Here is a 288,358-nt window from a genome sequence, read left to right on the forward strand (position 1 = left end):
GTTCCACCAATATACAGAGGTCCAGTCATCATTTAACAACAGTAAGCCTTAAGTCACAGAGGGAAATGTGAAAAAACACCAACCAAGGAACCTATTAGGGTGTGTGTGTGTGGGGGGGGAGGGAATCAGTTCTGACCCTGTCAACCAGCAACTGAAATGTTCTAGTGAGGCTGTAACACTGAGGGTGATGTGTGAAGCTTGCTGGGGTAATGTGAGCAAGACCTCTTTGGGCCTCACCTCCTTCCTCTTACAACATGCCACAGTGTAATGTTGCCCCCAAGATCTCAGACGATAGAAGGCTTCTGAGATTCTACTCTCAGGCTGCCAGAAAAGGGCTTCTGTCTGTGGTCCGACGCTGTAAGCAGAACCAGACACAGTGCTTGCAGTAATTAATTTTATTGCTCAGTAATCAAGGCACATCCATCAGATAAGCAAGTGAGTTGCAGAAACTAAAATTCCGGCCCCTCTCCCCCCTTATTTATACCTCCATTATTGCATTTTTTCACTGTGACTCAGCTTTTCTCAATTTCTTCGTCCCTGTGCTGAGAGTGGGGGAGGGGAAGGAGCCTAATCAGGACTGTATTGAAGAGCAGGAGACACAGTCCCTGCTTCTTCTTTATCAGTGTCCATGGTTAGCTCAAGCCTCTCCCCTTCATCCTCAGTCTGTCCAACCAGTCTGAACCTGGTTCAAAGACCCCTCCCCCCTCAGGTGCCTCCTTGACCACTGGCTGCCACCACTCTTCCTTGTCCACCCAGTCCCTGACACCCACTTTCGAAGTCCTGAACCACCAGTGATGCCCAGAGTGAGATTTATGCCAAATATGAATTACTTTTGTGTGAACTTAGCAGATTCTTGGCAAAGGCAATACAAACTGAGCAAAATCTCACTGGCAACTAATTATCTCTTAAGGAAGATAATAATAGCTGCAGAATCCAGGAAAATAACCATTAGCAATTTTGTCATGCTAGCTGCAACTTCAAACACACTGGAGAAATGATAACCATGCATATCATTATCAAAATTGCTGCTTTTGTCTGACGCAAAGGACACCCAGAGCCAGTAAGCAAGGTCAAAAATAAACACCTGAAAAGAGCAATAAAACCCTTGTGCTTTTTAGAATTGGATCTAGGACTATGTAGGGTTCAGACATTACCATACCCTTTTATATGTTAGGTTATGTTTTTACAACTGATTCCACCATGATTTTTAACCAGAAAAAGTGACCCTGTGAGAATATTTGTTCCTCATACTTCCTCTTCCTTGCTGACTTCCACCTCACAGATTTGGGCAAACCGACAGAGAATTCACATGGTTATCGTTTTGCTTCTTTGCCCATCAAGGGAATGAGTTACCAAAAGAGATTCACGTGGTATTTTTCAAAGAAAGAAAACAGCAATAACTTTGTAATTCATACTCTCTCTCTCAGGTTGAAAAAGCACTGTTTGAAACACTGATGAACAAGGAGCTATTATTAAGTAAACAAATAGGATACCCGTTCACAGCTTACCTAACCAGTCATGCTGTAAATTTATGTAGCAACAAAATCTTCCACCATTCAATCGAGTCTGTAACAAAACTGATAACTCTCGAAATATGGGAATTTATCATTGGAGGGGAAGTTTTATGAACAGGATTGTGCTAGTGGTGGCCTTCCTTCTTGTCCTGCTGTGTCATACTGTATGCAACACACATTGTATTAATCTCAGAATGTTTGATGATCCGCTCCCCACTCCTCATGGATTTTATCAGTCCGGAGACTTTCTCATCGGTGAGATAGTTTCTCAAGTCTTCTTCCACTATAATACCCTCTCGTTCATGGAACAGCCTTCACAGATGATGATTGATGAACCTTTGTAAGACATCTCTATCTCTCACTTGGTCATGATTGGAGCAAGTCATCGAGGAATGATGTGCTTTATTTGTAGTGTGTCAAAAGTGTGACTGGAATTGTTATTTATCATTATCTACAATATATTGTTGGATCCCCTAAACTTGTAAGATTCCCCCAGAAGCCAAGTAAAAATGAATGGCTTCTGTGCTTTTTCTATTTTACTCCTATAGAAAAGAAAACTTGGTGGATTAAACCTTTAGTCAGTTTTACCACAAAACCCCACATCTTTTTAGTTTTCAATTTCTTAGTGCCATATTATAGAGATAACAACATGTTTCTTTTCCCCAGTGGCAGACCTCAGGGTCTCAAATTTCATCAGTGCCCTGTGTGGTGCCAAAATCTGGGGGAAATTTGAAATGGTTTGCTAGCCCAAAACTATAATCCAGAGCAATCAAAAACTTGGTCGTTTGCAGTTGAGTGCTGAGGTTGGGTTCAAATATGCTTTTGCTGTGATTTTTATTATAGCTTTATTAAACAGCTTTAACTCTCATTACAGTTCAGTCCCAAAGAATTATCAGCACATCCTGGCCTTAGCATTTGCTGTCAAGGAGATCAATGAGAACCCCAACATTTTATCAAATATTTCTTTAGGGTTCCACATCCTCAATAGCTATTATGCTGCAAGGATGACTTATAAGGCGACAATGAACCTGCTTTCCACACAACATGGGTTTATCCCCAACTTCAAGTGTGACAAACAGAACAATTTGATAGCACTCATTGGAGGGTGCATCTCTGAAATCTCTGCCAGTGTGGCCATCCTTTCAGCAATCTACAAGACTCCACAAGTAAGCTGTGTGAATGAGATTTCACAACCGTGGTACAGGCAAGAACCAATAAACGTGTGACCAGTCAACACACATCCAACTGATGTGCAACCGTGTGCATAGCCACACCAGAAAATGGGGTGGAATGGGTGCAGGGGCATAATGGGGAGTAGTGGGGCAGAGTGGGCACAACCCCTGCACAAAATGGTTGTTGCCTGTACACTATCTGGGTTTCAACAAACTATTTGATTTAAGTTTCCATGTTATTTTGGTTATCAAATAGGTTACATGTAAATTAACCAATTAACAATCTGGTGGATTCTGACCACATCAAAAAACTGTACACAAAGAGTGTGCATTGATGGTTCCTCATCAACGTTGGGACGAATTTAAACTGGGCTGTTTCAGGGCTCATCTTCAAAAAAATGTTCAATGAGCCAGACAAAGTTGATAATCCTTATAAATTTGTGGATGACTAAACCTGAGAGGGAAAGTTAGCACTTTGGATGGCTTGAATAAAATTCAAAATTATGTTGATGCAGTGTAAAACTAGGCTGAAACTAACATAAGGAAATCTAATAGAGACAAATGAGACATATTTCATTTAGGAAAATGAAGGAGAACCCCCAAGAATAACAGGTGATCAAAAGTGATATATGAGTAAGCATATCATGCTTGCAAAAAGATTTACTGCAATTTTAGACTGCATTCACAGAACCATAGATTGTATGTTATAAAATGCAATAATACCACTTTGCTCTGCACTAGTCAGCATCATGTGGAGTACTTTGCGCAGTTCTCTGTGGTGTAGCAAAAGAAGGCTACAGACATATTTGAGGAGATTGAGAGAAGGGCAAATGATCAAGAGTACACAAAATAAATTATAGAATAAATATTTGAAGAAGCAGTGCATGTTTAGAACAGGAGGCTAACAAGAAACATTGTTACTCCAGATGTGCAATAATGGTGGTGCTCATTTGTACAGGTGGGGCATCTAAGAGCAAGCCAAATCAGGGGCAGGCAGAGCCAATGGGTCAGAGTAAGTCAAAGTAAGCAAAGCTATTGGTAGACAGAATTGTCGCCAAACTCACAATTAGATTTTATATACTGTGATTCATTAAGGGCTGTAATGCTTGTTTGTTTTTCAATTAGATAGAAAGAACGAACGGAGGGCTCTATCAACATAGCTGTTATTAAATCTCTGTGTGGCTGGTGCCTAGTTGGTGCTCTAGGTGCCCACCAGCCTAGTCAGCTGTCCACATGGCACACCTAACATGGATGCTACAAGCTGCATTAACTCAGGAAGTCGCACCTTGTGGCAGGTGTTTCTCCTGACATGGCAATTGGGGCTGAGGCAGAGTAGTGGCAGGAGAGCAGACATACGCTGGTGGCAGCTCAGTGTGTTATCAAAACGAACCTCTCAATCTGGCATCTGAGCCAAGTGGCCCATTGCAATACATAATGGAATAAATTACTAAGGGGTGTGTGTTCTCAGTGAAGTTCTTCAACCAGAGGGTGGGCAGTGACTTGGGCAGATCATTGAACCCTGGATTTCCATGGGCTATTGGAAGAGATTGTCTACAAGATTTCCTGCAACTCTAGGATTTTAAATTAATGTAAACATTCCCCCCCCCAGCTCACTTATGGATCATTTTTGCCATTACAAGGTGTTAATATGCTGTTACCATTTTTGTACCAGATGGTCCCAAATGAAGCTCACCAGCAAATGGGAGTTGTGAGGTTACTTCAACATTTTGGATGGACATGGATTGGGCTCGTGGCTGTGGACGATGACAGAGGGGACAGGTTTTTACAGACAATTGTGCCAATCCTTTCCCAGAATGGCATCTGCCATGCCTTCACCATAAGAATACCAAAATGGAATTATGTGGATGAGATGATAGACTATGTTTTCCAGAACTGGAAAAATTATATAGTTGTCTTTGAGAGAAACCCCAGTGTATTTTTTATTTATGGAGAACATCCATGCTTTCAGATATTAATAACATTGTTTTTTGTAGCACCCTTAAGTGACTTTCCACCTCTGGGTAAAGTGTGGATTGTCACATCCCACTGGGATTTTGCGGCACACGCACTACAGAAGAACTGGGATATGCAAACTTTCCATGGTTCCATATCCTTCACAGTTCACTCAAACCAGCCATTAGGATTCCAAAAGTTTGTTCAGATATTAAGACCTTCATGGTCCAAAGGAGATGGTTTTATCCAAGACTTCTGGGAACCGGCATTCAGCTGTTCATTAAACATTTCTCAAGGGAGGGAGGAGGAAGATGAAATGAAAACCTGCACTGGAGAGGAGAAGCTGGAGACCCTTCCCGGAATTCTCTTTGAAATGCACATGACTGGCCATAGTTACAATGTCTACAATGCTGTCTATGCAGTGGCACATGCTTTGCAGGCCATATACAAATCCAACTCCATAAGGAGAAGAATGGCAGAAGGGGAGAGGCTGGTATTTCAAAATGTGCAACCATGGCAGGTAATTACAACCCAATACTTTAAAAACACAAGAATAATAAAACCTAGATAACTTTAGATTAAGGGGAGAAAGGAGCTGTATACTTGAATAATTCATTACCACACAAAAATGTTTGCAGCTGTATTTTTATTTTATTTTGGATTATAGGCATTCATATAATAAAATAGTGGGTTTAAAAACAAACAAACAAACAAAAACGGATTAGAATTGCAGGTAGATAAAGTCACCAGAAATACATTTATTTAAAAGTGTGAGATAAGCCTTTGTGACACTCATTGAAATCATTTCAAGACTTTGTTGTCCCTTTGCTCATATGTTTTTCCAAACTAGATCCATCACTTTCTGAGTAACCTATTATTCAACAACAGTGCAGGGGACACTGTGCATTTTGATGACAATGGAGAATTAGTTGCTGGTTTTGATGTTACAAACTGGGTGATGTTCTCTAATGGCTCAGTGGTAAGAGTAAAAATTGGAAGACTTGAACCCCAGGCTCCTCCTGGCAAAGAGTTAACCATTAATGAAGACGAAATTACATGGCACCCAACCTTCAACCAAGTGAGACATTTGGTTAAATGCATAGCTCCTTTCCTTCTTTGTAACTATGCAATAAAAAGATCAAAGTTCAGAATGTCAAGTTCTTATTGTTTGCTACCAATGACCCTTGCAATAGAAATCTTAAAAAATAACAAGACACTCAAAGAGTAGGTTAAAATATATCAACTGTCCAGACCTGCATATTATCCAACCTTAAGATTGTTTAAAACTGAACTCTGTTTGTTGTGATCAAGAAATAGGGCATTTGAAGAGGTTCTCTCTCTCAACTTGTTTCCCCAAATTTAGTCCTCCAAAATAATTCAGATTTTTAAAAATCCCGTTGGCACTTGACACTATTTTAGCTCAAAAAGTATTCTGTAACTTTCCTGCTGCTTCTGCATATAAAGATATCCTATAGGTAAAGAACGTCTCTACATTTTATACTTTCCCCATTCTTGATTCTGCGAGCGAGAATGGGATGGATCATCCCTGGCCGAAAAAGACTTTGATGTGTTATGAGACATCTTTTTCATGTCTATATAAATATTGTTTTTGATAGTTTGTAGAGTTTGTCTCATCTTTGAGGCAGGCTATGATAAGCCCCTCAAGTTCCCTTCCAAATTCATCTCACCTCCCCTTTTAAAATCACAGTTGGACTCTCTAATACCACTGATTTCAATAGCTCACTATGTTCAGAACAGTAGTTTTCAAGATACTTGGACCCTTTTCGGGTTTTTAATCCCATGAATGGAATCATTTGATGGGTGTAGTGGAAATAAGTCTATTGGCTGCAATTGTCCATTGTGCTCTCAGTGGCTTTCTATGACATATTTTGGTGGCTTGGTGTGGCAGGGAGCCTTCTCTATTCATGTGTGCTTCTAAATCCATTGACATGGCTGATATAACTAGAAATGCATTAGAGAAGACTCCTAGCTGTATACATTAAGCCCCCCAACAAGATGGAGGTGGTGGAAATGGCTTGCAAGAGTGGGGCAGAGGGAGCTGGACCTACTCACATATTTGAAGTAGGTGGAAAGTGAAGAGCACTTAAACTCTTATTGCTTATCCCATAAAGGTGCTGCCTGTTTCTGTGTGCAATGACCACTGCTATCCTGGCTACAATAGGAAAAAGAGGGAAGGAGAGAAATTTTGCTGCTATGATTGTGCTCCATGTCCAGAAGGGATGATCTCTAGCCAGAAAGGTAGGATGCATGATACCAATAAATTTCCATAGCATACATATGTAGTATATTTGCTTGGAGAATGTACTGGATATCCCCTGAGTATTTATGAGGTCAGTTCACAAAACAGAATCTTCCAGATCCTTGGGAGAAAGGGAGCCTATCAATGAAATAGTAAAGTAAGTAAGTAAATAGGACTAAGGGATCGTGGCATCTGGAATTCAACAGCTGAAGTGATGCCTGTCTGTATAAGAAGTGGCAAGGTGACCTCCTTTGCCAGAGAGTGCCATAAACACTGAGAATGCCCTATCTGAAGCCATAATACCTCTTCAACATATATCCTACATGGCTAGGTTAGAGTCTACCTTTCCTCTTTCCAACCAGACCAACCTGTATTTCAAATGCTATCCAGACAAAGTCCTCTTTCATTTATCTGCTACCTGACGGATAGGATACAATGTAAGACAGTCAACGACCACATTTACAGCCTTTTAAACTATTGTAAAGGTAAAGGGACCCCTGACCATTAGGTCCAGTCGTGGCCGACTCTGGGGTTGAAGCGCTCATCTCACTTTATTGGCCGAGGGAGCCAGCGTACAGCTTCCGGGTCATGTGGCCAGCATGACTAAGCCGCTTCTGGCGAACCAGAGCAGCGCACGGAAACACCGTTTACCTTCCCGCCAGAACGGTACCTATTTATCTACTTGCACTTTGACGTGCTTTCGAACTGCTAGGTTGGCAGGAGCTGGGACTGAACAACAGGAGCTCACCCCGTTGCAGGGTTTCGAACCGCCCACCTTCTGATCGGCAAGCCCTAGGCTCTGTGGTTTAACCCACAGCGCCACCCGCGTCCCATTTAAACTATTGTAGCTTCCACCAAAGTATTCTGGGACTGAAATTTAAGGGTGCAGAGATTTATTAGGAGACACCTATTCCCCTTCCAGAGCTACAATTCCCAGAGGGGTTTAACAACCAATCACTCGTTACGGGGATGTCTTATTTGCAATATATCAACAGAACACAAGTGAATAAGTTTTAGTTGATGAAAAAGGAAACATAATCCACAAATAATATAAATGGCAAGTCAAAAGCACATTATACATATGGTCACATGAGAAAATAATGTGAAATAAGCTGTATTGAAACAGTGGCTGTTACACGCAAGGATTATCCGTGTGCTCTGGTTTCCGTCACGGTGTTCCGTTGCTCCAGAAGCGGATTAGTCATGCTGGCCACATGACCCGGAAAGCTGTCTGTGGACAAACGCCGGCTCCCTAGGCCTGAAGGCCGTCTAGGTGTCCTTTACCTTTTAACCTTTTATAATATGTAGGATTAAAAATAACTATAAAATTAACATCCCCCCTTTTATTTGTCTATGGTTAGAGGTCAGTAAGATGAGGTAAATCCAAACCGTGGATTCTGTGCATAGCGTCAGACCCCAGACCTCTCACCCCCACAAAACATAGCCCTGTTGATTAGACTACTATCCTATTTCCCTCCCTTGCTTGAAAGATTCAGGCTCTTTGCTTGGGAAATGCCAATGTTTTGATAAAAGAAGTCAGCATTCAAAGGTGCATTGCCAGAAGCTATATGGCTAAGTGAAGCATAGAAATGCCCAGCTGACTACTTTTAAATGGGGGGGGGGGCAGGGCCCATCACTTGGGCTGGGCTGTGATATTGTGTAGTGTTTTTGTTTTGTTGTGGGGGTTGTTGCTGTTGTTACTGTTATTTTTCTTTATCTTTATTTTGGGAAATTATTCAATTTGCTTGTGTCCTTTTTTGTACTTTTCAGATATGGACGCCTGTGTCAAATGCCCAGAAGATAAGTATCCCAACAATTACCAAACTCAATGTATTCCCAAGGTTTTAAGTTACCTCTCTTACAAAGAAAATTTAGGGATCATATTAGTTGTCTTGGCCATTTTTTTCTCTTTGATCACAGTTATAGTACTTGGAACATTCATGAAGCACAATAACACTCCTATAGTCAAAGCCAACAATCAGACTCTGACCTACATCCTCCTCATCTCCCTCCTCCTTTGTTTCCTTTGCTCTTTTCTCTTCATTGGACAGCCTGGAAAGATTATTTGCCTCCTCCGACAAATGACTTTTGGCATCATCTTCTCTGTAGCTTTGTCCTCTGTCTTGGCAAAGACCATCACCGTGGTTCTGGCATTCATGGCAACCAAACCAGGATCTAGCATGAGAAAATGGGTTGGGAAAGGCCTGGCAAATTCTATTGTCTTTTCCTGCTCCTTTATCCAAGCTGCAATTTGTATTTTTTGGTTAAGTACTTCCCCACCATTCCCAGATAGGAACATGGACTCACTGAATGTGGAAATCATACTGGAATGTAAGGAGGGATCAGCTGCCATGTTTTATTGTGTCTTAGCCTATATGGGTTCCCTGGCCATTCTCAGTTTCATAGTGGCTTTTCTAGCCAGGAAGCTACCTGACAGTTTCAATGAAGCCAAGTTCATCACTTTCAGCATGTTGGTGTTTTGCAGTGTTTGGTTGTCCTTTGTTCCAACCTACTTGAGCACCAAAGGAAAATACATGGTGGCTGTGGAGATTTTCTCCATCTTGGCTTCCAGTGCTGGGTTACTGGGTTGCATCTTTTCCCCCAAATGTTATATTATTGTTTTGAGGCCTGAGCTGAACAACAGGGAGCAACTGATAATTAGAAATAGAGAAAGTAAGTAAGATCATATTGTTATTCATCTATTATGTAAATTTATTTGCAAATGTTGATGGTAGAGATATGATAAGCAAACAACCACCCTTAGATTTCTGTGACTAGAGTTGGGCTGGATGAATCTCATCCCAATTTTGCCATTAACGCCTGTTCTGTTCTTTTTTCACTGACTGAACATGCAGCCATTCTAAAGGAAGTTGTGTCTTTACCCTTCAGAGATCATGGGGCTTGTTGTGCAGCTCTTGCATCACCCCCTACACAAAATACACATCCAGATTTGCTCTATTTCTTTATTTCATAAGATTTATACACCATTTGATTGTAAAAACAACCTCAAAGTGCTTAAGACAATAAAATTATCAATACCAAGAATTGATAACAATAATTTAAAACCTTTGGAAAGTTAAAATAACAATAAAATTCACATCAATCCTCTAAATATTTGTGTAGACTTGTGTGATAGCGCAATGGCACTTTCCCCCTGGTGCTGTTGGACCTGCCTCCACTTAAATATAGTGCACCCACTTCACAGAACACCAATTCCACAAATTCCTACAAACTACCCCAGATTATCTTGTGGGGGACTTGTGTGAGGGAAAACTTAATAATTTGGAGTTTCAGGCAGGATTTGATCAAATAATCAATAAGGATTTTATTAAACAAAGGAAGTTTATGACACAAAGTGGGTAAAACATAGGATACTTCAGATTATAATGCTATTTCACTTCAGTTCTTTCTCAGTTGTTTCACAGCTGTTGCTGCTTAATACTTTGGTTCTTAAACAAGGTGGTACTTCCCCTCAGTTACACACCCCTTTGACAACCCTGCTCCTGAGGTACTCCAGGTAACAGACCCAAGGGATCACCACACCCCTCTTAGGTGGTTTGGGGAGTCTTCTCTTTTCGTAGCAGAATCTCCCCCCTCCTGACTGGAATGAGACCAAAGTAGACTGTATCTTTCCAGTTTCTACTTCTACTGCCACTGCCTCAGCCTCAGTCTCCCAGTTAACTCCTGGCCTAATACTCTCACAGGACACCACACACTGTCCTTCACACTAAGCTCAGAGTCTCCTTTCTCTAGCTTTTGATCTATTCCTCAGAGTGGATGTTTCTACTCAGAACCAACTCTCTCTCTCCCTCCTCTCACTCCCTATCTCCCAACCAAAAAGATCTGCCTCTCAAAATCCTCTCCTTTTCAACCCTCTCTTCTGGAACCCTGGCCAATCAGAAGCTGCTGTTGATTAACCATTTGTTGGCAGAGAAAAAAGAAAAAGAAAGCACTCAGTGAACCAACCTGCCCAGCAAAAACAAACTTTTCGGTCACAACTTGTCTAAACAAAAATATTCAGACACCAAAAGGAATACAATGAAGTTGCCTGCCACAGGGAATTCCAAAGTCTTGCCACACTCAAAGACCATGTTCATACACATGCAGAATAGGTATTATGTGGTACCTGTAACAGTAACAGTTTGACCAATCAAAGTGCCTGAATGGGCATATATATCTCATAGGTAAACTGGTCTCAAATTGTTAAGGGCTTTATATACTAATCATAACATCTTGAACTTGGTGTGGTAGCAAATTGGCAAGCGGTGCAGATCTCTGAGCACAGAAATTGTATGCTGAGAAGACCTAACTGCAGTCAGCAATCGTGCTGCAGCATTCTGCAGTTACTTCAACCCCTTGATCAAGTGGAAAGGAAGAGTTCCACAGAGTTCATTGAGTAATCTAGTCTTGAAATAACAAAAGCATGAACTAGTGCGGCCAAGCTTTCCAGGTCCATGAATGACTGTAGTTGTCAAATCAATTGCAGTTGGTATAAAGCACTTCTAGTCACTGAGGCTACCTGAGCTTGCAATGACAGAGCTGGATCCAGAACCTGACTCTCAGGCAAGTGGGGTTAGGAATTCTGCCTAAGTAGTCTGACAACTGTATGCAGATGATCCTAAAATGAGTAGACACATTTAAAGACACCCCCTCCCCAGAATATTCATTAGTTGAGGGGATCAGTGCAGTCAAGGCTGCTTGTCAGCACTCATTTTTCAGCTCCTGTAAAGGTCTGGGTTCAGCAGAGGTGGAGCTAGCTGCTCCGGCTCCTGGAGCGGCAAGCATGCTGTGCACCCGGAGACAGGGCTTGCCACCTGCGGGGTGGGGCTAGGCACCCACGGGGGGTGGGGCAAGCATCCCAGGGGGTGCCGCCTGCGGCGAGCATCTCAGGGGAGGTGGTGGCGGCGATGTCACCTCACCTCAAGGATGACACCCGGGGTGGCTGGCACCTACCGCACCCCCTTTCTCCATCAGTGGTTTTCAGCAGACCCTTTCAAGTTGCCAGATGGCATTGCTATGAATCATAGAATCATAGAATCATAGAGTTGGAAGAGACCACAAGGGCCATCGAGTCCAACCCCCTGCCAAGCAGGAAACACCATCAGAGCACTCCTGACATATGGTTGTCAAGCCTCTGCTTAAAGACCTCCAAAGAAGGAGACTCCACCACACTCCTTGGCAGCAAATTCCACTGTCGAACAGCTCTTACTGTCAGGAAGTTCTTCCTAATGCTTAGGTGGAATCTTCTTTCTTGTAGTTTGGATCCATTGCTCCGTGTCCGCTTCTCTGGAGCAGCAGAAAACAACCTTTCTCCCTCCTCTATATGACATCCTTTTATATATTTGAACATGGCTATCATATCACCCCTTAACCTCCTCTTCTCCAGGCTAGACATGCCCAGCTCCCTTAGCCGTTCCTCATAAGGCATCGTTTCCAGGCCTTTGACCATTTTGGTTGCCCTCCTCTGGACACGTTCCAGTTTGTCAGTGTCCTTCTTGAACTGTGGTGTCCAGAACTGGACACAGTACTCCAGGTGAGGTCTGACCAGAGCAGAATACAGTGGCACTATTACTTCCCTTGATCTAGATGCTATACTCCTATTGATGCAGCCCAGAATTGCATTGGCTTTTTTAGCTGCCACGTCACACTGTTGGCTCATGTCAAGTTTGTGGTCCACCAAGACTCCTAGATCCTTTTCACATGTACTGCTCTCAAGCCAGGTGTCACCCATCTTGTATTTGTGCCTCTCATTTTTTTTGCCCAAGTGCAATACTTTACATTTCTCCCTGTTAAAGTTCATCTTGTTTGTTTTGGCCCAGTGTGTGTGCTCCTGTCCTCTGGGGTGTTAGCCACCCCTCCTAGTTTGGTGTCATCTGCAAATTTGATCAGGATGCCCTTGAGTCCATCATCCAAGTCGTTGATAAAGATGTTGAATAAGACCGGGCCCAAGACAGAACCCTGTGACACCCCACTAGTCACTCTTCTCTAGGATGAAGAGGAACCATTGATGAGCACCCTTTGGGTTCGGTCAGTCAGCCAGTTACAAATCCACTGAGTGGTAGCATAGTCAAGACCGCATTTTACCAGCTTCTTTACAAGAATATCATGGGGCACCTTGTCAAATGCCTTGCTGAAATCAAGGTAGGCTACATCCACTGCATTTCCTTCATCTACCAGGCTTGTAATTCTGTCAAAAAAACGAGATCAGGTTAGTCTGACACGACTTATTTTTCAGAAATCCATGCTGACTATTGGTGATCACAGCATTCCTTTCTAGGTGCTCACAGACTGTTTGCTTAATGATTTGCTCCAGAATCTTCCCTGGTATTGATGTCAGACTGACTGGGTGATAATTATTTGGGTCCTCTCTTTTCCCCTTTTTGAAAATAGGGACAACATTTGCCTTCCTCCAGTCTGCCGGGACTTCACCTGTTCTCCAGGAATTCTCAAAGATGACTGCCAGTGGTTCTGAGATCACATCTGCCAGTTCTTTTAATACTCTTGGATGCAGTTCATCTGGCCCTGGAGACTTGAATACATCTAAACTAGCCAAGTATTCTTGTACTATCTCCTTAGTTATTCTGGGCTGTGTTTCCTCTGCTGAATCATTTGCTCCAAATTCTTCAGTTCGGGCATTGTTTTCTTTATCGGAGAAGACTGAGGCAAAGAAGGCATTGAGGAGTTCAGCCCTCAATGATGTCAGGAAAGTAGCAGAAATTCAGCTACCCTTAGGAACACAGAAAAAGTTGTGCTGGTTTTGGCCAACATGTTTTCTATCTCCAGCAAGTATGTTAGACAGAATGTCACCAAGAGCCTAGTTCCTTGGGGGAGGCTAATTACAGTTTTTGCCATTCTCAATTGCATACATTGTGATTGTCATTAATGCCTTTGATATGTGCCATATTTTTCTCCTTTTGACCAAGCCACCTCCTGGTTTCCAGAATCTGAATCCTAACAAAACACCAACAAAGGCCAAGCTATGTTTTTAAAAACCTTGCTTGTTGTTCAGAACTGGAGGTAAGGACCCAGGCTCCAGCATACTCCAGTTCCATATAGTTTTCTGGTATATGTATGTAGATAGAGGATACAGGCTCCAAATATTGCATCAGCAGAGGCTGCTGCTTTTCAAGACAGACTGCTATACATACCTGTTGTTATGAAAAAAGGCGGAAAATCTGGCATCTGCACTGAGAGGGGAATGACCATAATTGGGACAGTGTTATTGGAGATGTTTCTAATGCTGTTGCAGATACCTCACAGTGAGTTCCAGGAGCATGCTGCAAGATGCATTGTTCATGACCCCATCTATACGCCTCATAAGTATTATAAGTCAGGCGATCTCATAATTGGTGGGGCTGCCTCTCTGATGCTACTGTTTTTGGATTCATTTTCCTTCACTGAATACCCTACTCCTGATACTAGCTTTCCCATGTAAGGTTCTTTTGTTTTTCTGTATTATGACAAAGGTTGTCAACTGCAGCCTTAATGGAATCAGTAGCACACATGTGAATGTTTATCAATAAACACTGGAGGGGCTTATACTCATAGGGTATTCAGAAGCTGCTATTAATCGTTTTTTAAAAATCCATGCAACTATACATGATTCGTTCAATCTCACATGTAGTTTGATCATTCTACAATGACTTTTAAATCATTTGAAATCCTCTAATCCCACAATGCCAGATACATTGCATCAGGATCACGGTGTAATAATATATACATACTATCACTTTCTACATATTGCAGCTTTGTGTGGTTCTGCAAGTTTGCTATGCTCTCAGCGGTCTATCAACTAATTTACATGCTACTGATGAAGCAGGACAGCTACTAAACAAATTTATTTTTAAAACAAAAATTTTTTTCCCTTCCAGTAGCACCTTAAAGACCAACTAAGTTAGTTCTTGGTATGAGCTTTCGTGTGCATGCACACTTCTTCAGATACACACGTATGAGCTTTCGTGTGCATGCACACTTCTTCAGATACCAAGAGCTAACTTAGTTGGTCTTTAAGGTGCTACTGGAAGGGAAAAAAATTTCTGTTTTGACTATGGCAGACCAACACGGCTACCTTTCTGTAACTTTATTTTTGTTACATTTCCTGGTGACTTATTATCTAACTTTTTTTCCCAGTGTTGTGACAAAGAATTACCAGCATGTCCTGGCCTTGATATTTGCTGTAAATGAGATTAATAGAAATCCCAAGATTTTACCTAATGCTTCCTTTGGATTCCACATCCCTGAGAGCTACTTCAGCCAGAAGTGGAGCTACCACATTGCAATGGAGTTTTTCTCCACACGCTACAGATTTGTCCCTAATTATAACTGTGATGTCAAGAACAACCTCATAGGAGTCATAGGAGGACTGGGTTCTGAAACCTCTTACTATTTGGCTGCCATCTTGGACATGTATAAGTTTCCACAGGTATAACATACTCTTGGAACATAGAGTTCTCAAAACTATTTGCCTTTCTTGAGGAGGCAGGATCTAACTCCTCTTGGAAGGAGACATTAATCACCTTTCTGGCCCAGCCAGCACCAGCTGTTCTCTCCTTGCTAGCTTTTATCAGTTAAGAGGTTTTTGCTTTTAAATGTTCTTGGTGTGTATTTTATTCTTCCTTCTGTAAATTATTTGATTTTTCTTTTGAGCAGTATAAAATATTGTAAATTTTAATTAAATATTCATATCTCTCTATCTGCTACTTAAGGTGCAGAGGAGAATTTTATATTGGGTGAAGTTTCTGAGTGCTCTTCACAAGCAACTCACATCATTTTAAACAAAATGTTCAGTATCTATAAATACACACATGCACTCACACCACGAACCCAGCCCTACAGGTTTCCAAATCAATTTCTAAAACAACTTCCTGAATCCCCCCCCCTTTTAGTTCACCTACGGTGATTTTGTCCCCATGCTGAAGGATCAATCTCATTCACTGTCCTTGTATCGGATGGCTCCAAATGAAATCCACCAGTACAAGGGAATTGTCCAGCTACTTCTGCATTTCCAATGGATTTGGGTGGGTCTAATGACCATGAAGGAGGAAACTGGAGAAACATTTTTGACCAACCTACTACCAGTACTTTCTCAGAACAGAATCTGTGCTGCCTTCACTGAGAAAATTCCTGTAAGAGCCTTTTTGGGTGACTTCTTAAATTTGCAAGAAAAATGGAACAAAATATTTTCAGACATTATAAAAAGTAAAGCCAACACTATTGTTGTCTATGGAGAAGCTTTGACCATGATAACATTGAGAGGACTGCTGCATGAAGGAGAATCTGAGTATGGGACATCATTTGGTAAAGTGTGGATTATGGTAGCCCAGATGGACATTGTAGCCGTGTCCATGCACAAGGACTGGGATATAGAAGCCTTCCATGGTGCCTTAGCCTTCACAGCCCACTCACAGGAGGTACCAGGATTCCAAAATTTTCTTCGAAAGCTAAACCCTCATTTGATGAAGGGAGATGGCTTCATCCGACCATTCTGGGAGCAAGCATTTGGCTGTTCATTTCCAAATTCCCATTTTAATGGAGATGATGTGGACACTTGTACTGGAGAAGAGAGGCTGCAGAATCTTCCTGGGCCTTTCTTTGAAATGAGCATGACTGGCCACAGCTACAGTATCTACAATGCTGTACAGGCTCTGGCAAATTCGGTACATGCCATGTACTTATCCATATTCAAATCTAAAGTCACGGTGGAAAGAAGGAAGCTACAGCTTAAAAATATGCAGCCATGGAAGGTAGTACTTTTCACAGCATTCTGCCTTCATCATGAGAGCGCAAGATCTTAATGCAGCCTTCACCCATCTGATGTCTTCCAGATGTGTATACCATGACTCCCATCACTTTGAGTCTGCAGGGCTGATGGTGAGAAATTATGGGAATTGTATTCTAAAACAATTGGAGGTCATCAGTTGGTGAAGCCTGTATGTGTCAAGATCATGTGCTCTGAAGGCCTTTCACACAACGCCTCAAAGATTTTGAATTTAATTGTATAATTTGACATTTGGACATTTATGAACCTTTCCTGAATATTGCAATACAACATTTTTCGGTTTTACAGTTTTCTCCCCTCGTTTTCTCTATGGAAATGAAAGAGATATCTATAACATTTCCATAAATTGTTTACTCTGAAATTTACAAGGTTGCTCTTGGTCACAGAAATATTGGTCCACCCAGAGCACCTGATTGCAAATATAACTAAAAGTACCATCCTGTATTAAGTGGCCTTTATAAGTTTAGATATAATAATATTTATATATAATGAGTGGCAGTTGTTAGTACCTGGACCTGGTATGGTCAAGGAGGTCATGAAGATGGAGTCAATAAGGTCAAATGAGTGGGAACAAATAGGTCACATGGGCAAGGGCAAGTTCTGTTTTTGTCACATCCTCCACTGCAAAGTTGTGGACATCAAAGCTTTGCTGTTATATAAGTACTTAGTGCCAACTAAACTGCAAAGTGTCCAATTTTATTTTAGAAGGGATCCCTACTGTCACATTTTCTAGTGTGGATTGATGTCACAATAACCATAAATTACTCAGAAGTAAGCATCACTAAATTTCATGGAGATGTAAACCAGATAGGACTGGATCCTGTGAACTGTTTAGTGTCAAGGGTGTCATACAAAACTGTTAACAAGTTCCCTCCAAAACCTTCAGCCCAATGGAAAAAGATTCGCCCCCCCAACTTATTCACTTCTATAGCTTCTTTTCAGAATGTAGAGGGATATGAAATGGACTAGGGTATAGGAGTCTAAAATCAGCACTTTGGGTGATCTTTGACTATTCATGGACACCGTATGTCTTAGGGTTATGAAAATCACACGTGGAAGAGCAGAATCATGGATGTCTTTAAAGGAAACCAGACTCAGTTGTATTACTTGACTCAACACAGAATAGCTGGTCATGGGAAGGTAGCAACATAAACAAGCCAGTTCCATTGGGTCTGGTGGCTACCTTAGGCTGCATTTCTAATCATGCCTACTCTGAAATAGTAAAGGTAAAGGGACCCCTGACCATTAGGTCCAGTCATGACCGACTCTGGGGTTGCGACGCTCATCTCGCTTTATTGGCCGAGGGAGACGGCATACAGCTTCCGGGTCATGTGGCCAGCATGTGACCAGAGCAGCACACAGAAACGCCGTTTACCTTCCCGCCGGAGTGGTACCTATTTATCTACTTGCACTTCGACGTCCTTTCGAACTGCTAGGTTGGCAGGAGCAGAGACTAAGCAACCGCCGACCTCCTGATCAGCAAGTCCTAGGCTCTGTGGTTTAACCCACAGGTCCTATTAAATTCAGTGGGGCTTACAGATGGATAAGTGGGTTAATTTATTAACCGCAGTAAAATCACCTCCTGAAGTAGGCATTCTCTGGCTGTCTCCCAAACCAAAATGAAACAGTTAAAACTATAATTTAAAAGCAGAACACAATTAATATGCAATTAAAAACATAATTAAAGTTTAACTTCAAGTTAATACTTTCCCAAGAATAATACACTTTAACATACAGCCACTGCAAGTATATATAATAAGTTAAACACTTTGAGTGCAGTTTAACAAGGGACAACATGGAAATAGCTTCAGCTATTATTTTTGCATAAGGGCAGGAAGTGAAGATGCTGTAGAGAGGAAAATCCGAAGAAAGGAGAAGGGTTGGGCAAGGCATGTGTGGTTCACAGCATGCTTTAACATGGGGTGTATTTGACCCTATCAACAAATATTCATCCACAAATCTAAGTGAATGGGATGGGATGCAAGTTTAGAGGAAATTTATTGGATACTAATACAATTCTAACACTGATTTATTTTTCCATTCCACCTAGCTGCATAATATTCTGAGGAGCATTTCGTTTAACAACAGTGCAAGAGAAATCGTGCACTTGAATGAGAATGGAGAATTGACAATGGGGTTTGATATTACAAATCTGATTACTTTCCCCAATAAGTCATTTGTTAGAATGAAAGTTGGAAGAATGAATCCTTGGGCTCCTCATGGCAAACATTTGAGCATTGATGAAGATGCCATTGTGTGGCCTAGAAGTTTTAACCAGGTGGGACATCACTATTGCCTTTAGCTGCCATAAAACAAAAGGAGGGAGGGAGAGGAAAAACAATTATTTGTAGCATCCTTAATAGGATGTTTCTATAGTCTTTATCCCAGTTTTTTATTATTATTATTATACAGTGGTACCTCGGGTTAAGAACTTAATTCGTTCTGGAGGTCCGTTCTTAACCTGAAACTGTTCTTAACCTGAGGTACCACTTTAGCTAATGGGGCCTCCTGCTGCCGCTGTGCCGCCGCTGTGCAATTTCTGTTCTCATTCTGAAGCAAAGTTCTTAACCCAAGGTACTATTTCTGGGTTAGCGGAGTCTGTAACCTGAAGCGTCTGTAACCTGAAGTGTCTGTATCCCGAGGTACCACTGTATGTTAATGAAACTGAGAATGCTACCAGCACAGAAGGTACAGAGACCGACTGACCATCCCAACTGACACTGCTCAACACCTCATGAGCACCTGCATTAATATGACAGAATCCAAGGATAATTCTATGAGGATAGTGATGTTATCATGCTATTTGATAAATATATATTCTCAATGTGAATTATTCACATTTCCTGAATAGGTGATGCCCCTTTCACTCTGTAACGGCAACTGTCAACCTGGTTACCAGAAGAAGAAAAAGGAGGGGGAGCCATTTTGCTGCTATGATTGTATTCAATGTCCAAAAGGGAAGATTTCTCATGAAGAAGGTAGAATATGCAGCACCTAGAGTAATCTAGCATTCTGCACCATTGTGTCAAGAGTATGGCAATGATGGCACAAAGGGCCTCTTCGTTAAAGCACCTTGTAGTTGGTGATAGTAGTCATTGCTGCCTCTGCTTCCTCCTGGCACCACAACTGGCCCTCCTTCCACTCACAGCAGGAGGAAGTGGAGAAGGGGCTGGCCATTGGAGCCATGCCATGCTTGGTTCCGTATTTCACCTCCACACTTATTGGACTTTGGGGGGAGCCCAGCCTGGGGCCAAAAAGGGCACAGTCCCCAGGAGCTGGTACCCCTTCCATCTACAGTGGGGGAATCTCAAGTAAAGCACCCATGACAGACGGCCATCCAGCCTCTGCCTAAAAACTTCCGAGGAAGGAGAGTTCATCATCTTCTGAGGGAGTCTGTTCCACTATCAAACAGCTCTTGCCACTTGTTCTGATGTTGAGTCAGAAAATCCTTTCTTGTAACTTGAAACTCTGTGGTTTGTGTCCCACCCTACAGAGCAGGAGAAAACAAGCTTGCCACATCTTCCATGTGACAGCCCTTTAGATATTTGAAGATGGCTGTCGTATCTGCTCTCAGTCTCCCCTTCTCCAGGCTAAACAAACCCAACTTCCTCAACCATTCCTCATAAGGCTTGGTTTCCAGCCCATTGATCACCTCATCTGCACACATCCCAGCTTGTCAATATGTTTCTTAAATTGTGGTGCCCAGAACTGGACACAGCACTCCACATCTGACCAAGGCAAGATAGAGTGGTACTATTACTTCCATTGAATTATGTGGCAGAGATATCTCATCCTGGAAGCTAGTGCAAATGTTTCAATCTCTCTCTGTTACCTGTTAAATTCAGCCTAGCTGGAACATTAGTAAGTCGTAAGGGAAAGCTTGCCTTAGAATACAATTGGTGCCAAGTGATATGTTAGTAGTTTTATTCACTTATCTTGAAAGTTGTACATCAACATACACACACTTTTGTCTTCTTAAAGGGAAGACTACAGCATGATTTAATTTTTTTAAGGAGGGTGCTATTCCTAAACCTGATTGTTTGTAGAAATAGAAGGAATAGCTTCAACTGCAAAAAACAACTTCTGAAAAAGTTTTTCATCTTTTTTTCAGATGCAGATTCTTGCACAATGTGCCCAAAAGATCATTATCCAAACAAAGAAAAAAATCAGTGCATTCCAAAGCTGATAACCTTCTTGTCTTATAAGGACCCTTTGGGGATGAGTTTAGCTATTTTTGCACTTTTCTTTTCCTTGATCACTGCTCTAGTGCTAGGAGCCTTTATAATGCACCGTGACACTCCTATTGTCAAAGCCAACAACCGGAGCCTCACCTACACCCTCCTCATCTCCCTCCTGCTCTGCTTCCCTTGTGCTTTGCTGTTTATTGGCCATCCTGTGAAGGTGATGTGTCTCCTCCGTCAAGTTGCATTTGGCATGGTCTTCTCAGTGGCTGTCTCTTCTGTGCTAGCAAAAACCATTACAGTGGTTCTGGCTTTCATGGCCACCAAGCCAGGAAGTAGCATGAGGAAATGGGTAGGGAAAAAGGTGGCCAACTCCATTGTTCTTCTCTGCTCTCTTGTTCAAGGAATTATTTGTACCATATGGCTGGCAATTAATCCTCCATTTCCAGATATTGACATGAATTCAGTGACTGAAGAAATTGTACTTGAATGTAATGAGGGGTCTGTGACTATGTTCTACTGTGTCCTGGGTTACATGGGCTTCCTGGCTATTGTGAGCTTCACTGTAGCTTTCCAGGCTAGAAAATTACCTGACAGTTTCAACGAAGCCAAACTAATCACTTTTAGCATGCTTGTGTTTTGCAGTGTTTGGTTATCCTTTTTTCCCACCTATCTGAGCACCAAAGGGAAATACATGGTTGCTGTGGAGATCTTCTCCATCTTAGCCTCCAGTGCTGGGCTGCTGGGTTGCATCTTTTTCCCTAAATGTTACATTATTTTGCTGAGGCCAGAACTGAACAAAAGAGATCACATAATAAAGAGAAATGTTCACTGATGCTTGTGGACATTCTGCAACCTTTAGAGTGGACCAAAGTTGCAGAGTAAGTTTCCAACATGACTTCCACTCTCAGGCTTTAATATATTTGCAGTAGGAGATGACGAACGCACCTGCTTTTTAAATTAGCTGACATAGATTATTCTAGTTCCACAGGGTTCCAGAATTATTTCTGGAACAATTTGATGTCCTCTGTTTTTCCCCATCTTCTGCTCTTGAAGGCAATGCTTTCAAATATGTGCACACAGGAGAGAGCAGGCTACAGAGGATTCACAGAGACCATTGTGCCAGCACAGCCCTCCCCACCTGAGCCATTCATCAAGGGGTGGCCATTAATCAAGGGGACCAGCAACACGGCCAGTGGGAAAGGCTGGGCTGGCGTGGCAGGCTCTGTGAACTTTCTGTGCCCTGCCTGCACAGGGGAGGACGGGGATCACTGCATGGGGGCTCCTGGTTTGCAGCCCTTCAAAATTGGGTGTCTGCACTCTGATTCCCTGTCTCCCCTCCACAATGCCCCTGCCCAGGAGTTCTTATTATATTTTTTCCTTTTTTAAATGGAGTTCCTACTTCATTCTAGCAGCTCAAATTGTAATCCTTCTTTGCAATATTGTTTGCCTTTGTAATTAAAGTGTAAACAAGCATCCATAAAAAGATTGTTTCATCCAGCTAAGAGGACAATCCTATGACAAGATCTTCCAGGATGCACAGCTAAATCCTGACTCAGCCCACAATCAGCCCCCCAACATGGGCTCAGATGGTGTAACTTGGTCATCCTGGCTCAGTTGAGGCTGGGAACATATTGGAGGCTTCACTGCATAAAATACTATGGGAAAAGAGCACACTGAGAACAAATCAAATCAAAATGAATCTTTAAGAACAATCTTTGCATTATTCTTTCTTAGAACATTTGAAGAAATAAATAAAATGGAATGGAATCACAACTATGAAAAATCAACAAACTCATACAAATACATAGTTCTGGAAATTAGATGTAGGAATATCGATGTTTTATTTGGTGTGTTTGGGTTCAAATTAAGGATATTTGTTTATCACCAATGTTTAGCACAGTTAGTTAGGGATAATACTTTGTAAAAGATAAAACCCTTGTTTAGTATATTTCTTTATTATCAATATTTCTATAAGTGAGGGTATCAGAGTGGCTCAACATTAAAATATACAATGGAATAGATTGTAGGCATCCTCAAATCATTTTGGGGTACATTTGCAAACTCGAGAAATGTTGTGGGCATCCCACACAAATTGCAACCAAGCACACTCTGTATCCTCTTCTATTGCCCGCAAATAAAATAGTTTTCCCCAAGCCTAATTTCAATGGGGAGCAGAGGAACAGAGAAGCAAACTCTGCATATTCCAGGGAAGGACTCTGCAGGCATATATGTGCCCATAGGCACCACACTGGCAACCCCTGGAATAGAGTCAAATATCTAAGTAGTCTAAAAGGTGTTAATATCTAAAGAGCAGAAAAACCAACCTGGTTAAATTAAAGACATGCCCTTAATTGATTCTACGACAGCCAAGGGTTGTTTTGTGTTGTTTTTCATTTCCCCACCAGTATCTCCTTTTGTTTCAAATACAGTGGTACCTCAGAAGTCGAATGGAATCCATTACGGAAGTCCATTAGACTTCCAAAACATTTGGAAACCAAGGTGCGGGTTCCGACTGGCTGCAGGAAGCTCCTGCACAGAAGCCACATTGGACGTTCAAATTCCAAAGAATGTTTGCAAACCAGAACACTCAATTCTGGGTTTGCGGCATTCAGGAGCCAAAACGTTCAACTCGCAAGGTGTTGGGGATCCAAGGTACAACTGTACTGCAATTTTCAGCGGCTGTTCATCTTGCTTTGTAGTTATAGAGCCTGCAGAGGAGGGATAAAGCTTCCCATCACCAAGTCTTTTGTAAACATGCAATTTCCTTTTACTGGAAACATCATAAAAGGAGAAGAATTGATCATGCATATCTAGGAATATTCCTAATTTTGTAAGCTTTCCTTTCACTTTCAGGCGGGTCCATGGCTCTGTTCGAGCCCAGTGATTTCCCCCATCATCACATCCTATGACCCAGTAGCCATTCTCAGGAGACAGGGTGATCCTCCCTTTTCTCAAAATGTTTACAGAGGCAACTCCCAAGTCCCAAGTTTTCTTCTGACCAATCTCTACCTCCCAGTAATGTTTCCCTTATAAAAATCCATGTTTTGCCAGAATGAATGTGCGGAAGTCAAACCTCTTTTCCCAGTCAGCAACATTAGAAAAAAATCCTGTGTTCTGAACACTTTCCCCATCTTTAGTCACTTTCAGTTTGGGGTGAGCTGTCTTGGGAGCCAAGATCACATCCTCTGCAAAGCAACAAAAATGGCTTAATTCAAAATGCACACACTTGAGGGTAGCTTTGTGTTACTTTTTAGGACACCATTGCCCCCTTGTGGATCACCCACACATTTGTAGTTACATGCTAGTGTAGTGTGTGATGAACCATACAAATTTCTATCTAAAGGGATTAAACTAAGCTTGTTTCAAAAACTGCTGCAAATATTTTTGGAAACCCATTAGAGGGTTTTAAAAAATACAGTCAGGAGGTATATACTTTTTGTTAAATATATTTTCAAAAGAGTAATTCATCCAATTCCTGTGCCAATGGGATTCTGTTACAATCCTCACCAAAATTTTCTTGATACATACCTCTCATTCTCTGCATGCTAAACATACTACAAACTATCATTTCTTAGTGATTTTATTTAGGAACTTATTATTCAACAGAAAACCAATCTTTTTGTCCTTGCAACATAACTTACGTTCAATACTAGAACAGGGTTTTGTTTTTGTTTTTTGTAAAACAGTTAGATTCACATTTTGCTTTAGAGACCAGATAATGTAAATTATAGATTACCAGATAATGTAAATTATAGATTACCCTCAGTGTCTGCCTGGTTTGCCTGTAATTTTTTTTAATGTATATTGCCTCAGATGGGCTTAAAAATATATTTTTAGAGAAAACACTTATCTAAGTTACAAACACATTCTTCAGGTTGCAAAAGTGTTCCACTGGTCACATCTTTTAAAACAAAACAAAAAGCATTAAAACTAGCTTTTGCATACTCCTTTATTCCTTTTGTAGGGAAGTTCAAGCCAGTTAATACACAAATAGTTGAGTGCTAAGTTCAATTATGTTCAATTCATATTTGCTACAACACAAACTATTATGTAAAGAGGTTGACAGATGTTTACATTGGTCACAAGAAAAGTACACAGAAAATCCATTCTGTTTCTGTAATTACATAATGAATTTTCCCACCAAAAAATTCTAAATTTTATGTTTAAAAAGTTGCATCCTTTTGGTTAGAATTTTCCCCCGTAGTTGTGATAATATAACCCTTTAAACAAGGATGCTTTTGGTCTAGGTTTTTTAAAACCGCTTCTACTTCTCTCCTGCTGTTTTCATTAAACGAAAGATTTACACTAATCCTGAGCCATCTCTGAGATGTTTGCTTTCTTCCTATCTTCCTCAACAATGTCATCTTCTTTAAGCCATGGGGAAATCTTCAGTGGCTGGCTGTCTAGCTCTGCAGCTACAGAGCCTGTAGAGAAGAAGGGATACAGCTTCCCAGAACAACAAATAGAAAATGTGTATAACTTCCTGTTATTGTGGACATCATAAAAACATAGGCTTCCAGCTGGCATGTTTAGGAATATCCCTATTTTCGTTGGCTTCCCACTCACTTTAAGATAGGTCCATTGTTCTGTCCGAGCCCAATAATTTTTTCTACCTTCGAGTCCTATAACCCAGTAGCCATTCTGAGGAGACAGAGTGATCTCCCCTTTTCTATGAGCAAATTCAGAGGCAACCCCTAAATCCCACTTTCTTTTCTCGCCAACTTCCACTTCCCAGTAATGTCTTCCTTTGGAAAAACATTCTTTTGCCAGAACAAATGTATGGGAGTCGAACCTCTCCTCATAGTTAGGAACCTTAGATATGATTCCTGTGTCCCAAAAACATTTTCCATCTGAAACGTTCAGTCTTGGGTGAGCTGTCTTGGGGTCCAAGACCACATTAGCTGCAAAGAAGAAAAAAGGACTTAACACAAAGGCACAGACTTGAGCTATGTGTTACTCTTTAAGGACAGTGACACCCCCTTGTAGATCACACTCAGGCCTGAAAGTAGATAACTACAAATGGCACCTCTCTCTCTCTCCCTCTCTCTCTCTCTCTCTCTCTCTCTCTCTCTCTCTCTATATATATATATATAATGATGGGCACTCTGAATTTCTAAGTAAAAGAAGTAAATGGAGTGTGCTTCAAAGAGTATCAAACCCATGCCCACCCCCGTGCAATTCTATTTCAGTCCATAGTACAGTGGAACCTCGGTTGTCAATTATAATCCATTCCGGAAGACTGTTTGACTTCTGAAACTTTCAGCAACCGAGGCGCAATTGCCAGTCGGAAAAATCCATTGGAAAAAACCGAGAAACACGCCTCAGAAGGCATTCAACTTCCGAGGCGTGTTTGAAAATGGAAGCATTCACTTCTGGGTTGTCAGTGTTTGAAAGCCGAAACGTCAGGGCAGAATCATTATGCTCAGAATCCCCTGACATGGAAGAGAGCATTCGGTTAGGAATGGAGGAGGCAGAAGAGGAGAGGGTAGGAGAGCCCAGCAGGGAAACGTCAGCTCCTGTAGACCCAGGGAATCAGGAAGAGGTGGAAAGGGAGCAGGCAGCCTCACAGGCACCACAAGGGTTAAGCTCTGAATCGGAAGGAGGAGGTAGATTTATAATAGCTCGAGCCAGATACAGGACAAAAGACAGGGTCAAAGGAGAGTCATAAAGTTCCCACACTTTAAATGCTGGAAATGGAGGAAGAGGTCACTGGTGGTATCTGATTCAACAGAGTCAGACTAATGGTGATTAGCTCATGATGACTTCTGTAAATACTTGTAAATAAAGACCATAGAAAGGTCAATGGTGTGAAGTGGCAATTACTGTGAAGAGAGAAACATAACTCCCTGACAAACGGTCAACTTCTGAAGTGTTTGACAACCGAAGTTCCAGCATGTTCAATGGGTTGTCATTTATTGTGCATTATTTACAGCACAGGTGGACCTCTTTCTTTCAGGATGATTGGCACATTCTTTGCACTTGGGGCAGCAGGCTTTGCGTTGATTTTTAAATAAATTATGCTAATCTGTAAACAAGTAATAGTGCACCCCTCTTAAACATGAATGTGAAAAGCTGAGAAAAGGTCAGGAGGGATAGAAGGACAGACAACTCTAAAGGTGAAGGGTTCCTTACCTTTCATTGCTATCTAGTTTGAGGGGATTTGGCAAGGGAGGTGCCTTTGGGCAAAGGCAGCTTTGTTTCATTCAAGGCAAAGTTTGGAAGAAGCATCTCTTTGGACACTTCCATTTATCCCTGACCACTGACTGTGCTAGCTGGGCCAGGGACATCCCTGAGTGATGCAAGGTCAGATGCAAATCACACATCGCATTTTTATACAGCTAAAAGCTGCATCTGGAGCTGAATCAGAAAGTAGAGGAACTGACAATCCCATATCTTGGCAAAAATAAATAAATCTAGAAGGGTCTGAAAATCCTTTTGATGAATGATAGGGATTGAACTTGAAACGTTCTATATACAAAACACACATTCTGACACTGTAAGTGCCACTTTAATTCACCCAGACCAGCACAAAACCCTTTATGACATTGGGGTTCCATTGTATCAGTTGTTTCTGGGAAACAGAGTATCAAGCACAGTCTGCTTGCTACACAGAGCCTTTTTTTACTGTAGTGTATGTTGAAAAGTTTCAATAAAATCTAGGATGGATGAGAGAGAGAGAGAGAGAGAGAGAGAGAGAGAGAGAGAGAGAGAGAGAGATGTGGGGTGTGGTTTGCAGGATGGTCTACATAAGCCCTATGAAACAACTGGGGTTTTAATTATATTGAAGGGGTTGCTCCACTCTCACTGCAAACCCCAGGATTGATTTATCATTTTGCTTATTATTTTGCTAATTAGTATTTCCAAGCATTTGTTATTCTCACCTCTGTAGAGATGGACATCTGCAAATTCTGTGAACAAAGGAATGGAGAAAGAAGTTTCATGGGCAATAATGATACAGGCAGCTCTAGTCACACAACCATCGGGAATGCCGGCACAAGAAGTCCACACAAATATTCAAGCCGTGTCAGTTCTGTGCACATGGGCAATGCAGAGCAAGTTAGGAGTTCTCTAATGAGAGGCTGCTTCCGCAATTGTGGAAACATGAATGGATCCATTCTCATTCTGGCACCAGTATCGTAAGGGAACAAAGCAAGGTAATATTCGATAGAAGGGGTCCTCACATTCACTCCCCGCCACTGAAGTCACATGTATCCAGAATTCTTCATGAGAAAGGATCCCTATACCCTGCTCCCAAACTGGTTCTCTCCCTTAACAAAAGACCCAAAGGCATGAATAAGATTACATCCAATTCAGACCTGTGTTCCAGGCATGATTTTGTTTTCAACAAGGAATATGTTGGATTTCCTGGCAGTAAGGGAAAATAGCTAATTGCCAAGATACGATCATAATTTGAATATCAACACCTAGGGGCAACTGCCAGAAGGAAAGATAGCAACAGACAGGGATCGGCTAATCTGTCTACTTTGGTTTCTTATTTTCCCAATCTTAAGGTTCAGTTCTCCACATCCCCAAATGAAAAGTCCTCGTGAAAATTCATTAGCATTGTTAGTGCATTTCTCTTGACACACACATCAATGCAATTTTTCCTGATGTACACATTTCCACAAGCAATCTTATATGTTATTTCCACACAAATACGCATATTCTATGCACACTTTACCATAGTATATCACATTTTGCTCATGTTACTTGACAGCCAGCTGGGTCCTGGCTGAGTTGGGATGGAGGGGGGGGGGATGCCAGCATATATCCAGCTGAGCAAGAATGGGGAGTTATGCCAGTATAGCCCAGTTGTGCCAGGAACCTATCAGGTCAGCCAGAGATCCACTGGATCCTAACCCTACTCATCCTAGTAGATCTTGATAAAGAATCATTCCTTCACCTAAGGAAGTTTGTGCTCTGCTATAACTACCTCTCTATCCTCTTCTCTTCCATATTCTGTTTGATAACCTGTCATATACTATTTTTTCAAGAACATGCATTTTCCCCCTGTTAGTGTGAAATGTTACATATGAATTACCTATTTTTGCCTTCAGTTGTTCTGAAAAAGAAAAGATATAATATAAAGATGACACTTTAAAATGAAGTATTATTCACCTCCCCTTCCAAAATCAGAAATTTGGTGGTGGAACACTGAAAAACTTCCTTGTGTAAAGGAAGTGCTTTCTGTTAGCACAAAAACCTACTGGACACAATGGACTCAGAGGATAAGAAGTGTTGCAATATAGAATCAACTGATAGTTTAAGCTGGGTGGTGTTAGAATACTGACCTATTTCTCTCTTTAATTCATCTGCAAAGGAAAAAAGATATGGATTTTACATGTAGTAAACATTTCAAAATAAAACTAGAATCAGTGTGTGGTTCAAATTCCTACTCTGACATTATTTAAAATCACCTCTGCCCTCTCACTGTTTCACCCTGTTTGCTCTACTCAGACCTATGCTGTTGTTAAGAATAACCATTTTTCTGTCAGTGTTCCTCCATCCCTGCTTCCTCTACTCAAAGTTCTGCCATCCACTGTTCTTCCATTCTTGCTGTACTCAAACTCCTCCCTCTCCCTTTTCTTAGCTGCCTTCTGTGAGAGACATGAAGGATGCAGAGCCCTCAAATATAATATAGTAATGCCACTCAATGTATTCAACAGGAAGTTCTAGATTCAGTGTTGTAATTTTAAGCAGGTATTTTATTAGCAAATACCTATATATGTGCAACATACATCAGCTGAACTTAGTATTCTCAACTGGGGTATCATCAACCTTTATAGACCCAGGACCCACTTTTAACCCCAGCATGCATATGGGAACAGATGCAGGTCAGCATGAAGAAGCAGGGCCAATTGTCAGCGAAGCTAACTTTTTATTCAAGGAAACGAACATATGCTCAACAACACTTCCCAGTGTAAATGTAATAATATGGTAATAAATATAACCACAAGAAAACTAAAAGTTTGTGATGTATTTTCTAACAGAAAGTTGGGATCAAGTAGCTGTTTAAGTGGTGAAGTATTTTACTACAGTACCAACTTAGAATAAGTGAATTAATATTTTTTATTGGATGTATTCTTTTAAATCTTTCAGCTTTCTAAAAATTAGTTTTTATTAAAGATTTTCTTGTGTAACAAACAAAGAAACAAAGAAAAGTACATACAGTGCCTCTGCTTTTAATTCAGAGTTTTTCCCAACACTTACCATTTTCTGACTTTAAATCAGGAAACAATGAAAAATAGATTATACCTGCAAATGAAAAGTTTCAGATTAAAACAGTAAACAGCATGAAAATGAAACCAAGGATGATTCCTATTGTGAATCTCACCAGGCCCCGATTACAGGTCACAGAAATCACTCTGCTCCCAAGTAGTCTGCTGACGGGGGTCTATTTGTGTGCAATATAGCATCAGAGAAGATCGCTGCAGCTTCTTCTAAAATACAGCTTGTGGGAAACCAGCAATCCCATTTTATGGAATAAATATTGTGTACTAACTTGCCCTGCTATTACACTACTCACTTCAGTAGGCCCTTTAATGTGAGGCATTCCATCCCAATATCATCATTTTTTCAAAGAGAAGGCAGAGTTCCCATACGTCCAGGAAAACCCAGACATCTCCTCTTTTGGGGGGTCAACATGCCTGTCTGAGCAGATTTTTACATTTTAAAGGAAATGTCTGGGGTATTTGGGCTCAGGTGGCTTGGGCTGTCCTCTTATCTGTTCTTCAAGATACGGCAACACTAAGAATGGATGGTGTGCATCTATTTCCAGTTTTTCTACCTAACAGATCAGGTTTGGGGAACCTTTCCGAACCCAAGAGATGCAATACTTGGCAACTGAATCCTTGGCCAGTGGTAGCCAGGGCCAGAAGTGATAATAGACACAGCAAGAGATTTTAATCTTACATATGTGCAGCAAGCTACATCCCATCTACACAAAAACCAGAGGTTTCTAGTACACCCACAGGAGCCAACTCCTAGAGGCTGAAGGCCCCAATAAAATATTTGAGAGGGTCAAACCCCCCATCCCGGTTGATGGGCATTGCCATTCAAATGGTGTGTGTGCGGCATGCCATGTGATTGATTATGTGGGTCGGGGCTTACCTGTGCTCCCCATATTTTATTCAAGTTGACACCCCAAGTATGCCCAACAGCCATATCTCTTTGCCCAGGCAAGCAAGAGCCTTTACTGCACTTCAAGCATACATTGAAGCCAGACAAAAACACTCAAAGAGAGTTAGATGAAAATGCTACACAATCATATATTTAAAGTACCCACGAGTCTTTTCACTGTCCATCTCACAGAGTCACGAATGCATGAAAAAATGCCTGAAAAACAGAAGGGGGTGTGTGAGAAACGCCTGAGCTAAACTTCCACAGTCGTTCCCCCCCCCCCCCCATTTTTATCAAGCTTGCTTTTTAGGAGGCTTTCACATCTCAGACAAGCACTTTCCACCCCCATGCAGTTGTCCTGAAGCTATGGGAGGAGGTGGTGTAGCTTTGAAGACAACACCCTCTGTCTAGAATCACAGACCCTCCAAGTGTCCCTATTTTCCAGGAGTGTCCCTGATTTAGAGAAGCCGTCCCAGTTTCCAATTTGATCCCAGAATTTCCTACTTTTCCTTAGAATGCCCCTATTTTCATTGGAGAAATGCTGGAGGGTATGGAGTTACCCTGAGCCATCTGAAGGCAATTCTGTATAGGAAAGTGTCCCCCCCCCCTAATGTTTAATGTTTTATTATGTTTTTATATATGTTGGAAGCTGCCCAGAGTGGCTGGGGCAGCCCAGTAAGATGTGTAGGGCAAAAAATAGTAAAATTATTATTATGGAATGGGATGTCCCTATTTTTATTGGAGAAATGTTGGAGGGTATGGAATCATTGATTTGTTTTAGATGTCCAGACCAATATCACAATTTCTTCAAAGTGAGGATAGAATAGAATGGATGTTCAGTTTTTCCACCTAACAGATAACGGTTGTGGAGCCCTTTTCTAACTAAGGGATATATTCTTGGGCAGCCAGGGGTAGCCTTGGACATATGACCACTGTAGGCAAAATGCCCTCCCCCACATCTCCCCTTCCTTCCCCCCACTGTTGCATCTGTGCAGCCGTTGGTCCTGCCACAACTGCACCACTACTCGTGGTCGTGCGTGCACTGCCAACCATGATGCAGCGGGGCAGCAGCAGGGGCACAGCAGTGGAGACAAGGGCACTGTGGTAGCAGTGGCAGTGGCCTGGGCAAAGCCGCAGCAGGGCTGGTGTCAGTGCAGCAGTGCGGGCAGGCAGGGGGCTGGATCTGCCACCCAAGGCAAATTGCTTCACTCTGCTTCATAGATGGGCCATGCTTGTGCACAACCTGGGGGGCTTTGTGCCAGCGGTGGCCCAGGTCAGAGATGGTAGTAAGAACCGCAAGAGATATTACTCATATTGTAAAAATGCAAGTTTCATTCCATTTATAAAAACCAGGGGTTTCTAGTACACTCATGCCCGTAGCTCTTAGTTTTGGCAAGCATGAGCCTTTATTGTAGTTCAAGCATACATTCCAGCCAGACGAAAACACTCAATGTTAAGTTGTGGGTGAACATATCAGACGACACAGCGATTCTTCAAACAGCTCTTGTTTATTCACAGGCCAGAACAGAACTGAACTGAAGGGTTCAGCCAGCCTGCTTATATAGAGCTCCACTACAAGGCAACAATAACCATTTTCTGTAACTATCCAACTGAACATCACTTTCAATCCCTTATTTGCAAATGTGGATCTGAGTGAAAACTATCTACAGTATCCCCCTGCTGGCCCAGGGTGAAAACTTCAGTACATAACACTCAAGGAGGGTGCAGAGCAGGGGCATAACTTGGGAAGAACCCTAAAGGATGGTTAGAAAGGCCTGGAGAGCTGCATTCAGCCCCCAGGCTAGGGCCACTGCACTCCTGCAATAGATGATCTGTACTTTTAACATGTCAATCGTATACTTAAAGTACCTTTGGTTTTCAGAAGCTGTAGACATTCTGTTATCAACCTCACAAATTCACGAATATAGAAGGAAATGCCTGAAAAACAAAAAGGGGAAAGTTAAATAAGGCCTGAGCTACAGGTGCGGGTGGGAGGGTGACATTGTCACAGTTGGCGCACCCCCAAGACGCTTCCTGCCACCTGCAGGTGGCTAGCCCTGCCCCCGCAACTGGGGGCCACTCCAGGTGCCGGAGCAGCTAGCTCTGCCTCTGCTGAGCTAGACCCCTATGGGGTTTTTTAATCAGTCTTGCTCTTTAGGAGGCTTTCACTTGTTACATAATCATCCCCCCCCCCAATTATGTTATCCTGAAGCTATAGGAGGAGTTTGTGTAACTTCCGATGTGATTGCTGTTCCCTTGTGACTTTCTTGCTCTGCTGGATATTGTTTCAATAATGAAACAGGAGGTGGCAATCAAGAAACATCACCCAAGTCCTTGGTGATGAAAATCTCTTTATCTAAACAAGAATAGGTTGAAAGCTCGCCTCTAATCTATGATAGTGCTTCCACCATCTCAGAGCAGGAGTGACTGCAAAATTCATTTGGGGGATAAATTCATTTGGGAAAATAATGCCAGCAGTGAAGATCATTTGGGAGGATATAATGTAAGAAAACAGTAGCAAATGTTTTATCAGTGATACATAAGCACTGTTTATCTTTGTTTTATGAGGAAGACAAGTTTTGACTGTTTTTTAAAGGAAGGTGATGGGACTCTAAGGCTAGAGAGATTTTTAACAAATGTCAAACACATTACAGGAGAGCTATTAGAAGGTGCATGTGTAGTTGAAGCATATTCAAGAATTGCTAGTCAGAGGACTATACAACTCAATCAATTACACAACACTTCTGATTCTTCAGTAATGCAATATTTGGAATTAGTGAAGCTGTCGTACCTTGGATGGATTCCTGCACTGCAGGGGGGTTGAACTAGATGACCCTCAGGGTCCCTCCCAAACTACAATTCTATGGCTACATGACTGGGTAGTGGCAATGATCATGTCAACTGTTCGCAAAATTGGTGTGCCACATATAGACAACCTGGAAGCCTAAATATGGGAAGGAACACATGTCTTCTAAGCCCTGTTCTTCTCTATAGGATGCAGGTATCTGCAATCACTGATATTCTTTTTCCAAATAGGACTAAAATGTCTGTAGAAAAGTGTGAATGACACAGATATTTCCTTATATTTACTATATGTGTTAGCTGGTCTTTTAAAATGTCAACCTTATACTTAAAGTACCTATAAATTTGAAAGGTCACCTTGTGTTTTCAAAATCTCAGCTTTCTGCCTATGACCTCACAAAGTCAGGGACCGGTGCACAAATAAAGAAGGGAATGGTGCTTGAAAAACAGCAGAGGCAGTTTGTATGTCCTGGTGTCATGACAAATTACAGCTGACTGAAAGTGGAAGCAAAAGGTTTGGAATTCCTTCCAGCTTTGTTCCTTCTGTTTTTCACACTTCCCTTCCCTTCTCCAATTCATCCAGGAGAAGGAGCTTGGAAGTTTCTGCTTTCAGTTAACTGCAGTTATAGATCTATACATAATTTCTTATTCTTCTGCAATACAATATTTGGAAATACTTAAGGTAACCTACCTTTAGATGTATTTTGCGCCTTTCCGTAGCATTTTCTCAGGAAACGTTCTGTCACAGAACAAGAGCAACATTTAAGACATACATGTGGATGAAATCAGCTTTAAAGTCAGCATTGTAATTATGACTCTAGGACCAGGAGATGGCACTTGTCAGTCTTCCAGTTGGCAAAGTGGAAGTGCAACATATGTACAACCTGGAGCCTAAATATAAGAGAGGATGTAGAAAACCTATTGTGGATGATTCCCCCCCCCCCCAAGGAGGTAGGTCAACTGGTTTGTACAATTATTCCTCCTTGTTGTTTGGCGCATCCTAAAGGATCAAGCCCTTTAGGATTCCCAAGGGGTTTTAGTTGACATTATTGTCTTGATTTCTGTTTGTGCTTCAGGGATAAGTGCCAGCAGGAAGTGCAAGGGTGCTCTTGTGGGCCAGTTGAAGTTTGAGTGACTGTCAGAAGCAGTAGAGCTGCAGGATTAATCAACTATGCTGGGCCCTGCCTATTTGCCTACATCACCCGGCAGGTGATATAACATCCTTTGCACCATCCCAATAGCTTCTGGAATAGGTGTGAGGCATCTGGATATCAGGCCAGCCAGCATGTAACCACTAAGGGCCTAAGGTGTATAAATCTCCCTGATGGGGTCTGCCCTTGGAGCTTTGATATATGTAGACCCTGCTCAGAAGGGTTCGGTGTACTGCTTAGCTGCATCCTTTTTTGTTATTGTTTCCTGAAGCTGCTGATAACTGAATGGGTAAGTATTTTATCTTGCTTATGCCATGTTATTCTCTTTAAAGACCATTCTGATGTGCATATTATTCTGTATTCAAGCATTGAATTTTTCCTCACTAGTGTTATTGCCGCTGAATCTAAAATAAAGCGTTTTTATTTATTTGGCAAAACAGAAGGTATATGTCCTCTAAGCCCAGTTCTTCCCTCTAGAATGCTTTCTCCCTTTCTGCCTCAGGTTAGGTATCATTGATTATGTTTAGAGCCAGGACCAAAATCATCAATTCTTTAAACTGATGGGGGAAAATGTTATGCATAAACATGAATTTCATAGTTAATGGGTTGCCTATACTTTTACTGTGTGAGTTATGTATATATTTAAAGTACCTATAGATTTGACAGGCCACATGTTGTGTGCATATTCTTGAAGACTTTTTGCTTTTGCTTTTATGAAGTCAGGAAACTGAAAAATATAGGCCGGAATGATGTCTGAAAAGCAGAAAAAACAAATGAATATAAAACCGGTTAAAGACAGGAGTGAAGTATTCATGGATAGACAGTTTGGGATGAGGGCGGTATTGCATTAAAAATAGGATGTGACTAAAGATATTGCAGTTCCATCCTCCTGGCTAAAAATGGGAAGTACCTGTGCAATTAACTCCAGCATTCTGCTATTTCCTATATCACTTGTAATTGCTTTTATAATGAATCAGAACATGACAAGAAAATCCTTCCAGCTCTTATCAGGGGGAACAATTAAAATATAGAAGGATTTGTCATATACATGCATATCTACATATCTAGCCCAGGAACAAGACAAATGTCAAAGCCACAGCAGGTACTTTAAAACAATGGGGAAGAGTCAAGCAGGGGGGAGACAGAGGAGATGGAAAGCTAGGAGTCTGTGTTATCAGCAGTTCTTGGCATCTGTCTGTCACAAGAGACAATGGAGTGTGCCTCCAAGGATGAAGTCAAACTGCATTGTTTTTTGCTGTGTTAACAGCACTGAAATGACCTCACTGAGGCACAAGCCTGGGCAGTGTATATGGAGGTCCTGGGCTGCCCAAGTGACAAGACCAAACTCTCAGCCTCACTTTGTGGTCTAAAGGAAAGCACAGCAATACATTTGGCACCAGTTTGGCTGCAGGAGTTGCTGAAAGGAGGTGTACCAGATGCCATCCAACCATCTTACAAGCTCCTCTCCAGATTTGTGTAGGGTTTACTCCTTAGCCTTTTATTCTCCTGAAGATGTCCCATAAAGCAGCAGAGGTTTGGGATCAGAGTTTTCATTCTCCTAGATGGATCACCCTCCCAGATTGATGAGCCCTATCTGCCCTTCATTTCCCTCTACAGCACGTGCAGAAACTGCCTCATTGACTGTTGGAACCACTATTGGTCCACTCAATCTGCTGAAGCATGTCTTTGCATGCAAGTTAAGTCCCTAACTCACTCAGGGTTTGAGACCCATCAGCTACCCCCACCTGGTTAAGCCAGCCAGTTGAATCCATTCTTGTGGTGTGACCACTGTCTCATGCTGACAGCTTCAATGAGCCACAGGTGAGAGCTGAGATGGGTGGAGGCTGGAGACCAAAGGCGGACAAACTATGGATCATTACAAGATTTGTTTACTGGGAAGAGGAAATGCTATGGAGCTAGAAGGTGGATTGATTTGCTTGATGACTGACCATAGTGAAAACTTTGACCTCTGGAATAAATCTGGGATAAGCCAAGACTCTCCAAAGTAAGGTTGGGTTTATCTATGAGATATTTGTTTTCTCAGGGGGTGTGAGGAAGCTAAATTGACACTGAGTAGCCTTATTAGAAAGGGAAATTTTCACAGTTCATTTGTGGGTCAAAGACAGGAACTATCTTGAATGTGTAAGCTACATCTGCAACAAGTATTTTCATACATTTATGAAGTTCTCCATAATAATTGTCAAAAACAAGATAAATAAAAACATTGTAATTTTCAGACACGTTATTCAAAAGTATTTTATTTTAACTATATTTTCATTAAGATTTCAGTGTAATGAATTCAAAAGGTGGGCTGAACCATTGAATTCAAAAGGTGGGCTTCAAATTATTAAAGCATTTCCAGAGGCAAACAATTATTCATACTACCTTGTCGTCCCTCATAGTATGGAACGTAATATTTACCTAGACTCATTCCTTCCCTTTTTTCAGTGCATTTCGGCTGGGAATCTTCCTGCTTCTCTGTGATAGGAAGAAAAAAAGTTTAATGCAAGCTTCAGGGTTAGATGGACTCTATAACTACATTAAATGATTAAAGCCACTCCAAAACCAAATCATTATTCATTGTTCCTCTCCATGGTTTGTACTACATTAACTTACCCATAAACATTTTTTTCCTATGCTTTTCTGTGAGGATATAGCTACTCAAATATTGCTTTTGGATGAATTGGACTTTAAAGTTTTTGGTATTATGACTATAAGTGAAGACTGCTGGCTGGGAGTGTTGAGAGTTGTATTTCAACAAGATCTGGAGGGCACTACATTGATATAGATATGGGGGACCAGAAAATGACATTTTCCACCACTGATTCTCACAGGCAACTTTATTATTGCAGCAGTTTTTCTACTGCATTTGTAGAAAACTCTACAAGGTTGTTTTTCTTCCTGAGCTGTGAGAAAGAATGATCTCCCTGCTCACTCAAAAAAGTATTCTGAGACACGATGAATGAGATTTTAAAAACAGGGGAAGTCCCAGAAACATGGAAAGAGGCATACATAACATTAATCCCAAAACAAGATTCAGACATAACTTTAGTTAAAAATTATAGGCCCATTTCATTATTAAATAATGATTACTAACTATTTGCATATATTTTAGCCAACAGAATGAATTTTTTTTTTGGAAGAATATATACACCAGGATCAAGCAGGATTTCTCCCATGTAGGCAAAAGAAAGATAATATTAGGAATGTTTTAAACATAATAGAATACCTGGAAGTTTGAAATGAAAAGCAAGCTGCATTTATGTTTATAGATGCAGAAAAAGCATTTGATAATGTTTCTCGGGACTTTATGAAAAATGTTCTTGAAGAAATGGAATTTGGAGAAAAAATTAATATGGGAATCCAAGCCATATATTCAGAACAGATTGCAAAATTTTGTTTAAAAAACCCAGAAGCGTTTTTGTTAGGTATTTTAGGACAAGAGTTGCTGAAAGAAAAACGGACATTATTTATGTATGCTACAGCAGCAGCAAGAATTTTAATAACACAAAATTGGAATACCGGAGAAGTACAGTGGTACCTCGGGTTAAGAACTTAATTTGTTCCGGAGGTCCATTCTTAACCTCAAACTATTCTTAACCTGAGGCACCACTTTAGCTAATGGGGCCTCCCTCTGCCGCTGCACCGCTGGCACGCAATTTCTGTTCTCATCCTGAAGTAAATTTCTTAACCCGAGGTACAATTTCTGGGTTAGCGGAGTCTGTAACCTGAAGGATCTGTAACCTGAAGTGTCTGTAACCTGAGGTACCACTGTACCAGCAAAAGAACAATGGCAAGAAAAGTTGATGAACTATGCAGAGTAAGCAAAGTTAATGGACAAACTGCATGAAAAGGACAATAGTGACTTTGAAAAAGAATGGGAACCTTTTACAACATATTTGCAGAAACAACAAAAAGAAATGGACTCGCTGGCAGGATTTAAATAAACATTTACAACTTTATTTACAGAGAAGAAGTACAGCAATTGGATAACATAGTATTACATACAAACAGCAGAATGTATCATTTGATGTAACAAACTAGAAATGGAAGTTGAGGGAAGTCAACAGGGAGGGGGGAACTGGAAAATGAATGTTTAGTAATGATATTGGATATTTGTTATGAGAAAAGAAAACTAATAAAAATTATTTTAAAAAAAGAAAAAGAAAAAGTTTTCTGAGAAAGTTTGACTTGGTTTTAATCTAAGTTACCTTTAGATTTTAAAGACTGCATCACACTTCCAAGGGGTAGCCATTTTCCCAATATCAGCTTCACAGTATCAGCAATCCAGAAAAGAAAGTATAACAATTTCATGCCTGAAAGGCAGAAATTAAAAAGAATGAGATAAGTCTGAGCTAAATCTCCATGGTTTTTGTTTGGTTTTTCTGCAACACAACTTGCTTTTAAATGGGTCTACCAACTTGTCATGAATTGTTTTCACGTTTAAAAATTAAAAAACCCTGAAAGGTTGTTAACCAATTTGAATGTAGGTAATTCATACTTCAAGGTGTAATTTCAAGCATTTTAGCTACAAATAATTTCAAAGGGAGAACTTTAAGCATTTACTCAACACTTCCATTGTAAACAATGTAGTTAATTTTGGCTGAGGTTTCCCTTTACATGGTTCGAAAATGCACACTAAGAAAAATATTGAGTGCATTTTGTGAAGCAGAATCCTTGGCAGGCCAATCTAATACACTTTATATAAGCAGCTACTCTATGTATATCATGCTAATGGCATGCCCCAGGGATTTATAGAAACTACAGAGAGATGTGCAATTTGACCAATAATATGAAAAAAATCACCAGTAATAGTGAATTTTACCTCAATGCATTTATTTATTTACACCATTTTTATTACATTTTAGGCAAAGCCCAAAAAAGGTGTCTCACAACCAAAACCAGAAAAATCAACAAGTTAAAATAATAACAAAGGTCAAATCACCAAAATAAAAGTGAAAGGTATACAGTTTGTATTAAAGATTTGTATTAAAGTTCAGTCTACTGAACTGGCAATATGATTCAGAATTATGAAATGTTTACCCCACTTTTATGGCAGAAAAATACTTTTTATACATACCTTTTCCTGAAGCAACCACAATGGTGTTGAAAATAATCACTCCCTGACTGAAGGGAAAAGAATGATTTCAAGTGAGATTTGCAGTTTTGCAGGAAACAACAAATCACACAAGAGTATGAACTTTGACTGGAGGCGGGTGGGGAATGCCACATATTAACCACCCAGGGAAAGTCGACTGTCAGCTTATTTGTAGTGAGAGGGCAAATTCCATATAAGTGATATGAGAAAATGGTTTCAAAATGAAACTTGACAGGATTCTTCAGCCAGGTATTATGTTAAAAAAAATAATCTGATTTTTAAAAACATCAACCCACAGGTGAATGGCAACCACAATAGGAAAGAATTCAAGGAATGTAAGATCACAGGTGATAGGAGAACCCTTCCAGTGGGGTGGCCAACTACTCATAAAATAACCCCCAAAACCTAGGGAACATGCAGCATCAGAGTGTATCTGGAAATCACGCTGATGGCCAGAATGTCCTGCCAATGAGATATGCCATTATCAAGGCATTTAAGCCATATGAGCAGATCAGCTTTTACTGCATTACCCAAGCGAACCCTGTGATGTGAAGACTGAAAGTTCTCTCTTAACTGCACCAGGTGTGCACAGAAAGCTCTGCTCATGGCAGTTACTCTGCATGCAAAGTTCAGGTGGCCGAGGAGCGACTGAATTTGGTGTAGCGTTACCTTTTTGAGTGAGTTGCTTAATAACCTCTTGAAGACCTTTTATCTCATCCTGTGGGGAGTGGTATGAATGAGGTTTGGCTTGGGCATGGGGCAATCAAAATACTTCCGGCCCACCCACCAGAAGTGACACGTAGATTAATCAAGATTGGGGTTCCTAAGACTTACATCAAATAAGGTGACCCCCCCAAAGGGACCGCCATCGGTCCTGGCTCCGCCTGGGCACGCAGAAATTATCACTCCCCCCAGATCCCTTTAATGGGATACCCCAGTGTTTAGAGCGGCAGGCGGAGATTGCCACCTCCCCTCCACCCAAGACAAAGGATTGTTCCAATGCCCCAACTGCCAATCAAGCAAAACACTCACCGCCAAACTACTCACATCTGCATCCAAAACCTGATACCTCCTACAATGTCTGCCAACCAAATATCATTTCCTGGAAAGGTGCATGCCATCAGACCTGAACAGAGTCTCTTCCAAGAATGTAATGTTGGAGTGCTGAATCACACAGCCACCCCATTGCAATATGTGGCGCCTAACTGCACAGGTAGCCTTTTTCCAAGCGCGGAAAACTTGCGCCATTGTTGTCTCTCAAGCATATCTGACCATACAAGGCATATGGTGGGGTACATGTTGTGCAGCGTCTGCAAGTCCTTAATTATAGCCCATATTAGGTCTCCTGAGAGTAGAGTTTCATCGATTTCATCGATTTCTTGCATTCACATTCGGGGGTTGAACCAGACTAGCAGTTGCTTGGGCTCGACTGCGGCTGTTATTCCTATTGTTGGCACCACCTGCATACTCATTGCCTGCAGTAGGCCCCTGTCGGCTGGTCCCTGCTGCCTGCCCATGTGCTGCTGCTGTGGCTTGCGGGATATGCCCTTCATTGTACGCAGTGGGGATACGGGCTCAGGCTGATTAGCACGTGGCATATTTGCTGAGCAGAGATAAGATACCTAGTCCCCAAAGAAAGCTCCCACACTCTACCAATGCCTTCTATAGAAGGACTTTGAAACGGTGAGGTAAGAAACAAATTCAGAATGGATTAACTATGCCTACTGAACACCCAGGTAAAGGGACCCCTGACCATTAGGTCGTCGTGACTGACTTTGGGGTTGCGGCGCTCATCTTGCTTTATTGGCTGGGTCATGTGGCCAGCATGACTAAGCCGCTTCTGGTGAACCAGAGCAGTGTACGGAAATGCTGCTTACCTTCCCGCAGGAGCGGTACCTATTTATCTACTTGCACTTTGACGTGCTTTCAAACTGCTAGGTTGGCAGGAGCAGGAACCGAGCAACAGGAGCTCACCCCGTCACAGGGATTCGAACCGCCGACCTTCTGATCAGCAAATCCTATGCTCTGTGGTTTAACACCCAGGTAGACCTAGACAATCGAGCAAAAATATCAATGTACAGAAAAATTAACTTGAATCAATGAACCACAATCACCAGGATGAAATATAATATTAGCCAAATACAATGTTTAGACCCAATGAATTGATTACACCCCTGCCACCTATCTGGACAGGGCACTTATGTCATGATTCCCTCATTGAGGCCTTAGTGGAGCCTCTGCTGTCCCGCAATGCCGCCACGCCAAGAGGGTGAGCAGACTTGCCCTACCCAGTTTCACAGTGGAAACTGCTAGAATGGGGATCGAGGCCCTGTGGCATACACCTGGCCCATGAGGTCTCTCAATGCAGTCTTGATAGGCCATGGGGGTGGCCATGCTACATGGGGGTGGTTTGTGTGCATGGGAGTGTACATGCTTTAGCTCCCTCTTGGGCATTAGCTGCTGGGGTGCAGCCCCACTCATTTTATCCTGAAAAATATTTCCTATTTATATCCTAAGAAGGAATTTTCCACTACAATTAATCTCTGAATCTTCTCTCTTTCATGTGAACTAAGCTACTAATTTTCAGAGTGGTTTCTGAATGAGGGTTAAATGGGATAACGGATGAAAAGCTGCTTTTCTGACCATCAAATATTGTCTTTAAGTAAATGTGCCTGAGGGTCAGAGATACATTGAATAGTTCATCAGAAGGAATGGTGTAAAAATTATACATCCTTGACTTGTAGCTGCAGCCACATCTGAGGGTGAGCCCTGGGGGAGGGGACAGAAACATGCATGCTGCAAAAGTCCTGATCATTTCCATCTTGTCTGTGAGAGAAGTAGAAGGACCTGAGAGTCAGAAGAGTGGCAACGTCAGATTGACAAGCCAACTCCTCCACCCTGATGAATCTCTTCTGGATTCTCTGTAAGTTTGGGAAACTGGGAAGCGAATTCACGAATATGGTTATTAGAAACTACCAGGGATTGCTAGAAAACGCTTAAGCAAGTCCAAAAAAGCTGAAGTAAAAATAGTAGGTTAGGAGAATTCTTAAATCATTGCTTTGCCCTTGTTATTTCCTGTTAAAACATAGTGTTAATATATTGCATGAATGTCATTGCAGGTGCTATGTTTGCAAATCACTGGTGTTTGGGTGATTACCAAGATTCAGAGCTTTGCACTTCAACAGGTGAGTTTGAGCCTGTGCACACCAGTAAGTATGTAAAGGACTTCAGGACTGTGTGTGTGTGTGTACTGCCACATTCCTAAAATCAATGTATAACTAATAAACATGTTAAGATGCGATATAAAAGAGCACAAAAAGGAGTGCTAGGAAAGAAAATAATGCCGATAAATCAATCTACGCACTTTCACAGAACTGCTCGAATATTCGTCCTCCATTGCAATTAAGTTATCGCTTGCTCTCTGCATTCACTTATGCCTTTCTTTCTTTCTTTCTTTCTTTCTTTCTTTCTTTCTTTCTTTCTTTCTTTCTTAATTTTCTAGGTGAACCTCCTGCTCCTCTTTTCTTATTGAATGCTACTTTGGTTCCTGAAGTGAAAATTATCTTCGCACTATATGTTTGTCCATAAGAGGTTGTGCTGACCAAATTTTTTTTCTGTAAAGATGGGGCTCTTATATCATCCCAGAAAGCAAATCCCAAAATGCTGATACATAGTCTATGCATTGTCAAAGAATTCTGGTCAATATTAAGAGTTGCTGCATCCTGAAATACTCATCCTATTGGAAGCTTGACATAGGATTGCCTCGTAAGATATTTTTGCTCACCTAACTATTAATCTTCTATGTATTTCATACGATCATTGCAAGGGATCGTTGCCTTAGGAGAGCAAGAAAAATTCTCAGGGATGACTCACACCCTGGCTATCACCTCTTTAATCTTCTACCCTCGGGCAGGAGATATAGAAGTATAATCAGCCATACCAACAGGCTAAAAAATAGCTTCTATTTGTGGGCTGTTAGGCTGTTGAACGGAAAATTACATAGTGAAATTGACTTGCAAGGTGGTGTGTTGTTCGATAAGAGATTGAGTGTTGGGGGGGAGGCTCGTTTAAATTCATTGTACACAGGTTGTACAATGGCAATAAAGGTATTATTATTATTATTTACATTTTCAAAATTAAATTAAGAGTTTACAACCTCAAATTTCTAAATAAAAATTGAGGTGGCATTAAAATGCTTTAAATAAATAAAACAGAGTAGGACACTTGCATGCCACTTTCCACAAAAAGAAATAATTAAAGGCAATATACAACAAATAATTACAGGGGGAGGAACAGTGCTAAAAAGCAATAAAGTAAGACAAAAATAATGGTGATAAAGCAATCTAATTCCACATAATTACTCAAATGTTCACCCTCTATTGCAACTACATTTTCACTTACTCTCTGTATTCATTCATGCTCTTTCTTTATTTCTTCCATTTGTTCGTTCTCTAGGTGAACTTCCTGCTCCTGGTTTATTCTTGAATTCAACTTTGGTTCCTGAAGGGGAAATTATCGCAGTACTCTGTACGGCTCCAGTAGAGGTTGTGGTGACCAGATTCTTTCTCTGTAAAGATGGGGCTCCTGTTTCATTCAAGAAAGCAATATCTCAATATGCTCAATACATATTCTATGCATCGCCGAAGAACACTGGCCAATATTCCTGTGGTTACCAGCAGAAGGATGCAAAGAACCAAGAGAAGACATCTGCCCTCAGTGTTGCTCAGAATCTGATTGTCCAGTCAGGTAAGGTTGTAGAAACGCTCAGACTAGGAAGGGACCTGCAAGAGAATGTTGCATGGTGGGATAGCCCTGTTCAGAGTTCCAACTACCCAGTCATGCTATATTCCAACACAGTCCATTTAATTCCCCACCCATTTGATTTCTATTCCCCTACCACAACAGTTAATCATAGTCATGGAGCATGTTCAGACTTCCCTGGAGCACATTCATATATTTATCTAAACAAAAATAGGTGGTGTTCTACACCTATGCAACAGATGTTGGAGGACCTGGCCAATAGCATACAGATGATGGCACTTCTCCAGGAACACTGGTCAATGGCCTATTAAAATAGATATTGCGTGGACAGGCGGAGTCCCCCCAGCCCCATGCAACCCCTGAGCGGAATAATGACTCAAGACAACGTGCTATGGGATTAAAATTGGCCCCAACTTTATTAAGTTTCAGATGTAGGGAGACTTTGGCTCAGGCACTGGTCGGTTATCCTTCTCAGTCCCCAGCCAGGGATCTGGGAGACTTCAAGGTTATCCAGAATGTGTGGGGATTGGGCTGGCTCTGGGGAACATATGTTCAAGCAGAGAGCCTGCCCCCCATTTCACTGCCGTTGAAGGGGAGAGCAATGACAATGCCTCCCTCAAGACCCCTTTAACGGGGAACCCTGGTATCACCACCACAAGGGGGGCATGGATCACCGCTTCACCCCCCCCCCCATTTAGGAAGATAAACTAAAGGATTCCGCCCAAGGCGTGAAACCACCAAAGTTGTGACGTTTTTCTACGGGAAAGGCAAAACCTGCCAATGCAGGAAAATTCCTTTCCGGCCCTTCAACAGTAACCCTGATGTAGCAGCGCCTGCATACCTGTGGAGAAGAGGTTAACCTGCAAAAGAAGACTTAACTGAGGGAGGGCAGGGTGGGAGCCAACTGCCGCTTTGCAGGTAAGATTCACCCTGGCAACACCTCCCCAGGCGGGATTGGCACAGAACTTCCAGGTATCCAGCCTGGGGAGGATGAAGCCAGCCTGAACTACCAGCAGTTGCATTGGGATCCGGGGAGCTGCACACAACCATGTGAAAGGCGCCCCCCATTTGATGTGGGGAGTGGTCATTGCTGTTAGGCAGCTTATCAAAGAGTGATGCTTTTGCAACCTGTTAAAAATATTCATAATTTATGTGTCTAGCCTCTAGCAATAGGGCTTAGGTCATCTCAAGCCCATTTTGTTTCAATTCTTTTGGCACTTCATGTTTTTCTGAAGAATGCATGAAAGATTACATGTGTTCTTCCATCCAGCTAAGTTATACTTTGAGTACGTCATAACCATTGATTATGTCATAACCATTGATTTTTACTTCAAATCAAACCCATTGTTATGATGCACATTAACATTTATAATCAGAGTGGAAAACTGTTATAATACACTTGCATATTCTTCCAAAAAGCATCAAACCATAGGGAACTTGTTAATGTCTATCTGCTGATTTATCTACCTGTCTCTGGTCATATCTGAATAGACACCCAAACCTTTCTGATCTTTTTCTAGTCGATCCAGGTCAGACAATACCTCCCTATATTTGGATTCTCCGCTCCTCATTGGTGCTTCTTCTCCTGGTCTCAGCTCCAATCATCACCTATTTCATGGAGAAGTGTAATTGCTACTTGTTTGGACCTAGAAACTAGGAAATCCCATTGGAAGAAAGAAAAATGCCTCCAGACTGTTCTTTGTCTATCCTCCACAACTCATCCATCTATAAACTTACAATAACGTTTCCAGTATTCTACTAAGCCCCGGTCAAGTACTGGTTTTGACCTTTAAGGTTCCAATAAACGGCTTGGGTTCATGACATCTGGTCGGCTTGAAAGAAGTTTTTATAGCAGGTACTGAAAACAATACAGCAAAAGTGTCTGCATAGTATTAATGGACATCTTCAATGGATAGCATTTTGTCTTCTGAGATTTAAATCATGTGCTGCTTATTTTAACATACCTATGTTTTAAAATGTTATTTGTATTTCTGCCAAATAAATTGTTGAACTATTGTGTTGCTTTGTATTGTGTCATATTTCTATAATATGTTAGCCACGCAGAGTGTGTTATGTTTACAAAGACCACATTCTATGTAAATGAGTAGAGAAATAGATATACAGATAGAAATACAATTGTATCAGAATCCTCAACCCACCTGTCCATCACATGACATAATTCTGTTAAAATTCCTTCATACATTTCCCAAACATGTGAACCACAAAGCGGGGGGGGGGGGTTGTCCGCCCTATGTTTCGCAAGCCACTTCATGACACTCCTTTCAACCTCCAAAAGTAAGGACTCAAAGGAACAGCACAACACAGCTTCAGAGAGCTACACTGGGAAGGAGAAGCTTCTCCCCTCTCCTTGAGCAAGGCATGCTTTGCTCCAGCAAAGGGACAACTGGGGGCCCAAGTGAAGCGCCCAATTGTTCCATTGAAGGCCTGGCTTTATTTATTTAGAAAAATAATTATATGCTGATATTCATACATATATATCAGAGTGGTTTACAACAATGGTACATAAAACCATATAATAAAAACCATATTAAAAGGTTAAAATCAGAAACAAGCTGAGGATGTCAGGTGAAGGATGGGTGGAGAGGGCTTCCATAATTTGGTCAGCCAAAGGAGCAGACATGATGGGCCTTGGTGTGCCTATGGACTGGAGGCACCCAACACCAGTTTAAAAGCAGTCCAACCTCTGGCAACTTCCCTCCTGGCTCCTAAATATTTTTCTTCCACAAAGGCATTCTTATTACACACCTCATTGTGGGGATGATTAGGGAGGCAGGAGAGGCTATATTATTTAATACACACTGATCAGAACATGGAGGCCATGTGCTCCTCCATGCTAGTACAACAGACCACACCCTCTTCAAGTCACATGTCTACTGTAGGAATGTTGTACTTGACTGCAGTTTTATATCCCACACTCATTCCTCCCACGGCACAAATGTGGGAATGAGCAGGTGGAGATTTTAAAATTGGTGAAACACTGCAAGCACTTTTATGCTGCATACAATTTTGTGACCATGGATTCCAGGCAGGAGGGAGAGCAATTTGTCCAAACAAGCTGTCCCACGTGTAACTACCAAATCAGAAGCACTTGCAGTAGTAGATGGTATTGTGCTGGTATCTATCCAACCAGTTGAGGTTGTGCTGCTCAGAGGACCAGTGTCCTTCACTGTCAGAGTCAATGTTCATTAAAGTCCCTTTAAGAAAACTGGTCATTCTCATAGAAGGCCAAACTAGCTACAGGGGAGTTCCTGTTTAAGGCTCAGTCTGAGTATGACTGCTGAAACAACAGCTCTGCTTTAATAGAGTCCCCTGGCTGAACCCTGCAAGGAACCCTGTCCATAGTACTTTCTCTGTGATGCCTTGTTTTGCACCCCCTCATCTCTGTGCTGCTGAGGTAGTCAGTCCAAACGGAGAGCAATTTCGTAGGTTCTCCTCCCCAAAGGAAAACCTTACCATCTCCCCAGCCTACCCTTTCACTTGGAAGACTTGAAATCCTTCCTCCTGTCATGAACGTTGCATGAGTACTGCCTATTTCCCAGGGAAAATGTGCAGGCTGGGAAGTGTCCCAGGATTGTGGATTGACCTCAGATTCTGCATCAAGCTGTGGTCATCCAGTTGCTGCTGGACTACAGTTCTCATTTTCCTTTACCATAAGCCATGCTGGCTGAGGCAGATGGGAGATGGAGTCCACCAGCATCTCAAGGGCCACAGCTTTCCCACGCTCACTCTGTGCAGTATGTTGACACATGGACAGGGCCACTTCAGATGCTTGCTAAACAGGATGATGAGGGCAGCTAGTTTGCATATCAGTGACAGGCAGGTGGAACTATGATACGATAATGTTTATTAAATGTTTTCATCACTTTCAGATTTTTTTTATTCTGTTGTTCTAGTGATGTTTGCTGACATGGACTCTCTCATAAGCAAGGGTGTTGTTACAGCTGTGAAAGGTGAAATTGAGTAATAAGCTAAAATATTAAAAGGACATTAAAAGGAGTGAATGGAATAGGTAATGAAGCCCCAAAATAGCACTTAGATTTACTGTAGACTTTACCACACTGGTTGAGCCTAACATCTATTTTGATAAATATACTTCCTTCCTTTGAGGTTTTTATGAATGCATTTTTAAAAGTTTGGCTTAATGGCTATGTTTAATTTTTGCAGTTCTGTTTTTCAAAGTATGCCATTGCCTATTAGGAAGCAACCCTTTGCACAAAAAGCTACAGTAAAGCCAACCAAAGTTAAACCGGCATGAAGTTTAACTAGATCCGAGCCTCATTTTAGAAGCAGAGCTGCTGCTCTACTTAAGCTTGCCAAATGGAAAACAACTCTTGAAAGGTGTGTTTATGCCAGATTGCCAGGTCACATGATCTACATGAATGGGTTTAGAATCCAGCCTAAATTCTCCCTTCTTGGTCTTGCCCATGTCATGCCACCAGGATTTATTTGGGGAAGTTACACCGGCCTTGTCTCAGCTAGTTTTGGTTCAGCAGGCTGAGCCCTGGTTGAACTGGGTTGAGCAAGTTACATCTTTGACTGAGCCAGTGTTGGGGACTTAATGCTGGCTGAACCCAGATGAGCCAGGAATCAGCTGGCTATTGAATCCCAAACTCCCGATCTCAGCAGATCTTGCCATAGTGCTTTGACCAAAAGAAAGAATCCACCCACTAGCTATTCAAGTTACCTGGGGACCCTGTCATATAAAGAGCCAAGTCCCCCCACAAAAAGTTCTTTTCTTTTCCTTATACTGAATTTCCATAAAGAAGAGCAACGGCAATGAACAGACAAGTTTGAAAAAAAAATGAAACACAACACTGGGAGAATAATTTGATATGAGTTAGTTTTGATGAGTTTCTCTCAGATTAAATCAGAAATTGTTACAGTGGTGCCCCGCAAGACGAATGCCTCGCAAGACGAAAAACCCGCTAGACGAAAGGGTTTTCCATTTTTGAGCTGCTTCGCAAGACAAATTTCCCTATGGGCTTGCTTCGCAAGATGAAAATGTCTTGCGAGTCTTGCGATTTTTTTCGCTTTCCCCCCCCTTTTTTCTAAGCCGCTAAGCCACTAATAGCCTTTTAGCCGCTAAGCCGCTAAGCCTTTAATAGCTGGTAAGCCGCTAAACCGCTAATAGGGTTGCTTCACAAGACGAAAAAACCGCTAGACGAAGAGACTCGCGGAACGGATTATTTTCGTCTTGCGAGGCACCACTGTACAGTTCTTCGGGGCACAGAAATAATCTTCCTAGAACAGTCTAAAAGCTCACTGAAATTACCACTTCCACATCTCCAAGGAAGCTGGAGCCCTTTTCCATGGGGATACTAATAGAATGGCTGAATTCTTCACACCAGAGAGAGAATGTAAATAAGATGAAACTGATAGGCAGATAGCAGGAAGGACCAGGTCACTTGCCTTACAAAACTGTTGCTCTATCAACTTTAATATCAGAAACTGGTAGAGCAGGGATCAAGGTCCTGTGGCATTAAGCTGGCCCACAAGGTCTCACCATGCAGCCCAGGCACTCTCCCTTCTTTATAGGCCAGTGGTGTCCAAACTTTTTTCAAAGTGGGCCAGATTTGATGAAGTGATCATGGGTGAGGGCCGGCCAAAGTTGTTCAGCTTTTTTTTTTAAAAAAAATTGCCCCAAAATTGTTGAGCTTTTTTTGCCCCACAATTTAACTTAATTGTTGAGCTTTTTTTGCCCCACAATTTAACTTACATTTACACTTAGGTGTTGAAGAGACAGAAGAGAACAGTGACTGTGGTCAAACTTCAAAGAAAGAAGCTCTCCATTAGTATTAGCATCTCCTTACCTGGGATCCTTCAACTTCTGAGGCTCTACAGCAGCCTTTGTCATGGAGACTACAACATGCAGCAGCAGCAGCAACGACAGAGCTGAGGCCTGATTTGATGAAGTGAACATTCGCGAGGCCCAACCATTTTGCCTGACATTCTTAGGATCATTAAAATTAAAACACTCTGCCTTTCATATCTGAAAGCCAGATGAAAAATAAATCCAGAAAGCTGAAATATATGTCAGGAACATTGTAAAGTACATTACACAGTAATAAAGGTTGTCTGTCAACTTTTAAGTTCACAACATATTAACAGGAACATAACACCAGGTATACTTGTGTCCAAACATATTTATACCTGATTTAGACCAACTGACATTAACTGAGATTTTACAATGTATTCATCTCAATTGAAAAAAAACCAAAAAAATGCCTGCACTAATGCGAAGTGTGAAACAGAGATCTTCTGGACTGCAGCTGAGGGATCCCCGCCCCCTCCTGCTTGCACGCAAGTAGGAGTGGGACGGGGCTGCTCTGATGGGATCCCTGTCCACTTCTGCTTGCGTGCAAGTAGGAATGGGATTGGGGCTGCTCCGATGGAAAGGGAGGCACTGCGATGCCCGAGCCTCGCCGCTGCCGCTCTCGGCCCTCCTCCACCTTCCATGCCTGACCCACCGCGTACCCCTTCACCACCACCACCGAAGAACCAACAACTCAGGGGCTGCCCAGGGTCATGGAGAAAGGAGACAGAAGCCTCTGAGGAAGGGAAAATGTGGTGGTTGAGGGCAGGCCATCGGCCTGGGCAGGCCGGTACTTCCTGTTATATACCTGCTGGGATCGACAAGGCATATGACCCTCACCTGAATCTCATTTAACTTGGGGGGGGGGGATTGGCATCAGACGTCATGTGCATGGAAGTTGCCAAATCAATTAACCAACTAGGGTTTGTATGATTCCTTGCAAATGAAGGAAAACAACTTTTCTCCTTGTATATGTTGATAATATGATTTTGGTTACTGAGAACAAACAAAAGTGTACAGAAACAAGATTGGGTGCAGGCCTGGCCAGGACATAGGCGTGACACACCTGTGACAAAGGTGACCTGTGTGCTTGCTTGCTTGATTAACAGCTGTTGGGAATTTGAAGGTCCCTTAGAAGGTCCCTGCTCTCCCTTTAATGGTCTTTATATTGGACCAGGAGACTCCAATAGAGAGCATTCCATGTCAAGAAGGAGGGCAAGTGGGCACCCTATCAAATGAAAAGGCAGGAGTTACTCGGAGCAGGGCCTTTTCACTGGTGGTGCCCATTGTATGGCTCGCTCTTTCCAGACCTGCTCTCTTTTGGCCTGTATTTTGGAGCTTTATAATCTAGGAAGACTTTGGAATAACAGGTTGACAAGTCTTATCAGTTGCTGACGTATGAGCAGATTTTATTTGCTGTTATTCTGGGTTCCGGGTGCACCAGGGTTTACATCAGCTTAATAGAGTTGGCCAGGACGAAAGAAGAGATACAATTTATGAGCTTTCTCCATAGTCTGCACAGCAGGGGGTGTTCAGTCCACAGTGCAAAGCTGAGCTGAAGCGTTTCCTGCTGGTTACCTGCTTTCAGCAATAGGGGTCACTGTTTGGTAGTACCCAGTTGGTTGGCTGTCAGATTCTAGAACTCCCTATTGGTGGCTCTTGGGTAAATACAGAGTCCATTAATAAAACATAGTGTTCATTCATAAAACAGTAACATAAATCTCCATTGCTACATATTGGGTGTGTATTTCAGCGGTTAAACGTACAGCTTTATGGCCATGCTGTAGTGTAGTGCTTATGCAACTGTGAATAAAAGGTGGCTGGGCTCATCTTCCCGGGGTTTGGGGGGGAGGTGACAAAACTGATTTCCAATAAGTGCCCCCCCTTTATTTCCATTACAAGTCCTTGAGTCTGTACTCTGAATAGTGACACCAGGGACCTAGAAGGTGCAGGACTAGTCAGTCCAACCCCTGCACAGTCTCATCAGGGCTGTCCTTAAGGCAATTGGGGCAATTTGGCCAAATTGGGCCCCGCGTACCGCTCCTAAGGGGGCCCCCACACCAGGGCAATCTAGATGGATTTTATTTATATCTATAAGATTTTGCAGACTTTAGCTGGGAACTGGGGCCCTACAAAAAAATTCAAGTTTTGCCCCACAGCTTCAAATTGGGCCCCACTGACTAGCCCTGCGTTTCATAGTTGCTGGGCCTGAGTTGCCCTGCCCTCACATGAAGTCTTGGGTTTGCAATTTTGGGAGAAGGGAGACTGCCTGCTGGGGAGCAGGTGGGCTGACAAGGCCCCCTAGATTTAGAGGCCCTAGGCTTCAGCCTACTTAGCCTATACAAATTTCAAATTCAAATTCAAAATCCTTTATTAGGCATAGCACATTAACAAACAAACATCATATACAGACTGTATAAAATACGGGCTCAGCGAACACAATTTATCCCAGTCCTATTCTTAACTCCAAGAAATAAATCAATGTACATAAATAATATAATACAACACAGCAACATCACCTTGTTTTTTCAAGCTATCCTAAGCCTCCAGGATTTATATCACAAGAGGATCGCAAAGTCCATTTACTGAACTTCCTTAAGGCATACATGCCAGGTACTTTGAGTAATCCCTCGGAGTTGGACAAAGTGGAATATCTATATTTTGATGGCTTGCTTGCCAGGGCGGTGGCTATATTCCATGATCGGAGATTGGCAAAACTGATATATAAACACAGAGAACATCTAAAGACAAGTGGTGTAAAGATATCAAGATACTTTAAAAATGAGGCCTCTCCTATCCCACTATTCCCCAGTCCTGCAACCTCGACTGCAGCACCTCATCAAAAGGCTGAATAGCACACTTTAATTGATATAAAAGCCACTGGGGACTCGCCTAATCACCACCCAGAGTTACTTACTAATGATTTTCAAAGACCAGACTCTCCCGGGACTTTATATGAGGCGAGCCAAGGTAACGGGTTCGAAAGTTTTGAAAATAACTTAATTAACTCCTACTGCGCTCTCCCCCAAGAAACCCAGAACAAAATACTCTATAGACTGAATAACCTTCGTTCTTGTCTGACAAATCTGACGAAGGGCCAACCGGGACCACACAACCAAAACATATCTGATTATGTCCCAGATCAGGCTTCATGCTTCTATCGTCACGAGCTGGATTTATGGGTTGGGAAACCCTCCGTCACCCCAGGCCAATTGGTTGCTGCGGAGATGAATCCATCCTCTCAGATCTTGGAGCCGAGACGCCCCTCCTATAACCCAGCTCTCATGCAACCCATCTCAGAGGCAAACCTGGTCAATACATTAGCATGGGATAAAATGAGAGAATTAAATGAGACTGAATTGGGCTCCCCAAATAAAGTGCCCAGCATGGGTGCACCAGGTTGCAATCCTAGCATTCCACCCTCCTCAAATGTGAGCACACTGAATACATCTTTAAACATCATCGAATTAGCATCTGAACTATTTGAACCCGCTGAAAGGGCTAATAGTAAGAACCAGAGGAACTTGGTGTGATATCCGGAATGCACCACGCATACCTCACTAGCACCCTTAAATCAAAGATCTCTCCAAACTCTTTCTATTATGTCCTGGAATGTAGCTGGACTCTCATGTAAATTAGCTGATTCTGATTTTATAAATTTTCTTGAGTCTTATGATATAATACTTCTGCAGGAAACCTAGTCTCTTAAACCTTTAAATATTCCTAATTTTATTACTTATAATTTACCCGCTACTAAAATGTCAACAAAAGGTCGCCCTAAAGCTGGTTTGATCTGTGGTATTAAACAGTCTTCTAACCTTAAAATTAATTATATCAGAAATATTGGACAGTATGCACAACTGTTATCATTTTCCATTGTTTACAGGGAAATTCTTCTTTTAAATATATACTTTCCTCCCATAGAGTTGGAAATTAGACCAGATTATGGTTGGAATATAGTCTCTGAAGAGTTGTATTTAATACGTAGTAAATCCCCAAATATCCTCCTGATTGTAATGGGAGACACCAATGCTCGAATTGGATCAGATAATACAGCTCTCTATAAACACTATGTCTCAAATCTAGCTGAAGATGCCCCACTTCCATTGAGAATAGGGAGGAATTCAAAGGACATCATTATTAATAAAGCGGGAGGAAAACTCTTACTTAGCCTATACATAAATCCAGCACTGGGTCAAGGCAGCAGCCGCCCCTCTGCCACCGCCATCGCTGCAGCATCAATGTCCCGAAAGTGTACTGTAGTATTTATTTATTTAGCCATGCCCTCCCCAGCCGACCAGATTAGTTGACCCGAGGAGTGATGCAACCGGGGACTCCCTAATTGAGCAGGAGCTAGCAACGCCCCCCGCGCAGAGGGGAGAACACGTGACGAGCCCGCAAAAAGGAAATGGCTTTAGTGGGCAGGTGCTCGGGGGGCGCAAAAGATTGCTTTTTCAAAATTGTGGGGTGTGTGTGTTTGAAATCAGCCCGGGGGCTGCAAGTGGCCCCCAGGCCAGACTTTGGACATGCCTATTATAGGCCATGTTACCTAGGGGTGGTTTGTGTGCATGGGTGTGTACATGTGTTAGCTCCATTTTGGGCATGGGCTGCTGGTGTGCAGCCCCATCCACTTTATCCTGAAGGAATACTATCCTGGGGGAGGGGGGAGAGATTGTCTATTTCTTTCCCTAGAATGAATTTTTCACAGCATTTCATGTCTAAATCTTCTTTCTATCATGTGAAATAATCTACTCATTCTCAGAGGGGTTTCTGGTGGGGAGTTAATAGGATAATGGATGAAAAGCTGCCTTTCTGACCATCAAATATTATATTTAAGTGAATGTGCCTGAGGGTCATAGATATGTTGAATAGTCCACCTGAAGGAAAGGTATAAAATTAAACATCCTTGAGTCGTAGCTGCAGCCACATGTGGGGGTGTTCCCCAGGGGAGGGGATAGAAGCATGCATGCTGCAAAAGTTGTGATGATTTTCGTCTTGTCTGTGAGAGAAATAGGAGCTGAGAGTCAGAAGTGGGGAAGAGCGGACAAACATCAGATTGGGAAGCCAACTCCTGCTCTGCCCTGATGAATCTCTTCTGGGTTCTCTGTAAGTTAGGGAAACTGGGAAGGGAAACTCCATAATTCCCATCAGAGTTTTCCTAGGAGTGTGTGTGTGTGTGTGGTTGTCAAAATTAATGGACTTAGCTGAGATGACAAAATTGACAAGTTTTATCAGAGAAAAGTCATTATTAACATTTACTAAAGATTGGAAACCTACCACAGACTTTTTGCGTGGAAAAGAAAATGAAATAACGACATTTGGATTTGAGGATTGAAGAAAATTGTTTATAGAAGGTGGAATTATTAGGTGTTACACTGGAGTGGATGTAGCGAGTGATGTTTATACGTAGCGGTCGGATGAAGAATCAGAAGTTCTTTAGCTTCCTAACTTTTCTCTCTTTTTCTCTTTTAATTCATTTATCATTTCCTTTTCTTCATCTCTTTCTCGTTCTTCCTTTCTTTTCCCCCTCTGGATTAATGTTTTGGTTTGGATTTTAGAAATAGATATTGGACAATAATCTTTGTTATTCTCTTTATAAACTCTAAGAAATTTTATTTTTTAAAAAAAGTTAATGGACAAATAGCAGGATTCTAGAAAAGTCCCTTAAGTAATGAGAGTTATGTACAAATGGCCTCTTATACTTCTCCATACTACTAGTGGACAGAGAAACTAGGGAGAAAATTAAATGTAATTACTTGAAATGGAGGAGAAATTTCCAACATTCCAGAAATAGCACAGCTTTTCATTTCCCCTTCCCTTTTCTCTGCTTCTGTGAAGTTAATGGCAATGGGAAATGAGTTGGCAGCCAGACTCCCATTCTGCATCCTCTCGCATTGCCCAAAACCAATGTCTTTTTAAGGCTATCTGGCGGGTGGGAACAGAAACAGAATAGAAAATTGTTGAAAATACTAGAAGCAAACGCTTCAAGATGGCCTTTTACTATAACAGTGAGAAAAGGAAAACTCATAGAAGAAAAAATATTTTTGAAATGTTCTCAGAAAAATACCTTGTAGGAATTTTTTGCTTGACTCTAAAAATAAAAATGGGGAGAGGCAACTCTAATAGAGACAACAGTATGTACTCATACTTAGGGTTGCCATACGTCCAGGAAATTCCAGAGCGTGTGCCTCAACAACTTTGTCTGGGTTTTTAGTTTTGGGAATGTGGCAAACTGCATGATGATAGATGATGTGACGTTTCCATTATAGATCATAAGTCCTACGCAGAAGAAGATGGCATAAAACATACTGGGACAAGTTAAGCTGGGTTGAAGCCAGTTCCAACCCATTTTCAACAGAAGGGCTGCTGCTCTAAGTGAGGCAGGGGAAAAACAAGTCTAAAAATATTGTTCTATGTGAGGTTGCCAGGACTCAAGACTGATTTGAATGAGCTCAGGTTCCAATTTAAGTCACCTGCTCGTTACCACATCCCTGCAACAGCCTTCTGGAGGACTTACAGTGTCCTCAGCTTAACTAGCTGTGCTATGATGAGCATATCTTTGTCTGAGCTGCATGGTGAGCCCAGCTGAGGGAGAGATCTCTTGCATTCTGAGGACTGCAGAAAACCCAAGCTGTTTTCAACAGACATTTTAAAAAATAAATCAAAATTAGGTCTTCCTCTTTAACTTGTGGAGAACATTTCATGAAAACATCTACCTTCTTTCTTCTTCTTCTTCTTCTTCATCATCTTCTAGTACTATCTGCAAGAGAATAAAGGATTTCAGTTTAAGAATGACTGGGTTATACAACATAATGTAAATGTACAAATTAAAGAAGTGCTAGTAGAAGGAACAGTGTGAAACACATGGGGGAAAGGGCAATTTTATTGGTTCCTGCTCAGCTCTGCATTCGCACATGCTTGTTTAATCTCTTTCAAACCCCATGCACCCTTTTGCACCCAGAAAAAAACCTGCAGCAGAATAGGAGATGCTCTGGCCTATAGAAAACTTAGAAATTATATTTTTTTTTATTAAATATTTATTGGTATTTTCAAGAAACATGTAACAAACAGAAACAAAAAATAAACCAAATAAAAACAGCACAAAAATACATAAAATTCAAAACTTAACAGAAAAATAGAAAAAACACATAAAGTTTCAAATACTTATTTTCCTTAACCCTATTTCTCAGACCTCCTCACACCTCCCCTTCTTGTATTCCAATTTAAATTGTCAATTCAGCAAGTCCTTAACTTATTTCTTCACCCTAGCTTGAACATTTATTCCAACATGCTATTATTTTACTTTACTTCTTTTTTCCATTTCCTCAATTTATTTTTACCAACCTTATTTTCATTTAGTTTAAAAAAGAAAAGAAAAACCAATTTTACCTTATCAAAATTACATATCAATACTTATACCTCATTAAATATTCTTAAACCTTTTTCCTAAAGTCGACCAAAATTTCCCTTCCACGGTTTTCCCAATTTCCATACAGCTAACAAAAAATATATAAAAAAAACAAGGCAGATTATACTTATATACCCTTTGGATTCCCAACCTCCACCCACCCTTTTCCCGGTTCCAGTCCCCAACCAATATCCATCAGTCTTTATGTTATTTAGCCTGGAGATCTCACGTCCGAGGCCCTTATATCTCTCTCAGTTCCTTTCTGCCGGTCTCTTTGATAGTCCTTAATGTTAAACCCCAAGTCTCGGAGAGGCTCCGGCCCAACAGGATCCATGTTGCTTCCAGCCCGTCCTCCACACTTAAAAGCAAAGCCTATAGGGTACTCCAACTCTTGTTTCAAATTTCTTTCAAATCCATATGTCCCCAAAGCTCCAACTTTCACCTTCAGCAAATTTGTAATCCTCAGGTCTTCAGATCTCCTCCAAAGGGGATCTCTCCATTTTTCAGACTCCCATTCAGACCGGGCTTTCCACATCCAATTTTTATTGTCCTTTTTTATCATCATGTCAGGCCTCATATTGCAACTCTCCTTTGACTCCTGCAGAATTCCAGCTCCTCCTTCATTTTCTTCAAAAGCAACATATTGTTCCATCGTATCAACACTTTCAGTTTCATTTATTTGTTCAGTTGAATGGGCTTCCTGTTTCAAATCCTTATCAGGCTCAAGACTGTTGTTTACTGTCAAGTATAGTACTGAAACCTCTGTAGACAAAGCACTGTACTCCTCTTGTAACTTTCCCAGGAGAACAAATGCTCTGTCCAATTCTGCTTGAATTTTAGCTCCAGCCATTTTTGTAATGTAATGTCCCTATTACCCCTCTAGGGGGATTTTAGTTCCTTAATATTCCTTTCAGCTCAAAGCCAAAAGTCCAGTTATTTTGTATCAGCCCTCCTTATTTTCAACAAGTTATACCAAATAAACCAGCAGAAACAGCAAAAACAATGTTCTCTTTTTCCAGCTGACAGCTAGCTGACTGACAGCTAACTTGACAGCTGTCAAACTCTTCAATACAGCAGGCTTTCTCATAGGACGTTCCCGGGTCTAGGGGGGGGGTGAAACTTCAGCTCCCAAAAAATTCTTTTTATCCTCCAGTAAATCTTCTTATAATGTTAAAACCGTGAAATCAAGATCTTTTATTAACAAGCAAGAAACAGATTCTCTCGACCTTAGCTGCTCGGTCCTTTGCTTTAAGTTGTTTACAAAGAGGGGGGGGTGGACTTCCTTTTTAGCCCCTTCCCGCTCGTTCCAGATCCAAAATAGAAATTTTTTTTTTAAAGTTCCAATCTCCGTATTACTCACGGGTTGATGTTTTGTAGTCCAATCAATCAAAAGAAGAAGTTGGCGCTCTCTGTCAATGGCTTGCGGCTTCACTCCGTAGACGAGGGAGTACTCTCAGCACCACGCCTCACCCTGCCTCCGTTCCGAAGCCTTTAAAAAGGCTCCGTCCCGGATTGGGGGGGCGCAAATGGTGCCCGCCGAGTCTCTGTGTTCACAGGCATCCGCGCCTGTGATTTTAAGGGTCCCCGCTTCGCCGCAGCGGCCAGACCCAGACGCTACGGAGCCGATTCCCTCCGGAGCTCGGAGGGAATCCGCCATTAAACAATGGCGCCAACCCGGAAGTCTCGAAAACTTAGAAATTATATGCCATTACATTGACTCTCATTTATATGTGTATTATTTGCACAATTGGAAACTTCCAGGGATTGCTATAAAACTAAAGCCACTCAAAAGAGGCTGCAGCCAAAATAGCAGGTCAAGAGAATTTTTAAAACACTGCTCTGCCCTTGTGTTTACTTGTTAACACATATTATAAACATATTGCATGGATGTTATTGCAGGTGCCCTTCTTGCAAATCACTGCTGTTTGGGTGATGACAAAGATTCAGAGCTTTGCACTTCTGCAGGTGAGTTTGAGACTGTGCAAGACTGTGCAAGACTGTGTGCGCTAGTGTGTGCCAGATTACAGAGTATGGGGTGTGTATTCCTCTACTAGAACCACATGTTTAATGCTAAATGTTCATTATCAAAGAAGGTCAGGGCTGTTTCATTTCATCATCAAGCTTTTAGAAAATATGAGATGTCCTAGAAGCTGCCACCCACACTTCCTCAGCTCACCAGTCCCTCCAGCCCTCCATCCCCTCCACCTGGCTAACCCCTCCTCCATTTACCCCTCACTCACCCCCTTGCCTATCCCCTCATATCTGGCTAACCCCTCCCATCCCCTTTTAAGCAGCTCATATGGGCTGGAGCTAGAGAGTTGTTGTATCCTAAAATATTCAGCCTATTTTAAATGTGACATAGGATTGCCTCATAAGATCTTTTTGCTTACCTAACTATTGATCTTCTATACCTTTTAGAAGATTGAGAGCTTACAATCCCAAATTTCTAAACAAAAATTGAGTGGTATTAAAATGCTTTAAATAAATAAAACAGAGTAGAATACTTGCATGCCACTGACCCCCAAAAGAAGAAATTAAAAGCAGTATACAACAAATAATTATGAAAAAACTGTGCTAAAATGCTATAAAGTAAGACAAAAATAATGGCGATAAAGCAATCTAATTCCACGTGATTACTCAAATGTTCACCCTCCATTGCAACTGCATTTTTACTAATTCTCTGCATTCATTTATGCTCTTTCTTTATTTCTTCCCTTCGTTTTTTCATTCTCTAGGTGAACTTCCTGCTCCTGATTTATTCTTGAACAAAACTTTGGTTCCTGAAGGGGAAACAATCACAGCACTATGTGCGGCTCCACCAGAGGTTTTTCTGACCGGATTCTTTTTCTGTAAAGATGGGGCTCCTGTTTCATCCAAGAAAGCAGCATCTCAATATGTTCAAGACATAGTCTATGCATCGCCGAAGAATGCTGGCCAATATTCCTGTGGTTACCAGCAGAAGGATGCAAAGAACCAAGTGAAGATATCTGCCCTCAGTGTTGCTCAGAATCTGATTGTCCAGCCAGGTAAGATTGTATGGCCCCGTTTAGAGTTCCAACTAGCCAGTCATGCCATATTCCAGCACAGTCCATTTAATTCCCCACCCATTTGGTTTCTATTCCCCTATGACAAGAGTTAATCACAGCCACAGAGCATGTTCAGACTTCCCTGGAGCACATTCATATATTTATCTACATGAAAATAGGTGCTGTTTTGCACCTAATGCAACAGATGTTGGAGGATCTGGCATGGAGATGACAACACTTCTCCAGGGACACTGTTTAATAATGTATTAAAAATAGGTATTGCTTTTAGGCAGCTTATCAAAAAAATTCATTATTTATGTGTCTAGCCTCTAGGAATGGGGCTTAGGTCAACCTAAGTCCATCCTGTTTCATTTCTTATGGCACATCATGTTTTTCTAAAGGTTACATGTGTTCTTCCATCCAGCTCATTAATACTTTGAGTAGGGCCAATGAAATGAATGGTTCTTTGTCATAACCATTGATTTTTAGTTCAAATCAAACCGATTGTAATAATGCACACAGACATATATATACATTAATGTACACATTTTGTATGCATTCCTCAAAATATGCATTTTATCATTGCTTTTCAATGCATTTCCAAATAAAATACACTGGTTATATTAAAATATGTATTTCTGTGGGCGCCTTTTGTGGCAAAATCCAGAGAAGTGTGTGATTTAATCAGGAGTTGTGTTCTGATGCACAGTTCAGTTAGGCACCACTGCCTTGATAGAGCACAATTATGAGAGCCTTGTTGTTCTTGATGGGATGAAGAGCCATGCTTTTCTGATATTGTCCATGTTTTTCCCCACCCAGGTTATTATGATTCCAATGGTAAGTAACCAGCATTAGTGAGTAAAAATATTGATTTATCTTACTGTTTTAGTATGCCATTTTTTAAATCTTAACACAAGAACAAAACAATGCAATTCATACTCAAACACAATCATGAAAAGAAAACATTTTTCTCATTCCCATCAGAGATCATTAATACCCTAATGCCACATTTATAGAATCTTTTTGCCACTGTGGAAAGTTTGATAGCACTCTTGATGTCAGTGTCTGAATTTCTCTCCTTTTTTGACAAATACAAATGATTGCCATCAATCAAGAGCCAGTTGGCTATACAGAGAGTCAGGGAAATGCATCACTCCTTACTGCTTTTCTTGCTATTTTTGCAAGCTTTTCACCATATCACTTTATGCCCCATTCTGTGCCCAATAAGCATGAGACGACTTTGCTCAGCGGTACTGTGGCCCATAGATTGCAGCAAAATACTGGGCAAGGTTTCGGTCAGTATCTTTTCTCTGTGTGATGGGCTGTCCCAAGAGCCCTTGCTGAAGAGGGGAGGCAAAAGCCTATATAAGTCTGTTTTCCCTAGAGCTCACAGCCATTTTGCTTTGAGAGCTTCCTGCCTGCCTATCCTCGGGTAAGAGTCTTCACTGAGCTATTTTGGGTTGTTGGTTGAGAGGACCGGAAAGGATTTTTTTTTTCTCTCAGCCTGATTGGCATTTGTTTGGGGTTGGGGGGTTTTCCGCCTTTACCTCAGTGAAATTATGACTTTCCTTTGTTAGGCGGAAGAACATTGTTTGTATGAGGGTGGAAATGGCATTGGTCAGGATCAACATAGTAAAGGGGGGCCCATAAGGGGCTGGAGGGAAGGATTGACCATGGCAAACTCAAGCGTGAGTTTGGTATCTGCCTGGTTGAAAACTGCAGCCTGGTGCCCCAGTGAGACCTTGCTTGCTTGGCTTGCACCATGGCAAGGTTTAACTCTGTCTGACTCCTGTCGTACAGGTCTGGAGTAATCCAAACCCAGCAGATACATTCCTTCAACATGGGGCTTATTATGTGATGATGTGATCCTGGGACCCAATGCCATGCCAACCCTTGCCCTGCCTGCTGCTGTCAACAAAGATTTGGCCTAATTTTATCCCATCACCATTGAGCAATCTGGTTATTTTGCTGCTCACATGGGTAACATAGTGCACTTGCCTGGGCAAAGAATGATTAAAAGAAACCAGCCACAAATAGATCATTCACACCCACTGTAAAATTAACTTTTATCAATAATGAGAGTTTTAAACCTCAAATAATACATATATTATATAGAAGGTATTCAATAGTTCAATTATGACTGGAGATTATGTAAATGATAAGGTCTGCCTCTTCAACTTGCTGTAGACATTTCAAGCAAACACCAAATTCTTCAACATTTTCCTCTCTTGTTCTCCCCTTCTCTAAAACACCCTCGAAGGGTGGATAGGATGGAAAGAACTATACAGGAAAGAACTATAGTTGAAAACTGAGAGGAGTGTTCTTCTTTTACTATTTTATTATATGTTGCAAACTGCTACAGGAATTTCTTTTTCTTCTCTGTTGTCCATTGTAAAGGCCTTTGGTGATATACAATAAAAACTGATTGATACTATTTGAGAGAATCAAAAGGAGTATATAATCAGAGTAGGAAAAGTGTTATGATAAACTTGTACATTCGTCCCACAAGTATCAAACCATAGAGAACTTGTTAATGTCTATCTGATGATTTGTCAGCTGTCTCTGGTCATATCTGAATAGAAACCCAAACTTTCTGATCTTTTTCTAGTCGATCCAGGTCAGACAATACCTACCTATATTTGGATTCTCCGCTCCTCATTGGTGCTTCTTCTCCTGGTCTCAGCTCCAATCATCACCTATTTCATGGAGAAGTGTAATTGCTCCTTGGCTGGACCTAGAAACTAGGAAATCCCATTGGAAGAAAGAAAAATGCCTCCAGACTATTCTTTTGCTATCCTCCACAACTCATCCATCTATAAACTTACAATAAATTTTCCAGTATTTTACTAAGCTGGTTTTGAGCTTTAGGGTTCCAATAAATGGCTTGGGTTCATGACATCTGCTAGGCTTCCCAGAAGTTTTTATAGCAATACAGCAAAGGTGTCTGCATAGTATTAATGGACATCTTCAATGGATAGCATTTTGTCTTCTGAGATTTAAATCATGTGCTGCTTATTTTAACATACCTATGTTTTAAAATATTATTTGTATTTCTGCCAAATAAATTGTTGAGCTAATGTGTTGCTTTGTATTGTGCTGTATTTTTATAGTATGTTAGCCACCTGGTGTGTGCTATGTTTACAAAGACCAGATTCTATCTAAATGAGTAGAAAAATAGATATACAGATAGTAAAACAATTATATGGGTACCCTCAGCAGGTAGACCATGATGGGGAACCTTTGGAGTCCAACCCCATTAGCCAACTTTGATAGATGGACAGGGCAACCCACCTATCCATCACATGACATAAATCAGTCAAAATCCCTTCATACATTTCCCAAACATGGGAACCACAAAGAAGGGGGGGTTGTCCACCCTATGTTTTGCAAGCCAGTTCATGACATGCCTTTCAACCTTCAGAAACTAAAGACTTAAAGGAACAGCACAACATGGCTTCAAAGAGCTACACTGGGAAGGAGAAGCTTCTCCCCTCTCCTTGAGCAAGGCATGCTTTGCTCCAGCAAAGGGACAACTGGGGGCTCACATGAAGCTCCCAATTGTTCCATTGAAGGCCTGGCTTTATTTATTTAGAAAAATATTTATATGCTGATATTCATACGTATATATCAGAGTGGTTTACAACAATTGTACATAAAACCATATAATAAAAACCATATTAAAAAGTTAAAATCAGAAACAAGCTGAGGATGTCAGGTGTAGGATGGGTGGACTGGGCTTCCATAATTTGGTCAGCCAAAAGAGGAGACGTGATGGGCCTTGGTGCGCCCATGCAATGGAGGCTCCCAACAGCAGTGTAAAACCAATCCAGCCTCTGGCAACTTTCCTCCTGGCTTATAAATCGTTCTCATCCACAAAGGAATTCTTATTATGCATCTCATTCCTCCCAAGACACAAACAAGTGGGAATGAGCAGGTGAAGATTTTAAAATGGGTGAAACAATGTGAAAGCACATTTATGCTGTATACAATCTTGTGACCAGTGATTCCAGGCGGGAGAGCAAATTGTCCAAACAAACTGTCCCAAATGTACATACCAAATCAGAAACACTTGCAGAAGTAGATTGCATAGTGCTGGTATCTATCCAACCAGTTGAGGTAGTGCTGCTCTCCTATGATGCTGAGGACTCCAGCTCAGAGGACCAGCCTCCTTCACTGTCAGAGTCAATGTCCACTAAAACCCCTTTAAGGGATCTTGTCCCTCTCATAGAAGGCCAAACTAGCTACAGGGGCGTTCCTGTTTAAGGCTCAGTTTGAGCATGACTGCTGAAAAAACAGCTCTGTTTTGATAGAGTCCCCAGGCCAACCCTTGCAAGGAACCTTGTCCATAGTACTTTCTCTGTGATGCCTTGTTTTGCATCCCTTCATCTCTGAGCTGCTGAGGTAGTCAGTCAAAAAGGAGAGCAATTTCGTACGTCTCCTCTCCAAAGGAACACCTTACAGACCATCTCCCCGGCCTCCCTTTCACCTGGAAGACTTGAAGTCGATGTACATTGCATGAGTACTGCCTATTTCCCAGGAAAGATGTGCAGGCTGGGATTGCCTAGGATTGCCGATTGACCTCTGATTCTGTATCAAGCTGTGGTCATCCAGATCCTGATGGACTACAAGTCCCATTTTCCTTTACCATAAGCCATGCTGACTGAGACAGATGGGAGATAGAGTCCATCAGCATCTCAAGGGCCACAGCTTTCCCTGGCTAACTCTATGCATTTTGTTGGCATATATACAGGGCACTTCAGATACTTACTAAACAGGCAGATGGGGGCAGCTAGTTTGCATATCAGTGACAGGTGGGACCAAGACAATGTTTATTAAATGTTTTGATCACTTTCAGAATTTTTTATTCCATTGCTCTAGTTATGTTTGCTAACATGGACTCTCTCATGAGCAAGGCTATTGGTGTTACAGTTCTGAAAGGTGAATTTGAGGAATAAGCTAAAATATGAAAAAGGCATTAAAAGGAGAGAATGGTATAGGTACTGAAGCCCCCAAAATAGCATTTACATTTACTGAAGACTAATTTACCACACTGGTTCAGCCTAGCATCTATTTTGATGAATATACTTCCTTCCTTTGAGGTTTTTATGAATGCATTTCTAATAGATTGGCCTAAAGGTTATGTTTAATTTTTGCAGTTCTGTTTTGCCATACACATCATTCCCTCTCATGAGGTTCCTGTATCTGTAGAGGTGGGTATCATAGAAAAAGTATTAGGGAGCAACCCTTTGCACAAAAAGTTATAGTAAAGCAAAGCAAAGTTAAAGCGGCATAAAGTTTTACCAGATCCGAGCCTCATTTGAGAAGCAGAGCTGCTGCTCTACTTAAGCCTGCCAGATGGATAAAAATCCTTTAAATGCGGGTTTATGCCAGATTCACATGATCTAGCTGAATGGGTTTAGGATCCAGCGTAAACCCTCCCTTCTTGGTCTTGCCCATGTCATGCCACCGGGATGCTCATTTTGGGTTAGTTACACCAGTCTTGTCTCAGGTAGCTTTGGCTAGGTAGGCTGAGCCCTGGTTGAAAGGGTTGAGCAAGTTACACCTTTGACTGAGCCAGAGTTGGGGACTTAATGCTGGCTGAACCCAGATGAGTCAGGAATCAGCTGGCTGAGCCAAAGATCCATTGCATCCCAAACTGCTCGTCCCAACAGATCATGCCATGGTGCTTTGACCAAAAGAAGCAATCCACCCACTAACTATTCGAGTAACCTAGGGACGCTGTTATATAAAGAGCCAAGTCCCCCGCCCCCCAAAAAATGTTTTATTCTTTTCCTGTCATGAGATTCCTTATACTGAATTTCCATAAAGAAGAGCAGCTGCAGGGAACAGGTAAAGGCAATGGGACCCCTGACCATTAGGTCCAGTCGTGACCGATTCTGGGGTTGCGGTGCTCATCTCGCTTTATTGGCCGAGGGAGCCGGCGTACAGCTTCCGGGTCATGTGGCCAGCATGACTGAGCACCTTCTGGGGAACCAGAGCAGCACACGGAAACACCATTTACCTTCCTGCCAGAGTGGTACCTATTTATCTATTTGCACTTTGAAGTGCTTCCGAACTGCTAGGTTGGCAGGAGCAGGGACCGAGCAATGGGAGCTTACCCCGTCACAGGGATTCGAACTGCCGACCTTCTGATCGGCAAGTCCTAGGCTCTGTAGTTTAACCCACAGCTGAAAAAGAAATGAACAATGGAACAATTATTTGCTATAAGTAAGCTTTGATGAGTTTATCTCAGATTAATTTGGAAATTGTTGCTTTTCTTTGGGGAAGAGAAATAATCTTCCTAAGCCAGTCTAAAGGCTCACAGAAATTACCAGTTCCACATCTCAAAGGAAGCTGGAGCCTCTTTCCATGGGGATACTAATAGAATGGCTGAATCCTTCACACCAGAGATAGAATGTAATAAAATGAAACTGATAGGCAGACAGCAGGAAGGACCAGGATCACTTGCCTTACAAAATGGTTGCTCTTTCCACTTTAACATCAGAAACTGCTGGACTAGGGATCAAAGCCCTGTGACATAAACGTGGCCCACGAGGTCTCACAATGCAGCCCAGGCACTCTCCCCTCTTTATAGACCATGTTATCTAGGGGGTGGTTTGTGTGCATGGGTGTGTACATGCTTTAGCTCCATTTTGGGCATGGGCTGTTTCTATGCAGCCCCATCTACTTTGTCGTAAGGGAATACTGTCTGGTGTGGGGGGGATTTCCTATTTATTTCCCTAGAATGAATTTTTCACAGCAAATGTCTGAATCTTCTCTCTATCATGTGAACTAATTTACTCATTTTCTGAGGGGTTTCTGGTGAGGAGTAAATAGGATAACGGATGAAAACCTACCTTTATGACCATCAAATATTATCTCTAAGTGAATGTGCCTGAGGATCATAGATACGTTGAGTAGTCCACCTGAAGGAAAGGTATAAAATTAAACATTCTTGAGTGGTAGCTGCAGCCACATGTGGGGGTGTTGTCCAGGGGAGGGGATAGAAGCATGCATGCTGCAAAAGTCATGATGATTTCCGTCTCGTCTGTGAGAGAAGTAGAAGGAGCTGAGAGTCAGAGGTTGGGAAGAATAGGCAAACATCGGATTGGGAAGCCAACTCCTGATCTACCCTGATGAATCTCTTCTGGGTTCTCTGTAAGTTTGGGAAACTGGGAAGGGAATTCATGGATATGGTCAACTTCTTGAAAGATCTGGGGAAAGTAAAGTCCATAATTCCCACCAGAGCTTTCCTAGGATAGTGTGTGTGTGTAAGATGGAATTACTCATCATTACCAAGAATGGAAGAGTGGTTGTTAAAATTAATGGACTTAGCTGAGATGGTGAAACTGACATGTTTTATCAGGGAAATTCTGGAGCATTTGAGGGAGCACATGCCTGTGTGAGAGGGGGATCAGTGCAATTAGCGGTGGTGGATGGCACGGTGGGGAGTGGGTGATCGTAAAACTTTGACACACACCACCCCCCAAAAAAGAAAAAACTCAACAACTTTGTCCAGATCTGTAGTTTTGGGAATTTGGCAAGCTGTATGACAATAGGTTCTGTGAAGTTTCCATTATAGATCATAAGTCCTACGCAGAAGAAGATGGCATAAAACATACTGGGACAAGTTAAGCTGGGTTGAAGCCAGTTCCAACCCATTTTCAACAGAAGGGCTGCTGCTCTAAGTGAGGCAGGGGAAAAACAAGTCTAAAAAATATTGTTCTACGTGAGGTTGCCAGGACTCGAGACTGATTTGAATGAGCTTTGGTTCCAGTTCAAGTCACCTGCTCCTTGCCACATCCCTGCAACAGCCTTCTGGAGGACTTACAAGTGCCCTCAGTTTAAATAGCTAAGCTATGAAGAGCATATCTTTGTCTGAGCTGCATGGTGAGCCCAGCTGAGGGAGAGATCTGTTGCATCCTAAGATGCACATGTCTTTAGATCTTGTGATAGGATTGCGCCTGACGACTGCAGAAAAGCCAAGCTGTTTCCAACAGACATTTTAAAAAATAAATCAAAATTAGGTCTTTCTCTTTAACTTGTGGAGGACATTTCATGAAAACATCTAACTTCTTTTTCTTTTTCTTCTTCTTCATCGTCTTCTTGTACTAACTGCAAGAGAATAAAGGATTTCAGTTTAAGAATGGCTGGGTTATACAACATAATGTAAATGTACACATTAAAGAAGTGTTGGGAGAAGGAACAGTGTGAAACACATGGGGAAAAGGGCAATTTTATTGGTTTCTCCTAAGCTCTGCGAATGCACATGCTTGTTTAATCTCTTTCACACACCATGCACTCCTTTTGCACCCAGAAAGAAAAATGCACCAGAATAGGGGGTGCTCTGGTATATAGGAATCTTGGCAATTATATGCCTTTACATTAACTCTCATCTATATATGTATTGCTTGCATAACTGGAAACTACCAGCAGGGGCGTTCCAAGGGGGGGCTCACTCTGGGTGTCATTCCAAAGGGGGGGTGACAAAAAGCAGACCCCCAATTGGCGGCAACCCCAAGGGCACATGCCGTTTGCCGTGCCCCTCCCACGGGCGGTGCACCGTGCCCTGTGGGTGGTGCACCACACCCCCCGGGATACACGCCACACCCCCTGAGACGAGCACCGCTCTGGGTACCAGAACAGGTTGCTTCACATCTGACTACCAGGGATTGCTAGAAAACACTTAAGACAATCCAAAAGGCTGCAGCAAAAATAACAGATTGAGAGAATTATTAAATCATTGCTCTGCCCTTGTGTTTACTTGTTAAAACATATTATAAGCATAATGCATGGATGTTATTGCAGGTGCTCTGCTTGTAAATCAATGGTGTTTGGGTGATGTCAAAGATTCAGAGCTTTGCACTTCTACAGGTGAGTTTGAGACTGTGCAAGTCTCTGTGTTTGTGTGTGTGCAGAATTGAAGAGAATGGTGTGGGGGGTGTTCCTCTACTCATTCCAAATGTTTAATGCTAAATGTTCATTACAAAAGAAGGTCAGGGATGTTTTGTTTCATCATCAAGCTTATAGAAAATATGACATGTACTAGAAGCTGCCACCCACACTTTCTTAGCTCACCAATCCCACCAGCCCTCCATCCTCTACACCTGGCTAACCCCTCCTCCATTTACCCCTCACTCACCCCCTTGCCTATCCCCTCATATCTTGCCCAAACCTCCCCTTTAAGCTTGGCTGAACCCTCCTTCCTTCTTCTATGCATTTTTAAGAATTAAATTGAGAATTTGCAACCCCAAATTTCTAAATAAAAATTGAGGTGGCATTAAAATGTTTTAAATAAATAAAACAGAGTAGAACACTGGCATGCCACTTCCCCCCCCCCAAAAAATAATTAAAAACAGTATACAATAAACAATTATGGGGGGAAACAGTGCTAAAAAGCAATACAGTAAGACAAAAACAAAGGTGATAAAACAATCTAATTCCACATGATTCCTCAAATGCTCACCCTCCATTGCAACTACATTTTCACTTACTCTCCGCATTCACTTATGCTCTTTATTTATTTCTTCCGTTTATTCTCTAGGTGAACTTCCTGCTCCTGATTTATTCTTGAATTCAACTTTGGTTCCTGAAGGGGAAATTATCACAATACTCTGTATGGCTCCATCAGAGGTTGTGGTGACCAGATTCTTTCTCTGTAAAGATGGGGCTCCTATTTCATTCAAGAAAGCAACATCTCAAACTGCTCAATACATAGTCTATGCATCACTGAAGAATACTGGCCAATATTCCTGTGGTTATCAGCGAAATAATGCAAAGAACCAAGTGAAGACATCTGCCCTCAGTGTTGCTCGGAATCTGGTTTTCCACTCAGGTAAGGTTGTAGAAATGATCAGTCTAGGAAAAGACCTGCAAGAGAATGTTGCATGGTGGGATAGTCCTGTTTAGAGTTCCAGCTAGCCAGCCATGACATATTCCAGCACAGTCCATTTAATTCCCCACCCATTTGATTTCTATGCCCCCACCACAACAGTTAATCATAGCCACAGAGCATGTTCAGACTTCCCTGGAGCACATTCATATATTTATCTAAATGAAAATAAGTGCTGTTTTGCACCTATGCAACCAATGTTGGAGAATCTGGCCAATAGCATGGAGATGACAACACTTCTCCAGGAACACTGTTTAATGGCATTTTAAAATAGATATTGCTGTTAGGCAGCTTATCAAAGAGTGATGCTTTTGCAACCTGTTAAAAATATTCATGATTTATGTGTCTAGCCTCTAGGGATGGGGCTTAGATCAGCCTAAGTCCACCCTGTTTCATTTCTTTTGGCACATCATGTTTTTCTAAAGAGTGCATGAAAGGTTACATATGTTCTTCCATCCAGCTCAGTTATACATTGAGTAGGTGTAATGAAATGAATGATTCTTAGTCATAACAATTGATTTTTAGTTCAAATCAAACCCATTGTTATGATGCACCTTAATATATACATTAATGTACACATTTTGTATGCATTCCTCAAAATATGCATCTTATCAGTGCTTTTCAATGAATTTCCAAATAAAATACACATGTTATATTAAAATACATATAAATTGGGTCCCTTTTGTGGTAAAACCACATTAAAAAATCCAGAGAAGTTTGTGATCCAATCAGGAGCTGTGTTCTGATCCACAGTTCAGTTTGGCACCTCTGCCTTGATAAGAGCACATTTATGAGAGCTTTGTGTTTCTTGATGTGTTGATGAGCCATGCTTTTCTGATATTGTCCATGTTTTTTCCTGCCCAGGTAATTGTCCTTCCAATGGTAAGTAAGCAGCATCAATGAGTAATAATATTTATTTATCTTATTGTTTGTTTTAGTATGCCATTTTAAATCTTAACAGAAAGACAAAATAATGCAATCTATACTCAAACACAATCACGAAAAGAAATTTTTTTTCTCATTTCCCATCAGAGATCATTAATACCCTAATGCCACATTTATAGAATCTTTTTGCCACTGTGGAAAGTTTGATAGCACTCTTGATGTCAGTGTCTGAATTTCTCTCCTTTTTTGACAAATACAAATGATTGCCATCAATCAAGAGCCAGTTGGCTGTACAGAGAGTCAGCGAAATGCATCACTCCTTACTGGTTTTCCTGCTATTTGTGCATGCTTTTCACCATACCTCTTTATGCCCCATTCCGTGCCCAATAAGCATGGGACGCCTTTGCCCAGCGGGACTGTGGACCATAGATTGCAGCAAAATACTGGGCAAGGTTTCGGTCAGTATCTTTTCTCTGTGTGATGGGCTCATGGGAAAAAGCTGCCCCATGAACCCTTGCTGAAGGGGGGGGGGAGGAAGCTTACATAAGTCTCCTTCCCCTGGAGCTCACAGTCATTTTTCTTTGAGAGTATAGAGGTGGGCCCCATAAGAGGACAGGACTGACCATGGCAACCCCAAGCATCGTTTCAGTATCTGCCTGGTTGGAATCTGCACCCTGGTCCCCCAGTGAGACCTTGCATGCTTGGCTTGCACCACTGCAAGATTCAACACCTGCCGACTCCTGTCGTATAGGTCAGGAGAGATCCAAACCCAGCACATCCATTCCATCAACATGGGGCTTGTGGAATGGTGAACTGATCCTGCGACCCAATGCCATGCAAACCCTTGCCCTGCCTGCTGCTGTCAATAAAGATTTGGCCTGATTTTATCCCATCATCGATGTGCAGTCTGACTATTTTGCTGTTCTCATGGGTCACATAATGTGCCTGCCTGGGCAAAGAATGATTAAAAGAAACCAGCCACAAATAGATCATAGAAATTGATTGATTGATATTATTTGAGAGAATCAATAGGAGTATATAATCGCTAGAATAGGGATTGAGAACCTGTGGCATACACCTGGCCCATGAGGTCTCTCAATGCAGTCTTTATAGGCCTTGGGGGTGGTCAGGCTACATGGGGGGTGGTTTGTGTGCGTGGGAGTGTACATGCTTTAGCTCCCTCTTAGGCATTAGCTGCTTGTTTGCAGCCCAACTCATTTTATGCTGGAAAAATGTTTCCTACTTATATCCTTAGAAGGAATTTCCAACCATGATTAATGTCTGAATCTTCTCTCTATCATGTGAACTAAGCTACTAATTTTCAGAGGGGTTTCTGGTGGGTGTTAAATGGGATAACGGATGAAAAGCTGCCTTTCTGACAACCAAATATTCTCTAAGTAAATGTGCCTGAGAGTCAGAGATACATTGAATAGATCATCAGAAGGAATGGTGTAAAAATTATACATTTTTGAGTCATTGTTGTTGTTGTTGTTTAGTCGTTTAGTCGTGTCCGACTCTTCGTGACCCCATGGACCAGAGCACGCCAGGCACCTCTGTCCTCCACTACCTCCCGCAGTTTGGTCAGACTCATGTTTGTGGCTTCGAGAACACTATCCAGCCATCTCATCCTCTGTTGCCCCCTTCTCCTTGTGCCCTCCATCTTTCCCAGCATCAGTGTCTTCTCCAGGGAGTCTTCTCTTCTCATGAGGTGGCCAAAGTACTGGAGCCTCAGCTTCACGATCTGTCCTTCCAGTGAGCACTCAGGGCTGATTTCATTAAGAATGGATGCGTTTGATCTTCTTGCAGTCCATGGGACTCTCAAGAGTCTTCTCCAGCACCATAATTCAAAAGCATCAATTCTTCGGCGATCAGCCTTCTTTATGGTCCAGCTCTCACTTCCATACATCACTACTGGGAAAACCATAGCTTTAACTATACGGACCTTTGTTGGCAAGGTGACGTCTCTGCTTTTTAAGATGCTGTCTAGGTTTGTCATTGCTTTTCTCCCAAGAAGCAGGCGTCTTTTAATTTCGTGGCTGCTGTCACCATCTGCAGTGATCATGGAGCCCAAGAAAGTAAAATCTCTCACTGCCTCCATTTCTTCCCCTTCTATTTGCCAGGAGGTGATGGGACCAGTGGCCATGATCTTCGTTTTTTTGATGTTGAGCCTCAGACCATATTTTGCGCTCTCCTCTTTCACCCTCATTAAAAGGTTCTTTAATTCCTCCTCACTTTCTGCCATCAAGGTTGTGTCATCTGCATATCTGAGGTTGTTGATATTTCTTCCGGCAATCTTAATTCCAGCTTGGGATTCATCCAGCCCAGCCTTTCGCATGATGTATTCTGCGTATAAATTAAATAAGCAGGGAGACAAAATACAGCCTTGTCGTACGCCTTTCCCAATTTTGAACCAATCAGTTGTTCCATATCCAGTTCTAACTGTAGCTTCTTGTCCCACATAGAGATTTCTCAGGAGACAGATGAGGTGATCAGGCACTCCCATTTCTTTAAGAACTTGCCATTTCTTTAAGAACTTTTTTGAGTCATAGCTGCAGCCAAATTTGAGGGTGTGCCCTAGAGGAAAGGGATAGAAACATGCATTCTGCAAAAGTCCTTGACATAGGATTGCCCCATAGGATCTTTTTGCTCACCTAACTATTAATCTTCTATAACTTTTTAAGAATTAAATTGAGAGTCTATAAGCCCAAATTTCTAAATAAAAATTGAGGTGGCATTAAAATGCTTTAAATGAATAAAACAGTAGAACACTTGCTTAACACTTTCCCCAGAAAGAAATAATTAAAGGTAGTATACAACAAACAATTATGGGAAAAAACCAGTGCTAAAAAACAATAAAGTAAACAAAATAATGGTAATAAAGCAATCTAATGCCGATTGATTACTCAAATGTTCGCCCTCCATTGCAACTGCATTTTCACCTAGTCCCTGCATTCATTTATGCTTTTTCTTTATTTCTTCTGTTTGTTCATTCTCTAGGTGAACTTCCTGCTCCTGATTTACTCTTGAACACAACTTTGGTTCCTGAAGGGGAAACTATCACAGCACTATGTTTCGCTCCATCAGAGGTTGTGGTGACTGGATTTTTCTTCTGTAAAGATGGGGCTCTTGTTTCAGTCGAGAAAGCAGTATGTCAAATTACTCAATACATAGTCTATGCATCGCTGAAGAATGCTGGGCATTATTCTTGTGGTTACCAGCAGAAGGATTCAAAGAACCAAGTGAAGACATCTGCCCTCAGTGTTGCTCAGAATCTGATTGTCCAGTCAGGTAAGATTGTCAGGGACCTGCAAGGGAATGTTGCATGGTGGGATAGTCCTGTTTAGGGTTCCAGCTAGCCAGTCATGCCCTATTCTAGCATAGTCCATTTCATTCTCCATCCATTTGGTTTCTATCCCCCCACCACAATAATTTATCAGTATTTCATAGCCACAGAACATGTTCAGACCTCCCTGGTCTGCTTTTGAGATTACAGTGTTCAAACCTTACAGTGTTTTTAGAAATGTTTTTCATCTGTTTACATACAACTAGCACATGCCTTGAGTGTGTAAGGTGCCATTTTGGTTGCATAAGGTTTGACACTCAACTCTGAACAAATAGATCGTGGGAAATGTATGGATGATTGTTTCTGTAGATCAAGGGGAGTGAGTTCCTCCTGAGTGCCTTGATGGCATCTGATGGCACAGAATTTATAAATGATCAGCATAGATGTAACCAGTTTTCCCTATTCCAGGGAGGTAGGTAAATGATAGGTACATCATTATTCCATGAGCTGGGGTACTTTATTCACTCCTCTCAATTTTCCACTGTAGGCATGAAAATATTTTGAGCTGTGTGAATAGTTGCATTAATCCTTATGCCCTTTTAGTACTGCATAGCAAAACAGCTATGCCAACATTTTCCTTACCATGTCATCTCAACCCAGGTTTTTGCTAACAATAGGACCATCCTTGACTACAAATTAAGATTAAGTGGAAGAGGTTGAACCACAAAGCTAGGTTCAGGTGAATCTCTAAACCAAACTTTTCTTTAGCTGCTATGTCAGTCATTCTATGCTGCCAACATGTTCCTATTTGAGAGAATCAATATATAATCAGAGTGGGGAAAGTGTTATGATACACTTGTACATTCTTCCAACAAGCATCCAACCATAGGGAACTTGTTAACGTCTATCTGCTGATTTATCTATCTGTATCTGGTCATATCTGAATAGACACAAAAACCTTTTTTTTCCCTATTCAATCCAGGTCAGACAATATCTCCCTATATTTGGATTCTCCGCTCCTCATTGGTGCTTCTTCTCCTGGTCTCAGCGCCAATCATGACCTATTTCATGGAAAAGTGTAATTGCTCCTTGGTCGGACATAGAAACTAGGTAATCCCACTGGAAGAAAGAAAAATGCCTTCAGACTGTTCTTTGTCTATCCTTCTAACCTCATCCATCTATTCACATACAATAATGTTTTCAGTATTTTGCTAAGCTGAGTTCAAGTACTGGTTTTGACCTTTAAGGTTCCAATAAATGGCTTCGGTTCCAGAAGTTTTTATAGCAGGTACTGAAAATAATACAGCAAAGGTGTCTACATAGTATTAATTAATGGACATCAATGTATAGCCTTTTATCTGCTTATTTTAACATGCCTATGTTTTAAAATATTATTTGTATTTCTGCCAAATTGTTTCGCTATTGTGTTGCTTTGAATTGCGCCGTATTTCTATAATATGTTAGCCAACCAGTGTGTGCTATGTTTAGAAAGAAGAAGAAGAGTTTGGATTTGATATCCCGCTTTATCACTACCCGAAGGAGTCTCAAAGCGGCTAACATTCTCCTTTCCCTTCCTCCCCCACAACAAACACTCTGTGAGGTGAGTGGAGCTGAGAGACTTCAAAGAAGTGTGACTAGCCCAAGGTCACCCAGCAGCTGCATGTGGAGGAGCGGAGATGCGAACCCGGTTCCCCAGATTACGAGTCCACCACTCTTAACCACTGCACCACACTGGCTCATGTAAAGGAGTAGAGAAAAAGACACACAGATAGAAAAACAATTATATAGGGATCCTCAGCTGGAAGACCATGGTGGGGAACCTTTTGGGGTCCAACCCCATTAGCCAACTTTGACAGATGGACCGGGTAACCCACCTGTCCATCACATGACATAATTCAGTTAAAATCCCTTCAGACATTATCGAAATATGGGAACCACAAAGCAAGAAGGGGGGGGGGTTGGCAGCCCTGTGTTTTGCAAGCCACTTCATGACACTCTTTTTTATTTCCAAAACTAAAGACTCAAAGGAACAGCACAACACGGCTTCAAAGAGCTACACTGGGAAGGAGGAACTTCTCCCCTCTCCTTGAGCAAGGCATGCTTTGCTCCAGCAAAGGGACAACTGGGGGCTCACATGAAGTGCCCAATTGTTCCATTGAAGGCCTGGCTTTAGTTATTTAGAAAAATATTTGTATACTGATATTCATACAAAAATATCAGAGTGGTTTACAACAATTGCACATAAAACCATATAATAAGAACCATATTAAAAGGTTAAAATCCAAAACAAGCTGAGGATGTCAGGTGAAGGATGGGTGGAGAGGGCTCCCATAATTTGGTCAGCCAAAGGAGGAGACGTGATGGGCCTTGGTGTGCCTATGGACTGGAGGCTCCCCACACCAGTGTAAAACCAATCCAGCCTCTGGCAACTTCCCTCCCAGCTCCTCAATAGTTCTCATCCACAAAGGCATTCTTATTACACACCTCAGTCCTCCCAAGCCACAAATAAGTGGGAATGAGCAGCCAAAGATTTCAAAATGGGTGAAACACTGTGAAAGCACTGTTATGCTGTATACTATCTTATGACCAGGGATTCCAGGTGGGAGAGCAAATTGTCCAAACAAGCTGTCCCAGATGTACATACCAAATCAGAAGCACTTGCAGAAGTAGATTGCATAGTGCTGGTATCTATCCAACCAGTTGAGGTTGTGCTGCTCTTCTAGGATGCTGAGGGGATCAGCCTCCTTCACTGTCAGAGTCAATGTTCATTAAAGTCCATTTAAGGGAGCTGGTCCGTCTCACAGAAGGCCAAAATAGCCACAGGGAAGTTTCCATTTAAGGCTCAGTCTTAACATGACTGCTGAAAAAACAGCTCTGCTTTAATAGAGTCCCCAAGCTGAATCCTGCAAGGAACCCTGTCCATAGTACTTTCTCTGTCATGCCTTGCTTTGCACCCCCTCATCTCTGTGCTGCTGGAGTAGTCAGTCCAAACAGAGAGCAATTTTGTAGGTTCTCCTCCCCAAAGGAACACCTGACAGATCATCTCCCCGGCCTTCCCTTTCACTTGGAAGACTTGAAATCCTTCCTCCTGTCATGTACATTGCATGAGTACTGCCTATTTCCCAGGGAAAATGTGCAGGCTGGGAAGTGTCCCAGGATTGTGGATTGACCCCAGATTCTGTATCAAGCTGTGGTCATCCAGATGCTATTGGACTACAACTCCCATTTTCCTTTGCCATAAGACATGCTGGCTGAGGCAGATGGGCGATAGAGTCCACCAGCATCTCAAAGGCCACAGCTTTCCCAGGCTCACTCTATGCAGTATGTTGGCACATGGACAGGGCCACTTCAGATGCTTGCTAAACAGGGTGATGGGCCCTCTAGTTTGCATATCAGTGACAGGGAGGTGGGACTATGATATGATAATGTTTATTAAATGTTTTGATCACTTTCAGAATATTCTGTTGTTCTAGTGATGTTTGCTGACATGGACTTTCTCATGAGAAAGGCTGTTGTTGTTACAGCTGTGAAAGGTGAACTTGTGTAATTAGCTAAAATATTAAAAGAGCAGTAAAAGGAGGAAAAGGAAAAGCAGTGAAGCCCCAAAATAGCACTTAGATTTATTGTAGACTCTTTTACCACACTGGTTCAGCTTAACATCTATTTTGATGAATACACTTCCTTCCTTTGAGGTTTTTATGAATGCATTTCTAATATTTTGGCTTAATGGCTATGTTTAATTTTTGCAGTTCTGTTTTTCCAAGTACATCATTGCCTCTCATGAGGTTTATGTATCTGCAGAGGTGGGTAGCATAGAAAAAGTATAAGGAAGCAACCCTTTGCACAAAAAGTTATAGTAAAGCAAACCAAAGTTAGAGTGGCATGACGTTTTACCAGATTCGAGGCTCATTTTAGAAGCAGAGCTGCTGCTCTACCTAAGCCTGCCAGACAAAAACAACCCATTAAAAGTGTGCTTATTACCAGATCACATGATCTAGCTGAATGGGTTTAGGATCCAGCCTAAACTCTTCCTTCTTGGTCTTGCTCATGTCATGCCGCCAGAATGCTCATTTTTGGAAGTTACACCGGCCTTGTCTCAGCTAGCTTTGGTTCAGCGTTCAGAGCCCTGGTTGAACTGGGTTGAGCAAGTTACACCTTTGACTGAGCCAGGGTTGGGTACTTAATGCTGGCTGAACCCAGATGAGTTGGGAATCAGCTGGCTTAACAAAAGAACCATTGCATCGCAAACTCCCGATCTAACAGATCTTCCCAGAGTGCTTTGACCAAAAGAAACAATCCACCCACTAGATATTTGAGTTACCTGGAGACCCTGTCATATAAAGAGCCAAGTCCCCCGCCCGCCCGCCCCAAAGTGTTTTATTCTTTTCCTGTCATGAGATTCCTTATACTGAATTTCCACAAAGAAAAGTTTTTTGGGGGGGAGGAAACACAACAATGGAACAATAATTTGATATGAGTAAGTTTTGATGAGCTTCTCTCAGATTAATTTGGAAATTGTCGCAGTTCTTCGAGGCAGAAAAATAATCTTCCTAAACCAGTCTAAAGGCTCACAGAAATTACCACTTCCACATCTCCAAGGAAGCTGTAGCCTCTTTCCATGGGGATACGAAGAGAATGGCTGAATCCTTCACACCAGAGATAGAATGTAATAAGACAAAACTTATAGCCAGACAGCAGGAAGGACCAGGATCACTTGCCTTACAAAACTGTTGCTCTTTCCACTCTAACATCAGAAACTGCTGGACTAGGGATCAAGGCCCTGTGGCATAAACGTAACCCACCAGGTCTCACAATGCAGCCCAGGCACTCTCCCTTCCTTATAAGCCATGTTACCTAGGGGGCGGATTGTGTGCATGGGTGTGTACATGCTTTAGCTCAGGCATGTCCAAAGTCCGTTTCAGGGGCCTAATCCAGCCCACCGGTCGGTTTAATCCATCATTAAAAAACCTCAACAACTTCAATCCTAAAAAAAGCCTGATAACTTAAATCCTAAAAAAGGTCAACAACTATGATTGGCCCTTTGGTTGGTCCTCACAGCCCTTCACTTCATCAAATCTGGCCCTCTTTGAAAAAAGTTTGGACACCACGGCTTTAGATCTATCTTGGGCATGGGTTGCTGGTATGCAACCCCATTCACTTTATCTTGAGGGAATACTGTTCTCGGGGAGGTGGGGATTTCCTATTTATTTCCCAATAACAAAATTTTCACCACAATTAATGTCTGAATCTTCTCTCTATCATGTGAATTAATCTACACATTTTCACAGCACCTTCTGGTGGGGGGAAATAGGATAACGGTAAAGCTGCCTTTCTGACCATCAAATATTATCTTGAATGTGCCTGAGGGTCACAGATACGTTGAATAGTTCACCAGAAGGAATGGTGTAAAATTATACATCCTTGAATCGTATCTGCAGCCACATGTGGGGGTGTTCCCCAGGGGAGGGGATAGAAGCATACATGCTGCAAAAGTCGTGATGATTTCCGTCTCACCTGTGAGAGAAGTAGAAGGAGCTGAGAGTCAGAGGTGGGGACAAACATCAGATTGGGAAGCCAACTCCTGCCCTGCCCTGATGAATCTCTTCTGGGTTCTCTGTAAGTTTGGGAAACTGGGAGGGCAACTTGATCTGGGGAAAGTAAACCCCATAATTCCCATCAGAGCTTTCCTAGGAATGTGTGTGTTTGTGTCAAAGATGGAATTACTCATCATTACCAAGAATGGAAGAGTGGTTGTTAAAATTAATGGACTTAGCTGAGATGGTGAAACTGACATGTTTTATCAGGGAAATTCTGGAACATGTGAGGGAACATGTCCCTGTGTGAGAGGGGGATCAGCGCGATTGGTGGTGGTGGACAGAAGGGCGGGAGTGGGGGATCGTAAAGCTTTGACCCCCCCTTGAGGACTGCAGAAAAGCCAAGCTGTTTTCAACAGACATTTTATAAAATAAACTGAAATAAGGCCTTCTTCTTCAGCTTGTGGAGGACATTTCATGAAAACATCTAACTTCTTTTTTTTTCTTCTTCTTCAGCATCATCATCTTCTAGTACTATCTGTAAGAGAATAAAGGACTTCGGTTTAGGAATGACTGGGTTGCACAACATAATGTAAATGTACAAATTAAAGAAGTGCTAGTAGAGGGAACAGTGTGAAACACATGGGAAAGGGCGAATTTTATTGGTTTCTCCTCAGCTCTGCATTCGCACATGCTTGCTTAATCTCTTTCAACCCCATGCACCCTTTTGCACTCAGAAAAAAACCTGCAGCAGAATAGCAGGTGCTCTGACATAGAGGAAACTTGGCAATTATATGCCATTACATTGACTCTCATTTATATGTGTATTATTTTCATAATTGGAAACTACCAGGGATTGCTAGAAAACACACTAAAGCCACTCCAAAGAGGCTGCAGCCAAAATAGCAGGTCTGGAAAATTATTAAAATACTGCTCTGCCCTTGTGTTTACTTGTTAAAATATATTATAAACATATTGTATGGATGTTATTGCAGGTGCTCTGCTTGCAAATCACTGGTGTTTGGGTGATGACAACAAAGATTCAGAGCTTTGCACTTCTACAGGTGAGTTTGGGACTGTGCAAGACTGTGTGTGCTAGTGTGTGCAGGATTGCAGAGAATGGTATGTGTTTCTTCCTCTACTCGAACATGTTTAATGCTAAATGTTCATTATCAAAGAAAGTCAGGGCTGTTTTGTTTCATCATCAAGCTTTTGGAAAATATGGGATGTACTAGAGGCTGCCACCCACACTTTCTCAGCTCACCAATCCCTCCAGCCCTCCATCCCCTCCACCTGGCTAACCCCTTCTCCATTTACACCTCACTTACCCCCTTGCCTATCCCCTCATATTTTGCCCAAACCTCCTCTTTAAGCTTGGCTAAACCCTCCTTCCTTCACATTCTGACCACTTACTAAAGCTATTCTGACTTTCTCTCACATCTTACACTGCCTGCTTTTAAATGAGACCAGGAGGAGCTTTAAAGAGCAAAGCCACTCTCTAAAGTGTCTCCCATCCTCCTTTAAGTAGCTCATGTGGGCTGGAGCTAGAGAGTTGTTTTATCCTTAAAAATATCATCCTATTGGAAACTTGACATAGGATTGCCTCATAAGATATATTTTGCTCACCTAACTATTCATCTTCAATACCTTTTTAACAATTAATTTGAGAGTCTACAACCCTATATTTCTAAATAAAAAATTGAGGTGCGTTAAGATGCTTTAAATTAAATAAATAAATAAATAAATTTAAATAAATAAAACAGAGTAGAACACTTGTATGCCAGTTTCCCCCAAAAGAAATAATTTAAAGCAATATACAATAAATAATTATGAAAAATTGTGCTAAAAAGCAATACAGTAATACAAAACTAATGGTGATAAAACAATCTAATTCTACATGATTATTCAAATGTTCACCCTCCATAGCAACTACATTTTCACTTACTCTCTGGATTCATTTATGCTCTTGAATGAATGAATGAACAAATGAACTTTATTACGGTCACAGACCAGCATAAGAAAAACATATAATAAAATAGCGGTTAGAATTTAAACAGATAATTGTTAGAGCAAATAAGGACGAAGAAACAAGCATAGGATAAAACATATGAATAAAATATGAGATTAAACACTGATAATGGATGAATAAAGACTGATAATTAAAACAGATAAAAGCTAAGAAAAGAAAACAAATAAAAAAACATGCAGTTAAAACAGCTGTAAGAAGCAAAACTTAAGGGAAGACAGGTCTTGCAATATGGGCCTTCAGTTTAGGACTGGTTTGTGACACAAACCATCCTTCAGTGAATATCCATCATGGCAGCGCAAAATCTAGCTACTGAGTATGTGACATCTGGGTTTTCATCCTGGAGTAGTAGGGAGATGTTAAGTTGTTCTGTACGTCCTGAGGATTTTTGCAGGATAGGCAGGATAAACCTGGCCTGTATGTCTATGTAATACAGTGGTACCTCTGGTTAAGAACTTAATTCGTTCTGGAGGCCCGTTCTTAACCTGAAACTGTTCTTAACCTGAGGTATAAATTTAGCTAATGGGGCCTCCTGCTGCTGCCGTGCAGCCGCCACTCGATTTCTGTTGTTACTGGGCCCCACTTTGGGAGGTTCACTATGCTTTCAGGAATTTGGCCTTCCCCATCAGCTCTATCCCTGTAGAGTTCCTGAAAATGTGTCTCCCAAATCCTTGACGGGATGTAGGATTCTGCCACTAATGGTTTGTTAGGTTGGGAGAGCCTTATGATGTTCCAGAAGAGAGCTGAATTGTTGGATTTGGCTGCCTAGATAACCTGTGTCCAGTTATTTCTTTCTGTTTCCCCATATATATATATATAGAGAGAGAGAGAGAGAGAGAGGGAGGGAGCGCTAGCACCTGATTATAGTGCCTTTTATGGTGGAGGAGGTCCGATGTAGCTGTATGAGTTTCATTTGAAACAAATGCTTCATATGAGTTTATAAGAGCTTTTTTTATCGAATCATGGTTTGGAGTGGTGTTGATGATGTCTCTGCTCTGTTCTGTTGAGATGTTGATGCAGTTCTTGAGTCAGGTCCTTATAGGCCGTCAGGAGGGCCTCTGGGGACTCAGCTGATATCAGGGTAGCTCGGATGGACTGTAAGCGATCTGACTTTGAGGATTCTGTGCTTTATTCTGAGTTCAGCATTTTGGTTACTTTTTTATTTAATTGGGGTGTCCATTTGGCACAGCGATGTGTTTTCCCCACAGGCATTAAAGTAGGCTGGGAATTGCCCTCACTATGTTCCTTCTGTGTGATTTCTGTTAGGTGGAGTGAGACTGGGAAATGGTCACTCTTGAATCTGAGTATGACCTCTATTTTGTTTACGTATTGGAGAAGGTCCTCAGAGACAATAATGTAATCAATGGCACTCATCCCGATTCCAGACAAGAAGGTGAACTCAGCTGGATGGTCCTTTCCAAGGGTACCCTTTAAAATGTAAAGACCTAGTTTGAAGGATATTTGTGCTAGGCAGAGACCTGTAAAGTTTGACATTTGGTCTTTTGAGGCTTGTGTTGTTAGCAGGCCTACGATCTCCAGATCTGGTGGGGTATGGCCGAACCGTGTATATAGGGTTTGGTCATTCAGTCCTAGTCTGTCATTTATGTCCCCTCCCAGCACCACCATTGCATTAGAGTTCTGTAGGATGAGGTCTGCAATGTATCCTTCCAGCTCACTCCACTGGGCTCTGATATCAGATTTCTGGCACATTGGGGGCATGTAGGCATTTATAAATAGTAGAGCCTTCTCATTGAGGTGGAGTATAGTAGCCATGACAAGTGTCTTAAGGAAGGGGAGGGGTCTTGGTGTAGAGCCAATGTTGGTAGAGATAAAGGTCCCCAACCGCCCTTTTGCTCTGCCAAGCCTCTTCCCGGTTCAGCTCCGGTTGTAAAGGAATTATATCCATTTAATGATATGTCATCCCTGGCCCAGGTTTCCTGAATCAAGATGATGTGATGTTGTGATAGAAAATCAGTGAAGCAAGTATCCCTGATAGATGCAGCCCATCTGGCTACATTCCAGGTTAGGAGGATGACCTTATGCTGGCCTGTTGGCTGTCAGTCCCTCTTTCCCTCATGGGGTGGTTGGGGGGCTATTAGTTTCTTCTGTGCCTTTGGAAGTATTAGGGAGGCATGTGCTGCAAAGTGGGGATCATTGACTAGCAAAGGGCCAACTTCCTGAGCAGGGACCTCATTTGTCCTGTTCTGCCAGAGAGGTAGTGGAGAAAGCTGGCCCTCCTGTTTAAGGGTGAGTATCTGGGCACCAGTTGGATCATGAGTTTTGGAGGCATTAGGCAAAAGTCTGTGTGTAGCCTGGGTACTATTGTGTGGTTCCAACTGTCTGTCAGTGACATGGGGTTCCTTGAAGGTTATCAGCATGGGAGTGTCAGGGTTGTCAGAGTCCCCCTCTTCATCTCTGTCACTTGGGAAGAGATCAGTCAGATGCACACATGGCCTTCTTCATGATGGGGAGCTGTTGGGCATATTTAAATGTTGTGTTTCCAGTTCCAGTGTCCTTACATCTAGAGTTGAAATTTCAGACTTTATGCTTACTAATCTCCTCTTCAGCTCTTGTAGTTCTAAACTCAGGGTTTTATTCTCCCCCTTTGTGCAACTGGCATTTCTGTTATTTAATTTAGTTTCACTTTTCAACATTGGCTGTGATTCTCTGCCAGAGATAAGCTGTCTCACTGTTTCATCCTTGAAGACCCTTTTCAGGGGAAGGGAGTGAGTCCTCCATAAGATGTTTTTCATCTGCATAAGTCGGGATGGGAGGGCTGGTTTGCTAAAAGTGATAAGTAAACGTATGGTATTTCTTATGCTAGGCAGAAAGTATAATTTTTCCAGATCTACTTTTTGATAGTGGCAGTTCAGAAGCTGGGATAGGGATGTCATGATTCACCTGTGTTTTGTCCATCTGTGCACATTGTGGTGAATCTCGAGCATTATCTGATTCTTTTGAAGGACTTGGCAAGATCTTGTTACATCCAGGACTTGGGTTGTTGGATTGATGATGCAGCTGTGCCTTGTCATCCTTTTAACCATTTGAGAGTTTGTGGAGGGGGAGCACGTGTCCAGATTTTGCTCTATATTAAATAATTTGGTAGGAATTTCATTCAGTCTTTGAAGAACTAAAACCATGGTTTCTGGAGACATTATGCAAATTTCTTGGTAGGGGTGTATGTTAGAAATCCACTGTCTTGTTCTAAAGAGATGGGTGGGCCAGCATTTGGGATAGGGGGAACCCCTCTTGTTCCTAACCTCTGCGTCGGATTGTGTCATTGCCTCCCTGAAAGGGAGGGGGTTCCCATGATATCATTACTTATGATTGGTTCGGTTTCCAAGCTGGGGATGAAGGTGTCGATTTTCAGCTGCGTCTCTGCTTTAGAGGATTTGTGAGTCCCAATTATGCTGTTTGGGCTATTCCTGCCTCATTTTTTCCTTCTGGCAGTCATTCCAGTAAAGTTAGCAGAGATCTATCAAGCTTGAGCTGAGTCTTCGCAGCAATGTTTTAGTCCAAAATTTTAGCCAGTAGACAAAACTGCAAGTCAGTGACAGAGGCAGGCTTCATCGGGTGTCAGGTTGAGCCGTAAAACAATAAAGCAATAAACTAAAAACAAGGAGAGATGGTAAGGCAGCCAGGAAGATGTTAAAAATGTGAGATTAGAATCAGGAAGTGGCTAAAAACTACTTAAAAGCCTAATTGAAGGCAGGAGCTCTGACTAGGCTGCTGTCTCAGTCACCATCTTGGATCTTTTTGCTCACCTTTTAAATAATTAAATTGAGAGTTTACAACCCCAAATTTCTAAATGAAAATTGAGGCGGCATTAAATGCTTTAAATAATAATAATAATAAAAACAGAATAGAGCACTGGCGCCACTTTCCCCAAAAAGAAATAATTAAAGGCAGTATACAACAAACAATTATGAAAAAAGTGCTAAAAAGCAATACCAAAAATAATGGTGATAAAGCACTCTAATTCGGTCCATTGCAAAAACATTTTCACTTACTCTCTGCATTCACTTATGCTCTTTATTTATTTCTTCCGTTTGTTCTCTAGGTGAACTTCCTGCTCCTGATTTATTCTTGAACGCAACTTTGGTTCCTGAAGGGGAAACTATCACAGCACTATGTGCGGCTCCATCAAAGGTTGTGGTGACCAGATTCTTTCTCTGTAAAGATGGGACTCCTGTTTCATTCAAGAAAGCAACATCTCAATGTGCTCAATACCTAGTCTCTGCATCGCCAAAGAATGCTGGCCAATATTCCTGTGGTTACCAGCAGAAGGATGCAAAGAACCAAGAGAAGACATCTGCCCTCAGTGTTGCTCAGAATGTGATTGTCCAGTCAGGTAAGGTTGTAGAAATGACCAAACTAGGAAGGGACCTGCAAGAGAATGTTGCATGATGGGATAGTCCTGTTTAGAGTTCCAGCTAGCCAGTCATGCCATATTCCAGCATAGTTAATTTCATTCTCCATCCATTTGGTTTCTATTCTCCTACCACAACAGTTAATCATAGCCACAGAGCATGTTCAGACTTCCCTGGAGCACATTCATTTATCTAAATGAAAATAGGTGCTGTTTTTCACCTATGCAACCAATGTTGGAGAATCTGGCCAATAGCATGGAGATGACAACACTTTTCCAGGAACACTGTTTAATGTCTGATTAAAAATAGGTATTGCTATTAGGCAGCTTATCAAAAACTTTCATTATTTATGTGTCTAGCGTCTAGGGATGGGGCTTAGATCAGTCCATTATGTTTCATTTCTTTTGGCACATCATGTTTTTTCTAAAGAGCGCATGAAAGGTTACATGTGTTCTTCCATCCAGCTAAGTCATACTTTGAGTAAGCCCAATTAAATGAGTGGCTCTTAGGCATAGCCATTGATTTTTAGTTCAAATGAAACCGTTTGTAATGATGCACATTAATATATACATTATATTCCAATGGTAAGTAAGCAGCATTATTGAGTAAAAATATTTACTTATTTATTTGTTTGATTGTTTTAGTATGCCATTTTAAATCTTAACACAGAAACAAAATAATGCAATTTATACTCAAGCACAATCATGAAAAGAAAACATTTTTTATCATTTCCCATCAGCGATCGTTAATACCCTGAGACCACAGTAATAGAATCTTTTTGCCGCTGTAGAAAGTTTGATAGCACTCGAGGTCAGTGTCTGAATTTTTCTCCTTTTTTGACAAAGACCAATGATTGGCATCAATCAAGCTGGTTGGCTATACAGTGGTACCTCTAGTTACGAACTTAATTCATTCCGGAGGTCTGTTCTTAACCTGAAACAGTTCTTAACCTGAGGTACCACTTTAGCTAATGGGGCCTCCTGCTACCACCGCGCCGCCACCACACGATTTCTGTTCTTATCCTAAGGTAAAGTTCTTAACCCAAGGTACTACTTCTGGGTTAGCGGAGTCTGTAACCTGAAGTGTTTGTAACCCAAGGTGTCTATAACCAGAGGCACCACCGTACAAAGAAAAATGGCTAAATAGTTTATTTATTCAAAAAATATGAGGGAGGAGTAGTGCCTGATTCAGGCTTGCCATATTTCAAAAAGTAAAATTCCTGACACCCTAGCCTCCCTCCAAAAAACACATGGGGGGAGGAAGGTGAGGGCAGGATAACCAAGTCATCTTTCTTTTCCACTATCCCCCTACTCCTCAGTTGGCGCTACTGCACGTGGGAAGGCAGGGGGCGCAAGCACGCTTTGGGTATCCCACGTAAGGGGGGACATTCCTTCCACTGCTCAGGCAGACAGAACCCCCCCCCAAAAAAAAACCTGGTTGCCATATGTACAGGAAAATCCAGACATCGCTTAAAATTCAAAAATTCCCCCAGGATACCTTTTTAGGCATCTGATTTCCTTGCATATCTGGAATTTTCCGGACATATGGCAATCCTAGCCTGATTTAGGTGGGGCCAATTTTGGCTTTGTGAGGGAAACCAAATGAAGACTCTTTTTTGCGTGACCAGGCCACAACAGTCCCAGCCCCCAAGGTTCATAAGAAAGGAACAAAGACTCTCACAACGTGTTATGGAATTAAAATTAGGCCACAACTTTATTAAACTTCTGAATGTAAGAAGACCTTGGCTTAGGCCTTGGGCGCGTATACCTCCCAGCCCCCCCCCCCCACAGCCAGGGGAAGTGGGGCACATCAGGGTAAATGGGATATGGGGGTGCACTGCAAGATGTATGTGTACGCAAGCAGCCGAGCCCATATCCCCGCATGTAGTTCACTGACATTAAGTTAAGTTAACCTGCAAACAAGAAAACATTAAACTAAGGGAGGGGAGGGTGGGAGAATCTCATGAGCCAACTGCCTGGCTACTGTCTGCTCCACGCCCTATATTTAAATGGGACTGGCCCCAACTCCCAGCAAGAAACTTGATTACTGAGGCTGGACGTGAACCTCCAAATAATAACACTGAGAGGCAGGCCAGCCCCTGTTTGCCAGTAAGTTCCCTGGGAACTGTAGCACCTCACACGATCCCGCAAAGGGCACCCACAATGTAAACGGTGAGTGCTCATTCATCTTTGATCTAATTCAGATTGCTCTTCTTTTTTGACAGGGTCAAATCAGAAAATTATATATGGAGTTGTGGGTGTTACCATTCTGGTGTTGGTACTTTTGATCTACCTTTTGGTCAAGAAAGGTGAGTGATGGTAACTTGAAGCAATGATAATCTACCACAAAAAGGGTTGATTTTCCAAGTATCATCAAATCTGATAACTGTGTAGGGGTGAGGAAGAAATTATGTTCCCATTTGAAGTGACTTTACCTAATTCACACTTACAGGAACAATATGTGAACTGAAACTCATTTTCCTTCAAAACACACACTTGCAATGCAAGTCTCCAACCAAAAATGTTGGAGAGTAATATCTGTGTGCATAGATTTGTGTGTGCACAGGTATGGGAGAAATTGTGCACAAACATGCATATGTTAGCAAAAAGAAAGTACAAAACTGAATTCTATTAGGGAAAATTGTTTGTATCCATTTGGAGGAGTAAGCATTCATAAGAGTGGCTTCAACTGCCACTCCTCCTTCATGGAACTGCCCACTCCTTCCAATTTTGTGATAGGGTTGCCATATTATAAAAAGTAAAAACCACCCCTTTATTTTTTACAACCCCCCCCCCAAAAGCACCGCCTTTTGGAAATTCTATCCAAACGTCAATTCCGCCTTTGAAATACCTAATTTGTGACAGATTCTTTGCCTCTCTTCTTTTTTCGTTTTAGTGCAGTGTCGTCAGCGATCTTCAAGGCAGGATGGAGCCAACACTGAGCACATTCCTTTTGATTATGTGTAAGATTTTCATTTCTTCATTCACTTTATTTGTATGCCACTTCCCCCCCCCCACACACTAAATTATGCTCAAAGCAGCTTAGAAACAAAGAAAATGGGAATATATTTCAAGCACTCCAAAAACAAGGTCATTGTAACATAGGAAAACGGTCTCTTTTCATGCACTTTGTTCTTTGTTCAGCCCTATTGTTAAGAATGTGTGAGGATTTTTGTTTCTTGTTTTTTTACACTTTCTCCTCAGCTGTTTTCCGGCAAGGTCCCTGCATCTCCCCACTGCCACTGTTGGACAAATAGCAGAGGGATTTAGATCAGAGACATGGTACAGGGGAAGAAAATATATGAATGAACTAACAAGAGCCTTCTGCCTAAACATTTATACAGAAGCTTCTGCTCTTATCAGATTTAAAGCTTCATGTGACTAAGCCAAGTTTTAAAATTCAGATCTCCTGCATTTTGTATCATTCATGGTTGTGTGAAGGAATGCAGATCTCATCCTTCTCAGAAAAGGATTTCTGCCTACAGAACCAGTAAATATGCAGCATCACAAATGCATTTGTCTCTTGCTTTTCTTAGGGAAAGAAATAAAGTCAAGAACAACAGCAGAAACCTGGCCTCTGAAGAAGTTCAGTGTAAGATAATTCTTTTCTCCCTTTGGACTGAAGGTCATGAAAACCACAGTTGCATCATGAATCATGCCACAAATCTAGCACACAATCAGAGGATCTGCAGAATGTTTAGCAGCTTTATATTTGTTGGTCTGAATAGTTAAGTTTGCAGACTTTACGACTGTGGGAAAATGCTCTAAAAACGAGTATATACATGTTTCTGCTGAAAAACTAGGAAGACAGTTATGCTCTTCAGCTAATCACATGACTGTAAAATGTGTTTGAAATATCTAAAATGAAGGATTAAGAACTTTGAATTCAGGTGTTACTTTTTAGTATTGCTATACAATCCCTTGGAGGTTTCTGTGTGAAAGGCAGAATTTAGTTTTAGGATACAAATATTATGTTCTGGAACATGAAAACCACAAATTTAATTAAGTTTTTAAAAAATCCTTTCACTCTCCAAACCTAATGGAAGGTACAATGGTTTTATTTTGTTATGCAGCTGCATTCCAATGACCTCAGATGCAAACCCTTGTGTCTCCAGGAGAAACTAGATTTTTCTGTAGTTATTTCTAACTCAGTGAAGCTTCTGGTTCATGCTTACCTACAAAAATTGTAATACATTATTTGGTAGAATAGGCTTATAAATAGAAGTTGTGGGCTGTGGGAAAGAATGTACTCACTGTGGTTCCTCACCCCCATGACGCATTCAACAAGCAGTGACGCCCACATAGCCATTTCGGAAGGCTTCTCTCAATGTAGCTTTACCAGAACCGCTGAATTTGAATGTGTTACTCATTTCCAGAGAGCTATTTTTGAAGGCCTATAGTATACAACTGTTTCTGTTGCCCTCCCTGACCTCTTAGTCAGATGCATTCTCAGGATAGCACAACCACCCAGACACTGATGGATTATAACTCTCATCAGACCCAGCCAACATGCCTTTCCACTCCTGACCCTTGCTGTTGAATGAAGAACTCAAACTTTCTGTTTCTGCCAAACCCATTAACGCATAGACCTGGGTGATACCCAGGCAAACAAGAGTAAAGGTACAGCAGATGAATTGTATGGCTTAGTGTGGGCTGAGACATTGATCCAAGAAGCTACACATACCCTGCCTCTTCCTTTTGAAGAGTAGGACAGAAACAAGTCTTGACATAGCAAACGAGAGGTATTTCTGCTCCGGAAAAGCAAACTGAGAAAGCAAATTGGCACTTTGGTGAGTGAATGGGGCCTGTGAGGTATGTTTATGTCAGTGCTGACTGATTCTCAGACACCTTTTCCTGGAGAAGCTCAATACTAGCAGGACTGACAGGAGGTGTCAGTGATGGCAATGGTCCTTGAGGAGCTGCGTGGGCATTGTTGTATTTGAAGCAAATGATAGCTTCAAGAAAGAGCCTGGTGATCAGGGATGAACCACTCCTAAAAGGCTGATACATGTTACAATTGTACACAATACACATAAGTACACATACGTATACACATCCTTGAAGTTGTACTGTGCGACTAGACTAACTGTGAATTTGTCTTCAGATGCCACACTTACGGGACTCCATCAAACAGTGGTGAGTAAAATTTCTCAGCCAAATCTGGGGTGATCTGTCTTGGTATAGTAGACCATATTCAATTCTGACTTTGACTAGTTTATAAAGTGTACCAGACAGCCTCCTACCCCTGAACCCAGGACTGTTCAGAGGTAGGAGGCTATCCAGTACACTTGCCCCAGGACTCGGAGGGCTAAACTGGCTGGGGGGGTGCCAGGGGCCTGCGGGACTTACACTGTTGTGCCAAGAACTTTATTCTAACAAAACTTCCTCCGTGAGCCTCAGACAAGCTCTGCATTGGCCTGATATTACCCAAGGAAGTGGACTATTGTAGCCTGCCCCACTCATACCCCCTCTGGGTCCACTTATGTACCAAGGACCCTGGAATACTGTGTAAAACTACAAATATATTCCAGATAGGTGAGCAGTTTTTTCTTGCCATAACAACAATTGACCCCAAATTACTTCTGCCAAAAAGCCAATATCAGTAGGTAACTATTTTTTTTTCCAATTTCCAAGCGATCACCACCCCGAAATACAGAAACAACAACCTATGCATCTGTTACTCCATTGTACAAGCAACCTGCCTGAGAGACCTCAAAGATTTCACATGCTGATGCAGCATCCTCACAATGCATGACAATTTATGGGAAATGATAATATGGAAGAAGTTTGAAAGTGCTAGAACTGGAGGAATTTGGAAGCTTTACAGCCCCCAGAAGATCTGAGAAGACTTTCATCCATTTTTCTGTTTATTATTTTATTTACTCTTTTCCTGCCTCTAACCATGCAAGGAACCTTTTTTTGGTTTCCCACCGTTATGCACACTTAACCTTCAAATTCTACCATATGGTTGTGTCTGATTGCAATTTCATTGGTAATGTCAAATGTTAAATGATGTAACCACAGGTCGATGGAATGGCAAAAGTGATGTTCATTCTGTTGTGTTAATTATGGTACACTTGTTTGTTCAACACAATAGAAATACCTGGGAATTCTGCTTGCTGACATCCTAGGCCTATAAATATGGATATCATAGAAAGCATAGAAATCATGGCAAATGTAATTTGCCTATTGGTTTGTTAGATAGGAAGATGAAGTAATCAATCTCTCCTTCACACATGAGAATGTTGGAGATTATCCTATATTCCAAATTAGCAGTGTGGTCGAAGCCCAGGAACTGTCCGGATAAGAGAGTTTAGAGAGCCTTCTCAGCAGTTGCACTTGCCCTGTGCAACACCCTCCCATCAGATGTCAAGGAAATAAACAACTATCTGACTTTTAGAAGACATTTGAAGGTAGCCCTGTATAGGGAAATTTTAAAGGTTTGATGTCGTGTTGTGTTTTAATTTATTGGAAGCTACCCAGAGTGACTGGGGTAACTCAGTCAGATGGGTGGCATATAAAGTTGTTGTTGTTAGATTTTCCCAGGGCTGAGCCAGGGCAATGCTGGTTAAGTTCCCTGTGCTGGCTGAGCTGGAGATATGGGCATAAATTCACACTGGTGAAACATAAGCCAGTGTAAGTCTAAAAAGGGGGTGGTAGGGACATGATGGGGCAAGGAGAGGCATACACTTATTCCAAATGCAATCTAGCATGATCATGTGACTCAGGGCCTAATTCACAAAACTTGGGCCCACAATCAACTGACAGTTCAGGAATAGGGGTAACTTATGCTTGCCAGTTTGGGCATGACTCAGTCTCACTGAACATAGTGGAATTTCCTCCAGCATGAATATGAATGAAACTGGGCTTTCTGTCTATACTTCATGTGCACATAGTACTGTAGAGACCTGAACACCACACAACAATAGGAATTGACTCATAACACAGTATGAGTTCAGAGTTGAGGAACAAGCAGTTTTTCTGGGGGAACTCCAGGGTATGCAGTACCAGCACCTCCCCCCCTTCAAATGTTAAAAGTGTGACACTTACTGTAACAACTTCATGATGAGCCCTTGCTTAACCCCAACCCCCTTCAAAGTGACTCCTCCCAAAGGACAGATTGCCTTTGGTGCCAACTCCTTTGGGGCACCACCACTGGGGGGGGGCACAACTGCCTCTGTCAGCCAATGCCTTGATAATTCATCACACCCCTGGTAGACTGAGTCCAGGTGGGCTCTTAATCAGTCAGAAGGGGGTGGGGTGGGACATGTTTCTCTCTGCCAGCCAAAGATAGGAAAATGTTGGTTAATTTGGGTTTGGCTAAAGGGAGATGGTTATAAAAACGAAAATTTCCTGGATGCCTAGATTCAGGTTTGGGGCAAGTCCTTGATGGCAAGAGAACCCCAACAGAGATTTAAAATAACAAAATATGCAGCAAAGTATGGAAATATAGACTGTTAAACCTTTAAGATACCCCCTTCTAAGTTGCCTCCAAAGTTCCCCGCTTCCCTTAGCATAGAAATAGACCACATGTTTGGTAAGTCAAAAATGACTTACTTACGAACTTTATAAAGGTCAGAGTCATGTGTCATGGTCATTTTAAAAAATAAAAAGCCTCTCATGGAGGTTCTGCGCCTTCTTCTGTCCAGTGCAGATTCCCCTTTCTATTTAATCCATGTTGGATTTGATAATGTATAATTGAAATCTTGCTGCCAATTTTTTTTATTTGACAAACAACATAAAAATTACCACATTTTTCGCTCTATAGGGCGCACCGGACCATAGGGCGCACCTAGGTTTTTTTGGGGGGGAAATAAAGAAAAAAGGCTTGCGGATATCTGCCCGAAGCCCGGGGTGCGCAGCGCTGCGCTCCCCGGGCTTCGGGCTGCAGGCTGCTATCCACAAGCCTTCGGAGCCCAGCGGGCACTCCCGCCACGCTCAGAAGCCTTGCGGATAGCTTCCTGAAGCCAGGAGAGCGAGAGGGGTTGGTGCGCACCGACCCCTCTCGCTCTCCAGGCTTCAGCAAAAGCCTGCATTCGCTCCATAGGATGCACACACATTTCCCTTTCATTTTTGGAGGGGGAAAAGTGCGTCCTATAGAGCGAAAAATACGGTACATAACATCCCACATCACACCCTAATATACTACTGAACACAACTATACAATATATGCACCACCAATCACTAATTTTATCAATAACTAATTTACAGAACAGAAAGAAGAAAAGAAGAAAAAAGAAAAAATTAAGACAAAATAAATTTGACTTCCGATTAAACCCATTGTACTGTCACTTATTATGGTTCTTTTACACACAGCATCATACTATTATTTTGTCTTCCTACTTCTTATCCAAAGTATTTGACTATTTGTCACCTTCGTCTTACAAGAATCAATCAAGGTCTGCCAGGAGATTTTTATTGTTACAATAATTTTTCAAGTAATCTTTAAATATTTTCCATTCATTGTGTATCTTCTGTGTCAGATATCCTCTGACTCTCCCTGTCATCATGGCCAACTGTAAATATTCTATCATTTGGACCCGCCATTCAGTTACTGTAGGAATCTGTAGGAATCTTTTCACTTTTCCAGTTCCTTGCCACCAGAATCCTGGCTGTGGTTTTTGTATACATAAAGAGTGGTCTACCATTATTCTTTATTTCTGATGACATTATCTCTAAAAGGAAGGCCTCTGGTTTTTTGAGAATGAGCACCCGGGGCAAGGCAAGTAATTTGCTCCCCCTAACCCGTGGATTTGCGCCCCCCAAACCCGTGGATTTGTGCCCCCTAACCCTAACCCCCAGATGTTGTGCCCGGTGCGGCCAGCCCCCCTGCACCCCCCACACTACGCCACTGTCTATATTGCATTTTCATGATGTTTTCTCTGAGATTATACAACGCCGTAAACTTAATATCTTTCTTCCATAGTTTCTCCAACTGGTCCGTGTAAATATTGTAGCCAACGTCCTGGGCCCACCCTTACCATTACCCCTTTCACTTCTTCCTTTTTTACCTCCCACTGGAGAAGGATATTGTATATCCTTGAGATATATTTCCCTTTTGATTATATTAATTCTTTTTCAAATTTAGATGTTACATTCTCAAATCCTTTCTTTCTATCCATACTTAATCTCTCATTTGTTTGAAAATATTGTAACCAGTCCATCAGATATATCCTTATTTCTTTTTTTAAAAAAGAGTTTATTATTGTTTTCTTCTAACAGCATTCTATATGTGGCCCATTCTCCTTTCATGTTTTTCTTTTTTACAGTCACGGCTTCTGTCGGTGAGGTCCACAAGGGGATTTTGGGTTCTAATGGATCTTTATATTTGAACCATATTTTATAAAGTGATTTTCTTACTATATGGTTCAAAAACCCCTTGTGAGCCTTCACCTTCTCATACACCAAATACGCATGCCAGCCAAAGCGGTTATTGAAACCCTTCATTATTATTATCTGTATTTTTTAGAGTAATCCAGTCCTGAATCCAAACTAACCCAGCAGCCGCATGATATAATTCAAAATGAGGAAGGGTGAACCCTCCTCTCTCCCTCTGCTGCCAAAATTTCTTGATAAAACCATCTTTTTGTGTGAAGATCCTGAAATCCTGATAGTTCCTGAGAGTGACGTGTGAAGGTGTTGGCACCTTGAAACTTTGTGTAACCCAAGTTATTTGTAAGCATCACAATATTCATCAGGGCTAACATTATCCACAATTTAACTTTTAGTTGTTGTTTGTGGCACAAGTTTCTCTCTTTGCTCTTCAATGTTCCAAAAGGTGCCAGGTTGCATTTCCTGGCTTGGAACTGACTGTTGAAGCTGCAAGAGGTAGTCCTTTGTTGATTGTTTTTGGAATACAAAACCATTCTGAGCTCAGAAAAAATGCACCTCTGTTACTCCCCTTTTCCTTTCAGATGTGTGTTTGTATTTCAGAGAGCAAAGGTCAGGAACTGAAAACCACAAAACAAATTGAAAGTGCCAGCAGTGTCAAAGTCACCCTTTCTTGGAAAAGGAGTGGTTGTGGGAAATCAGGTTTGTTTCTGTCCTGGTGGATTAAAAGTGAAAGCCTCTTTTCTTATAAGGCTCACAATTCCAGGAAATCGGCTCTTGTGGAGACAGGCTGAATAAATTCCTCTCTTGATATGTGAGCAATAGTTTTCTATCTAAGCCAAGAGTTTGTGGGCATAAAGGGACAGAATAAGACCACCTGACCTTTTTCATTGATGCTATCTAAATTTCTGTTTTAGCACTTTGACCTCAAATTGAGGAAACTGCTGTGCAAATGACTTATTAGTGGTTTGTGTGTGAGAGAGAGAGTGTGTGTGTGTGTGTGTGTGAGAGAGAGAGAGAGAGAGAGAGAGAGAGAGAGAGAGAGGACGCACATAGAGTGAGAGATGGTGGGAACAAATTGTTAATTCACTTTTATCGTATTTTTACTGCTGGGGAGGCAGATTATCTGCCTCAGGTGCCAGATGTATAAGCAATGAAACAATGAACGCCAAGTGAAGCACTCTTAATGGGCAATTCAACTTCATTTTCCTGTGGATACCTATTTGGGCATCTAGAAGGCCTTTATTAACTAAAAAGCATTCTTGGGGGCTTCCCTGGCAGAACAGCTAATTGGACTTACCATTTCTTTGGACTTATCCCACTGTTGCATCAAACCTCGAGACAGAAATATCATGGTGTGGGAGCCTATGGTAACAACACAGCTAGAATGCAAATACCAATAGTTTTAATGTGTTTTAAGTGAGGTCTAGTACATGTCATGTTTCCCCTGCCTTTGCACTTTATTCCACAAAACTGGCAGGTGGGAGGAAGTTTCCTTTTTTGTGATCAATTCGAGAGAATTTTGCCTCCTGGGTTTTCCTTAAACTGCAAATGGGCTTGAACAGGGATGGGAAAGATGTGGCTCTCTGAATGTTGTTGTACTACAACTCCCATCTTCCCCAACCATTCACCATGCTGGCTCAAGCTGATGGAAGCCATCAATATCTGGAAGGCCACAGATTCCCCTTCCCTGGGCAAGCTGCTTAATATCTTGAATCTGAAAGTTTGGCTGGTAGGGGTGGGCTTTCTTTGGTAGCCACCTTCCTTTTGAAGGTGGTTTGGGCACAGCCTGTCCTTATTCTCCATCCAAGGACCACCTACACCTAAATGTAAGAACTCCTTATGAAGAGTTTGTATGAATTCTTAGACTTTAAGAAGATCAAGGCTGGATCTAGACACATCAAAAAACATTTCAGGAAAACTCTCACAATGCAAAATCACATTGCTGAAGGATCAAACTCTACAGCACCATCCAGTGTCACGGTGTTATAACACATTTAGAACGCTGTATTTTGACTAATGTAGCTGAGTCCCAAGTCAGGTCTACTTAGTATCTCCTCTCCTGTTTCTGATCTGAAATCAGAAACGAGGAACTTTTGGCCATCCAGACATTATCAAATACCAACTGCAACCAGACCTTGCAGGCATGGCCATGGTCAGCACTTATTGTAATTGTAGTCAGCAAAAACTGGAGGCCCACAGCTTAGCTAACCCTGTCTTAAAATTGTTCTGGAGTCACAACAGCACTGCAGCCTAGCTTTTCGTTTAAGTGCTCTGATCATCCCAGTCTCATTGCTGAATGCTTAGCGAGGGAGTTTTTCACCTACATATCAGCACACAACTCATGCAATTCCCCTTCCCTTTCGCTGCTTCCCTTTCAGTGTATGATTAATCATTAACTGGAAAAATCTACAGCAAGAACAACAGCATATCGCTTTTCATGCACTGGAAGCCGAATCATGAATATTATTCCACTTTCAGGCGGTAAGATTTTTTTATCTTTCTACAAAAAAACCCACAGCAAAATTACCCACAGAAAACCTCAAATATTGTGGGGATAAGGGGTGAAGGAAAATTGGAGAACTATAATCAAAAAGAGACTTTTAACTCACCTGGGAATAAGTCTCATTCAATTCAATATGGCTTTCTTCTGAATGGAAATGTACAGGATTACAGCCTTAATAACTTGGTGACAGAATAGAACTCCTCTTGAATTCCACGCTCATTCCCTTTCCATGTGGGTTTTGCCTATACATTTTTTAGGTATCCAAAGTGATGTTCAAATGCTTTTTTGCTTTCATAGCTGTTCTCACCAACTCCAGGAACAGTGCCATTCACTTGCTGCCATTCCTGATTATGAGTTATTCAGCAACTGGTAAGTATTCTGAGTGGTGTTTTGTTTTGTTTTTAAAAAAAGTAATTGCCTTGGCCAGTTCCCTGCTCTGGTTTTACTAGAAATGTCAGCTTTAATCAATTTAATTGGCAGTCACCAACTAAAGATTTAATTGGAGGGACTTTTATTTTTATTGGTAAAGAATATATTAAAGATGACCCTTCAATTTAACAATGAACCTAAAAGTGATACAAAGCTCCTTCAGTGTCTCAAGAAGACAGGTAATTTGAGTTTCTGGTCATAATCCAGTGAATAATTAATGGGTTGGAATTATAGAACTGTAAAGGACCTTTATGATCATCTAGTGCAAACCCCTGATGATCAATAAACCTGTTTTGTGTTCAGTCTTGTTCACCTTTTCCTGTCTATGCAGTTTTGAGCCTGCATAGAAGTGATTGCCCTTTCCAGTAACTGCTGTTTCAATATCCCTCAGACTGAGCTTATAATTCTGTCCCCAAGCAAGCCTACCTTTTAAGGGCGAGGAAAGCCACAGTTACCAGAAAAGGTGATCATTTCTGAGCACAATCAAAACGATTCTTCTTTTAAGTGGGAATGACTAGAGAACGTTTTCTACATTTTTTGAAATACAGTGGTACCTCGGGTTAAGTACTTAATTCATTCCGGAGGTCCGGTCTTAACCTGAAACTGTTCTTAACCTGAAGCGCCACTTTAGCTAATGGGGCCTCCTTCTGCTGCTGCGCCGCCGGAGCACGATTTCTGTTGTCGTCCTGAAGCAAAGTTCTTAACCTGAAGCACTATTTCTGGGTTAGCAGAGTCTGTAACCTGAAGCGTATGTAACCTGAAGCATATGTAACCCGAGGTACCACTGTAGAGTGGGTTTGAAATTGACAAGCGTTACCTGAGAGCCCAATGGTTTTTCCTGCTATGCAGCTCACATAGTGGATAACATCATGTACTGAATATTAGAACTTTTTGATCTTTTCAAACCCAGTGAGCACTATTAATTCCACCCTAAAACATAGGATTCACTTGTGATTTTCTACAATATGTTTGCTTCTCCAATTTATTTTATAAAAACTAAGTGGTGGTAGGATTGGATTGGCATGCAAGTTTCAATACCACCAGTTGAATATCATTGCTTTATGTAACCCAGATTACAGAAATAAATACAAATTTTGCCCAAATATTTCTTGGTATTTATGCTTCACACTGAACTATCTTCCTATCTCTTTAGGTAACAGTACAAGCCCTTTGATTGTTCTTGACCAATACGAGGGTAGTGGGATCAGACTTGTCTGCAAATCTGAGAATGTGAGATCTCCTGAGCTTCTGCAGCTGTCATGGATGGATGGCAAAGGACGGGAACTTTCTGCTACTCCAACCACTCTGGGCAAAAGCAGCATTGAAAATTCTGTTCTTCTAGAATGGGGTTCTGGGAGTGCTGTCTCCTGCAGAATTACCAATAAATCTTCAAATACACCAATAGGATCAACTTCCCTTGTAATTGCAGGTGAATGAGAAATGGTGCTGTATAGAAACTGGTGACGAATGTGTAGAATGAACACAATGTCAACAATGAATATTCACAATGCTTCCTAACAATAGTATGAACTTTTGGGGGAATATTATTAAGTGAAATAAGTTGCCTATGCATATTGAGGATTAGGATCAAAGAAACAGTAAATCCAGTCTTCTGAGTAGGATTTACTTTAATGTTGCTTTCTTACATGGTCCATAGGACTAGAAAAAATTAATCCTAAGAAGTTTTGAAATATAACAAGAAACATGAATTGTTGTTCAAGTCACATTATGGTTCCACATTGATCTGAACTAAAGAATTCTGTCAATGGATGCAGAATTTGCCAGGTGTCTTTTCTGCTATCTGTAGATATTTATATTTATTTATTTATTTATTTGTTTATCATTATTATTTTGAAACTTGGTTTAATCTGTGCTTATTGTTTCCTATGGACGAATTAAAAAGAAAAAAAGAAAAAGCAGAGAAGATCTTCTAACTGTTGAATTGGTTCTATTCACAGATATCTTTTTCCCTTCCACCTCCCTCTGTATGGTTGGCTTCTTCATCATTGCAGTACTTATCATCAATGTCATAATTTTCACCTATTTGAAACTAAACCGTAAGTTTTCCCATTGTTCCAGAACATGAACACGAAGACACACACACACAGAGAGAGACACACACATTAAATGGGTATGGGATATCTTTATCATCATGTTTCTGGATCTGGAGAGAGAGAAAGAGATGGATTGGATGTGCATTAGGGTATATAAATAACCACAAGCAGAACAAGAAAATTCAGAATATGTTAATCTATAACTAGGTTTATGCCCACTTCCCTACTTTCTATAGAGGCTGGTTCACGTGTCAGGTGTACAACAAAAAATTTACTATTATTGTTGTAGTAGTTATTATTACAATTGTACCCCATCTGTATTCCAAGAAGCTTATAGTGGCCTACATGAATGAATCTTTATTTGTGTCAACCATCGGCCATAACAATAAAACAACAATACGATATACAAAGAATAAAAATTAAAAAGTCAATTATATAAAATACATTTCAGGGTTTTGAATGAATAGTCAAATAGTGGATCTTATTCTAAGTGCCCCAGCTAAAAACCTTGCAACCTTTGCAGTCACCTGCTCATCTTGATCAGGTGCCAAGAGAAAGGACACTGTGGCAGTGGCTGGGCAACCCAGAATGGACAATAAAAGAGGGGTGATAACCTCATTCCTCAAGTCTTTATAAAGAGTGCAGGTCAGAAGGGCATGTGCCAATCATTATGGATGTGACATCACATACATAAATTAAACAGAACAGTGACTGGTCCAAGGCCACCCAGTGAGCTTCATGGCTGAGTCAGGATTTGAACTCTGGGGACCTAATCTGACACCACAATTCCCAGGGCCGCCGTGCCCATGTGGCAATGTAAGATGGCCACCTCAAGCAGCAGGAGCCACAGCAGTGGTGGAGCGGGCATCACCCGCTGCTGCCGCTGCATTACTAGCAGCCTGGTGGTGGTGCTGGAGGAAGAGCGAGCAAGGACTTTGAGTGAAAAGGCAAACAGGAAGGAAGAGTTCAAGCTTTGCAGCTGTGCAGCAGCAGCCTGGAGACTTTGCAGAGAGAAGCCCTCCCACCCCCTCTCCCCATAACCCACTTCATCACAGCACTTCAGACCTAAACTCAGGCAGGCCACCTTAATGCTGGTGTACTTGCAGGTGGTGGCAGTGGGGTGGCCACGACACTGAGATGTGGAATGGTACATTTTGCCTCAGGCATCAAATCCTCTTGGCCCTGACCATTCCATACTGACTCTTTTATAGAAGTATGCACCTAAAACCTCAAGAATGGCATGTAAGGTTAAAAAAAGGTAAAGGACCCCATGATGGTTAAGTCCAGTCAAAGATGACTATGGGGTTGAGGCCCTCATCTTGCTTTTCAGGCTGAGGGAGCCGGTGTTTGTCCACAGACATATTACTGGGTCATGTGGCCAGCAGGACTAAACCACTTCCGGTGCAACGGAACACCGAGACGGAAACCAGAGCACACAGAAACGCCGTTTACCTTCCCGCTACAGTGGTACCTATTTATCTACTTGCACTGGCATGCTTTTGAACTGCTAGGTTGGCAGGAGCTGGGACAGAGCAACGGCAGTTCACCCTGTTGTGGGCATTCGAATAGCCAACCTTCTGATCAGCAAGCCCAAGAGGCTCAGTGGTTTAGACCACCACATCATAGAGCCAGGGTTGTCTATGGTCTCCTGTTAAGCATGCACGTGCTCAGAACCGAACATTTATTGTTACATAATGCTGAGAGTGGTTTCCCCCATAAACAAAGAACATGCGTATAAAAATAGAAAGTATATTAAAAATCTTGTTCTTTATTTTATTTTAGACGATCGTTGGAAGATTGCTTTTTCAGGTAATCACTGTATCACTTTATGGAATGATTTATGGGATTGCGTTAACAGGGGGAATAAGGGGCTGAGCAAAGTCTGCTGGGTGGGGCAGAGTGAAGCCATTCAAGTCCTAACTAGGGCTGAAAGTTTATACATTGTTTGTTTTAAGATTTGAAGTAATAATAGTTTTATTATTTATTAACCCCATCCCCCAAAAAAGCTGGCTGGGTTTCCATACATTACATAACAGAGCATGGATATTAGTGTTTTTATTGCACACCCACCCGATAATTAGATATTCTGCGATATGGATTTTAAATGTTTCATAAGTTGATCATCATTTTAAGATTTTGTATTCAAACGTTTTGTAAAGTGCACTGAACAAATGTTAATAATACTAATATATCCCTCCCCATGTGCAGAAAATGAAAAGTTAGCATTAGAGGAAGGTAAGCATGGATTTTCTACTTGTCCTTATTAAAATTGCATATGAATTACCCTAAATATGTTTACTTCCATGACTGGCACCATTGGGCATCCCCTGGCACTGGAATCCCATGGCATTGCTCCTGCTCTTCCTCACTTGCCTGTCCCCTCTGAGCAAATGGTCTGGGACAAGAGTGCTGGGCTGGAGCTACACCCTCCGCTTGACTTGCCCTCTGCATCTGGGGCCAGCACTGTTTATGGCATAGTGCATTGGCTAGTTTCCAACTGTGAGCTTTAGCATATTGTGCAGGGGAAGAATATAAGAGTACAGGCCGGTAGATAATATCTATGAACTGAAAGAGAAATGTTTACCTCCCGTTCATAATGAAGCGCACACACTTCCTGTGTATGTGTCTTGGATATCTATCTAGCATCAGTTGCTGGTTTTCTGGAATATAAAACCCAAACCAGAACTGGAAGATGAGGTACTGCCAGTGGATCAGATCTTTAATTCCCCACTCCCCGAAGGCCAACTTTTGTAGTTGGATGTTACCACTGCTGCCCAACAGAATCCCCTTCTCCTTCGATATATGGCATGATCCAATAAATGCTAGTGGCTTTAAAGGTCTTGCTGATTTGAATGTGAAAGTTACATCTGAAATATGGCTTTAAAATCTGATTAAGGATATGCTTTTAGTTTATAGCTTTGAAAAGCCCACTAAAAACCTAATGAAATTCAGAGTACAGCTCTCTTCCAAATCACAGTGCATTCATGTGCGTTCCCCCTCATTATCCACAGATGACAATAATATTTCTCTTCTCTCCCTCTCTCTTTAAGAAAAAGCAAAGCTTCAAAGGGAACTAGGTAAGAGTCCCATTCAGTTTCTGCCTGTCATAATGGTACAATACATTGGGGTCATTCATTGTAGATTTCACACAGTTATCATTCTGTGTTTATGTTCCCAGATACAGTTAGAAATGAAGTTTGCACAACTGCTATGGAGATCCACGTGCCACACTTAAAATTTCATTGTCAATACATTATCATCACCATCACCATTATTATATTTGTTTATATCCTGCCTCTTTCCCTGACAGGGACTCATGGCAGCTTACAGATTAAACAGAAACATCAACTTGTACATTTCACTTGTTATACATTTTAAACAATTTTATAATACTTTGCTCACCATGTGACTAACTCTATCACTCTTTTATTATTCAGAGAAAGTAGAAGAAGAAACAAGAAAAGGTAATTCCACAACACTAGCAGGGATGTCAACTAGTCAAATTCTTAATAATAATACCTGTAATAATAATAACTTATCTGTACCCCACCCATCTGATAGGGTTGCTGCAGCCGCTCTTCCTTTTACAGCCTTATTCTTTCTCCAGCTGCAGCTGCCATAACTTGAACCTGGCAGCTAGGCAGATGAAGCCCACTGACATTTAATCATAAAATATAGATTGTATTGAATGGTCTACTAGATACTAAATATGAAGAGGAAATTCATTGCTGCACCTTCTAGCCAAGGAAATACAGTGGTACCTCTGGATGCGAATGGGATCCGTTCCAGAGCCCTGTTTGCATCCTCAGCAGAACGCAACCCACGTCTGTGCATGCACAGGTCGCGATTCACCACTTCTGCACATGATGTCATTTTGAACATCTGTGCGTGCGCAAGCAGCAAAACCCGGAAGTAACCCGTTCTGTTACTTCCGGGTTGCTGCGGAACACAACCTGAAAATGCTCAACCTGAAGCTACTTTAACCCGAGGTATGACTGTACTACTTTAGAAGTTGGTGTATTTATAATAATTTTTAAACTGCTTAATATTTTAAAAATCTCTAAGGTCTTAGTCCTCAGAATGTAGTGCAAAATGTTTTGATATCCGCAAATCAAATCTGATCTAAAAACAGTATATATAATTAGATAATGATACCTGCCTTAAATTTTAGGATGGATGGATGGATAGATAGATAGTTCTGATTGTTTCTGGGTACTGTATAGAAAAACTAAACTAAATAAAACTAAGCTAATCTTAAACATTCTAAAAGGCAAATTGAAAAGCCCTTCCTTGCTTGTAAATAATAAAATATTGATCCTTTTTATTTTGTTCATTTGCAGAATTCAGGAAAGTGCAAGAAAAATTTGGTAAGGATGATTTTCAGTAATATTCAGTAACATGTGACTGAGTGGATGGACGGTGCAACACTCATATATGTTTTGTGTTCACCCAGAGGCTGTTTTTACTCATGAGGTTTAAATTGTCTTTGTTTCCTATTCCCCCCCCCCCTGCACTCACAAGCCATAGAATGCACCTGCCAGGGCAAACAACTAGTAGTGTCACTGACAAGAAAAGTGGGTATCTTGTTGAGGTACTTTTTGCCCTCAGAAAGGCTCTGGAAGAAACATTATTTTCTCTGCCAAGTGAATCTATCCAGGAAGAATATAGCTTGCTGTTTGACTAAGAGGTTATAAGGCATTCCAGAGTCAGGGTGCAAAAGCCACCCTCAAAGTGTGCCCCCCTTTAGTTTGCACTTTAGGTCTTTTTATTTATTGAAGTTATGCATTGATCTGAGGTCTATAGCTATACTTATTACCTACACTTAAGACCTAAACTCAGGCTACATTCAGCTTCAACTGAAGAAGAATTGAGCAAAAACCTTGCACTTCTTTATTTCTCCATGCTTAGTTTTAAAGCCATTCCATCTGATTGCTTGAAACACTCACATTATCTATGTTTTGTCAGAAGACATTTGTGAAACAGTTGCTGATTGAATATTATCTTCATTTACAGCAAAAGCCAAGCATGAACTAGGTGAGTTGGATCAAAACATGTTTTGATTCTTACATTCCTTAAATGTAAACTGTTGCACCATTGCAAATCTCACGATTACCTATTGTTTTACATTGCAGAGTTCAGGAGGGCATTGTCCTGTGCAGGTATGCTCATTTGTGAATATAGAACACCTTTAGCAGTTGTCAGTCTATATTCTCAAGGCCAAATGAGAGAATATAGTATATTAAAGGCTTCCTTGAATTTAGTGTGCCCATTTTAAAAAATACAAATAGTGGTGTTGGTAATGATAATTATCAGTATCTCAGAAGACTAATAAATTATTGCAGGCGGGTGGGGAGTTTAACTCTCTTCCCTTGATCTTGATTCCTGACAAAAATCACACCCCCAAAGATGCTATCTGCATATTCGTTGCTGTGAATGTTGGCACCAACGAGACCCTTCTTCCCAATGCAAGCATCATCAATGGAGGAGCAATCTTCATCTGGACCACAGCAAAATCAAAAAGGGTTAAACTTCCCTTATTCATCTGCTGTGATTCTGATAACTATAAACTCCCCACAACAATTGCAATCTATTGCAACAACTATTTTGGTCTTCACTCCAATCTAGAACTACATAAGAATCCCTTTATACAGTGCTTTTTTTCTTTAAAAATGTTTAGGGGTACTCTCATTTTGACTCAAGAAAATCACAGTTTTATAGTTCAAATTGGGAAAAATAAATACAGTGAAAAGTACAAAAGTACAAAGATTAACAAAATGTTTAGGGGTATGCGTACCCCTGTGTCCCCCCAGAAAAAGCACTTTCTTTATATATATAATTTTTATTAAATTTTCTGATTTACAATTCAGAATACTCATTTAAGCATCCTTAAAATATCAATGACTTCCCTATTTCTCTTTCCATAGTTCATTTCACATATCATAAATCCCTGCATATTTTACATAAACTAAACCATTCAGTATTCCATTATTACATCCATCAAAACTTATTTACACTGTTGAATTTATTTTAATGTTGTCAACGTTTTCAAGTGTACACTAGAACTACATAAGAATTCCATTTACATCAGTTGAGGGGGCAATCAATGTGCCAAGTTAGAAAGTCCTTGTATTTAGGGACACTCCAGATGTCCTTTCCCCATATAGCGAATAGCTAGATTAGAGCATTGATTTCAAAAGCTGATGCTGGGTTCAACATTATCATTTTAAAAGTATGTTTCTGTCTATATTACACTGAAGTCAACAACTGCATAAACACAAGAATGCATTAAATTAGACTCCATATGGTGGTAATACTCAACGATGTGGTGGAATGTAATTGGACAGTGGTTTATGAGGTGGGTCAGAGATAGTTCACCATATCACTGCAAGGGGTCACAAGCAATAACCTCACACAAAAAAAGATCCCTGTGTTTAATATAGATAGAAACAATCTTCTTTTTGTAAATGGCATTATTTTTTCTTCTTGCTATCTAGTTGATGTCACTCTGGATCCAAAATGCACACATGCCAAACTCATCATCAAAGAGAAGAATAAAGTCAAATATAACCACTCCCCCTTCGAACAACCGAAAGATCCCAAAGGACCTCTGATTGCAGTGGCAAATGAGGGGTATAGTAAGGGGGAGATGTACTGGGAGGTGGAGGTTGGACACAAAGGTGAGTGGGAGCTGGGAGTACTTCCTATAACTGCAAGGAAAAGGCTGGAAGAGAATCTGGAAATGCCACTGGAGGAGGGATATATTGGTATACGATGGTTCCAGGGTAAGTTTCATTGCACTGGAGGAAATAGCCTAACTGATGGCCAGAATGAAGAATGTGAAGTTGTAGGTGTTTTTCTGGACATGAATGAGAACGTGCTGTCATTTTATAATGTCCAGAAGATGTGCCCTATTCGGTCAATCCCTTATGAATTCTCTGAAAAAATGTATCCATTCTTCAATCCTGGGAGTGATGATAGGTTCTTGGAAGTCCGATCAGTAAGCATCCCTAAATGTTTAATATCCCTGTGAAAGAAAGTACTTCCCATGTTTTCTACATGTCACTGAGCCTTGTGTAACGACTGGTTTACACCTGCTACTTTGATTTTGATATTTTTTTTACACCTAATTACTCATAGTTAATGTAAATTCTCCATTAGGAAGCCTAACTTTTGCAGTGAGGTGTTCTGCCTGTGTTGCAAGTCATCATTGTTAGATGTTGCTCCCATCAGATGATAATCATATGAACCAGCCTAAAGTGATTGATGGTGGGAGCGTTATCCTGGAAACAGAAACCAAAGGGCAGGTATCTGTTGTGGGTGTTACTAGATCTGGATCAGAAGAAGACAGGTTCATTCTAGAAGCAGAAAAAATGAGACAACCTTCTTGCTCTTTCAGCTACAGAAAGAATAACAGACATTTGGACTAGCTTATTTTGTATTGATTTTGACCCTGGAGAGCACATGTCACAAGTTACTAATGTGTCTTGTCTCTTCAGATATGCAACAAGTTTGGGTTTTTTCCAGATTGTTGGATTTTGTTTTGTTTTGCAGAATATGCAAAACATCCCACAGCCTCAAAAGCACATGATACTATAAACATTTCTGAAATGCCAAATTTCATGGATAAAACTGTGACCCTTTTCGGAAAAAAATATAATATGCACTACCAAGCACTGAACCAAGCCTTGGTGCTATATTGAGAGAATGATAGATTGGTCAGCAATTCTGTACATATCAGTAACTGGAGAAGTAGTATGAAATCTATTGTTGATAGTAATATTTTGTATATTGTTATTTTTTAATATATATATAATATGGATATGTGATTTTTTTTCTTGGTATATTAATAATAGAAAAATAAATAAATTTGAAAGAAGATTTATGAAATATGAAATTACTCTGTTATATCACAGACTGCAATCCTCAGTCTCATGGTCTTCAACTGTAAACAGCAGAGAAGGACTACTTGTTTCAGTTATGTCACTACCTTTTTCAACACAATATATGTATTAATATATTGGTTATATCTTTGTACCTTTTTCATCAGGTGCTGGAATTTTTATATGGTCAGTTACATAAATATGGTCAGTTACAAAAATGAGACAATTGTCAGTGGGTTTAGAATCTGTAATTTATAAACTGCAGGCATTTGGTGTAACGTCTGGGATGCGCAACAATATTCCGCCTTGAAGAAGCTATTTGATAGTTTATTCTGATCACAACATTTTTATTTAGATTAGTAATCCTATTACTGGAAATTAAAGAACAATGACTAGGGACAGAACTACTTATTACTAAAAAGAATTGAGACTTTCACCAAACATGACAGCCCTGTGTCAACTCATTCTCACGCTCTGGAACGTATAGCACAACTTATCCTATATCCTGTTGCCATTGGCTCTCTCCATGAGTCACTTTAGGGTGAGGAATTGGATCTACCCAGTGTACTAGATCCTTACCTTTCCAACACCACCAGCCAAGTTTGACAAAGATTGTGGGGCCACCTACTTGTCTATCATCTGACATCTTGTGACAGTTTTTCCTTTGCATTGTTGTTGTTGTTGAGAACATGCCTTTTTCCCTAATGGAATTAAAGGTGACTTGCAGATAAAACAAGAATCACTAAAAGCATAGAAAAACAATAATTAAAAACAATTAAACGCTGATAGAATTAAAATGATACATGTCTATAAAATCTGTTTAAAACATACAAATAATTTCAATAAAAACATCATGACATCAGCCGTTTCATTAAAAGCAGTCAGTTTCCCAAAGCCTGTTGGAATAAGAAGGTCTTCAGCTGTTGGCAGAAGGACAAGGAGAGAGCCAGTCTAGCTCCTCCAGGGAGGGAGTTCTTGAGTCTGGGAGCAGCCACCAAGAAGGCCCTCTCCGGCATGCCAGTGAGAGTGGCAGGACCAAGGATGCCCACTTTTATAAAATATTGGAGGGAAAGATAAGTCTGGCCCAGCATTATCAATCACAAGACACAGCATGCATACACCATTTGGATGGCAATGCCCCTCACCTCAACGGGGGGGAGGCCCCCTCAAATATTTTAGGGGGGACAAAGGGATCTTGACCTCTAGGAGTTGGCTCCTATGGACAGGACCATAGGAGCTACACCCCGTCTCAATCAGGAGCTGCCCCCTCTCTCTTGGCTCTCAGCTTCCTCCCTTGGGGCTCACCATTTCCCCCTACCCCGCACCATCCCGCTGACATCTCCACTGTGGCCATCACACCTGCCACTGCTTTGAAACCTACAACAACTCGACTTTCCAGCCAACATACTTCCAGATGCCAACGCTGCATTTCCGGAAGCCAGTACCTCGTTCTGAAGGAGAAAGACAAGTGGTTCTGTCTTTTGCTCCCATGGTCTGGTGTGAACCAACTGACTCATGCCATGGTGTAGGAGCAAAACATGTGTGTCTTTTGTCACTTAAGACAGGATAGTTGCATGGTATGCACTCTGCTTAAGGATAGTGTGTTTAGAGTAAGGTTACCAGATGTTTTTCAATGAATCCGGAGACACTTTTCAACTTCAGTGGATTTTGTATGGGGACTGATTTGTAAATCAGGGGACTGTCCCCGGGAAACAGGGATGTCTGGTAACTTTAGTTTAGAGCCCTGTTGGTGAAAACAGGATCGGAGACTCTTGACTAAGATGCCAATGAGGTATACAGTGGTACTTCTGGTTAGGAACTTAATTCTTAACCTGAAACCGGTCTTAACCATATCTTTTAGCTGTAAAATTACCAGGGCAGAAAGGGTGTGTAACAGTTAATTATTGAAAGGGAGCAAAGGTTGGCTATGCAGACAGTTGAGAATTATACTTCCTTGTTTGCTTTCCTCCTCTGAATTCTGTGGTGACACACCCATCTGAGGCACAGTCGTAACCATTTTATTCTGATTCAGTTAAGGGAGGATTAGTTAGAAATCTAGTCTCTTCAGTATTTGTCAATGACAACTCATCAGTTTCAGATATATTACTATACCTTTTGCCTTTTCGCTTCATGTAGTAAAAAGAAGATATTGACAAAGACATGGAAGGTGACTTGTTGCTGATTGGCTCTTGTGGTAGAAAGAGGGCCAATCCTTTCTACTCCAGCCAGCTATTCATATAGAGCTAAGCCCGCCATTATTCAAATTTGATGCTACTGGATACCACCTGATCAGTATTACAGGTTGTTGCTGTTTTAATGCAATGAATGAAAAAGTCTAAAGGTATGGTTTGGAAGAAGCCATATGGATATGGATCAGAGGAATGGATTATTGGCTCATATTTCAATTCATTTGCAAAATATATTGTCCAGTTCTGAGAATTAACTGTAAGTATGAGAAGGCTTCAGGTATGGCAAACTGGTTTTTTATGTAATTTTTTTATTATGAAAGATGAACCTGGTCTGTCTCTACTTTTAGAGTTGTTCACCAATTACGCTTGGCAGGGTGATTTTTAATGTTTTAATAAAGGTAGGGGCAAAGGTGTGTTTGTGTGTGTGAGAGAGAGAGAGGGGGAGGGAGGGAGGGAGGAGGGGAGGGAGGGAGAGAGGAGACCCACAGCACGATTTGAAAAGCTGTGAATATATTTACGAAGATGAATTACACCTTTACAAAGATGAATTAAACTATTATCTCCTTTATTGGCTATACAAATCTACTGGTACGCTTGACAAAAACTTCTCTGCTCTTTTTTTCAAGTAATTTGATACTGCTGTTTATAAAGCACTCAAAACATCCTGAAATATTTTTGGCTGTAATATCCAGTGAATATACATGCAAGTAATATTTTTAGTCATTTGGAATTACACACCCTGTCAGATATGTTAAATCTCTCAGAGTGATTTTATCATGGAAAATTCCCAAATGATATGCAATATATTTAGATTTAGATTTAGATTTATTTATAAGCCATCTGCTCCCACTGCATGGCTGTTGCTTACCCAGCTGTTGCTGCTCTGCTGCTGCATTGAGAGAAGCAACTAGCTGAATAGACCCACCTCACTCACCCGCCATCTGACTCCAACATCAGATGAGGGCCATATCCAATAATGAGAGATCAACTGTCTGTTGGCACTGGATGAACATGGGGTCCAGTGTCCAGGTCTTTTTTTCTCTGCCCCCCCACGCTACCTGGGGTTAGTTCTTCTCTTCCTGACTTGGGACCTCTGTGGTCTCCATCACTCCGTTTTTAATCCTGTTGGAGTCTGCTTAGCTGACCCCGGCAGCCAGACCTCTCCTCAGGGAGAAACACGAAGAAGGGCCTCAGATCATGATTGCGGGGTCCAGGTTGATTCCTATAGGGAGAGGGAGCCTTATGCATAGGATTGTGCAGTTGGCTGATGATGGAGATGCAGTTGATGCTGATGATAAACAGCATCTTAATTCTTAAAATTATTCTGTTCACAGACGATAATAAGTTTGTGTTGAGTAGTCAGGACACATTGCAAAGTCATGCATTGTTTAACCAACTCCCCCCCCCTCCTTTTATGCTGCCAGAGATCTGGATGGCTGCCAGGGATTTCTCACCACAATGGAGAGACTAGTGAAGCCAATCTTTGTGGTTGGTGTCGCTATGATCAGTTTTGTTGGAATATGGAGGAAGGGTAAGAAACAATTTGCTCTCCCCAGAAACACTGCTTGATTTGTCATTATAGTTCTTATATACAGCATTCCACAAAATTGTTTTCCCATAATAATGCAATTCTGACCTACCAGGACTTCGGGGGAGGATGGAGGACGGGGACGACACCATTTTATTATGCTGGTATTGAGATCACATAGACCTCAAACTAATTCCATCAGTCAAAGTTGCTGTTTTTATTTCCTTACAGCTGTTTATATTAAAGGAACTGTCAGCCCTGAAATTGTCCAAGATGGACAAGATGTGATATTGCGCTGCCAAGTAGGAGGCTGCACATCCTCCAGGCTACAAGTCCACTTATATAAGTGGGAAGGCTCCAAAAATCAAACCTTGTATATCCACAATAGCACAGAGCAGCAGTACAGCGTTCAAGAAAGCAGCATAGCAGAGAACAACACTCACAAAGGATACTATGAGAATGGATTCCTTGAAGTGACTCTCCTCCAGGTGCAGCTAGCAAACAGTGGGCAGTATGTGTGCTCCATGATGTGTGATGATGTCTATAAAGAAGATATTGTGGAGGTGACAGTAGAAGGTAACTACAAAGGCTTAGATGCTATCTCCCTAATCCATGACTTGTGGAGACCTGGTTTATATTACTGAGACTAGGTAGATGTCTCAGAAGGGACTTGAGAGTTGGGGGGGGGGAGTTCTAGAAAAATTCTCTCTGTCTCTCTCCAAACTTTCTGTCCACTTGGTTGGGAACCTAGATTGTTTGTCCCTGGCATTGGGTAATTGGTACAGATTAGGAATTCTGCAGGTTTACAAAGTACCTAAGTGCCTGACAGTCTACATACCTGAGCTGGCAAGGTTAGTCTCAAAGGCTCTGCTGAGTAGTCGCAGACTGTTGGTTCTGGGAGACTTCAGCATCCTTGCTAAGGCCATTAACTCTGGGGTGGCTCAGGACCATGGCTGCTGTGACAACCAAGGGGCAGTCCCAACCTGTCATTGGCCCAACACATGGGGCAAGCCACAATCTCTGGATCTGGTTTCCTGGACTGGGCAGGAAGAGGGATATATGGAAGTGGGAGATACGAACACAGTCGCTTGTCATGGCTGGATCACTTCTGGTCAAGATTTAGGCTTCCAGCACCCTTTTCCCCTTCTGCAGAGGCAGGGGACCTGTTACGAAGGTCCAGCCTCGAAGACTGCTGGATCTAAATGGCTTGCAGATGGTTCTGAGGGATTTTCCAGCTGATATGACTGGCACCCCCTGGGTGATTTGTGAAATATGGGAATTGCTCGTGCCATTAATGCAATCGCCTCTGACCACCCTCTTCTGCTTCACATTATTATTATTTTATGGCCCTTCACTCTAAAATCCCAGGGTGGGTTACACCATGTTAAAAATAGTTTAAAATAACTTACTATCAGAGAAATATGATGGGTTCTAAAAATATACATTTCAAGTGTCAAAAGAGGTACATCTTCAGCATTCCCCAGAAGCTGTGTAATGAAGATGCTAGATACATCTCTGTGGGGAGGGAACGCCACAACTTAGGGGCTCCCACAAATTATGCCACCTCCTGAATGTCTCATTTATGAGTTATTAACATAAATGAATGTTTTCCAGGTTTAATTAGTGTTACTGTTGGGGATATTGCCATTCTTCCATGCCAGATGATTGAGACCTATTATCCCTCTCATCTGGAACTGCAGTGGAGAAAAAGAAGCCCTGGGAAGAGCAGGACCATCTATTCTTACCAGCTTTATTGGGATACCTGCCCATCAGTTTGTTATGGAGACAACTTTATTGCTAGGTGCCCTTATTCAAATGGACCCAAGAGCCAAGTATGGCTTAGGAAGAAGTACAAACTAAAGGCAGAGGTGTTGAAACACAATAATCTTGGGGATGGAAATATTTACCTGAAACTAAATAACATTCAGAAGGAAGATGCAGGGAGATACGAATGTTCAGTGAACTCTAACTTGCGGCGTAAAGTGGTAATCTACAAGCTTGATGTGAAAGGTAAATAATACCAATGTCAGAAAGAAAGAATCAAGGAAAGGGTTTGGTAATAACACCTTTTTCCTGCTTTGCTTGCAGGAGAAGTAACTGGGATTACATGAAAAATAACTGGGGTCTTTGCAGGCAATTTCAAAGCCTTGTTTTGGTAATAGTCAAGATTAAATGGCACACTAGCAATATTTTAAGAGTATTTGCTGTGGTTTGTATGTTATAACTGATAATTCTAAAATCATGAGTGCTTGTGAAAATGATCACACCAGTGTGACTATGAACATCCTCCAGTTTTGCATCAATAGTCTACTGGTCAATATTTGCATCTGCCATAAATGGTCCTGTTTTTGAATAGTGTAATCCTGTATCAGTCTACTCAAAAGCAACCCATTGACTTCAATGAGACTTACTTCCAAGTAGATGTGGATAGGATTACAGCTTGACCTTAAAGGTAAAGGGACCCCTGACCATTAGGTCCAGTCGTGACCAACTCTGGGGTTGCGGCGCTCATCTCGCTTTATTGGCCGAGGGAGCCGGCATACAGCCAGCAGGACTAAGACAGCTTGACCTTACAATCCTATTAATGATTAATCCGATGTGTGTCCATTGATTTTAACTGAACTTGTTCTAGACTCAAGTGGCAATTTTACACACACCTGAGAATCAGTTCCATTTAATTCAAGAGACTTTGCTGGAAGTATGCATTTATTCAGTCTTTTATTTGCTAAGAGGTGGGGGGTAAATGAAGTCCAATAATATTTCTTATTACCTTTTCAGCCTTTGTAGGTGTTTCAGTTGTCGGCAATGTTAATCCTAATATTGGCAGAATTGGACAAGATGTGATATTACATTGCCAAGTAAGAGGATGCAAATCTTCCAGGGTGCAAGTGCAATTATATAAGTGGGAAGGCTCAAAAAATCACACATTGTACATCCACAACAGCACAAACCAGCACAGGGTTGAAGAAAAAAGCACAAGAGAGAGTGATGATAATGGCATTCGCAAAGGATACTATAAGAATGGGCTCCTTGAAGTGACTCTTCTTAATGTGCAACTAGCAGACAGTGGCCAGTATGTTTGTGCCACAACATGTGATGATGTCTACAAAGAAGATATTGTGGAGGTGACAATAGAAGGTAATTATGAAGGCTTAGATGGTTAGAACTTCCATAATTATTCTCTTCTGCTCAGCACAAACTGTAACCCACTGATTTCCTAAAATGTGCATTTGATAAAGTTTCCCTCCTAAATGCATTTGGGGTTGCAATAAACACTTCTTCCTTTTTAGGACTGGGAGTTTTATTTTTTATAAAAATTGTTTATTTAAAAATTACATCCTGCTTTTCACTATCTGAGGTTTCAAAGCAGTTCACAGCAATAAAATGTACACTATAGAAAATTCAAAACCTAAATGAAACCTCCAAAATTTAAAACCTCAAGTATCTTAAATCTTAACAACTTAAGTTTCCTTCCTCCTCTTTCTTTGCCTGTTAGTGGTGCTATTCCAGTTTTGTTGTTGGCTTTCTACCACAATCATGTCCTGGTGTGGCCATGGGTCTGTAGAGGACCTCATATATTCTGTGAGGGCTTCAGGAGATGTTTCCAAAGGGGTAATGACAGAAAAAGAGGTTCAGGACTCACCATGAACTCTTTCCTTGTTCTCTTATGATGGCAATGGAGCCCACTTGAGAGGTGCCAGAACCTTTCAATCCATGGCTTGACTTTAAAAAGTGGAAAACTGTAGAAAAAAATATAACTTCTTCTCAGGCCACCTTGTATGACTTCTGTGGCACCCAATGGAACATCTACCCTGCTCCTGAATGTGGATAGTGTTTTTGAATGTGGCCAAAGGGAAATGGAGGGGCCAAAGCTTCATGTAAGTTCTAGAAGTAAGAGACCTAAGACACATTCCAAGATAAACTCTGAGCTTGTATGAGCCTCTGAAAACTCTGCTTCTGGTGAGGCAATGGAGGGTAATTTAATTAAGCCTGCTTTTGTCTTTTAGAAGTGCCTGTCCAAAGTGCTGAAGTCTGGATGTTCTGTGGCTTTGCTTTCCTAGGTAAGTTTCCTTACATGAATGGAGTAGGTATGAAATTCATTAAAATGTAGTGTTATGAACTGTGACATATTTATTTATTAAGGTATGTTTTGAGCTAGATAATTAAAAATAAGAGGTGGTGCTTTCCTTTCATTGTGTCAGCCGGTCTTCAAATCTATTTATTGCTTTAAGTAAGAAATGGGTTTCCCCCCTTTCTATTTGACAGAACAAGCCCACAGGGCATCTCCAATCTTTGACCCTTTCTGTTACTGCTGTGAGGGATCAAAAGAGGATGGAGAAGGAATCCATTTTTAATGGATTTAAACACAGAATTTGGGGCTTCTGACCTCTTCAGGCTTTGCCCTTATTGGACTATCTCTTGCATCATGTACCTGTTTATGCTGCTTGTGCATTGTCCTTTTTTCAAAGCTAGATTAGTTATCAGGGCTACATGCGTGCGTGTATACAGACACACACACCAATCCAGGGCCTCTGGAAGCAGGTGAAATGCTGCCTCAGGGTTGGGCTTTGGGAAGAAGAAGTAGTGGCCAGGCAGGATTGATAAGTAGGGAGTGAAAGCCTGCACCCCAAATCAAAAGGCATCCACCATCACCTCCCCACCTTCTGCCTGGAAAATGGGAAGTTGCTGCTTGTCAGGTAGGTTCCCCCTACTCACTTTTCATTGCCTCCCTTTCCCACACAATGCCTGTCTTTCCTTTCTGCCTGTTGGGTTACCCCTGACATCCCTGGATCCCTCAGGACCACCCAACCCCCAGACTTGAGCAACACTTGGATTCCACTGAAACTGACCCAATTAATTTCCAAACATGGCTGATTGCAGTGCACAACCTTATTAATTATGCCTAGCCCAGGGGCCCAGGGGTCAGCAGACTTTTTCAGCAGGGGGCCGTTCCACTGTCCCTCAGACCTTGTGGGGGGCCAGACTATATTTTGTGGGGAAAATGAACGCATTCCTATGCCCCACAAATAAGCCAGAGATGCATTTTATATAAAAGCACACATTCTACTCATGTAAAAACACCAGGCAGGCCCCACAAATAACCCAGAGATGCATTTTTTTAAAAAGGGCACATTCTACTCATGTAAAAACACGCTGATTCCCGGAGTGTCCACGGGTTGGATTTAGAAGGCGATTGGGCCGGATCCAGCCCCTGGGCCTTACTTTGCCTACCCATGGTTTAGCCGCACACATGCTTTATAATTATTCGTGCATAAATGTTTTTATACAGTTATATGAATTGTTGTATGTACCTGTTTCTGAGCTGGTCATTTTATCATATGTGCATATGCATATGATAATGCATATTGTCTGCTAGATTTTTTTGCATTTTTATTAGTACTGTTAATGAAAACCCAAGAAACAGGGCAAAGATCCATGTGAATAAGCTCAAAGTAATTCCATCCCTATTTAAGTGTTCTTTGTCTTGTAAATAGCACTTTTTAAAATAAAAAGAATAATCTTTTCATTTATTCTCAGCTTTCCTCTTCATAGTAAGTTGGCGTATTTTTAGAAAGCTAGGTGAGTTAATGTTCTCATTTGTTTAAGTGTCTGTGGGGTTTTTTTAACTTCTTAAACATACTTGCAGTGTTTTTGCCCTACCTTCAATTATGAACTAATATCAGAGACAAGGCAGAGACCTAATCCTTTCTTAATAGTAGCCACTACAATTCTAGGACACAGAAAACTATGGAGTGATTTTCTTCCCAGTGGCAGGAGATGCATTTTGTAACAGTGAACAGTGCTTGAAACTGATATGGGAAGTTGCTTTCCTTCAGAAATTTGAAACCCAAGTTGTTTAGGGCTTTAAGCATCAGTCTTTCAACTGAGCTCAGAAATGAATAGTCAGCCAACAGAGTTATTTCAAGATTAAAGGAATGTGACTCCATCTGGCTGAACCAATGTGTGGACAAGTTTATACTGGCAACAAATTGGCATTAGCCACCTTACTGTTGGTGTCATACTTGGTTTTTTGGTCAAAGGTGTATCAACTAGGTACAGGCCGATTTGGATTCAGCTGGTCAAACACAGAAAATGCTCAAGGAAAACAACAATAAGCTGTTCAAATAGCACCTATACTTGAAGTAATTACCCCATGACCAGAAGAGGAGGGTATTAGAAAGCTTGTATACTTGTAAAGGCTCTTACAAGAAGGGATGTTTATTATGACACCTTTGGAAATTGTGGCACATGGTACCACTCAGGGTGGGAGCAGGGCAATGTGGTGAAGAAGAGGGAAGCACTGGGTTATAGTGGGTGGCCAATGATACAGTTCAGTAGTTAACACTGAGACAGGCCCTCCTTGCAGACTTCAATTGCAATAAAAGATGTGTAGAAAGGAAAGACAAACATAATCCATGATTTAATGCAGCCATTTTATTTTTGAAAACAAACAAACTGTTTATTCCAATAAAATCACTGTGTTTGTGTGCATGTGGTTTGCAGAAACAATTGCTCCCAATCAAAGTAAAGTGTAACATTTGTTTCTATGTTTCTCTCGGTGAAATAAATACATAGCAAACTCAATGGCTGGATCTGCATGTCACAGTAAGCCGCAGTTAATGGTTTACTCGTTTAGCAAACAGATCACTCCTACTTTGCTCCTCCCACCACCATTAATGAGGGGGAACCATGGTTCGATCTTGTCGTTGTGTTTTGCCCAAATCAGGCATCATGGTTTGATTCACTCAAACAAACTGAAGTGAAGGCCCAAGACAGGTGTTGATCATCATGTGAGCTGCACACAGGTGGTCTGAAGCGAGCTGCTGCCATTCCTGTGGAGTCTCCTTTTATTGAGACAAATATGCAAGCTAGGCAGATACATTTTGGGCTGTGACCTTTACACATCTTCTGTCCCGAGATCGTGGGGTGGTACACAGCTATTTTGGCACCTGTTCCACAGCGTCATTTTCCCCTTGCACAGTGTATGATGAAGGAGACAAAAGGTCTCAGGGACAAAAGGTTACAGACAGGACACCGCTGACTGCTGAGACCGCAAAAGGTCAGACATAGGTGGAACGATGTACCAGACAGCTATGACTTGTCTGGGGGGGGGGGTTTCCCTGCACCCCAAGGTCACGCGTGCAGGCAGTCTGTGGCTGCCTGCTGGTGGAAAGTGTGCTCCCTCCGGACCCCACTGTCCACTCGGCGATATCCCTACACAAACCACAATCAGAAAGCTAAGAATAAACCTTGACTTCCATCAGGAAATAGTCTGGAGGAAAAGGGATTAAATATTCCCTTACCTGCTGTGATTGCTCAAATCAAAACTTCAGTCTCTTGTAGTTGCTGTGAAGTTTTGTTAAAAGTGAGATAATTGAATCATGGCTTCCCTCTGTTACCTCTTCTTGGGCTCTGATTGTGCTAGGATGTGTGGTTTATTATTTCAAAATATCTACCTCACATGAAACCTTTGATTTTCTTTGCAGAAGAATTAAAGAAAGGCAATGGTAAGTCTTGTAATAGATTCCACCTTTTAAACCATCAGTTGGTAGTGAAAGAAACATATCACAAATCTCATGCTGTTCTTGCTGATAAAATTTTCAAATTTTAAAATTCATATGAAAAGCAAATATATTTTACCTTGCAGAACGGTTAAAGACAGAAAATGGTAAGTAGCAAAAACTTTTCAAACAAAATCTAAACAAAATATTGTTGCACATCACCCCAATCTTGGAGTTGTGAGAGATTCCAGGGGTTCCAGGCACTTACCCAGGGTTTGGTTTCCTTTGAATGAGTGACTGCGGAGACTGTGGTGTCTTTATGATATATGGTATACAACCTGAGCCTACAATGGGCTCATAGCATTAACATCCCAGAATGTTTTGCTTCTCCCATAGTCACAGCTTTGGATTCAAACAGAAATTAAGCATGGCTCTGACTCTCTGGCTTTTTCCTGCTTCTAGCCCAACTCTCTCACACAACTCAACTTCTGCTCTTATCTGCTATTGTCCTTCTCACTACCAACCAGGTGTGAGAGAGGGCCCTTCCATTTCCCCTCTGGCACAGAGCAACTTCCTTTCTTATGCTAACAATCTATACTTATAGGCCATTATGGTCCTTGCCTGGCTAATTCAACAATGAGATACTGCATTAGATTTTAACATTTGCTGGAACCAGGAATTAGAAGGGGCTCAAGCATCATACAGCCTAACCCCACCCCCAACCTCACAACAATATTACTTAGGTATCCTAGAAGGATCTCTCTCTCTCTCTCTCTCTCTCTCTCTCTCTCTCTCTCTGTTTGTGTAAGGAAATATATATTGCAAATTAGTTTTACAGATGCCATAACATGAATTTTAAATTTGTTGTTAAGATAAAACCATATATGTTCTCCTTTCTAGAAAAACTAAAGGGAGAAATGAAGGCAAAAACAGGTAAGTGGTTTGGAACTTACTCTTCAAGTAAAACTAAGTTTTATTCAGAGTAATTGCCTAGCATAGTCATGTTCATTCTTTTCAAAGTGTCTGCTCTGAGGAAAAGTTAGTTAAATACCACCCATTATTTTTCGACTTCTAAAGAATGTAACTTCTAAATCACACATTGCCAAAATAGCCTTGTCAGTAAGTATGTGCCAAATTAATGCTCCCCTTGCTATAGCCCTTTAAGAAATTACCCACCCCCAATCTGGGGGGGGGGGACTATTCAGAAAGGAAGTTTTTCCCTTGAACATCAATGAAAGTTTTCCTCCAGCAGCTTCAGTGTGGGGATGATTATTGTCATTGGGGTGCAATATGGAGAGAAATGAGTTAAAGCTCTGCTTCATGCATCACAGTTCTGGTTCCTTCCATCATGACTACTATTTAAAGAACAGATCAGGCATATTCAATACTTACACACATTTCACATAGAATTAAGACATATTCAGAAGTTCCCCTCACACCTTAACTGGATTAATGATTCTCACTGTAAATTCAAATTCTTTAATTTAATTAATTAATTCTTACAACCCAAAGGACTGACAGCCCATTAAAAGGCTTTGAGAGTGGAGGTGCTATGCAATGCTACCAAAAATTGCCAGTTAATGCAAGATAATACACAGGCTATGCAAACCCTTATTGCCTAAACTAATAGCTTACCTATCTAGCTGTTTTGTATAATAGAGATCAAGTCAGAGCCCCAAAAGTCTAATGATTCCTGTACAATATGTGGGAAGGTAGTTCAACACATCAAGCAGGGCTGCTATAGAGCCCTAGATGCACAAGGGGAAATTTGGATGCAAATGACGGTTTAGACAGCACAAGAATAGAAAGACTGAGATTCAGAAAATTTTGCCTCCCCTGCTCCATGTGACAAGGCAGTGTGCAGTCCATGGGTACCATATCAAAGTATTCTTGTGACACTTGGTATGAAAAGTTGGACCGCCTTGCACCAGATGGCCCACCATTTTTGGTGGCATTATTTGAGCATAAATCTTTTTTCCCATTTCAAGGTAACAGAATGAGAAATCTCATTAAGTCTTTCAGCTTTCAACCAGTGAATCAATCAACTTATTATTTCACTTATTCTATGTTTCTCATTATGTCAAACAAACACATTTCAAACTCCTGATTTATTGGGAAGCATGTTTTTAGTTTTAAACTTGTACTTCATCTGAGAAATATCTTTTTTTCTTTGCAGAAGAATATGAAGCAGGAAAGGAGCAATTGGAGATGGTTAAAGGTGAGTCTTATGTAATGTTTTGCACATTTGAGGACAAAATACATTCTTTAGGAGGCACAGGGAATGAAAAGGTTATCCTTTTTATTTTTAAAAGTGCAATTTACAAGAACCATAGAAACTTAAATGTCTCACCCTCTTCCTCTTGTTTCCTTTGCCATACTACAATGTAGTGTGTGTGTGACCTTACCATGCCAACAATTATTATGTGGACATTTGCATCTTCACTGCTAGATCTTCTAAAAATTCAGCTATGGTTGTCATCCTTCCTCACATAATGTTTTTGTTTGTTTCTTTACATACAGAAATATTAAATGCCCACTTACACAAAGGTGAGAATAACAAATACTTTTAAAAATTCACATGGTATGATAAATGAAAAATAGGGTTTTTTTAAGCAACACAAAATAACAACCAATGCACTGGTGGTAATCTGCAATTCTAATTTGTTTCATAAGAGCTTTTCCAGATGATTCTTTAAAGGGGAGAGGGATAAGCGGTGATGAGAGAGGAGTAAAGTTTGGCATCGCAATGAAGGGGGAGTGAAGCTCAGCATGGGGAAAATATCTTCACTCTCCTCCTTGTGTCTGATGCTGATCTTCATTCCACATTTCATTATTATGCTGATCATCACTCCCGTCCAATTTTGATATTCCCCAAAGAGTTTATGTTGTCCTTCAGTTCTTCTGGAGGGTTGGGGACAGAGATGCACAATGCCTGGGCCTGCAGTATGCTGAGGATTGCAGCAGAATTACATTGGTGCAGACATGGGTTGAATTGCTTTTTGAAACAAGCTTTGTTTAATTCTCTTGGATTGAAATTTGTATTTTCCATAATATGTCACAATGCCATGTAGCAGCAGATGTGTGTGTAACCCACAAAGGGATGCTGCTGTCCTCAGAGAGTCACATAAAGCAACCCTCCAGTCTGTGCATTTTGAGTTCAGCCCTTTCCTTTCCTTTGCAGCTGATGTGGTCTTGGACCCCAGGACAGCTCACCCAAAGCTAAAAGTGTCTGAAGATGGCAAAAGCGTTTGGAACACAGGAAATGTTTCTAAGGTTTCAGACTGGGAAGAGCGGTTTGACTCCCGCACATTCATTCTGGCAAAACGTGGATTTTCAGAAGACAAACATTACTGGGAGGTGGAGATTGGTCAGAAGAAAACCTGGGACTTGGGAGTTGCCTCTGCAACCGCTTCTAGAAAGGGGGAGATCACCCTGTCTCCTGAGAATGGCTACTGGGTCATAGGATGTGATGATGGGAAAGATTACTGGGCTCGGACAGAGCAATGGACCCGCCTGAAAGTGAATGGAAAGCTTACAAAATTAGGAATATTCCTAGATAAATCAGCTGGAAGCTTATCTTTTTATGATGTCTGCAGTCATAGGAAATTGCATACTTATAAAACACTTGGTGTTGGGGAGCTTTATCCCTTCTTCTATATAGGCTCTGTAACTAAACAGCCATTGAAAATTGTGTAATATTTGAAAGAAAATGAGAATGTGGAGAAAAAATGAAAACAAATTCCACAGATAGCTGAGAATTAATTAGCACAGGTCTTTAGTTTAACCACAATTTCTTCTTTCTTTCTTATATTGGTGTCAGAGAATAAAAGACTTGGAATAGAAGTAATGTTACAAGTGACTGCGCTGTGTACAGTGCCCTTCCCCAATCAATTTTGTGGCTCTAATCCAGAGCCCCTAATTAAAGCAACCTTTCCTTAGCCAGCCCAGAAACCCATCCCAAATTAGTTTGGGAAGGGGCTAATTTTTAATCAGGGTGAAAAAAAACACCTAAATAAATACAGAGCTGGGAGGATGACAGGTGAGGGAGACATTGCATCTGAGAACTGGGGTTCAATTCTGCACCTTTATTAAGTGTCTTCTCTGATTGCAAAGCAGTATTGCTGTCTTCGCTCAAAAGTTGTCAAGCAAGGGGAGCAATCCTGCAGGGCAAGTCTTCAGAAAAGAAGGACAGTTAGGTTACATTGGGCAAGAAAGAGATTCAGGTGGCATCTTCCTTTTTCTGGTATGGTGAAGACAGTGGGCAGATAGATCTTTGCCTTTTGTGGAGTTTCCAAAATGATGCCTGCTCGTCTTCCAGCATGATGCCTTGTCCCCTGACAGCCCTGGATCACTTTGGGCCATCCAACCTGACCCACAGTGTTTGGCAGCTGAGTTGACCCATGCTGTTCTTGCTGATAAAATTTTCTTTTTAAAATTAATATGAAAAGCAAATATATCTTTTATGTCTTTGACACCTGAATTTTTCTAAACAGGCCTGATTTGTCTCTTTTTTTAAAAATAAAATTTTTATTGATTTTCCAACATATATTATAAGACATTACAAATAACAATACAAAAACAAACAAACATATAAACATGTATAATTTCATAACCTTTTTTCCTTATACCCAATTTCGACGACTTCCCCATGCCTCCCTTTTCTGCATCCCTGTTTTAGACTTTTCCAGCAACCCCTGATCTAAATTACTTATAATTCCCTTTCTTTCACCTTTTTCTCTTACCCAATCATTTATCGCTGCAAATCTGCTTTACCTTACCCATGACATTTTAACACTCAATAATTTTACAACAGTTCTTAAGATAAAATTTAAATTTCTTCCAATCTTCTTCCACCGTCTCTTTCCCTTGGTCACGGATTCTGCCCGTCATCTCAGCCAGTCCCATATAGTCAATCACCTTCGTCTGCCACTCTTCCAGCGTGGGTAGTTCTTGTGTCTTCCAATACTTTGCTAGAAGAACTCTTGCTGCTGCTGTTGTAGCATACATAAAAAACGTCCTATCTTTCTTTGACACCAATTGGCCTACCATGCCCAGGAGAAAAGCCTCTGGTTTCTTATGAAAGGTACACTTAAGGACCTTCTTACTTTCATTATAGATCATTTCCCAGAAGACCTTAATCCTTGGGCACGTCCACCAAAGGTGATAGAAAGTACCTTCAGTTTCATTACATTTCCAGCATTTATTATTGGGCAGATGATAGATTTTTGCAAACTTGACTGGGGTCATGTACCACCTATAAATCATTTTCATAATATTCTCTCTTAAGGCATTACATGCCGTAAACTTTATACCGGTGGTCCATAACTGTTCCCAGTCAGCGAACATAATGTCATGACCAATATCTTGTGCCCATTTAATCATAGCTGATTTAACCGTTTCATCCTGTGTATTCCATTTCAGCAGCAAGTTGTACATTCTTGACAAGTTCTTAGTATTGGGTTCTAACAATTCTGTTTCTAATTTTGATCTTTCCACCTGGAAGCCAATTTTCCTGTCCTGTTTGAATACTTCATTTATCTGGTAATAGTGAAGCCAGTCTCACCTTTCCCCCCTCTTGTTCTATAATTTCCCAATATTTTGGCCATTTGGATTCCATATTAAGTTTTTTCACTTCCTTTGCTTCCATTGGTGACAACCACCTGGGGGTTTTATTTTCCAACAAGTCTTTATACCGAATCCAGACATTATATAGTGCTTTCCTAACAATATGAATCTTGAAACCTTTATGAGTCTTTACCTTGTCATACCATATATATGCATGCCAACCAAACCTGTTATTGAACCCTTCCAAGTCCAAAATGTCTGTGTTCTCAAGAAGTAGCCAGTCTTTCAGCCAGCAAAAAGCCGCTGATTCATAATACAGTTTTAAGTCCGGCAGGGCAAACCCCCCTCTTTCTTTTGCATCAGTTAATATCTTAAATTTTATTCTGGGCTTTTTGCCCTGCCAGACAAATCTGGATATATCTTTCTGCCACCTCTTGAAACAGTCCATTTTGTCCACAATCTGCAATGTTTGAAACAAAAACAACATTCTTGGCAAAACATTCATCTTAATAACAGCAATTCGGCCTAACAAGGAAAGTCTCAAATTTGACCATATTTCTAAATCTTTCTTAATTTCAGTCCAACATTTCTCATAATTGTCTTTAAATAAATTCACATTCTTAGGTGTTAAATTAATCCCCAGGTATTTCACTTTATTTGCTACCATTAATCCGGTTTCACTCTGAAACCTCTCTCTTTCCCCAACTGTTAGATTTTTTTCCAGTACCTTCGTTTTTTGTTTATTCAGCTTGAAACCTGCTACTCGACCAAAAACTTGTATTAACTCCAAAACTCTTTTTGTACTAGTGTCTGGCTCTTGTAAAGTTAAAACTAGATCATCTGCAAACGCTCTCAGTTTGTATTGTTTAGCTCCGACCTGAATCCCTTTAACCAGCTGGTCCCCTCTGATCATGTTTAATAAAACCTCCAAAACAGATACAAAAAGTAATGGGGATATTGGGCACCCCCGTCGTGTCCCTTTTTCAATAGCAATTTCTTCAGTAACCACATTATTTACAATTAATTTTGCTTTTTGTTCAGAATAAATTGCACCTATACCATTCTCAAAACCTTGACCTACCCCCATTCCTTTAAGATTCTTTTTCATAAAACTCCAAGAGATATTGTCAAAGGCTTTCTCCGCGTCCACAAATATTAATACTGCCTTAGTATTAATATTAGTTTCCAATAATTCCATAATATCTATTATATTTCTCACATTGTCAGATAAGTGTCTTCCTGGGAGAAAGCCAGCCTGGTCTTTATGAATCTCACCCACCAAAACCCTCTTCAGTCTTTTAGCCAAAATGTCTGCAAAAATTTTAAGCAATGAAATAGGGCGGTAGTTCTTAATCTGGTTCTTTTCAGTCTCAGATTTTGGTATAAGTGTAATATATGCTTCTTTCCACGATTCGGGTGCCTTCTTCCCCTCTAGAATTTCATTACAGACTTCCTTAAACGGTTGTATCAACCAATCTTTCAAAGCTTTGTAATATCTGGAAGTCAATCCATCTGGTCCTGGAGATTTTCCCAATTTCATATTTTGAATGGCTCCCTCTATTTCTTGCTCAGTTATTTTCTGGTTTAAAATCACTTTGCTTTGTTCAGATATTTTTTGTAATCCATATTTTTTAAGAAATTCTTCTATCTCTTTTTCATCCACCGGCCCTTGAGCATAAAGTCTTCTGAAATAACTCTGAAAACAGTTTCTGATCTCATTTGGTCTAAAAATGTTCTTTCCTTCAACCTCTAAGCTTGTAACCATATTCAGTTTTTGTCTTTTCTTCAATTGCCATGCCAGAAGTTTCCCACATTTGTCTGCCGATTCAAATGTCTTTTGTCTCATTTGCTTTATTTTCCATTCTATCTCCTGGTTCATCAGTTCCATATACTGTCTCTGGTAGAACTTAATTTCTCTTAAAATTTCGTGAGACTTTGGCTTTGATCTCAGTTTTTTTTCACCTTCTTTTATTCTTTCCAAAATCTTATCTTTCTTTTCATTCTGTCTCTTCTTTTTTAAAGTGTTCTGCTGTATCAAAAATCCTCGCATAACGGCTTTACTTGCGTCCCAAATTGTTCTTTTCTCCACCTCTGTTTTCAGATTTATCTCAAAATAGTCTTTCACAGTTTTCTGGGCCTCTTTGTACACCTCTTCATCTCTAAATAGGGAGTCATTCATCCTCCATCTAAAAGAACCAGCCGTTGTTATGTTCATTTCCATCTTTACGGCATTATGGTCGGAGCAAGTCTTTGGGCAGATTTCCACTTTCTTTGTCTTTGGGCAGATTTCCACTGATTTGTCTCAGGACTTTGTACACAGCCCCAACATATGAGACAAATAGTGTACTGTCTTTCTCTTTACCAAAGTGTTCAAGTCTCATCTATTTTCTCAGGCTTTTAACTCTTGATCTGGTTTTTGTTGTTGATTAATTATTTCTAAGTCACTCTGATAACCCGATTAAGGAGTTGGTTATATATTTTCAAAATGAATAAATATATTGAATATTCAATACATGTTTTCATTATTTTCTTTAGAATTTTGTATAACTAATTTTGACATATATCCGTATTAAAAACTGTAGTATAAAAAAATCCTCATATGAACCCAATCAGAGCAATCCAAATAGGGATATTTCTAAATATGTTGTCCAGAAGTCTGTCTTTGCATGATGTCCACAGAGGTGGACTGGATGATGGCCAATAAACTGGGCTTGAATCCTGGGAAGGCAGACGTTCTTTGTTTGGAACACTCCCATATTTAGGAACTTGGCAAGTTGCATGTTCTGGATGGGTTGCACTCCCTCTGTACTCCTGGATACACCTTTGTCACTAGAAGTCTAAGTGTCCTCTGTGACTACGAGTGTCTTTTACCAGCTCTGTGTGGTTTACCAACTACAGCTGTTCTAGGGATAACCTGATCACTAGAGTCCATGTGTTGGTAACTTCAAGGCTGGATTACTATAATGCCTTCTATGTTGTGTCTGGTTTGGAAGCTCAAGCTAGTGCAGAAAGCTGCCTGGCTGATGACACATGACAACATTGTTAAATCAGCTGTGCTAGATATCTGCTTACTACCAAGCCAAGTTCAATTAATCTACAAAGCCTTGAACAACTTATGTCCAGGGTACCTGAGGGATGACCTGAACCCTTATAGCCCAGCTTGTTCACTGAGATTTTCTGCAGGAGTGCTATTTGTCATTCCCAAGTTGATGGGGGTTCATTTACAACAAGAAGAAAACAAGACTTTTAGTCATTGGCCCAGTCCTGTAGAACACTCTGCCAATAGAGATTTTATGAAAAATACAGAGAAGAAGGTATCTTTTCCTGGAATTAGAAGAAATCATGATTGTGATTAATCAGCACATTTTAAAAATGATCATCCAGCCTTAATAACAAACTGAACTAGGCACCACTAGAGCTTCGTGGTGACATGTATCACAGTCACACATGCATCACAGTCATTAATCACAGTCATTTTGATAATTAAAAAGCAAGCTAGTAATTTCCTAGTTATGGGCTCACTGTAGCACTACTGAAGAAAACATGTTTGTCACATCTCAGATCTCCTTATCCTCTTCCTGTTGGCCCAGCTTAGTGTGTGTGGCAGTGGAATGACAAATGCAAGGGAAGACCATTGGAAATTTGATAGTTTGGTCGGGAGTCAGATCAACAGTTATTACAGGGTTAGCATTATAGACACCGAGGAACTCTGCACCAGCCATCTCCAATAACTCCATCTCACCCAAATCCTGGCAAAGGGAAACACTGCTGATTTGCAGATCCTACAGTGGTTGTTGGAGAACCTAAGACACAGTAGGCTCTGCAAATCCTACAGTGCCCAGCTTAAAAGTATTGGTCTGAACTATCACTATCCCTAACTCTGGTGCAAACCATATATTGTATTTCCTCTCCTCTGTATTGCTGCTGACATCTATTAAATTATAATCAGATATCTAGAATCAGAATTAAATACAAATAGTTATAATCGGTGGCAACTGATAACATTTTGAGTTGCCAGGCCTGCAATTTTTAACCTTCTTGTTTTCACCACAGTAGAGCTTCTACAGTGCTTATTTAGTGTGCATATTTCCATTGAAATAAATAAATGAATGAATGAATAAATAAATAAATAATAGTGTGCACATATTTGGACAAGGGAAGTCCGTCCATGTAAGCGGGCCCAAGTATGATTTTCAGACAAGAGTGATTCCACATATAAAGCTTATCACAAGACATTTTTTTTGAATTTGTGTATCCATTGTCAACAGGCTAAGCACACCAATGTTTTAAAATGGGTGTGGAACACTTGCTTCCGGTTGCATGCAGTTCCCCTCTCTACCAAAATCAATTTAACTTTTCAATATCCAAAACACTTTCTCCCTTCTAGATTAAAAGAACAAAAGTATTCCAACTAATTGATGAAAACCAATGGATTATGGCATTAGTGCAGCTAGCTTTGGTTTAATATAAAATATATCTCTCATGAAGTATCTGTGATGCTAGTACAAGCTCCTATCTAAGACATGACCTGGAAGGTATAGCAAATATCCTGACCCCTAACAGTTACAGTAAAGATCAGCATACAAATCCTTGTATTTATCAGAAAGTTTAATTGTCACCTTCCTATATGCAGGAACCAGACTTCAGACAGACAATGAAATTCTGTTTCAAAAGTGAATTTATGAATCACATGCTTTGCTTGACCACAAATCAAGCAATGAGTGAGAGACACTGTTGCCTTGAAGGGGAGAACTTAACTTTTTCAAAAGGCACAGATCTCAAATCCCTCACATTGTGTTCTGCTTGCTTCTGGATCAGGAATACCCCTCCCTTTTCATTTAGTGGGAGTCTGCAGCACACAACTACACCCAGTGTCTAGTTAGGGACTCTCTTTGCTCTTTAGGATTAATGTGTCTGTACTTGCTGTATGAAGCAGCATTGCTTCTTTTCATTTCCATGTAATAAACCACTATTTCCCTACTTCCTAGTGTGAAAAGGTTTTTGCTGTTTTTGTTTAACTGATAATGCTATTCACATATTGACTCCACACAAAAGGTACTACAATGGTACCTCTAGTTGCGGACGTAATTCATTTCAGGGTGCCATTCACACCCTGAAAAGTCAGCAACTAGAGTGCCTCTTCTGTGCATGTGTGCGGCGTGATCAAGCACTTCTGCGTGTGCATGAAGCACACAAATCGCTTCTGCGCATGTGATGAACCCGGAAGTAAACACTTCCGGGGCGGGCAGTGTTCATAAGCTGAAAGTCCGTAACAAGAGCGGAAAGCAACACGAGGTATGACTGTAATCCTCTTGGACCTGTGCATTGAGTTGCTGTGTGTGGTGTACAAGCATGTTTGTTCAGTCATATACCCCATAACACTCTTTTTACCTTCTGCTCAGTTCTGAAGCCATCATCCCCTTCTTTTCTTCAGACAGTTGCATACCCCTGCTTTAACCTTTAACCCAATTTCCATGTCTCCCATTCCCTCCTTTTTTGCCTCCCCCTTTGTTTCCCCATTTTCACATTCGCTCTCTTTTCCCTTTCACCTTCTTTCTTACTTATCTCAACTCTTCCTTAAACACAGTTTGCCCCATTTCATTCTCGACTGCTGCCTGCTTTGCACATGCACTCTAGTACATAAAAGCTTTCACTTGAACTAGTGTGTGCACGGAGTGTGTGTGAGGATCCTACTATTAGCATTCAACTACCAACAAACTCTGTTTTTAGTATTTTTATTTTAAATTTATTTTTTTTTATTTTTTTAAAAAATATATTTATTAAGATTTTCGAATTTAATACAATACAAAAAAAACATAGAGTCAAAAAGAAAAAAAGAACAAAAAGCAGAAAAAATTAAAAACACATAAAGTTCACAAAATCTATTTTTCAATAACATATTTCCCAGACCTCCTCATACCCCCCTTTCTTGTATTCCAATTCAAATTGTTAATTCAGCAAATCCTTATCCATAATTTTTAACCTATTTCTATGCTTAATTTAACATATTATTATTTCACTTTTTCTCTTTCATTCATTTCCTCAATTTATTTTTGCTAACCTTATTTTCCTTTAATTTAGTCCGTTTTAAAACAAACCAATTTTACCTTACCAAACTTCAACATCAACACTTGTACTTCAATACACATTCTTAAAACATTCTTTCTAAAGTCGACCCAGATTCCCTTCCACGAATTTCCCAAATTTCATACACATTACCAAAACAAAATAAAAGTAAAAACACATTATAATTATGTACCCTTTGGATTCCCAAGCCCCACACACCCCTTTCCCAGTTTCAGTCCCCCACAAATATCCACCAGTCTTAATCTAGTATTAGCCTGGAGACCTCACATCCGAGGCTCTTAATTCTCTCTCAATTCCTCTCTGCTGGTTTTTCTGATAATCCTTAAAATTAAACACCAAATCTCGGAAAAGCTCTGGCCCTTCAGGATCCATATTTCTTCCAACCAGTCCTCCATACTTAAAGGTGGGCCCCAAATCTTGTTTCTTACTCCTTTCAAAACCAAATGTCCCCAAGGCTCCAACCTCCACCTTAAGCAAATTTGTAATCCTTGGGTCTTCAGATCTCCACATAAGGAAATCTCTCCTTTTTTCCATTTCCAATTCAGGCCAGATTTTCCACATCAAGTTCTTATTTTCCTTCATTGCCATCATGTCAAACCTCAAGTCCTCTTTCAACATCTGCAGAATTACAGTTCCTCCTTCCTTTTCTTCAGGGACAACATATGTCTCCTTCTCCAAGTTCTCAATGTTGTCAAGTTTCTCTTTCTGTTCAGTTGGATAAACTTCCTGATTCAAATCCTTATCAGGTTCCATGATATTGTTTACAGTTGAGTCCAGAGTTGTAACATTTATAGCCAAAACATCAATTTGGCCTTGTAACTTTCCCAAGAGAACAAAGACTCTGTCCAATTCAGCCTGAACTCTCCCTCCTCCAGCCATTCTTGTAATGTCCCAAAACCCCCTCTAGAGGGATTTTGGTTTCTTAATGTTCATTCCAGTTCAAATCCAAAAATCCAGTTAGTTTGTATCGGTTCTTCCTTGTTTTCAACAAATTGTAACAAAAATTGTAACAGATATAACCAGCAGAAGCAGCAGAAACAAAGTTCTCTTTTTCTGTCTTGACAGCTAATTTGACAGCTGTCAAGCTCTTTAGTACCTCATCAACAGGCTCTCTCGCGGAACACTCCCGGGTCCGGGAGGGTGACACTTCAGCTCCCAAAATTAGCTCTTTTATCCTCCAGCAAGATTTCTTATACTGCCAAACCGTGAAATTAAAGTCTTTTACCAAAGAAGGAAAAAAGAGGTTCTCTCGACCTTAGTTAGTAGGTCTTTGCTTTAACTTGTTTACAGGACGGGGAGGCAGACTTCCTTTTTACACCTTCCCCGATCGTGCCTAATTCTTAAAAAACTTTTTCCTTTATGATACCAATTTCCGTAGTACTCACGGGTTGTTACTTTTAGAGTCCAATTGTTCCAAAGAAGAAGTCAGCACTCTCCGACCATGGCAATGCGGCTTCCCTCTGCAGGAGAAGCAGTTGACTCTCAGCACCGCGCCGCTCACCCTTTCCCCCTTTCCGAAGCCTTTAAAAAGGCTCCTTCGCGGGCCGGGGGCGCAAATGGTGCCCGCCAAGTCACCAGGTTCACAGGCTTCAGTGCCTGTGATTTCTGAGGGTCCCCACGTCACCGCAGTGGCAAGACCCGATCCTGCAGAGCCGATTCCCTCCGGAGCTCAGAGGGAATCCACCATTAGTCGATGGCGCTAAACCGGAAGTCCCTAATTTAAATTTATTTACAAATATGACAAAGGCTCATACACAAAAATGAAGAAAAATATACGGTATGGTGGTTGAGTTGGTGCCATAAATGTACATCCATAGCAATGGTGTTGTTTTTTTTTTAAAAAAAGAAATAAATAAAAAAGAAATGGCAAAATATCCACCAGTTCAATTGTGCTAGTGTGGACAGTACTGTTTCCATTATTCTATCCTCCTTGTGAAGCTTGGGCATTTCATGCCAACAGTTCTTCCCTGAGAACTCTTCTTTTCTATTAGAGATCCTTTAAAAAGCTTACAAAGCTTTTCTTTTTTTTTAATCTTCATTCGCTTGGGACCACTGTTTTCTGAACCGCTGCTTGCTTTTCTTTAATGACTTGGGACCACTGTTTTCTGAAGCACTGACATAAGCTAAAAATGGGTACAATTTGTCACTGGATTTAATGGGGATAGAATCTATAAGGAAATAGGCAACTCTGGAGTTATAAAATGAGATTTCCCATTTTTCTTGATCCAGTAACAAACCAATCACTGAATAAGACACATTATGAATCTTTTCAATCTCTTTCTCACATGGATTGAAAAAGAATTTTCCTTGGCTGCTTTTGAGAGCCCAGCAGCCTTCCCCAAAGGACTTAACAACCTTTTTCTCTTGGAATTTGTCCCTTTCAGCCCGAGTCAGTACCCCTAGCTCCCAGTCCAACCTCTCTCCTACCTCCACCTCCCAGTAGTGTTTCCCAGCAGCATAACCTTCTTTCCCCACAAAAATCTGAGTTCCCATAGCAGTTTCTTCTTTCCCTGGGGGGAGAGTTTGAAGGCTGGCTCTCTCTTTATCCTCACTGATGCTGATTTCTGGATGTTTATAATATGAATCCAAAGTGACAACAACTATAAGGGAAGCAATCACAGGGAGAAGGGAAACAATTTTTAGTTCAGGAGCAGTAGATGTTTCAATCTGCTGTAGAAATCACATTTTATTTCATACCTGACCAATTATAGTTACTGCACAACTTGGATACAGAAACTTAATTTGTTTGCCTATATAGAAATGCCAGCACACTTGTGGAGGAATTCAGTACAATAAGAAGACATGGCTGTAGAGGTGTTGTCATCACACCTTCGCCTGTTTCAGAATGTTTTTGTTTTGTTTTTAATTTTACATTGTGGATCTATTTTCTGCTCTGGGCTCTTTTGAGATTAATAATACTGCACAGGAGAAAGAGCTCAAGTGCTGACTTCTCTATACAGACAGCCACATGCAAAGTACAGTCCTAAATAAATCTGTTAGCTCAGTTCCTCTCTGGTCTGTGTGCATGTCAGCTCTGCACTTTCATACAACTGGAGCAAGGATAGGACAGTTTTAGCCGCCCCGATGTTGAATTCTGATTGCCTCAGAATTAATTAAAACTATGAAAGCACAAATTGAATTAATCCATTGCTACTGTGATGTTTACATATGAAAAAGGACCACAAGTGAAAAGACACTGAGTGATGACATTTGAATCATGTATGCACATCCATGCATTAAGCCTAATCATGACAGTTTCCTTACCTGCGTATTGCTGAGCTCTTCTAACCTCTACAAGCAGAAGAGAAAATTGATCAGTCATAGAGAACAGAGAAACATCTATGAAACAAGTGAACAACCCAGAATTTTTCAGAATTGAATAAAGTGATTTAGACCCAATTAACATACTAGAAAACAATACTTCAGTACAGAACAATCATTGCCTCATCAAAAGCCATCTGCCTTACCCAGTTCATTGAAGATTTGACCTGAAGTGAAAGAATATTCCATTTAGTGATATCATTGTCAAAATATATGGGGTTGCACATCATGACAAACTTAGTCCACATCCTCAACTTATATTTATTATTATTCCATGACTACCCCTAAAGCATCCGCAGTTTGTTAAGGATGCTGAAAGCTGTTAGGAGACGCCTTATAGAGCTACAATTCCCATGGTGGTTTAACCCTCAATCCTCTGGAAAGTGCAGCTCTGTGAGGGTGATAATAATAATAATAATAATAATAATAATAATAATAATAATAATAATAATTTATTATTTATACCCCGCCCATCTGCCTGAGTTTCCCCAGACACTCTGGACTGCTCCCAATCGAGTGTTAAAAACAATACAGCATTAAACATGTAAAACTTCCTTCCGATGTCTTTTAAAAATAGGATAGCTGCTTATTTCCTTGACATCTGCTGGGAGGGCGTTCCACAGGGTGGGCCCCACTACTGAGAAGGCCCTCTGTCTGGTTCCCTGTAACCTCACTTCTTGCATTGAGGGAACTGCCAGAATGCCCTTGTGCTGGACCTCAGGGTCCGGGCTGAACGATGGGGGTGGAGACGCTCCTTCAGGTATACAGGTCCGAGGCCATTTAGGGCTTTAAAGGAAAAGTGGTTGTGTGTGTTTCCTCACCACTCCCAGCACCCTTAACAATTAACAGTTCCAAGATGCTTTGGGGAAAGCTATTACTGATAAAGTGGTATAATATTGCTTTAAATGTATGGTGCAGATGTGATCTTGGTCACACTTTGGTTCTACTGAAATTAAAGTAAGAAATTAGTCATGGTGACTTATTTGTCCCATTGATTACAGGTGGACTAAGTGCAACTAACTTAATCTGGATCCAACCTAAGAAAAATATTTTGCAGGGTAAACTCATAATACTATTATATATTTGGAATTCTATATAGTACTAACTATACATGAAATAAATTCTGATCCAAATTGCAAAATACAGTACTTTCTCCTACCAAAATGCATGCCACCGTCCTACTCCTTCCCTGTTAATTCAATCCCCAATCCCTGCCTCCAAATCCATACATCAAATTTTGTCTCACCAACACGGTGTTCTAGTTCCAAAACACCTATAAAGGAATGACTTGAATTAATACAATGAAGAGTTAAGAAAATAAACGAGAAGAAGCAAATGACTAAGATGTGAGGTCAAGCTACACAACTGAAAATCCATATAGGTCATATGTTGCTTTCAGTGCATGCCAGATGCAAAACCCACAGTGCTGCTCCCCTTGATCCCCCCCCCAACAACCCCTTGTTCCTTGCCACTGCCAGGCATCCACCACCTGGTGCTCCCCACTGCTGGCTGTTCATCTCCTCCTTCCCCACTGCATCCATGTCCCTCCTATATATATCTTGAAAACTGTTATTATCACATATAAACTTTTATGATAATGAGTTATTTTACTGCCCCAAGAACAATGAATGATTCATCAGCTCAACATAAAGTAATGTTATTTATTTAGCAGTCAATTGGTGAGCCTGTTCCCCATGCTCTTTATTCTACTAGGAACATGGATTCGTTTATTTCATTTTCTATTTTGAAAATAATTTTTATTAATTTTTAATTTTTATTAAAGCTTTTCGTGGGTTATAAAAGTAGATGAATTGTCTCTATATTCAGGTTGCAGAGTGATTTTGAAATGTATATCCAATCCTTCCTCCAAAATGCCTATCTGGAGATCTGGAAGAGAGAGAAAAACCCAAGGGCTCTCTCAGCGCCAACCCAAGTCTGCTGCTGGCCTTTGGTTGTGTATCAAGGAGCTGGTAAGAATGGCTCACATAAGTGCAGGAAAGAAGCTTGCAGTTTATCAAAGACTACATGCACTTTGTGGCTACTTATTCATTCAAAGGACACTCACTTGCTTGTCCTGTGCGTTTCTCAGCTTCTACAACAATAAATGAAAAAGTATATCTTAGCACACATGTACCCAGCTTTTCATTCAGTTCCTGGGATACTTAGTTTAATTTGATCAGAACACTAGCCTGAAGCAGCCCATCCTCCATTCATTGTAATTTTATAGCCTCTGTCCTCCTTTTACAATTGTGCAGATTACCTTCCTATGGATACCTGTATGATGTGTTCTATTTTCATTATAAAACCTGCTGTCAAAACCACACAGGGAAGCAAATTCCTTTTAATTTAGCTTGTGCCCAGCACAAAAAGAACCCTATACAGTGGTACCTCGGGTTACATACGCTTCAGGTTACATACGCTTCAGGTTCAGACTCCGCTAACCTATAAATATTATCTCAGGTTAAGAACTTTGCTTCAGGATGAGAACAGAAATCGTGCAGCAGCACAGTGGCAGCAGGAGGCTCCATTAGGTAAAGTGGTGCTTCTGGTTAAGAACAGTTTCAGGTTAAGAACAAACCTCCAGAACGAATTAAGTTCTTAACTCGAGGTACCACTGTACTTATTTGTCCATAATTTGGAAGATTTCTTTCCCAGAAGTACTTCTCTCATATACACTGTTTTCATATATGACTGTAAAACAACAAGGCAATTTATGTGGCATCTTGTTAGCTACCTCAAACGGAAAGCCTACTCTTGCAGAAACACTACAGCAGTCTTCTTTTTACTTTTGGAAGAATTCATCCCTCTTGAATGGGGGAAAAAAACCTATGCCTGACAATTTCATCCACTTCTGCCAAAAATAAAGATTAAATACCAAAAGGAAAAATAAGCAAAGTTAAAGCTTTCTACCGAGCACAGAGGACAAAAAACAAAATCAACATCAAAACAAAATCTTGGGCCTCTTTGCCTGTAATTTGGCAGAAGTTATTCCCTCTGGAAGCACTGGCTGTGCTCCATTGGATGTGCTCCAAAAGGCATGTTGTGGATCTGCCCAGAGACTCACATGGGAGAGAGAGGAAAGTGATGACCAGCTCATCAGCCAAGCTCAGGAGAGCTGTAGCCATGGGCAGAGGGGAGAGGCAGTGGGGAGGGGGATTGGGCTGCAATCCTGCTGGGGTGGAAACTGTTCTTCCTGACTTAGCTTCTGCATGAGAGACTTCTCTCTAGCAGTGGATCTGAAAAAAGCAGGAGGCAGAAGATGGCTTTTGGCAGATCTGCCGTGAAAATTACTTGAGCCAGTCAATGCTTCAGTTGTGACCATACATAGGCAGTGGCAGGGCTTGCCCACGATGTTTTACCACTTGAATTCCTGGTACATTATAAGGCGCATGTTAAGACCAGAGCAATACATATATTATTCTCCCTCTTTTTATGCCCCCCAACATATAAACAAGATCACATATCTCCTCCTTGGCTTTCTCTTCTCTAGCTAATGGATCTAGTTTATCTTTTACTTTTTTTTGATATTTCTGGAAGACCCTTAACAGCCCAACTCCAAGTTGTCAGCATTATGGAATTTGAAATGCCTCTTGCAGTTGTCAATTTGAACATGGTTCCAGGAGTAAAACTTCATAGCAGTACGAAATGCCTAGACAGGAGATGAATCAATGAACCTATACTGCAGAAATATGATATGATAATCTTTATTGTCATTGTCCCATACAGAACAAAGAAATTGAAAAAATCTACATCAGACATTCAAAAACCAACAAGCTTGCTATCCCAGTTGGGCTTTTGAAATCTTGCAAGAATAGAAGAAATCCCGCCAATATAAAAAAAGGGAGCTTGAAAAAAGGGAAACTATCTCATCCTACCTATTGCTTCGATTACATGATTTCGGTCTGAAAAGAGTGATAGCAAAATGTTAGTCATACACACTCTATACATACAATTAAGTATGATTAATCACGGCTTTACTTGCACCGATATAGCTAAAGGGGTATCTTTTGTGGGGAGTGTCCCTTCTACTACTCTGCCTGTTAGCTACTATTGCCAACACAACTACTATTAATAATACAAGTTATGGTATATAAAGCATTAGATCAGGGGCGTAGGAAGGGGGAGCGGAGGGGGCGGTGCGCCCTGGGTGCGACTCTGGGAGGGGTGACAAGATGGCCCCTGCCTCCCCCCAGCTGTAGAGCAGACGAGGGTGCGCGCAGTCCGTATGGGCTGCCACTCTTGTGTGCCATCCATACGGGATGCTGCTCACGCGGCAGCCTGTACGGACTGCGCATGTGCAGCATCCCGTACAGTCACCGCACATATGCAGTCCATACGGGCTGCGCTGCCCCGGGTGCCAGAGAGGGTTCCTCCACCACTGCATTAGCTTGGCAAGGTATCTTGAGGATGTGACAAGATTATTCCCTCCTTGCTCAACCCAACCTCTGCTTTGAATTGTTTCAGTCACCAGGGCTACTGTATGACCATCCAGTCATATAGCTATTCCAGCTCATTAAGTTTTGCCAGGTAATAAGATCATTTTAAAAAAAAATTATTCTGTGGTTTACTCATTTATTGTGGTTAAAATTTTCCTATTTTTCTCCTGCTACTCTTTACTGGGCTTTTTAAAAAGTGTTACTGTTAGTCAGCCTGAAAACAATACTGATAGGGGGAGGCATATGCTAAAAATATAAACAATTATGGAACAGTACTATAGAAGAAGTGAATCTTTCTTAGAGGCATTTACCAGCTTGTGCTTCAGTCATCTGTTTTTCTGCAGAAAACAAGATGCATTGCAACATTATTCATTTATTTACTGAACATTATATGCTGCACTGTATCTGTTTAGAAAGATTCGTAGACCACAATCATAAAGCTTTTAAAGTGATGCACACACTGAAACTATTGGTAAAACTCAGCTAAACTCAGTTAAAACCCACAAGACTGATTAAAAAGTATACAAATGATAAATATCACTGAAACAGAGCATAGATAACTACGTAAATATATATCTGGGGAGACTTGCTGAAATCAAGAAGTTTGTAGCACCTGTGAAAGTGCAAGTTCTGTGGACTGAAACATTCAACTTGGCATGTAAAGTGGTTCCAGATCGTTAATGGCTTTACATACTAATAGTAATACCTTCAATTTAGCTTAGTAACAAAGTTGCAGCCAGTGCAGCCAGTATTGCAGCATTCTGCACTGACTGCAGTTTCCAGATCAACCACAAGAGAAGTCCTGTATAGAATGAATTACTAGGGTCTTGGCATTTCCAATGATTGAACTCTTGTGGTCAAGCTATCACAGTTCAGGAATGATTCTAGCTGTGGCACCTGCCCAAGGTGATAAAAGGCACTCCTAGCCACCAAGGTCACCAGGGATTCAAGTGGCAATATTTAAGGTAGGTGTCATTTCCAGAAAGAGAAAGCATGCATTTAATGCTTCTCTCCAAAACAACCAGAAATTAATTATAGCCATTGTGGATTCCCCCACTTCTTGGTTACATCTAACAAATCATAATCAAAGTAGACTCACTATAATCAGTGATCTTATTTCAATTGATCCTACAGATCTCAGCAGGAAGATGATGTCTGAGCATGACTTCATCTACCAGACCCTCCAAGTGTCCCTGTTTTCCAGGGACGCCCCTGATTTAGAGAAGTCGTCCCAGTTTCTGATTTGATCTCAGAGTGTCCCACTTTTCCTTAGGTTGTCCCTATTTTCATTGGAGAAATGTTAGAGGGTTTGGAGTTATTTGACTCCCAAGCTGTCTGAAGGCAATCCTGTATAGTTGGTTGTTTTTTTAATTTTTGATTTTTTATTGCGTTTTTATATATGTTGGAAGCTGTTCAGAGTGGCTGGGGCAACCCAGTCAAATGTCTGGGGTATAAATAGTAAAATTATCATTATGGAATGGGGCATTCCTATTTTCATCAGAGAAAGGTTGGAGGGTATGATTTTAATTGTCCATCACTTAGAGACATCTTCGATACTCAAAATGTATCTTGACTGCCCGTCATCAGAAGATCAGATAGCAAAAGTGTGAATATAACTAATTTACAGAAAATATGAATACAATTTTAAATCAACAAATAATCATTTTAAAAGGCAAATGAAACCCCAGAAAAGCTAAATAACAGAATATTTCATGGTTAGCCATAGTTGAATAATAGGGCTTGATCCTCTGTAGAGGTGGAATTTGTTTTCATCCAAGGAAAGGAAAATAGACGTGCCAGGAAATTTGATTTTGATCCTTTATACCTCATTAGTGAACTCCCTGTCCCTTACATAAATGATATGTATAAAATATGTCACTGTCAGTTACTCACCATACTGAGATAACTTCTGATACTTCTCTGAAATAAATATAGCAAATGATAGAAAGACAATTTATTTATCTGACAGTCCTTATTTCTCCTAATACACACATTTTTGAAGGCTATTTTCACTAATACAGTGGTACCTCGGGTTACAAACGTTTCAGGTTACAAATGCTTCGGGTTACAAACTCCGCTAACCTGGAAGTAGTACCTCGAGTTGAGAACTTTGCCCCAGAATGAGAACGGAAATCGCACGGCAGCTGTGGGAGGCCCCATTAGCGAAAGTGCGCCTCAGGTTAAGAACGGTTTGGGGTTAAGAATGGACCTCTGGAACGAATTAAGTTCGTAACCCAAGGTACCACTGTATATGCATTTTTTTGTGTACACTTCCCCCTAATATATTTCAGGTTGAAAAAATGAATCACAAAATTCAATAAATTTGCATTTTGGTTCACGTCCTGGTTTGCTGAGTTCAACATAGGTAGAACCACATTAAAATGTAAACTGCACTAAATTTTCCAACTACGGTATCTGTTAGGGAAGTGACTCTGATTGCCTGAAGCAGCTTTTGAACTATGCTCATTTTAGTAGTTTAAGGAGCAATTACTGGCTGTAGTAAATACATATTGATTTAACTGGTATGTACCCTATTTCTTCTCTGTATCTAAGAACACATCACTCATTTTAATAAACATGGGTACAAAAAACCAGAAAGTTTCTGTAACAGTTCACATCTACAGTTTAATGAGATTATGAAAATGGCAGATTTAATACTTACGTCTGACTTTGTACCCAGCACCAACAAGAAGGCAGATGAAAATCAACAGAATGATTAGGAAGGGTGCTAGCCAAGGGGAAGTGGCAGGATAAAGGGCATCTGAAACACACATTAAAATATCAGTTACAGCAAAACTAACCTAACCAGAGTCTGATTTTGCCACTCTCCTGCACTGCCCCAAACTCTCCTGAACTTCCCATTTTGGGAGGAATTGGCAGAACTGAGCGGACGTTGTGCCAATGGGGGGGGGGTGTGGCTTCAGCTGTGACCTGCCTGCCTCTCTGGTGAATAGTGGATATGGGAACCAGAAGACACTTTAGCCATTACCCCAGATTATAACTGATGAAATGTTGCTGAGCAGAACTACAGTTCTGGATAATTTGGATAATCCATTCAAAGAGCCTGGTGTACTTCAGAGGCATCAAAATGGAATAAATTTCCCAAACCTCTCTCTTCTTATAGTACTTGTACTGAAAACACAGTGAAAGCATTTAACCTCTTGGCACTTTTGCTTCACCCCTGCTCACCAGAAATCAGGATTCTCGATTCACTTTCCATCTCTAGCAGTTGGTTGATGATTTTGCAAGAGACTTCATGGTCAACTCCTGACTCTGTTGTAATGGAACTGGAAACACTGAGGTCCCCTGCCTTGGTCTCTGTGATTGTTGTGTCTGACTGTTTACTTCGAACTTTCCCTTCACTGTCCAGCCAGAAAGCCTTGGGCTTTGGGTACCAACCGTTGGAGCTGCAGGTGAGGCCAATCCCCCTGCCTTTATAGTCCACCAAGGCAATGGTGGGCTCGGTTCCTTTTGCTGCACAAGAAGAACACCACATATTAATTTGCCATTGCTCCAAGTATCATAGAACCTGTCTAGAGTTTCTGCACTCTGACCAAATACCAGGAATGATGCATTATTACAGTCATTATTACAATACACATTTTGTGACAAGCTACTGTTCAAAATTCCTTTTTTGTGTCTACTGTATTGTCAAGCTACAGGACGATTGGTCCTGTCAGTAGTGCTCATGGGTGTGAAGAGATGGAGAAGTCTGAATGAGTGAGTCACTGACCTGGGTTCTACAGTTTTAAGTTTGACAACTTGTATTTCTGAAAATGTATGCTTAATATGGCCCACAGCACATGGCGATGTCCCTGCCTCCTCAGACGTGCTCAAGAAGAACATCCAGGAGTTAGGTGTAGGTGGTGGAGGCAGCAAGGCTTGGCTGCTGCTGCTGCTATTCTTCATGTGCTCCTCTCTCTTCTGCAGCCATGCATCTTGTGCCAAGTGTCCATGCATACTCTTAATCCCATCCTCTGCTAGAACCCTGCCCACTTCCTTTTCTTCCTCTGCTCTCCCTCCCACCACAGAGCCATGGAGAAGGAGGTTAAGTGGCAGACCCACACACACACACACACACACACACCTACCACATATGCAAAAAAAAAAAGCAATTGGCTTCTGTGGGCTTGAAGCCTGTAAGCTTGATGCAGAGTCTTCTAACAACATGGTATTCCCCCAAAGGTGCTCTTGCCTACCTGGAGATTCAAGTCCTCTTTCTGCACCCTGGAGTGGGGCAGGCAAACCTAGAGACTCCAGGTCAGCCCCAGAGGTTTGGCAACCCTAATAATAAGACTAATAAGAATAAACTCACCTGCCAAAACCAACTCAACCACCACCTCCTCATACCAGTCTCCAAGGAAGACTATACAGCTGTAGTTTCCTTGGTCAGACAGCAGGCTTTTCTTCAGAATCAGAGACATGTTTCCTTTACTAAGATCAGTATGGGAAAGCTCAGCTCGACCTCGATATCTGTTATCCTGTGTTTCTGGCCTGTTTTGACCATAGTAGGATTTCACATCAATTTTTTCTGAGGATTTATCCAAGATCCACTGGACCTGCATGCTGGTGCTTTCTGGTATGCTTGAAGTAGTTAATTGACATGGCAGGATAACTTCTTTTCCAAGGAAACCAACTATAGGGTTTTCGGGTGGAATGATTGCAAATCGACCTTTGGGGAATAAAAATAATAATCAAAAGTTCACCTTAAACTGACCACTACTGGCAGTGATTCCTCCATGGAATTCTTTTTTGGGGATGGAAAGATATGGCACCCATGTAAGAAATGTAAGATTCTGCACTCAGGCAGAAAAAACCAGCTTGCCAACAGTACATGTGAAAAGGATCTAGGGGTTTTAGTGGATCACAATCTGAACATGAGTCAGCATTGTCATGCTGTAGCAAACAAACAAACAAACAAACAAAAACCAATTCTAGGCTGCATCAACAGAAGTTTAATGTTCTGAGGAAGAGAAGCAATAGTCCCACTCTATTCTGCAGAATACTGATGAACTTCCAGATGGTAAGAGTTGTTCAACAATGAAACAGATTCCCTCAGAAAGTGGTGGACTCTCCTTTATTGGAGGTTTCTAAGCAGAGGTTGGGTGGCCATGTGTCACTGATGTTTTAGGAGAGGTTCCTACATTGCAAGAGGTTGTACTAGATGACTTTGGAGTCCCTTCCAACTCTTGGATTCTATGATTCTAAGAAGCATGTTTTGCTCAGCTGTAATTTACAACAGTTATCCTTTCAGTTATCTTTCGAACCAGAACCTACTTTTAACCCAAACATGCATTTGGGGATTCATTTCGTACTCTTTTATCACAAATTTGCATGGTGGGAGTACCCATTAGTGGGTTCTGAGCCACCAGTTGAAGACCAGTGCTTTACACACAAGCATTACCTCAGAGCTGAACTGCTCACTGCAGTAAACCTTACAAAAGTAGCTTGCTTACCTACAGTTAGCACATGGGAGATATGCAGAAAGATCAAGATGCAAACAGTCGTTGATGAACACATGGATCAAAGATCTGAAGAATAGGACTATACCTGCCCAATTGTTGGAAGGAAGAAATAAAATATAAAATTGCAAGATCCACTGGTCACCATTTATTAATTACTGTCAAGAGTTATGTCTACTTTATTTAAATAAATATAGACATTTTTGTATATTAATCTTCATGTAATGTACTTTGGCTTTGTAAAACTTAGTTTATGCTATATATACCAGGAATATACGAGGAGGATAAAGATTTGCATAATACAGTGGTACCTCGGGTTAAGTACTTAATTTGTTCCGGAGGTCTGTTCTTAACCTGAAACTGTTCTTAACCTGAAGCACCAATTTAGCTAATGGGGCCTCCTGCTGCCGCCGCACCGCCGGAGCACGATTTCTGTTCTCATCCTGAAGCAAAGTTCTTAACCCGAGGTACTATTTCTGGGTTAGCAGAGTCTGTAACCTGAAGCGTATGTAACCTGAGGTACTACTGTATATACCATTCCTGGTATATATTATGCAAATCTGTATCCTCTTTTGCAAGTGGGTCAGAGGGCCATATTCAGTACATGTTTTGTTATGTTCTTCCTGGTAGCCAAGCTATTTTTGAAGTATATTTTTCTATTTTTTTATACTGATTATCTTGTTTTGAAATATATATATATATATATATATATATATATATATATATATATATATTGCATTTATCACACACCACTTTTCAGTCAATGTACTTGAGGTCATTTACAATTTTAAAATACTGTAGTAGGACACAAATGTAGTGACAGTGACCTCTCAGGCTGACAGACAACTGATGGCATTTGCTCCTGGCCTTGGCTTCCTTGCTATCTCTCAGCGCAGATGGGATTTTAATAGCCCCAGAGAAGGTGAATGAGCAGCTACCCCAGTAGTTTTCTCAGGCCACTGTTAATTCCCATCAGGAGCTGATGCGCCAGTGACCCCTAGCCTGGGCATCCCAGTTTCTTATTTTCCTCAGAAACTAGGACACCAGAAGAGGGGATGCTTCAATGATTCTGTCAAGTCAATTGGGTAGTTTTGTCAGAAATCAGTGATATGGACTCTCTAGCCTGGGCTCACTTGCTTTTATGTGTTAATATGGATAGTGATTTTTTGATCCTGCATTTGATGTGTATTGCTTTGAGAACAAAGTATATGGGGAAATGGTACACAAATAAAGTGACAACAGTACTGGTAAGTCTTTCTTCACTTTCCTCTAGAGTTGGAAGCAACTTGAAAAGAAGATTGCTACATATATATATATAGATGCGGGTGGCGCTGTGGTCTAAACCACAGAGCCTAGGGCTTGCTGATCAGAAGGTCGGCGGTTCAAATCCCCGCAACGGAGTGAGCTCCTGTTGTTCAGTCCTTACTCCTGCCAACCTAGCAGTTCAAAAGCATGTCAAGTGCAAGTAGATAAATAGGTACCGCTCCGGCGAAAGGTAAACGGTGTTTCCATGCGCTGCTCTGATTCACCAGTAGCGGCTCAGTCATGCTGGCCACATGACCCGGAAGTTGTCTGTGCAGAAATGCCAGTTCCCTCAGCCTATAGAGCGAGATGAGAGCCGCAACCCCAGAGTTGTCCATGACTGGACCTAATGGTCAGGGGTACCTTTAGGTAAAGGTAAAGGGACCCCTGACCATTAGGTCCAGTCGTGACCAACTCTGGGGTTGTGGCACTCATCTCGCTTTATTGGCCGAGGGAGCCGGCGTGCAGCTTCCGGGTCATGTGGCCAGCATGACTAAGCTACTTCTGGTGAACCAGAGCAGCGCACAGAAATGCCGTTTACCTTCCTGCTAGAGCAGTACCTATTTATCTACTTGCACTTTGACGTGCTTTCAAACTGCTAGGTGGGCAGGAGCTGGGACTGAGCAACCGGAGCTCACCCCGTCGTGGGGATTCTTTACCTTTACTTATATAGTATACATTCACTCCCGTGTCCCCTTTTTTTCTACTCCTCCACAAATATGTATATTTGTAATTTATTATTTTAAATAAAACAAAGGGAATTATATCTGTGTAAATGAGGCATGTATAGGATTTTACTTTTATTTTTATATAATACACTTATGTTCTTACCCTGTTTCAGTTTAGATCTGATAAAAGAAATGTATTACATATTTAGTAAAAATAAATAAATTCAAAAGCCATCTACTCTGTCTCTGTTGTAAGTGGATGGATCATGTTTTTTTCCACATCTTGTCAGCATTTCAGGAAATCGAACGCCCTGCTCCAATATTGTTAAACCACAATACTAAATTTTCAAAGTCGCAGGTAAATTGTGTTGTGCGGCACCATGTATGCATGTCACACAGTTACTGCTCTGTTGGTCACACACCACTCAGTGGTTCACTTTCCTCATGTAAATGTTGATACAGAGCTTTTCACAACACAACATATTGAGGTATAAGAAATATTCCCATAATGGGAAACTGCATCCTCTGAAGTGAAAAACAGGTTTTGTAGAAAGAGTCTAGAATTGGCTGGTAATACATATGTACTGAAATGAAAGACTATATGGGAGATCCATATTTAATAATAGAGCTTGAAAATCAGGAAAACCTGAAAAGCAGGAAAAGTGAAATATCACTTGCCAGTGTAAAATGGGAGTGGCAAAGAAGCAGCCATTTTATGTCCATTACAAATGAAGGAATCAATGACCAGTATTCAGGCTTGTGTGGCTAGGAAGGATCTCTGCAGAAAGGAGCATGCTGCTTTCATTCTTTTTTCTTTCAAACACACACACACATTTATATTTGTAAGCTTACATTTTGCATGGAAGCCCCTGAAATTTACTATTACAAGTATACTTGCAAATGTGTCTTGAAAGTTTCTAAATGAGGGTTAACCAATCCTATATATATCCTAAATGGAAGCAAGGGAAAAGTCTCTCTCCTTTCACCTGACCACCAATTCATCTTTAAACAAACACATTCCAATAACTGAAAGAATGAAATGTAATTCTTGAAATATTTTTTCTTACCTTATTAGCAATCAGTGAGATCCGTTCAGTCAGTTACTGTACCTTGCTCCCACTTCTGTTGGACCTTTGTTACAGGAGTTATATTTGTACTTTCATTTTCCTGCTCTGCATTGAGATAAGTAACTGCCAGCAATTTGTTCTACAGTTAATGGATATGACATTCAGCACCTGCCTTCAAAGGATAAAGGAGTGCCCTATGCAAACACTATGCTTGTCCCATGTAAACCCTATGCTCCACAGATACAGTGGTACCTTGGGTTACATACGCTTCAGGTTACAGACTCCGCTAACCCAGAAATAGTACCTCGGGTTAAGAACTTTGCTTCAGGATGAGAACAGAAATCGTGCTCCAGCGGCGCAGCAGCAGCAGGAGGCCCTATTAAATAAAGTGGTGCTTCAGGTTAAGAACAGTTTCAGGTTAAGAACGGACCTCCGGAATAAATTAAACTTTTCTGTTCTCATCCTGAAGCAAAGTTCTTAACCCGAGGTACTATTTCTGGGTTAGCGGAGTCTGTAACCTGAAGCATATGTAACCTGAAGCGTATTTAACCTGAGGTACCACTGTACTTGTAGAGCTAATGCAGTGGGTGGCGCTGTGGGTAAAACCTCAGCGCCTAGGACTTGCCGATCGCATGGTAGGTGGTTCGAATCCCTGTGGCAGGGTGTGCTCCCGTCATTCAGTCCCAGCTCCTGCCCACCTAGCAGTTCGAAAGCACTCTTAAGTGCAAGTAGATAAATACGTACCGCTTTCTAGCGGGAAGGTAAACGGTGTTTCCGTGTGCTGCGCTGGTGCAGGCTTGCCAGAGCAGCTTCGTCCCGCTGGCCACGTGACCCGGAAGTGTCTCCGGACAGCGCTGGCCCCCGGCCTCTTAAGCGAGATGGGCGCGCAACCCCAGAGTGGGTCACTACTGGCCCGTACAGGCAGGGGTACCTTTACCTTTACCACTGTACTTGTAGAGCTAATGCAGTGGTGACAGGGCTGCATTTGAAAGGACAGTCCTATATGAATGGCTCTCTACCCCAAGACTGGTTTAAACATAACCTTAAGAAGGGAGAACAGAGACCTTGAAGTACTGCAGCAACAATTAGCATCAGGACAACAGCCCGACACACAAGTCTCCTGGTCACAGACGTCCATTCTGTGATGAGCTGTGTTGAATTTCAATTTAAAATATAGCAATTATTTCTAAATTTACGTCTATATGTAATGTATAAATCAGAACATGCAAAATGATGCCCTCTTTTCCTGATTTGTTTATGCTACTAACGTTAAAGGAGGAGATTCAGCAGGGTATGCAGGCACACAGCTCATTCATTCTAAATCACAATAGACCAGGCAATCTGAATTAATGCAGTGAATGTGCAGCTTAGCCCTGTTTATTGTCTTGCTTGCTACAAATCTCCTTCTACCCTACTTCTGCTTCCTGCGGTTGTGCTGCTGTAGAGGCTCCATGGTGTTTATTCTCTCTGTGCTCCTCCTAGTGGTTATTCCTCCTCTGGTCACTGCTGTGGATGCACAACCTGTCTGTTTCCAGGCACTGCAGTCATCTGCAAGGGATTCCCATGTGGCAGGGTTAATGTTGGCAGCCTTCATCTACAGACATTTGATGTACACATCTGCATTTACTTTTACATCCTGAGATTGAGAAATGGCATCTGTCAAGAGCACACAATGTCAAGTTCTCATGGGCTTTCCTTCTGGAGGTATGTCTCATTGTGCCACTACCAAAGGGTTCTTTAGAGCAGGTATAATGGAAATGTGAGCACAGCCCAAGGTGTACTAGCTACTTATGAGGTAGAAAAACACCTGAGCCCTTGAACTGGTAAGCGGTGGCTTTGCAGGGAGGCTCCACTGCCCCCAATGAGATCTGCTGGTGGGGAAAACCAACAGCTCTCTCCACTGACTGGAATTCAGGGTCCAAAATCTTCTGAAGGCTACCAGGTTTGAGAAGACTGGTTTAAATCTGTATGACAGATTTAGCTGTGCCACTCTCTTGTAGTTTACCAGTTCAGTGGTACCTCGGGTTACAGACGCTTCAGGTTACAGACACTTCAGGTTACAGACTCCGCTAACCCAGAAATAGTACCTCGGGTTAAGAACTTTGCTTCAGGATGAGAACAGAAATCGCGCGGTGGCAGTGCAGCATCGGGGGGAGGCCTCATTAGCTAAAGTAGTACCTCAGGTTAAGAACAGTTTCAGGTTAAGAACAGAGCTCCAGAACGAATTAAATTCTTAATCCGAGGTACCACTGTATATTTAAATCTCTGCTTCTAAAAACACTCTGTCTTTTGTTATGGTATAAGGCTTTTCAGTAGCTCCACCTTTTCACCGTCCATCTTTCAGATACATGGTTCTCAAAGTTTCCTTCAGAACTTTTATTTTCTTCACCTTTGCTCAATGGTAACATGACATGCCACACACCCAGTGACTAAGAAGGCTTTCCGCTAAACTGCTGATGAAATCCAGATATGTGCTTATGGAAGAAGATTTACAATGGGCAGCTGTAATATATATGTGACCTGTGGACTTGTTGGATATTGTTGGGGGTGTGTGTGTGTTATTAGAACCACTTTGTATGAGGTTAAGAATGGACTCATTTCCTACTCGGCTTGTTAAAGTATTATCATTGTCATTGTTTTGTATTTATATTTCAAACTTAATGATTCTACACATTTTGAAAATGAAACAGGGGCACCCACATTTAAGGTAGGGGCTTCAGCGCACTCTGGGACTTCCCAGGTATGCAGAAGTGGATGTATTTTATATAAAACATAAAATGAGAACTGAGACTATTCATTGGCCATCAGGACCATGAGGTTGTCAGTGGGGAAGCAGAAATAATCTCTTAAACCCCTAACACTTTAAGGGATCCTCTAGGGAGAATTATGGTGGGATGACTACCAGAAACTGTTCCCACATAAACAGCAATGGGGAGGGGCTGTTGCCCCTGAACCTAAGCATTCTGAAGGATGAGAAATACAAAGGTGTCCTTTTCCTTCTCACAAGCCCTAAACAGCACTATAAGCCTAAAATTAGGGGTGAGGTTTACCTTAGATACCTTGCTGTGGCTTCCCACTTATTCCTTCTAATAAGGAGCTAGGAAAGCCATGACTCAATTTGATAGGAGAGTGCATAATTAGCATAATTACCTGCATGTATCCTGAAATCTTCATTGGGTTCTGTTTTCCAAGTGCCCCTTTCTTAAAAAACAGAAATGAGGAGGATGAATCAACATCAACCAAACTAGCTGAAGCCTGAGGAAAATCAACTCAAAGCACTTTGGGTAGCATTAATGTAACACAACAGGAAATTTCCATTCTTGATTCACCAATAAAATTTGGATTTTCATTTGTAGTTTTCTTACTGAAACATAAAGGTCCCTGGCATCATTTGGAAAGAAATTATTCACCTGGTTGTTTTTATCCTTGTTCTGTTACATGCAAGAAAGCTTTCTTGTACTTGCTCTCGATATTTTGCGCGTCAAACCCCGAAACCCGCCCCCATGGAAATAAAGACACAGTGGACACAGAATTTAGTTTAAAGGTTAATGGGCAAATTTAGGCCACAACTTTATTGAATACACAAGTGTGACTGGCATTGGCTTGGGCATTGGTATCTAATGACTATAACTGGCTTCTGCCCACCCAGCCGGGAGCCTGACCAACCAGCAGAGAGAGCTCCATTAATGGCTATTGATTGGTCTGACTCCTGGGGTTCCCGGGGGTCCTGGCATGGCCCTAGCCCCTCCCCAGACTTTGGACGAGATCCAGACCCCCGGATTCCTTTAACAGAATACCCTATCAAATGGAGGGGCAGGTCATGGCCACACCTCCCCTCCCACGTTCCCCTAAACCAATGCCACACAAGCCCCGTGCTTGTTGCCAATACCATCATACCTGCAGCCATTCCTTCAAGCCATCAATACTCTCTGCCAGCCAGACATCAGGGAGATGTACACCATCAGCTCAAAACAGAGCAACCTTGTGACAGAAAATGCCTGAGTGGTGGATCACCCCACCACCCAGCGCCAACACCTTTCTTGCCACTGCCTGGTCAACAAACTTCCTGGCCCTATTTGTGGCAACCAGGGAGCAACTATCTCGCCAACAACATTGCATGAGGAGTCACGACCAAATAATAGTCAGTTGAAGAAAATTAGCCAACAGCTCGTCCAAGTCTCTCCAGAACTGCCAATCGCATCCGAGCCAGACTGTGAGGCTGCAGGTTAGGACCATAGCTGTCAACTGTTCCCTTTTTTTTAAGGGAAATTCCCTTATTCTGAATAGGATTCCTCGCAAGAAAAGGGAAAAGTTGACAGCTATGGTTGGGACTCCTCCTGTGAATGAAAATGCTGAAAGGGGTCATCAAATTCAGAAATGAACTTAGACATGGCCTGAGGGTTGCTGGACAAACCTGCCAACACAGATCCTAAATGACCAGCAGACTACCCAGCCACAGGTGAATCCTGGCCACCTGAGACAGACTGAATAACGAGTCTGTGTCCTCCTGAAGCACGCCTTAAAACCTGATAAGGTCCTGGGGCCGCTGCCTTCCTCTTTGGAGCCATTGTGAATAGTAAAATTAATTAATTAATTGACCCAGTTGAATTATCAAGTAAATCTCTTCCCTCCTGCTTATTTATTTTCCTATTTATTTATTGATCCCAGTAATAATTAAATTAAATTAAATATTTTAAAAAAATTTTTATAACACAAATATTTTATTATTAAAATAATTCAACATTAATACAAAAATATTACAAATATACAAACAAACAAACATACATACATTTCATACAATCCTTAAAAATACATACCCACACTCAATCCCACAGATACTTGCTTTTCCCACCACCATCCCTCACCCCTCACCCCACCCTTGTGTTAGACTTCCAATCTACTCAATTGCAATTTCTTTCCACTTCTATTACTTTCTTTCACACACTTTTAAACCAATTTTCTACTTCTTTTTCTGTTACACATTGTTATCCATCTTATTTAGTATTTCAGTATTTATAACAGAACTTGTTTATTCTAATAGGAGTTCTGATTTTTCAATATGATTTTGCAAGTATCCTTTAAACACCTTCCAGTCCTTGTCTATCTTCTCTTTTGAGATCCTTCCAATTCCTCCCATTGTTTTAGATATATTGTAATACTCCAATAATTTGGCAAGCCACTCTGTTTTTGTCGGTATAATACCACTTTTCCAATATAATGTCTTGTCTTCTTCCTTTAGACTTCCTGGTACTATTCCCAATAGAAAACCTTCTGATGTTTTCCTAAATGAATATCTGAACATTTTTTTTCATTTCATTATATATTGTTTCCCAAAATTGTTTGATGTTTAAACAATTCCACCATATATGCATCATAGTACCTTTTTCAGTGTTACGTCGCCAGCAGACAATTTTTATTCATTTTTGCTATTCTTTCAGGTGTTAAATACCATTTATGTTGTATTTTAAAGTAATTTTCTTTCAATATATAAAACATAGTGAATTTCATATCTTCTTTCCACTATTTTCCCATTGTTCAAGCATAATATTTTTCCCAATATATTGCACCCATTTAATCATGGATGCTTTAACCAGTTCATCCTTTGTTTCCCACTCTAAGATCAGATTACAGTGGTACCTCGGGTTACATACGCTTCAGGTTACAGACTCTGCTAACCCAGAAATAGTGCTTCAGGTTAAGAACTTTGCTTCAGGATGAGAACAGAAATTGTGTTCCAGCAGCGCAGCAGCAGCAGGAGGCCCCATTAGCTAAAGTGGTGCTTCAGGTTAAGAACAGTTTCAGGTTAAGAACGGACTTCCGGAACGAATTAAGTACTTAACATGAGGTACCACTGTATATAATTTAGATATATATTTTTTATTTTTCTTGTATTAAATATTTATTGAATTTAGATATTTCTTTTTCAAATGCTATTTTATCTTTCACTAATCTATACTTAATTTGAATATATTGGAACCAATCACTAATATGAGCTTTAATTTCTGTATAAACCTTTAATTCCAATTCTCCATTTTCTTCTTCTTTAATACAGTTTTATAAGTGGCCCAATTTTCTTTCATATTTAATTTTTTCACTGCAACAATTTCTGCCAGCGATGCCAGCAAGGAGTTTTCGGTTCTAAGAGTCTTTTATATTTCTCCCATATTTTATATATAGACTTTATGCCCTAGGAAGCCTTTATGTACTTTGACTTTCTCATCTATTAGATAGGCATGCCATCCAAACCTCATCTCTACTCCCTCTAAATCCAATACATCTGAACTATCTAATTTAATCCATTCTTTTAACCACGTCAGACCCACCGCATCATGGTATAACTCCATGTCAGGGAGGCCAAATCCTACTCTTTCCTTCTTATCTATCCTTATTTTATGTTTTATTCTTGGTTTCTTCCCTGACCACAAATTTGGCCAAATCTCTTTTCCAATTTTTAAAACATTTCTCTCCTCCTAGTATTGGCATACTTTGAAATAAAAACATCAACCTTGATAATATGTTCATCTTTATTACTGATATTTTCCCTAATAAGGATAAGTTTAATTTCCCCCCTACTTGCAAATCATTTTTTATTTCACTCCATGTTTTCCCATAGTTCTCATTACTTAAATCCATAGTAAAGATAAAGGGACCCCTTGACCATTAGGTCCAGTCGTGGCCGACTCTGGGGTTGCAGCGCTCATCTCGCTTTATTGGCCAAGGGAGCCAGCATACAGCTTCCGGGTCATGTGGCCAGCATGACTAAGCCGCTTCTGGCGAACCAGAGCAGCACACGGAAATGCCGTTTACCTTTCGCCGGAGCAGTACCTATTTATCTACTTGCACTTTGGTGTACTTTCGAACTGCTAGGTTGGCAGGAGGTGGGACCAAGCAACGGGAGCTCACTCCATCGCGGGGATTCGAACCGACGACCTTCTGATCGGCAAGTCCTAGGCTCTGTGGTTTAACCCACAGCGCCACCCACATCCCGTGAAGTGTAACTAGCCCAAGGTCACCCAGCAGCTGCATGTGGAGGAGCAGGGAAGCAAACCCGGTTCACCATAGATCCATAGATTCCCACTACTACAATTGGTTCCCCCTCTAGTAATATTTTGACTATTATAATCCCCCCGTCTTTATCTTCATATAGCAATTCTGGTTCATATTTGCTTTTAACATACATTACAACCCCCCTCTTTTTTCTTACATCAGATGCGATGAATTCTTTCCCTAACTTTGGTTTTACCAATAATATTTTATGCTTAATATTAACATGGGTTTCTTGCAAACAAGCAAGATCCCACTTCTGCCTCTCTAAGATACGCTCTATTTTCTGCCTTTTCCTTCTATTGTTTAAACCATTCATGTTCCAAGATAACAATTTACATTTCATTGTTTATTAATTAAAAATTGTAAAGTTAGTAGAAAGAGTTTAAGTTATCTGTGGTGGTAAAGGAGAAGAGTTTTATAGCAGTTGTTTGTCTGATTATTACCACTGGTGTAGTTCTTTATCCTTCCACCCTTTGCTGGGCTCTTTCTTCTTCTTCCACCTCATCCGATAGCTCTCCCTTTTTTCCTTCCTCATTTCTTACTTTGCTTTTCCCTCCTCCTAATTCTCCTCGGTACCTCCTCCAAAAAATATCTGTTTCCTCAAATGTCTCAAATCATCTTCTTTTTCCTTTGAAATTGAAGGAAATCCCCACTGGGTATTCCCATCTGAAGGTTATTGATTTGGCCCTTAAAGCTTTTGTTAGAAATTGGAATTGCTGTCTCTTTTTTATTAACCTTGGTGGGACTTCTCTCAGAATTATTATTTCTTTTCCATCTATGGTTAACTTGTTCTTACTCTTTGTTTGGAGGATCTTATCTTTCATCCAGTTCGATGTGAATACAATGATGCAATCCACCAGCCATTTGTTCACTTTTGCCTTTCTTGAGTTCACTCTGAAGATTTTCTCCGTTGGTTCTATTATGTCTTTTTCCTGTAAATGTAGCCACTTTGCTAAAATTTCAGTCATCTTCTTCCAGATATCCTCCCTCTACTCTTCTGGAATATTTCTGAATCTCAAGGTCTTCTCTTTTATCTGCATCTGTATCTTTGCTAGCGCATCCCCCAGTAGCTTCCTGGATTGCTTTTTGTTCTTCCATCGCCTTTTATTAAATTAAATATTAAATCAGCAAGATGTCTAAAAATGAGAGACCCCAACAAAAGACAACTGAAACAGAATCAAGCCTGCACACTGCCAAGAGAATAGGAGAACAAAGCTAATAGCTGTTAAACTGTCTCCCACTCAGACCACAGCCACCAAAATGGTGGTTCCTGCCCAAACAAATCACATAAAGGTGAGTTTACTACAATGGCAGTTCCCACTCTGTGTGCAACACAAATGGCAATTCCCTGCTCTGCACACACACATACATAACAGAATTGTGGTTCCTACCCCAGCCCCCACGTAGGGTAGCAAGCTTATAAACACTCAAACCCCAGGCCCCCCCACGATCCCCCTATGAATTAAAGGCACCTCCCACCACCAAGTTTAAACCCCTTAAAGATCACACCCAGAAAGCCGCAGCATGGTGAAACAATTAGAAACCATAGAAGGGAACGGAAGGGGAAGAGAGGGGGTAGGCAGTAAGGGATCCAGGAGGGAATGAAAAGATGATGGACTAGGGGCCCACTAGAGGGCGCATAGGAAGATGGCTGACAATAACATCTCTCCGACCCACAGGAGGTAATTTGGAGGCTATTTTGGGGGTAATTAGCCTCCCCAAACCCACTCAAGATGGTGAGTGGGGCCGTATGCCTGCTGTGCCCGATACCACCCCCGAATTTTTGAGGGGGATGGGGGCATTAGGCACGAAAACCCTCCTGTGGGATTTCGGCACTCCTGGATGCTGTCTCTGACTTGCGCCACTAGCTGCAAAAACTTCAAAAGAAACTATTTGGCACGAAGGAATTGCACATACTTCTGGAAATGGGGAGGAATGAAGGCTGCAATAGAAGAGGTCTCTGGAAAAACAAGATTTAAATTATGAGAAGATACGTCAAGATACGGTATGGCAAATGACGGATGGGGGAGGGGGGAAAACGTGTTTGTTTTTTTTACTATGTGATTACCCTAAGAATCCCCTCCCCTCAAGAGTCAAAAGCCAGAAATGAGTTTTTAAGGACTTAAGATGTGAATTCAAGGCTGTGTGGAGATAAACTTTCGAACCAAAGCATGTTTTTAGAAGACTGTGGAATGTATAAGAGCTTTGCTAATGACGCAGTTAAAAATGCCGACGCCATTTTGGGAAGTTCTGTCGGAGGTTTAAGCCTGGGAGGAGAAAGTGAATATCATGGGAGAAACTTCTAAAAGAAGGCTTAAGAGCGACAGAGCTATAAATTTACGATGGAAAGGGTGATCTTATCTCCGAAGGTGATGATTTATGGGACCCATCTGGAACTGAGGATTGACGACGGGAAATCCACACAGGAGTATCATTGATGTTTATCGGCTTAAGGAGACCATCAGAAGAGACTATAAAAGACAAAGAGAAAATATATGAATAAGAAGTGATGTGGAAACAGTAAGAGAAGATTGGAAAGAACTTGAATATGTGTTTGGACTGTTTGAACATCTATTTGGACTTATTTGGACTGATTTGGACATTAATGCAGAAGCAATGATTAAATCAGAATTCTTCCTCAGATCTTGAAGTATGGGACCCCCCAACAAAATTTAAAAAATTCGGCTCTGTAATTTGGAATTTATGTGATGTGGTTTGATTTGATGTGATTGGCCGGTTAATAAAAGTTTATTTTAAAAAAAAAAGATGACAGACTAGAGTACTAAGTAAAGCCCTTAAGGGAAGAACAAGAAATAGACAGAAAAACCAAAGAGAAGGAAGGCTGGAGCTGCGCTCAAAGCAAGACGCAAAGCAAGCCAGAGGCAAGAAACAAACTAGAATGGAGCAGAGGGACGTAAGTCACTTGTGCTCACTGAAATCACTTCCAATGGGTCTTGTTCAGCAGCACGAAGCAAGAGGAAGTCTACACATCGAACTGCCGTTTAATACTCTACCCCTCCCAACCAAGCCACCACGCCAATTGGCTAAAAGCCAGTGGCATGATCGTGGCACCACCAGCTGGAGAGCCTCCAAGCTGGTTAGGGAGGGAGTCCCAGGGCTGCAAGCAACATGGACCCTTGCTTAGGAGGATCCAACTTGTAAGAGAATTTATATAAAAATATTGCATCCTTTTCCTTCTGACTTTGAATTTCAACCCCATCTTCACAGAGAATAATTGAGGGGGAAAGGAGAGATTGGTGGTATTTAACACTTAACCAAAACTACATCTGCTTCATCACTGGGTGAAGTATCCAGAAATATGTTTGGTTTTGTAAGAGTACCTGTAGGAATGAGAAAACAACCCACTAACAAACAAAGATCTGTGTACAATAGCTGGATGATTAATAATTAATCCTTAAGTTTTCCTGGTCAATGTTCAAGTTACGGTGTACTTTGTGCTTTCTCTAATCTCACTTTCATTTGTGCCACAACAACATGCATGTTGAATGCAATTCTCGTTTCAATAGTTGAGGACTGAACAGTTTCTGCATCATTGGGATTACTTCTAATGCTCCGGAGAAGGTACATTTTTCATGTTGCTTTTCTCTCTCCAGATAATATGAAAATGGGTGATATATCATTTAAAAGAGGGGGGGTGGACGGTGAGCAGTTCATGAAATAATTTGGATTATGACCTGTTTCTTTGTCTCCCACCATTATATGCAAGTTTGCTCACACACCCTTGGATATTAAATTGTGTCACTGATTGAACTTTCACCCTCCTGGTAGTTTCTGGAACTCAAAAAAACCATGGTATCAATAAGAACACCCTGCATAAAAAATGCAAGGTACATTTTTAGCACTTGACAAGGTAATAGATTGTATTATAATTCTACTGGGAAAATTGTTAAATGTGTTTATTGTGACACATTCTGGCTATATACACATCACTGGCTTAAAATGCAGCTATGTCATTCTTTTTCTCATTTCAGTTTGAAGCTGGTCTGAGGGAAAAAACATCAAAATGCAGCATTTCATAAGAAAGTTCAGGGTAGATCTATATTGTGACTAATCATTTGTAGCTAATCTTTAAATAATGTAAGTTACACATTGCATATTAAAACATATATTAGGGAAAGTAAATACAAAAATATTTATATTAGGGAGATTAATGTACAAAGGGACGTGGGTGGCGCTGTGGTCTAAACCACAGAGCCTAGGATAGGGCTTGCCGATCAGAAGGTTGGTGGTTCGAATCGTGAGCTCCCATTGTTCGGTCCTAGCTCCTGCCAACCTAGCAGTTTGAAAGTATGTCAAGTACAAGTAGATAAATACTGTAGGTACCACTCCAGCAGGAAGGTAAATGGCATTTCCGTGCGCTGCTCTGGTTCACCAGAAGCGGCTTAGTTTTGCTGGCCACATGACCTGTATGCCGGCTCCCTCGGCCAGAAAAGCGAAATAAGCGCTGCAACTCCAGAGTCGTCCGCAACTGGACCTAACAGTCAGGGGTACCTTTACCTTTACCTAATGTACAGAAATAGATTATATTAGGCCGACTTTTGTAAGAAAAATGTGTGTATTAGGAAAAATGCACAAGAATCGGCACAAATTATTGTGCTGATTATCTATCTATATATCTCCAGCTGTCCAAAACAAACTGATGAGAAAATTGGCCAGATGGAAGATTGGAGAAATGAGAAATGAGTCACGAAGAAAAAGTGAGCTTGAGAAAGGAGTTTGCCCTTAGCCACAGTCCACATACTTAACCATGCAATGTTCCATAATGTGAGACATGGTAAAATCTATTGGGTTGAGCGTGCTAAGTCCTCAGCAAAGACATTTGCTTCTGCTTGGGTCAAGCCATTGTATTGTGTTAGCTGCACCATATCAAAATGTAAGATACACTGAAAATATGGGGCAATGAAGCCTAAAAAGTTGTAGTTCATTTACTACCTTCTTTGTCATTTCTGTTTTACAGAAAGCTCTACCTCATACTGCTTTGCTTGGGGCTCTGTTTCCTGTACAGAAGCTGTGTATGGTAACTGTCACAGCTGTTCTTACTTTCATTGCCACATTAATTCATTTAATTAAAGGTAAATATGTGTTGGTAAAAAGAGTGCGATTTGCTCAATGTATCAGAGGGAGAATGCAGAAGTATTCACCATGGGGAAATTGCATCTTTTAAATCTTGCCGCCTTCTTTTTCTTTTCTTCTTTTAAAAAAAGACTTTCTGAAGCTGGGGTGAGTGGGTGGGATAGGAATCCCTATTCCAGTTCACTTATTGGTTCCTGTGCCAAAATGACTCCCCTCGCAAATATCTTGTCCCTTGCATTCATGTTGCATTGCGAGCTTCGTCAAAATGCTTCTCAAATTTGGCTGAATCTGTGCAGCAAAATGAATGAATATGAAATATTTCATGAAAATAAGGAAACACTTTTGTTTTAGGTGTATTTGTTTCTATGGTTTTAAAATGTATCAATGAATAAAATGTATCAATACTTCCAAGGACTCAGTTTTGCAAAATATTGTAAGCTCCCACTCAGTTCCATTTACAAATAAGTATCTGATGCTCCCTGTTTGGTCTTTGTTTCTGATTCTCCCTCAAGGAGCTTTGTGGCTCAGTCCCACTTTGCCTTATTGCCTCTCCTTTACACCTACAGTCCACATATCCCCCAGGCTGAATTGCCTCTCTCACTTCTGCTCCATGCTGAAGACAACCAAACTACAGGCCTGTTTGTTCCCTTCTGCTTTAGAAATGCCAAGTCCAGATGGAATGAGGGCTTGTGCCTATGCATCTAAACAACCCTCATTCTTGGCTATTTTGAGGCAGGTTGGGTGAAGGCTGAGGGAAGGAATAGGATGGCCAACCTGTCTTTTCTCTACCATTTTTGGAGAAATGTTCCTCCCTTTGCTCTCCTGCATTTAGACTACCAGGATTCTCAGATGTGGCACACACTCTTAAACATATAGCATAATAATAGCTACCTTCTCATCCTGTATTAGTAATGATACCCATAAACCCATAAACATGCATTGCCTTTCTGCATTCCTTTTCCAGAGAAACATAAGAATTCACAAAGTAGAGACGGTAAAGAAAGCAGAAGAATAATAGCAGGTGAGATTCCTGCTTGAGTTAATCGAATGATGTGCTTCTGGATATTTATGTATTTACATTTACGCTTTAAAGCACTGAAAACCAGCACTGCTGTACAGTGATTAAAGCTAAAGCAAAGCTGTGCATGCAAACTTCCATTCAGATTTGAAAAGAAAATACCATTAGAAGGAAGTTTATAGGGAAAGAAGGATTAGTCCTCAAAAAAAGGCAGAGGAATTGTTGTGCTTCGGAAGGGGGCTGGGGGTGAGCAGGCAATGTTTCAGAAGCAGATACACCTGAGACAATCTTCCCAGACCAATGTTAGAATTGGGCCAGGAGTTCTCTCCAAAATCGACACACTTCTGGATTTCCAGTCTCCTTCAGATGGCATACGAGGTGGCCTGACGTTGTTCATTGTTTTTAAACACTATGGCTAGATAGCATGTAGGGCTCTTGCCACAATGCACACCAAATTTAATATAGGATTGGAATGCCAAAAACAAAGCCTAAAATGATTTAATTCAGGCCTATTTCATTTTTTGTCATTTCTTTTTCCAGAAAACACTTACTCAAATTGTTCGGCTTGCGGCTTTGTATGCTGTGGATTACTTTTAGTAGCCATTATAGCTCTTGTATCGTTCATTGTCATGTTTTCTTTCTTATTTGGAGGTAAGCATATGCTTGGTAGAAGGGGTGGGGTGGGGGCCCAATTTGTCCCTGTATAGGCAGGTGGAAAATTGGAGGGAGTTCTTTAGGGTTTATTTCAGAAGTTAGGAGTGAACCCACAAAACAGTAACAGAAATGCTTCAGCAGGAACAGGTGTGACCATTGACCTCGGGGAAAATGCACCTCCTTTTAAAACTTGCCTATTTAAAAATATATGTACTTTTCAAAGCCTCAGGGGCAAAATAAAGATGAAGCCCCATCCAGGCTCAATAATATAAAAAAGCTGCCCTCTTAAAAATAACATAAAGTAATTTTTCATTTCATTTTGAATTTCTTTTCATTTCGAGTTTCGCCAAAATGCTCCTCACATTGACTAAATCTCTGCAGCATATGAATGAACGCCCTCTCATCAGAATGCAAGGAAATGACTTGCAAAATCTTTAAGGTTTCAACTTGCAAATCCAAATTGTTGTAAGCAAAAAATGGCTTATCTTTTGAGTTACGCCAATAAAACTCAGAGACAAGAGGAGTTAGGAGTTTATGGTTGTTTATTGCAAAGCAACAGGTTACAGTCAAATCTTTTCGCAAAACTGCAACCCCGCCCAAGGGTCTGGGCGGTGGTCTTGCAAAATCTTTCAGGTTTGAACATCTAAATCCAAATCATTTTCTCCATTTTGCCGTCATATGTGGTGGGAGGTGTGTGTTGGGGGGAACAGCTTGTGTCTGCTGGAACTTTTTGCATGCCCCAGAACTATGTGTCTAGTTTGGTTTGTTCTGTACAACAAATGCTGTGTCATTACCAAGCAGCCATTTTTGGTCTTGACTTGGTGATATTGTCATAACCTGCTGAGAAATGGCAGCTATTCGTGCTCTCTGTCCCTATAAATCATAAAATAAATGTAATTCTTTTTTCTCTTCCCTCCTCTCTTTTGCAGGTGAATTAAAGGAACGCCATGGTAAGTCTTGCAAAATCTTTCAGGTTTGAACATCTAAATCCAAATGACTTTCTACATTTTCCCATCATATGTGGTGGGAGGTGTGTGTTGGGGGGAAAACTTGTGTCTGCTGGAACTTTGTGCATGCCCCAGAACTATGTGTCTAGTTTGGTTTTCTTTTGTACAACAAATGCTGTGTCATTGCCAGCCATTCTTGGCACTGACTTGGTGATATTGTCATAACCTGCTGAGGAGAAATGGCAGCTAGTCATGCTTTCTGTCCCTATAAATCAGAAAACAAATGTAATTCTTTCTTTCCGGACACGGAGCAATGGATCCAAACTGCAGGAAAGAAGATTCCACCTAAACATTAGGAAGAACTTCCTGACAGAAAGAAACGTGTTTCTCGCTTAGCATTCACTGTAAAATGAAGAAAAAATGCAGCTCACCGAATCCATAGTGTGTTTTCTAGGTGCGTTTTTGTGGAAATGGAAAACTAATATCGCGTGCTGAAACGCATGTATAGTAGAGCCCTAAGTACTAAGTAGTTAGTCAAAGGAAATGCTGACAATTAGCAAAAAAACCATTTTTTTAAACGATTTCTCTAAACGAATTTGAACTGTAAGTGATGAAACTAAAACGTGCCGTTGTGAATGACAAGCGCTGCTGCTAGCACAGTGCGTCTTTGGTAACTGAGCGCACAAAGGTGAAAGTCCTTTAGTGAAACAGTAGGTATACATTTTGGTAATACCTTGGTATATATGTACTGTATTTTGTTTTTCTATCTTCATCAGAATTATTTATTATTTTATAACATGTAGATAGTTAAGAGCTTATGTAGATAGTTAAGAGCTTCAGCACCACCGCCTCTCTCTTTTGCAGATGAATTAAATGCAGTGAATGGTAAATCTTGCAAAATCTTTCAGGTTTCAACTTGCAAATCCAAATTGTTGACTGAGGGCTTGTACCTGTGCAGCTGCACACTCCTCAATTTGAGCCAGGTTGGGGCAAGGCTGAGGGAAGGAAAAGGAGGTCTACCTGTCCTTTGGGAGGATGAAAAGCAAGCAATATAATAACAAAAAGTATTGAAATCAAGAAAGGTACAAGACAAGGGTGCCCACTATCACCATTATTATTCATATCGGTACTGGAAGTCTTCCTAAGGACAATAAGGAGAAATGAAAAAATAAAAGGAATTTCAGTCGGTCGGAAGGAACATAAAGTGAAAGCCTTTTCAGATGACTTGGTATTAACAATAGAAGAAATGTTAACCAGTGCTAAGGAAGTATTAGAAGAGATAGAACAATTTGGGCATGTAGCAGGTTTTAAATTGAACAAAAAGAAAACAAAAATGGTAGTTAAAAATATGAAACAAGACTTGGTGGATATGTTGCAGCAACAGATCTGTTTACAAGCTGTCAAAAAAGTTAAATATTTAGGAATATGGTTAACATCAAAGAATATAGACCTTCTTCAGAATAATTATACACCGGTTGGGAATTGATTTAAAAGAGATCTGGAAGTATGGGGAAGGATTTCTGTCATTAAAATGAATGTGCTACCAAAGATGTTATTTTTTTATCAAGCAATTCCAATAATCAAGGGGGCAGCAATTTTTAAGGAATGGCAGAAGATGGTTTCAAGACCTATCTAGCGGGGGGGAAACCAAGAATTCAATATGTTGTTAACAGATGTTAAAGAAAGAGGGGGCTTCGCCCTGCCAGACTTGAAATTGTATTATGAAGCATCTTGCCTCTGTTGGTTAAAGGAATGGATGTTGTTAGAAAATACAGATTTGTTGGATTTGGAGGGTTATGAGAATAGATTTGGTTGGCATGCATATTTATGGTATAACAAGACAAAAGTCCATAAATGATTTGGTAAACATACATTCCGAAGATCTCTATTTGAAATACGGGATAGGTATAAAAACCTATTAGAACGTAAAGCACTGTGGTGGGTTTCCCCATTAGAAGCGATGAGTGTGAAAAAGACAAATATGAGTAAAAAATGGGTCACACATGAAAAATTAATACAAAAGGAAGGAAGTAAATGGAAAATGAAACCCTATGAAGAGGTTAAAGGATATGTGAATGATTGGCTGCACTGTCGCCAAGTCAATGAAATGTTTAAACAGGATTTGAAGGAAAAAGGATTTGATGATAATAAATCAAAATTTGAAATAGAAATATTGAATAATGATTATAAAATTTTGTCTAAAATGTATAAATTGCTGCTCGAATGGCATTTGAAAGATAAAGAGGTAAAGTCGGTTATGATACATTGGGCCAAAGATTTTGGTTATAATATACAGTTAAAAGATTGGGGGAAACTGTGGGAATAAGGATTAAAAGGATTGTAAGTTGTATTTATATGCAACAACGGCAGCAAGAATATTATTGGCACAAAAATGGAAGCAAGAAGAATTACTGATGAAAGAAGAATGGCAAGTGAAATTAATGGACTATGCAGAATTAAATAAATTATCAGGAAGTTATGTTAAATGACTGTTGTAAATGATATGTTAAAAAATTAATTAAAATGTATATATATATTTAAAAAAGGAAATGTAATTCATTCTTTTTTCTCTCTCTCTCTCTCTCCCCCCCCCCCCGCCTTTTGCAGCTATATTAACAGTAAAGAATGTAAGTCTTGCAAAATCTTTCAGGTTTCAACTTGCCAATCAAAATTGTTGACTGAGGGCTTGTACCTGTGCAGCTGCACACTCCTCAATTTGAGCCAGTTTGGGTCTGTACAACAAATGCTGTGTCATTGCCAAGCAGCCATACTTGGATTTGACACAGTGATATTGTCATAACCTGCTGAGGAGAAATGGCAGCTAGTTGTGCTCTCTGTCCCTATAAATCAGAAAAGAAATGTAATTCTTTCTTTTTTTCTCTCCCTTCCTCTCTTTTGCAGATATATTAATGACATTGACTAGTAAGTCTTCCAAAATCTTTCCCTTTTTGAGCATGCAGATTCCAAGTGGCTTCTTCCATTTTGCCATCCTATATATGTTTTACTGAGCAGCTTGGGTCTGCTAGAACTTTTAACTTGCTCCAAAACTATATCATACCCTCCAACATTTCTCTGATGAAAATAGGGGCATCAAGTGTCTAGTTTGGTCTGTACAATGAATTTTGTGTTATTGCCATACTTGGTCTTCACATAGCAGCCAGTTGTGCTCTCTGTCTCTAAAAATCAGAAAAGAGAAAAGAGGCGCTTTTGACACCAAAGACTTAAGAAAAAAGCACCGATGCAAGCAATGCACTCACGTAAAATATTTTCCCCTTTACCCTTCTCCCCTCCATTTTGACTCAACCTTAACCAAAGGTTTCCTTCCTCTGATGGATGGAATGGGTATTATATTTATTATAAATATAATACCCATTCCATAGAGGTATCAAAGCACCTTATAACAATAAAATATACAATAAACAGAATTTAAAACCTAAATTAAACATTTGACAGAAGAAGACTTCCAGCAGTGGAAGGGGTCATTTGGGTACAAGTCTTCGTTACTAATTCTAGATAATGTGGTAAGCGAAGACATTACAAACTGATTTTCTTGGAATTTGTTTTTCTTTTTGAATTTGAGCGAGGTTCATATTTGAGCCGTGCAAATTTTCTTTTGCAGAAATCCTGAAGGCAAGTAGTATAACATTTTGTGTATGTGTTGTAGAAATATATATTCCTGAATCATAAAAAATACCACACAGGCCACAACCACTTCATTGCCCCATTTTCTTTGCACTTAGTTAAGGAATTAACCAAAAAGGGTGTGTTCCAAAGAAGAGATACACAGGGCCGTCTTTAGTATATGTGGTGCCGGGGTGCAAAGATCCGCCCAGTGCCTCCCAATTTACTTTAGCCCCCAAATTAACTTTTATTATGCTTATGTCAGACACCACCCTTACACCTTATCTCTTGTTTACGAAAGCAGGGAGGAGAAAGAAACGTGTTTCTCGCTTAGCATTCACTGTAAAATGAAGAAAAAATGCAGCTCACCGAATCCATAGTGTGTTTTCTAGGTGCGTTTTTGTGGAAATGGAAAACTAATATCGCGTGCTGAAACGCATGTATAGTAGAGCCCTAAGTACTAAGTAGTTAGTCAAAGGAAATGCTGACAATTAGCAAAAAAACCATTTTTTTAACGATTTCTCTAAACGAATTTGAACTATAAGTGATGAAACTAAAACGTGCCGTTGTGAATGACAAGCGCTGCTGCTAGCACAGTGCGTCTTTGGTAACTGAGCGCACAAAGGTGAAAGTCCTTTAGTGAAACAGCAGGTATACATTTTGGTAATACCTTGGTATATATGTTGTAGCAGTCCAGCTGTTCCAAATGGCTTAATTTAGCATAAAATAAAGACGCAGAAAGCTAGCATATTTTCATGTACTGAGGGGCAGCTCTTTCAGACATCTTCTTCTCTCCGGTCACTTTTTATTATCCTTTTTTCTCTCCAGCCGCATGGCTGCATTCCAGTGTCTCATGTTACCTCATCCGGCCAAGGCTTAAACCCACCCACACCATATAGGGTCATCACTGCCCAGAGGAAACACAACTCCATTTAAGGTCAATACAATCCCAATACATGGTAAGGCACAGACATGCTGGCCACTGGGTCAGCAAGACACCAGGTGGCACTACAAACCTTTGCCATGACTTCCTGGCTCCCACATGCCCTCTTTCTTTATATTTTAATCATAAATGTCAGTCTAATGGTTATGTCGAGCGCGAGAAGCGACTCTTGTGACTGGAGAACCATGCAGTACATACAGAAATTAAAGAAGGAATACATTGTATATAGCAACACAAAATAATGCAAATAACTACTATAATAATCACTATAATCAATAAATGTCGAAGCCAACTTCCATCCGGAAGCTAAGAATATAAGAATTCTGATTCCAAGCTGCATGGTAGGCTTCCTTTCCTAGTTTTTAGCCATGCACTGGTATCGCTTCTATAGCACTGAGATTGGTCACTGTATGTTCCTGTAAGAGAACAAGAGCTATTAAACATGAATTTCAATGTATATTGACAGTTTGGATATATGCCCCATGATTCTTCCCCCTTTTTAATTTGAAAACAAATGGGGGCAGGCTCATGGAGGGTCAATTGTACTGGAGGCCAAAAAGTTTGCTTAGGGGATATGATATTAGTAAATTGAAAAGATCCATTAACAGGCACACCATGAGTTAATTTCACATTCCACAACATACAAAATTCCGAAAATGTTTTAGAAATATACGCTGGACCATTATCAGTTTTGATACGCGTAGGTTTACCCATGACTTAGAAACAGCGGATAGTGTGCTGAATGACATGCCGAGCTGTTTTCCCCCTCATGGGCGTAGCCCATATGAATCCAGAGTGGGTGAACCTTGGAGAGTGGAGCCAACACAGGTGTGTGTGTGACATCCATCTGCCAACACGCCAATGCAGACGTGCCCCTAGGATTGACAGCATCAAAAGGAATGGCCAGCTGAGATTTAGAACAGGAAGCACATTGGGAAACTATATCCCTAGCTTGGGCCAAAGGAATAGAAAACTGCTTAGCCAATGCTTTCGCAGGGAGATGAAAGGTGTTATGACCTAGTACAGCATCAGAAAAGAGAGAAAAGGCAGAAATGTTCTTCAGAGCTGAATCTGCTCTTGAATTTCCCTCTGCTAAATACCCTGGGTGTGATGTGTGGGAGCGAAGATGTGCAACATAATAAGGGAACTCTCTGTGCTGAAGTAAGGCTTGCAGGGCGAGAAACAAGGAAAACAAGTCAGAATCCAAGGAAGGAGTTATATAAGATATTGGTAAAATAGCAAAAAGGCGATATACATACTGAGTATCCACAATAAGATTGAAAGGTTGAGTAGGAAAGGATTGAAAGGCAAGAATCACAGCCGCTAGCTCTGCTCGCTGGGCAGAAGACTGTGGAGGGGTAAATAACATTTCCATTTTCCTCCCTCTTCCCATGTCACCCCCCCCCCCTATTTTTCGTTCCATCCGTGAAAAGGGTTAGTGCAGAGGGGAGAGGTGTGAGAGACAAGGGGTTAGTCAAAACATAGGTGACCTGTGTCAGAAATGTCAAACGGTCATCCTTTGGAGGATTAAAAATGATGACCTATAAAATCAGCCAAAACAATTTGCATGGCAGCATTTGTGATCAATAAATGCTGCTGTTCAGTCTGTGAAAAAGGCATATAAATTGATGCAACATCAAAACTGCTCAAAGCTATAGCACGTGAACGTTCTTTGATAACAATGTCTGATGTGGATTCATTTACGGAATAAATGTTCTTCAAAGGGGTATGAGGTAAATGTAACCATTCTATAATGCAGATAGTCTTCTTCTTGTCCATCTGAGCATATAATTTTCCTGTTGGCAACAATGGTGTAGCAAATACTGCCAGATGCAGCTTGTGTTCAGCACCTCTAGGTGGCGCATGTGGAAAGGTTTCAATGCTTCATTCACAAAATGTTGGCAAAGTGTAGGGGAGTTCCGCATGCTGTTGTGGCAGGACAACCCACTGATATCGCTGGGTGGATTGCAATTTGTTATATACTGGCAATGTAAAAGCAAACTGTTCCTGTCTGCTGGATCCAGTGGGATGAAAATGATTCAATGTGGCCAAAAGTTAATTGTTCAGAAATAAGCTGTTCAGAAACGAGATGGTGCCATTGCTGCGGTTTTTTCTTTTGGTGGAGGCCACTGTTCTACCCACACTGAGGTATCAGTGATCTTGGTTTGCCACGCTGGAAACGTTGTATCGATGGCTACAGGCTGGTTTTTATTTTGCGCTGCTGCCAGCAAATGAGCCTTGTGGGTGGCTGTACCAACAGACTGGCAAATGCGTAGCATCGTAGTGGCAGGAAGGTGTATAATCAGTTGTAATGCAGCTTTACAATCCTCATTGGCATTTTCAAAGGCCAATTGTTTGATAATTATTTGTTTGGCTTCAGGATTTTCAATTTGTCTACTCACTGCTGTAATCAGCCTGTCCATAAAGGAAGAATATGATTCTCTAGGTTCTGGGATTTTTCTCATTGCTTGTTTAGCAGCAAGAGCAGTATCCCTCAATAAGATCTGCAGCAGTGTGGCTTGTACTGAAGCCTGAGCAAGGGGCTCACGCCCCATCATGGCATCTATCACATCTGCGAGGGTAAGATTTGGATTATTCCCTCTTGCTTGTTGCAGTAAAGCAGGAGCATAAGCACCACAGGCAATTTCCCATTCGTGAGCTGATGGGGGTAAAACTGTACGTGCCAAAAGCTTGATGTCATCTGGAGCCAAAAGCTGGGCTTGAGTTCCTGCTGGAGCACCAGCAGGTGGCACAATAACAGGGAATGCCATAGTATCCTGAGTTAAGTTACAGGCAAGGACTGCACGTTGCAAAGGGGTAGCTGTTTCTGCTGCTGGAAGAGCAGGATCATTTCCAGCCAGACCACGGTATTTTTGCAGATTTGGGTCCTCTGGTGAGGAACTGCAGTCTGGAGGTTTGGGATCTGGGGCTGCAGGCAAAGTGAGGGCTGGAACACATGGCAGGACAGCAGGCTGAATTAAAGAAGCTGAAGCTTGTATTGGCAATGCAGCCATGGAGATATTTTTTGGTGATAAAGAACCCATAGCATATCGAACCTTGCACCATGCATTTAAATTCCGAACACCAATGCTGGGATGCCCATGAAAATGTGTTCCAATCTTATCCCATTGTTTTAATTCCCAAGTCCCATCTGCAGGAAACCAGGGGCAATGTTCATCAATTGCCAGAATGAGCTGTATCAAATCTCCCTCAGGAACTTCCAATTTGTTGCAGGAGAGGAGAAATTTTAAGTCTTTAAAAAATTTCTGTTGGGGAGTAGTCAAAGAGCTGCCCATTTTTCTAAAATCAATATTTAAGGGATCGACTCACCTTGGATCCGAAGATGAATAGCGCTTGCAGCCCTTGCCGGGCGAGGTAAGTCGATGATATCCACTGCTTGGATCAAAAATCCTCTCACAGTCTGCCTCAGACTGTTTGCTTTTATCTTGCTTCTTAGCTCTCTTTTAAAAACCTCAGTCGTATCTTTTATTCAGCCTCACACGGGGCACCACTTGTAGCAGTCCAGCTGTTCCAAATGGCTTAATTTAGCATAAAATAAAGACGCAGAAAGCTAGCATATTTTCATGTACTGAGGGGCAGCTCTTTCAGACATCTTCTCCTCTCCGGTCACTTTTTATTGTCCTTTTTTCTCTCCAGCCGCATGGCTGCATTCCAGTGTCTCATCCGGCCAAGGCTTAAACCCACCCACACCATATAGGGTCATCACTGCCCAGAGGAAACACAACTCCATTTAAGGTCAATACAATCCCAATACATGGTAAGGCACAGACATGCTGGCCACTGGGTCAGCAAGACACCACGTGGCACTACAAACCTTTGCCATGACTTCCTGGCTCCCACAATATGTACCGTATTTTGTTTTTCTATCTTCATCAGAATTATTTATTATTTTATAACATGTAGATAGTTAAGAGCTTAGGCGGCTTCAGCACCACCGCCTCTCTCTTTTGCAGATGAATTAAATGCAGTGAATGGTAAATCTTGCAAAATCTTTCAGGTTTCAACTTGCAAATCCAAATTGTTGACTGAGGGCTTGTACCTGTGCAGCTGCACACTCCTCAATTTGAGCCAGGTTGGGGCAAGGCTGAGGGAAGGAAAAGGAGGTCTACCTGTCCTTTGGGAGGATGAAAAGCAAGCAATATAATAACAAAAAGTATTGAAATCACGAAAGGTGCAAGACAAGGGTGCCCACTATCACCGTTATTATTCATATCAGTACTGGAAGTCTTCCTAAGGACAATAAGGAGAAATGAAAAAATAAAAGGAATTTCAGTCGGTCGGAAGGAACATAAAGTGAAAGCCTTTTCAGATGACTTGGTATTAACAATAGAAGAAATGTTAACCAGTGCTAAGGAAGTATTAGAAGAGATAGAACAATTTGGGCATGTAGCAGGTTTTAAATTGAACAAAAAGAAAACAAAAATGGTAGTTAAAAATATGAAACAAGACTTGGTGGATATGTTGCAGCAACAGATCTGTTTACAAGCTGTCAAAAAAGTTAAATATTTAGGAATATGGTTAACATCAAAGAATATAGACCTTCTTCAGAATAATTATACACCGGTTGGGAATTGATTTAAAAGAGATCTGGAAGTATGGGGAAGGATTTCTGTCATTAAAATGAATGTGCTACCAAAGATGTTATTTTTTTATCAAGCAATTCCAATAATCAAGGGGGCAGCAATTTTTAAGGAATGGCAGAAGATGGTTTCAAGACCTATCTAGCAGGGGGGGAAACCAAGAATTCAATATGTTGTTAACAGATGTTAAAGAAAGAGGGGGCTTCGCCCTGCCAGACTTGAAATTGTATTATGAAGCGTCTTGCCTCTGTTGGTTAAAGGAATGGATGTTGTTAGAAAATACAGATTTGTTGGATTTGGAGGGTTATGAGAATAGATTTGGTTGGCATGCATATTTATGGTATAACAAGACAAAAGTCCATAAATGATTTGGTAAACATATATTCCGAAGATCTGTATTTGAAATACGGGATAGGTATAAAAACCTATTAGAACGTAAAGCACTGTGGTGGGTTTCCCCATTAGAAGCGATGAGTGTGAAAAAGACAAATATGAGTAAAAAATGGGTCACACATGAAAAATTAATACAAAAGGAAGGAAGTAAATGGAAAATGAAACCCTATGAAGAGGTTAAAGGATATGTGAATGATTGGCTGCACTGTCGCCAAGTCAATGAAATGTTTAAACAGGATTTGAAGGAAAAAGGATTTGATGATAATAAATCAAAATTTGAAATAGAAATATTGAATAATGATTATAAAATTTTGTCTAAAATGTATAAATTGCTGCTCGAATGGCATTTGAAAGATAAAGAGGTAAAGTCGGTTATGATACATTGGGCCAAAGATTTTGGTTATAATATACAGTTAAAAGATTGGGGGAAACTGTGGGAATAAGGATTAAAAGGATTGTAAGTTGTATTTATATGCAACAACGGCAGCAAGAATATTATTGGCACAAAAATGGGAGCAAGAAGAATTACCGATGAAAGAAGAATGGCAAATGAAATTAATGGACTATGCAGAATTAAATAAAGTAACAGGAAGTTATGTTAAACGACTGTTGGAAATGATATGTTAAAAAATTAATTAAAATGTATATATATATTTAAAAAAGGAAATGTAATTCATTCTTTTTTTTCTCCCCCCCCCCGCCTTTTGCAGTTATATTAAAACTAAAGAATGGTAAGTCTTGCAAAATCTTTCAGGTTTCAACTTGCAAATCCAAATTGTTGACTGAGGGCTTGTAGCTGTGCAGCTGCACATTCCTCAATTTGAGCCAGTTTGGGTCTGTACAACAAATGCTGTGTCATTGCCAAGCAGCCATACTTGGATTTGACACAGTGATATTGTCATAACCTGCTGAGGAGAAATGGCCGCTAGTAGTGGTCTCTGTCTCTATAAATCAGGAAAGAAATGTAATTCTTTCTCCCTCCCCCCCCCTCCCGCTTCTTTCGCAGATAAATTAGTAGAAGAAAATGGTAAGTCTTGCAAAATCTTTCAGTTTTTGAACATGCAGATTCCAAGTGAATTCCTCCATTTTGCCATCCTATGTATGTTTACTGAGCAGCTTGGGTCTGCTAGAACTTTGAACATGTCCCAGAACTATATCATACCCTCCAACTTTTCTCTGATGAAAATAGGGGCATCAAGTGTCTAGTTTGATTTTGATCTGTGCAATGAATGTTGTTTCATTGCCAAACAGCCATACTGAGCAGCTTTGGTCTGCTAGAACTTTGAACTTGCCCCAGAACTAGTTTTGGATTTGATGTGTACAGGTCCGCACACCCCTCGGTGTGGCAGCATTGTGGGATGGCAGTGGCTTCCCTGGGGCCCAGAAGGGGGAGTTGGAATAGTGGTGCCCTTCCTGACAAGCGGTGGGGGCATAATCCCTCCCCCCCCCGGATCCTAGCCTTACCCTGCTTCAGCGAATGGGGAGGCAGGCTGGGACTCAGGCTGTGCCAGGGGGTGGAGCTGTCGGAGAGTGTGGCTTTCCTCGGATCCGCCCCTTGCCCACTTAAGCAGCCTGCCCCTGGGGCACCACCTATTTGAATGCTGTGTCATTGCCAAACAGCCATACTTGATCTTGACATGGCAACTAGTAGTGCTCTCCGTCTCTATAAATCAGAAAAGAGACGCTTTTGACACTGAAGCCTCAAGAAAAAAGAACCGATGCAAGCAATGTACCCACCTAAAATATTTCTCCCTTTACCCTCCCCCCACAATCCCTTGCATTTTGACTCAACCTGAACCAAAGGTTCCCTTCCTCCGATGGAATGAGTATCCTATTTATTATAAAATGCATCTCCCATAAAGGCATCAAAGCATCTTACAACAATAAAATATACAATATGCAAAGTTTAAAACATAAATTAGACATTTGACAGAATAAGACTTCCATCTGTGGAAGGGGTCCTTTGGGTACAAGTATTTGTTACTAATTCCAGATTACAAACTGATTTTTTTGGAATTTGTTTCCTTTGTTAATTTGAATGAGGCTCTTCATTTCTAAGCCATGCAAATTTTCTTTTGCAGAAATCTTGAAGATCGAAAAAGGCAAGTAGTCTAACATTTTGTATATGTGTTGCAAAAATATATATTCCTGAATCATAAAAATACCACACGTGCCACAACCACTTCATTTCCCCGTTTTCTTTGCACTTAGTCCAGGAATTAACCAAAAAGGGTGTGTTCCAAAGAGGAGACACACTTCAAGCTTTTGTATTATCAAATTTTCATCAGTTTTGGACATAAAGAAATTTGAGCAGTTGTTAAATTTCATTTCATATCATATCTGTGCAGAGTTTTGAAAAAGCTGTCAGTGCTGCATTTTCCTCATCTTAGAAATATGTTATATTATGCTTTACAGTTGTGCCTGAGATGAGTAGAAACTAACTTATGCTTTTAGAATATATATTTTTAATGAAATATTTATTATAATAATTGTTTTGATTGTGGTCTTTTGACAAAGGAAGGTTTTTTAAATCAGTCAATCAATCAGTCCACCCACGAACCCACCCACCCACAATATTCATCTACATACAGGGTCTTCTAGACCTTAGTTCATGGGGTGAAAAAGGTATGAAAAGAGCTTCTTTGAGCATTTAATTAAACATGATCCGAATCCGCCAGGGTTCTTACACTAAAGCTTCCATGTATGTTCACCTGAAAGCAAGTTAAAGCCCCCTTTAGACATTCACATTCATTGCATCAAGATCAGATAGGAGCCCATGAACATAAGAATGTGGGGGCGTGGGGCTTACACATTCACCTCCTGACACACACACACTTTTACCACAGTGGAAGAAGGCTTGGGTCATACATAGCAAAGACCTATCGAAATCAAAAAGATGTAATTTAGTTGAAACTAAGTTAAACCCAACTGATTTCAAACAGTATGTTCTACACATGATTAAATCTGGATCCAGCCCATGGCATTGATTGATTAGGTTGTAGAATGAGTAGAAGTATCTATCACATTCTTGCCAATTAAACCTTTATGTTCATTCCTTTATTCACAGAATTTTCAGATGCCCGCTTCTACAGAGGTGAGGAGAATGCAAAATGATGTGCAAACAGAATGGAATTTGGAGAGAAACCAGCAACTTCTGCAAACAGCACTTTGTTGACTAGGGCTTCTTCAAATCATCCTGTAATCACACCTCAACCTGAGTGCTGCCAGATGGTGCCTGACTGCAAATCCCATCATCCTTGGCTATTGGTCATACTGTTTGGGGCTGATGGGAGTTGTAGTCCAGATCCACACCTACTAGACTAGTTTGCTTACCTAATACTGTTTGGCTTAAGAAAAGCACAACCATTTTTTAAATGCACAATTTGAGTAGAAATACCTTATAAAATGTGTTTATACAATAGAACCTGGGGATCAGCTAGTCAAACTCCCTGCAATGCAGGAATATGCAGCTTTCTGGCAAACAGTTGAGAGTGTGGTCCACAGACTGGTGACTTAAAAGAGAGATGCACACAGACCGCCTTACTTAATTTATACATTAACAATTTCTCGTCTTTCACTTAAGTCTGTGCCTTTGAATCAAGGCCTTTCTTTTTGTTGCAGGTGATGTGATCTTGGACCCCAGGACAGCTCACCCAAAGCTAAAAGTGTCCGAAGATGGCAAAAGCGTTTGGAACACAGGAAATGTTTCTAAGGTTTCTGACTGGAAGGAGCGGTTTGACTCCCGCACATTCATTCTGGCAAAACGTGGATTTTCAGAAGGCAGACATTACTGGGAGGTGGAGATTGGTCAGAAGAAAACCTGGGACTTGGGAGTTGCCTCTGCAACCGCTTCTAGAAAGGGGGAGATCAAATTGTCTCCTGAGAATGGCTACTGGGTCATAGGATGTGATGATGGGAAAGATTACTGGGCTTGGCCAGAGCAATGGACCCGCCTGAAAGTGAATGGAAAGCTTAAAAGATTAGGAATATTCCTAGATAAATCAGCTGGAAGCTTATCTTTTTATGATGTCTGCAGCAAAAGGAAATTGCTCACTTATAAAATACTTGGTGCTGGGGAACTTTATCCCTTCTTCTCCACAGGATCTGTGACTGCAGAGCTAGATAGTTCTCCACTAAGGATTCTTCCACTGAATTTGGAAGACTGATTGTGGGTACAGAATGGGAAAACACACCAGCTAGCCCTGGAATAGCTCAGAATTAGTGAAGCCCTTTCATTTAGCCAGGATAGTGGTATAAATCCATTTGCCAAAAAATGAGAGAAACAGAGGAGACACAATGGCATCAATAAATTCCATCATGTTCCCGCATCTAAGAAGTAGAAATGATTCAAAGCATATGTAATGTGGACAAGATACCAAGATCTACTTGAAAGGGAAACATCTTTATGGCTATCCCCTATATAAACTAGTACACCAAAGAAACTTAATGTGATGGAGAATTGGGGAAGATATAGAGACATACTGTTTTTTTTCTGGAAATGTATGCAAATTGAAAAAGTTTGAAGAAATCCAAGAATGGGTAATGGATTGGTTTCAATATTATCAAATTAATGAATAATTTAAAAATGTGTTTATAGAATGAAGTTCTGATTTTGAAAAGATTTTTCTTGAAGGAAAAGAAAAACAGATTTCAAAAATGTATAAACTGATATTAGAATGGGAGACAAAAGATGAAATGGTTAGATTAGATTAGAAATATAATAGATTATAGAATGAAGTTCTGATTTTACTTGAAGGAAAATAAAAAGTCATTTCAAAAATGTATAAATTAATATTTCTGTAACAATAAAAGCTAGGATTTTATATGCACAGAAATGGAAGGAAGAAAAAGTTGCAACCAAAGAAGAATAGAAAAGTAACATAATGGACTATGCAGAACTGGCAAAATTAACAATAAAATTAAGAGAATCTAATGATGAGTTTTTTATGGACTATTTAAAGAAATATTACGGTATGTTGAACTCATGAGCAGGATTTGAGCTATGAGCAACAGAAGTAATTAGATTAGAAATATAATAGATTAGATTATAATATTATAATAATAGATCAGATTATAATATTGTGGTTATGATTTGATAGATAGAAGATAGGGTGCAGCAGAAGAGGAGAAACAACCACACCATGGAAAATGGGGGTGGTTAACAAAAATAAAAGATGAAACTGTGTTTTGACTGTAAATGTTGAAAATGTTGAAACTTAATATAATTTTAAAATTATAAATGATTCAAAGCTTAGTTTTCCTTGTAAGCATGTATAAATAGGGAAAGTAAGTTTCAGTGACTGCATAAATGTTGTATATTGTTCAACAAGGAAACTCATAGTAAATACTATTGATTTGATTACTGTATTTTGAATAATAATAATAATTTTAGAATTGTTAAATTTAAAATGCCAAGTTTTGGGAAGGCACAGGCCCACCAGCTATAAAGGAGGCAGGCAATCACAGGCTGCTCCGGAAGAAACCCTTCCTGGGACCCATGGCCAGACTTCTTTCAAATTTTGGCAGCACCCTGTGTGTGCCCAGAATTTGGCACCCTGCCACCTCTCACCTTCTGTTCTGCTCAATTCACTACAGGTAAAACACGTACTCATAGAGAAGCACACACTGGTATTCTGAAGTGCCCTCTTTCTTCTTATGTATGAAAAAAATCAGGAAGCAGCTTCCTAGTTCAGATGCAATCATTCAGATGGAATCATTCTTGGCAAGAATAACAAGTGATTGGGGAGCTTTATCCCTTCTTCTATATAGGCTCTGTAACTACACAGCCTTTGAAAATTGTGGAATATTCGAAAGAGACTGTGGAGAAAAAATGAAAACAAACCACAGATAGATGAGAATTAATTAGCAAAGGCCTTTAGTTTAACCAGGGTGTTTTTTTCTCATATTGGTGTCAGAGAATAAAAGACTCGGAATAGAAGTAATGTTACAAGTAATGTACAGTCCCCTTCCGCAATCAACTTTGTGGCTCTAATCAAAGCAATCTTCCCTTGGCCAACCCAGGAAGCCATCCGAAATTAGTTTGGGAATGGGCTAATTTTTAACCAGGGTAAAAACACACACACACGAAACACCTCAATAAATACAGGGCTTGACAGGTAAGTGAGACATTGTATACCCTGCACCGCCCACCAAACTGAGGACTGGGGTTCATTTCTGCAGGGGGTTCCATTGTTAAGTGTCTTCTCTGATTGCAAAGCAGCACTGCAAGGGATTGCTGCCTTTGCTCAAAACAAGACTTTTTTTCATTGGCCCAGTCCTGTAGAACACTCTGCTTTTCTTCTTGGCAGGGTGAGAGCAGGTTCAATGCTGCTGAACCTTGACCAGCAAAAACAGAGAAAGTTACAGATTAATTTAGGGGAAGGGCTGAAGCTCAGTGGCAGAGCATTTCTCTTGCAGGCAGAATTAGCACATGCTGATTTTATGCAAATATATCACCTCTTTTCTGGTGATGTGTAAGGAGCTACCCTACCAAGAAACCTTTCCTCCTCGTCAGTTGAGCAACCACCTCCTGGCAGTAAAACATAATGGTTGCATTAGCGGAATACTTGCCAATATGATAAATGACATCTTGTAGAGCTAGGGTTTGCTTACTGAAAAATGTGGCTCACTATGAAATTCTTGTTAGTCAAGAAACAGGTGGGGGGAGCTCCTGACTATGCTGTTTTCAAGTGCAATGTTTTAACTGGAGATTAAATATTCACTTATTTTTTCTCTTCCTTTGAGGTTTTTGTTAACATACTTTTTAGCCTGTTAGGTTAATGGTTTTTTTAATAGCTTGTGCAAACACATACTATCCAGACTCATCTCTGCCTGTAATGTGATCACTATTGTCTGCAGAGAAGGCTATCCGCTCTTGCACTCTGTTCAACTTGTGGGCTTCAAACATGTATCTTGGACACAGTGAGAACAGAAAGCTAGGCTAGAGAGGTTTTTGGTTTGATTTAGCAAATGCTCTGAACATGACCTAAAGGCCTTATAATATTTATTGAAAGAGGCACTCTAACTGCTACATAAATTGAATGATTATGACAAAATTGAAAGAAAATTCCATGTGGCATTGGATGGAAGAGTCTCAACTTGTTCAGTGGTGCTTTCACAGGTGGAATTGACAGAATTTCCAAAGTTTCTTTTAAAAACCTAGTTTTACAAGATAATCCAAAGTGTGCTTTAATGCCTAATATTTTCTTCCTCACCCCAACATGCACACAGACTTGTAACATGTGGCCCAAGCTGGTTGAAAGTCTGGGTGTTCTTAATAAAGCCACAGTTGCCTTCTCTTCCAGAAAGAAAAATATGGTTGCTGCCATCATTATGCCCCTTGTCTTTGTCCATGCCCGTAGTATATGTCCCTTTTGACCAAACTGCGGGAGGCAGTGGAAGACAGGAGTGCCTGGTCTGCTCTGGTCCATGGGGTCATGAAGAGTCGGACACGACTAAACGACTAAACAACAAATCATTATGCCCCCTTTCCATTATATGCTTGAGAGAACAACAATGTTTTCTTTTTTTTTCTTTTTTTTAAAGATATTTATTGAAATTTTCAAAAAATCCAGAAAAAAGAAAAAAAAGAAAAAATCAAAAAATCAAAAACACTCAACGTTTACAATCCTTATTTTCAATAACATATTTCCATGACTTCCCCACGCCTCCCCTTCTTGTATTCCAATTCCAATTATTAATTCAACAAGTTCTTATCCCCAATTTTTAACCTTATTATATTTAGTTCATTATTATATTTAATTCATTTTATATAACCAATTTTAACTCATAAACATCAGTCTTTATACATCAATACTCATTCATAAAATCTTTTTCTAAGGTCGACCCCAATTCCCTTCCACGAATTCCCCATTTTTATACTAATAACAAAACAGAATAAAAAGAATCAGAATATAATTGTACACCCTTTGGATTCCCAAACCCCACCCCCCCTTTCCCGGTTTCGATCCCCAACGAATGTCCATCAGTCTATCTACTATCAGCCTGGAGACCTCACGTCCGAGGCTCTTAATTCTCTCTCAATTCCTCTCTGCCGGTTTTTTTGATAGTCCTTTGTATTAAACACCAAATCTCGGAGAAGCTCTGTCCCAATAATGTCCATATTTCTTCCAGCCAGACCTCCATATTTAAAAGTGGAGCTCAAATCTTGTTTCTTAATCCTTTTAAGTCCAAATGTCCCAAAAGCTCCAGCTTCCACCTTAATCAAATTTGTAATCCATAGGTCTTCAGATCTCCACATAAGGAGATCTCTCCATTCTTCATTCTCCAATTCAAACCAAATTTTCATCATCCAGTTCTTATTTTCCTTTGTATCCATCTTGACAGGCCTCTGGCTCTCCTTTGTCATCTGCAGCATTGCAGCTCCTCCTTCCTTTTCCTCTGGATCAGCATGTATCTCTTTCTCCACTTCCTCAAATTTCTCAGATTTCTTTTCTTGTTCAGCTGCACGGACTTTTTGAGTCAAGTCCTTTCCAAGTTCAGTGAGTTTATTTACTGTTGCATTCAGAGTTGTAACACTTGTAGCCAAAACATCACTCTGACCTTGTAACTTTCCCAAGAGAAAAAAAACCCTGTCCAGTTCAGCCTGTATTTTTCCACCTGCAGCCATTCTTGTAATGTCCCTGAACCCCCTCTAGAGGGATTCTGGTTACTTAGTATTCCTTCCAGTTCCAACCCAAAAGTCAAGTTAACTTGTTTCAGTTCTTCTTTGTTTTCAACAATTTATAACCAAATTGTAACAAATATAACCAGCAAAGAGAACAGAAACAAAGTTCTCTTTTTTCCCCAGCTTTGACAGCTAGTTTGACAGCTGTCAAAATCTTCTATATCTCCTCAACAGGCTCTCTCACGGATCACTCCCGGGTCCCGGGGGGGGTGGCACTTCAGCTCTCAAAATTAACTCTTATCCTCCAGCAAGATTGCTTATACTGCCAAAATATGAAATTAATAACTTTTATCCACTAAAGAAGAAGATATTCTCTCAACCTTAGTTATCTGGTCCTTGCTTTAAGTTGTTTACAAGGAGGGGAGACGGAATTCCTCTTTGCGCCTTCCCCGACCGTGCCTAATCCAAACAAAAAAATTTTCCTTTTATAAATCCGATTTCCATATTACTCACGGGTTGTTACTTTTAGTCCAAATGTTCAAAGGAAGAAGTCAGCGCTCTCCGACCATGGCATGCGGCTTCACTCCGTAGGAGAAGCAGTCTACTCTCAGCAACGCGCCGCTCCCCGTCCCCCATTCCGAAGCCTTTAAAAAGTCTCCTTCGCGGGTCGGGGGCGCAAATGGTGCCCGCCGAGTCACCAGGTCCAAAGGCTTCAGCGCCTGTGGTTTCTGAGGGTCCCCGCGTCGCCGCCGCGGCAAGACCCGTCTCCTATAGAGCCGATTCCCTCTGGAGCTCGGAGGGAATCCGCCATTAGTCAATGGCGCTAACCCGGAAGTCCAGAACAACAATGTTTTCACCTGGGATCTAAGAGTTAAAAGATCTGGTGCTAGTCAAGTTTCACTGAGGAGGGACATTCAACCAGGGATGTCAACAGGATTTCCTGGGCTGAGTACACTCCCATTGCCACACAAGCATGGGTGTAGCCAGGATTTATGTTGGGGGGGTGGCAGAACCTCAGTTTGTTATTTTTTATTGATTTTTAATTGATTCAGAGCTGCTTCTATATACATACAGACCCTCCAAGTGCCTCTATTTTCCAGGGATGTCCCTGATTTAGAGAAATGTCCCACTTTTCCTTAGGATGTCCCTATTTTCATTGGAGAAATCTTGGAGGGTATGGCGTTATACGACTTCCCCTCATCTCTATTGCTATTGACATCTATTTAAATTATAATCAGATATCTAGAATTAGAATGAAATACAAAAAGTTACAATCAGTGGCAATGGATAACATTTTGTGTTGCCAGGCCTGAAATTTTTAACCTTCTTGTTTTCATCACAGTAGGGATTCTACAGTGGGCCCACATATGATTTTCAGACAAGAGTAATATAAAGCTTACCACTAGACACATTTTTTTTTGAATTTGCATATCCCTTGTCAACAAGCTAAATACGTTTTAAAATGTTCGTGGAACACTTGCTTTAAATTGCATGCAGTTCTTCTCCCTACCAGAATCAATTTAACTTTTCAATATCCAAAACACTTTCTTCCTTCTAGATTAAAAAAACAAAAGTATTCCAACCAATAGATGGCACACTGGTTGAAAACCAATGGATTATGGCATTAGTGCAGCTAGCATAAGTTTAATATAAAGTATACCTCTCATGAACTATCTGTGATGCTGGTACAAGCTCCTATCTAAGACATGACCTGGAAGGTATAGTAAATCCCTGACCCTTAACAGTTGCGGTAAAGATCAGCATACAAATCCTTGTATTTACCAGAACGTTTAATTGTCACCTTCCTATAAGCAGGAACCAGACTTCAGACAGACAATGAAATACTGTTTCAGAAGTGAATTTATGAACCACACGCTTTGCTTGACCACAAATCAAGGAAAGGGTGAGAGACACTGTTGCCTTGAAGGGGAAAACTTAACTTTTTCAAAAGGCACAGATCTCAGATCCATCACTTTGTGTTCTGCTTGCTTCTTGATCAAGTGTACCCCTCCCTTTTCTTTTCTTTTTCATGGGAGTCTGTGGCACATGACTGCCCTCAGTGTCTAGTTAGGGACTCTCTTTGCTCTTTAGGATTAAGGTGTCTGTACTTGCTGTATGAAGCAGCATTGCTTCTTTTCATTTCCATGTAATAAACCACTATTTCCCTACTTCCTAGTGTGAAAAGGTTTTTGTTGTTTTTGTTTAACTGAAAATGCTATTCACATATTGACTCCACACAAAAGGTACCTGGACCTCTTGGACCTGGGCATTGAGTTGATGTGTGTGGTGTATAAGCCTGTTTGTTCAGACATACATCTCATAACACTCTTTTTACCTTCTGCTCAGTTCTGAAGACATCATCCCCTTCTCTTCTTCGGACCATTGCATACTCCTGCTTAAATCTTTAACCAAATTTCCATGTCTCCCATTCCCTCTTTTCCCTCCCATTTTCACATTCACTCTCTTTTCCCTTTCACCTTCTTCCTTACTTTTCTCAACTCTTCCTTAAACACAGATCGCCCCATTTCAGTCTCTACTCTGCCGCCTGCTTTGCACATGAACTCTACTACATAAAGGCTTTCACTTGACCCAAAGTGTCAGGGGTGGGGTGTGAGGACCCTACTATTAGCATTCAACTCCCAACAAACTCTGTTTTTAGTATTTTTTGTTTTAAATTTATTTACAAATATGACAAAGCCTCATGCACAAGAATGAAGGAAAATATACAACAATGGCACAATCTATCTTCTGTTTCTGAGAATGAACTGTGTTGGAGGGAGAGGTTCAAGAACAGTATGCCTGACTTAGGGGCAGCATAGAATTCCTATGACGGTCGAGTTGCTGCCATAAATGTGCATCCATAGCAATGGGTTTTTTTAAAAAAATGAAAGAAAAAGAAATGGCAAAAGCAAAGCAAAATATCCATCAGTTCAATCGTACTAGTATGTCCTGTACTGTTTCCATTATTCTACTCTCCTTGGGAAGCTTGGGCATTTCTTGCCAACAGATCTTCCCTAAGAACTCTTTTCTATCAGAGATTCTTTAAAAAGTTTGAAAAGCTTTTCTTTAATGACATGGGACCACTGTTTCCTGAAGCACTGCTTTTCTTAGATGGCTTTGGTTTTCTGAAGCACTGCCATAATCTAAAAATGGGTACAATTTGTCAGTGGATTTAATGAGGATAGAATCTATAAGGAAATAGGCATCTCTGCAGTTGTAAAATGAGATTTCCCATTTTTCTTGATCCAGTAACAAACCAATCACTGAATAAGACTGATGTGGCTTCTTTTCAATCTCTTTCTCACATGAACTGGAAAATAATTTTCCTTTGCTGCTTCTCAGAGCCCAGTAGCCTTCCTCAAAGGATTTAATAACTCTTTTCTCTTGGAATTTGTCCCTTTCAGCCTGAGTCAGCACCCCCAGCTCCCAGTCCAGCCTCTCTCCCACCTCCACCTCCCAGTAGTGTTTCCCAGCAGCATAACCTTCTTTCCCCCAAAAAATCCAAGTTCCCAGAGCAGTTTCTCCTTTCCCAGGGGGGAGAGTTTGAAGGCTGGCTCTTTCTTTATCCTCAGTGATGCTGAATTCTGGATGTTTATAATATGAATCCAAAGTGACAGAAACTATAAGGGAAGCAATCACAGGCAGAAGGGAAACAATGTTTAGTTCCAGAGCAGTAGATGCCTCAATCTGCTGTAGCAAACACATTGTATCTCATAGTTGACCAATTATAGTTACTTCACAACTTGGATATAGAAACACAACTGGTTTGTCTATATAGAAATGCCAACACACTTGTGTAGGAACTCTGTACAATAAGAAGACATGGCTGTAGAGGTGTCATGATCACCCCTTCCCCTGTTTCAGAATGTTTTAGTTTTGTTTTTAATTTTACATTGTGGATCTATTTTCTGCCCTGGGCTCTTTTGAGATTAATAATACTGCACAGGAGAAAGAGCTCAAGTGCTGACTTCTCTATACAGACAGCCACATGCGAAGTACAGTCCTAAAGAAATCTGTTAGCTCAGTTCCTCTCTGGTTTGTGTGCATGTCAGCTCTGCACTTTCATACAACTGGAGCAAGGATAGGACAGTTTTAGCCCTCCCGATGTTGAATTCTAATTGCTTCAGAATTAATTAAAACTATTGTAAAGAATGGTATTATTTGTCTGGGCTGAAGATGGCTGAAGAACACCACAAAATGGATACCTTGATGAACTATCAGTGAACTGTGTTGTACAAAGAGCTACTGTAATGGAATGTGCAGACTTCATGATGTTTTGGCAAAAACAGTGTGTGGTAGGAACAGTACGGAACAGCACATCCAAGGAAGCATGGAGATGAGCTGCACAACATCAACTTCGAGATAAGAGTTGTGAAATGCCAAGATTCAGATGAACAACAAGGTGTATGCCGAGATTCAGATGAACAACAAGGTATGGCAAGACCCTCCAGCCTGGAATGTGTGCCAGACATCGTCAGCGCACTGCTGTCTGTTCACCCATAGCTCTTACTGAAACTGAACAGTTCAGTGAAGAGTGGTGAGCATGAGAGAGGCAAGAATGTGTGTATGACTGAGTGCATGTTCCCCTGTCTTGATATATGTATTACATGATCATCGATAAAGCAGAAATTCAATATTGGTTGTCTGTTGTTTTTACTTGTGCTTTCCTGTGCTTTCCTGGAGTATCCTAGGTTTCATCTACGTTAGTCAACTAAATGGATCCAAATGAACCTAATGGTTCATAACTCTATGAAAATACAAATTGAATCAATCCATTGCTACTGTGATGTTTTCATATGAAAGAGGACAGCAAGTGAAAAGTCACTGAATGATGACATTTGAGTCATGTATGCACATCCATGTATTAAGCCTAATTAGGACAGTTTCATTACCTGCGTATTTCTGAGCTCTTCTAACCTCTACAAACAGAAGAGAAAATTGATCAGTCATAGAAAACAGGGAAACATCTATGAAACAAGTGAACAGCCCAGAATTTTTCAGAATTGAATAAAGTGATTTAAATCCAATTAACATACTAACATACTAGAAAACAATACTTCAGTACAGAACAATCATTGCCTCATCAAAAGCAATCTGCCTTACCCAGCTCATTGCAGAGACTACCTGAAGTGAAAGAATATTCCAATTAGCGATATCATTGTCAAAATATATGGGGTTGCATCATGACAAACTTAGTCCACATCCTCAACTTATATTTATAGCATTATTATACCATCACTACCTCTAAATAATAAATAAATAAATAAATAAATAAATAAATAAATAAATAAATGGATAGATAGATAAATAGATAAATAAATAAATAAATAAATAATATTTATACCTCACCCATCTGGCTGAGTTTCCCCAGCAGTAAATATTAAAAAATTCCCTAAACAGGACTGCCTTCAGATGTCTTTTAAAAATAGGATAGCTGCTTATTTCCTTGACATCTGATGGGAGGGAATTCTACAGGGCGGGCACCACTACCGAGAAGGCCCTCTGTCTGGCTCCCTGTAACCTCACTTCTCGCAATGAGGGAACCGCCAGAAGGCCCTCGGCGCTGGATCTCAGTGTCCGGGCTGAACAATGGGGGTAGAGATGATTGGTCTTATGTGGTCCTGGCTGCCACTCCCAGTCACCAATCTAGCTGCCGCATTCTGGATTAATTGCAGTTTCCGGGCCAACTTCAAAGGTAGCCCCACGTAGAGCACATTGCAGTAGCCCAAGTGGGAGATAACTAGAGCATGCACCACTCTGGCGAAACGGTCCATGGGCAGGTAGGGTCTCAGCCTGCATACCAGATGGAGCTGGTAGAAAGCCGCCCTGGACACAGAATTAACCTGAGCCTCCATGGACAGCTGTGAGTCCAAAATGACTCCCAGGCTGCGCACCTGGTCCTTCGGGGCTCAGCTAGCTCATTCAGGACCAGGAAGTAACTCTACACCAGCCCCCCATCCCCCAAGAACAGTACTTCTGTCTTGTCAGGATTCAACCTCAATCTGTTAGCCACCATCCATCCTCCAACCACCTCCAGGCACTCACACAGGACATTCACTGCCTACACTGGTGCTGATTTAAAAGAGAGGTAGAGCTGGGTGTCATCTGCATACTGATGAACACCCAGCCCAAACCCCCTGATGATCTCTCCCAGCGGCTTCATATAGATATTAAAAAGCACGAGGGAAAGGATGCAACCCTGAGGCACCCCACAAGTGAGAGCCCAGGGGTCTGAACACTCAGTCCCCAACACAACTTTCTGGACACTGCCCAGGAGGAAGGAGCGGAACCACTGTATAGCAGTGCCCCCAGCTCCCAGCCCCTCTAGACGGTCCAGAAGGATGTTATGGCCAATGGTGTCAAAAGCCACTGAGAGACCCAGCAGAACTAGGAAACAGCTCTCACCTTTGTCCCTAGCCCACCGGAGATCATCAGCCAGCACGACCAAGGCAGTTTCAGTCCCATGGTGAGGCCTGAATCCCGACTGGAAGGGATCCAAATGGTTCGCATCCTCCTGACGTGCTTGGAGTTGTTCAGCAACCACCTGCTCAATCACCTTGCCCAAGAATGGCAGTTTTGAGACTGGGAGATAGTTGGCCATATTGACCGGGTCTAAATATGTTTTTTTAAGAAGTGGTTTAATGACCGCCTCTTTCAGCAGGTCTGGGAAGGCTCCCTCACAGAGGGAAGCATTCACCACCCCGCAGAGCCCATCGCCCAGCCCTGCTTGGCTCACTTTTATTAGCCAGGATGGGCAAGGGTAAAGGAGACAGGTGGTTGGTTTCACTCGTACAAGCAGCCTGTCCACATCCTCGGAGGTAACAGATTGGAATTGATCCCATGTAATATGACTAGACAGGACTCTAGCACTCTCCCGCACCGGCCCTGCTCCCATAGTGGAATCTACCTCCTTCCGAATCTGAGCAAATTTATCTGCAAAAAAAAACTTTGCAAAAGCATTGCAGGAGATCTTGGGGTCCCTATCAGGCCCTGGTGACAAAGGTGGTTCCGATAGATTGTGAACCACCTGAAAGAGTCTCCTGCTGCTGTTTTCTGCAGATGCAGTAGAGGCGGTGAAGAAGGTCCTCTTCGCCATCACCATTGCCACTTGGTAGGCTCTACGTTGAGCTCTAGCCCGTGTCCGGTCTGATTCAGAATGAGTTTTCCGCCACTGGTGCTCTAGCCGTCTCAACGATTGTTTCATTACCCTCAGCTCTGGGGAAAACCATGGAGCTGTCTGGGCTCCATGCAATCAGAGAGGGAGCTTTAGACCATCCGAATTGGTCCCACCTCCCTGCAGAGGGGAAGGGTTGCGGAGAAGTCCAGTTGCACCAGGAAGTGATCTGACCATGGCACTTCTTTTGTTTCGCTTGTCAGATCACCAACATCCGTGGAGGTAAACACCAAGTCTAAGGCCTGTCTGCGGTTATGAGTTGGGCCATACTTATTCAGGGACAGCCCCATGGAGGCCATGCTTTCCACGAAGTCCTGAGCAGCCCCTTGTAAGTTCGTGTCGGCATGGATGTTAAAATCCCTCAGGACAACCAGACTAGGTGTCTCCAGGAGCACATCCACCACGACCTGAAGCAGCTCGGGCAGGGAATCCTTGGTGCAGCGGGGAGGTCGGTATACCAAAAGGACGGTCCTGCCCCTATTGCCCAACTTCCAGAACATGCACTCAGAAAACTGGGTCTTCCCAATAGGACGCCTGGTGCAAACTAATGACTTCCTAAAAATCACTGCAAACCCTCCCTCCCCGCCCACATGACCTGGGTTGCTGTGCGTAAGAGAAACCTGGTGGACAAGCAGTGGCAAGGACAGGCCCATGTGCTTCATCCAACCAGGTCTCTGTCACACATGCCAGGTCAAATCCTCCATCCACAATCAGGTCGTGGATGGCAGTGGTTTTATTCATAATTGACCTGGCATTGCACAGCACCACTTTCAGGTCATGTGGGTTTCCCTTGCTGATTCCAGTATCCTTCCAGTCACAACCAGACCTGGAGGCAGGGATAGTCATCAAACAAGGACTAAACCTGCCTCCTCGGTAATGACATGGTCTGATCTTAGCGTAACTCCTCCTGCTGCCCATGATCACTGAGATGGGGTGTCCCAATACATCCCCCCTGTGGAACCTGCCCCAGCCCTTCTGTTGGCTGAGGCCCACTCCCAGGCAGTCCTGACCCTTTCCCCTTAAAAAGCAAAATACAAACTATACAATAACTTAACAAAATAATGAAAGTAAAAACAAAGCAAGAAACAATTATGCTAAAATTAAACTACTCCCCACCCCAACTAAACATTTGTCCCACCCCAAACAGAAAGAAAATATTAAATAATATTTTTTTAAAAAAAAAACCCACCACCATTCAAGGTGCAGAGGATTAAGAAAACTTAAAACATTTAAAACCATTTTCGCCACTTGCTCCAGAGAGCTGCTCAGAGTATGTGTGAGTGTAGGCCCCGCCACTTGGAAGTGGCTTGCAGGGGGGAGCGGTCTTCCCAAACACTCACAGGAGCAGCAATAGCAGCAGTGTCCTGAAGGCCTCCTGGGGCCTCTTAAGCTGTGGCGGTGAGTGTAGGCCCCGCCCCCTAAAGCCTCCTGGGAACTGCAGTTTGTTAAGGATGCTGAGAATTGTTAGGAGACACCTTATAGAGCTACAATTCCCACAGTGCTTTAACCATCAATCCTCTGGAAAGTGCAGCTCTGTGAGGGGAAAAGTGGTTTCCTCACAACTCCCAGCACCCTTAACAAATAAGAGTTCCAAAATACTTTGGGGAAAGCCATTACTGATAAAGTGGTATAATATTTCTTTAAATGTATGGTGCAGATGTGATCTTGGTCACACTTAGGTCCTATTGAAATTAAAGTAAGAAATTAGCCTTGGTGACCTATTTGTCCCATTGATTTAAAGGTGGACCAAGTGCAACTAACTTAATCTGGATCCAGCCTATGAAAAATATGTTGCAGGATAAACTCATAATACTATTGGAGTGGTACCTCTGGATACAAATGCTTCTGGTTACAAACACTTTGGGTTACGAACTCCGCTAACCTGGAAGTAGCTGCTCCTGGTTGCAAACTTTGCCCCGGATGTGAACAGAAATCACGCATAAGAGATGTGCGTGCAGCGGGAGGTCCCATTAGTGAAAGCGTGCCTCAGGATAAGAACGGTTTCAGTTTAAGAACAGATCTCTGGAACGAATTAAGTTCGTAACCAGAGGTACCACTGTATATATTTGGAATTCCACATAGTACTAACTATACATGAAATAAATGTTGGGGGGCGGATTCTGAGTCAAATTGTAAAATACAGTACTTTCTCCTACCAAAATGGATGTCACCGTCCTACTCCTTCCCTGTTAATTCAATTGCAAATCCCTGCCTCCAAATCTATACATAAAGTTTTGTCTTACCAAGACGGTGTTCTAGTTCCGAAACACCTATAAAAGAATGACTTGAATTAATACGATGAAGAGTTAAGAAAATAAACAAGAAGAAGCAAATGACTAAGATGTGAGATCAAGCTACATAAATGAAAATCCATACAGGTCCTATGTTGCTTTCAGTGCATGCTAGATGCAAAACCCACAGTGCTGCTCCCCGTGACACACACACACACGGACCCCTTGTTCCTTGCCACTGCCAGGCACCCACCCCCTGGTGCTCACCACTGCTGGGTGTTCATCTCCTCCTTCCCCACTGCAGCCATGTCCCTCCTATGTAAATATTGCAAACTGTTATTATCACATATAAATTCTTATGATAATAAGTCATTTCACTGCCCCAAGAACAATGAAGGACCCCTTAGCACAACATCTGGTAAAGTTATTGCGACAGGAGTTCATCAGAATGTATTGTGCTATTATTTATTTAGCAGTCAACAGGTGGGCCTGTTCCCCATGCTCTTTATTCTACTAGGAACATGGATTTGTTTATTTCATTTTCTATTTTTTAAATAATTTTTATTAAAGATTTTCTTGAGTTATAAATGTAGGTGCGTTGTCTCTATTTTCAGGTCACAGAGTCATTTTGAGATGTATATCCAACGCTTCCTCCCAAATGCTTATCTGGAGATCTGGAAGGGAAAACCCCAAGGGCTTTCTCAGCGCCAACCCAAGTCTGCTGACCTTTTGTTGTGTATCAAGGAGCTGGTAAGAATGGCTCACATAAGTGCAGGAAAGAAGCTTGCAGTTTATCAAAGACTACAGGCACTTTGTGGCTAGTTATTCATTAAAAGGATACTCACCTGCTTGTCCTGTGCGTTTCTCAGTTTCTACAACAATAAATGAAAAAGAGTATATCTTAGCACACATGTATCCAGCTTTTCATTCAGTTCCTGGGATACTTAATTCAATTTGAGCAGAATGCTAGCCTGAAGCAGCCCATCCTCCATTCATCGTAATTTCATAGCCTTTGTCCTCCTCCTGCAATTATACCTTCCTATGGATACCTGTATGATGTGTGCTATTCTCATAATAAAATCACTGCTCTCAAAACCACAGACAGGGAAGCAAATTCCTTTTAATTTGGTTTGTGCCCAGCACAAAACAACCCCGCACCTATTTGTCCATAATTTAGAAGATTTCTTTCCCAGAAGTACTCTCATATATCCTGTTTTCATATATGACTGTAAAACAACAAGGGGATTTATGTGGCTTCTTGTTAGCTACTTCAAACGGAAAGGTTGCTCTTGCAGAAACACTACAAGTATTCTTTTTAATTTTGGAAGGATTCATCTTCTCTGAATGGGGTGGGGGTGGGATATGCCTGATAATTTCATCAAATTCTGCCAAAAACAAAAGCTATAGACCAAAAGCGGAAATAAACAAAGTAGAAGTTTTACACTGAGCACAGAGGCAAAAAACATAATCAAAAACAAAACAAAATCTCGGGCCTGTTTGTCTGTAATTTGGCAGGTGTAATTCCCTCTGGAAGCGCTGGCTGTGCTCCATTGGCTGTGCTCCAAAAGGCATGTTGTGGGTCTGCCCAGAGACTCACATGGGAGAGAGAGGAAAGTGATGACTACTTCAGCTCACCAGCCAAGCTCAGGACAGCTGTAGCCACGGGCAGAGGGGGGAGGCAGTGGGGAGAGGGACTGGGCTGCAATCCTGCTAGGGTGGAAACTGCTCTTCCTGACTTAGCTTCTGCACATGAGAGTTCTCTCTAGCAGTGGATCTGAAAAAAAAACAGGAGGCAGAAGATGGCTTTTGGCAGATCTGCCGTGAAAATTACCGTACTGGAGCCAGTCAATTATTCCGTTGTGACCATACATAGGCAGTGGCAGGGCTTGCCCACAATGTTTTACCACTTGAGTTCCTGGTACAGTGGTACCTCTAGATATGAACGGGATCCGTTCCAGAGCCCCGTTCACATCTAGATGCAAACGTAACCAGCGACGGCATGTCTGCGCACGCACGCATCGCTTTTCGCCGCTTCTGCGCATGCGCGTGACGTCATTTTGAGCGTCTGCACATGCACAAGCAGCGAAACCCAGCAGCGAAATGGGCTCCGTTACTTCCGGGTTGCCACGGAGCGCAATTCGAAAACGCTCAACTCGAAGCGTATTCAACCCGAGGTATGGCTGTACATTATAAGGCACACGTTAAAACCAGAGCAATACATATATTATTCTTCCTCTTGTTTGATGGTGATGAGGCAAACAACAACTGGCTCCTTCAGATGGAGAATGAATGACAACTTACTTAGAGATGAGGAGATTTGCAAGAAGGCCCAAAAAACTTTGAAAGATTATTTTGAAATTAACTTAAGGACTAAAGTAGAAAAAAGAATAGTATGGGACGCAAGTAAAGCCGTGATGAGAGGGTTCCTGATACAACAAAATACATTAAAGAAAAGAAAGCAAAATGAGAGGAAGGAAAAAATTCTGGAAAAGATAAAAGAAGGGGAAAAGAAACTAAGATCGAAGCCAAAATCACAAGAGATTTTAAGAGAAATCAAACTTTATCAAACACAATATATGGAATTGACGAACCAAGAACTAGAGTGGAAAATTAAGCAAATGAGACAAAAGACTTTTGAATCTGCTGACAAATGTGGCAAGTTATTGGCTTGGCAAATAAAGAAGAGACAAAAACTCAACACGGTAACAAATTTAGAAGTGGAAGGAAAGAACATAAGCAACCCAGCGGAAATTAGGAATTGTTTCCAGAACTACTTTAGACAACTTTACACACAAGGACCGCAGAAGGAAATGGATATACAACAATTCCTCGAGGGAAATGGGCTGAAAAAGGTTTCGCAGGAAAGTAAGATGATTTTGAACCAGGAGATATCGGCACAAGAAATAGAAGATGCCATTCAAGGTATGACGCTGGGCAAATCCCCAGGACCGGATGGACTGACTTCCAAATATTACAAAGTTCTGAAGGAAGGGTTGATACAACCTTTGAAGGAAGTCTGTAACGAGATTATGGAGGGGAAAAGGGCACCCGATACGTGGAGAGAGGCCTACATTACACTTATACCAAAGACAGAGACTGAAAAGACCCAACTTAAGAACTACCGACCCATCTCGTTATTGAACGTGGATTATAAAATCTTTGCGGACATTTTAGCAAAGAGACTGAAAAGAGTTTTGATGGAGGAGATTCACGGGGACCAAGCGGGCTTTCTCCCGAAAAGGCATTTGTCGGATAACGTAAGGAATATAATTGACATTTTGGAAAAGTTGGAAGTGAATATAAACACTAAGGCTGTTTTGATATTTGTGGATGCCGAGAAAGCCTTTGACAACATTTCTTGGAGTTTTATGTTGAAGAACCTCCGGGGGATGGGGGTAGGCCAAGGGTTTGAGAATGGTATAGGTGCAATCTATTCTGAACAGAAAGCAAAATTAATTGTAAATAATGTGGTTACAGAAGAGTTCAAGATTGAAAAAGGGACACGACAGGGGTGCCCTATTTCCCCACTACTTTTTATATCGGTCCTGGAGGTTTTGCTTAATATGATTAGGAGGGACCAGTTGGTTAAAGGGATTCAGGTCGGAGCTAAACAATACAAATTGAGAGCATTCGCAGATGACCTAGTACTTACATTGCAAGAGCCAGAAGCTAGCACGAAAAGAGTTTTAGAAATAATCCAAGAATTTGGTCAACTGGCAGGATTTAAATTGAATAAGTTAAAGACAAAGGTATTGGAGAAAAACTTAACACAGGTTGAAAAAGAAAGGTTTCAGAATGAGACAGGGTTGACTGTGGTTAAAAAAGTGAAATATTTGGGTATAAACATGACAGCTAAGAATGTGAATCTATTTAAAGATAATTATGAAAAAACCTGGTCAGAAGTGAAAAAAGATTTGGAGATTTGGTCAAACTTAAAGCTTTCCTTGTTAGGTCGAATTGCAGTTATAAAAATGAATGTATTGCCAAGAATGTTGTTTTTGTTTCAAGCATTGCAAATAATGGATAAAATGGACTGTTTCAAGAAGTGGCAAAAAGATATATCTAAATTTGTCTGGCAGGGCAAGAAGCCCAGAATTAAATTTAAGATACTAACGGATTCAAAGGAAAGAGGGGGGTTTGCCCTGCCAGACTTTAAACTGTATTATGAAGCGGCAGCTTTCTGCTGGCTGAAAGAATGGCTGCTTCTTGAAAACACAGACATTTTGGATCTGGAAGGTTTTAATAACATTTTTGGGTGGCATGCATATTTGTGGTATGACAAGGTTAAAGCACACAAAAGTTTTAAAAACCATATTGTCAGAAAAGCACTATTAAATGTCTGGATCAGATATAAAGATTTGCTGGAAAGTAAAACCCCAAGGTGGTTGTCGCCAATGGAAGCAAAGGCAGTTAAAAAGTTAAACATGGAGTCGAAGTGGCCAAGATACTGGGAAATTTTAGAAAAGGAAGGGGACAAATTGAGATTGCAGAGTTTTGAGAAATTAAAAGGGAAGGTGAGAGATTGGCTGCACTATCATCAAATAAATGAAGCGTTTAAATTAGACAGTAAAATTGGCTTCCAGGTGGAAAAATCAAAATTGGAGATAGAATTGTTAGAACCCAGTACAAAGAATTTGTCAAAAATGTATAACTTGCTGCTGAAATGGAATACACAAGATGAAACGGTTAAATCAGCTATGATTAAATGGGCTCAGGACATTGGTCATAATATTTTGTTTGCTGATTGGGAAAAGTTGTGGACCACCGGGATGAAATTCACGGCATGTAATGCCTTAAGAGAAAATATTATGAAAATGATATACAGGTGGTACATAACCCCAGTCAAGCTTGCAAAGATTTACCATTTGCCTGACAATAAATGTTGGAAATGTAAAGAAAAGGAAGGTACTTTTTTTCACCTTTGGTGGACGTGCCCGAAGATTAAGGCATTCTGGGAAATGATCTATAATGAACTTAAAAAGGTATTTAAATATACTTTCCCCAAGAAACCAGAGGCCTTTCTCTTGGGTATTGTCGGCCAAGGGGTGTTAAAGACGGATATAACTTTCTTTATGTATGCTACAACAGCAGCTAGAATACTCATTGCGAAGTACTGGAAGACGCAAGATTTACCCACACTGGAAGAATGGCAGATGAAGGTGATAGACTACATGGGCTTGGCAGAAATGACGAGCAGAATCCGAAACCAGGGAAGAGAAGCAGCGCAAGAAGAATGGAAAAAGTTCAAGGACTATTTAAAGAAATATTACAAAATTAATGAAAGTTAGAATGATGTTGGACTGGAAAGTAAATGGTTACTATCAGTAATGGTTAAGACAAGGAGAATAAGGAAGATTAGTTTAAATTGTAATTAAAATAAGGAAAGATTTGCTGAGTAATTGATAAGAACTTGGAATACAGAAAAGGGAGGCATGAGGAAGTCGGGGAAGAAAGGTATAAGAAAATAAGATATGAAATGGTACATGTTTTTTGTTCTGTTTTTGTTTTTTTGTTTGTGTATGTATTTGTTATATGTTTGTGTTGTTATAAAAATCTGTAATAAAAATTATTATAAAAAAAAAATAGATCTAGTTTATCTTTTCCTCCTTTTTTAATATATCTGGAAGACCCTTAACAGCCCAACTCCAAGTTGTCAGCATTATGGAATGCCTCCAATTTGAAATGCCTCTTGCAGTTGTCAATTTAAACATGGTTCCAGGAGTAAAACAATATGAAATGCCTAGACAGGAGATGAATCAATGAACCTATACTGTGGTACCTCGGGTTACAGATGCTTCCGCTAACCCAGAAATAGTACCTCAGGTTAAGAACTTTGCTTCAGGATGAGTACAGAAATTGCATGGCTATGGTGCGGCAGCAACGGGAGGCCCCATTAGCTAAAGTAGTACCTCAGGTTAAGAACAGTTTCAGGTTAAGAACGGACCTCCAGAACGAATTAAGTTCTTAACTCAAGGTACCACTGTACTGCAGAAAATTGGGCTTTTGAAATCTTGCAAGGATAGAAGAAATCCTGCCAATATAAAAAAGGGAGCTTGGAAAAAGGGAAACAAACTGATCTTACCTATTGCTTCGATTACATGATTTCGGTCTGAAAAGAGTGATAGCAAAATGTTAGTCATACACACTCTACACATACATGTAAGTATGATTAATCAAGGCTTTACTTGCACCAGTATAGCTAAAGGGGTATCTTTTGTGGGGAGAGTCCCTTCTACTACTCTGCCTGTTAGCTACTATTGCCAACACAACTACTATTAATAATACAAGTTATGGTATATAAAGCATTAGCTCAGGGGAGTAGGAAGAGGGGCGGAGGGGGTGGGCTGCCCTGGGTGCCACTCTGGGAGGGGTGACAGGATGGCCCCTGCCTCCCCTCAACTGTAGAGCAGCCAAGGGCATGCGCAGTCCGTATGGACTATGCATGTGCAGCAGCCTGTACGGACTGCACATGTGTGGCATCCCATGCATGTGCACTCAGTACAGAATGCCGCACATGTGCAGCCCATACGGACTGCACATGTGCGGCATCCCATTCGGTCACCACACAAGCACAGTCTGTATGGTTGCCGCCATGCAAGAGGCCGCCCGTATGGACGCCGTGCAAGTGGCAGCCCACACGGACTGCGCACGCACGGGATGCCACACATGCACAGTCCATACAGGCTGCACCACCCTGGGTGCCAGAGAGGGTTCCCCCACCACTGCATTAGCTTGACAAGGTATTTTGAGGATGTGACAGGATTATTCCTTCCTTGCTCAACCCAACCTCTGCTTTGAATAGCTTCAGTCACCAGGGCTACTGTATGACCATCCAGTCATATAGCTATTCCAGCACATTAAGATTTCCAGGTAATAAGAGCATTTATTTATTTAATTTAAAAATTCTGGGGCTCACTCATTTATTGTGGTTTAAATTTTGCTATTTTTTTCCTGCTCCTCTTCACTGGGCTTTTTAAAAAGTGTTACTGTTAGTCACCCTGAAAACAATACTGCTAGGGGGAGGCATATGCTAAAAATATAAACAATTATGGAACAGTACTATAGAAGAAGTGAATCTCTCTTAGAGGCATTTACCAGCTTGTACTTCATTCTTCTGTTTTTCTGCAGAAAGCAAGATGCATTGCAACATTATTCATTTATTTACTGAACATAATATGCCGCTCTGTATCTATTTAGAAAGATTCGTAACTATTGGTAAAACACAGCTAAACTCAGTTAAAACCCACAAGATTGATTACAAAGTATACAGATATATATATATATATATATATATATATATATATATATATGGAGACTTGCTGAAATAAAGAAGTTTGTGGCACCTGCAAAAGTGTAAGTTCTGAGGACTGAAACATTCAACTTGGCATGTAAAGTGGTTCCGAATCGTTAATGGCTTTACATACTAATAGTAATACCTTGAACTTGGCTTAGTAACAAAGTTGCAGCCAGTGCAGCTAGTATTGCAGCATTCTGCCCTCACTGCAGTTTCCAGATCAACCACAAGAGAAGTCCTGCATAGATTGAATTACTAGGGTCTTGGCATTTCCAATGACTGAACTCTTTTGGTCAAGCTATCACAGTTCAGGAATGATTTTAGTTGTAGCACCTGCCCAAGGCGATAAAAGGCACTCCTAGCCACCAAGGTCACCAGTGGTTCCAGTGGCAATATTTAAGGTAGGTGTCATCTCCAGAAACGGAAAGACTCTCCTCCCTGGAAGAGAGGGGAGTGGTTGTGGGCGGGAGCCCGAGCTCCGCCCCTGGCCGGGGGCCTTAGCCCCCGCCCCTCCTCACCTGGCTGGTGCCCACGCCCACCGGAGGCAGCCAACCAGGTGTCTCCGGGGGGGCGTGTTTAGCAGCTTAATGCTGCGGCTCCAGCTCCGCCTCCTCCTCAGTTGTCGTCGTCCTGCAGCGAGTCACCCACCCTCCACTCCCATTTAGCTCAGGGTCTAGGTTTTTTGGCCTTGCTATGGACCTTAGGTTGGTCGCCCCGGTTGTCTGGGGGGCCTGGTAGGAATTTTTCCATTTGGCATTAGGCTTTTTGGTTTTTTCGCCTACCTCGTAGCAATCGTCACAACTTTTGTGGTATTGGTGGGTAGGTTAGGCATTGGATTCATGTGTGTCAAGGGCTAGGTGTGGCCATCGCCTATGCTATCTACCGTGGGTTATTCCGTTAAAGGAATCTGGCGGTCGTGTATTCTGTCCGATGCCTGCTTGGCGGGAGGCCATGGCACGACCCTCGGTGACATCAGGGGTGAGCCTATAGTTGGATTAGCATCAACAGGCTCCACCTACTGTTGAATAAACCCACCTCCTATAGTCATCCAATGCCTAAGCCAATACCTTTTCACTGCTGTAATCAATAAAGTTGTGGCCTTTTCTTGCCCATTAACCTTATATCACGTGTCCTTGTGTGTTTATTTCACATAGCGGGGGTCGGGCCCTCGATCCACAAAGCATGCTTATCTCCAAAACAACCAGAAATGAATTATAGCCATTGTGTATTTCCCCCACTTCTTGGTTGTATCTAACAAATCATAATCAAAGTAGACTCACTGTAAACTATGGCCTTATTTCAGTTGAGTCTGCTGATCTCAGCAGATATACTATGTCTGAGAATGACTTCATTTTCTGTACCCTCCAAGTTTCCCTATTTTCCAGGGGCGTCCCCTAATTTAGCCCTCCCGGTTTCTGATTTGAGTCTAAAAGAATGTCCCACTTTTCCTTAGGATGTCCCTATTTTCATTGGAGAAATATTAGAGGGTATGGAGTTGTTTGACTCCCAAGCTATCCGAAGGCAATCCTGTACAGTATAGGGAAGTTTTTTTAAAAAAAAGTTCGATGTTTTATTGTGCTTTTATATATGGTGGAAGCTGCCCAGAGTAGCTGGGGCAACCAGTGGGGTATAAATAGATAAATAATCATTATGGAATGGGACACCCCTCTTTTCATCAGAGAAATGTTAGAGGGTATGATCTACATTTTAATTGTCTATCACTTAGAGACAATTACCGTATTTTTCGCACTATAGGACGCACTTTTCCCCCTCCAAAAATGAAGGGGAAATGTGTGTGCGTCCTATGGTGCGAATGCAGGCTTTCGCTGAAGCCTGGAGAGCGAGAGGGGTCGGTGCGCACCGACCCCTCTCGCTCTCCAGGCTTCAGGAGAGCCCCACCGCCAGCCCCACAAGCTCGGGGGACAGCGGGGAGGCGGAACGCCGCCATCCCGCTGTCCCCCGACTTGGTTAGAAGGCTGGCGGGGGGAGAAGCCTGCTCCTCCCCTCGCCAGCCCCGCAGACTCGGGAGACAGCGGGAGAGGCGCAGCGCACCATCCCCCTGTCCCCCGACTTGGCTAGAAGGCTGGCGGGGGGGAGAAGCCTGCTCCTCCCCTCGCCAGCCCCGCAAACTCGGGAGACAGCGGGAGAGGCGCAGCGCGCCATCCCCCTGTCCCCCGACTTGGCTAGAAGGCTGGCGGGGGGGGGAGAAGCCTGCTCCTCCCCTCGCCAGCCCCGCAAACTCGGGAGACAGTGGGAGAGGCGCAGCGCACCATCCCGCTGTCTCCCGACTTGGCTAGAAGGCTGGCGGGGGGGGGAGAAGCCTGCTCCTCCCCTCGCCAGCCCCGCAGACTCGGGAGACAGCGGGAGAGGCGCAGCGCGCCATCCCCCTGTCCCCCGACTTGGCTAGAAGGCTGGCGGGGGGGGAGAAGCCTGCTCCTCCCCTCGCCAGCCCCGCAGACTCGGGAGACAGCGGGAGAGGCGCAGCGCGCCATCCCCCTGTCCCCCGACTTGGCTAGAAGGCTGGCGGGGGGGAGAAGCCTGCTCCTCCCCTCGCCAGCCCCGCAAACTCGGGAGACAGCGGGAGAGGCGCAGCGCACCATCCCGCTGTCTCCCGACTTGGCTAGAAGGCTGGCGGGGGGGGAAAGAAGCCTGCTCCTCCCCTCGCCAGCCCCGCAGACTCGGGAGACAGCGGGAGAGGCGCAGCGCGCCATCCCCCTGTCCCCCGACGTGGCTAGAAGGCTGGCGGGGGGGGGAGAAGCCTGCTCCTCCCCTCGCCAGCCCCGCAAACTCGGGAGACAGCGGGAGAGGCGCAGCGCGCCATCCCCCTGTCCCCCGACGTGGCTAGAAGGCTGGCGGGGGGGAGAAGCCTGCTCCTCCCCTCGCCAGCCCCGCAAACTCGGGAGACAGCGGGAGAGGCGCAGCGCACCATCCCCCTGTCCCCCGACTTGGCTAGAAGGCTGGCGGGGGGGGAGAAGCCTGCTCCTCCCCTCGCCAGCCCCGCAAACTCGGGGGATAGCGGGAGAGGCGCAGCGCGCCATCCCCCTGTCCCCCGACTTGGCTAGAAGGCTGGCGGGGGGGAGAAGCCTGCTCCTCCCCTCGCCAGCCCCGCAAACTCGGGAGACAGCGGGAGAGGCGCAGCGCACCATCCCCCTGTCCCCCGACTTGGCTAGAAGGCTGGCGGGGGGGAGAAGCCTGCTCCTCCCCTCGCCAGCCCCGCAAACTCGGGAGACAGCGGGAGAGGCGCAGCGCACCATCCCGCTGTCTCCCGACTTGGCTAGAAGGCTGGCGGGGGTGGAGAAGCCTGCTCCTCCCCTCGCCAGCCCCGCAAACTCGGGGGATAGCGGGAGAGGCGCAGCGCACCATCCCGCTGTCCCCCGACTTGGCTAGAAGGCTGGCGGGGGGAGAAGCCTGCTCCTCCCCGTCGCCAGGCCCGCAAACTCGGGGGACAGCGGGAGAGGTGCAGCGCGCCATCCCGCTGTCTCCCGACATGGTTTGGAGGCTGGCGGAGGGCTTCCTCCTCCCCCAGCCCCGCAAGCTCCCAGAGCGATGCCAAAGCTGCGCGCAGCTTCGGCATGGCTCTGGGTCCCGTTCTGGGGGAGGGGGAAGCTCGGGCTTCCCCCGCCCCAGCCCCGCGCCTGGCGGGGGGGGGGGAATAAATTTTTTCCCCTTTATTTCCCCCCCAAATCTACGTGCGTCCTATGGACCGGTGCGTCCTATCGTGCGAAAAATACGGTAGCCCTTCATCAGAAGATCAGATAGCAAAAGTGTGAATATAATTCACAGAACATATGAATACAATTTTAAATCAACAAATAAACATTTAGAAAGGCAAATGAAAGCCCAGAAATGCTAAATAACAGAATATTCTATGATTAGCAATAGTTGAATAATAAGTCTTGATCCTATGTAGAGGTGGAATTTGCTTTCATCCAAGGGGAAAAAATAGACATGCCACGGAATTTGATTAGGATCCTTTATACCTTTCCCAATAACATTGTAGTGAACTCCCTGTCCCTTACATAAATGATATGTATAAAATATGTCATTGTCAATTACTCACCACATTCAGATAGCTTCTGATAACTCTCTGAAACAAAGTATAGCAAATTATAGAAATCAGACAGTTTATAACCATATTTAGGATGGGGGGGGGGAGAATCACAAATGAACGCCACTGATTATTCTTGCCAAGGACTCTTGAGTTAGAACCTGAGGATATCAGCATGTGTCACTGCTAGATGGTAGGAAGTTTCTTGATTAGTGAAGCCTGGTATAAGTCCCTGGAGTCTGGCCTTTACCATGTCAACAGCACCTTCAGCTGTTGTGCCTTAGTCTGTGGGTCATGCCCCTTAAAAACAACAAGCAAAATCTACTTTATTTCCATGACCTGCCAATAGCAATGGATAGATCTACAAATTTTTGTGGCAGACGAAGGTGATAGACTATATGGGACTGGCTGAGATGACGGGCAGAATCCGTGACCAAGGGAAAGAGACGGTGGAAGAAGATTGGAAGAAATTTAAAATTTATCTTAAGAACTGTTGTAAAATTAATGAGTGTTAAAATGTTATGGGTAATGTAAAACAGAATTGCAGTGACAAATAATTGGGTAAGAGAAAAAGGATTAAAGAAAGTGAATTATAAGTAATTGAAATTAGGAGTTGCTGGGAAAATTTAAAACAGGGATGCAGAAAAGGGAGGCATGGGGAAGTCGTTGAAACAAGGTTTAAGAAAAAGAGGATATGAAATTATACGTGTTTGTATGTTTGTTTGTTTGTGTACTGTCAGTTGTGTTGTGTTTTGATATATGTTGGAAAATCAATAAAAATTTATATATATATAAAAAAAAATCTACAAATTTTGGTTTCTCTCCATTTTTCATTTTTAATCTTAAATTTAGTTTGCCATGATTCTGCCTTTTTTCTTCATGAAAATTCACCAACATCTGGTAGATCCACATTAAAAAGTAAACAACATTGAATTTGCCAACTATCTGTTGAGGAAGTGACTCTGATTGCCTGAAGCACCTTTTGAACTATGCTCATTTTAGTAGTTTAAGGAGCAATTACTGGCTGTTGTAAATATGTATTCATTTAACTGGTATGTATTTTTTCTCTATATCTAAGAACACACCATGCATTTTTATAAACATAGGTACAAAAAAACAGAAAGTTTCTGTAACAGTTCACATCTACAGTTTAATGAGATTATGAAAATGGCAGATTTAATACTTACGTCTGACTTTGTACCCAGCACCAACAAGAAGGCAGATGAAAATCAACAGAATGATTAGGAAGGGTGCTAGCCAAGGGGAAGTGGCAGGGTAAAGGGCATCTGAAACACACATTAAAGTATCAGTTACAACAAAACTAACCTAACCAGAGTCTGATTTTGCCACTCTCCTGCACTGCCCCAAACTCTCCTGAACTTCCTATTTTGGGAGGAATTGGCAGAACTGAGCTGAAGTTGTGCCAGTGGTGGCTTCAGCTGTGACCTGCCTGCCTCTCTGGTGAATAGTGGATATGGGAACCAGAAAACACTTTAGCCAGATTCTAACTGATGAAATGTTGCTGAGCAGAACTACAGTTGTAGATAATCTCGATAATCCATTCAAAGAGCCTGGTGTACTTCAGAGGCATCAAAATGGAATAAATTTCCCAAACCTCTCTCTTCTTATAGTACTTGTACTGAAAACACAGTGAAAGCATTGAACCTCTTGGCCCTTTTGCTTCACCCCTACTCACCAGAGATCAGGATTCTCGATTCACTCTCCATCTCTAGCAGTTCGTTGATGATTTTGCAAGAGACTTCATGGTCAACTCCTGATTCTGTTATAATGGAACTGGAAACACTGAAGTTCCCTGCCTTGGTCTCTGTGATTGTAGTCTCTGACTGTTTACTTCGGACTTTCCCTTCACTGTCCAGCCAGAGAGCCTTGGGCTTTGGGTACCAACCGTTGGAGCTGCAGGTGAGGCCAATCCCCCAGCCTTTATAATCCACCAAGGCAATGGTGGGCTCTGTTCCTTTTGCTGCAAAAGAAGAACACCACATATTAATTTGCCATTGCTCCAAGTATCATAGAACCTGTCTAGAGTTTCTGCACTCTGACCAAATACCAGGAATGATGCATTATTACAGTCAGTTCTTACAGTACACATTTTGTGACAAGCTACTGTTCAAAATTCCATTTTTGTGTCTACTGTATTGTCAAGCTACAGGACGATTGGTGCTGTCAGTAGTGCTCATGGCTGCGAAGAGATGGAGAAGTCTGAATGAGTGAGTCACTGACCTGGGTTCTACAGTTTTAAGTTTGACAACTTGTATTTCTGAAAATGTGTGCTTAATATGGCCCACAGCACATGGCGATGTCCCTGCCTCCTCAGACTTGCTCAAGAAGAACATCCAGGAGTTAGGTGTAGGTGGTGGAGGCAGCAAGGCGTGGCTGCTGCTGCTTTTCTTCATGTGCTCCTCTCTCTTCTGCAGCCATGCATCTTGTGCCAAGTGTCCATGCATACTCTTAACCCCATCCTCCTCTAGAACCCAGCCCACTTCCTTTTCTTCCTCTGCTGTTCCTTCCACCACAGAGCCCTGGAGAAGGAGGTTAAGTGGCAGACACCCACCCACACCCCACATATGCAAAAAAAAAATAAAAAATAAAAAGCAATTGGCTTCTGTGGGCTTGAAGCCTGTAAGCTTGATGCAGAGTCTTCTAAAAACATTGTATTCCCCCAAAGGTGCTCTTGCCTACCTGGAGATTCAAGTCCTCTTTCTGCACCCTGGAGTGGGGCAGGCAAACCTAAAGACTCCAGGTCATCCCCAGAAGTTAAGACGAATAAGAATAAACTCACCTGCCAAAACCAACTCAACCACCACCTCCTCATACCAGTCTCCAAGGAAGACTATACAGCTGTAGTTTCCTTGGTCAGACAGATGGGTTTTCTTCAGAATCAGAGACATGTTTCCTTTACTAAGATCAGTACGGGAAAGCTCAGCTCGATCTTGGTATCTGTTATCCTGTGTTTCTGGCCTGTTTTGACCATAATAGGATTTCACATCAATTTTTTCTGAGGATTTATCCAAGATCCACTGGACCTTGATGCTGGTGCTTTCTGGTATGCTTGAAGTTGTTAATTGACATGGCAAGATAACTTCTTTTCCAAGGAAACCAACTATAGGGTTTTCGGGTGGAATGATTGCAAATCGACCTTTGGGGAATAAAAATAATAATCAAAAGTTCACCTTAAACTGACCACTACTGGCAGTCATTCCTCCGTGGAATTCTTTTTTGGGGTGGGAAGATATGGCACCCATGTAAGAAGTGTAAGATTCTGCACTCAGGCAGGAAAAACCAGCTTGCCAATAGTACATTTGAAAAGGATCTAGGGGTTTTAGTGGATCACAATCTGAACATAAGTCAACATTGTCATGCTGTAGCAAAAAAAGCTATTGCTATTCTAGGTTGCATCAACTGAAATAAAGTCATACCTCGGGTAACCGACACTTCAGGTTGCGTGTTTTCGGGTTGCGCACTGCACCGAACACAGAAGTACCGGAATGGGTTACTTCCGGGTTTCGGCACTCGTGCATACGCAGAAGCGCCAAATCGTGACCCGTGCATGCGCAATCACAGTGTTGCGGGTTGTGAGCACTGCAGGTTTCGAACTTGCCTCCCACATGGATCACATTCGCAACCCGAGCGTCCACTGTATAATGTTCTGAGGAAGAGAAGCAATAGCACCACTATATTCTGCAGAATACTGATGAACTTCAGGATGGTAAGAGTTGTTCAAGAGTGGAACAGATTCCCTCGGAAAGTGGTGGACTTTTCTTTATTTGAGGTTTCTAAGCAGAGGTTGGACGGTCATGTGTCATTGATATTTTAGGAGAGGTTCCTACATTGCAAGAGGTTGTACTAGATGACTTTGGAGTCCCTTCCAACTCTTGGATTCTATGATTCTAAGAAGCATGTTTTGCTCAGCTGTAATTTACACCAGTTATCCTTTCAGTTATCTTTCGACCCAGAACCTACTTTTAACCCAAACATGCATTTGGGGATTCATTTCTTACTCTTTTATCACAAATTTGCATGGTGGGAGTACCCATTAGTGGGTTCTGAGCCACCAGTTGAAGACCAGTGCTTTACACGCAAGCATTACCTCAGAGCTGAACTGCTCACTGCAGTAAACCTTACAAAAGTAGCTTGCTTACCTGCAATTAGCACATGGGAGATATGCAGAAAGATCAAGATGCAAACAGTCGTTGATGAGGAAGACATGGGTCAAAGATCTGAAGAATAGGACTATATCTGCCCAATTGTTGGAAGGAAGAAATAAAATATAAAATTGCAAGATCCACTGGTCACCATTTATTAATTACTGTCAACAGTTCTGTCTACTTTATTTAAATAAATATAGGCATCTTTTTTTGTACATTAATCTTCATGTAATGTACTTTGGCTTTGTTAAAACTTTATTTATGCTATATATACCAAGAATGGTATATATTATGCAAATCTGTATCCTCTTTTGCAAGTGGGCCAGAGGGTCATATTCAAAACAGTGTTTTGTTTTTTTCTTCCTGGTAGCCAAGCTATTTTTGTAGTTTATTTTTCTATTATGCATTTTTGTTATTCTGATTATCTTGTTTTGAACTTATTATATTTATATATTTATTGCATTTATTACACACCACTATTCAGTTAATGCACTTGAGGTCATTTACAATTTTAAAATAGTAAAACATAAATGTAGTGACAGAGACCTCTCAGGTTGACTGACAACTGATGGCAAATGCTCCTGGCCTCGGCTTCCTTGCCATCTCTCAGGGCAAATGGGACTTTAATAGCCCCAGAGAAGGTGAATGAGGGCTGTCCCAGTAGTTTTCTTAGGCCACCTATCAGGAGCTGATTTGCCATGCTTTCTAGCCTGGGCATCCCAGTTTCTGATTTTCCTCAAGGAAGACAGTAGCCCTAGGGACACTGGGGGAGGGGCTGTCTCAATGATTCTGTCAGGTCAATTGGGTAGTTCTGCCAGAAATCAATGATATGGACTCTCTGGCCTGGGCTCACTTGCTTTTATGGGTTAATATATTTAGTGGTTTTTTGGTCATGCATTTGATGTTTATTTCTTTGAGCACAAAGTATGTGGGGAAATGGTACACAAATAAAGTGGCAACGATACTGGTAAGTCTTTCTTCACTTTCCCCTAGAGTTGGAAGCAGCTTGAAAATAAGATTGCTACTTAAATAGTATACATTCAATCCAGTGTCCCCGTTTGTCTTTTCTTCTACTCCTTCTCCACAAATAGGTATATTTGTAATTTATTATTATATTAAATAAAACAAAGGGAATTATAGCTGTGCATTTCACCACACCAGCAGAATGTATGTGTCAACTAAAGCTGTATTCTATAGGCACACTTATTTGAAAATGAGGCATGTATAGGATTTTACTTTTGTTTATATATAATACATTTTATGTTCTTACCCTGTTTCAGTTTAGATCTGACAAAAGAAATGTATTGCATATATACTGTAGTAAAAAAGATGAATTCAAAAGCCATCTACACTGTCTCTATTGTAAGTGGATGGATGATGTTTTCCCCCACATCTTGTCAGCATTTTAGGAAATCGAATGCCCTGCTCCAATATTGTTAAACCACAATACTAAATTTAAAAAGTCGCAGGTAAATTGTGTTGTGCAGCACCATGTATGCATGTCACACAGTTACCGCTCTCTATGGGAGATCCATATTTAACTAAAGATCTTGAAAAGCATCTCTCAACCCTTCAAGTTGAGAGATGGTCAATGACATCCCCAACTAAGAAGACCAGGAACATGGTGGGAAAAAGTCTGAGACGTCCCATGGCAGAGCTAACTCTGTGTGCCAAGGGATAAATGTCAAATGGGAGTGGCAAGGAAGCAGCCATTTTATGTCCATTACAAATGAAAGAAGCAATGACGAGTTTTCAGGCTTGTGTGGCTAGGAAGGATCTCTGCAGAAAGGAGAAAGTCACTTTCATTCTTCTTTCAAACGCACACACACACACACATTTATATTTGTAAACTTACATTTTGCATGGAAGCCCCTGAAATTTATTATCATAAGTATATTTGCAAATGTGACTTGAAAGTTTCTACACGAAGATAAACTAATCCTATATATCCTGAATGGAAGCAAAGGAAAACCTTCTCTCCTTTCACCTCACCACCAATTCATCATTAAACAAACACATTCCAATAACTAAAAAAATTAAATGTAATTCTGGAAATATTTTTCTTACCTTGAAGCAAACTGTGAGATTTGTTCGTCAGTTACTGTACCTTCCTCCCGCATCAGGTGGATCTGTGTTACGTTAATTATTTACTTTTATTTTCCTGCTCTGCATCAAGATAAGTAACTGCCAACACTTTGCTCTATGGTTAATGGCTCTGTGACAGTCAGCACCTGCCTCCAAAGGATAGAGGAGTGCCCTGTGCAAACACTATGCTCCACAGATACATGTAGAGGTAATGCAGTGATGACAGGGCTACATTTGAAAGGACAGCCCTATATGAATGGCTCTCTACCCCAAGTCTGGTTTAAAGCTAACCTTAAGAAGGGAGAACTGAGAACTTGAAGAACTGCAGCAACAATTAGCCTCAGGACAACAGCCTGAGCCATTACACAAGTCTCCTGGTCACAGACTTCCGTTCTACGATGAGCTGTGCTGAATTTCTATTTAAAATATAGCAATTATTTCTAAATTTGCATCTATAGGGGAAAGTGGGGCATACTGATACATCAACAATATTTCAGTATTGAGGAATGTTACTTGTGTCGCGACATCACTAAAATGTGTCTATACATGTGTGAGTACAACATTTGCGACCGCGCCGCCCACCAGCTAACCGTTGGCGTTTGACGAGAGTTGGTGTGTTTTTTGCATGGCCAACTGAAAAATTATGTGAAATGTAAAAGTGTTCCAACACTGTTTTACGTCATTTAGTTAAGATTTAAAAATACCAAAGGTAAGTTATTCCACTCAATAATCAGGATTACACATGATTTTTAAATAAGTTCAGTGGTTTTATTAATAATTGTTAGTTTTTTTTTTGAAAATGTCCATTGGGGCACTTTGCTACACTAAGATGTGGGGCACATTGATACATATAAAAGTGCCTCACTAGTGTACAATAGTGCCCCAATATACAACTTTGCATGAAATCTCTAAACTCATAAAATTTGAAAAGAAAAAAATTGTTGTTTATACGTGGCCAAAGTCATTTCTAAATATAATATGACCAATTATCAAGTGTCATATCTCAGGAAAAGACCAGGATCTTGTATGTTTGTCTTCCTCATTGTAGAAGATAAGGCAAGCGTTGATTTCAAGGATATTTTGCCGTTGCCAAAACCAGATTTCCCAAAGGTCATGTCTCAAACATCATCTCTTTATACTTTTTCTATTGACTTAAGTGGATATAATGTGCAAGAGAAGCTAAACGTTAAGTAATTATCTTATTTTTTTATAAACATTTTGTTTAAATTACTATTTTTGATTACCTAATGTGAGTTCTTAAACTTTTTAAGTTTTTTGGTGTTTGAGGAAATATTAATATAAGTTTTGATGTTTTGTTAAGAAAACCTGCCATAAAGTCTATGATATGTGTGAAACACTGTTAGGTTTGATACGTACAGTTGTACCTTGTTTTGCGACCAGGATCCGTTCTGGAGCCATGGATGCCAGATGAAAAGGACACACGACTAAGCGCGATTTAGCACTTCTGCGCATGCATGAGGGGCAAACCCGGAAGTAACCTGTTCCGGTACTTCCAGGTTCGCTGTGGATGTTCGATGAAATGGAATGCTGGATGAGGCAGACTCAAAACAAGGTACCACTGTAATTTAGATTTTAAGTAACAAATTGTAAGGCTGATTGTGATCTCTCACAATAAAGATTGTTTTTTCATTAATTTTTTGCAAATAATTACCATTCTCACACAATTTACGCTTTGTATCAAAGTGCCCCATCCAATGTATCAAAATGCCCTGTAGGTGGGGCAAAATGATACAAAATCCATTTTTTACTAAAGTCATCATATTCTTTTTATCTTCTAACTTTAATGGTTCTTTTGATTGCTATTATAATATTGATTAGTTATGCAATGCATCAAGCCAATTTTTTTATTATTTGACTTATTTTTGTTACATAAAATATGATTGAATTTTTCTGTATCAATCTGCCCCACGTCCCCCTATGCAATGTATAAATCAGAACATGCAAACTGATTACCTCTTTTCCTGATTTGTTTATGCTACTAACGTTAAAGGAGGAGATTCAGTAGCATATGCAAGCACACAGCTCATTCATTCTAAATCACGATAGACCAGGCAATCTGAATTAATGCAGTGAATGTGCAGCTTAGCCCTGTTTATTGCCTTACTTGCTACAAATCTAATTCTACTCAGCTATGGTTTCTTTCTTCTCAATAATTTGATGTGATTGGCATCCACATGGAAGAGTGTGCTTTCAATGGTGAGGTCAAACTGTTGGAAAGCTACAGCTCCTGCTGTGGCTGTGGAAACTGATACCAGAGACACACGTTTTCCTGTGGTTGTGCTGCTGTAGAAGCTCCATGGTGTTTATTCTCTCTGTGCTCCTCCTAGCGGTTATTCCTCCTCTGCTCACTGCTGCAGATGTACAACCTGACTGTCTGTCTCCAGGCACTGCGGTCATCTGCAAGGGATTCCCATGTGACCGGGTTAATGTTGGCAGCCTTCATGTCACACCTACAGACATGTGATATACACAACTACGTTTCTTCTTAGATCCTGAGACTGAGAAATGGCATCTGTCAAGAGCACACAATGTCAAGTTCTCATGGGCTTTCCTTCTGGAGATATGTCTCATTGTGCCACCACCAACGGGTTCTTAGAACAGGTACAATGGACTCATTTCCTACTCAGCTTGCTAAAGTATTATCATTGTTGTTGTTTTGTATTTGAATTACAAACTTCATGAGTCTACACATTTGAAAGTGAAACAGGGCCACCCACATTTAAGGTAGTGGCTTCAGCGCACCCTGGGACTTCCCAGGTATGCAGAAGTGGGTATATTTTATATAAAACATGAAATAAGAACTGAGACTATTCCTTAGCTTCCAGGACCATGAGGCTGTCAAATCAGCCTCTTGAGCTCCTAACACTATAAAGTATCCTTTAGGGAGAATTACAGTGGGATGACTACCAGAAACTGTTCCCACATAAACAGCAGTAAAGCAGTTAGGCTGGGGGTGGGGAGGGGTTGTTTGTAACCCCTATCCCTGAATTGGCAGGTGAGTGTGGGCCCAAGTTTTGAGAATTAGGCCCTAAGTCACATGATCATGCTAGATTGCATTTGGAATAAGTGTCCCTACCACCCCCTTTTACTCTTACACTGACTTTTGTTTCACTAGTGGGAATTTATGCTGATACATATTTCCAGCTCAGCCAGCACAGGGAACTTAACTAGCATTGCCCTAGCTCAGCCCTGACTCATCTAGGAAAATCTAATAAAAATAACAATTATAACTATAATATATTTATATGCGACCCACCTGACTTAGTTACCCCAGCCACTCTGGGTGGCTTCCAACAAATTAAAACACAACACGACATCGAAGAATGGGAACCTTTTACAATCTATTTAAAAAGACAACAAAATGAACTGGACTCCTTGGCAGGTTTTTAATAAACATATACAAATCTATTGGGTTAATATGGTAGACAGATAATATAAGGATGTATATAATTTTTATAATACGCAGAAAACAATATGAGATGAGAAATCAGAGAGAGGAGCTGAGAGAAGTCCTGTTGGGGAAGGGAGGGAAGGTTTGTTGGGGAGGGGGGAAATGGGGCGGATGACAATGAAGATGATTTGTATTGATGATTTGTTATGCTGAATTTGTTAATATATATTTTAATAAAAAAACAGTACATCAAACATTTAAAACTTCCCTATACAGGGCTGCCTTCAAATGTCTTCTAAAAGTCAGATAGTTGTTTATTTCCTTCACATCTGATGGGAAGGTGTTGCACAGGGCAGGCACAACTGCTGAGGGCTCTCTAAAGTCTCTTATTCTGGGCTTCAACCACACTGCTATTTTAGAATATAGGATAATCTCCAACATTCTCATGTGTGAAGGAGAAATTGATTACTGCATCTTCCTATATAACAAACCAATAGGCAAATTACATGTGCCACGATTTCTACGCTTTCTATGATACCCAAGCTGAATTCCCAGGTATTTCTATTGTGTTGAACAAACAAGTATACTATTATTAACACAACAGAATGAACATCACTTTCGTAATTCCATCTACCTGTGGTTACATCATTTAACATTTGACATTACCAATGAAATTGCAATCAGACACAACCATGAGGATATGGTAGAATTTGAAGGTTAACTGCATATAACAGTAGGAAAACACATAAAGGATCCTTGCGTGGTTAGAGGCAGGAAAGAGTAAATAAAATAAACAGAAAATCGGATGAAATTCTTCTCAGATCTTCTGCGGGCTGTAAAGCTTCCAAATTCCTCCAGCTCTAGCACTTTCAAACTTCCTCCATGTCATCAATTCCCATAAATTGTCATGCATTGTGAGGATGCAGCATCGGCATGTGAAATGTTTGAGGTCTCTCAGGCGGGTTGCATGCACAATGGAGTAATAGTTGCATAGGCTGTTGTTTCTATATTTCGGGGTGGTGATGGCTTGAAAATTGAAAAAGAAAAAAATAACAGTTACCTACTGATATTGGCTGTTTGGCAGAAGTAATTTGGGGCCAATTGTTGTTATGGCAAAAAAAAACCTGTTAACCTACCCAAAGAATATCTGGAATATATTTGTAGTTTTACACAGTATTCCAGGGTCCTTGGTACATTGGTGAACCCAAAGGGAGTGTGAGTGGGGCAAACTACAATAGTCCACTTCCTTGGGTAATACCAGGCCAATGCAGAGCTTGTCTGAGGCCCAGAGAGGTAGTTTTGTTAGAATAAAGTTCTTGGCATGACAGTGTAAGTCCAGCAGACCCCTGACACCCCGCCTCCCCCTCCCCCTAGCCAGCTCAGCCCTCCGAGTCCTAGGGCAAGTGTACTGAGCAGTCCCCTACCCATGAAAAGCCCTGGGTAATGAACTATATAAACCCCAGATTTGGCTGAGATGTTTTACTCACCACTGTTTGGAGGAGTCCTGTAAGTTTGGCATCTGAAGACAAATTCACAGTTAGTATAGTCACACAGTACATCTTGAAAGATGTGTATAAGTATGTGTACTTCTGTGTACAATCGTAACATGTATCAACCTTTTAGGAGTGGTTCATCCCTGATCATCAGGCTCTTTCCTGAAGCTATCATTTGCTTCAAAGACAACAATGCCCACCCAGCTCCTCAAGGTCATTGCCATCATTGACACCTCCTGTCTGTTCTGCTAGTAATGAGCTTCGCCAGAAGAAGGTGTCTGAAAATCAGTCAGATACTGAGTGACCACAGAAATGCCAGCACTGACACAAACACACGTCACAGGCCCCATTCACTCATCAAAGTTCCAATTTGCTTTTCCAGAGCAGAAACACCTCTCATTTGCTATGTCAAGACTTGTTTCTGTCCTACTCTTCAAAAGGAAGAGGCAGGGTATGTGTAGCTCCTTGGATCAATGTCTCAGCCCACACTTAGCCATACAATTCACCTGCTGTACCTTTACTCTTGCTTTGCCTGGGTATCACCCAGGTCTATGTGCTAATGGGTTTGGCAGAAACAGAAAGTTTGAGTTCATCATCTGACAGCAAGGGTCAGGACCGGCTTTTGGCTGGGTCTGATGAGAGTTATGATCCATCAGTGTCTGGATGGTTGTGCTATGCTAAGAATGCATCTGACTAATAGGTCAGGGAGGGCAACAGAAACAGTTGTATAGCACAGGCCTTCAAAAATAGCTCTCTGGAAATGAGTAACACATTCAAATTCAGCCGTTCTGGTAAGGCTACATTGAGAGAAGCCTTCCGAAATGGCTATGTGGGCATCCGTGCTTGTTGAATCTGTCATGTGGGTGAGGAACCACAGCAAGAGCATTCTCTCCCACAGCCCACAACTTCTATAAATAAGCCCATTCTACCAAATAATATGTTACAATTTTTGTAGGCAGGCATGAACCAGAAGCTTCACGTAACTGCAGAAAAATCTAGTTTCTCCCAGAAACATAAGGGTTTACATCTGAGGTCATTGGAATGCAGCTGCATAACAAAATAAAACCACTGTTATTTGGAGAGTGAAAGGGTTTTTTAAAACTTAATTAAATTTCTGGTTTTCATGTTCCAGAACATAATACTTGTATCCTAAAATGAAATTCTGCCTTTCATGCACAAACCTCCAAGGGAATGTATAATACTAAAAAGTTACACCTGAATTCAAAGTTCTTAATCCTTCATTTTAGATATTTCAAACACACATTACAGTCACATGATTAAGTGAAGTGCATATCTCTCTTCCTACCTTTTCAGAGGAAACATGTATATACTCGGTTTTAGAGCATTTTCCTACAGTCGCAAAGTCTGCAAACTTAACTATTCAGACCAAAAAAGATAAAGCTGCTAAACATTCTGCAGATGCTCTGATTGTGTGCTGGACTTTGTGGTTGTCATGACCCTCAGTCCAAAGGGAGAAAAGAATTATCTTACACTGAACTTCTTCAGAGGCCAGGTTTCTGCTGTCTTCCTTGACTGCAGTTCCTTCCCTAAGAAAAGCAAGAGACAAATGCATTTGTGATGCTATATATTTACTTGTTCTGTAGGTAGAAAGCCTTTTCTGAGAAGGATGAGATCTGCATTCCTTCACACAACCATGAATGATACAAAATGCAGGAGATCCGAACTTTTAAACTTGGTTTAAATAGTCACATGAAGCTTTAAATCTGATAAGAGCAGAAGCTTCAGTATAAATGTTTAGGCAACAGCAGAAGGTTCTTGTTAGTTCATTCATGTATTTTCTTCCCCTGTACCACGTCTCTGATCAAAATCCCTCTGCTATTTGTCCAACAGTGGCAGTGGGGAGATGCAGGGACCTTGCTGGAAAACAGCTTAGGAGAAAGTGTAAAAAACAAGAAGCAAAACCCCACACATTCTCAATAATAGGGCAATGTTACTATGATCTTATTTTTGGAGTGCTTGAAATATATTTCCATTTTCTTTGTTTCTAAGCTGCTCTGAGCATGGTTTTGTGTGTGTGTGTGTGTGTGTGGAAAAGCGGCATACAAATAAAGTGAATGAAGAAATGAATATCTTACACATAATCATAAGAAATGTGCTCAGTGTTGACTCTGTCCTGCCTTGAAGATCTCTGAAGACACAGCACTAAAACAAAAAAGAAGAGAGGCAAAGAAACTGTCATAAATTAGGGCTGACATATGTCCAGATTTTCCTGAACATTACTGGGATTTGAAAGGTAGACTTGACGTCTGGGTGGAATTTTCAAAAGGTGGCGCTTTGTCTTAGGCTATTCAATCAAAAAATTGCTTTTGGGGGGTGTTTTTGTAAAGGCAGGGGGCAGTTCCCATGCAGGAGGAGTGGCAGTTGAAGCCACTCCTCTAAATGCACAGTCCTCCAAATGGATGCAAACTATTTTCCCTAACAGAATTCAGTTTTGTACTTTCTTTTGCTAACATATGCATGTTTGTGCACAATTTCTCCCATACTCATGCACATGTGTGCACAGACACACACACACACACATATGCACACACATGGAAAGTAATGACATTTATGGTTGGAGATTTGCATTGCTGAAACTTGAAAAATCAACCCTTTTCATGGTAGATTATCATAGTTTCAGGTTACCATCACTCACCTTTCTTTATCACTCACCTTTCTTTACCAAAAGGTAGATCGAAAGTACCAACACCAGAATGGTACCACCCACACTGCCACATATAATTCCCCATTTTGGCTCTGCCAAAAAAAGAAGAGTAATCTGAATTAGATCAAAAAAGAAAAAGGAGTCTTCATTTGGTTTCCCTCACAAAGCCAAAATTTGCCCCACCTAAATCAGGCTAGGCTTGCCATACATCCAGAAAAGTCTGGACATGAAAGGAAATGGCACCCTGGGGGAATTTTTTAAATTTTATGAGATGTCTGGAATTTCTGGTTCTTGTTGTTGTTGTCTGTCGTCATCCCCCCTGAGCAGCAGAATGAATGCCCCCCCTTACATGGGATACCCAAAGCATGCTTGCGCCCCCTGCCTCCCCAATTGCAGCAGCCCACACTGAGGAGTAGGGGAGCACAGAGGACAGTGGAAAGAGGGAGAGAGCAGCCGCGAGCTCCTGCCAGCCTCAAGGGAGGAAAATATTATCCTGCCCCTACCATTGTTCCCCCTCGAGAGCTGCTGTGTCACTTTCTCAAAGCTGCTGCAGCTGCTTCCTCAAGGAGGAAAATTGTTCCCCTTTCCAGGATGCAGAGCAGGAGACGAGGAACCCAACTAAAAGGGTACCTGTGGCTACTTGTTCGGGATCAGGTCCAAAGGAACTTACATCCTCATTCCCACCCTCCCAAAGCGGGGGGGGGGGGTTTGGACCTCAACAAGGAATCCCCCCTTCTTTCCCTGCTAAAAGAAAAAGAATCAGCTCTTGGAAACATGGTTTTTTAAAATTATTAATATTTATTTATTTATTTAGCTGGGGCAGCTGGGGTGCCAGGAATGTTACTTGTTGAAATCTGGCAAGACTAAATTTTGTAATGTGGATTTTGTAATGCGGTTTTGCCACAAAGGTAAAGGGGTAAAGGGACCCCTGACCATTAGGTCCAGTCGTGGCCGACTCTGGGGTTGCAGCGCTCATCTCGCTTTATTGGCCAAGGGAGTCGGTGTACAGCTTCCGCGTCATGTGGCCAGCATGACTAAGCTGCTTCTGATGAACCAGAGCAGTGCAAGGAAATGCTGTTTACCTTCCCGTCAGAGTGGTACCTATTTACCTACTTGCACTTTGACATGCTTTCGAACTGCTAGGTTGGCAGGAACAGGGACCGAACAGCGGGAGCTCACCCCATCACAGGGATTTGAACCGCCAACCTTCTGATCGGCAAGTCCTAGGCTCTGTGGTTTAACCCACAGCGCCACCCACATCCCTTTGCCACAAAAGGGGCCCACAAAATGTCCACGGCAAGTTGAAGAGAGAGACCTTATCATTTACATAATCTCCAGTCAGAATTGAAGTATTGAAATACCTGCTATATGATATACATATTATCTGAGATTTAAAACTCTCATTATTGATGAAAGTTAATTTTACAGTAGGTGTGAATGATCTATCTTGTGGATGGTTTCTTTTAATCATTCTTTGCCCAGGCAGGCACATTATGTGACCCATGAGAGCAGCAAAATAGTAAGACTATACAACAACGATGGGATAAAATCAGGCCAATTTTTTATTGACAGCAGCAGGCAAGGCAAGGGATGGCATGGCATTGGGTCCCAGGATCCGTTCACCATTTCACAATCCCCATGTTGATGGAGTGGATCCACTGGGTGTGCATCACTCCAAACCTGTACAACGGGATTCAGCCCGTGCTTATTGGGCATGGAATGGGGCATAAAGTGATATAGTGAAAAGCTTGCACAGATAGCAAGAAAACCAGTAAGGAGTGATGTATTTCCCTGACTCTCTGTATAGCCAACTGGTTCTTTATGGCAATCATTTCTCTTTGACAAAAAAGGAGAAAAAAATCAGACATTGACATCAAGAGTGCTATCAAACTTTCTACAGTGGCAAAAAGATTCTATAAATGTGGCATTGGGGTATTAATGATCTGTGATGGGAAATGAGAAAAAAAATGTTTTCTTTTCATGATTGTGTTTGAGTATAGATTGCATTATTTTGTCTTTCTGTTAGGATTTAAAATGGCATACTAAAACAAACAATAAGATAAGTAAACATTTTTACTCACTAATGCTGCTTACTTACCATTGGAAGGACAATTACCTGGGCAGGAAAAAACATGGACAATATCAGAAAAGCATGGCTCATCAACCCAAGAAACACAAAGCTCACATAAATGTGCTCTTATCAAGTCAGTGGTACCAAACTGAATTGTGGATCAGAACACAACTCCTGATTGGATCACAAACTTCTTTGGATTTTGTAATGTGGTTTTGCCACAAAGGGGCCCACTTTATATGCATTTTAATATAACGTGTATTTTGTTTGGAAATGCATTGAAAAGCGGGACTTCCGGTCAGCGCCAGCAACTAATGGCGGGTTGCCTCTGAGCTCCGGAGGGAACCGGCTCTGCGAGGTCTGGGTCTGGCCGCTGCGGCGAAGCGGAGACCCGAAGAAATCACAGGCAGTGAAGCCTGTGAGCACGGAGACTCGGCGGGCTCCATTAGCGCCCCCCCGACTGCGAAGGAGCCTTTTTAAAGGTTTCCGAACGGAACGGGGGTGAGCGGCGCGGAGCTGAGAGTCGTCTACCCTCTTCGCGGAGTGAAGCCGCAAGCCATGGTCGGAGAGCGCTGATTCCTTTCTGGACAATTGGGACTTAAAGCAACTACCCGTGAGTAGGAGCAGAAATTAAAATTGAAGAAAATTGAACTAATTAGGTACCGAAACGGGAAAGGTATAAACAGGAAGTCTGCCTTTCCCGGCTTGTAAATAGAGCAAAGCAAAGAGATTGTAAAGCTGTAACTTTGAAAGACGTTTCTTAAAGATTCCAAATCCATCACCAAAAAAGCGATCCCCCTCCTGTTTGCAGGGGTGGAGGGGAGAATTTTGAGCATTATTTACCTGCAAAGATAGAGGGAAGTAAAGCTTTATCTGCTGCCTCCAAAACCTGGGAACGGACTGCCTTTGACAGCTGTCAACGCGTTAAGGGTAAAGAATACTGATACTCTGTGAAAGGATACAATTGCTTTCTGAACGGATTTGGACAAAAAGTAACTTTTAATTGAAACTGTGGCTTTTTAAGGGATAAAGGGGACTTATAAGGACTATATTTGTTTTAAAAGTTGCAAGTGAAGTTGGAAGTGTGTCCCCCTAGAGGAGATTATGTTGTAGCAAGTATTAAGCCACTAAGCAACTTAGCCTGGAAAATTCCTTTTCAAAACAAAGTTACCAGCCGTGAGACTGACCTTGGACTTTGTATGGGAGTGCTATGGCAAATGAGAAAGGGAAGATAGAGCTGACACAGGAAAAAATTACCAGGTCTGGTAGACAATACAAAACTGACACCACACAGCAGAGAAGGGCTTCAACATCCGGAGCAGCAGGCACAGCGGGAGCTGCTGCTTCGCAAGTTAAGCTAAAGGCTATGTCATCAGAAGACCTACTGGCTCAGGCACTTGATAAAATTAATGCATCTCTGGAAAACTTAGCTAAACAGGTTGCAGAGACAAATAAACAGGTTGCAGAGACAAACAAACAAGTAGCTGAGGCCTCAGTAAAAATTGATTTGAACACTACAAGTATAAATGAACTGGGAAAGAAGGTGAATTCTAATACACAAAAATTATTGGAGGAATCGGCCTCGACTCGGAAGTTAGCTGAGGAAGCTAAGGAGATTGCAACCGCTGTTCAGGAGAAGATACCACCGGTATATAAGAAACTTGAGGATCATGATTTGACACTGTCTATGATTGAATTACAAGGGAAAGAGAGGAATTTAAGACTGAGAGCAGTACCAGAAAGTGAGAAAGACAATCTAGCAGACTTCCTTACAAAGGAATTTACAGACTTTTGGCAACAGGACCTGGGGAAGGAAGAATTTAAGATAGTGAGTGCATTCAGGATTGGTAGAAGACAAAGAAAGAACAGAGCAAGAGACTGTTTGATTACCTTAAGAACAAAGGAAGAAAGAAACAAAATTTTAAATTTGCAATATCAAAGAACTCTGGAAATTGAAGATTCATTTGTGGAGATCTTCAAGGATATACCCAAACTTATTTTGGATGTAAGGGCCCACTACAGAGATCTTGTGGGTTTATTGAGAAGAAATAGAATACCTTCTAGATGGGAATTTCCCCAAGGCCTATCTTTCAAATATAAAGGAAGAAAAACAAGAATAAGGACAGTGAACGATAAAGACAAATTTTTGAATGATCACGAGGAGGACTTACAGAAGGAAGTGGAAGCTGGAGAGGAACCAACTGCATCAGGAAAAGGAATCGTGGACATAGCAAATTTATCATTTGGACTTGTTGAACCAGGGAAAGACACCCTACCAATAGAAGAAGAACAACAACTTGGGGCAGTCGGAGGGAAGAAGAAGTAATTCATCATGGCTCTGCAACTTCTAAGTTGGAATTGTAATGGGCTTAATTCCCCTCGAAAGAGAAAAAGTGTCTTTCATATATTAAGAAAAGAACAATTGGACTTGATTTGTTTACAGGAAACACATGTAATGAGGCTACACAGGAAAACACTTATCAACAAGAGATTGGGACAAGAATTTATTTCGTCTGACAAGGTCAAAAAGAGAGGAGTGGTGATATATGCAAAGGAGAAACTCTCACCGAAACAAATTTTTAAAGATGAACAAGGAAGATATTTGGCTGTTGAAATTCAATTTCAAGGAGAGAAATTTCTGATTGTAGGGGTGTACGCACCAAACGAGGGGAAATCTGAATTTTTTAAGGAAGTTGCATGAGGTTCTTCTGGACTATATGGACTATAACATAATTTTGATGGGGGACATGAATGGAGTTGTATCTACAAATATGGATAAGGCACAAAAACAGGTAGTCACCAAAGATGGTAGATTACCAAAAACTTTTTTTGGATTGACTGACAATATGGACTTGATCGACATCTGGAGAACTAAGAACCCCCTGGGGAGAGAGGGAACTTTCTTCTCTGAAGCTAAGATGACATGGACTAGAATTGACCAAATCTGGATTACTAGAGGAATGGCACCAAAGATAAAAAAATGGAAATCTGCCCTAAAACTTGCTCAGACCATAATGCTGTAAAGATGGAGATGAAGCAAATAGCACCCGGTTCCTTTAGATGGAGGATGAATGACACTTTATTTAGAGATGAAGAAGTATATAAGAAGGCCAAAAAAACTTTGAGAGACTATTTCGAAATAAATATGACTACTAATGTTGAAAAAAGAGTAATTTGGGATGCAAGTAAAGCTGTGATGAGAGGGTTCCTGATTCAACAGAATGCAATAAAAAAGAGAAGCCGAAATGAGAAAAAGGATAAAATTTTGGAAAAAATAAAAGAAGGAGAGGAAAAACTGAGAGTAAAGCCAAAGTCACAAGAGATCTTGAAAGAAATAAAGTTATTTCAAGTACAATACATGGAATTGATGAATCAGGAAATAGAATGGAAAATTAAACAAATGAGACAAAAGACATTTGAATCTGCGAACAAATGTGGGAAATTATTGGCTTGGCAATTGAAAAAAAGACAAAAATTAAACACCATTACAAATTTAGAAGTAGAAGGAAAAGACATACATAATCCAATTGAGATTAGAAATTGCTTCCAGAAGTACTTCAAACAATTATATGCACAAGGGCCACAGAACGAAATGGACATAGACCGATTTTTGAAGATAAATGGATTACAAAAAAATTCACAAGAAAGTAAATTAATGTTGAATTGCAAAATATCTGACCAGGAGATAGAAGGTGCCATTCAAAATATGCAAATAGGCAAGTCTCCAGGACCGGATGGATTGACTTCCAGCTACTACAGATTTTTGAAAGAGTGGCTATTACAACCTTTGAAGGAAGTCTGTAATGAAATTTTGGAAGGGAAAAGGGCACCAGAATCGTGGAAAGACGCCTATATTACACCAATACCAAAAACATAGACTGAAAAGACTCAACTTAGGAACTACCGTCCCATATCCTTACTAAATGTGGATTACAAAATTTTTGCTGATATTTTGGCTAAGAGATTGAAAAAAGTATTGATTGAAGAGATTCATAAGGACCAAGCGGGCTTTCTTCCGGGAAGACATTTATCTGATAACCTGAGGAATATAATTGACATTTTTGAAAAGCTAGAAGTGAATATAAACACTAAAGCAGTTCTGATATTTGTGGATGCGGAGAAAGCCTTTGACAATATTTCTTGCCAACCCCAGGGAGGGGAAAGAGAGGAGGAGTGGTGTGTTCTTCTCACGTTAGAGGAGGATCGCCGATTGAGATCTCGCCTGATCTTGCCGGGAGTCGCAGACGGGGAGGTCAACAAGGAACTCAAGCCGGGTGCCTGGAGAGTGGCCAATTCCTCTGACTAGGCTTGATTCCTACATCTGGTAGCATACGCCGATGGTTACTGATCCATGGGAATCAGCATGAGAGGTTGATGGATCGTTTGTCATCCTCTGCACCAAAGAAAATAAGATAACGTCTGCGTGCAGCCAGAAGCTGAACAGACGGCTGGACACCGAGAGGAGGTGTTTTCCAAGCAACGGAGCCCCAAAAGGTATGCTGAATTTCGGGCTAAAAGTGTGAACACAGATTGATTCATTTTCTGGTTCACGGGAGCTGCGTTTGGAAAAACAGCTCTGAAAGCAAAGGCTTGCATACCAGGAATTCTTGTGGTTGATAAGATTTCCTGTTTGAAGAAAGGTATGCACAGTTGCTAGGCAACGACCGTCAGTAAAGTGGAAAGTTACTGACAAAGGGGCTGGCTCAGTGAGAGCCTGGGAAGTGAAAGTTGTTTTGGCTATCTTCACTGCTGTGCAAGGACTTTGAGACAGCTTGCAGTTTGCCTGCCAGAGTAGGCAGTAAACAACCCAGAAAAGACTTTTGGATTTTACAGGCTCGAGAGTGAGAGCTGAGACTTGGATTCAAAAATGGATGCCAAGAAGGGGGGAGGTTTACCTTATCCACCTCCCCTGACTAATGACAATTATTCATCTTGGTCTGTAAAGATGAAGGCCCTGCTGCAGAATCAGAGGATCTTTGAGGTGATTGAGAACCCCATCCCTGCAGCACCAACGCGAGGTTGGGAGTCACAGAATGTAAAGGCCAGGACGGCTATAATTCTGTGTGTCTCAGATTGCCAATTGGTGCATATTCAGAATTTAGAGTATGCGCGAGAGATTTGGGAAACGCTGCGTAGAACACATCAGAGGGATGCTGGTTCTTCAGCGTTGCTGTATTTTGAGAAGCTGACCAATCTGAGGCTTGCGCCTGATGGAGATGTTCAAGCGCACCTGACGGAGATGAAATATCTGCGCCAACAGATGGTGGAACGCAATTTCCGTCTACAGGAGGAAGTGTTTTGCTTCATGATGATAAACAGCCTAAATCGGACTTACAAAACGGTTGCCAGTCAGCTTGGTTCCCTACCGGCCCAGGATTTGACCGCGGAGAGAGTGTGTGCCGTGGTTCTGAATGAACATGACCGGCTTGCTGCACTGGAAGTAAAGGACAGGGGGAGGGAAGAACGGAGTTCTAATTCCCCCCACTGATGTTGCTACTGGAGAGAATGCTGTAGCTTTGAACGTTGTCCGATGTTACAATTGTGGACGGGCTGGGCATCTTCAGCGGAACTGTAAGAAGCCACGCCAGCCAAAAGGAGCTAAGGGCCGCTCAGCAAAGCCTGAGGCATCAGGCAAAAGTCATACCAAGTCTACGGTGAAACCTGCAAAGGCTTTGATGTCGAAAGGAACCACGCCAGATGTTGAGAATGCGTTTGTAATCGACACGGGTTGCATGGTTCATATGTCCCCACACAGAGAACTGTTTTCAACATTTAAGAAGCAAAGCATCGCTGTGAAACAGGCCAACGGTCAGGAGCTGGAAGCGACCGGGATAGGGACTGTGTATCTTGAGAGTCTGAACTTGACTATAAACAATGTTTACTTGGTTCCTGAACTGAAGTTCAATCTGCTGAGTGTTTCGCAGATTGCAAAGGACTGAAACTGTCCTATGATGCTGAGAGCTGCAAGATCTTCAAAGATGGAGAGTTGTATCTTTCTGCCAGAGAGAAAGATGGACTGTATTTGTTGACTTATGAACAAAGTGATTACATGGAATGTAATTCATCTGAGTCTAACTTGATTTCTCTCGCAGGTGTGACCAAAACGGACACCAAGAAGGTGACCAGGGTCTACAGAGCATTTCAGCGGGTGTATGCTGATGTGATTGGTCCTCTAGCACCATCTAGAGGCAATGCAAGATTTTATCTTGTGTGTGTGGATCATTTCTCTAATTTTGTCTGGATGTACGTGTTAAAGAGGCCACAACAAGCCTTACAAAGGTTTCAGGAGTTTTGTGACAAGGTTGAAAATATGCATGATGCTAACATTGATTGTCTTTTCACAGATGAGAAGCAAATTTTTCTTTTACAGGATTTTCAGGAGTTCCTGCAGAAGAAAGGGATAAGACACAAGGTTGCTGTTTCAGCGGAAGCGTGGAACAGGGATGTCTGTGTACGGGTGAACAAAGAATTGCAAAAGGGGATGAATGCGCAATTGCTTAGTTCACATCTGCCACATGAGTACCTGGGCGGAGTCGCTAATGTCGTATTGTTATACGTGGTTGAGAAAGGTTTCAAAAGAGTTGGGAAGTTCTCCTTTTGAAAAACTGTTCCATAGAAAACCTTCCGTTGCCCATTTCAAGGTTTTTGGGTCTCATGTGAGGACAGAAGCTCCAGGTGGAGTAAAGAATGCCAGAGGCATTTTTGTGGGATATGAAAAGGGTCTCTACAGAGTAATTTTGTCTGAATCTGGTCAGGTGATTCTCACAAAATTTCTAGAGAGTGCTCCTGAACAGGAGAGAGTGATAGTACACACATTTCCCACAGAGGACAATTCAGATGTTGATGATGATTTTACTGGTACTGAAAGTGATGACAGTGATAGCTCAAAGAGCTCAGTTGACACAGTCATTGAGAGGAGATCTCACACAATGGATAGACCTTCACAGGTGAAGGATGAACCACTGTTTACCATTGGTACTGGTTCTCAACAGAGTCCAGAGGCTAAACCAGTGAGCAGAGTAGATCAGCACCTCATACGAAGGTCTGAGAGAGTTACAAAGGGTGTACCACCCAAAAGGTACTCAAAAGAGTTTGCTAACTTAGCTGTTGCATGTGTTGCTGTTGTACACAACCGAGGACAGGTTGGAGCTGTGTCTAAGTCAGAGACAAAGACACAACAGAGAGTTGCTAGCCAAGGTAATGCAGATGCACTCATTCCTTGGAAGCCAGACAACCAGAGAGGTACACTGGGAAAACCAGTGGCGAGGAGTTCCAAGGGAGGAACTGTAACAACAGGGGAATGTTATGTGTATAACAACTGTTTGTTTTCTTCTCTGGATCACGCTTTGCTCGCCGCAACACACATTGATTCTTTTGGGGGAGGATGTTACGAAAAAGGAGCAATGCAGCAGCGAGCTCCAGATGGCTGGAAAGCCAAACAGGATGTTGATGCTTGGGACTGTACCGTGGGAACAAAGGAACAGTCTATTTACTGTACTGAGCACCGGATGTTAGCTCAGAGTGTCATCTGACCTGTACTGGAAGTACAGGGGAGGAGTTTTCTCTCTCTGCTGTTGACGTTAAGAGAGTGCAGACACGTTTCTCTGTACTGCTGGAAAGACAGAAATAAAGGCATGTAAATACATTTCTGTCTGTCTCTTTCCCCTCCCTGGGGTTGGCAGGGAAGAGGGGAGGAGTGGTGTGTTCTTCTCACGTTAGAGGAGGATCGCCGATTGAGATCTCGCCTGATCTTGCCGGGAGTCGCAGACGGGGAGGTCAACAAGGAAATCAAGCCGGGTGCCTGGAGAGTGGCCAATTCCTCTGACTAGGCTTGATTCCTACAGTTTTATGAAAAAGAACCTACAGGGTATGGGGGTAGGCCATGGCTTTGAGAATGGTATAGGTGCAATATATTCTGAACAAAAGGCCAAATTAATTGTAAATAATGTGGTTACAGAGCAATTTAAGATAGAAAAAGGGACACGACAGGGATGCCCAATTTCCCCTTTGCTCTTTATATCGGTCCTGGAGGTTTTGCTGAATATGATTAGAAGGGACCGGATGGTTAAAGGTATACAGGTCGGAGCTAAACAGTATAAATTGAGAGCATTTGCAGATGATCTAGTTTTGACACTACAGGAGCCAGAATCTAGTACTAAAAGAGTTTTAGAATTAATTCAAGAATTTGGTCAGGTGGCAGGGTTCAAATTGAACAAGCTAAAAACTAAGGTTCTTGAGAAAAACTTAACACCGATTGAAAGAGAGAAGTTTCAGAATGAAACAGGACTGACTGTGGTTAAGAAAGTGAAATACCTGGGGATTAATATGACAGCTAAAAATGGGAATTTGTTTAAAGATAATTATGAAAAATGTTGGGTTGAAGTGAAAAAAAGATTTAGAAATCTGGTCGAACTTGAAGCTTTCCTTGTTGGGCCGAATTGCAGCTATAAAGATGAATGTATTGCCTAGAATGTTGTTTTTGTTTCAAACATTGCAAATTTTGGACAAAATGGACTGTTTCAAGAAGTGGCAGAAAGACATTTCTAAATTTGTCTGGCAGGGCAAGAAGCCTAGAATAAAATTTAAGATATTAACTGATGTAAAGGAAAGGGGTGGATTTGCCCTGCCAGACTTCAAACTCTATTATGAATCAGCAGCATTCTGCTGGTTGAAAGACTGGCTGCTTCTTGAGAATACAGACATTTTGGATTTAGAAGGTTTTAACAACGTTTTTGGGTGGCATGCATATCTGTGGTACGACAAGGTTAAAGCACACAAAGCATTTAAAAACCACATTGTCAGGAAAGCATTGTTTAATGTTTGGATTAGATATAAGGATTTATTGGAAAATAAAACCCCAAGGTGGTTGTCACCAATGGAGGCTAAGGCTCAGAAAAAACTCAATATGGAGGCCAAATGGCCAAAATATTGGGAAATTTTGGAGCAAGAAGGGGACAGACTGAAATTGCAGAGTTTTGAGAAATTAAAAGATAAAGTGCGAGACTGGCTTCACTATTATCAGATAATGGAGGCTTACAATTTGGATAAGAAAGTTGGTTTCCAGGTGGAAAAATCCAAATTGGAAACAGAACTGCTAGAACCCAAAACTAAGACTTTGTCAAAAATGTATAACTTGCTGTTGAAATGGAATACTCAGGATGAGACGGTTAAATCTGTAATGATTAAATGGACACAAGACGTTGGACATAATATTATGTTTGGTGACTGGGAACAGTTATGGACCACAGGTATGAAGTTTACGGCATGTAATGCCTTAAGAGAGAATATTATGAAAATGATATACAGGTGGTACATGACCCCAGTCAAGCTTGCAAAAATCTATCATTTGCCCGATAATAAATGTTGGAAATGTAAGGAAAATGAAGGTACATTCTTTCACCTTTGGTGGACGTGCCCTAGGATTAAGGCTTTCTGGGAAATGATATATAATGAATTGAAAAAGGTATTTAAATATACCTTCTTGAAGAAACCAGAGGACTTTCTCTTGGGCATGGTCGGCCAATTGGTGTTAAAGAAGGACAGAACGTTTTTTATGTATGCCACAACAGCAGCAAGAATACATATTGCAAAGTATTGGAAGACGCAAGATTTACCCACTCTGGAAGAATGGCAGATGAAGTTGATTGACTGTATGGGATTGGCAGAAATGACTGGCAGAATCCGTGACCAGGGAGAAGAGTCGGCAGAGGAAGATTGGAAAAAATTTAAGGACTATTTACAGAAATATTGTAAAATTAAGGAATGTTGAATGATGTTGGATTGAAATTAAGTGGTTTCTAGCTGTAATGGTATAATAATGGTATATAAAGGAATACGAAAAAATGGTTTTTTATAAGTAAAAATTTAAGGTTATAATAATCTAAGATGTTGGATAGAAAATAAGGTGTTTTTATAAGCTGTAATGCTTTGAGATAAGGATTTGCTGAACAAATAATTTGAATTGGACTACAAGAAGGGGAGGTATGAGGAGGTCAGGGAAATATGTCATTGAAAATCAAGTATTGTGAACTATATGTGTTTTTAATTTTGTTTGTTTGTTTTTTGTTTGTATAAAAATTGAAAATTTTAATAAATATCTTTAAAAAAAGGAAATGCATTGAAAAGCATTGATAAAATGCATATTTTGAGGAATGCATACATATTGTGTAGATTAATGTATATATAAAGGTGTATCATAACAATGAGTTAGATTTGAACTAACAATCAATGGTTATGACTAAGAGCATTCATTTCAATGGGTCTACTCAAAGTATAACTTAGCTGAATGGAAGAATGCATATAACCTTTCAAGCACGATTTAGAAAAACATGATGTGCCAAAAGAAATGAAACAGGGTGGACTTAGGCTGATCTAAGCCCCATCCCTAGAGGCTAGACACATAAATCATGAATATTTTTAACAGGTTGCAAAAGCATCACTCTTTGATAAGCTGCCTAACAGCAATGCATATTTTTAATACACTATTAAACAGTGTCACTGGAGAAGTGTTGTCATCTCCATGCTATTGGCCAGATCCTCCAACATTGGTTGCATAGGTTCAAAACAGCACCTATTTTCATTTATATGAATATATGAATGTGCTCCAGGGAAGTCTGAACATGCTCTGTGGCTATGATTAACTGTTGTAGTAGGAGAATAGAAACCAAATGGATGGAGAATGAAATTAACTATGCTGGAATATGGCATGACTGGCTAGCTGGAACTCTAAACAGGACTATCCCATCATACTATATTCTCTTGCAGGTCCCTTCCTAGTCTGATCATTTCTACAACCTTACCTGAGTGGAGAATCAGATTCTGAGCAACACTGAGGGCAGAGGTCTTCTCTTGGTTCTTTGCATCCTTCTGCTGGTAACCACAGGAATATTGGCCAGCATTCTTTGGCAATGCAGAGACTAGGTATTGAGCACATTGAGATGTTGCTTTCTTGAATGAAACAGGAGTCCCATCTTTACATAAAAAAAATCTGGTCACCACAACCTCTGATGGAGCCACACATAGTGCTTTGATAATGTCCCCTTCATGAACCAAAGTTGCATTCAAGAATAAATCAGGAGCAGGAAGTTCACCTAGAGAACGAATGGAAAAAATATAGAAAGAGCATAAACGAATACAGAGAGTATGTGAAAATATTTTTGCAATAGAGAGTGGACATTTGAGTAATCATGTGGAATTAGATTGCTTTATCACCATTATTTTCTTACTGTATCTCTTTTTAGCACTTTTTTCATGGTTGTTTATTGTATACTGCTTTTAATTATTTCTTTTCAGGGAAAGTGGCATGCAAGTGTTCTACTCTGTTTTATTTATTTAAAGCATTTTAATGCCAACTCAATTTTTATTTAGAAATTTGAGGTTGTAAAATCTCAATTTAATTCTTGATGATGAAACAAAATAGCCCTGATCTTCTTTGATAATGAACATTTAGCAGTCACCATTTGGTTTGAGCAGAGGAACACACACACACACACACCAATCTCTGCAATCCTGCACACACTAGTGTACACAGACCAGTGAAGTCTCAAACTCACCTGTCGAAGTGCAAAGCTCTGAATCTTTGTCATCACCCAAACACCAGTGATTTTCAAGCAGAGAACCTGCAATAACATCTATGCAATATGTTTATAATATGTTTCAACAAGTAAACACAAGGACAGAGCAATGATTTACCGGTAATAATTCTCCTGACCTGCTATTTTGGCTGCAGCCTTTTTGGACTGGCTTTAGTGTTTTCTAGCATCCCTAGTAATTTCCAATTATGCAAATAATACACATATAGATGAGAGTCAATGTAAAGCCATATAATTGCCAAGTTTCCTATATGCCAGAACACCTCTTATTCTGGTGCAGTTGTTGTTTTTTCTGTGTGCAAAAGGGTGCATGGTGTTTGCAAGAGATTAAACAAGCATGTGTGAATGCAGAGCTGAGGAGAAATCAGTAAAATTGTCTTTTCCTATGTGTTTCAGGCTGTTTCTTCTACTAGCACTTCTTTAATTTGTACATTTACATTATGGTGTGTAACCCAGTCACTCTTAAGCTAAAATCCTTGGTTCTCTTGGAGATAGAAGGAAGAGGAGAGGAGGAGGAGGAAGTTAGATGTTTTCATGAAATGTCTTCCACAAGTTGAAGAGGAAGGCCTTATTTCAGTTTATTTTTTAAAATTTATGTTGAAAACAGCTTGGCTATCTGCAGTGCTGGGGGGCAATCCTACCACATAATATAAAGACATGATCATCTTAGGATGCAGCAGATTTCTCCCTCAGCTGGGCTCACCATGCAGCTCAGACAAAGATATGCTCATCACAGCTCAGCTAGTTAAACTGAGGGCACTGTAAGTCCTCCAAAAGGCTGTTGCAGGGATGTGGCAAGGAGCAGGTGACTTAGACTGGAACCTAAGCTCATTCAAATCAGTCTTGAGTCCTGGAAACCTCACACATAACAGTATTTTTAAGGCTTGTTTTTCCACTGCCTCACTTAGGCAGAGCAGCAAAGTTGTATAATCGCCCACTCCCTGCCCTGCCATCCACCACTGCCAATCTTACTGATCCCCCTCTCACACAGGCACATGCTCCCTCACACGCACCAGAATTTCCTGGGTGTATGGCAACCCTAACTATGAGTACACACAGTTGTCTCTATTAGAGTTGCAACTCCCCATGTTTATTTTTAGAGTTAAGCCAAAAATTCCTACAAGGCATTTTTCTGAGAACATTTCAAAAATATGTTTTCTATGAGTGTGCCTTTTCTCACTGTTATAATAAAAGGCCACCTGGAAGCATTTGCTTCTAGTATTTTTCAACACTTTTCTATGCTGTTTCTGTTCCCACTGCCAGGTAGCCTTAGAAATACATTGGTTTCAGGCAATGCGGAAGGATGCAGGATGGGAGCCTGGCTGCCAACTCATTTCCCAATACCGTTAATACACAGAATCAAAGAAAAGGAGATGGAAAATGAAAAGCTGTACTACTTCTGGAATGTTGGGGCATTTCTCCTCCACTTCAAGTAATTACATGGAATTCTCTCACTAGTTTCTCTGTTCACTAGTAGTATGGAGAACTATAAGAGGCCATTTGTACATCACTCTCATTACTTAGGAGCCTTTTCTAGAATCCTGCTATTTGTCCATGAAGTGATTTCCAGAAAATGTCAAAGTTCCAATCACTGAACTATTTACCCTTTTCTTTCCTTTTAGGGCAGCATTCACATACATTCACACACACACACTATCTTTTTAAAAAAATACATTTTATTGGCATTTATAAAGAGAAATACAAAGATTATTGTCAAATATCTATTTTTAAAATCCAAACTAAAACATTAATTCAGAGGGGGGAAAGAATGGAAGAACAAGGAAGAGAAAAAAGAAAAATAAATAATAAAGGAATTAAAAGAGGAAAAGGGAGAAAAGTTAAGAAGGTAAAGAACTTCTGATTCGTCATCTTACTGCTACATATAAACATCACTCACTTCATCCTCTCCAGTGTAACACCCAATAATGCCACTCTCCATAAACTATTTTCTTCAATCGTCAAATCCAAATATAATTATTTCATTTTCTTTTCCATGCAAAAAGTCTGTGAGAGGTTTCCAATCTTTAGTAAATGTTAACAATGACATTGCTCTGATAAAATATCTCAATTTTGCCATCTCAGCTGAGCTCATTAATTTTAACAATGACTCCACCATTCTTGGTAATGATGAGTTTTTCCATCTTTCTCTCTCTCACACACACCCCTAGGAAAGCTCTGGAGGGAATTGTGGAGTTTACTTTCCCCAGATCTTTCAAGAAGTTGACCATATCCATGAATTCCCTTTCCAGTTTCCCAAACTTACAGAGAACCCAGAAGAGATTCATCAGGGCAGAGCAGGAGTTGGCTTCCCAATCTGATGTTTGTCCACTCTTCCCCACTTCTGACTCTCAGCTCCTTCTACTTCTCTCACAGACGAGACAAAAATTGTCATGACTTTTGCAGCATGCATGCTTCTATCCCCTCCCCTGGGGAACACCCCCACATGTGGCTGCAGCTACGTCTCAAGGATGTATAATGTTACACCTTTCCTTCTGGTGAACTGTTCAATGTATGTATGACCCTCAGGCACATTCATTTAAAGATAATATTTGATGGTCAGAAAGGCAATTTTTCATCTGTTACCCTGTTACCCAGCACCAGAAACCTCTCTGAAAATGAGTACATTAGTTCACGTGATAGAGAGAAGATTCAGACATGAACTGCTATGAAAAATTCATTCTAGGGAAATAAATAGGAAATCTCCCCCTGCCCTCCCACCGCTGCCAGTATTCTGTCAAGATAAAGTGGATGGGACTGCATACCAGCAACCCATGCCCAAGATGGAGCTAAAGCATATACCCACCCATGCACACAAACCACCCCCTAGGTAACATGGTCTATAAAGAGGGGAGGGTGCCTGGGCTGCATTGTGAGACCTCATGGGCCACGTTTATGCCACAGGGCCTTGATCTCTAGTCTAGCAGTTTCTGATGTTAAAGTGGAAAGAGCAACAGTTTTGTAAGGCAACTGCCCTTGGTCCTTCCTGCTGTCTGGCTACAAGTTTCATCTTATTACAAGGATTTAGCCATTCTAGTCGTATCCCCATTGAAAGGGGTTCCAGTTTCCTTGGAGATGTGGAAGTGGTAATTTCTGTGAGTCTTTAGACTTGTTTGTGTCTTGGGAGGAATGAGGTGTGTAATAATAACGCCTTTGTGGATGAGAACTATTTAGGAGCCAGGAGCGAAGGTATTGGGAGCCTCCGGACCATAGGCACACCAAGGCCCATCATGTCTGCTCCTTTGGCTGACCAAATTATGGAAACCCAGTCCACCCATCCGACACCCGACATCCCCAGCTTGTTTCTGATTTTGACCTTTTAATATGGTTTTTATTATATATTTTTATGTATCATTGTTGTAAACCACTATGATATTTTTGTATGAATATCGGTATATAAATATTTTTCTAAATAACTAAAGCCAGGCCTTCAATGGAACAATTGGGAGCTTCACATGGGCCCCCAGTTGTCCCTTTGCTGGAGCAAAGCATGCCTTGCTCAAGGAGAGGGGAGAAGTTCATGCTTCCCAGTGTAGCTCTTTGAAGCTGTGTTGTGCTGTTCCTTTGAGTCCTTCGTTTTGGAGGTTGAAAGGTATGTCATGAAGTGGCTTACAAAACACAGGGCTGCCAACCCCCCTTGCTTTGTGGTTCCCATGTTTCGATAACGTCTGAAGGGATTTTAACAGAATTATGGCATGTGATGGACCGGTGGGTTGCCCGGTCCATTTATCAAAGTTGGCTAATGGGGTTGGACCCCAAAATGTTCCCCACCATGGTCTACCAACTGTGAATCCCTATCTAATTGCTTTTCTATTTCTCTACTCATTTACATAGAATGTGGTCTTTGTAAACATAGCACACACCGGGTGGATAACATATTATAGAAATACAGCACAATACAAAGCAACGCAATACCTCAACAATTTATTTGACAGAAATACAAATAATATTTTAAAACATAGGCATGTTAAAATAAGCAGAAAATAATATAAATCCCAGTAGATAAAAGGCTATCCATTGAAGATGTTCATTAATACTATGCAGACATCTTAGCTGTATTGCTTTCAGTACCTGCTGTAAAAACTTCTGGCAAGCTAACCAGACATCATGAACCCAAGCCATTTATTGGAACCCTAAAAGTCAAAACCAGTACTTGACCTGGGCTTAGTAAAATACTGGAAACATTATTGTAAGAGAATAAATGGATGAGAGAAGGAGGACAGACAAAGCACAGTCTGGAGGCATTAATTTTTTTCTTCCAATGGGATTCCCAAGTTTCTAGGTCCAGCCAAGGAGCAATTACACTTCTCGATGAAATAGGTGATGATTGGTGCTGAGACCAGGAGAAGAAGCACCAATGAGGAGCAGAGAATCCAAACATAGGGAGATATTGTCTGACCTGCATTCAATAGAAAAAGATCAGAAAGGTTTGGGTGTCTATTCAGATATGACCAGCGGCAGGGAGATAAATCAACAAATAGACATTAACAAGTTCCCTATGGTTTGATGTTTGTTGGAAGAATGTACAAGTGTATCATAGAACTTTTCCTACTCTGATTATATACTCCTATTGATTCTCTCAAATACTATCAATCAATCAATCAATCAATCACTTTTTATTGTACATAGCCAAAGGCCTTTACAATGGACAACAGAAAATAAAAGGAAATGTTCATCTAAAATCATACACGTAACCTATAGCAGTTTGCAACATATAATAAAATAATAAAAGAAAAATAATCTGCTCAGTTTTCAACTATAGCTATTTCCTGTATACTCCATTCTATCCACCCTATGAAGGTGTTTTAGAGAAGGGGAGAACAAGAGCAAAAAGTTGACGAGTTTGGTGTTCGCTCAAATTGTCCACAGCAAGGTGAAGAGGGAGACCTTATCATTTACATAGTCTCCAGTCAGAAATGAACTATTTAAATACCTGCAGTATAACATATATATTATCTGAGGCTTAAAACTCTTGTTATTGATTAAAGTTAATCTTATAGTGGGTGTGAATGATCTATCTTGTGGCTGGTTTCTTTTAATCATTCTTTGCCCCATGTTGATGGAATGGATCCACTGGGTGTGCATCACTCCAAACTTATTGGGCACGGAATGGGGCATAAAATGATATGGTGAAAAGCTTGCACAAATAGCAGGAAAACCAGTAAGGTGTAATGCATTTTCCTGACTCTCTGTATAGCCAACTGGCTCTTGATTGAGGGCAGTCATTTGTCTTTGTCAAAAAAAGAGAGAAACTTTAATTTATTTTTTGTTTGTTTGGGGGGGAGGCTGGGGTGTCAGGAATTTTTGAAATATGGCAAGACTAAATCAGGCAGTACTGCTCCCTCATATCTTTTGAATAAATAAACCATTTTCTCTGTATACCGAACTGGCTCAATTGATGGCAATAATTGGTCAAAAAAGAAAAAAACAACAAAAATTGACATCAAGAGTGCTATCAAACTTTTTATGGTAGTAAAAAGATTCTATTAATGTGGTCTCAGGGTATTAATGGTCTCTGTTGGGAAATGATAAAAAAGTTTTCTTTTTGTGATTGTGTTTGAGTATAAATTGAATTATGTTGTTTCTGTGCTAAAATTTAAAATGACATACTAAAACAAACAATAAGATAAATATTTTTGCTCACTAAGGCTGCTTACTTAGCATTGGAAGGACAATTACCTGGGCAGGAAAAAACATGGACAATATCAGAAAAGCATGGCTCATCAACCCATCAAGAACAACAAAGGGTAAGAAATGGTTGATCTCTCCCCTGTTGATCAGAAAACTCCTTGTTGATCCACAAACTTCTCTGGATTTTGTAATGTTGTTTTGCCACAAGTGCCCACAGAAATATTTATTTTAACATATCGTGTATTTTATTAGGAAATGCATTGAAAAGTATTGTAAAAATACATATTTTGAGGAATGCATACAAATGGTGTCATTTAATGTATATATAAAGGTGCATCATAACAGTGGATTTGTTTCAAACTAAATCATAGGTCGGCCCACTGAAATCAATGGTTGTGTCAGGGAATTACCATCAGCTCAGAGGTGAGAGGTGGAACGGCAGTTGTGTTACAGGGAACCTCCGAAGATCTCGTGAAGCAGTTCTTCCTCTGGTGAGGAGGGAAGCCCCGTCTCCAGTGGGGAAGGGACGCAGGGATCAGAAGATGCTAGGGAGAGCCCCAACACCAAGCCTGAGCAAAGCGGAGGGGAGGGAAGTCCCCCTTTGCCAACTCTGCACAGTAGGCTTGTGCGCAGAGAGGGGAAGAGAAGGATGGGGGTCACACGACTGTTATGTGGGGAGGATATAAGGACTGCCCACTCCCAGATTTTGCTAGCGACTGAGCAGACATGGACTTGCGACTCTCTGCACTGTAAATAGTTTTGTACAGTTAATAAAGCCTGGAAAAGACAGGTTGGAGTCTTGCCTGTTTGCTCTTGAGCAACCACATCAGCATATAACAGGTTGCGACTAACTAGGATCTATTAATTCCATGCATTCTTTTCATGCGTTCTTTAGCAACATATGCAGTACCAGCAGAAATTAAATGGGGTGGACTTGAGCTGATCTAAGTCCCATCCCTAAAGGTCAGATACATAAACTGGACACATGAATATTTTTCACAGGTTGTATGTAAACCGATGAAAAACACTGTAAGTTTGAATCTCAAAAGCAGACCAGGGAGGACTGAACATGCACTTTGGCTAGGAAATACTGATTAATTGTTGTGGGGGAATATAAACCAAATGGATGGAGAATGAAATGAACTATGCTGGAATATGTTACGGCTGGCTAGCTGGAACTCTGAACAGGACTATCCCACCATGCAACATTCTCTTGCAGGGCTCTTTCTAGACGGATCATTTCTACAACCTTACCTGACTGGAGAATCAGATTCTGAGCAACACTGAGGGCAGATGTCTTCACTTCGTTCTTTGTATCCTTCTGCTGGTAACCACAGGAATAGTAGCCAGCATTCTTTGGCAATGCATAGACTAGGTATTGAGCATTTTGAAATGTTGCTTTCTTGAATGAAACAAGAGCCCCATCTTTGCAGAAAAAAAATCTGGTCACCACAACCTCTGATGGAGCCACACATAGTGCTATGATAATGTCCCCTTCACGAACCAAAGTTGCATTCAAGAATAAATCAGGAGCAGGAAGTTCACCTAGAGAACGAATGGAAGAAATAAAGAAAGAGCATAAACGAATACAGAGAGTATGTGAAAATGTTTTTGCAATAGAGAGTGGACATTTGAGTAATCATGTGGAATTAGATTGCTTTATAACCTTTATTTTTGTCTTACTGTATTTCTTTTTAAGCACTGTTTCTCCCCCATAATTGCCTTTATTTATTTCTTTTTGGGGAAAGTGCATGCAATGTTCTATTCTGTTTTATTTATTTAAAGCATTTTAATGCCACCTCCATTTTTATTTAGACATTTGGGGTTGTAAACTCTCATGAAGAAAGAAAGAAAGAAAGAAAGAAAGAAAGAAAGAAAGAAAGAAAGAAAGGCAGGCATAAGTGAATGCAGAGAGCAAGTGAAAACTTAATTGCAATGAAGGGCGAATATCCGAGCAGTCCTGTGAAAGTACGTAGATTGCTTTATCGGCATTACAGTGGTACCTTGAGTTACAAATGCTTCTGGTTACAAACTCTGCTAACCTGGAAAAGTTACCTCAAGTTGAGAACTTTGCCCCAGGATGAGAACAGAAATCATGTGCCGGCGGCACAGTGGCATCAAGAGGCTTCATTAGCGAAAGCACGCCTCTAGTTAAGAACAGTTTCAGATTAACAGACCTCTGGAATGAATTAAGTTCGTAACTAGAGGTACCACTCTATTTTCTTTCTCACTGCTTTGCTTTCCTAGCACTTCTCTTTGTGCTCTTTTATATTGCATCTTAACATGTTTATTAGTTGTACACACACACACAATCCTGCAGTTCTTTACATACTTACTGGTGTGCACAGGCTTCACAAGCTCAAACTCACCTGTCGAAGTGCAAAGCTCTGAATCTTTGCCATCACCCAAAAACCAATGATTTGCAAACATAGCACCTGCAATGACATTCATGCAATACATGAACACTATGTTTTAACAAGAAATAACAAGGGCAGAGCAATGATTTAAGAATTCTCCTAACCTACTGTTTTTACTTCAACTCTTTTTGGAGTGGCTTAATTTTTTTTCTAACAATCGCTGGAAATTTCTAAAAACCATATTTGTGAATTCCCTTCCCAGTTTCCCAAACTTACAGAGAATCCAGAAGAGATTCATCAGGGCAGAACAGGAGTTGGCTTCCCAATCTGACGTTGCCACTCTTGACTCTCAAATTATTCTACTTCTCTCACAGATGAGATGGAAATGATCAAGACATTTGCAGCATGCATGTTTCTGTCCCCTCCCCCAGGGCACACCCTCAGATGTGGCTGCAGCTACAAGTCAAGGATGTATAATTTTTACATCATTCCTTCTGGTGAACTATTCAATGTACAGTGGTCCCTTGGGTTACAGGTGCTTCAGGTTACAGGTGCTTCAGGTTACAGGTGCTTCAGGTTACAGACTCCGCTAACCCAGAAATAGTACCTCGGGTTAATAACTTTGCTTCAGGATGAGAACAGAAATCATGCGGCAGCAGCTGGAGGCCCCATTAGCTAAAATGGTACCTCAGGTTAAGAACAGTTTCAGGTTAAGAACGGACCTCCAGAACGAATTCAGTTCTTAACCCGAGTTACCACAGTATCTCTGACCCTCAGGCACATTCACTTAGAGAATATTTGATGGTCAGAAAGGCAGCTTTTCATCAATCATACCATTTACACACACACCCCAGAAACCCCTCTGAAAATGAGTAAATTAGTTCACATGATATAGAGAAGAGTCAGACATTAATCGTGGTTGAAAATTCCTTCTAAGGATATAAATAGGAAACATTTTTCCAGGATAAAATGAATGGGGCTGCACCCCAGCAGCTAATGCCCAAGGTACACACCCATGCACACAAACCACCCCCATGTAGCATGGCCACCCCCATGCCACAGGGCCTCGGTCCCTATTCCAGCAGTTTCTACTGTGAAACTGGGTAGAGCAAGTCCTTTCACCCTTTTGGCATGGCAGCATTGCGCAACAGCAGAGGCTTCACTAAGGCCTCAACAAGGGAATTGTGACATCAGTGCCCCATCCAAATAGGTGGCAGAGGCATAAGCTCTCACCACGTATAAAGAGTCGAATCCTGGCCTGCACCCCGGATAGGCAAATGGTGATGCAGGCTCAGACATGGGCTGGGCCAGGGGGGCAGAACCAATGGAGCAGGAGGCTTCCCTTGGGTACAGTCCCTGGTCATTTAAACAGCCGTCACCTGGAGCCCTACCTGCTTTTCCTTCATCGGGTTCTATCTGCCCTTTTTCACCTCGTGACCATGCCTGCACCTTCCAGCCCCCCCCCCCCGCCTGAGATCATTGCTGCTTGTTTTGCCTTGCCTCGCCAGAGCAAAATCACACCTGAGCTGAAATCACTTTAAGCTGAACCAATTGTGAAGTCATTAGCTGCGAGGGTTTTGAGCTCCAGCTCTGCCCGGTCTGCTGGCTTCACAAGCAGCAGAGAGTGGTGCCGGAGCGATCATCAGTGGCGTGGAGAGTGGCAGCAGTGGCATGTGCACTTGGGCTTCAGGGTAGCAGCGGTGTAATTATTTTGGCCAAGGAGCAGCAGCGGCTCAATCATCCTCAGCTAGTGAAGTCTCCATTGTGCCGTCTTTGAGTGTTCGGCCCATGGGCTCAGCTGGCAGGAGTGGCGCTACTTGCCTTATCAAAGCAGGTGATTGGCGGTAAACAAGAAATAAGAAGAAAGTGTCCTGCGATCAGTCAGTGCCATTTTAGATGTTTTGATTTTTTGTTAATGACTTCTTAGAGTTTTATAGTATATTTAGTCATATGTTGTTGTTTAGTCGTTTAGTCGTGTCCGACTCTTCGTGACCCCATGGACCAGAGCACGCCAGGCACTCTTGTCTTCCACTGCCTCCTGCAGTTTGGTCAAACTCATGCTGGTAGCTTCGAGAACACTGTCCAACCATCTCATCCTCTGTCGTCCCCTTCTCCTTGTGCCCTCAATCTTTCCCAACATCAGGGTCTTTTCCAGGGAGTCTTCTCTTCTCATGAGGTGGCCAAAGTATTGGAGCCTCAGCTTCACAATCTGTCCTTCCAGTGAGCACTCAGGGCTGATTTCTTTAAGAATGGATACGTTTGATCTTCTTGCAGTCCATGGGACTCTCAAGAGTCTCCTCCAGCACCATAATTCAAAAGCATCAATTCTTTATGGTCCAGCTCTCACTTCCATACATCACTACTGGGAAAACCATAGCTTTAACTATACAGACCTTTGTTGGCAAGGTGATGTCTCTGCCTTTTAAGATGCTGTCTAGGTTTGTTATTGCTTTTCTCCCAAGAAGCAGGTGTCTTTTAATTTCATGGCTGCTGTCACCATCTGCAGTGATCATGGAGCCCAAGAAAGTAAAATCTCTCACTGCCTCCATTTCTTGCCCTTCTATTTGCCAGGAGGTAATGGACCCAGTGGCCATGATCTTTGTCTTTTTGATGTTGAGCTTCAGTCCATATTTTGCGCTCTCCTCTTTCACCCTCATTAAAAGGTTCTTTAATTCCTCCTTACTTTCTGACATCAAGGTTGTGTCATCTGCATATCTGAGGTTGTTGATATTTCTTCTGGCAATCTTAATTCTGGCTTGGGATTCATCCAGCCCAGCCTTTCGCATGATGAATTCTGCATATAAATTAAATAAGCAGGGAGACAATATACACCCTTGTCATACTCCTTTCCCAATTTTGAATCAGTCAGTTGTTCCATACCCCATTCCAACTTTAGCTTCTTGTCCCACATAGAGTCTCAAAGCGGCTAACATTCTCCTTTCCCTTCCTCCCCCACAACAAACACTCTGTGAGGTGAGTGGGGCTGAGAGACTTCAAAGAAGTGTGACTAGCCCAAGGTCACCCAGCAGCTGCATGTGGAGGAGCGGAGACATGAACCCGGTTCCCCAGATTACGAGACTACCGCTCTTAACCACTACACCACACTGGCTTGGTATTGGAAGTGTATTGGCTTGTCATGCCAAGTATTATTTCTTCAGAAGACTGTATCAGAGGTTCTTCCAAAGGGCTTGGGAATCTAATACGGCTTATCTGTAATGGACTCCTGTATTCTGAAGGCTTGTCAAAACTACAATGTCATCAGCAGACGTTCTATCCGCATGTTGCTTCCACATTCTGATCTGTACTGTAGACCTGTATGATAAATTGGGTCCTCCCTTAAAGAGGGCACGTGTTGCAGTGAGACCTGGAAAACCGACACCCTGTGTTGTGGGTGGGTACGATTGGTCAGCCACAACACCCAATTGGTAGGTCCCTCGAAGCTGGGTGCAATCTGGCCAATGGGACGCAGTCCAAACGGTTTGAGGGACCTATTTATGCCCATGCACGTGACCCAGAGCTTCCTCTTTCAGCGCATGCATTCGGAACACCTGCTCACCTCACCCTACTTTTAGGGCTTTGCGCTTGACCTTGTTATGTAATCGTGTGTCGTCTGTCATTGGGACAGGGGCACGGCAGGAATTTTCCCCACTTGGCTGATTGGCTGTTGCCATTTGGGTTTTGCCTGCCATGTAGCAAATCGACCCAACTTGTAAGGTTGCGAATAGGCTCTGGTTCAGGTGATAGGAATGGGAGAACGGTCTCGTCATCCCTATGTGAAGGGTATTCCGTTAAAGGAATCCAGGGACTCGATGGTTTTGGCAACCCCTGAGAGGGGGTTGTGCCCATGCCTGAGTCCAGGGGGGCAATTGGGTGGTGGAGATAGCCTGTTCCCAGCTTTCCGCTTATCCAGGTGTTCACCCTTGGCTGACCTATGTTGGAACCCTGGGTCAACGCTACTTGCATGGCAGGAGCTAGTCGAACCAGAGCCTATGCAACCATTCACTTGCTGTAATCAATAAAGTTGTGGCCTAAATTCTGCCAAAAACCAAACCAAAATTTGAGTCATGTGTGAATTTATTTAGGGGGGAGGTTTCTGGATCTGAACACGCAACTGCCAATTATCAATACATTGAGATACCTTCCAATAACTCTCTGGAACAAAGTACAGTGATTTACAGAATAACGGAAGTACTGTGAATTACATAATTATGGAACTCAATGAGTTTCTTTGGGGGGGGGGGTTTAAGGATTACCAGTGGATATCACTTGTTATTCTTGCAAAGGATTATTGCATCTGAACCAGGAAGCTGCATCCTGATTCTTTTTCATACATAAGAAGAAAGGGGGGCCCTTCAGAATACCAGTGTGTGCTTCTCTATGAGTATGTGTTTTACCTGTAGTGAAATGAGCAGAACAGAAGGTGAGAGGCGACAGGGTGCCAAATTATGGGTTCACACAGGGTGCTGCCAAAATTTGAAAGATCGAAGTCTGCCCATGGGTCCAAGGAAGGGCTTCTTGGCATTTTAAATTTAATAATTCTAAAATTGTTGTTGTTGTTCAAAATATAGTAATCAAATAAATAGAATTTACTATGAGTTTCCTTGTTGAACAATATACAACATTTATGCAGTCACTGAAATTTACTTTCCCTATTTATACATGCTTACAAGGAACAACTAGGCTTTGAAACTTTTTTATGTTTTAAATTATATTTTATTAAGTTTCAACATTTTTAACACATACAGTCAAAACACAGTTTCATGTTTTATTTTTGTTGTCATCCCCCACATTTTCCATGGAGTTGTTGTTTCTCTCCTTCTACTGCACCCTATCTTCTACCTATCAAATCATAACCACAATATTATAATCTAATCTATTATATTTCTAATCCATTTTTGAAATCTGTTTTTCTTTTCCTTCAAGAAAAATCTTTTCAAAATCAGAACTTCATTATATAAACACATTTTTAAATAACTCATTAATTTCATAATATTGAAACCAATCCATTACCCATTCTCTGATTTCTTCAAACTTTTTCAATTTGCATACATTTCCAGAAAAATACAGTATGTCTCTGTATCTTCCCCAATTCTCCATCATATTAAGTTTCTTTTGTGTACTAGTTTCTACAGGGGATAGCCATAAAGATGTTTCCCTTCCAAGTAGATCTTGGTATCTTGTCCACATTCCATAGGCTTTGAATTCTTTCTGCTTCTTAGATGTGGGAACATGATGGAATTTATTGATGCCATTGTGTCTACTCTGTTTCTCTCATTTTTTGGCACCTGGATTTAAGCCACTATCCTGGCTAAACGGAAGGGCTTCACTAATTCTGAGCTATTCCAGGGCTAGCTGGATGCTTTCCCATTCTGTACCCACAATCAGTCTTCCAAATTCAGTGGAAGAATCCTTAGTGGAGAACTATCTAGCTCTGCAGTCACAGATCCTGTGGAGAAGAAGGGATAAAGCTCCCCAACATCAAGTGTTTTATAAGTGTGCAATTTCCTTTTACTGCAGACATTATAAAAAGATAAACTTCCAGTTGATTTATCTAGGAATATTCCTAATCTTTTAAGCTTTCCGTTCACTTTCAGGCGGGTCCATTGCTCTGTCCGAGCCCAGTAATCTTTCCCATCATCACATCCTATGACCCAGTAGCCATTCTCAGGTGACAGGGTGATCTCCCCCTTTCTAGAAGCGGTTGCAGAGGCAACTCCCAAGTCCCAGGTTTTCTTCTGACCAATCTCCACCTCCCAGTAATGTTTGCCTTCTGAAAATCCACATTCTGCCAGAATGAATGTGCGGGAGTCAAACCGCTTCTCCCAGTCAGAAACCTTAGAAACATTTCCTGTGTTCCAAACACTTTTGCCATCTTCCGACACTTTTAGCTTTGGGTGAGCTGTCCTGGGGTCCAAGATCACATCAGCTGCAAAAAAAAGAAAGGCCTTGATTCAAAGGCACAGACTTAAATGAACTGTATAAATTAATGTATAAATTAAGTAAGGCTGTCTGTGGGCATCTCTCTTTTAAGTCACCCGTCTGTGGACCACACTCTCATCTGTCTGCTGGACAGCTGCATATTCCTGCCTTGCTGAGAGTTGGACCAGCTGATCCTCGGGGTCCCTTGCAACTCTACAATTCTATGAATCTATGATATGATGACTAATACAAATTTCTATCCAAGCTTTCTGCATTGCATGATTCACCATCTCTCTACAACAATTCTTCTATGTTCCTCAACATATCTCCTTATGCTTTAGCCATCTGCAACATGTTTAATGTGCTAAGCACATTCTTGTCACATTAATGATGGGTCATCCTCACTTTTGCATGTGCTTACCTGTCAATCCATTTCCACATTGATCTACCCTTCCTGTATACCTATTGTATAAACACATTGTCTAAAGTATTTCCCCCTCAAAATGTGCATTTCAAAATGTTTGTGCTTTTCTTGAGCCAAACAATACTGGATAAGTAAATTAGTCCAGTAGGTATGGATCTGGATTACAACTCCCATCAGCCCCAAAGAGCATGACCAAAGCAAGGGATGATGGGATTTGCAGTCAAGCACCATCTGGCAGCACACAGGTTGAGCTACCCATTTCAGGGTGACTGGAAGGAGCCCTAGTCAACAAACGGTTTGCAGCAGTTGCTGGTTTCTCTCCAATATCCATTCTGCACATGATTTTGCATCCTCCTCACCTCTGTTGAAGCGGGCATCTGAGAATTCTGTGAATAAAGGAATGAACATAAAGGTTTCATTGGCAAGAACGTGATGGATACTTCTACTCATTCTACAACCTAATCAATCAATGCCATGGGTTGGATCCAGATTTAACCATGCATAGAACATACTGTTTGAAATCATTTGGGTTTAACTTAGTTTTGACTAAATTACATCTTTTTCATTTCAATAGGTCTTTGCTATGTATGACCCAGGCCTTCTTCCGCTGTGGTAAAAGTGTGTGGTGGGTCAGGAGGTGCATGTGTAAGCCCCACGCCCCACATCCTTATGTTCATGAGCTCCTTTCTGATCTTGATGCAATGAGTGTGAATGTCTAAAGGGGGCTTTAACCTGCTTTCAACTGAACATACATGGAAGCTTTAGTGTGAGAACCCTGGTAGATTCGGATCGTGTTTAATTAAATGCTCAAAGAAGCTCTTTTCATACCTTTTTGCACCCCATGAACTAAGGTCTGGAAGATCCTGTATGTAGATGGATATTGTGGGTAAGTGGGTGGGTGGATTTAATAAACCACTCATTTTCAAAAGACCACAATCAAAACAACTATTATAATAAGTATTTCATTAAAAATATATATTCTAAAAGCATAAGTTAGTTTGTACTCATCTCAGGCACAACTATAAAGCATAATATATTTCTAAGATGAGGAAAATGCAGCACTGACAGCTTTTTCAAAACTCTGCACAGATATGATATGATATGATATGAAATGAAATGAAATTTAGGAGCTGCTCAAATCCCCTTATGTCCAAAACTGATGAAAAACTTGAAGTGTGTCCCCTCTTTGGAACACATCCTTTTTGGTTAATTCCTGGACAAAGTGCAAAGAAAACGGGGAAATGAAGTGGTTGCGCACGTGTGGTATTTTTATGATTCAGGAATATATATTTTTGCAACACATATACAAAATGCGAGACTACTTGCCTTTTTCAATCTTCAAGATTCCTGCAAAAGAAAATTTGCATTGCTTAGAAATGAAGAGCCTCATTCAAATTAAAAAAGAAAAACAAATTCAAAGAAAATCAGTTTGTAATCTAGAATTAGTAACCAATACTTGTACCCAAAGGACCCTTTACACAGATGGAAGTCTTCTTCTGTCAAATGTCTAATTTATGTTTTAAACTTTGCATATTGTATATTTCATTGTTGTAAGATGCTTTGATACCTCTATGGGATATGCATTTTATATTATAATAAATAAATATAATACCCCTTCTTCAGAGGAAGGGAACCTTTGGTTCAGGTTGAGTCAAAATGAAGGGGAGGAGGGTAAAGGGGAAAATATTTTAGGTGGGTTCATTGCTGGCATCAGTGGTTTTTTCTTAAGTCTTCAGTGTCAAAAGTGCCTCTTTTCTCTTTTTCGATTTATAGAGACAGAGAGCACTCCTAGCTGCCATGTCAAGACCAAGTATGGCTGTTTGGCAATGACACAACATTCATTGCACAGATCAAAACCAATCTAGACACACGATCCACCTATTTTCATCAGAGAAATGTTGGAGGGTATGATATAGTTCTAGGGTATGTTCTAAGTTCTAGCAGACCCAAGCTGCTCAGTAAACATACATAGGATGGCAAAATGGAGGAAGTCACTTGGATTCTGCATGTTCAAAAACTGAAAGATTTTGCAAGACTTACCATTCTCTGCTACTAATTTATCTGCAGAAGAAGCGGGGGTAGAAAACAAAGAAAGAATTACATTTCTTTTCTGATTTATAGAGATAGAGAGCACTACTAGCTGTTGAATGGTTTCTTTAAATGTAAAGGTTCATCATTGTTCCAACCGATGTGTATGTCTTTAAGGGGCCAGAGCAAGGGCCAGAGCAAAATAACAAGACCCAGCTTTGCAGCTGTGAAACATAGCAGGTGCTGCTGAGTTGTATTGATTAAGCTGTGTCAGCATTTGGGTGTAGTATATAAGGAGGAGCACCTAGCTCTCCCATTACCCTGGGGGATGAATTGGTGGTTGGGTCATGGTTGCGGATGTATTTAGTGTAAATGGAGTTTTTGTTTTTGTTATTAAAACCTTGTTTAAGTAATTTTTGAGTCCCTTCTTAATGCATGGTCTCCCCAGCAAGCTCTCTGCGCCGCTACTAAACTGCAAATAGCCAACATCTTTGGTTATGGGCCCAGCTGCTGAGTGGATGACTGCATATTTTTGAACTCTGAGAAAGGTTTGAAAACTCCTTCTCCTGTTGGCATAGTTCTGTGGGTCTGGAAGAGTTCCAGAATGATTGACCGGGTTTCAGAAGCTGAGAAGGCTCTGGTCTTCCCACAGCTGACAGATGAGAACTATAGTTTATGGTCTTTTCGGGTGGAGGCGCTTGCGACCTCTAGAGAAGTATGGACCTATGTAACTGATGACACTCCTGACCCTGTAACTAATGCTTGGTCAAAAGGAGATGCGAAAGCCAGGGCGATAATTAATTTGGCAGTCAGCAACCAGCAAGTAGTTTATATAAGGAATAAGAAAACTGCCAAAGAAATGTGGGACAGTCTTGCAGCAGTGCATATTAGAAAAGAGTCAGCGTCTGCATTGACATTTTTCAAGCAGCTGTACCAGACGAAGTTGCAACCTGGTGGTGATTTGGCAGCACACTTGAGACGTCTGGAGGCAATACGCAGCGAATTAATTCAAAGGGACATGGAGATACCTGATATTCAGTATGTTTTTATCATTCTATGTTCCCTTAATGAGGACTTTGATGGTGTAGCTAGCCAGATATCTGCCATACCACCAGCACAATTAACTGTGGAAGGGGTAACGGCAAGATTATTGGGCGAGCTGGATAGAAGGGAGGCTTGCGCGATAAGCACTCCCATTTCCAGAAAGAATGAGGAACACCACATGCAAACTTGTGGTGATACAACTGCATTTAAAGCTACCAAACGTTGTTGGTTCTGCAATAAGCAGGGACATTTTGCAAAGGACTGCAGATCCAAAAGAAAGCAAAGTACTCCCAAGTCTGTTTCTGTTCGTCAATCACGGTCGTCAGCCCAGCAGCCGACCTCATATCATAAAGACAGAAAAGTGCCGCGAGCTTTTCATGCTCGGACAACAGATCATAAAAGAATTAAAGGTGCCAAGTGGAATTCTTTTGTTGTGGACTCTGGAGCATCCCAGCACATTTGCAACGATCGAAGCTTGTTTATTTCTTTTGAGGAGGAAATTGGTAGTGTAAATTTAGCCAATTCACAAGTCTTGCAGTCGCTTGGCAGGGGTACTGTTAAACTTGACTCTTTAAACATTACGATAGCTAACTGCATTTACTGCCCGTCAGTGGACAATTTATTGTCAGTAAGGTGTTTTGCTCGTCAAGGCATAACTGTGTGTTTCTTGAAATCAATGTGTGAGTTTTTTGATGGGAACAAATGTCTATTGTATGCCCAGGACTCTGATGGTTTATATAGACTGTATTTTCGCACCTACTCCCAATCGCCTATAAATTGCAGAGCAACACAGGCAAGCCAGGGGTTGAGGAATGTTAGGCCACATTCTGGATGTGTCCATGAGGTGCACCGACTTCTAGGACATCTGAATTTTGCTGATGTAATTAAGACAAAGAATATTGTTAATGGCCTCAACTTAAAACCATGTAAATTCTGTATGCAATGTCTATCCTGTTGCAAGAATAAGATTAAGGTTGCATGCAAGGGTAAGTGCTCAGATAGGAAAGTAACTGAGCCATTTGAGCGTGTACATTGTGATTTAGTTGGGCCACTCCCATCATCATTAGGAGGTTCTAAGTACTGGCTTACACTGATAGACCAATATAGTAGATATTGTTGGACTTATGCAATAGCTGAGAAGTCACAAGCATTTGAGAAGTACAAAGTTTATTGTAGCTCAGTAAAAACGCACTTTAACAAACCTATTAGGAACCTGTTTTCTGACCGGGGCGGGGAATTTGTTTCTGAGGATTTTGAGAATTTTCTGGAAGCGCAGGGGACTACTCATGAGTTATCTTGCCCCCAAAGTCCCTGGCAAAATGGGCTTGTTGAAGTTGTGCAGCGTGACCTGCAAGCAGGGGTTAAAACTTATCTGCACGATGCTAATCTGCCCAAAGTTTTTTGGGCTGAAGCGCTCCATGCCATTTGTTATGTTAGAAATCGCAGTTATCATTCTGGTTTAGATGTCACCCCCTATGAGAAGTTGTTTAAAAAACACCCTAATCTGAAATACCTATGCATTTGGGGTTCAGATGTAATAATGCATTATCCCGCTAAGCAGAAATTGGGTGAGCGTAGTGTTCAGGGAAAATTAATGGGCTACCAGCAGGGGGCGTACAGAATTTACGTCCCAGCAACTGGCAAATTTCATATTACCAGAAGCAGGATACAAACTGTAAATTGGAATGGAGTTGCTGTTTTCCAAGATACTAATGGCATAGATAATACTGAGGAAGAAGCAGAAGCAGGGAATGATAGTGATTCTGAATTAATGGAAGAAGACCAAAAGCCTGTTGAATCTGATAATCTGTTTGATGATTTAAAGTTACAGGCACCCAAGGAGAGGTTAGATTCTCTTGAGTTTTCTGACCGTGAGCTTTAGCCTACAGGCACCTCTTCAGTCTGACAATGATAATTTACAACCTGAAACTAGTAGTTAACTTAGTCTCATTAAGTCTGAGGAGTCTGACTCTCCTTCCGGACTGAGACGTTCAGATAGAAAGAGACAGAAGCCACAACGTTTTGCAGATGAGCATTTTAATACTGTGTATGCCAATAAGGTGGTTTTTGAGCCAAAAAGCTACAATGATGTTCAGAATTTACCTAAGCACCAAGCTGTAAATTGGTATAAAGCTATGAACTCCGAGATAGCTTCTTTAAAAGAGCATAACACTTGGTCTCTTGTGCCACAAACCCCAGATATGAGACTTATTGATTCAAAATGGGTTTATAGAGTTAAAGTGAATGACAAAAATGAAGTTGTAAGATACAAAGCTAGATTAGTTGCTGGGGGTTTTCAACAAAATCCAGGCGAAGATTATGATTTGTGTTATTCACCAAGTATAAAATATGAAACAGTTAAGCTTTTGTTAAAAGATGCATCACAACGTGGACATTCTGATTATCACCTAGATATAAAAACTGCATATTTGTTTGCAGATTTAAAAGAACAAATTTTTATGCGTGTTCCTGAAGGCATAGATGCCGCTGAAGGTTTGGTATGCAAATTAAATAAATCCCTTTATGGCCTGCACCAAAGTGGAAGGAATTGGCACCAAACTTTAGCAAAAGAATTGCTGGATATTGGATTTTCACAAGGAAAGGCAGAAAGGAAAGCCCTAAAAGGGAAAGATTTTGGAAGACTTACCAATCCTTTCCTTTAATTCATCTGCAAAGGGCGGGGGGGTAGAAAAAAAGAAAGAATTACATTTCTTTTCCGATTTATAGAGACACAGAACACTCCTAGCTGCCATGTCAAGACCAAGTATGGCTGTTTGGCAATCACACAACATTCATTGCACAGATCAAAACCAAACTAGACACTTGGTGCCCCTATTTTCATCAGAAAATGTTGGAGGGTGTGATATAGTTCTGGGGCATGTTCAAAGTTCTAGCAGACCCAAGCTGCTCAGTAAACATATGCGGGATGGCATAATGGAGGACGTCACTTGGATTCTTCATGTTCAAGAACGGAAAGATTTTGCAAGACTTACCATTCTCTGCTACTAATTTACCTGCAAAAGAAGCGGGGGGGGGGGGACAAAGAAAGAATTTCTTTTCATTTCTGATTTATAGAGACAGAGAGCACTACTAGCTGCCATTTCTCCTCAGCAGGTTATGACAATATCACCGTGTCAAATTCAAGTATGGCTGCTTGGCAATGACACAGCATTTGTTGCACAGAACCAAACCAAACTAGGCACATAGTTCTGGGGCATGCACAAAGTTCCAGCAGACCCAAGTTATTCCCCCCAACACACACCTCCCACCACATAGGATGGCAAAATGGAGAAAATCATTTGGATTTAGATGTTCAAACCTGAAATATTTTACAAGACTTACCAATTATTGCCTTTGAATCATCTGGAAACGGAGGGTGGGGGGGGAGAAAAGAAAAAAAATTACTTTTCCTCCACATAGAAATAAAAAGTGAAATGCACTAAAAACAATACAATGTCATTACCGGAGACCATTCCAAAATCAGGGTGCCTGTGACACATCAGGGTTTATGGAAATACACTTTGGTGGAATCTACATACATATAAAAACTGTTCTGAAATTGCTTTTTTAAAAAAGTTTTTAAAAATACATTGAATTTTCCATAAGGCTCACCATCGCCATCTAGCATCACATTGTATATTGCACTTAAAATGTTTGATTAGCAACTGTATAACTGAGTCCTTTATTTGAATTGGGAATTCATATTAAATGTTTTTTTCTTTTACTATTAAACATTGTTCATTTTGAAAATAATAAATATATTTTATAAGAAACCAATGTCCCTGAGCCCCAGGTCTTGATGATATTTCATAAATATTTTAGATATTTTCATGCGACCCCCCACCACCACCAACTTAGCCTCTCATTTATAACATGCAAAATTCCCCTGCAGAGAGGTGTTGGAGGGTGTGATATAGTTCTGGGGCATGTTCAAAGTTCTAGCAGACCCAAGCTGCTCAGTAAACATATGCGGGATGTCATAATGGAGGACGTCACTTGGATTCTTCATGTTCAAGAACGGAAAGATTTTGCAAGACTTACCATTCTCTGCTACTAATTTACCTGCAAAAGAAGCGGGGGGGGGACAAAGAAAGAATTTCTTTTCATTTCTGATTTATAGAGACAGAGAGCACTACTAGCTGCCATTTCTCCTCAGCAGGTTATGACAATATCACCGTGTCAAATTCAAGTATGGCTGCTTGGCAATGACACAGCATTTGTTGCACAGAACCAAACCAAACTAGGCACGTAGTTCTGGGGCATGCACAAAGTTGCAGCAGACCCAAGCGATCTTCTCCCCCCCGCCAGCCTTCAGAACAGGTCCGGGGACAGAGGGGAAGCGCAGCGCGTCTTCCCCGCTGTCCCCGGACCTCTTCTGAAGGCGGGCGGCAGGGAGGGGAGCCCTTCTCCCCACCGCCAGCCCCGCAATCTCCGGGGACAGCAGGGAAGTGCAGCGCGTCTTCCCCGCTGTCACCGACCTGGTCTGAAGGCGGTCTCCATAGGAACGCATTAATTGATTTTCAATGCATTCCTATGGGAAACCATGCTTCGCAAGACGAAAAACTCGCAAGAAGAAAAAACTCGCGGAACGAATTAATTTCGTCTTGCGAGGCACCACTGTAATATGCTTCAGGATAAGTATTTTCGGGTGCACTCCGCGGTGACCCGGAAGTAACGGAGCGCGTTACTTCCAGCTTTTGCTACTCACGCATGTGCAGACAGTCAAAATGACGTCACACGCATGCGCAGAAGCGGCGACCCACGCATGCGCAGATGTGCAGTCGTGTCTTGCGTTATATAACATGCAAAATTCCCCTGCAGAGAGGTACGTCCTCAAAACCCAGTACAGTCATACGTGAAGTAATATGCTTCAGGATAAGTTGCGCTCCACGGTGACTCAGAAGTAACGGAGCGCGTTACTTCCAGGTTTCACCTCTCGCGCATGCTCAGACGGTAAAAAATGCGGACGGAGCTCCAGAACGGATCCCGTTCGCATCCCGAGGTACTACTGTACTCTGAGAAGGTCTAGCTATATTCAATTCAGTGTGCAAGAACCCCACACATTCTGTAGCCAAACTTTTTAAAAGAAGAAAAGAAGAAGATGAGGAGGAGGACTATGAAATACTGAAATATCCTGAAGCACAGCATTAGACTTCTCAAGTACAAAGCCATTTCCGACTCAGGAGGAGAGGGGGTTGCGGGCAAAACCCCCTCCCACCCTCGCGGGGGCTGGCCCTTTGCCCCCGCGAGACCCAGGGAATTCCCGGGGTGTGCCTCCCAAAGGGGGCGTGGCCAAAGCCGTACTTAAGGCCAGGCACGCCCCGGGATCTCCCTCTTCCCCTCCTTTCGTCAGCTGTGAGGTTTTCCCATCCCACCCACCCTTAGGCTCTTAGGCTTAGTCAGGTACGACCTTGCTATGGACTCCGGTTGGTCGCCGCAAGGGGCCTGGTAGGAATTTTTCCAAGTTGGCACACTTCCTGCCTTTTGGTTTTTTCGCCTACCTCGTAGCAATCGTCACAACTTCCTGGTATTGGCGGTTAGGCATTGGCAGGGGTTAATTGTTATGCAAATGGACGGGGGGGAAGGAACTGCCATCACCTTCCCCCAATGGAAGCGGTAGTCCGTTAGAGGACTCCGGGGGGCGTTGCCTTGTCCGAAACCTGGGAAGGTAAGGGCCTCCGGCACGCCCCCGAGCGGTGACACCCGTGGGATCCTAGTTGGCGTACTTCAACAGGACCCCCACGGCTTGTGGGCAACCCCCCTCCCGGTCACCATGCCGGGTAGTCGATAGGTGCCAATGCCTAAGGCCAATACCTTCAATTCTCTAATCAATAAAGTTGTGGCCTTTTACGTCCATTAACCTTAATTAACGTGTCCGTGTCTTTATTTCACATGGGGGAGGGGACTTGCCACGCAATGAAAAGTTAGGAAAATATATGAGAAGAAACAAGTGACTAAGATGTGAGGTCAAGCTACACAACTGAAAATCCACATTTTTTCTTTATGAAAATTCACCAACATTTCAGTCCTTATTTCTCCTAATACACACATTTTTGAAGGCAATTTCCTTTAATATGATGCATTATTTTCACTAATATGTGTATTTTGGGGGTAGACTTTCCTCTAATGTATTTCTGGTTGAAAAAATGAATTACAAAATGCAATACATTGGCATTTTGATTTCCATCTTGATTTGCTAAGTCCAAAGCAGGTAGATCAACATTAAAATGTAAACCACATTAAATTTCCCAACTATCTGTTGGGGAAGTGACTCTGATTGCCTGAAGCAGCTTTTAAACTATACTCATTTTAGCAGTTTAAAGAGCAATTACTGGCTGTAGTAAATACGTATTGATTTAACCGGTATGCATTTCTTCTCTGTATCCAAAAACACACCACTCATTTTTATAAACATAGGTACAAAAAAAGAAGGTTTCTGTAACAGTTCACATCTACAGTTAAATGACATTAAGAAAATGACAGATTTAAAATACTTACGTCTCTCTTTGCACTTAGAACAAAGAAGGCAGATGGGAAGCAACAGAATGATTAGGAAGGGTAGCCAAGGGAAAGTGGTAGGATAAAGGGCATCTGAAACACACATTAAAATCTCAGTTACAGCCACTTATTTCTCCTAAAGATTTCAAGTTGCAAAACTAACCTAACCAGAGTCTGCCTTTGCCACTCACCTTCATTGCCCAAAACTCTCCTGAACTTCCTATTTTGGGAGGGATTGAGCTGAAGTTGTGCCGGGGGGCAGCCTTCAGCTATGATCTGCCTGCCTCTCTGCTGAATAGTGGATATGGGATAGAAGCCAGAAGACACTTCAGCCATTACCCCAGATGATAACTGATGAAATGCTGCTGAGCAGAACTACAGTGTTATTTCCAGTTACGAACTTGATCCGTTCCAGAGGTCTGTTTTTAACCCGAAACTGTTCTTAACATGAGGCGCGCTTTCGCTAATGGCACCTCCCTCTGCCACCACACCACCGGCATGTGATTTCTGCGCACATCCCAGGCCAATGATCGCAACAAGGGGATCTACTTCCGGGTTAGCAGAGCTCGTAACCCAAAGCATTTGTAAGGAAGGCGGTACGTAATACAAGGTTCCACTGTACAGTCGTAGATAATCTGGATAATCCATTCAAACAAAGAGTATGGTGTACTTCAGAGGCATCAAAATCAAATAAATTTCCCAAACCTCTCTCTTCTTATAGTACTTGTACTGAAAACACAGTGAAAGCATTTAACCTCTTGGCCCTTTTGCTTCACCCCTACTCACCAGAAATCAGGATTCTCAATTCACTCTCCATCTCTAGCAGTTCATTGATGATTTTGCAAGAGACTTTATGGTCAACTCTTGATTCTGTTGTAATGGAACTGGAAACACTGAAGTTCCCTGCCTTGGTCTCCATGATTGTAGTGTCTAACTGCTTACTTCAGACTTTCCCTTCACTGTCCAGGCAGAGAGCCTTGGGCTTTGGGTACCAACCGTTGGAGCTGCAGGTGAGGCCAATCCCCCAGCCTTTATAATCCACCAAGGCAATGGTGGGCTCTGTTCCTTTTGCTGCAAAAGAAGAACACCACATATTAATTTTCCATTGCTCCAAGTATCATACAACCTGTCTAGAGTTTCTGCACCAGGAATGATACTTTATTACAGTCAGTTCTTACAGTACACATTTTCCATTGCTCCAAGTATCATAGAACCTGTCTAGAACACATGGATCAAATATCTGAAGAATAGGACTATACCTTTACCTTTACCTTTACCATTTCACCACACCAGCAGAATGCATGTGTCAACTAAAGCTGTATTCTATAGGCAAACTTATCTGAAAATGAGGCATGTGTAGGATTTTACTTTTGTTTTTATATAATACGATTTATGTTCTTACACTATTTCAGTTTAGATCTGATAAAAGAAATGTATTGCATATATAGTTATATATTTTTTTTTCAAAAGCTATCTGTCTCTATTGCAAGTAGACAGATTATGTTTCCCACACACACACACACACACACATCTTGTCAGCATTTCAGATAATCGAATACACTGCTCCAATATTGTTAAACCACAATACTAAATTTAAAAAGTCGCAGGTAAATTGTGTTGTGCGGCACCATGTGTGCATGTCACACAGTTACTGCTCTTTCTGTCCTACACCGCTCACTAATCCACTTTCCTCATGTAAATGTTGATACAGAGCTTTTCACAACACAACATATTGAGGTATAAGAAATATTCCCATAATGGGAAACTGCATCCTCTGAAGTGAAAATCAGGTTTTGTGGAAAGAGTCTAGAATTGGCTGGTAATACATATGTACTGAAATGAATGACTATATGAGAGATCCATATTTAACTAAAGAGCTTGAAAAGCAGGGCAAACCCTTCAAGTTGAGAGATGGTCAATGTCATCCCCAACTGAGAAGACCAGGAACATGAAGGAAAAAAGTCTGAGACGTACCATGGCAGAGCTAACTCTGTGTGCCAAGGGATAAATATCACTTGCCAGTGTCAAATGGGAGTGGCAAAGAAGCAGCCATTTTATGTCCATTACAAATGAAAGAAGCAATGACGAGCATTCAGGATTGTGTGGCTAGGAAGGATCTCTGCATAAAGGAGCATGCTGCCTTCATTCTTCCTTCTCTCAAACACACACACACACAAACACAAACACAAATTTATATTTGTAAACTTACATTTTGCATAGAAGCCCCTGAAATTCACTATCATAAGTATATTTGCAAATGTGGCTTGAAAGTTTCTACACGAAGGTAAACTAATTCTATATATATCCTGAATGGAAGCAAGCGAAAAGCCTTGCTCCTTTCACCTGGTCACAAATTCATTATTAAACAAGCACATTCCAATAATTAAAAGAATGAAATGCAATTCTGGAAATGTTTTTTCTTACCTTCTTAGCAAACTGAGATTTGTTCATCAGTTCCTGTACCTTCCTCCCGCTTCAGGTGGATCTGTGTTACGTTAATTATTTACTTTGATTTTCCTGCTCTGCATCAAGATAAGTAACTGCCAACACTTTGCTCTACAGTTAATGGCCCTGTGACAGTCAGCACCTGACTCCAAAGGATAGAGTGTCCCATGCAAACACTAAGCTCCACAGATACTTGTAGAGCTAATGCAGTGATGACAGGGCTTCATTTGAAAGGACAGTCCTATATGATTGACTCTCTATCCCAAGTCTGGTTTAAAGATAACCTTAAGAAGGGAGAACAGAGACCTTGAAGTACTGCAGCAACAATTAGCCTCAGGACAACAGCCCAAGCAGTCACACAAGTCTCCTGGTCACATCCCTCTTTTCCTGATTTGTTTATGCTACTAACGTTAAAGGAGGAGATTCAGCAGTGTATGCAGGCACACAGCTCATTCATTCTAAATCACGATAGACCAGGCAATCTGAATTAATGCAGTGAATGTACAGCTTAGCCCTGTTTAAAGCCTTGCTTGCTACAAATCTATTTCTACTCAGCTATAGTTTCTTTCTTCTCAATAATTTGATGTGATTGGCACCCACGTGGAAGAGTGTGCTTTCAATAGTGAGGTCAACCTGTTGGAAAGTTACAGCGCCTGCATGGAAACTGATACCAGGGACACATGTTTTCCTGTGGTTGTGCTGCTGTAGAGGCTCCATGGTGTTTATTCTCTCTGTGCTCCTCCTAGCAGTTATTCCTCCTCTGGTCACTGCTGTGGATGTACAACCTGACTGTCTGACTCTAGGCACTGCGGTCATCTGCAAGGGATTCCCATGTGACCGGGTTAATGTTGGGAGCCTTCATGACACATCTACAGACATATGATGTACACAACCACATTTACTCTTAGATCCTGAGATTGAGAAATGGCATCTGTCAAGAGCATACAATGTCAAGTTCTCATGGGCTTTACTTCTGGAGGTATGTCTCATTGTGCCACCACCAAAGGGTTCTTTAGAGCAGGTACAATGGAAATGCTAGCACAGCCCAAGGTGTACTTGCTGTTTACAAGGTAGAACAGCACCTGAGCCCTTGAACTGGTAAGCGGTGGCTTTGCAGGATGGCTCCACTGCCCCCAGTGAGATCCACTAATAGATACCTCTTACAGTAGTCTCCTGCTGGTGGAGAAGCCTATTGGCTCTCTCCACTGGTTAGAATTCAGAGTCCAACATCTTCTGAAGGGTATCAGGTTTGAGAAGGCTGAATTAAATCCATATGACAGATTTAGCTGTGCCACTCTCTTATAGTTTACCAGTATATTTAAATCTCTGCTTCTAAACACACACTGTCTTTTGTTGTGGTGTAAGACTTTCTAGTAACTCCCCTTTCACTGTCCAGCTTTCAGATACATGGTTCTCAAAGTTTCCTTCAGAACTTTTATTTTCTTCACCTTTGCTCAATGGTAACATGACATGCAGCGCACCCAGTAACTAACAAGGCTTTCAGCTAAACAGCTGGTGAAATCCAGATATGTGCTTATGTAAGATTTACTATGGGCTGCTGTAATATATATGTGACTTGTGGACTAGTTGGATATTGTTGGTGTGTGTGTATAATTACTAGAACCACATTATATGAGAATAAGAATGGACTCATTTCCTACTTGGCTTGCTAAAGTATTATCATTGTTGTTGTTTTGTATTTGAATTTCAAACTTCATGAGTCTACACATTTTGAAAGTGAAACCAGTGCACCCACATTTGTTGCTGTCTGTAACCCCTATCCCTGAACTGGCAGGTGAGTGTGGGCCCAGGTTTTGAGAATTAGGCCCTAAGTCACATGATCATGCTAGATTGTATTTGGAATAAGAGTATGCCTTGCCTTGCCCCATCATGTCCCTACCACCCCCTTTTTACTCTTACACTGGCTTTTGTTTCACCAGTGGAGATTTATGCTGATATATATCTCCAGCTCAGCCAGCACAGGGAACTTAACCAGCATTGCCCTGGCTCAGCTGGGAAAATCTAATAATAATAACAATAATAATAATAATAATAATAATAATAATAATAATAATAATAATATATTTATATGCCACACATCTGAGCTACCCCAAACCACTCTGGGTGGCTTCCAACAAATTAAAACATGATAGGACACCAAACATTTAAAACTTCCCTATACAGGGTTGCCTTCAAATGTCTTCTAAAAGTCAGATAGTGTTTATTTCCTTGACATCTGATGGGAGGGTGTTGCACAGGGCAGGTGCAACTGCTGAGAAGGCTCTCTAAACTCTCTTATCTGGACAGATCCTGGGCTTGGACTGCACTGCTAATTTGGAATATAGGATAATCTCCAACATTCTCATGTGTGACTGAGAGATTGGTTACTTCTTCTTCCTATATAACAAACCAATAGGCAAAATACATTTGCCACGATTTCTATGCTTTCTATGATATCCATATTTATAGGCCTAGGATGTCAGCAAGCAGAATTCCCAGGTATTTTTATTGTGTTGAACAGACAAGTGTACCATTATTAACACAACAGAATGAACATCACTTTCATAATTCCATCTACCTGTGGTTACATCATTTAATGTTTACCAATGACATTGCAATCAGACACAACCATATGGTAGGATTTGAAGGTTAAGTGTGCATAACAGTGGGAAACAAAAAAAAAGGTTCCTTGCATGGTTAAAGGCAGGAAAAGAGTAAATAAAATAATAAACCAAAAAAAATCTGATGGAAGTCTTCTCAGATCTTCTGGGGACTGTAAAGCTTCCAAATCCCACTTTCAAACTTCTTCCATATCATCAATTTCCGTAAATTGTCATGCATTGTGAGGATGCAGCATCGGCATGTGAAATGTTTGAGGTCTCTCAGGCAGGTTGCATGCACAATGGAGTAATAGTTGCATAGGCTGTTGTTTCTATATTTCCAGATGGTGATGGCTTGGAAATTTGAAAAAATAATAATAACAGTTACCTATTGATATTGGCTTTTTGACAGAAGTAATTTGGGGCCAATTGTTGTTATGGCAAGAAAAAACTGCTAACCTACCCAAAGAATATCTGGAATATACTTGTAGTTTTACACAGTATTCCAGGGTCCTTGGTACATAGGAGGGGCTGTGAGTGGGCAAGCTACAATAGTCCACTCCCTTGGGTAATACCAGGCCAATGCAGAGCTTCTCTGAGGACCAGGGAGGGAGTTTTGTTAGAATAAAGTTTTTGGCATGACAGTGTAAGTCCAGCAGGTCCCTGGCAGGTTCCCCCAGCTAGCTTAGCCATCCGAGTCCTGGAGCAAGTGTACCAGACAGCCCCCTACCCCTGAACAGCCCTCGGTAAACTAAACAGAGACAGAATTGAATAAGGTCTACTGCACTAAGACAGATCACCCCAGATTTGGCTGAGACATTGTACTCACTGCTGTTTGGAGGAGTCCTGTAAGTCTGCCATCTGAAAACAAATTCAAAGTTAGTCTAGTCACACAGTAAAATTTCAAGGATGATGTGTACTTATATGTATGTGTACAATCGTAACATGTATCAACCTTTTTTTTAGGAGTGGTTCATCCCTGATCATCAGGCTCCATCATCTGCTTCAAAGAGAACAATGCCCACACAGCTCCTCAAGGGCCATTGCCATCACTGACACCTCCTGCTAGTAATGAGCTTCTTCTCCAGGGGAAGGTGTCTGAGAATCAGTCAGCACTGACACAAACACACCTCACAGGCCCCATTCACTCACCAAAGTGCTAATTTGCTTTCTCAGTTTGCTTTTCCAGAGCAGAAATACCTCTCGTTTGCTATGTCAAGACTTCTTTCTGCCCTACTCTTCAAAAGGTAGAGGCAGGGTGTATGTAGCTCCTTGGATCAATGTCTCAGCTCACATTTAGCCATATAATTCACTGCTGTAGCTTTACTCTTGTTTGCCTGGGTACCACCCAGGTCTATGCATTAAAGGGTTTGACAGAAACAGAAAGTTTGAGTTCTTCATCCGACAGTGAGGGTCAGGACAGGCATTTCGACAGGGTCTGATGAGAGTTATAATCCAACAGTGTCTGGGTGGTTCTTCTTTTTCTTAAATAAGGGAAATGTTTAAAGCATAATCTTCTGAGCTTTGTGTATAGGTTTTTACATTAATCAAACTTTTAAAGTTCACTTGTAATAACATGAATATGTCTTTTAAAATAGGTAGGAGTATAAGATTTTGTGGACTTGTATAAATAGGTATAAAATAATGGAACCAGGAGGGGGAATTGGAAGGAAGTCAATTAAGATGTATTATTTTGATTGTTGCATCAACAACAACAACAAAAACAGTGTCTGAACAGAGGAGCTATCCTGAGAATGCATCTGACTAAGAGGTCAGAGAGGGCAACAGAAACAGTTGTATACTATAGGCGTGCAAAAATAGCTCTCTGGAAATGTGTGTCGCAATCAAATTCAACCATTCTGGTAAGGCTACACTGAGAGAAGCCTTCCAAAACAGCTATGTGGGCATCTGTGCTTGTTGAATGAGTCACGTGGGTGAGGAACCACAGTGAGAACATTCTTTCCCACAGCCCACAACTTCTATTTATAAGCCTATTCTACCAAATAATGTATTACAATTTTTGTAGGTAAGCATGAACCAGAAGCTTCACTGAATTAGAAATAACTGCAGAAAGATCTAGTTTCTCCTGGAGACACAAGGGTTTGCATCTGAGCTCATTGGAATGCAGCTGCATAACAAAATAAAACCACTGTACCTTTCATTAGGTTTGGAGAGTGAAAGGATTTTTTAAAACTTAATTAAATTTGTGGTTTTCATGTTCCAGAACATAATACAGTGGTACCTCGCAAGACGAAATTAATTCGTTCCGCGAGTTTTTTCTTCTTGCGAGTTTTTCGTCTTGCGAAGCACAGTTTCCCATAGGAATGCATTGAAAATCAATTAATGCGTTCCTATGGAAACTGCCTTCAGACCAGGTCCGGGGACAGTCTGTCCCCCGACCTCTTCTGAAGGCTGGGGGGGGGACAAGGGCTTCTCTTCCCACCGCCAGCCTTCAGAAGGCTGTTCTGAAGGCTGGCGGTGGGAAGAAAAGCCCTTCTCCCCACCTCCCGCCCCGCAAGCTCCGGGGACAGAGGCGAGGGTGCAGCGTGCCTTCGCCTCTGTCCCCGGACCTCTTCTGAAGGCCGGCGGGGGCGAAGGGCTTTCCTCCCCACGGCCAGCATTTTAAAAGTGGTCTGGGGATAGCGGTGAAGCACGCTGCGGTTTCCCGCTATCCCGGACCACATTTGAAGGCAGGCGGTGGGGAGCAAAGACTTTCGCCCCCCACCGGCCTTCAGAAGAGGTCCACGAAGGCCGGCAGGGGGCGAGGAGCTTTGCTCCCGACCGCCAGCATTTTAAAAGCGGTCTTCTTGCGAAGCAAGCCCATAGGGAAATTCGTCTGGCGAAGCACCTCGAAAAAATGGAAAACTCTTTCTTCTTGCAAGTTTTCCGTCTTGCGAGGCATTCGTCTTGCGAGGTACCACTGTATTTGTATCCTAAAACTAAATTCTGCCTTTCACACAGAAACCTCCAAGGGATTGTATAGCAATACTAAAAAGCTACACCTGAATTCAAAGTTCTTAATCATTCATTTTAGATATTTCAAACACACATTACAGTCACATGATTAAGTGAAGCGCACATCTCTCTTCCTAGTTTTTCAGCAGAAACATGTATATACTCGGTTTTAGAGCATTTTTCCACAGTTGCAAAGTCTGCAAACTTAACTCTTCAGACCAAAAAATATAAAGTTGCTAAACATTCTTCAGATCCTCTGATTGTGTGCTAGACTTGTGGCAAGATTCATGATGCAAGTGTGGTTGTCATGACCCTCAGTCCAAAGAGAGAAAAGAATTATCTTACACTGAACTTCTTCAGAGATCAGGTTTCTGCTGTTGTCCTTGACTGCAGTTTCTTCCCTAAGAAAAACAAGAGACAAATGCATTTGTGATGCTGCATATTTACTGGTTCTGTAGGCAGAAAGCCTTTTGTCCAACAGTGGCAGTGGGGAGATGCAGGAACCTTGCCAGAAAAAAGTTTAGGAGAAAGTGTAAAAAAAACAAGAAACAAAAATCCTCACACATTCTCAACAATAGGGTTGAACAAAGTGCATGAAAAAAGATGATTTTCTATGTTACTATGAACTTGTTTTTGGAGTGCTTGAAATATATTCCCATTTTCTCTGTTTCTAAGCTGCTCTGAGCATGATTTTTGTGTGTGGAAAAGCAGCAAACAAATAAAGTGAATGAAGAAATGAAAATCTTACACATATTCGTAAGGAATGTGTTCAGTATTAGCCCCCTTGAAGATCTCTGAAGACACAGCACTAAAACAAAAAGAAGAAAGGCAAAGAAGCTGTCATAAATTAGGGCTGACATATGTCTGGATTTCCCCAAACATTACTGGGATTTCAAAGGCGGAATTGACATCCAGGTGGAATTTCTGAAAGGCGGTGCTTTGTCCTGGATCTTAGGCTAGTCAATCAAAAAATTGCTTTTGGGGGGTGTTTTAGTAAAGGCAGGGGGCAGTTCCATGAAGGAGGAGTGGCCATTTTCCCTAACAGAATTCAGTTTTGTACTTTCTTTTTGCTAACATTTGGATCCCTTCCAATCAGGATTCAGGCCTCACCATGGGACTGAAACTGCCTTGGTCGCGCTGGTTGATGATCTCCGGCGGGCTAGGGACAAAGGTGAGAGCTGTTTCCTAGTTCTGCTGGATCTCTCAGCGGCCTTTGACACCATCGACCATAACATCCTTCTGGACCGTCTAGAGGGGCTGGGAGCTGGGGGCACTGTCATACAGTGGTTCCGCTCCTTCCTCCTGGGCCGTGTCCAGAAAGTGGTGGTGGGGGATGAGTGTTCAGACCCCTGGGCTCTCACTTGTGGGGTGCCTCAGGGTTCTGTCCTCTCCCCCATGCTTTTTAATATCTATATGAAGCCGCTGGGAGAGATCATCAGGGGGTTTGGACTGGGTGTTCATCAGTATGCAGATGACACCCAGCTCTACCTCTCCTTTAAATCAGAACCAGTGAAGGCGGTGAAGGTCCTGTGTGAGTGCCTGGACGCGGTTGGAGGATGGATGGCGGCTAACAGATTGAGGTTGAATCCTGACAAGACAGAAGTACTGTTTTTGGGGGACAGGGAGCGGGTTGGTGTGGGGGATTCCCTGGTCTTGAATGGGGTAACTGTGCCCCTGAAGGACCAGGTGCGCAGCCTGGGAGTCATTTTGGACTCACAGCTGTCCATGGAGGCGCAGGTTAACTCTGTGTCCAGGGCAGCTGTCTACCAGCTCCACCTGGTACGCAGGCTAAGACCCTACCTGCCCGCGAACTGTCTCGCCAGAGTGGTGCATGCTCTAGTTATCTCACGCTTGGACTACTGCAACGCGCTCTACGTGGGGCTACCTTTGAAGGTGACCCGGAAACTGCAATTAATCCAGAATGCGGCAGCTAGACTGGTGACTGGGAGTGGCCGCCGGGACCACATAACACCGGTTCTGAGAGATCTGCATTGGCTCCCAGTACGTTTCCGAGCATGATTCAAAGTGTTGGTGCTGACCTTTAAAGCCCTAAACGGCCTCGGTCCTGTATACCTGAAGGAGCGTCTCCACCCCCATCGTTCAGCCCGGACACTGAGAACCAGCGCCGAGGGCCTTCTGGCGGTTCCCTCATTGCGAGAAGTGAGGCTACAGGGAACCAGACAGAGGGCCTTCTCGGTAGTGGCGCCCGCCCTGTGGAACGCCCTCCCATCAGATGTCAAAGAGATAAATAATTACCTGACATTCAGAAGACATCTTAAGGCAGCCCTGTTCAGGGAAGTTTTTAATATGTAACGCTGTACTGTTTTTAACACTGATTGGGAGCCGCCCAGAGTGGCTGGGGAAACTCAGCCAGATGGGCGGGGTATAAATAATAAATTATTATTATTATTATATAACATATGCATGTTTGTGCACAATTTCTCCCACACACAAATCTATGCACACGGATATTACTCTCCAACATTTTTTGTTGGAGACTTGCATTGCAAGTGTGTGTTTTAAAGGAAAACTGTGTTTCAGTTCCCATATTGTTCCTGTAAGTGTGAATTAGGTAAGGTCACTTCAAATGGGAACAGAATTTATTCCTCACCCCTACACAGTTATCAGATTTGCCGAAACTTGAAAAATCAACCCTTTTCATGGTAGAGTATCATAGTTTCAGGTTACCATCACTCACCTTTCTTCATCACTCACCTTTCTTGACCAAAAGGTAGATCAAAAATACCAACACCAGAATGGCACCACCCACACCTCCACATATAATTCCCCAATTCGGCCCTGCTAAAAAAAGAAGAAGAACCTGAATTAGATCAAAAAAGAAAAGGGAATCTTCATTTAGTTTCCCTCAGAAAGCCAAAATTAGCCCCACCTAAATCAGGCTAGGCTTGCCATACGTCTGGAAAATTCCAGATATGCAAGGAAATTGGATGCCTAAAATGGTGTCCTGGGAAAATTTTTTGAATTTTAAGAGATGTCTGGAATTTACTGTAAGTATGGCAACCTGCCCCCACCCATTTTCCCCCATTGAGCAGCGGAAGGAATGACCCCCCCCTTATGTGGGAGACCCAAAGCGTGCTTGTGCTCCCCATCTCCCCACATGCAGCATCCCCAACTGAGGAGCAGAGGAGCATGGAGGATGGTGGGAAAAGGGCGAGAGTAGCCCCGAGCTCCTGCCAGCCTCCAGGGAGGAAAAAATAGACAGTTATTCTGCTCCCACCTTCTTCTCCCCTCAAGAGCCGCAGCGTCCATAGCTGCTGCCTCAAGGACAATTGCTCCCCTTTCCAGGACACAGAGCAGGAGGCGAGGAGCCCATCTAAAAGGGAACAGGGTGCCTGTGGCTACTTCTTTAAATTTATTTTTTGTTTGTTTGTTTTGGGGGGGAGGCTGAGGTGTCAGGAATTTTACCTTTAATGGCAAGACTAAATCAGGCAGCACTACTCCCTCATATCTTTTGAATAAATAAAATATTTAGCCATTTTTCTCTGTATACCAAACTGGCTCAATTGATGGCAATCATTGGTCAAAAAAGAAGAAAAAATCAGACATTGACATCAAGAGTGCTATCAAACTTTCTACAGTGACAAAAAGATTCTATTAATGTGGTCTTAGGGCATTAATGGTCTCTGTTGGGAAATGATAAAAAATATGTTTTATTTTCATGATTGTGTTTGAGTATAAATTGCATTATGTTGTTTTTGTGTTCAGATTTAAAATGGCAAACAATCAAATAATCAATCAATCAAATAAGTATTTTTACGCACTAATGCTGCTTATTTACCATTGGAATCATAATAACCTGGGCAGGAGAAAAATGGACAATATCAGAAAAGCATGGCTCATCATCCCATCAAGAACAGCAAAGCTCTAATTGTGCTCTATCAAGTCAGTGGTGCCAAACTGAACTGTGGATCAGAATTCAACTCCTGATTGGATCACACACTTCTCTGGATTTTGTAATGCAGTTTTGCCACAAAAGGGGCCCACAGAAATATGTTTTTTAATATAACATGTGTATTTTATTTGGAAATGCATTGAAAAACACTGATAAATGCATATTTTGAGGAATGCATACAAAATGTGTATATTAATGTGCATCATAACAATGGATTTGATTTGAACTAAAAAAATCAATGGTTATGACTAAGAACCATTTGTTTCATTGGGCCTACTCAAAGTATAACTTAGCTGGAAGGAAGAACACATGTAACCTTTCACACACTCTTTAGAAAAACATGATGTGCCAAAAGAAATGAAACAGGATGGACTTGGGCTGATCTAAGCCCCATCCCTAGAGGCTAGACACATAAATCATGAATATTTTTAACAGGTTGCAAAAGCATCGCATAATAATAATAATATATTATTTATACCCCGTGCATCTGGCTGGGCTTCCCCAGCCACTCTGGGCAGCTTCCAACAAAATATTAAAATACAATAGTGTGTCAAACATTAAAACCTTCCCTAAACAGGGCTGCCTTCAGATAAGCTGTCTGACAGTAATACCTATTTTTAATACGCCATTAAGCAGTGTTCCTGGAGAAGTGCTGTCATCTCCATGCTATTGGCCAGATCCTCCTACATCTGTTGCATAGATGCAGAACAGCACCTACTTTCATTTAGATAAATATATGAATGTGCTCCAGGGAAGTCTGAACATGCTCTGTGGCTGTGATTAACTCTTGTCGTAGGGGAATAGAAACCAAATGGGTGGTGAATTAAATGGACAGTGCTGAAATGTGTCATGGCTGGCTGGAACTCTAAACAAGACTATCCCACCATGCAACATTCTCTTGCAAGTCCCTTCCTAGTCTCATCATTTCTACAACCTTACCTGACTGGACAATCAGATTCTGAGCAACACTGAGGGCAGATGTCTTCACTTGGTTCTTTGCATCCTTCTGCTGGTAACCACAGGAATATTGGCCAGCATTCTTCAGTGATGCATAGAATATGTATTGAGCATTTTGAGATGTTGCTTTCTTGAATGAAACAGGAGCCCCATCTTTACATTAAAAAAATCTGGTCAGCATAACCTCTGATGGAGCCACACATAGTACTGCGATAATTTCCCCTTCAGGAAATAAAGTTGAATTCCAGAATAAAACAGGAGCAGGAAGTTCACCTAGAGAATGAACGAATGGAAGAAATAAAGAAAGAGCATGAATGAATACAGAGAGTATGTGAAAATGTTTTTGCAATAGAGAGTGAACATTTGAGTAATCATGTGGAATTAGATTGCTTTATTACCTTTATTTTTGTCTTACTGTATTGCTTTTAAAGCAGCCCCCCCAATTGTTTGTTGTATACTGCATTCAATTATTTCTTTTTGGGAAAAGTAGCATGCAATGTTCTATTCTGTTTTATTTATTTAAAGAATTTGAATGCCACCTCCACTTTTATTTAGAAACCTGGGGTTGTAAACTCTCAATTTAATTTTTTTAAAGTATAGAAGGTTAATAGTTAGATGAGCAAAAAGATCTTATGAGCCAATCCTATGTTGTTTCCAATAGAATGAGAATCTTAGGATACAGCAACTCTGAATATTGGCCAGCATTCTTCAACAATGAATAGACTATTTATTGAGCATTTTGGGATATTGCTTTCTGGATGAAATAAGAGCCCTATCTTTACAAAAAAAAGAAATTTGGTCAGCACAACCTCTAATGGATAAACACATAGTGTGAAGATAATTTTCACTTCAGGAGCTAAAGTTGCATTTAATAAGAAAACATGAGCAGGAAGTTCACCTAAAGAAAGAAAGAAGTGCAGAGAGCAAATGAAAACTTAATTGCAATGGAGGACGAATATTCGAGCAGTTCTGTGAAAGTACGTAGATTGCTTTATCGGCATGATTTTCTTTCTCATTGCTTTGCTTTCCTAGCACTTCTCTTTGTGCTCTTTTATATTGCATCTTAACATGTTTATTAGTTGTACGCACAATCCTGCAGTTCTTTACATACTTACCGGTGTGTACAGGCTTCACAGGCTCAAACTCACCTGTCGAAGTGCAAAGCTCTGAATCTTTGCCATCACACGAACACCAGTGATTTGCAAAGAAAGCACCTGCAATGACATTCATACAATATGTTAACACTGTTTTTTAACAAGAAATAACAAGGGCAGAGCAATGATTTAAGAAGTCTCCTAACCTACTGCTTTTACTTCAGCTTTTTTGGACTTGCTTAAGTGTTTTCTATCAATCCCTGGAAATTTCTAATAACCATATTCGTGAATTCCCTTCCCAGTTTCCCAAACTTACAGAGAATCCAGAAGAGATTCATCAGGGCAGAGCAGGAGTTGGCTTCCCAATCCGATGTTGCCACTCTTGACTCTCAAGTCCTTCTACTTCTCTCACAGACGAGATGGAAATGATCAAGACATTTGCAGCATGCATGTTTCTGTCCCCTCCCCCAGGACACACCCTCAGATGTGGCTGCAGCTACAAGTCAATGATGTATAATTTTTACATCATTCCTTCTGGTGAACTATTCAATGTACAGTGGTACCTCGGGTTACAAACACTTCAGGTTACAGAGTCCGCTAACCCAGAAATAGTACCTCAGGTTAAGAACTTTGCTTCAGGATAAGAACAGAAATCGCGTGGCAGCGGGAGGCCCCATTAGCTAAAGTACCACAATATCCCTGACCCTCAGGCACATTCACTTAGAGAATATTTGATGGTCAGAAAGGCAGCTTTTCATCCGTTATCCCATTTACCCCCCACCAGAAACCCCTCTGAAAATTGGTAAATTAGTTCACATGATAGAGAGACGATTCAGACATTACTCATGATTGAAAATTCCTTCTAAGGATATAAATAGGAAACATTTTTCCAGGATAAAATGAACAGGGCTGCACCCCAGCAGCTAATGCCCAAGGTACACACCCATGCACACAAACCACCCCCATGTAGCATGGCCGCTCCCATGCCACAGGGCCTCGATCCCTGTTCTAGCAGTTTCTACTGTGAAACTGGGTAGAGCAAGTCCGTTCACCCTTTTGACGTGGCAGTATTGTGGGAAAGCAGAGGCTTCACTAAGGCCTCAACGAGGGAATTGTGACATCAGTGCTCCATCCAAATAGGTGGCGGAGGCATAAGCTCTCACCAACTATCAAGAGTCGAATCCTGGCCTGCACCCCGCATAGGCAAATTGCCTGCCTTCTTTACAGCAGGTGGGCTTGTGCCTTCCCAAAACTTGACATTTTAAATTTAACAATTCTAAAATTATTATTATTCAAAATACAAAAATCAAATCAATAAAATCACTATGAGTTTCCTTGTTGAACAATATACAACATTTATGTAGTCACTGAAATTTACTTTCCCTATTTATACATGCTTACAAGGAACAACTAGGCTTTGAATCATTTATATTTTTAAAATTATATTTTATTAAGTTTCAACATTTTTAACATATACAGTCAAAACACAGTTTCATATTTTATTTTTGTCCCATCGCCCCCCATTTTCCATGAAGTTGTTGTTTCTCTCCTTCTGCTGCACCCTATCTTCTACCTACCAAATCATAACCACAATATTATAATCCAATATAGTATATTTTTAAGCTAACCATTTCATCTTTTGTCTCCCATTCTAATATCAATCAATATCAATATCTGTAACCTGAAGTACCACTGTACAAACACATTTTTAAATAACTCATTAATTTCATAATATTGAAACCAATCCATTACCCATTCTCAGATTTCTTCAAACTTTTTCAATTTGCATACATCTCCAGAAAAATAAAGTATGTCTCTATATCTGCCCCAATTCTCCATCACATTAAGTTTCTTTTGTGTACTAGTTTCTACAGGGGATAGCCATAAAAGTGTTTCCCTTCCAAGTAGATCTTGGTATCTCGTCCACACTCCATATGTTTTGAATCATTTCTATTTCTTAGATGCAGGATTCATTGACGCCATTGGGTCTCCTCTGTTTCTCTCATTTTTTGGCACCTGGATTTATACCACTATCCTGGCTAAATGAAAGGGCTTCACTAATTCTGAGCTATTCCAGGGCTAGCTGGTTTGTTTTCCTATTCTGAACCCACAGTCACTCTTGCAAATTCCATGGAAGAATCCTTAGTGGAGAACCACTTAGCCCTGCAGTCACATATCCTGTGGAGAAGAAGGGATAAAGCTCCCCAACACCAAGTGTTTTATAGGTGTGCAATTTCCTATGACTGCAGACATCATAAAAAGATAAGCTTCCAACTGATTTATCTAGGAATATTCCTAATTTTGTAAGCTTTCCATACACTTTCAGGCGGGTCCATTGCTCTGTCCGAGCCCAGTAATCTTTCCCATCATCACATCCTATGACCCAGTAGCCATGCTCAGGAGACAGGGTGATCTCCCCCTTTCTAGAAGCAGTTGCAGAGGCAACTCCCAAGTCCCAGGTTTTCTTCTGACCAATCCCCACCTCCCAGTAATGTCTGCCTTCTGAAAATCCACGTTTTGCCAGAATAAATGTGCGGGAGTCAAACCGCTTTTCCCAGTCAGAAACCTTAGAAACACTTCCTGTGTTCCAAACACTTTTGCCATCTTCAGACACTTTTAGCTTTGGGTGAGCTGTCCTGGGGTCCAAGATCACATCAGCTGCAAAAAAAGAAGCCTTGATTCAAAGGCACAGACTTAAATGAAGCGTATGAATTAATGTATAAATTAAGTAAGGCTGTTTGTGGGCATCTCTCTTTTAAGTCACCCATCTGTGGACCACACTCTCATCTGTCTGCTGGACAGCTGCATATTCCTGCCTTGCTGAGAGTTGGACCAGCTGATCCTCAGGGTCCCTTGCAACTCTACAATTCTATGAATCTATGATATGATGGCTAATACAAATTTCTATCCAAGCTTTCTGCATTGCATGATTCACCATCTCTCTACAACAATTCTTCTACAACAATATCTCCTTATGCTTTAGCCATCTGAAACATGTTTCATGTGCTAAGCACATTCTTGCCACATTAATGATGGTCATCCTCACTTTTGCATGTGCTTACCTGTCAATCCATTTCCACATTGATCTACCCTTCCTGTATACCTATTGTAGGTAGCTGTGGGAGGAGCTTATCAGAGCTTGCAGGGCAGCAGCTGAAGAAGGAGCAAAAGAGTTTTCTTGTGTGTGTGTTTCTTTGTGGCTGATTAGCTGCTCTCCCTGTGCAAAGGTCAGAGGGGGCGGGGTATCTGTTGAGGCAGGTGATTAGCTGTGGGAGGAGCTTATCAAAGCTTGTAGGGCAGCGGCGCGCGCCTAGCGGCGCACGCAGTTCAATCCATCTTTTAGATTTAGGGGAGCTAGTCTCAAACGTTTGTTGGGGGAGACCTAGGTTTTTTGGGGGGGGAGTTATTTGTCCTGTCTTCACACTTTTTATGATGGAGGACCGCTGTAGCCACCCCCAACGACACGTTCTCAAGATGGAGGGTGAGGGAACAGCTGCAGTCGCCTGCGGTTCCTGCACAATGTTTGCCATCTTGCCAAAGGTTGCAGGCAGCTTTACCTGCAGCAATTGCATGTTGATTGCCCTCTTAAAAGACAAAGTCCAGCAACTGGAGGAACGTGTAGCTACGCTCCAAAGAATTAGAGAGCTGGAGCTCTTCTTGGAAGCAACAGAGCACACCGTCTCCACCAAGGAGGAGATAGGGGACTCCCCTGAGAAGGAAGCTAGTTCACCAATACCGGAGCCAGATATATGGAGAAACGTGACTCAAAGAAGTAGGAGGCCCAGGGTTCGCTCTGATTGTTTAGAAATACACAATCGCTTTGAGGTCCTCTCCCCTAGCATGGAGGACGAAGAGCAGACTCCATTTGAGGATCTCTCCCTCATTACAGTCGATCAGGTATATGAAGGCGAGCAGCAAAGTCAGTCCTCAGAGAATGTGCAGGCGACCTTGGAACGGACAGCTCACGGAAGAACCCCGACCAAACCTAAGAGGAGGCGTGTAGTGGTGATAGGGGATTCCCTACTGAGGGGAACAGAAGCAGTGATCTGTGGGCCTGACAAGATGTCTCGGGAAGTGTGCTGTCTCCCTGGGGCTAAGATCCAAGATGTAACTAAACGACTGCAAGGAATCATAAAACCCACTGACAAATACCCCTTCCTCTTGGTTCATGTGGGAACCAATGACACTGCAAGCAATAGCCTCCAGAAAATCAAAAGAGACTACGAGGCTCTGGGCAGGAAATTGAAGCAATTAAATGCACAAATTGTCATCTCATCTGTCCTCCCAGTTGAACGACGTGGCCCAGGGAGAGAGCAAAAAATAGTGGAAGTGAACAGCTGGCTTCGCAAATGGTGTAAACAGGAACGGTTTGGATTCTTAGATCACGGACTGCAGTTTCTTGAAGATGGACTTCTGGCAAGCGATGGGCTGCACCTCACAACGGTTGGGAGGAATGTTTTTGCCAAAAATCTCAGAAACCTCATCAGGAGGGCTTTAAACTGACTAATGCGGGGGAGGAAGACAGTGCTCCTGAAGGTAGGGGTCTATCAATTGATGAAGATGATCATCTAAATGTCATAGACCAAATGGAGCAAACAGCACGCAGACCTAGTGGTGGGAGGAAAAAATCCTTAAATAAGAGACACGAGGGAATGATTAATGGACTTCAATGTCTGTACACTAATGCACAAAGCATGGGAAATAAACAAGATGAGCTCTTGGTACAGCAAACTAAATATGACATAATAGGCATCACTGAAACCTGGTGGGATAAGTCCCACGATTGGAATGTAATAATGGGGGGATACAATCTATTTCAGAGAAACAGACCAGACAAGAAAGGAGGAGGAGTGGCATTATATGTCAGGGATGTGTATACCTGTGAAGAGATCCAAGATTTAGGACCTCAAAGCCAAAGTGAGAGCGTTTGGGTCAAAATTAAGGGAGAGAAGAATAACAGAGACCTCATTGTGGGAGTTTACTATAGATCCCCAAGCCAAACGGAGGACATAGATGATGCCTTCCTGGAACAGATGGCCAAGCATGCAAAAGGAAGGGAGATAGTAGTAATGGGGGACTTCAATTACCCGGATATTTGTTGGATGTCAAACTCAGCCAAGAGCATGAGGTCAAACAGATTCCTCACTGGCCTTGCAGACAACTTCATTGTCCAGAAAGTGGGAGAAGCAACAAGAGGAACAGCCATTTTAGATCTGGTCCTAACCAATGTTGATGACCTGGTTAGTGGGGTAGAAGTGGAAGGATCATTAGGCGCGAGTGATCATGCTCTTCTGAAGTTTACTATACAGCGGAAAGGAGCAGCCAAGCATACTAGGACTCAATTTCTTGACTTTAAGAAAGCCGACTTCATAAAACTGAGGGAAGTGCTGGGTGAGATCCCATGGAGAGTAATACTAAAAGGAAAGGGAGTTCATGATGGCTGGGAGTTTGTTAAGAGGGAGATAGTAAAAGCACAACTTCAGGCAATACCAATGAGGCGGAAACATGGAAGGTGCCTAAAGAAGCCAGGGTGGCTATCTAAAGAACTTTTAACTGAGTTAATATTAAAAAAGGATGTGTACAAAAAATGGAAAAGGGGGGAAACCACCAAAGAGGAATTCAAACAAATAGCCAGCACGTGTAGACACAAAGTCAGAAAAGCTAAAGCACAGAATGAACTCAGGCTTGCTAGAGAGGTTAAAAGCAACAAAAAAGGCTTTTATGGGTATGTTCGTAGCAAAAGGAAGAACAAAGAAACAGTGGGGTCACTCAGAGGAGAAGATGGTGAAATGCAAACAGGGGACACAGAAAGGGCTGAACTCCTCAATGCCTTCTTTGCCTCGGTCTTCTCCGATAAGGAAAACAATGCCCGACCTGAAGAATTTGGAGCAAATGATACAGCAGAGGAAACACGGCCCAGAATAACTAAGGAGATAGTACAAGAATACTTGGCTAGTCTAGATGTATTCAAGTCTCCAGGGCCAGATGAACTGCATCCAAGAGTATTAAAAGAACTGGCAGATGTGATCTCAGAACCACTGGCAATCATCTTTGAGAATTCCTGGAGAACAGGCGAAGTCCCGGCAGAATGGAGGAGGGCAAATGTTGTCCCTATTTTCAAAAAGGGGAAAAGAGAGAACTCAAATAATTACCGCCCAGTCAGTCTGACATCAATACCAGGGAAGATTCTGGAGCAGATCATTAAGCAAACAGTCTGTGAGCACCTAGAAAGGAATGCTGTGATCACCAATAGTCAGCATGGATTTCTGAAAAATAAGTCATGTCAGACTAACCTGATCTCATTTTTTGACAGAATTACAAGCCTGGTAGATGAAGGGAACACACTGGATGTAGCCTACCTTGATTTCAGCAAGGCATTTGACAAGGTGCCCCATGATATTCTTGTAAAGAAGCTGGTAAAATGCGGTCTTGACTTTGCTACCACTCAGTGGATTTGTAACTGGCTGACTGACCGAACCCAAAGGGTGCTCATCAATGGTTCCTCTTCATCCTGGAGAAGAGTGACTAGTGGGGTGCCACAGGGTTCTGCCTTGGGCCCGGTCTTATTCAACATCTTTATCAACGACTTGGATGATGGACTCAAGGGCATCCTGATCAAATTTGCAGATGACACCAAACTGGGAGGGGTGGCTAACACCCCAGAGGACAGGATCACACTTCAAAACGACCTTGACAGATTGGAGAACTGGGCCAAAACAAACAAGATGAATTTTAATAGGGAGAAATGTAAAGTATTGCACTTGGGCAAAAAAAATGAGAGGCACAAATACAAGATGGGTGACACCTGGCTTGAGAGCAGTACATGTGAAAAGGATCTAGGAGTCTTGGTTGACCACAAACTTGACATGAGCCAACAGTGTGACGCGGCAGCTAAAAAAGCCAATGCAATTCTGGGCTGCATCAATAGGAGTATAGCATCTAGATCAAGGGAAGTAATAGTGCCACTGTATTCTGCTCTGGTCAGACCCCACCTGGAGTACTGTGTCCAGTTCTGGGCACCACAGTTCAAGAAGGACACTGAGAAACTGGAACGTGTCCAGAGGAGGGCAACCAAAATGGTCAAAGGCCTGGAAACGATGCCTTATGAGGAACGGCTAAGGGAGCTGGGCATGTTTAGCCTGGAGAAAAGGAGGTTAAGGGGTGATATGATAGCCATGTTCAAATATATAAAAGGATGTCACATAGAGGAGGGAGAAAGGTTGTTTTCTGCTGCTCCAGAGAAGCGGACACGGAGCAATGGATCCAAACTGCAGGAAAGAAGATTCCACCTAAACATTAGGAAGAACTTCCTGACAGTAAGAGCTGTTCGACAGTGGAATTTGCTGCCAAGAAGTGTGGTGGAGTCTCCTTCTTTGGAGGTCTTTAAGCAGAGGCTTGACAACCATATGTCAGGAGTGCTCTGATGGTGTTTCCTGCTTGGCAGGGGGTTGGACTCGATGGCCCTTGTGGTCTCTTCCAACTCTATGATTCTATGATTCTATGATTCTATGATTCTATGATAAACATATTGTCTAAAGTATTTCCCCTCAAAATGTGCATTTAAAAATGTTTGTGCTTTTCTTGAGCCAAACAGTATTGGATAAGTAAATTAGTCCAGTAGGTATGGATCTGGATTACAATTCCCATCAGCCCCAAACAGTATGACCAAAGCAAGGGATGATGGGATTTGCAGTCAAGCACCATCTGGCAGCACACAGGTTGAGCCACCCATTACAGGATGACTGAAAGAAGACCTAGTCAACAAACAGCAGTTTGCAGAAGTTGCTGGTTTCTCTCCAATATCCATTCTGTTTGCACATGATTTTGCATCCTCCTCACCTCTGTAGAAGCGGGCATCTGAGAATTCTGTGAATAAAGGAATGAACATAAAGGTTTCATTGGCAAGAACAGGATGGATACTTCTACTCATTCTACAAGCTAATCAAGCAATGCCATGGGTTGGATCCAGATTTAACCATGCTTAGAACATACTGTTAGAAATCAGTTGGGTTTAACTTAGTTTTGACTAAATTACATCTTTTTGATTTCAATAGGTCTTTGCTATGTATGACCCAGGCCTTCTTCCACTGTGGTAAAAGTGTGTGGTGGGTCAGGAGGTGCATGTGTAAGCCCCACGCCCCCACATCCTTATGTTCATGGGCCCCCATCTGATCTTGATGCAATGAACATGAATGTCTAAAGGGGGCTTTAACCTGCTTTCAGTTGAACATACATGGAAGCTTTAGTGTGAGAACCCTGGTGGATTCAGTTCATGTTTAATTAAATGCTCAAAGAAGCTCTTTTCGTACCTTTTTCACCCCATGAACTAAGGTCTGGAAGATCCTGTATGTAGATGGATATTGTGGGTGGGTGGATTTAAGAAACCACCCTTTGTCAAAAGACCACAATCAAAACAACTATTATAATACAAAAGCTTGAAGTGTGTCTCCTCTTTGGAACACACCCTTTTTAGTTAATTCATGGACTAAGTGCAAATAAAAAGGGGAAATGAAGTGGTTGTGGCATGTGTGGTATTTTTATGATTCAGGAATATATATTTTTGCAACGCATAAACAAAATGTTAGACTACTTGCCTTTTTCGATCTTCAAGATTTCTGCAAAAGAAAATTTGCATTGCTTAGAAATGAAGAGCCTCATTAAAATTAAAAAAGAAAAACAATTTCCAAGAAAATCAGTTTGTAATCTAGAATTAGTAACAAATACTTGTACCCAAAGGACCCTTTCCACTGATGGAAGTCTTCTTGTGTCAAATGTCTAATTTATGTTTTAAACTTTCATATTGTATATTTTATTGTTGTAAGATGCTTTGATACCTCTAGGGGATGTGCATTTTATAATAAATAGAATACTCATTCCATCAGAGGAAGGGAACCTTTGGTTCAGGTTGAGTCAAAATGGAAGGGATTGTGGGGAGGAGGGTAAAGGGAGAAATATTTTAGGTGGGTACATTGCTTGCATCGGTGCTTTTTTCTTGAGGCTTCGGTGTCAAAAGCGTCTCTTCTCTGATTTATAGAGACGGAGAGCACTACTAGCTGCCATGTGAAGATCAAGTATGGCTATTTGGCAATGACACAACATTCAAATAGGTGGTGCCCCAGGGGCAGGCTGCTTAAATGGGCAAGGGGCGGATCTGAGGTAAGCCACCCACTCCGACAACTCCACCCCCTGGCACAGCCTGAGTCCCAACCTGCCTCCCCATTCGCTGAAGCAGGGGCAGGCTAGGATCCGGTTCCTGATAGGTGGGGGGGTTATGCTCCCTCCTCCTGTCAGGAAGGGCACCACTGTTCCAACTCCCCCATCGGGGCCCCAGAGAAGCCTCTGCCATCCCACAAAGCTGCCACACCGATCAAATCCAAACTATAGCTCTGGGGCAAGTTCACAGTTCTAGCAGACCAAATCTGCTCAGTAAAGACTCTCCTCCCTGGAAGAGAGGGGAGTGGTTGTGGGCGGGAGCCCGAGCTCCGCCCGTGGCCGGGGGCCTTAGCCCCCGCCCCTCCTCACCTGGCTGGTGCCCACGCCCACCGGAGGCAGCCAACCAGGTGTCTCCGGGGGGGCGTGTTTAGCAGCTTAATGCTGCGGCTCCAGCTCCGCCTCCTCCTCAGTCGTCGTCGTCCTGCAGCGAGTCACCCACCCTCCACTCCCATTTAGCTCAGGGTCTAGGTTTTTTGGCCTTGCTATGGACCTTAGGTTGGTCGCCCCGGTTGTCTGGGGGGCCTGGTAGGAATTTTTCCATTTGGCATTAGGCTTTTTGGTTTTTTCGCCTACCTCGTAGCAATCGTCACAACTTTTGTGGTATTGGTGGGTAGGTTAGGCATTGGATTCATGTGTGTCAAGGGCTAGGTGTGGCCATCGCCTATGCTATCTACCGTGGGTTATTCCGTTAAAGGAATCTGGCGGTCGTGTATTCCGTCCGATGCCTGCTTGGCGGGAGGCCATGGCACGACCCTCGGTGACATCAGGGGGTGAGCCTATAGTTGGATTAGCATCAACAGGCTCCACCTACTGTTGAATAAACCCACCTCCTATAGTCATCCAATGCCTAAGCCAATACCTTTTCACTGCTGTAATCAATAAAGTTGTGGCCTTTTCTTGCCCATTAACCTTATATCACGTGTCCTTGTGTGTTTATTTCACATAGCGGGGGTCGGGCCCTCGATCCACAACCCTCCCACCCCACCCATATACATAGGATGGCAAAATGGAGGAAGTCACTTGGATTCTGCTTGTTAAAAAACTGAAAGATTTTGGAAGACTTACCAATCTCTATTATTAATTTATCTGCAAAAGAGGGCAGGGGGAGGGAAAAAAGAATGAATTACCTTTCTTTTCCGATTTATAGAGACACAGAACACTGCTAGCTGCCATGTCAAGACCAAGTATGGCTGTTTGGCAATGACACAACATTCATTGCACAGATCAAAACCAAACTAGACACTTGATGCCCCTATTTTCTTCAGAGAAATGTTGGAGGGTGTTATATGGTTTTGGGGCATGTTCAAAGTTCTAGCAGACCCAAGCTGCTCAGTAAATATATATGGGATGGCAAAATGGAGGAAGTCACTTGAAAACTGAAAGATTTTGCAAGACTTACCATTCTCTGCTATTAGTTTATCTGCAAAAGAGGGCAGGGGAGTAAAAAAAGAATGAATTACATTTTCATATATATATATATATATATATATATATACATACATACACATATACATACACATATACACACACACACATTTTTTTTAATTTTTAAACATATCATTTCCAACAGTCATTTAACATAACTTCTTATCTTATACAATATTTTAGACTTCCGTAAACAACCTCTGAAGATTTTCTTTTCTTTATCACTTGTTCTGCATTTCTTAGTTTCCCTATTACTTTTAAGTATCATTAACTAATAATTCTCTTCATAGTCTTCCTTGCAATATTTCACATAATCCTCCTTACAGAACTTCTTGCAGTCCTACTAGCGTAATCTGTTTATTACAATTGCTTTTCAAATAGTTCAAATATTTACTCCAGTGTTCTAAGAATCTCTGGTCCCGCAGGTTTCAAATCCTTCTGCTTAATTTATCTAATTCTGCATAGTCCATTAATTTCATTTGCCATTCTTCTTTCGTCGGTAATTCTTCTTGCTTCCATTTTTGTGCCAATTTCTTGCTGCTGTTGTTGCATATAAAAACAACTTACAATTCTGTCTGTCTGTTAGTATCCTCCCCTACAATGCCAAGTAAAAATGCTTCTGGTTTTTTAGTAAATGTATATTTCAACATCTTTTTCATCTCATTGTATATTATCTCCCAGAAGTGTTTCACTTTCTTACATTCCCACCACATGTGGTTAAAAGTTTCCTTGCAACTCTGGACTTAACAGTAAACAAATTCATTGAATTTGATAAGGACTTGACTCATTAAGTCCATGCAGCTGGACAAGAAGAGAAACTTGAAAGATTTGAGAGTGTGGAGAAAGAGATATATGTTGTTTCTGAGGAAAAGGAAGGAGGAAATGTAATGTTGCAGATGACGAAGGAGAGCCAGAGGCCTGACATGATGGCTACAAAGGAAAATAAGTACTGGATGATGAAAATCTGTTTTGAATTGAAGATTGAAGAATGGAGAGATCTCCTTATGTGGAGATCTGAAGACCTATGGATTACAAATTTGATTAAGGTGAAAGTTGGAGCTTTTGGGACATTTGGACTTAAAAGGAGTAAGAAACAAGATTCAGACTCCACTTTTAAGCATGGAGGTCTGGCTGGAAGAAATATGGACCCGATCGGGACAGAGCTTCTCCGAGATCTGGTGTTTAATATTAAGGACTACCAAAAAAACCGGCAGAGAGGAATTGAGAGAGAATTAAGAGATTCGGACATGAGGTCTCCAGGCTGATAGTAGACTAAGACTGATGGACATTTGTTGGGGATTGAAACCGGGAAAGGGGGGGTGGGGTTTGGGAATCCAAAGGGTGCAGAATAATAATCTGTTTTTTTTTAATTTTGTTTTGTTATTAGTATGAAAATTGGGGAATTCGTGGAAGGGAATTTGGGTCGACTTTAGAAAAAAGTTTTAAGAATGAGCACTGATGTTTAAATACTGATGTTTATAAGTTAAAATTGGTTGTTTTTTTTTTAAATGAATTAAATATAAAAAGGTCAAAAATTGGGGACAAGAACTTGTTGAATTAACAATTTGAATTGGAATATAAGAAGGGGAGGTGTGGGGAAGTCAGGGAAATATGTTATTGAAAATAAGGATTGTAAACTTTATGTGTTTTTAACTTTTTTGTTTTTTCCTTTTGGATTTTTTAATGTATAAAGGTGGAAAAACTCAATAAATATCTTTTTTTAAAAAAGCTTCCTTCTTTTTCTTTACATTTCCAACATTTATTACTTATTTTATACATTTTAGCTAATTTCACAGGGGTGATATACCACCTATACATAATTTTCATTACATTTTCTTTGCATTGCATGCTGTAAATTTTAATCCTTCTTTCCACAGTTTTTCCCAATCTTTTAACTGTATATTATACCCAAAATCTTTGGACCAATGTATCATAACCGACTTTACCTCTTTATCTTTCAAATGCCATTTGAGCAGCAATTTATACATTTTATACAAAATTTTATAATCATTATTCAATATTTCTATTTCAAATTTTGATTTATTATAATCAAATCCTTTTTCATTCAAATCCAGTTTAAACATTTCATTGACTTGGCGATAGTGCAGCCAATCATCCACATATCCTTTAACCTCTTCATAGGGTTTCAGTTTCCATTTACTTCCTTCCTTTTGTATTAATTTTTCATAGGTGACCCAATTTTTACTCATATTTGTCTTTTTCACACTCCTTTTTCACACTTTTTCACGCTTCTAATGGGGAAACCCACCACAGTTTTTTACGTTCTAATAGGTTTTTATACCTATCCCATATTTCAAATAGAGATCTTCAGAATATATGTTTACCAAACCATTAATTGACTTTTGTCTTGTTATACCATAAATATGCGTGCCAACCAAATCTCTTATCATAACCCTCCAAATCCAACAAATCTGTATTTTCTAACAACATCCATTCCTTTAACCAACAGAGGCAAGACACTTCATAATACAATTTCAAGTCTGGCAGGGCAAAGCCCCCTCTTTTTTAACATCTGTTAACAACTTATATTGAATTCTTGGTTTCTTCCCCTGCCAGATATATCTTGAAACCATCTTCTGCCATTCCTTAAAAATTGCTGCCCCCTTGATTATTGGAATTGCTTGATATAAAAATAACATCTTTGGTAGCACATTCATTTTAATGACAGAAATCCTTCCCCATACTTCCAGGTCTCTTTTAATTCCTTTCCACACCAGTGTATAATTATTCCGAAAAAGGTCTATATTCTTTGATCTTAACCATATTCCTAAATATTTAACTTTTTTGACAGCTTCTATACAGATCTGTTGCTGCAACATATCCACCAAGTCTTGTTTCATATTTTTAACTACCATTTTAGTTTTCTTTTTGTTCAATTTAAAACCTGCTACATCCCCGAATTGTACTATCTCTTCTAATACTTCCTTAGCACTGGTTAACGTTTCTTCTATTGTTAATACCAAGTCATCTGCAAAGGCTTTCACTTTAGTTCCTTTCGACTGACTGAAATTCCTTTTATTTTTTCATTTCTCCTTATTGTCCTTAGGAAAACTTCCAGGACCGATATGAATAATAATGGTGATTGTCTTGTAGCTTTTGTAATTTCAATATTTTCTGTTATTATATTGTTTACTATCAGTTTTGCTTTTTGTCCTCCTAAAGGACAGGTAGACCTCCTATTCCTTCCCTCAGCCTTGCCCCAGCCTGGCTCAAAATGAGGAGTGTGCAGCTGCACAGGTACAAGCCCTCAGTCAGCCTCGCCCCCTTCCTAACCACAACAATTCCTCTGCCTTTTTTTCAGGACTAATTCTCCTTTCCCTATACACTTCCTTCTAGTGGTACTTTCTTTTCAAATCTGAATTGAAGTTTGCATGCACAGCTTTGCTTTAGCTTTAATCACTGTACAGCAGTGTTGGTTTTCAGTGCTTTAAAGCGTAAATGTACATACATAAATATCCAGAAGTACATCATTCGATTAACTCAAGCAGGAACCTCACCTGGTATTATTCTTCTGCTTTCTTCACCATATCTACTTTGTGAATTCTTACGTTTCTCTGGAAAAGGAACGCAGAAAGGTAATGCATGTTTATGGGTGAAATGGGCTCTATGTTTTCCATTACTAATACAGGATGAGAAGGTAGCTATTATTATGCTATATTTTTAAGAGTGTGTGCCACATCTGAGAATCCTGGTAGTCTAAACACAGAAGAGCAAAGGGAGGCACATTTCTCCAAAAATGGTAGAGAAAAGACAGGTTGGCCATCCTATTCCTCCCCTCAGCCTTCGCCCAAACTGCCTCAAAATAGCCAAGGATGAGGGTTGTGCACAAAATAGCCAAGGATGACTTCCGGTCAGCACCAGCGACAATGGCGGATTTCCTCTGATCTTTCAGAGGAACCGCTCCAGGAATTTAGGGTCTGCCACTGCGGCGAAAGCGGCGACCCGATAAAAACCACAGGCAGGAGAAGCCTGTGGACTTGGGATCCGGCTGGCACCTTCAGCGCCTCCCTGGCTCGCGAGGAGACCTCTTTTCGAGGCTCCGTTGCGAGGCTGGGTGAGTGTGCGGTGCTTGGATGGACCGCTTCGTTCCCGGAGTGAAGCCGCACAGCTGTTGTCGGAGAGCGCTGATTTCTTTCTGGACAATTCGGCTTAAAGAAACAACCACCCATGAGTAGAACCAATTGAAAAAACCAAGATACGAACAGAGATTTAAAGAATTTAAATTTTAATTGGAAACTTTTAAGAAGAAAAGTTAATCTGGCGTTAATAGCGGGAAGGTCTAAACAGGAAGTTCACCTTCCACTTTTGTATATAATCTGAAGCAAAGGCATCACAAGCAAAGATCCTGCAAGTTTATTTTGCAAGTTTAAATATTCACAGTTTAAAGTTTTTACCCCCTTTGGAGGAAGTAGGGGGAAGCTTTGTTTTGGATAATATTGGACTTGAAACCTTCTCACCACTGACCTGGGAACAGGCTGTCTGGAATGTTTAAAAAAAAAAAGAGGGATTGGTAAAATCACCCTTATTTGGACAAATGGATGTGACAGATGTTTAAAAGACTCAGTTTCCTCTATCCCTTTCTGCATTCAAAATGGAGTCTTGCAACACTGTTTATCTCTGTTTACTTTTTCTTGGAGCTGAACTGACACTTTGAAAATAACTTGTATCCCTCTAGTGGGGAAACTTGGAAACTTTGAAACCGTTACAGGAATAAGTGTCAGTTGACAGCTGCAGATTAAAGTCTGAGATTGACCTTGAACAACTAAAATGCAAACCTCTGAAGTAATAACAAACCTACTACACAAGATAAATTTACAGTTGGAAGGCCTCCAAAAGAAATTTGACCATATAAATGGACGGGACAGGGGACAACAGGAAGAGAATTGCTGGGAACTGGCTGAGTTATCGGAAGGAAAAGAAGAAGAGATTGAAGTTAAACATGAGACACTCTTGACTGTACAAATGCAAACTGTGGATTACAAATCAAGGTCATATGACAAGGACATTGCTGAGGGACAGGCGGTGACAGCAGGATGCCAGTTCGGACTGATCAAGTGGAAAGATCCCGTCTTACAGGGGTTCATGGACTGTGGTAACATGGACATGGACTTGGGTTTGGAAATGTCAGATGGACTTGGGGCCTATGGGTATGGAGGTATTTTGATATACCTCCTGAAGGATCACTTTAACTACAACTTTATTTTTGGAAACTTGGTTGAACCACAGAAAGGCTGTAATCTCAATGTTAAGATGAAACACACCAGAGACGAGTCAGTTGGAATGAAAGATATGCAGAAGGGGCTGGGAGGAGACTTAAGGGCCTCAGACATTAGGTTCCCAGATTGAGAGACAATAGGGAATGGATGGAAAGGTCAGGCAGTCTCTGGGACCAGGGGGGTGTTGAGGGGGGGAAATTTGGGAAATTCAAAGTGTACAAATTTTATATCAAGTTCAAAGTTAAAGTAAATCACCAAAATATTTGTGAAATTGAACAACCGTGGATACATACTTATTGGACTTTGTATAAATTTGGCGAAAGTTTATATAAATACATGTGGACAGTTTGAAATCTAATTGAGGATGAGAAAAATGATTTAAGCATATAAATTAAATGTTGGGTAAGTTGGGAGGGATTTGCTGAAACAAAGTTTTGAAATGGAATACAAAAAAGGGAGGTGTGAGGAAGTCAAAGAAACAAACAAATGAAGGTTGGATTTGAATGTCTTATTTTGTTTTTTCTATTTTTATATACTGTTTTTGTCTTTGTAATCTTTTTGCTGTTTTTCTTTTTTTCTTCTTGTTTTTCTTTATTCTTTTTTTCTGTTGTTGAAACTCAATAAATATCATTTTAAAAAAATAGCCAAGGATGAGGGTTGTGCACAAGCCTTGCAGTTTGTAAAGCTGAAGGGAACAAACAGGCCTGTAGTTTGGTTGTCTTCAGCATGGAGCTGAACTGGGAGAGGCAATTCAGCCTGGGGGATATGTGGACTGTAGGTGTAAGGGAGGGGCAACAAGGCGAAGTGGGACTGAGCCACAAAGCTCCTTGAGGGAGAATCAGAAACAAAGACCAAACAGGGAGATCAGATACTTATTTGTAAATGAAACTGAGTGGGAGCTTACAATATTTTGCAAAACCGGGTCCTTCGAAGTATGAGTCATTTATACATTTTAAAAATCATAGAAACAATGGATGACACAAATACACCTAAAACAAAAGTGTTTCCTTATTCTCATGAAATATTTCATATCCATTCATTTTGCTGCACAGGTTCAGCCAAATTTAAGAAGCATTTTGACGAAGCTTGCAATGCAACATGAATGAAAGGGACAAGATATATGCGAGGGGAGTCATTTTTGGAAACCAATAAGTGAACTGGAATAGGAATTCCTATCCAAGCCCCCAGCTTCAGAATGACTTTAAAAAAAGAGGGGCAAGTTTTAAAAGAAGATGCAATTTCCTCATGGTGAATACTTCTGCATTCTCCCTCTGAAACATTTATGGCGTCATTTTGAGGGTTCATTAACAACTTCTGAAACTAAACTTAAAGACCTAACCATGATTTCCCACCTGTAAACAAAGGGGAAATTGAAGAAATCCGACTCCTTTTACCGAACATATATTTACCTTTAATTAAACAAATCAACGCGGCAATGAAAGCAAGAAAAACTATGATGGCTACTGCAAGCAGTGCCCAGGAAACAGAGGTCCAAGCAGAGCAATATGAGGGAGAGTTTTCTGCAAAACAGAAATGTCAAAGAAGTTGTTGTTGTTGTTGTTGTTGTTGTTGTTGTTGTTATTATTATTATTATTATTATTATTATTATTATTAATTTATTCACTCATTTATACCCTGCCCATCTGGTGGGTTTCCCCAGCCACTCTGTGCAGCTCCCAACAGAATATTAAAAATACAACAAAGAAGGTAGTAAATGAACTACATCTTTCTAGGCTGCATTGCCCCATATTTTCATTTTCAGTGTATCAGTTATATGGGACAGTTAACATAGTATAACGGCTCGGCCCAAGCAGAAGCAAATGTCTTTGCTGAGGACTTAGCATGCTCATCCCAATAGATTTTACTATGTCTCACATTTTGGGGCATTGCATGTTTAAATATGTGGACTGTGGCTAAGAACAGACTCACTTTCTCTTAGTTTCTCATTTCTCATTTCTCTAATCTCCCCTTTGGCCCATTTTCTCATCAGTTTGTTTTGGAGAGCTGGAGATATATAGATAGATAATCAGCACACGAATTTGTGCAGATTCTTGTGGATTTTTCCTAATACACATATTTTTCCTTACAAAAGCTGGCCTAGTATAATCTATTTTTGTACATTAATCTCCCTAATATAAATAGTTTTGTATTTACTTTCCCTAATATATGTTTTAATATGCAATTTGTAACTTACATGATTTAATCACTTCAAATACTATTTAATATAATTTTACACATACCATAAGCTGCGCCACCCCCTACTCCCACACAGGACAGAGTAGTCATCATTACCTGAAGCAGAGAGACTTGAGGTATTTAGAAATTGTGCTTCTTCATTATGTGATGCTCTTAAATGGGGGGGGGATAGTGAGTGAATTATTCATAACCAATAGAAACCTTTAAAATCCTGCTACAACATCCTGTGGTAGAAAATGGGTTTTCATGCAGTCAGCTCCAGGTTCAATTCCTTTTCAAAGTATGGGAAGGCCCTATCAGAATGGGTGTCTTGTGGCCCCTTGTGATATGTGGACTCCATACGAGTTGCAGAGCAGTCTTGTGAGGTCTTGTGGACCTACCTTATTATAGTTGCTGCAATTGGCTTCAGTTGCTGTGGCCAGCAGTTGTAGACAGTTTTGTTTTATCTGTCTGTTGCGCTGAGCTCCAGATCCTTGCCCTCTTCACTAATTCTAACTTGCTAATGGTTGGCTGTAGGAAAAGTCTTGCCTTAGGTATTTCTTTTCAGGCTCTGTTCTTCATATTTTTTTACCCCCAAAAAAGTTTTAAATGACTTTTTTTTCCATTCTGTAAATAATGCAGCCATGTAAATAATCCAGAATGTTCTCTAGATCAAGGACTTCAAAACAGTTTATCCTTGAGTCCCCACCCCACCCATTGGTGCTGTTTGTTCCTGGTAAAGGTAAAGGGACCCCTGACCATTAGGTCCAATCGTGGCCGACTCTGGGGTTGCGGAGCTCATCTCGCTTTATTGGCCGAGAGAGCTGGCGTACAGCTTCTGGGTCATGTGGCCAGCATGACTAAGCCACTTCTGGCAAACCAGAGCAGCGCACAGAAACACCATTTACCTTCCTGCCGGAGCAGTACCTAATTATCTACTTGTATTGGTGTGCTTTCAAACTGCTAGGTTGGCATGAGCAGGGACCGAGCAACAGGAGCTCACCCCATCGGGGAATTCGAACTGCCGACCTTCTGATTGGCAAGTCCCAGGCTCTGTGGTTTAACCCACAGTGCCACCCGTGTCCCTGTTTGTTCCTGAAGATGCTGCAAAAAACACCTTCAGGTCTGGTTGGAAAGGAGTTGGCAAGTCCTGTTCCCTCCCCTCATAATCTAGATTGTGATGTGAAACACTGCAGCCGCTTTTTCTTCAGATGAAAAGTGTATAAGCACAAGTTTTGGATATGCATATGTGAATAATGTAGTTTGTATTTTGTCTCTTAATGACTTCAACAGGAAGTCACAAATAAACACTTTTTAAAAAAGTTTAAAGTTCCTGATGTGTTTTAATGAGATTTAAAGTTGATCCTGAACTACCAAAAGGTATAGATTTAGTTGCTTGGATTCCCTCAGCATCTGTAATAGGAGCATAGCCCCGAAAGCAGGCACACGTTTCCTGATTCTGGTAACCTGATATATACAAGTAAGGGTTCTTTGATGAGAATTATGGGAGGTGGGGGAAAGGCCCATTAATTTGTAGGAATCCATCAGCTATGAAGCAAGAGGAGCCTCAAGCACATATGAAGTTCTGGTTCATAGCCTGCATTTAAGTACTTTACCAAGTCTATGGCAACACAGCACATTTCTGGTGTTTCTCTGAACCTTTTACCTAATAAAGACATTGCTGTTCCCAGGATTACAGCACAGAAGGAAGCAAAAAATTATACATTCCGTGAGAGCCAAGTCTCTTGTTCCTCTTCAGGCTGTTCTGATCTGAAATAAAAGCAACATTGCCAGCAAAAATAAATATGTGTCAATAACATGAAATGGCTTTCTGTAACATTCATGCAAATGCAAAAAGAGCCCACATGATTCAAAATTAAGGAAGAGCACATTTAACCTGTTTTGTATAACTGTAACTACCACAGCTACCTGCCTTTCTACCAGGCTGTTTCAGAGGGATCAAAAATTTCTGGGACTGACATTTCACTGAGGATGAACTGTTATAAGAAAGGTGGGGAAAGCTTTTTTTATATAAAATCATCACCATCATCTCAATCATCTCCATCTTTTAAGAATATAGTACCTCGGGTTAAGAACTTAATTCGTTCCAGAGGTCCGTTCTTAACCTGAAACTGTTCTTAACCTGAGGTACCACTTTAGCTAATGGGGCCTCCTGCTGCCACCGTGCCACCGCCACACGATTTCTGTTGCGTGTGTAGGTCCCCAGGCCACCCCTCAAATAACTTCACACATAACACGTAATTTTAGTTTTGGTTTTTGGGCACTATGTTGGCCACAACTTTATTAAAATACAAAATCAGTGAGTGGTTGTTTAGACATTGGTTATTACTATCTGTCCCCCCGCCTGGGACAGAACTGACATCCCGAGGTCCGATTGGTAGCCAGTAGAAGGGAAAGTCAAACTTGGGGGTCATTTGAGCTGAGCGTCGGACCCACGCCGCTCACCCCAGCAGCTTCCCGAAAGCTTGCCGGCCCTGGTCCCATGACAGGGATTGGGCGGCCCTGATCCCATGACAGGGATTGGACAAAATCGTGGCAAGCCCCAGGATTCCTTTAACGGAATTCCCTTCAGCGCAATAGGAGGGGCAGGCACAGCCTCTCCTGACCCCTCCACCACCAGCATATTATAACCAATGCCTAACCGCAACCTTACAAGTTGCTGAGTAGTAGGCAAAAACCAAATGGCACAGCCAATCACCAAATGGCAAAATTCCTACTAGGCCCCTGCGCCAAGGCAGACGACCCCATGACAGGCAAAGCAAGGTCAACCGGAAAAGAGGGCGGGCGGGCGGGTGATCCGATGCACTCTGCAAAGAGAAAGAGAAACCAGAGTCCACCAATATTTAAAGACTATGGTCCCACCCACCCAATTTGCAA

General features: G+C 41.4%; 11 protein-coding genes and 3 long non-coding RNA genes across 23 annotated transcripts in view; 7 read left to right on the forward strand and 7 right to left on the reverse strand.

Moving 5' to 3' along the window:
* Positions 1 to 1,708: 1,708 nt before the first annotated feature.
* Positions 1,709 to 9,580, forward strand: LOC128398766 (vomeronasal type-2 receptor 26-like). Its single transcript, XM_053360020.1, has 6 exons — positions 1,709 to 1,854; positions 2,389 to 2,680; positions 4,359 to 4,619; positions 5,490 to 5,717; positions 6,772 to 6,898; positions 8,670 to 9,580. Exons 1-6 carry the CDS (start codon positions 1,709 to 1,711, stop codon positions 9,578 to 9,580), a joined length of 1,965 nt encoding a protein of 654 aa, XP_053215995.1.
* Positions 9,581 to 13,665: 4,085 nt separating this feature from the next.
* Positions 13,666 to 21,693, forward strand: LOC128398767 (vomeronasal type-2 receptor 26-like). The gene is made up of 6 exons (XM_053360021.1): positions 13,666 to 13,685; positions 15,030 to 15,321; positions 15,785 to 16,681; positions 18,728 to 18,955; positions 19,529 to 19,655; positions 20,789 to 21,693. The coding sequence occupies exons 1-6, from the start codon at positions 13,666 to 13,668 to the stop codon at positions 21,691 to 21,693; spliced, it is 2,469 nt and encodes an 822-aa protein (XP_053215996.1).
* Positions 21,694 to 24,601: 2,908 nt separating this feature from the next.
* On the reverse strand, positions 24,602 to 40,150 carry LOC128401044 (butyrophilin subfamily 1 member A1-like). Its single transcript, XM_053363921.1, has 12 exons — positions 40,014 to 40,150; positions 39,145 to 39,249; positions 37,355 to 37,411; positions 35,585 to 35,686; positions 34,474 to 34,521; positions 32,850 to 32,918; positions 31,143 to 31,196; positions 30,072 to 30,116; positions 29,153 to 29,173; positions 28,903 to 28,923; positions 27,743 to 27,769; positions 24,602 to 25,762 (listed from the first exon to the last, which is right to left on the reverse strand). The coding sequence occupies exons 2-12, from the start codon at positions 39,245 to 39,247 to the stop codon at positions 25,167 to 25,169; spliced, it is 1,143 nt and encodes a 380-aa protein (XP_053219896.1). The 5' UTR covers positions 39,248 to 39,249; positions 40,014 to 40,150; the 3' UTR covers positions 24,602 to 25,166.
* Positions 40,151 to 80,652: 40,502 nt separating this feature from the next.
* LOC128401050 (uncharacterized) lies at positions 80,653 to 94,104 on the forward strand. Of its 3 annotated transcripts, XM_053363936.1 has the most exons (8): positions 80,653 to 80,735; positions 81,649 to 81,717; positions 86,740 to 87,030; positions 89,274 to 89,357; positions 89,945 to 90,011; positions 90,585 to 90,640; positions 92,153 to 92,184; positions 92,683 to 94,104. In XM_053363936.1, exons 1-8 carry the CDS (start codon positions 80,714 to 80,716, stop codon positions 92,752 to 92,754), a joined length of 693 nt encoding a protein of 230 aa, XP_053219911.1. In that variant the 5' UTR covers positions 80,653 to 80,713; the 3' UTR covers positions 92,755 to 94,104. The 3 variants fall into 3 exon arrangements, 1 of the variants encoding a protein (XP_053219911.1); XR_008327413.1 differs by having other exon boundaries at positions 90,585 to 92,184; positions 92,683 to 92,737; XR_008327414.1 differs by lacking the exon at positions 81,649 to 81,717 and having other exon boundaries at positions 80,664 to 80,735; positions 90,585 to 92,184; positions 92,683 to 92,737.
* A 2,738-nt stretch (positions 94,105 to 96,842) lies between these two features.
* LOC128401055 (butyrophilin subfamily 3 member A3-like) lies at positions 96,843 to 109,139 on the forward strand. The gene is made up of 13 exons (XM_053363943.1): positions 96,843 to 97,080; positions 98,760 to 98,862; positions 99,182 to 99,253; positions 100,467 to 100,742; positions 101,272 to 101,370; positions 103,150 to 103,176; positions 103,576 to 103,602; positions 104,418 to 104,444; positions 104,805 to 104,831; positions 105,708 to 105,734; positions 106,381 to 106,401; positions 106,500 to 106,526; positions 107,862 to 109,139. Exons 2-13 carry the CDS (start codon positions 98,838 to 98,840, stop codon positions 108,395 to 108,397), a joined length of 1,191 nt encoding a protein of 396 aa, XP_053219918.1. The 5' UTR covers positions 96,843 to 97,080; positions 98,760 to 98,837; the 3' UTR covers positions 108,398 to 109,139.
* A 2,067-nt stretch (positions 109,140 to 111,206) lies between these two features.
* On the forward strand, positions 111,207 to 124,967 carry LOC128401039 (butyrophilin subfamily 3 member A1-like). Of its 2 annotated transcripts, XM_053363900.1 has the most exons (13): positions 111,207 to 111,692; positions 112,861 to 112,967; positions 113,196 to 113,540; positions 114,579 to 114,974; positions 115,743 to 116,102; positions 116,972 to 117,025; positions 118,503 to 118,544; positions 120,452 to 120,472; positions 120,613 to 120,633; positions 121,367 to 121,399; positions 122,643 to 122,684; positions 122,987 to 123,013; positions 123,648 to 124,967. In XM_053363900.1, the coding sequence occupies exons 2-13, from the start codon at positions 112,895 to 112,897 to the stop codon at positions 124,160 to 124,162; spliced, it is 1,929 nt and encodes a 642-aa protein (XP_053219875.1). In that variant the 5' UTR covers positions 111,207 to 111,692; positions 112,861 to 112,894; the 3' UTR covers positions 124,163 to 124,967. The 2 variants fall into 2 exon arrangements, with proteins under 2 accessions (XP_053219875.1, XP_053219876.1); XM_053363901.1 differs by lacking the exon at positions 122,987 to 123,013.
* Positions 124,968 to 133,839: 8,872 nt separating this feature from the next.
* On the reverse strand, positions 133,840 to 148,486 carry LOC128401054 (butyrophilin subfamily 3 member A2-like). Its single transcript, XM_053363942.1, is given in 14 exon segments — positions 133,840 to 134,190; positions 134,192 to 134,718; positions 135,383 to 135,409; positions 135,586 to 135,606; positions 136,686 to 136,712; positions 137,505 to 137,531; positions 139,315 to 139,341; positions 140,187 to 140,213; positions 141,769 to 141,795; positions 142,538 to 142,636; positions 143,065 to 143,349; positions 144,191 to 144,547; positions 145,332 to 145,425; positions 148,375 to 148,486. Coding segments are annotated over 13 exon segments (1,671 nt in total). The 5' UTR covers positions 145,396 to 145,425; positions 148,375 to 148,486; the 3' UTR covers positions 133,840 to 134,034.
* Positions 148,487 to 158,901: 10,415 nt separating this feature from the next.
* LOC128401056 (uncharacterized) lies at positions 158,902 to 162,180 on the forward strand. 3 transcript variants are annotated; one of them, XR_008327417.1, is made up of 5 exons: positions 158,902 to 159,003; positions 159,414 to 159,519; positions 160,400 to 160,514; positions 161,480 to 161,536; positions 162,074 to 162,180. It is a non-coding gene; the product is annotated as an uncharacterized LOC128401056 (long non-coding RNA). The 3 variants fall into 3 exon arrangements; XR_008327415.1 differs by lacking the exon at positions 159,414 to 159,519; XR_008327416.1 differs by lacking the exons at positions 159,414 to 159,519; positions 160,400 to 160,514.
* Positions 162,181 to 175,539: 13,359 nt separating this feature from the next.
* LOC128401052 (E3 ubiquitin-protein ligase TRIM39-like) lies at positions 175,540 to 177,427 on the forward strand. The gene is made up of 2 exons (XM_053363939.1): positions 175,540 to 175,786; positions 176,314 to 177,427. The coding sequence occupies exons 1-2, from the start codon at positions 175,738 to 175,740 to the stop codon at positions 176,856 to 176,858; spliced, it is 594 nt and encodes a 197-aa protein (XP_053219914.1). The 5' UTR covers positions 175,540 to 175,737; the 3' UTR covers positions 176,859 to 177,427.
* Positions 177,428 to 184,349: 6,922 nt separating this feature from the next.
* On the reverse strand, positions 184,350 to 208,424 carry LOC128398768 (butyrophilin subfamily 3 member A2-like). The gene is given in 14 exon segments (XM_053360022.1): positions 184,350 to 184,441; positions 184,444 to 184,938; positions 186,211 to 186,237; positions 186,422 to 186,442; positions 190,736 to 190,762; positions 191,569 to 191,595; positions 196,806 to 196,832; positions 197,819 to 197,845; positions 202,078 to 202,104; positions 203,253 to 203,351; positions 203,762 to 204,046; positions 204,866 to 205,222; positions 206,226 to 206,322; positions 208,299 to 208,424. Coding segments are annotated over 13 exon segments (1,578 nt in total). The 5' UTR covers positions 206,293 to 206,322; positions 208,299 to 208,424.
* Positions 208,425 to 233,461: 25,037 nt separating this feature from the next.
* Positions 233,462 to 268,243, reverse strand: LOC128401059 (uncharacterized). 2 transcript variants are annotated; one of them, XR_008327420.1, is made up of 3 exons: positions 267,727 to 268,243; positions 266,299 to 266,589; positions 233,462 to 233,944 (listed from the first exon to the last, which is right to left on the reverse strand). It is a non-coding gene; the product is annotated as an uncharacterized LOC128401059 (long non-coding RNA). The 2 variants fall into 2 exon arrangements; XR_008327421.1 differs by lacking the exon at positions 233,462 to 233,944 and adding an exon at positions 265,245 to 265,263.
* On the reverse strand, positions 242,232 to 244,458 carry LOC128401051 (E3 ubiquitin-protein ligase TRIM39-like). 2 transcript variants are annotated; one of them, XM_053363937.1, is made up of 2 exons: positions 244,236 to 244,458; positions 242,232 to 243,459 (listed from the first exon to the last, which is right to left on the reverse strand). In XM_053363937.1, exons 1-2 carry the CDS (start codon positions 244,324 to 244,326, stop codon positions 242,915 to 242,917), a joined length of 636 nt encoding a protein of 211 aa, XP_053219912.1. In that variant the 5' UTR covers positions 244,327 to 244,458; the 3' UTR covers positions 242,232 to 242,914. The 2 variants fall into 2 exon arrangements, with proteins under 2 accessions (XP_053219912.1, XP_053219913.1); XM_053363938.1 differs by lacking the exon at positions 244,236 to 244,458 and adding an exon at positions 243,874 to 244,078 and having other exon boundaries at positions 242,233 to 243,459.
* On the reverse strand, positions 252,947 to 256,135 carry LOC128401057 (uncharacterized). Its single transcript, XR_008327418.1, has 3 exons — positions 255,871 to 256,135; positions 254,233 to 254,517; positions 252,947 to 253,539 (listed from the first exon to the last, which is right to left on the reverse strand). It is a non-coding gene; the product is annotated as an uncharacterized LOC128401057 (long non-coding RNA).
* Positions 268,244 to 268,748: 505 nt separating the features above from the next.
* Positions 268,749 to 288,358, reverse strand: part of LOC128401047 (butyrophilin-like protein 9) — a 48,264-nt gene continuing 28,654 nt past the window's right edge. The window contains exons 2-9 of one of the 3 annotated variants that reach the window (XM_053363928.1): positions 287,127 to 287,230; positions 284,695 to 284,805; positions 281,567 to 281,623; positions 278,023 to 278,043; positions 277,689 to 277,709; positions 276,005 to 276,025; positions 275,250 to 275,276; positions 268,749 to 270,068 (exon numbers count right to left, since the gene is read on the reverse strand). In XM_053363928.1, the coding sequence (XP_053219903.1) occupies positions 269,524 to 270,068; positions 275,250 to 275,276; positions 276,005 to 276,025; positions 277,689 to 277,709; positions 278,023 to 278,043; positions 281,567 to 281,623; positions 284,695 to 284,805; positions 287,127 to 287,139 (816 nt within the window). In that variant the 5' untranslated portion in view covers positions 287,140 to 287,230 and the 3' untranslated portion in view covers positions 268,749 to 269,523. The remainder of the gene's footprint in view (positions 270,069 to 275,249; positions 275,277 to 276,004; positions 276,026 to 277,688; positions 277,710 to 278,022; positions 278,044 to 281,566; positions 281,624 to 284,694; positions 284,806 to 287,126; positions 287,231 to 288,358) is intronic. The other 2 variants (XM_053363927.1, XM_053363929.1) reach the window with 2 other exon arrangements.

This window comes from Podarcis raffonei, chromosome 13, assembly GCF_027172205.1.
Source record: "Podarcis raffonei isolate rPodRaf1 chromosome 13, rPodRaf1.pri, whole genome shotgun sequence".
NCBI lineage: Eukaryota > Metazoa > Chordata > Lepidosauria > Squamata > Lacertidae > Podarcis > Podarcis raffonei.

Coding starts and splice junctions, on each gene's coding strand:
- LOC128398766 (XM_053360020.1), top strand. CDS start 1,709: ATGTTTGATGATCCGCTCCCCACTCCTCATGGATTTTATCAGTCCGGA. Junction 1,855..2,388: donor ATGATGATTGATGAACCTTT/GTAAGACATCTC, acceptor CTCTCATTACAG/TTCAGTCCCAAAGAATTATC. Junction 5,718..6,771: donor GGCACCCAACCTTCAACCAA/GTGAGACATTTG, acceptor TATCCCATAAAG/GTGCTGCCTGTTTCTGTGTG.
- LOC128398767 (XM_053360021.1), top strand. CDS start 13,666: ATGTTTTCTATCTCCAGCAA. Junction 18,956..19,528: donor GGCCTAGAAGTTTTAACCAG/GTGGGACATCAC, acceptor TTTCCTGAATAG/GTGATGCCCCTTTCACTCTG. Junction 19,656..20,788: donor GAAGATTTCTCATGAAGAAG/GTAGAATATGCA, acceptor TCTTTTTTTCAG/ATGCAGATTCTTGCACAATG.
- LOC128401044 (XM_053363921.1), bottom strand. CDS start 39,247: ATGAAATTGTTATACTTTCTTTTCTGGATTGCTGATACTGTGAAGCTG. Junction 37,412..39,144: donor GCAGTCTTTAAAATCTAAAG/GTAACTTAGATT, acceptor TTCCTATCACAG/AGAAGCAGGAAGATTCCCAG. Junction 35,687..37,354: donor AAGGGAAGGAATGAGTCTAG/GTAAATATTACG, acceptor TCTGCTTTTCAG/ACATCATTCCGGCCTATATT.
- LOC128401050 (XM_053363936.1), top strand. CDS start 80,714: ATGAATCTCTTCTGGGTTCTCT. Junction 89,358..89,944: donor CTACCTTTTGGTCAAGAAAG/GTGAGTGATGGT, acceptor TTTTCGTTTTAG/TGCAGTGTCGTCAGCGATCT. Junction 90,012..90,584: donor CACATTCCTTTTGATTATGT/GTAAGATTTTCA, acceptor TGCTTTTCTTAG/GGAAAGAAATAAAGTCAAGA.
- LOC128401055 (XM_053363943.1), top strand. CDS start 98,838: ATGAATATTATTCCACTTTCAGGCG. Junction 100,743..101,271: donor AACTTCCCTTGTAATTGCAG/GTGAATGAGAAA, acceptor TTCTATTCACAG/ATATCTTTTTCCCTTCCACC. Junction 103,603..104,417: donor AAAGTTAGCATTAGAGGAAG/GTAAGCATGGAT, acceptor TCTCTCTTTAAG/AAAAAGCAAAGCTTCAAAGG.
- LOC128401039 (XM_053363900.1), top strand. CDS start 112,895: ATGGAGAGACTAGTGAAGCCAATCTTTGTGGTTGGTGTCGCTATGATC. Junction 113,541..114,578: donor TGTGGAGGTGACAGTAGAAG/GTAACTACAAAG, acceptor AATGTTTTCCAG/GTTTAATTAGTGTTACTGTT. Junction 117,026..118,502: donor CTGTGGCTTTGCTTTCCTAG/GTAAGTTTCCTT, acceptor ATTTATTCTCAG/CTTTCCTCTTCATAGTAAGT.
- LOC128401052 (XM_053363939.1), top strand. CDS start 175,738: ATGTTCATTCCTTTATTCACAGAATTTTCAGATGCCCGCTTCTACAGA. Junction 175,787..176,313: donor AGATGCCCGCTTCTACAGAG/GTGAGGAGAATG, acceptor TTTTTGTTGCAG/GTGATGTGATCTTGGACCCC.
- LOC128401051 (XM_053363937.1), bottom strand. CDS start 244,326: ATGAGTAGAAGTATCCATCACGTTCTTGCCAATGAAACCTTTATGTTC. Junction 243,460..244,235: donor AGATGCCCGCTTCAACAGAG/GTGAGGAGGATG, acceptor TTTTTTTTGCAG/CTGATGTGATCTTGGACCCC.